The 279684-nt window shown below is 35.2% G+C and overlaps 4 protein-coding genes, 2 long non-coding RNA genes, 1 other non-coding gene and 1 pseudogene across 23 annotated transcripts; 4 read left to right on the top strand and 4 right to left on the bottom strand.

Moving 5' to 3' along the window:
- Positions 1-1000: 1000 nt before the first annotated feature.
- Positions 1001-17685, bottom strand: CCNB2 (cyclin B2). Its single transcript, XM_032481075.1, has 9 exons — positions 17498-17685; positions 15432-15560; positions 15213-15326; positions 8739-8909; positions 8478-8636; positions 6711-6947; positions 6269-6409; positions 2406-2516; positions 1001-1280 (listed from the first exon to the last, which is right to left on the bottom strand). The coding sequence occupies exons 1-9, from the start codon at positions 17519-17521 to the stop codon at positions 1170-1172; spliced, it is 1197 nt and encodes a 398-aa protein (XP_032336966.1). The 5' UTR covers positions 17522-17685; the 3' UTR covers positions 1001-1169.
- Positions 17686-24414: 6729 nt separating this feature from the next.
- Positions 24415-101845, bottom strand: RNF111 (ring finger protein 111). Of its 8 annotated transcripts, none has more exons than XM_032481081.1 (14): positions 101046-101845; positions 67252-68147; positions 54837-54963; positions 51765-51928; positions 49111-49305; positions 44234-44553; positions 41061-41316; positions 36779-37127; positions 34796-34948; positions 33672-33798; positions 29937-30029; positions 29081-29176; positions 27752-27879; positions 24415-26125 (listed from the first exon to the last, which is right to left on the bottom strand). In XM_032481081.1, exons 2-14 carry the CDS (start codon positions 68126-68128, stop codon positions 26008-26010), a joined length of 3003 nt encoding a protein of 1000 aa, XP_032336972.1. In that variant the 5' UTR covers positions 68129-68147; positions 101046-101845; the 3' UTR covers positions 24415-26007. The 8 variants fall into 8 exon arrangements, with proteins under 8 accessions (XP_032336972.1, XP_032336974.1, XP_032336973.1 ...); XM_032481083.1 differs by having other exon boundaries at positions 27752-27855; positions 34796-34921; positions 101046-101839; XM_032481082.1 differs by having other exon boundaries at positions 34796-34921; positions 101046-101839.
- LOC102504663 lies at positions 96543-115552 on the top strand (annotated as a pseudogene).
- Positions 115553-128218: 12666 nt separating this feature from the next.
- SLTM (SAFB like transcription modulator) lies at positions 128219-169335 on the top strand. 6 transcript variants are annotated; one of them, XM_032481076.1, is made up of 21 exons: positions 128219-128524; positions 129498-129585; positions 139317-139381; positions 142027-142224; positions 143225-143272; positions 150959-150986; positions 152314-152782; positions 153400-153449; positions 155344-155462; positions 157320-157469; positions 157696-157799; positions 157898-158064; positions 158539-158624; positions 158828-158991; positions 161328-161508; positions 162241-162365; positions 163197-163367; positions 163791-164105; positions 164214-164358; positions 166217-166377; positions 168280-169335. In XM_032481076.1, exons 1-21 carry the CDS (start codon positions 128363-128365, stop codon positions 168386-168388), a joined length of 3105 nt encoding a protein of 1034 aa, XP_032336967.1. In that variant the 5' UTR covers positions 128219-128362; the 3' UTR covers positions 168389-169335. The 6 variants fall into 6 exon arrangements, with proteins under 6 accessions (XP_032336967.1, XP_032336968.1, XP_032336969.1 ...); XM_032481077.1 differs by having other exon boundaries at positions 128220-128524; positions 152368-152782; XM_006182327.3 differs by lacking the exon at positions 128219-128524 and adding an exon at positions 128780-128892.
- Positions 169336-199061: 29726 nt separating this feature from the next.
- MINDY2 (MINDY lysine 48 deubiquitinase 2) lies at positions 199062-263342 on the bottom strand. Of its 5 annotated transcripts, none has more exons than XM_032481085.1 (11): positions 262355-263342; positions 247733-247790; positions 235670-235734; positions 234301-234459; positions 232311-232345; positions 231009-231015; positions 226755-226857; positions 220852-220994; positions 206788-206961; positions 204412-204612; positions 199062-203023 (listed from the first exon to the last, which is right to left on the bottom strand). In XM_032481085.1, exons 1-11 carry the CDS (start codon positions 263198-263200, stop codon positions 202895-202897), a joined length of 1920 nt encoding a protein of 639 aa, XP_032336976.1. In that variant the 5' UTR covers positions 263201-263342; the 3' UTR covers positions 199062-202894. The 5 variants fall into 5 exon arrangements, 4 of the variants coding, with proteins under 4 accessions (XP_032336976.1, XP_032336975.1, XP_032336978.1 ...); XM_032481084.1 differs by having other exon boundaries at positions 231009-231072; XR_004320418.1 differs by lacking the exon at positions 199062-203023 and adding an exon at positions 211352-211409 and having other exon boundaries at positions 204476-204612; positions 231009-231072.
- On the top strand, positions 206307-206411 carry LOC116664637. Its single transcript, XR_004321154.1, has one exon. It is a non-coding gene; the product is annotated as a U6 spliceosomal RNA (small nuclear RNA).
- On the top strand, positions 240804-253419 carry LOC116664085. Its single transcript, XR_004320420.1, has 3 exons — positions 240804-240813; positions 244996-244997; positions 253299-253419. It is a non-coding gene; the product is annotated as an uncharacterized LOC116664085 (long non-coding RNA).
- Positions 255189-261880, bottom strand: LOC116664084. Its single transcript, XR_004320419.1, has 3 exons — positions 260775-261880; positions 257584-257586; positions 255189-255338 (listed from the first exon to the last, which is right to left on the bottom strand). It is a non-coding gene; the product is annotated as an uncharacterized LOC116664084 (long non-coding RNA).
- Positions 263343-279684: the final 16342 nt, after the last annotated feature.

Raw genomic sequence — 279684 nt, forward strand, 5'->3', positions numbered from 1 at the left:
ACCTGTGGGCCTCGCTGTCAGGTGGAAGGCAGCTTTATCACACTCTAGACTAGGGACACACCGCATTAAACGATTTTACTGCAAAGCTTCCCAGAGCCTTTATGAATCTTACATGAGTTTGCAATGTTTCCCAAATGCATGTAACTCCTTTCTTTCAGAAAACCAATTAACATCTTGTTGAACTAGTAGTTTGGAAAGTTGTTGCTATAAGAGACTCATTTATTTCATGGTTTTTGGGTTTTTCTTCCCCCAGGTCACCCTTCCTTTTGTATCCTTATGGACTCATGTATTTTTTAGTGCATGAGAATGCACTCCCCCTTAGAAAACAATGTTAAATGTAATCAAATGCCCCCCTCTACCACCCCCACACAAAATCTAACCCATAATGTAGTTAGAACAATGGGAAAACGCATTCCAAGTTTCACCTTTAATAGGATGTCACAGGCCCCCTTCCTTTTTCCAGCTGTGGCCTCTTAGGACTGCTCTTCCTGGTCTCAGCCGTGCCTTCAGTGAAGCACATTATGAGGGTTACCGGTGGCCATCGCCCTAGTGGGCCAGGTGTTCCTGTATAGGAATTAGAGAATAGTTAAGTAAGTTCTAGAAAAGGAATTATCATGGTTATCCTCCCATTTTTTTTTTTTTTTTTTTTTGCAAGGGGAGGTAATTAGATTTATTTATTTATTTAGTTTTTTGATGGAGGTACTGGGGATTGAACCCAGGACCTCATGCATGCTAAGCATGCACTCTACCACTTGAGCTGTAACCTCCCCCCCCCATTTTAAATTTTATACAATGAACCAATCTTTATATTCACCAAGTTTACGAATGAGGGAACATTCACTAAAGCCAAGTTCTAGTTTTTTTGTTTGAGAAAATTGTAGGAAGGTCAAAGCCATAAGGGCAGTAATTCACATGCTATTCATAATACCTCAAAAAGTTAGTCAAAGCAAGTTCCTCGTGATGTCTTCAGCACAGAACGCACAAATAAATACACACAGGATACCTTAAGAAAAATTAATAGCTTTATTTTTCCTCAATATACATTTAGAAAATCGGTCTGAGAAAAGGTTTCAGGAAATAGACCAGAGGACTATATACAAAGTCAGGAGTTCCAAATCCGTAAGACAAAGTGCACGGCCGAAGCACTGCTCCCCGAGGGCCAGGGCAGCCTAGGACCGTCCCATCAGAGGTGAGGCGAGCTCTTTGATGGCTTTTGCGTTCAGCTGAGGAATCGTGCTGATCTTCAGGAGCTTGCTGCTTGCATACTTATTCTTGACGGCCTGCAGAAGTCATCTGTGATTAAGCACACATCAGGAACCTCCCCGGCCCCAACTTATACCTTATTCCTAGTCTAATTTACAAGTATCAAAGGGCCACACCCACAGACCCACAAAGGCTAGGACGATGTCAAGTCACTGGAGCCAGCAAGTGCTCCAGGGCATGTGTCGGGCCTGACAATTTCCTTCCATGCGCAGTCATGCAAAAAGACCAGCTGGTAGCACAAGTGATGGGGGAACCAATGATTTCAAGGTCCAAAGAGCAGGCTGTCTCTCACAAGCCACCAGAGGGGTGGGAGGTGGAGCTGTGTTTATCACACCTAAGTGCCATCAGCACTGGCAGCAGTAACTGGCAATAAAAGCGAGTGGCAACTAGTGCTCAGCAGATCCCAGATGAAACCCTCAGGACTGAACACACATGATGCTTCCACAGTGTGTTAAATCATCCTCCAACGACAAGTCAGGAAGCAGATCAGGCCGTGAGGACACTTGGTACAGATGCCTCACTCTGTCACCAGACCTTCGGGGAGCTCTGATACTCAGCATCACACGAACACAGGACAGCACCCCATCTCCTGTGGCTCCTCCTCTCAGGTGGGCCACACAGAGACAGACCCCAGGCTCCCAGGACGCTGCTTCCTGAATGGGCTGCTTGCCCCTCCTCCTCCACCATGCTTGCTGTCCAGGTGCCTCTCAGTCATTGTCCTAACAGATGCTGGACAAAGGCCCTGAGTGATGTCACCTGAATACCCAAGCCTTCCACGGAGCCACCCAAGTTGGATGCTTGCTGTTCCAGACCACATGCCGGCCAGCCTTCCCTGCTTGCTGGGTGCCCTGCCCAGGGCACTGGGTCAAGGGGGGCTGGTACACTGAAGCTGCCTGGCTGACTACACTGGGCCCGGACACAGCGAGCCTGATCTACCTTGTTTTAAAGAAAGTCTGCTGTCAGGGTTTATCAGCGTGCTCCTTCCCCTGCTGTGCTAGGAAAATATAAAGAATTTGTGCTAAAACAGACTCTCACATATGCCAAAATATTTACATGGAAATGCAAACACACATACATATACATCCTCTCATACCCCAAACTCATACTCGAGTGCCTTCCACAGCTTACGGAAGAGTACTTACGATGAATTTTGTTAAGTTCTCGTTTACTTTCACGACATTCTTGGCCATGTGCTGCATGACTTCTAACACTTCATTCTCCGTGTATCCAGTGTAATACTGCTGCTTTAAGTTCTGGAAGAGAATGCAAAGAAAGGGGCAGGATAAAGCCGCTACTTCTTTACAAGAGCACAGGTTTACACATGCTGGTCTTACTTATGGAAAAGCTATAAAAAAATATTCTTACCTTCCGGAAATTCAGTCACAGCCCCAGCCACTACCATGGTACCAGCAAAGCAGCCAGTGAACACAGGATGACTCTGGCTCTGAGCAAGACTAAATTAAGACATTGTGCGGCTCTGAGCTAAGTCAAGTGGAGAAGGTCCCAAATTATGATGTTTTAAAGAAAGTTGCACAGGTAAGTAGGGTCCTTCAAGTCCCAAAGCTGTCATGCTTACCTCTGTCACCACACTGAAAGGGAAGGGAAAGTGGGACAGAGTAAAATCAAACCCAACAAAGGAATGCCCGCTTCACAGTAAGGGAGAGACCTAAGACTAGCACATCCATGGTCCTCTAATCAAAGCCCTGCCCGGCAGTGGCTGGCGGGGCACTCGAGAGCCCAGATACATATATTGTCAATCAGGGAAAGAAGTTCAGAATTAAGAAACGGCACCGTAGGCAGGAGTCTAAACTCCCAAACCCAGAAGATCTAACACTGCTCGAGACTCTCTTGTTGGGCCCCACGTGGTTAAGCCCTGGAGAACATAGAGCACCCAGAGAAGGCTCCATGCCCAGCCTGGTGACTCAGCCTCCCAGAGGACAAAATCCAAGCAAATGGACAACTACTGATTGATAATGAGACAAAATCTGCATGAAGATAAGTAACCTGACCTTATTTCAGTTTTGTGATAAAATTCTAAAAGCTTAATTACACCCCTTTCATATACACAATGTAATTGGGAAAGTAAATCACAATTTAATCTTAATCCTAAAATAGTTTAAAGGAAAAAAGAACTAAGCAGGAGTGAATTCTGATGTAATGCACAACAATCCGAATTTTGAAATCAATTCCCCAGAAAACAGGGAGACCTGCAGTTAATAGGTTTAAACCAAGGATGCATGTCTAAAGGTAATCTGGCTACAATGAGCCAGTGGTACCAAGACCAGGTACCATACACATACTAGTGGCCTTTTTGCCTTAAGTTTATTTCAAAAAATTTCAAATTTACAGAAAAACTGAAAGAATAATATAATAAACATCTGTATATTTTCTGTGCAGATTCATCAGTTATTAACATTTTGCCTCTTTCTCTTTCCTCCTCTTTCTCTCTCTCTGATGGTGTCCACAATTCACTTTCAAATGGTTCAGCAAAAGTTGTGTGTGACTTCTGAAGCCATCAAATGGCTGTATGATCTGGAAGGGCGCTGCAGACGCATGACACATCACTTGTAAATGTTTCAGAAGCATCCCCTCAGAAGTATTTTTCTTCCTAGCCACAATAACTTTGTCACATAAGAAACATTATCAGCAGTTCCACAGTCTCATCAAATATATAGTCGATATTCAAATTTCTCCAACTGCTGCAAAGATATCTTTTCTAGTTTTTTCTTCTTATATCTAGGGTCCATTCAAGGAAGGTACACAAAGTACATTCGGCAGTTGCTGTCTTTAGTCTTTTTAAATTTAAAACACCTTCCATTTTCTTGGCTTTAAATGACATTAACTGTTTTGAAGGATCCAGGCCAGTTACTCTGAGCACATCTCACACTCTGGATTTGTGTATTTCCTGATGGTTGGATCCGTGTCCAAAATTTTGGACGTGAACTCTATACAGGCGACAATGCACACTTCCTACTGCCCTAGAAGGCAGGGCAAGTCAGGAAGGCCCACCCCTGGTGATACCAAGCTCCATCACTGGGATAAATGGTAGTAACTGCCAGACCTCTCCACCACAAAGGTACAGTTTGCCTTCAGAATTACTATGTAACTGTGGGGTGATATTTTGAGACAATGTGAATCCTATGGCCCCAAATTATTTCACCTAATGCTATAAGCATCATTCGATGATCCTTGCTTGAATCAATTATTACCCTGGGGGTTTTAAAATCGTGAAATTCTATCTCTGCCATTGTTTCTACTCTGATTAGCTGGCATTCAACTGTTACTTATTTTTAAAGTCCCTCTCACCCTTCCTTTTGTATCCTTATGGACTCATGCATTTTTTAATGCATTGTAATCTGTTACTGTCACTGTTTCTTTGAATGCTCAAATTTAGTCAGTAAGAGCCCTTTCAAGCCAGTTCCTATGTCTCTTTGATGTGACCCACTGACCTTTGAAAATTTACTTGCTATCTGTTACAAACTGATCAATTCAGGTTTACCTTTTACTTCCCGACACAGCCCTGCAATCAGCTATGTCTGGAAGGAGCCCTAGTTCCTAGTGGGTCTCGGCATTTAGTACCCAAGATGTGGGCACTGGGCATGTTCTTTTCTACTGGGTTGTCATTGTCTCCTGGTCTTTTGTTATGAATTTACTGATATTTCTAAGACAAATCTATCTAATATTATAAGATCTTCCTTGTTTTCATTTGTTAACAATATTTTATATTCTTATACTGAAAATTTTAGTCCTTAATAACATGAATGTTTATTTGCTTTATCCTAAAACATATAAGCAGCTTCAGAATTTTAATGACAGGTTACTATTAACCTCCTGTTAACATCACATCCCACTGAGGAAGCGGTCAGAATGCTGTGTTTGAGAGTTATTTGAATTAATTCTTCCCTGTGTTCTGTTACCGATTTGAATATACAGTGACATTGTTTCTGCTTAATTCTAGTTTAGTGTTTGCATGAAACATTCATATTGTTCAAAAGTCCAGAAAGTTACATTATATTGTGTACAAGTTAATGCAAAACTACAACCAGAAGTCCTGTTTCCCATCCTCAACCTTTTACCCTATGTGCCCACAGGGATCCAGTTTCATTAGTGTCTGGCCTATTCTTCCCATATTTTTGTTAAGAGTAAGCAAATACATAAGCACATACACGTAGACACGCTCTCTTATTTGCCTTCTTTCTTACCTAAAATGTCAACTGTACACACTTGTTTGGAGGACGAGCTCCACCATGATGCCCAGGCACTCCTGCACAAATCCGCACAGGCCATGCCAGCAGAGGCTTAAACCACATCTATGAATCTGTCTTGGGAAAATGCTTTTCGATCCTCCTAGAAGATGAGGGGACAGCAGGCATGGGAGCAGCTGCCCCCTAGCCACCTCCCACTCACTTCCCTGTCTCTTCTGGGAGGGAGGCTGTCATGAGACCATTCCCTATCACCTCCTGGGCTCTGATGAGGTTTTTGGTCTGCTGCTCTCGGGGTGCATCTACAGACTAAGAAGGTGCTCAGTGGCAGTCTAGAATGGGCGCGCCACAGAGGGTGCGACTCTGACTCGCGTTGCAGCCATCAGCCCTTTTTGTCTCCGTGGTGTCCTTTTTGGTATGTGAAACAAGAACCCAGGGAGCTGGCATCTTTGGCTCCTTGTAAGAACCTAAAAGTGGCCCATTTCATCTTTACTGGGTAAATCAGTCAGGCTTTGGCCTTGCTTTATCTTGAGTGCTTAACAACTTGGTTGTTTGACTTCACAAAATAATCCAGAAATCTTAGCATATCAGTTCTTAGTGGCCTTCCTCATTCTTTACGACTCTATGTTTGTGTGCCACAGTGCAGTCACCTGGTCTCCACCTGAGTCATTCCAAGCAGTTCTTTTAAGCCTGTGGACTTAAAACAAACGCTACAAGGATGGTGTTGTAAAATTACTAAGGCCTTTTATATCAAGAGGGCCTAAAATATAGCTAACTAATTTCTTCTTAAATTCAATACTCACCCATTTTCCTTGGCCTAGAACCTTCTGGGACAGGCAGGAAGCAGCTGCTGCCACCTTAGAAGGGTGATAATGCACCATGTCATAGTCAATGAGAGTCAGTTCCATCAGATATTTGGCTAACGTGTGCTGTTCAACGTCGACCTACGAAAGAACACCCAGGGACGGTAAGAAGCACAGCTGTTAGTATCTCTTGCAAAATTCTGGGTGAAGGCCTTGGAACTCCAACCCGCTGAACTCACTCCTCCTTCCCGGGCACTGCTCTAGGCCGCAGTATGTTACAGACACAGAATGTGAGGTTTTGTCTCGTAAGAACTAGTGAGATAACCATTAGGACTTATTTAAAAGGTGCTCCCTTTAAATTCATAAGCTTTCCTTTCATTGGACCAACGTTTGCGGGATAAGAGAACAAAATAAAGTCTCCTACGGAACTGGTGGCACTCACCTCCCCGGCTTTTGATGCTCGCCTTAAGAAGTGTAGTGGCAAAGGTCGACCCAACTCGAATTTCAGTTCTTTCAAAATCAGAGTTTCCATTTCTCGAATTTGGGAACTGGTATAAGCATTGTCTGTGATGTAAACGAAGTCTTCGATATTTGGAGAAAACATCTCCTCATACTTGGAAGCCAAGAGCAGAGCTGTAATCCCAACCAGCTGAAGCTTCTTACGAGAGACTGGCTGAACCTAATTGAAGAAGAATGTGTCAAAAGTCGTATCTAAGGAGAGAATGGGGGCTCTGGGTGGAAGAACAGTAGCGGAAACCAAGTCTTGGAGAAGTGCTCACACTCCTCTTAAAGACACAGGAGACCTGAGTGTTGACCTGAGACCCCCCACCACTCACAGCAGCTGTCATGAAGTGCTCGCCATGTGTCAGGCCCTGTGCCAAGATTCAAACAATCATCTCAACAAATCCTCAGAGAATCTAGGCAGTATGTATTTATTCCCCCACTTACAAACAGGTGGCCTGAGAGGAGAATCAGACACCAGCCCAAGATCACTCAAGTTGCTGAACAGGGAAGAATCAGCCTGACAACCAAACTCCTAGTCACTGCTCCACCCCCATCATCCTGGTTTCAGAGTCTGGGGAAGCCCCAACACGGCACTCAGCATGGTCTGAATCAGGATGAGGCAAGCAAAAAAGCAGGAATTCAGTGGACGCCTAGGGATGAGGAAGGGGTGTCTCAAGCGTTTCCTTAACCCTCACCACCAGAAGTGCACACATTATTCAGCCTGAAGAATCATTCAAAGATGCTTCAGAGTCAGGGAAAATCTCAGTCTAGGGTGTGTTTCTCTTCTTCTTTTTTTAAACCGGGAATTTGCTTTTATTGCTTCAACTCTCAATATTGAAAATCTACCAAAAATAAGACAGTGCTTTCCTACTCAGTGAGGACTGTATAATGGAAACCAGTGACTCTAAGCTTACTTAGCATCTTGCAGCATCTCGGGGTCATTATTATCAACACAATTATCCCTGTATTGCTTGGGCAGCATTTGAACTTGGCCTAAACCTATAATCAAAATGTTGACTTTAAATAAATAAATTACCTGCAGGGCTACCATGTGGTAGCTAACACACTGTGGTTACTGCCTGGCATTTCTTCTAACTGGTCAGTGTTTTTGCATTATCAGTTACAAACATTTTGATGATCACTTCTGCCTCTCAGCTTGATTTCTTACCTTCCTCTTTACTTTAGACCTCACACTCTCAGTACACTCCTCACATGTACTTCCACCCTTTTTTTAAAACCTCTGCTTTCTCCCTCTTCTATAGTGATTCAATGCCCCAGCTGGCTGGAAACTGCTTAGTTCTCTAGCCAAACTCCTTATTTTTCAGCTGAAGGGGCTTAACACCAAAGAGTACTGCACTATGGCAAGCGTGCAAGCCAGCCTGGAGAACCAGTCTCCAAACGCACCACAGGCTTCAGGTGGACTTTCAAACCATCTGCTGGTATGTCTCCTCTGATGAATGATTGTGGTAAGACGGCGTTCCCCTGAGCCCTTTTCCGCAGGCTGACCTAGCAGAAATGCCCAGCGCTGGTCAGCATCACCAGAGCATCACACACTTGGACTACTTCCTTTTCTAGCACCTGAAGTTCTGTGGCATCTCATAAACTGGCCTTTTGGTCTTAATCTCAGAGGTACCATGCCTCTGCACTGCATAAATACAACGTTCAGTAAGCCAGTGAGGGCAGGAAGTTCCTGAAGCAGACTTACCTGTAAAAATCGATCCATGATGGCAACGCACATATACAGAGTTTCCTGCAGCAGCCTAAACTTGGAGTGGACTTGCACCAGCCAGTCCACCAGGATGGCACGCATACGTCCGTTTATATCTCTCCCATCTAAGAAGTGTGGATTTATGGACTGCAGAACCTGTTGGTGGAATTAAAAGTTTAAGAGGCTGACCTCATCTCCTTCCCAGCTGTGTGGTCCATTCCACACTGCTGTACCACCAAAGCACAAAGGCCCACTCGCCTCAAGCTGCCTCAGGTACTGGTAGATATCCTTCACGTAGTCGCTGCAGAGCTGAGGGTTCTCCCAATCTTCATTATCGATATCCTCGATTTTGCAGAGCAAGGCGTCAGAGAAGGCCTGGCAGAGGTTCTCCTCCTTCATGGAGATATCCTCAGGGGCGGGAGAAGGGCGCTATATCCACAAATGAAAGCACGAGTGTCACTACTTAGACGCAGCCTTGATTGCAAACACATGCAGGGCCAACCGGTTTAAAAGCATCATATGCATTTTTATAAACTGATAAAGCCAAAACAAATTTCACAGTGAGAGGTGAATAATTCAAGACGCAGTGGATGAAGCTCTTGGAGACATACTTCTGTTTAAAAATGCTCTCATTTCAGGGGAGAGGGTACAGCTCATGTGGTAAAGCGCATACTTAGCATGCATAGGTCCTGGGTTCAATCCTCAGTACCTCCTCTAAAAAGTAAAATAAATAAACCTAATCACCTCCCTACACCAAAAAAAAAAAAAAAAAAAAAAATTAAAAAAAATTTTTTAAACAAAAAACAACACTCTAATTTCACTCAAAGTGAAAACCTGGGTCCTCACAATGGTGGACGGGCCCTGCACGACCCGGCCCTCCCATCTTCCCCTGCTGACCTGTCTCCTCCTCCTCTCCCCTCAGCTTGCTTCACCCCAGCCTCCTGCCTGGGGCTCCATCACTGCAAGCACTGTCCCTCTTCCCAAAAGGCTACTGTCCCTGTGCCCGCTTGGGTAATTCCCTCAACTGCGTCAAGTCTGGCTTCCGTGTTACCTTCTCAGTGAGGTCTAACCTCACTCCTATTTAAAATTCCCACCTGCCTCCTAGTCTAACCTTACTCTGCTTTTCCCCAGAGATTCTATAAACTTCTAATACACTGTAGAAGTATATTATTCTAATACAATATGTGTATTACTTACCCTCTACCTCTGCAAGAATGTAAAATCTATAAGCTTACATTAATTTAAACTGATTTCAGTCCACTAAGGCATCTCAAATTCCTGTGTCATCCCTGACACATAGTAGGTGCTCAATAAATATTTACTGAGTGAAAGAAACTTAGATGCCTAGGTACAGATTCCTAGAGCTGACAGTTCACTTTAGTAGCAGTCTCTTCTGCAAGTGGAACGTTGTCTTCTCGTCAACTAATTTATTCTCAATTGAAAAACTGTTTGGCAAAGAAAACACAGAAAAGCACATTCCTGCCTATGAATCAAATAAAAGGAGGAAGCAAAGACTAAGTACACACCCAGAATTTTATTTTCTTGTGCTGACTGGGTGGTTATTTATAAAAATCACATGAATTAAAAACGTATGAAGTTAATAAAACAAGTGTTTAGTAATGAAGTATAAATAAACTATCACTTTTAAAAAAAATAAGAGGTACTTCTCAAAGTAAAACCTAACAGGACTGCTAGGCTGTAAAGATATGTATTAAAGTCATGAAATATAGAAAGAAAGAGAAGGGAGTATAATAAACAATTTTGATTTACCTTAAAGCTCAATGATTATAGTTTCTAGTCTTAGAGAAGGATGAAACAGTAACAAAAAACAACAGAACATACACAGCAATTCAAAACATGCCCTTCCCTCTTAAATCAAAGGTCTTAAACCGAGAAAGTGCCAGGTGAGCAAGAAGCATGCACGTATCTCTCACTTAGTCAAGAACTTAAGAACTTGTAGAAGGGGGCCAGAAGGAATGAGAAGAGCCACTTGGGGTACCAGGGAGAAACCTAGTAAGGTTACCAGACAGGGTAAGACCTCAAAGGAAATGAGTAGGCGAAAGTATGCAAGTCAAAGTCCCAGGGGAAGCCAAGAAACAAAGCAAGTCTGGGAACAGCACGCTGACTTGGGACAGTGGGAGTAGCACAGGAGGTGTGAGAAAAGGGCTGGAAAGGCGAGCAAGAACCTGGCTAAGGAGTTTAGATTTTATCCGAAGTTAAGTGACCCGCTGGGGAACAGAGCAAGAATGACTAAAATCAGATGTGCTTTTTAGTAAAGCACAGGTAAGCTTCACTTTAAGGTTACCTATTTCGAGGATAAGCATCACCACTCTCCCCAGGAAGGGCAGTCAGTGCCAGGAAGCCTGGTTTAAGAAGGCAGAGGTTATCATTATGTGCTTCATGGACTGACTTAGCCCCCTGAAATGTTTACCTGTGTCTATTCAGCACTACACCTGAGTTTAGCCATATCCAAAAGCCAATAGGATAAGACAAGGATGATGGCTCTGGGCCTTGGTTTAGAATTTCTCAGCAGTATTCCTTTTGGACTCTAACATAATCTAATTATTCTAAGATCCCACTTGCTTGTGCAGACTGTAGCCTAAGCCCTGTGAGCTGGCTGTGCAGTCCTGTTCTGTGCCTGCTGCATGCAAAGGTAAAAAAGGCACCAGCTAGTGAACCATCACCAAAATGGTCCAAGAACGAAACCTTCAAATTAGATTAACGAATGAGTTCTGTGGGTTGTCAGAGGCAACTGAACAGTCTCATCAGAAACAACGGAGACGTGAGATTGTGCTGCTGTTTGGAAGAGGGTGGGTGGAGAATGAGTAAAGGCTGCTGAAGTTCCAGCTCAGACATTCACCAAGTCAGGTGTCTTACAAGAATGGACTAATATGAATATGCAAATATATGGGTATTTACACAAGTTTTGGTAAAACAGAGTTCCTTTATTTACGAAATTTGCAATAAACAATGTCAATTCAGTGCAATAAGGGAGGACTAAGAAAAATTGTCGATTCCAATCTGACACTTCACGATTTGCAGCAGTGTGTACACATGCATTCACAGGTGTGCTCAGTGGTAAAGGCAAAATTAGTTACCATGATTAGCTTTAGGGAATGCCACCAGGTGGGATTTCGGCAGGAGGAGCAGTAACAGTGAACCAACCTTTTATTCTATGCACTCTTCGTATTTCATATTGTTTTGCTTTTTTATGACTATGTTTCTTGTGTAATTAAAAATAAAAGGCACTTTAAAAAAAATGTGAACAGTTGTGCTTATTTCCTTCTATATATAGCTTTTGTATTAGGGAAAGTTAGGCCAGAAGAGATTCTTATACTTGAATAATGACTATTACTAAATGTCGTGTTTAAATCAAATCCCTAAATCTAAAACCTCATCAGAACTTCCAGCTGCCACTCCCCAGAATGTCTCCTAAGCGTGCATCTGCCTCTCCTACATGCTTTTACTCTGACATCCTGACTTAAATTGAGGGCTACCTGGGGATAGTCACTGGTTCATTCACCTTGCTTCCCTGTGCCCATCAGTAGAAGAAGCGCATAAAAAAAAAACACTTCTCCTTCCTTTCAAACTACTCAGTGTTTGCCAAAGCCTCATGAGTCAGCAAAAAAGTTTTCTCCAAAAACCGTAGGATAATCAGCTTCTGCAAACACCTGTGAATGGCCGGCATCCTTTCAGGGTCTCAGCCAGGGCCCTTTGCATTCCAGGTGCTTCCTCTGCTGCAGAGAAGGAAACCTGCCTTCCAGCTTTACAGAAAGGATGGTAACTATTCCGTTAGCAGTCTGCGAACGTGTTTGCTTCCTGGGGTTTTCCAGGGCTCAGTGCTGCTAGAAATTCAGCGCCCATCTGGCATTTCCATACCTCTGGGGATTGGTTGTAAAGAAATAGCAATTACTCTGCAGACAGAGCAGATACAAAGTAAAAGCCAGAGGGCTGACCAGAGACAAGCCTGCATAGGGGCTCATCTGCCAGAGGGCGGGCTTCCCCAGAATTGTGGACTTATTGGTGTCTTCTGCACTGTTTCTCAGAGAAAAGTGTATTTGATTGGAAATAGGTATGGTTCATTAATCCCTGATGTCTTCTAAAACAGGAAGCATGTTTCAACCACAAAAGTGATTTTTATATGAAATGAGCTGTAGGTCCATAATTTTTGAAATATACTGTCAGGAAGTGAGAGAAAAAGGAGTCAGTCAAGGCAATGGGGGAACTCAAAAGAGTGGAGTTGTCATGGTTATGGGAGGAAATTTCCCTTTTGTTTTATTCATAACATTTTTTGTTTCTGTTTGTTTGTTTTTCTAATTTGCCTTTTTTCCCCAATTTGAACAGTAATAAGAACCTATAATGAAAAGTTTGAACATTTTAAGGAAAAAAGTGAAAATCAATCTTAAGTCCCACATAATACTCAAAAATAACTACCGTCAATATTTTGCATATAAATGCACACTTTTAAAAGTAAATCTAACAAGTTTATATTGTATAGCACAGGGGACTATATTCAATATCTTGTAGTAACTTGTGAAAAATATGAAATCGAATATATGTATATTCCTACATGAAGTATTGTGCTGTACACCAGAAATTGACACAACATTGTAAACTGATTATACTTCAATAAAAATATATTTTTAAAAAAGTAAATCTAGAGTTGTACTGCATTATATTGTTATAATCTGACTCTTCCATTAATGTCACATCCATTTTGATATCTTTAAATATTCTACTGAAACATGATATTTATGGTTGCATAGTATTTCATTAAATGGATTTAACTGACCTCCTGATATAAAACAGAGAATAAGAGGTATTCATTATAACTGTTTAAAGGTCCTTGACTGTCCCGCTGATCATTATCTTACGCTAAATTTTAAAAACAGCCTTCCTGGGTATGGAGAATAACCATCTGAAATATACTGCCAAGCCACTCTCTTGACATGTGGGAGGAATCACGCTCATCACCCATATAAAATGCTGTATAATGGTCAAGAGATCAAGGTCTGAAAAGCTGCTTTGGGTTTGTTATTTGGGAGGTCACTAGAAACTTCCAAGGCAAGTCCTATCAAAGGAAAGTAGATCTTGAGGATCTGTTCTGAGCTTTAGTTCTGGAATCAAAGCTTTTTTCTCCTGTCTTATAAACAACATGTTTGCAACCATCACCTCTAAGTAGAAAGCATGCAAATCTGTTCCTCTCTTTCAGAAGTTGCTGGCCCATTTCCAACTGCATTCCCCAACAGCTGTCTCCATCACCTCAACAAATCTAAAGCCAAATGAGACACCTTCCATAAAGCGACCTCACTCTGCTGAATTTCCTATATTTTATTAATTTATTCCATAAATAGTTTCTTGAATACTCAAGTGCTTAAGGGTCTCACTCCTCTACACCAAGCAACATATCCAAAGAATTCCTTCTGAACACAGGATGATGTCCCTGAAAGGAGTTCTGGCACATCCTAACACCGTCAGCGGTATTTCTTAGCACCCATATAGATCCTGGTATATGGGTAAGCACTTAGGGGAGATCTGGGCTGGTTCAAGGCACCCATCGGCCTTGCTTGTAATACCTCCTACTTAATGTCCCTTCCCTGGCCACCCTACCCTGCTTTCATCACTTCTCTCCTCCTCAAAACTTTTCAAAGGTTCTTCACTGCCTAATGGGATAAAAATCCAAATTTCAAGGCCTTCAAATCCAACTGCAGCCTTCTTCTCAACTTTTTTTCCTGCTTCCTCAAACCTTCTGAGCCAATTTGGACTTGCTGGGTCTTTGCCCAAAAGGACGTAATTCATAGGCTATGTCCACCTTAGTGCCTTGATTCCTGCTGCTGCTTTGTTCCCTCAAAAGGTGCTCTTTCCTATCAGCTTCTCCCTATCCTTAAAAATCCCACTTACTCCAGGAAGTTTCCCCAGACCACTCCATCCCTCCAGGTTCTCTTCTTCCTTTATATGCAATTTGCATTCAGTCACCCATTGCCTAGGGCATCTAGCATCATTCCTAGGGTTATATGTTTAATTTTCAGGTACAGATACCCCTTGTAGATAAGTCTCCTCAAAACAAGATGTCTCTCTATCAGCCTTAACACAACTGGATGTGTATACTAAGTATGCAACACATTCCTCGAATACATCCAACTTTTTATTTTGAAAAATTTCAAGCATACAATAATACATATTTTGAACTAGAAAGAGTGAGGTAGTTTTTGTTGTATTCTCAGCACCTACAACAGTGCCTGTTTCACTGTAATTATATGAATGCATGTAATCCATAAATGAGAGCATGCATGAACTTGAACATGGTGGAAGGGGAACAGGCCCATGGATCCATCAGCGTTCTAACTCCAGTTGAGCTAATCGTCAGAGACTGCATGTATCAACACAGAATTCTGGCATGACTTTGTTCTTACATGAGTGAGGGTCTCAGAATTGTAAGCTTCCACTGCTTCATGTTCAAGTTCATTCTCACAGTGAACCATTTCAATAAAATCTACTCAATTTTCCTCTGAGGTCACTAAATTTATTTGGGTATTGAGGTAATTAACTTTCATAACACTGTACGAAGGTACCATCACTAAGAAGATATCTAAGTTCATTTTCCACACTGCTGTCTCGAAGTCAAGCTCTGGCTATGAATGTTCAAGAGCTGCGATGATGATGAAGGCGGCCCTGCAGTCTACCCAAATCAGGCTACCCCAGTAAGTAGTCTGTAAACCCAGAACTCCCTACCTTTGGAGCCAACACTTCCATCTGCACTGGCTTCACAGAGGCGGTAGGTTTCAGGTGCTTGTTGACATTGGTAGTTTTGGTGGGTGGAACAGGTATTTTGGTGTTTTGAGCTTTCTACAAGGAAAAAGCAACGTGAATAGGGCAGGACGGCCAGTATCACCCCTCAGCTCTCTATACAATCAGCCCGGGGTGGATGCGTACTGTCTTCACAGTTCTTACCTTAGCTAATTGTGTGGTCCTGGTTGTAACTCTATTTCCAATTTCTTCTAAAACTGCCCGCCTGACAGTCACATGACTCTTAGGTTTAGGATTAACTCCTGTGTCAATATTTTCTAAATCAGTGGAAACCTTAAAAAAAAAAAAAAAAAAAAAGGAAAAAAATTAATAAAGTTGAGACAATTTATAATACTTTGCTAATGTCAAATATCCAAATTCAGAATTGATTTGGGAAAGGTGAATATGCTGAGGTCTATCTGTGAAAGCGAAAAATAGAGGGGACAAGTCTAAAAATGCTATGTGATTTACAGCATTACAGTAAATTAAGCAAATCACTCACCCAACTTACTTAGCGGAAAAAAAACCTCACTAAGAGCTTCACCGATAAGTGATTATGTCTCATATAGTACACATGTCACTTACTAGAGATCCCTGCCTACTAAAGGCAACTATTTAAAAGCCTTCCTAGACAGAGATGAGTAACAAATGTAATTAAGACACAGTACTAAAAAGCTGTAATAGGTCTGGCTGTTTGAAAACGAGCTGCTTAAAACCTAAACTAGCTTTGATTCTTATACCATGCTAGAAATAATAAATGCTCCAGTAGACACGATCTTTAGAGACACAGCAGTTTACAATGAGGCTGCCATAGCATGCACTCTCTCTTCTTCTAAGGATATTTAGAAAGAAAATAGTTTTTATGAGTAAAATAGTTTTATCTCAAATTCAGAGAAAGTTGGAATTATATGAAATAAAAAAAATCGTTATTTGACCTTAATCTGCTTTAGACAGAATGTGCTTAGAAACAAAACCTGTTAGGAAAAGCAATTCACACACAAAAAAGTGTATTTTATTGTAGGTGATAAACATTTCATGGGGAAAAAAAAACACAACAAAACAGCATGTACTATTCCTGAGAACTGGGGGTCCTAATCCTAAAAAAACTTTCCAACAGAGAGTTTTAATGGACTTACCAGGTCAGAAAGAGAGGTAGGGAAAAACTAAAGCCTTTCCTGAATAAAAAGAACTTGACTATGAAAGAACTTTATGGGATAGACAAAAATTACTTAACAGTTTGACTCAGACTCACAAAAGGATAGCAACTAAATACTGAATGTATTCAACTCACTAGGATTCTCAAAAGTCACACTGTTCCATTTTTCCAGCAGTTACTGCCAGTTTTTAAAAAAGTGTTTTAAAGTTTAATGCTTATGGATTGAAGCCTGGTAATCTGACTAAATTAAACCCACCTGGAAGGGAAAATGGGCAGCTTTTAACTAGCCTACAGCCAGGAGAATGGAGTTCAGGTGTGCCATGGCCCTCTATTTTTCAGCAAAGAAAAAAGTAGACCCAGGCTCAATTCAAATCCATAAAAAAAATCCAAAATACCATTAACACTTTGTTGTTTGCAGAGATGAAATAAATGAATTTGGACCCTTCTCTCTCAGTCTGCCACAGTGCTCCAAATTAAATGCAAAATCTCTATCACACATTTTTTAAGGGAAAAACCCATACATTAGTGAACTTAGCCTGGAAGACTTCGTGTGCAGGAGTAAATAGGAAACTCATATAGAGCGAAATGTGAAAAAAAAATCTGAAAAACAGCCATAGCACTCTACAGCCTGTGAATTTCTTCCACTCCTTCCCCCCATCCCCACCAAGGATCCCTTAGCTGGCAAGGAGTTTGAGAACAGAGCAGCGGAACCCCAAGAAGCTGTATTTAGCTAACTCTCTTAACGACAATGGGCCCTCGGGGATCGCTCGCTGAGTCCTCGGCCCGGCGCTCGGGAGGCTCCCGCGACAAGTGCCGGCCCCGAGGCGCTTTCCAACCCTTCCCCAGCCCCGGGGCAGAGACGGCCAAGCCAGGAGCTGGACGGGAGAGCGGAAGCGAGGCGGGGAGGCCGGCCAGAGGACAGGCCGCAGGCCCTGGGCAGCCGGGAAGAAGGGAAAGCGGCACGGGCTGGGATGAAGAAGCTCCGAGCAGAGGAGAGAGAGAGAGAGAAGCCAGAGGCGGGCGAGGGGCTGCGCGGCCGGGGCCCAGGCCGTGGCTGGGTCGCCGGCCCACTCACCGTCGGGCGTCGGAGCAGCGCCATGAGGAACGGGACAGGCACGAGTGGCAGCCCGGCCCAAGGAGGGACGCGGACTGAAAACCGAGAGCACTAACTACCGCAGCGCGGTTACAACTTCTCTCCCGGACAGCACCGCTGGGGATATTCGCGAAGTCGCCTAGCTCCAGGATTCAAATACCGCGCAGCTCGCGGCCCCATTGGGCGGCCCTACGTACGACGCGCTCTCCCCATTGGCTGATCCGGAGGCATTCCCGCAGGCTGATTGGCTGAATTTTCCAGACCCGTTTGGTCGTCATAACAACCGGTTGTGGTTTTTTTTTCCTGCCTACTATCTTTTTAAAAAATCTCGGCCCCTAAGATAAACAAAAATGAAATGCTTCATTGGGAAAACAGACTTCGGACCCTCTGAATTTTGATAGGGCCTCAATTACGGATGTCTACGTTTGTACTGGGTGGGCAGAAGTTGGTACTAGGGAACATCCTGAAAATTGTCGTTTCTAACCTCTATTCCTCTTCCGGAAATTTCGAGTTGTAGTTTAGGTTGGGTTAGTCGGCCTGGGTCGTGAAACAGGCAGACGCCTCTGCGTGACTTAGGGCTGCACTGTGTTAGGTGGTTGAGACTCAGACGTGCTTTGATGGAACCTTGAGGAGCTACAGAATGCAAAGAATATCCCAACTGACATATCAAGTTGACTTTTCAGTAGCTGCCCCAGTTCTGGGTGAAGCTCTGCCTGTTGGGTGTGCAGGCCGACTGCGATGTGAGAACCAATCCCACTCTCACAGATGAGAGTGAGGCTGTGTCTCATCTCCCTTCAGTGTGTATTCCTTTTTCAATTCATTCTTATTCCTTCCATTCCCACACCTGTCCTTTAGGAAACTTATGCTCCCTTAGAAAATACCACCATTCCAAGACCTAACTCATTCGCATGAGCAAGTTCAAATAACTCCACACTTTTTAATGCTCACACCACATCCAGATGGATGATCACTTACAGGTATCATTTTCTGAGAAATATTGATGATAAACTAGAAATATCCAGAAAATAGTGACAAGAATAGCTAAGAGGCTTAAGATCCAGTTCATTTTTATTTTTATTTTTTTTTAATTTGGGGGGGGTAATTAGGTTTATTTTTTTGGAGGAAGTACTGGGGATTGACCCAGGAACTCCTGCATGCTAAGCATACCTCTAACACTTTGAGCTACACCCTCCCCACTTAAGATGCAGTTTAAACAAAAGAATTCTAAGGATATTTCACTTAGAGAAGGGCAAAATAAATCAAGATAGCTGTCCTATAGTAACTGAGGAGCTAGCATATAGCAAGAAGCCAGACTTATTTTTACATTGTTCTAAAATATAGAATAGGACCCTGTAGCTGAAATTATAGGAACAGACACCAAAGGAAAAGAATGAGTGATTTTAACTGTTTACAAAAGAAATGTGCTTCTTCCACAAATAGTGACCTCATCATCCCTGGAAGAATATAACCAGAGGCATGATAATTGAATTTTCCAGGTTTCTTCAGAAATACAGATAGATAGATAGGTCGGGAATTGGCTTATAAAATTATGGAAGCTGACGAGGCCTACAATCTCCAGTCTGCAAGCTGCAGACTCAGGAGAGCCAGTGGTGTGATTCCAGTCCAGAGGCTGGTAGGCTAGTCACCCAGGAAGAGCCCATGTCTCAGTCTGAGTGCAGAGACAAGAGAAAAACAATGTCCCAATTTGAAGACAGTGAAGAGGAGAAATTCTCCCTTACTCATGGGATGTGGGAGGAGGGGAGGTTAAGTCTTTTTGTTCTATTCAGGCCTTCAATTGATTGAATGGGGCCCACCCACATTAGGGAGGGCAATAGATTCAAATGTTAATCTCATCTAGAAAACACCCCCACAGATACACTCAGAATAATGTTTGACCAAACGTCTGGGTACCCAGTGGTGCAGTCAAATTGACATAAAACTATCACAGTAACCATCTATCAGGAATCCTGCAGAAAGAATTTCTAAATTACACGAAGATCTGGCAGTCAAAAGACCAGAAATACCTAGCTATCTCCATTCCATATGTTTCTTTCTCAAACATCAGTGTAGGGAAGTGAAAGTTCCTCCATCACTGATTCCCCTGATGATTACACTTGAAAAAATAGACATTTGCACATATGCCTTCTCCATATGCTAAGCTTTGGTTTGGAGGGGGTTGAGGGGTGGGGAGAACTAAATGTATTCAGGAAGTTTGCACTAGGAATTCTAACAAAGCAGCGGTCCTTGCTTTACTGTACTGTGATAAATGAAAGACAGCCACACTTTTTTTGCTGCCACTTCTATCAACAGGTGTAGTCTATTTCCCCTCCCCTTGAATCTGGGCTAGCCTTGCTTTGACTAACAGAATGTGTCAGAAATGACACTGTACCACTTCCAGGCCTAAGTCTTGGGAGACATGACAATTTCTTCTTGGAGCTCTGAGCCACCATGTAAGTAAGACTAGCTATCCCTCACTAGTGAGACTACATCAAGACAAAGAAATGTCCAGTGAGTCTTCAGCTGTCCCAGCCATCCCAGCTAAAGCATCAGACATCTAAGGGAAGCCATAATGGACACTCCATTCCAGGAAAACTCCCCGCTGAATGCGGCCCCACAAAGAACACCAGTCATATCACACTGAGATAGAACTGTTCCTGCCCAGCCCTGCCCATATTATACAACTATGAGTAAATAAATGTCATGCTTAAGTCACTAAAATTTGGGGTAGTTTGTTACATAACAGGTAACAGACAGATTTACTTAGGGGTATTCCCAATCCTTGCACCAAATAAGCTTTTTGTTTGCTGGAATTGTCTTGTATCTTATTAGTTTCCTATAGTGTCACAGTTTAGGAAAACATAACACAGCTGCTAGAATTTATAATTATTTGTAAACTCTGAATTCTCATAAACATTCTTTGAAGATTTTTTGCACAGAAAACTTGAGTGCCTGAGCCATTTCCAGATGTTTTGGCATTTGGTTGCCTCCTGAGGGCACAGTTTATTTCATGCTGAACCATAGATCAGATGTAACTGAGAGACCTGGGAAGCACTGAAGCCGGTCTGATAGAATTTCTGGCCACAGAAGTCCCGGTATCTGAAGACTGGGTCTTGACAAAGGGGATAAGAGGGTTACTAACTGTGGTGTTTTGTTTTTATCTTTTTGTTTATTTGGGGAGGCAGGGATCAGGCTTTTGTTTATGTTAATGGAGGTACTGGAAATTGACCCTAGGACTTCATGCATGCTAAGCATGTGCTCTACCAGTGAGCTATACCCTCCCCTCTCCCCACCAACTGTGGTGTTTTAAAAATATATGCACAAATTCTTGCTATAGCTTCAAATGTTGGAACTTAATCAACTCCTCTTGAGTATAGGTTATATTTAGTGACTTGCTTCTAATGAATATAATGTGGCAGAAATGAAAGAGTATATGTAACTTCCGAGACTAGATGAAAAATGTCACTGGAGAATCCTCCTTGCTCTCTCCGGGATCACTTGCTCTGGGGAAGCCAGCTACCCTGCTGTGAAGACATTTGAGCAGCCCTATGAAGAGGCCCACATAATAAGGAACTAAGGTCTCTTGGCCAACAGCCAGTAAGGAACCGAAGCTTCCTATCAATAGCCATGGGAGTGGGCATCTTGGACAAAGATCATCCAGATGCAGCAATGACTTCAAATGACTGCAGCACCTGCTATCATCTTGACTGTAACATCATGAGGCACCCTGCGCCAGGAGCACCAAGCTAAGCTGCTCCCAAATTCCTGACCCACAGAAACTTTAGATCTTGATGTTTAAGCCACTAAGTTTCAGGGTTACCAAGCAATAACTTTCACAGCAATAAATAATACAAGTATTTAGGGTTAGGGGAGCGTGTAGCTAACAATGAAGTTCTAGGAACCCAAGTCCACCACAACTTACTCTTTGAGCAAAAACTAACAGTATGGTAGTCTAGATACAGTTCAGTGAAATACATTCATTCCTTTTAAAAGTCAGACTGGTATGCAGTGGATGGGAGACTTACCATATCTCTTCCAATTCCCTTGTCAAACACTCCTCTTACCGAGGCTCTTCAGAATCTAAAAAACAGAATCACTAAGGTAACAGGTCAGAATGGAAATCTGAGTATCTTGAGCTGTGTTATTAGACACACAGGCCATGGCAGAACCCAAATTCTTCCTTTCTAGTACACAATGTATCAATAACAATCTGTAGAATTTTACACCATCCAAAGTTTTTCCCTAAACAAATATTGAATATTACCATCTAAAGCAAAACTGACTCAGAGAGTCCACAATGAAAATTAGCAGTTAGTGAAACTAACCATTCTTTGTAGTGATAAAGGATTGAAAGAGACATGAAATTTGGGCTAATTAAAAGTTTCTCCTGGAAACCATAAAGAAGTTGTGGTGTACACATGCAACAGAATACTACTCAGCTATAAAAAATAAAATAATGCCATTTGCAGCAACATGGATGGAATTGGAGATTGTCATACTAAGTGAAATAAGCCAGAAAGAGAAAGAAAAATATCATTATCACTTACATGTGAAATCTAAAAACAAAGAAAAAGAAAAAGGACACAAGTGAACTTATTTACAAAACAGAGACAGACCCACAGACAGAAAGCAAACTTATGGTTACTAGCGGGTAAGGGGGTTGGAAGGGATAAATCAGGAGTTTGGGATTAGCAGATACTACTATATATAAAATAGATAAACAACAAAGTCCTGTTGTATATATAGCACAGGGAACTATATTCAATACCTTGTAATGGCCTACCGTGAAAAACAATATGAGAAGGAATATATATATATGCTGTACACCAGAAGTTAACACAACATTGTAAATTGACTATATTTCAATTAAAAAAAAAATCTTGTCCTGGAAACCCGTAACTTCCAAATGCTCTCTCAGTCATAACTACCAGCCTATTCAAAGCCTAGAAGCAGCTAATACAACACTGACAGCTTAGTAGTGTGTTTAATTAACCCTTAATGGGCACCCAATCCCTGCATAACACAATTTGATGAGGAGTAACATTAGGAGTGAATGAGAAATTCTAGTTGTTAATTTCTCCATGAAATTTTCTTTAAGTGAAAGAGGTTTCAAATCTTGTGCCAATTCTGATCCAATGGCAGTTAAGTAGCTGCCTAAAACACAGCAGTGGATGGCATTTATGGGCAACTACGTGCCTGTCGTGATTGCAAGGCAAGGAAAGCAAGCAAGCACATGTGCTGGGAATCTTCCATTCCTCCAGCAGAAGGAAAATTTCAACCCGTCAGAGAAGAGCTGAAAAGGATTGTTCCTTCTTACCTAGTAATCTGTTGCTTATTCTCAGTAAGAGAAAGATTAGCAGCAAATACTGATCTATGGTTCAGCACCTCGCAAAGGCAAGGCTATTTGGGTGGTGGAGTGGGATGGAGTGAGCATCAGGGGAATGTATTTTCTTAAGGATGTACTATATGCAAAGCTCTTTACACTCAGTATCTCATTTAATTCCAATAACAAACCATTTCTGTTATAGATAAGATGCTGCTCAGAAAGCTTAAGTTGTTTTGAGCTTACACAGTTTAAAGCCCAAGTCTGACATTAAATCCTATATTCTTTTCACAACTTCAGAAGATCCTATGTGTGGCCTCTGAATTTGTTCAGAATACACAGGAGAGAAAAGAAATTGTCCCCAGCAAGCCCAACCACAAAATTAGTAACATTTATTTTTTTAAGAAATAAATAGTTGTTTTGGACATAATGTTTAAATTTAGGGAAATGACTGAAATCTTTAACTGAGAGAAAGTATTTCAACCTGGATATACCCAATACTGTGACATGTGAAGTCCTGAATAAGCAAGAAAATTTACTGTGTTTCCAGAGGTTTCTGGAAGATAAATTAGAAATCAGGATGCATTTCCTATAGAATTAAGTTATTTTCATTCATGAAAAACTAGAAATGTCCACAGAGTTTACACTTTAATTTGTGTTACAAATACCATTTTAAAAACAGAGCTGGTTTTCTGTATGTCAAATTGTTATGGTTCAAATGATGAAGTGTGCTAGAAGCTAAAATAAAGTCACCAAATAAGAAATATATTTTAAATATCAGTTTATCATTTGTGTATTAACAATGAAAATAAGAATTTGCTGACAAAAGAATTTTAAAGTATTTGGACAGCTATCACTGAAATTTTCATTTTGACATAAGATATAGCAGGATATGGAAGACACCAAAACAAAGCACAAAAAATTAAAATACTAAAAATTATTTTCTTCCTTACTTGGTTCATTACTAATCACATTTTTCTGTAATTAACTGTAGTAGTTTAATAAGTTCCTGCTTTAACAGTTCAGGTATATGCTATGAATACTTGCATTAAATACATTTTAAAGTAATGACGCTTTATCTGTATTAAAAAAATCAGTAGCAATTATTAAACAAGTCAACAGGTAGTTGTGTATCTAAATCTCATGTAATACTAAAAAATAGAGAAATCTATCTGTACTTGTGTTTTGGGGAACATCAAGAGGACTCCATTGTATAGTATTCTCCCTGTCTTATCTCTCAGCATGGACCCTGAGTTTTCCAGTGGTAAAGTCCTACATCCAACACAGGCTACTAGCTCTTTTTCCCAGTAAGATGGCAGACATAAGTCTCCTTTCTGTCTCCCCGCTACACCCTTCTACAACTGTAGCTTAATCAAGTATTCTTTTTAAAAATAGTATTTTATATCCAAATCTCTTAACCATACTCCATCCTCCATCTCTACACATTCTATGTTGAAGCACGTTGATTTTGACAAAATCAGTGTAACATTTACCAATACCAAAAAAGGGGCAAGCAGTCATAACTGAATGAATACAAACAACAAATTATGCAAGTATCAACTTGAGTGAAATCACTATGTTTGAATTCCAAGATATTTAATATAAACTGTTTTATAAAAACTAATTATGAAACACAAAGACAATAGAAATATAAGTTATTTATTAATCAATCCACTTACAAAGCAGGTGGCTTAATGCAAGCTTATTGACATCTTCACATATGATCCATGGGAACATGTCTTCCACATACAGACAGTGATGTTACTGACTGATGCATTTGCAATCTGGGGTGTATTAAGCATATTTAGACAAATAAAATTAGGCTATCCTGTATATGAAAGTATCTTGATAATATGCATCCTGAAGTGGATTAAAACTTTCTCCAAAGGAGAAATGTTAGTACATTAACTTAACTTTAATATTCTATATTATGCAGTAAATTTTAACTATAGAAATTAAAACTTTTATATCAGTGATCGACTCTTGGTAATGTATGAAGTGGGAGTCTAAAACCAGAGCAACAGTAGGTTGACAGTATAATTTGTGCCTCACAGTATCTGCAGATTTACTGTTTTCAAGTTTAAAGAGAAATAAAACAAGAGACATGTAATTCAGCTGACTTTATTTGTCTTTAAACTAATAAAAATCCCTTTAAAAGTGATCCTGGGACCTTTAGTAGTTCTATGAATGCATAGATACCTGCCAATGACTGCAATTCTAAATCCTGACTGAATGTGTTTATAAAATCAACATAAGCAGATATCTTTACTATACGTGCTTAGCAGAAGACTGAATAAAATTCTACATGTCTTCTTCAATTTCCCTAAAATTTCATTAAATCTGCAAGTATATACAATCCAGCTAATTGAAATTAATATTTAGTGTTCATCAGAGCTGTTTCACAGCAGCAAAAATTGAATCTGGGAAATAAAGTTCTAAACGATGTAGGAAAAAAGATAAATACAATCAGAACAGCAGTCTAAATGTATGATATCAATATTCAACTCTATCTGCATTGTGCTGAAAGGAAAAGGATACACCAAGAAAATTTCTATTGATCACTCTGGTGATGTGAATACCACCTGCATCTGATTGAATATGGTTTGTGTTCTGTTCCCAGTATTAAGGGTGGTATTTAACTCAGAACTCCATATTGTAAATATACAGCAGCCATTTTGTCCTAATTAAGGAATGTCTTAATACACAATATTATCATCTTCTAGAGGATCTTTACACATTAAACTAAAGCACATGATTGATTAAATTAAAGGTTAGTAATGGATAAAAAAATTCATAATTCTCAAGACCTGGTACTATGTAAAAAACAAAAAGACCACAAAATTCTACTTACTAAAGCAGCTAATCTTGCCTGCAAGTTTAGGGTCATAAGCCCATAATATGTGCAAAGAAATGCAATACAAGGAACCATGCAAAAATACAGTAAAATGATACAGGAAAAATGTCAAATCTAGAAAAAAAAGCTTTTATAAATACATCAAAATCAACTGTATACATAAACTGTAGGTCTAGCATTAGTTGTACCATATAGCAGAGACAGCACTCTAAGTTCAAGGCTTCCAAATCTGCGCAGGTAAGTCATGCCATCTTTGGTTGACTGCAGTACCAGGAGGATGGGAATGAGGGGTGGGGGCAAGAGTTCTGAAACATGGTGTCAACTTTCACTTGGCAGCTGGGCCTCAATGTCCACTCTGCATATGGGGCACTTCTTATTGGTAATCAACCACTGGTCAACACACACTTGGTGGAAAAGGTGCATACAGGGAAGGCGTCTATTATAGGCAAACAAAACAAAAAGCAAGTTAGTTTTATGACAACTGCACATGGCATGTATTTTTAAACAAATGATACATGTAATAATTCAGTCATATTTTGAAGTTACTAAACCTCTTTCTCTTACGTAAAAAAAAAATCCTCTCTAATGAGAGTTACACCTACATTAAATTAACACTGAGCGATATAGTTAACTGTCACAGCTATGGAATCAAATTATATAAAATCTCAAGAATTTTAAGAACAACTACACTGGCAATTATTCCAACTTTGTTTCTATACATGATCTGCCAATGCAATGGAGATGGCAATATGGTCCATGTAATATAATACTGCAAATATATTTTTAATATCAAATTATTACATTTGTGAAGTACTTTCAAAAATATTTAATTTTCTCTCAGAAACCTTAGAACTTAATGTTGTAAATATATAGCAGCCATGTCATACTGATTAAAAATTGTCTTAATAATAATATTACTTTCTGTTTAGAGGATCTTTATACATTAAACTTTAAGCCCGTGATTGACTAAAGGTCAATAAGATTGTTTGAGATTGTTTTCATGTGATATTATCCACTTAATATTATGCTACTCTTTTAAAAGTAGGTTAAAAGAGATGTTTACTTTGTACGCTACACTAAGTTATCAATTAGAAATTGAGAAATAAAGCTTCCTTGCAATAACAGGGTAATATTAAATCTATAACAGTAGGATAAAAGTTACTGACTTAAGTGTCCTTTTCTACTTCCATCCACTGTTAAGAGTTGCCATACATTTTCATACTTCCTAACATTTTGCAACAATAGTAGCTAAAAGGAGGTGTTCCAATTACTCCTGGCACAATACTGTCAAAATTATTGTTAAAAATATTATCCATATTTATAAATCGTCACGGGAAATACAGTTTTCAAATAAGCCTGTATGTGGTATGGTAGAGAGTTGTTTATAATTTTTTCCTCTCTCAGCCAAGTGAAGAAATATGATAAAGCTCTCCTTATAAACTAGGGCAACAAAATTACTATAAAGTTGTTATATATGTTATAGAGCCTGTTTCATATAAGATTATGTTACATTAGAAAAACCAGAATAGGAACAAAACAATTATTTAGGAGATTATAAAAAGAAAAGCCTAAAATTAATATTTGGTTAGCATAATAATATTTTCTAAGTCACAAAGTTGCAAGAAGAAAACAGTCTGACAAGTTGAGAGGAAATTTTAGGACAAGATTATAAAAGATGCTATAAAACAACAGCATGGAGCTAATCTGGATCCCCCCTCTTAAAGTTTTGGAGAATACATTAATCTAACTGTCTTGGCTTCCAAAGCTTCTCAAATTCTACTTTCTGCAAGATTTATGGAGGACAATTTTGACCACAAAATTTCCCTGGCCAAGTCGTGGTGTGGCCTAAAACAGGGAGTATATTTCCTATCCCCACCTTTGTTGGAAATACATAGACTTTAATCTTTTTATTCTTTCATTCACTCACAATAAGAAGGCAATTCAGAAACCGGTAATATACAATTATGCCAGGACTAATCTTTATTTGGTTTCTGGTCTACTTTCAAACAAAATCTCTTGTGTAGTTTTGACAGTGGATTTTAGATAATTAATGTCTAGTTACCTCACATCTTCACCTTCCTCTAAAATAGACAAACAGATAGTACATTTTTCCTCTGTGTCTTCCTCAGTCCCTTCTTCCCCATCTTGTTTGCAGTGCAGTTTCCTCTGTGAGAACCAATCAGTTGTTACCTTATTAGTAGAGATGACATTATTGAACAACTGAGTAAAGTCTGCGTTTATTTGAAAAACAAAACAAAACAAAACAAAACCACCCATTCACCCACAACTTATACCCCAGGTACAACTCTCATGAATTAGTGGATGAATTAAGTGACAATCATCAACTAAGTGTTCTTTTAAGACACTTACATAATCAGCATCAAAAGCAAAATTGAAAGCAACAGAAATTCATCAGTTTGAAATTTCTCATTTTTAATCCACCATTAGGATAATATACACTATTTTTGTCCCATCATGACCACAGCTAGAACACTTTATTTTAGTAATAAATGTTTCAAATAACATTAATTAATTAAAAAATTAATGTTAATTAGTTTAGACAGTTGAAAGAACTTAAATTTAATAACACCTCATTATTATTCTTAGAGAAAGAATGAAAAATACAAAGAATAATAATTTTAATACTTTATTTTTCTCTATAGAACTTTGTTGTTTGTTGAAAAACATTTATTTAACATGTCTACTCCATAATTTCTAGCTGGAATACTACATACGGAATTGAGGGTACAATACAAGAAATGTAGGTCAATTTAAATATCCATCAAAATAACTGGCTAGTTAAATTATGGTACTACTGTATGATGGCATTTTGTATAAGCTATTAAAAAGAATGTGGCTGATCTGTGTGTGCAGATATAGAATGAAACGAAAATGTATAAAACCGTGTGCATATTAACTCCTTTGTGATATTTTTCAAAGTGGAAGAAAAATATATACATATGCACATTATTATAAATGCATAAACATATGTGGAAGATTACATAAGAAATCTTTAACCATTATTTTTCTTCTGGGAAGGAAGACCAGGATTGCAGGGTAAGAGACTTCAGAATATGTATTTTCATACTTTCAATTTTTTAAAAACCATATGCATGTATTATTTCAGTAATAAAAAATGTAGTTGCTAGACTCCATAAACCCAAAGAAAGTCCATAATATCTTTATTTTCTTTTTTAAATTTTTCTTTTTTATTTTTTTGGTAGGCACTCAACAGGTAAGTTTACTGAACAAAAGATTCTTTAAATTCTACAGTGCTTTACAATTTTCAGAAGTGTCACACATGCTTTCATATATATTATGAGAAAGTCCATAGTAATAAATATTATGCACTTCAATAATAATGTAGGTATTTCAGAGAATAAATTCTTACCTTTTTGTATTTATGTGGATATGTACATCTTTCAATTGTCCCCTGGGATGCTCCACGATTAACATTTCCTAATCTTTCTTCCAAATGAATAAGTTCCTGAAGGTGAAGAATGACTAGTATTAAAAGCCAGAATGATTATTTCTTGAATAGCACTGTCAATACTGTAAAAGCCAAAATGTGCAATGTAAATAGAATGTTCAAAAGCCATATATGTTAAGGCAAATGGCTGTGTATAATTCTCTCTCAGCTTACTAAAGTGCATGGCAACGTTATCCTTACAGACTAGGGCAATGTAATACTACCACATGGTACTACACAAGTCAGTAAGCATGTATGCACGTAGAGGACGAAATCACTCTAGTAAAACAGGGAAACAAATCAAACAGTAGTTCTAAGATCCACTGACTCCAATTTCCAAGCTGACATGAAGAAACAAAACTTTACATAAAATTCAAAGAAGATATTTAGCTACAAAGTGAATTACTGAGATTTCTTTTTTTCCAGCAATGCTTCTCTAAAAATTAAGTTTGGACTGAAAGCATTAAGGTTTTTCTCCCACATTTAGTGGTATGGTTCTTTATCTGATATTTAGATTAATTTAATAAATTTCTGTTCTATATTAGATATTTCACTCTTCTTTAAATACTTGAATAATTTTTGACACTAAGATTAATACTGCTTACAAACCCTTCTACAATAATCCCTAGAGGCAAAATCAGAAATTCAGACATTTTTTACTGCCGCCTTCTGATCCCCAGCCACTGTAGCGATCCTACAGTTACAAATACTAATAATACATACATTCTTTCTTTGCATGAAAGACACTGTAGCAAATATCATTAATTTTACTACATACCTCAAAATTGCCCCTGAAAGGACCTCTGAATGATGTTCCATCCAATCCTGATGAAATGTAACGAATGTGAGGATAGCCTGCCATGTCAGGAACCTATTTTAATAGAAGAGATAGGCTATATCAGTTAAGAATAGGCCCAAGTTTTACTGTTAACATTGAATAATTCAGACACTCAATTCTCTCCTTTCAACTACTCACAAAATTCAACTTCAGTAAGTATACACAACTCCAAAGGAGCATTCTGTAAGAGAGATTCCTCTTCAAAAATAATTTCTTTTATAATACTACTGAATTATAATCAGAAGGGAAAAAAGAAATAGCTATTTCATAACAGGTTTATTCTAAGTTGATTTATTTTGCACAAAGAATCTTAAGTAGAAAATACTCAAACCTAAGACTGATGCTCTTAGTAGCCTAAATGTATAAAGAGCAAAATTTTCATAATTTCTGGTCAATTTCAGAGAAATTGAATGGTATTAAGATATAAAAATGAATAAAAATTTCCAACAAAACTTAACTTCAAGATAAAAATTTTATTTGCCTTCCCCTAACTCTATATTAGCCAAAGGTACCCTTGCTCCTTTTTCGGTTTGGTTCTGTTAGTGAAAGTTTTAACAGTTTAAAAGTTAAAATAAAGTTTAAATTTTCTAAATATTTGTTAGGTATAGCCAATCCTCATTATTCATGTTCATGGATCTCTTTTGTGAATTCACCTACTTGACAGAATTTATTTCTAACTCTAAAATTAATAGTTGTGCTCTCACTGTCATTCTTGGACCTGCACAGCACAGCAAAAAATTTGAGTTGCCCAACATGTATGTCCTCAGCTGAGGTAGAAACAAGACTCTGCTTACCTGTTTCAGCTCTTACACTGTAAACAAGTCTTTTTTGCAGTCTATGTAGTGCAATGTTTTTCACATTTTTGTGCTTTTTATAGGTAACTTTGTTGTTTAAGATGACCCCCAAACATAATACTTAAAGTGCTGGCTAGTGTTCCTCAGTGCAAGAAGGCTGTGATATGCCTTATGGAGAAAATATGTGTTGATAAAGCTTCTTTCAGGCCTGAGTTATGGTGTTGCTGGTCACGAGTTCAATGTTGATGAATCAACAGTATATGTCAAATATAGTGTCTTCAATCAGAAATACACATTAAAATAAGGTTATATATCAACTGACTGGTTGTGACCAAAGGATTGCAGTAACCTAGCACTGTATTTATCTGGGGAATAAAAGTTCAATATTTGCTTCCTCAGCGTTTGCAGAACTTTATAGAACATAACTATGGTGACTAACAAGAGTTGACCATAGTATTAGGAAAGGGAGATTCTGGGACAGAGCACCATTCTTTCATCTGTATAAATAAATCTCCCAAATTATTTTTTAATCAGCACTGAATCACAGCATACCCCTAGCAGTTTTATAGCTTTAAAAGACAGTTCATATGTGGAAAAGAATTTAAAGTGAGCAATAACTTTTCACCTTCAAATACCCTATTATTTAAATATCTGCAACTTTCCTTATAATCAAGATCAACAGTATCCAGCTTTAAGCAGATAACCTAACTTCCTACACATCTCCAAGAAAAAGGATAAATCAAAAGCCCCTGCCCCCCACATACTTACACCACATATATCCTGTAACCCTCCCTAACCCCTCCCTCTAGTTTTCATGGGTGACCTTCCTCTTTTTCCTATTCAAAGATAAGCTCTATCACCTGTGCCCATCTTCTCCTGCTTCCCCACCCTGGGTCATCCTTAATTAACTGCTACCCACCCCTCTCTTTTATATCTTCAAACAAGTCCTCTCTAATGCTGTTTTGTCTTAAACCTAAAATTTGTATATTTTGTAACAACTTTATCACCTTGTTTTAATATGCATTTCTAAAATTACTTTCAAGTTTCTCTAAACTCAAATCACCTCTTTAAGCTGGAACAAATTCGAACACTATTTCCCACTTTCCCTTCACTGCCAAGTTTATAAAGCAAATAGCTCATGTTCACTATCTCCACATTTTCACCTCCCTTACTGTAATCTAGGACACACCCCATCTCCATTCCTCACCATACTGAAATCACTCTGACAAAAACTACCAATATAACCACTCAATGCCACATGCACTCAACATTTTTTAAGCTTTATTTTTTTGTGGTGAAACACTACTGACCATATTATTTTGACATTATTCTAACCTGGTTTCTCCTCAACTTCTCTAGATGGTTCTTAGCATCCTTTGTTTTACGTTACAGTATTATCATTTAAATATAGAATTATTATTCTCCAAGGTTTTTTCAACCTCTTGTCAGTCTGAACATTTTTCCTGGAATTTAATCCTCTTCCATAGATTTATATATATAATGACAGATATGTGACACATATATATTATATATTGATAGATCACAACCTATCTTTAACTTGGATATCAGTTTATATATAGTTATATATGTATATTTATATATAGTTTTTATATTTTTTTTACTGAGGTATAGTTAATTTACAATATTGTCTCAATTTCTGGTGCACAGCACAATGCTCAGTCACATGAACACACATGCATTCGTTTTCATATTCTTTTTCACCATAATTCCTACAAGATATTGAATATAGCTCCCTGTGCTATACAGTATGAACTTGTTCGTTTATAGTTTGCAGGTCAAGCCCATACACTTAACTTCATACTGGACATTCCACCTTGATACACAGTTATCTCAGATTCAGTATGTCCAAAACCTAACTCATCTAACTCCTTCCCTAAACCCTCACCTAATAGTTTCCAGTTTAGTGAATGGCAACAGCATATACCTAATAACCTAAGCTAGACATCTGGGAGTCATCCTAAATATTATTCAAATGTATCCCATCATTTTTATGCCAACTGCCACAGCCTTTGTCCAGGCATTCACCAACTTTTATCTCTTCTACTATAATGTCCTAACTAGGATCCTTCCTCCTACCCTGAAATCTATTTTCCACACAGATGAGGTAGCGGTTTATCTACTACAACCTGATTAAATCACTTAACCACAAAAATGTGATAAAGAGATTCCCCTTTCCCGAGTCCTAGATTCTTGGCAGGGCAGATTTCTCACTGCTGAGTGATCCTTACCCCTAAGATGTAGAAATACCAACTTACTTGGAGTTCCTTGTGCTTATGCTATTTAAAAGCTCTTAACGTACTGTAACCACTTTAAATCATCATTTTCAATTCCAAAGCCTGTTTAGAAGTTGCATGTATAATAAAGTGTCTTGGAAACCTCTGCAGTGCCTCTACCCACACAAGACAAAACTATTCACCTCTCTCTACTGCATAATATGTATTATAAAGAGAAGACTCAATTTATGCTAAACTTGTTCTTTAGGACTCAAATTGGTATTAACAAAAATCTGAACCTGTTCAAACCAGATGTACAGAATTAGTATAGTCCTTCTGCTGATCAGAAAATAAAGTATGAATGCATCAGAACAGACCCATTATCACTTATAACAAAATAAAGCACACGTTCTAGAGAGAGCGGATCAAGACTGCCATCTTGGTATAAATGCAAATACAAATACATATTCTAATATATCTAATACCTTTATATAGGACAATTCCCATCTAATAATAATTCTCAACCTCTACTAAAACATCTATCAACAACTAATATGTTAAAAATATTTTCAGTAAAATATTTAATTTAGAAAAGGAAGAATAGTTTTCAAAGAATATGTCAGAATTTTGAAGTTTTCGTATTTTACCATTAAAGGAAGAGCTCCTAATTGTAAGTGATGAAGTCGAGGTGGTGCGTGGTAATGGGCCAAGTGAGGATGCAATGCTCCAGGCGTGTAAGTAGCTGCAGTCACTCCAGCTTCAATTCCCAGTTCCCTGACAAGGATGAGAACAGCTTAACTTTGAGACATCCTCACACTGTCTTTATTTTCAACAGAAATGGGGGGAGTATGTTTACATTTTTAAAAGTAACCTGAAGTTTCTTAACTTAGTTGAGAAAAAAAGATAATTTAGCCCAAAGGATATAACTAATAATTTCAAGTTCATTTTGGAAATTAAAACTCAAAAATTCTATTTTATGATCATGAGGAGCAAAGCTTGCATTCAGTTTCACATCTTACAAAGGAAGAAAATACAATGCATGGCCCCTAAGGTTCCTTCCAATCTAAAAGTCTCATTCTACTTGAGAAGCGTATAGAATAGAGTTTACATGAATGTTGCTCCCAGGGCTTTCATTTGTTGGGTAGTGTCTCTGGGTTGTTGGCATCAAGGATAATTACAAGAGTAGACACTTCTATACCTTATAAAGCAAGGGTAAACAAAATTTTAGAAAGAATAAAATTGGTTAAGTGCCAAATCTTCATTTATGTATTCTCATTTTCTGTTTTGCCTCAAAAGTTACTGTGGAACAAGATCTGAACGACTACCTACAAACAACGGATCCAGAAAGAAAATTAATGTAAATCTGCTTCCACTTCTCTAGGAAACAAGCCTAGGAAGACGCAGGCTGAATTTCACTGAGAACACCAGGGGTTAGTGGTTGAAAAGCAAATCTGAGTTCAAAGGTTGGGAGGGGCATCGATAAAGAAGTTGTGAAAACTAGGGTCCATTTAGAGTTAACTTCTGATGGTAGATACCTGAAAAACAACAACAAAGCCACTACTCCTATTTGACATGGTTCCCTGCCCCAGAACTCAAGCTCCTACTCTCCTCTCCAGGTCTCTATGACTTGCCAGAGACAGTGCTTCACAGCTAAGCTGGAATTCAGTTTCTCCACATCACCCTTCTGTATGGCATTCCACCACAGAGTATCTCTTCCAAGTTTTTAATCATAAACTACTGAGCATAGCTTTGAAATAAACACAATACTGACCAGGCAGATCTCTCTGGAGCCTGTCGAGGATGTGAAGACATAGTCTGAGGCACATGAATATGATGCCCATGACCATAGTTTGGGTGCATCCTATGTGGATGGGGTGGGGGGCGTTCATGTGCCCGCCTGGAAACACAGAACACAAAAAGACCACTGGAAATAATTGAATAATTGGTTATTTCTTAATGTAGAAAAAACAGTCTAGTATTAATATTACAAACATCTATAGATTAGTGATGAAATTAATTCTCTAACAATTAAAGAATATAATTTAATTATTAATAAATCAATAAACCATAATCCCACAAATTCTCACTGTTCATTTATAAAAATGCCTCCAATTTAAACATCATCCAAGGGAAAAGAGAGTTTTAACATCATTTTGTATATCTTCCATACAAGAGATATTTCAAATAGAATAACAGGAGCTAAATGAAAATATTTTAAAAATTAATACTACAGCAAATGCTTAAAGAAGTTATTTTATATAAACATACAAGGCAGGAAAATGGAAACTATTTTCTTCACTTTTATATTGTAATAACATTCATCCATTTTAATGGATAAACCTTGTATTAAAAAAAATTTTAACCTTGTGCATTTTTTCAAATACATGCAAATACATGTCAACATATCTGGAAAAAACTGGTATTAGCTCCATTCACACTCTTTATTTGGCATCCCAGCTTATTACATTTTCTCTTTGTAGTATAAAGTCAAATATACTACTGTAAATGGTCATGAAGTTCTAGACAAAGGGCACTTAAAAGAAAAACAGTTTCAGAGATTCACTTTTTATATAATTCTTAATTTCTAACAGTTTTGAACCCATTTATAGATTTTGCATGTCTAATCTTAATGATTTAGAACAAGTAATTTTCCAGACACTGGAAGATATGAATGTTAAATTGGCAACTTTCTGTATAAAGGGTCACTATACTAGAACGACAGCAATAACCAGACATTCTGAATATAATCTTAAGTTATGTAAGTAAAGGAAGAAGTTACACAAGTTCCAGGTCATTAATTAGATGGAGAGTTTTGTGAGCATCCTGTATGGGCCAAGTAGTTAGAATGGTTTGCTCTATAGGCCACGTGGTCTCTGTCACAACTACCTAACCCAGCTGTTGTAACATGACAGAAGCCACAGACAATGCATACATAAATAAGTGTAGCTGCTTTCCTATAAGACTTTATTTACAAAAACAGACAGGCAGAGTAAGACCAACAAAGTATGTTGCCCTGAATTAGAAAATCAGATCCTGGTTAGGGGAGAGTATAGCTCAGTGGTAGAGCACGTGCTTAGCCTGCATGAGGTTCTGGGTTCAATCCCCAGTACCTCCATTATAAAGTAAATAAGTAAATAAACCTAATTACCTCCTGCCTCCAAAATAAAAATAAAAATAAAATAAACAGGAAAAGCAAATTATTGAAAGAAAATCAGATCTTGAACTTTCAAAAGAAAACAAAAAGTTCAATTACAGTCTTTTCATAATGTTTGGGGAATATGATATTTTAATATTCAAATTTATAAATAAACTAAGGTAAGAAGACTGGTGTTTCAATGCCAGTTGTTGAAAATTCTACTAATACTCTTCTTCCCTCTGGTTGGTAACATAAAATAAATCAAATTAAATCTTTAATAGCTTTATATCTTATTATTCAGGATCTTTAATTTTAACATTAATCTTTAGTTTGGAATACTGAAGAAATAATCAAGAGATTGGTTTGTAAAAATAAATGACCACAAGTCATATCCTGAAAATGCTTTGATTTCATTAAATAACCCAATATAAATGTGTTTTGTCAATACCTACAACTCAGAATAAGACAGAGAAAGATTCTGGTTAGTAAAGAATTTCCTAGTGAGTTGAGGATTTAGTATAGTTATATCACTCTAAAGATTTTATAGTTTTAAAGACTAATAGAAATAGAAGGAGAAGAAATAACGTGTGATTATCTTTTTAAAAACAAAAAACATACGTTGGATGCTGCATCATCCTCCTCCTTTGAACTTCCATCCTCTGCATCACTTCATGAGGATGCAGTCTCTGTGCTGGAGGTGCGGTGGCTGGAATATGGTGTGAAATTGGCTGGTGTGTGGGAGGAAGATGCTGAGGGATTGGTGCAGCCGTACTGGCTAAGTGAGTTGGGGCTGGGGGTGCCACAGGGTGAGATGTTGCATGAGAAGATATTTGAGAATGGAAAGCATGTACAGGATGAGGAATAACATAATCCACTTGAGGTGGAGGCTGAGTCTGAGGAGGAGGGTTTCCATGAGAGTGGGGGCAGGCAGAGGCTTGATGATGAAGTGGTCTTGTCAAAGAAGCATCTGTTAAAAAAAAAAAAGGATAGGCACCATGGAGTTGGGCATATACTGGCATTATGCATTCCTACTATATTTTACAAACATATTAGCACGTATTTAATTTTTATGAATACTTTATCAATGCTTCAGTCTGCTTAGTTCTGCTTGGCAACCTGCTTTCTTCTTTGAATAATCTTAGATATCTTCTCATGTCAATATAACACAGCTTTACTTCATGCACAGCTTCACAGCATTCTATTACAGGAATGAATCAAAATTTATTGACAAAATCACCAATTGATAAAAATTGAAAGCAACCCAAAGCTGCAATAAACATCTGTGTGTATGATTCCTCTTGTGCTCACTCTCTTTCATATATGCATGCACATGCACACAACACACTACTCAACAGTTTCTCTAGCATAAATTCCTATAGGTAGTTGAGTCTGAGGCAGTAATTTACATTCAGATATTAGTTGACAAAATATCCTTCCCAAAATCTGACCATAATTAATTTCCATCAACAGTGCATAAGCGTTTCTGCCTAATTACTCCTACATTATCACTAAATTTTTAAAATGCTAATTGGACAAAAATCTTGTATTTATAAATCACTTACATTTCTTCCCTGAATTATCTATTCATATTCTTAGCCTATTATTTACCTTTTTCTTGCTGATTAATAAGTATTCTTTGTATACATGGAAGCTTTGTCAGAGGTAGTATAAATTTTTTTTCAAATTGCCTTCTGTTAATTTTATTTTGCCATATTCAAGTTTTTCACTTTTGTGTAGTCAAATGTACAAATTACATATTTATAAATATATAAATCTTGTTTTCCTTTATGATTTACTGGTTATAGAGCACTACAGAGAGGTAAGGAACTTGCAAGTCCTCCTAGACAAGTCTCCAAAGATACTCTTTCATTGCTGATCTCTGCTCCACGCTTTTTCCCGTGCTATATTAAGAAGAAAGAGGGATATTTGCCAGGAACCTGCCATGGAAAATAGCCTTAAAAAAAAAATGGCTTCGACCATTTCTTCATTTTGAATTCTTATGTTCCAAAGTGACTATTGAAAGGTCCCTCAGAGGAATACACATCTCTCTTACTCTAAAAGATGTGCATCTGTTTACTAGAAATACATTTGTCTCCTCTTTGGATTTTACCCTAATTTCATTTTATCTGGAAGATTTTCTTTGTAGCATTGTACAGAGTTATAGTGATTCTCTAGTTTCATTACAGAATGATTGCCTTCAATATCAACTTCTTTGATTCATGCAGCAGGGGTGAAAGTTAGGTCATTCAGCCATATTTTCAAAGGAAACTGCAAGCATGTATTTAAAGGAAACTTTCACTAAGCTCAATATAAGTTGTGAGACATACTTTAAAACTGATTTTCTAAAAGTTACATTTTCAAATCAATGTTATACTCCAAGAAGTTACAAAGCTCAGTACTTCTTGATTATCAGAAAGAGTCACTATGTTTTATTATTGTTAACTATATCCTTCCTTAAATTTAGAGCATTTTTTTTCCAGTTTCACTTTAAAGTTTTCTATTTCTATAATCATTACAGGAAATAATATTCACAAATATCACAAAACTTTGAAGTTTTGTTTTAGAATGAATTAATTTAACTCCTCATTCATTTTATTTCTTTTTCAGCTTTATTGAGGTATAATTAATAAATATAACTAAAAATTTTAAGTGTACCATATGATGATTTGACATTTGGATACTATGTAAAATGATTAGCACACTCAGGTTAATTAACATCACCTCACATAGTCACCACTTTTTTGTGTGTGTGGTGAAAATTTCAGCCATCATTATAATTCATTATCTAAACAAAGCAATTACTAAATACGCACTGTACAAAGGTGACATATTCTGCATTCCCATAACCATTTCCCTTCTCTATTTTATGTGTTCTTGCCGATTAAAAAAAAAAGTCCTTGACCTTGCTTCCTAAAAAGTTCAACATGTCATTTAAATCTAGCAATTTCACTCCCAGGAAGTTATCCTACAGACAGACTACAAACAATTTAAATGTCCATCAACAGAGGAGTAATTTAATATATAATGGAATATGATGATAGCATTAAAAACAATAAGCTAGATTTTTAGGGGCTAATATGGAAAAAAAATCTAAGATGTATTATTAAATTAAAAAACCCAAAAATCAAAAAATGAAAAAGCAAGAGGCAAATACAATGTTTCATATGATCCCATTTTTTTAAAGAGACATATATATATATATACACACTTTTGTGTGTACAAAGAAGATTTCTGAAAGGTTTTATAATAAGCTATAAACAGTTGCTACCTCTGAGGTATTAGGATTAGTGGGAAGAGAGAAGGGTTTTTAATTTCTCATTTTATAAAAACAGATTTTAAAAAAGGTTTCTGCTGTATAGTACAGTGAATTAGGTTCAATATCCTGCAATAACCTTTAATGAAAAAATATGGAAATGAATATACGTATGTATATGCATGACTGGGACATTGTGCTGCACACCAGAAATTGACACATTGTAATTGACTCTACTTCAATTAAAAATTTTTTTCTCATATCATTCTGCAGTTTCCATTTCTTAGGATGTACATAAGTTGTTTTTATGATAAAAGTAAAAAAGTTTAAATCTAAAATATTTATTTTATTAGGACTAAAAAAGGAATGGATACACTCACAAATTGCTTTAATTTATTATTTTTAAAGGGGAGGCGCAGAAAACCACCCGTTTTGAGTTTCCAATAAAAGATGATCAATTAAAGATGAATAGCAACAACTAATACAGAATAGCTTGTACATCTTACCAGTGTTCACAGAATTTGCCCAATGGTCAATGATTTGCAAAAACTAACTCTGCTTCAAAACCTGCTTTTTACCTTACACTTAAAATTCTAAGTTCCATTATTGAAAAGATAAATGATATATCACCAGGTTTCACTGTACAAATTCTGGATTGACTCTAGCTGTGTACGTAGGACTTAGATTTTAAAGATTATAGTAGAAGAAGAAATCTAAGATACATTAACTGAAAATTATCCCTTGCATGTAATCAGAACAAAGTAAATTTCCTTGCCAACTTTCTAGTTTACTTCTGGCATGAATTTTCAGTGTTTTTTTTAAACCAAAGTATTTAATAGGTTTCTATTTTATTATTAATCTATGATTTAACAGAGTAGTAAATAAATATTTGTTACACAGACTAAGGGTATTTCTCATTTCTTATGATAGCTCATAGATTTCAATTTTTTTAGAAAAGCTATGTCTGATTCCATTTTACTTCCTTTTTTTTTTTTTTTTTTTGCTCCCGACATTTTTTGTTTTGTTTTTAATGGAGGTACTGGGAATTGAACTCAGGACCTCGTGCATGCTAAGCATGAGCTCTACCACTGAGCTATACCCAGCTGCCCCCTTGTCTGATTCTATTTTAGAATGGAATGCTTGCATCAAATGAGTATAGAAACCTTTCTGCAAATGGCAAGCTTTCTATCAAGGAATTTTCTCTTTTGCCTCAGTTAAGCTTCAGCATTCTTAGTCAAAATTTACTTTCCTATGCATAGAAACAGCTACCAAACATTCAGATTTCCTTTTACTCCTAAAGGATAAATGTAAATTCCTTAAAATTTCCTTTTTAGAAATCTAAGGTGCTATTCAATGTACTTTGAGTTCATAGATATTAAAATCTAGATGTTAAAATGTAAAATAGACAAACTGATTTTTTTTTATTATTTTCATGACCTTTTAAAACAACATGTGCTCTTTTTACTTAGAAGACTGTTTTGGGTATGTGAGGTAAAGGGAGGATGAAATGGGAAAATACACCCCATTCTTAGGCCAAGGAAATAATAAAAATTTATAAATTAGGATTATTGAAAGATTATTTCATGGAGGAGAATACAATGCTTCATTTATATGCCTCTAAGTTCTTCACCTGTTATTTATACTTACAAGGAGGTGGCATATAATGTCGACATGATGACAGTGAGGCTTGTGGAGGGGGCTGGGGCTGGGGCTGCGCAACCATGCTTGATCCATAACCATCTATTGACAGCGGCTGACTCGGGGCAGCAGCAGCAGCCTGATGGCCAAAGATTGCAGCTCGGGAAGAAGAAACAGGGCAGCAGGGGTCAAATGCAGATGCTCCATGAAAACCACCACTTCCATGACTTCTGATGCCACTGTTGCTCAGGTCTACTGGCAATGCCTGCTGTATAAAGAGGAACTATACTTTATCTTTCTAACATCTGGTCAAAACATTGTTTCATGTTATATTTCAAAAATACTCCTAATACAATCTAGAAAAACAGAACCTATGAATTTAAAACTGGTAAAAATTTTGTGTGAAGACCTACTGAGCACCAAGAAAATACTATGTATATCTTGAATTGTAAAAATTATTATATTATTGTAATAAATTAGAAATTTAATTTTTTTAAATTAAGCATGAGATCATGCTGTAAGATGAACAAAAGTTAATATATTATTTTAAGATCTGTTTCTCTTCCATTATCTAGATCTTAGAGAGAAAAACTTGAAAACCATACTTCCATATTCTCCTTTACCCCAAAATTCTGACTGGTAATTTACAACTCCTTTGGAAAACATAATTATACCACTGAAAACATTAAGGTTCCAGGTAAAACCTGTCTGTCCCGTTTTTAAACTGTACATAGCAAGCATTCAACTGAAACTGTAATAGTGCAAATATTATCCAAGATAACAACGGGCCTAAGATTATTCAAACCATGAGCTAGCTTTGCCTCATAACCTTTCTCACTTGTCAAAAAAAAGGGGGGAGGATTAAACCATGATTTCTTTTATTAGGAATGTGATTATATGATTTTAGGGAAGACCCATTTACTAAGATGGAAAATAGACTAGAGTCTAGATTCTGTTTCTACTCAAAAGTAATTAAGCTTTTTCCCCAGAGGACTTCAAAAACTCCTAAGTAAAAGACTTTACCTTCTATTCCAGAGCAGATTATAGAAACAGGATTGCTTCATTATATTCTTAAGTATTTTAAATACAAGCCTTTGTTTAGTGTTCAGTGTAGCTATAATTTTAAAAATGTGATCAAATAAAATAAAGATGTTACTATGGAATCATATACAGGAACTAACTGTTCAATACTGGAGGCTGAGGGGCTGGAGGTGAAGAAAGCTAGGTAATGCATTTATAAGAAGGCCAGGTCACACAAGAGAGTCCAGTGAGGAACCATAATGGTCTTTGTACTTTCAATGGGCTCCCAGCTCAGAGGATAGAGAAACAAAAGCTAAGTCTGGCTGCTAAAAGGGAAGGGGAGTGGTGGTACAGGAGAAGCTGTGGGAAGGTGAAAAGGAAGAGCTACTTTCATTTTCTATATTATGTGTCTACAATCAAGTAAGTAAATATCTGGCCTCTTTCTTTTGAGTTGGCAAATACAATGTATGCCCTCATTCTGGATAAATAAGGTTTAAGAATAATACTTTAAGATTGTGAATTATTACTTATGCTTCAAATTCTTTTTGTTCTTTCCTATTTAGGCTAAAATTTGGCAAATGGACTGGAATATCAACATACTATGAAGGTGAACAAATTTCCTATCTTCTTCTCCAGTCAGTATTAAGAACACTCCCAGAGAGTGAGTAAAGTAGGGTGAAGGTCCTCCTAGAAGGAACCAAGGGTAAAGTTAAAAGAAGAGAATAAAAAGAAAAGGGGAAAAACTAACAAAGAGAACTCTCTTCCTCACAATTCCAACAGTTCATTCAATTCTTATTCTAGAAGGAAAAAGGAGGATAAGCAAGATGGCAAATGTTACTTTACGCAGATTTTAAGTCATGCATAACACTAATTAAACTAGTCTCTCAAAAGAGGAAGCTATATCCAAAGGTGCAGTAGGCTATAGAGAGTCAGATGACCACTGCAATTCCTCTGTTGCCAAGCCTAATCCTTCCCAATCTTTCTCTGCCTATCTCCAGTCTGACTCAATCATAAGCACCAACACTTATAAATCCTCAGATCAGTTTGCTTTTCCTCAACTTCCTGCTGTGTCTACAAAGGTCTCAACTGGAAACTGTGTGAGGTGATCTCAAGAGAATGTGGCCAATTTCAGAGTCCTAGAAATATCTATATAAATCTCAAACTGTTCACATCTCCGAAACCTCACTCTTTGTTCTTCATACCCATTATCACCACCAAATGCCTGATCCTGCTGATAATTCTTGTACCCAAATACCTCTACTTAGAGATAAGTGATTAGGTTACATTTCTACTTTACACAAAACAGTAAGAGATTCTACCTATAATTACTCAAAATTTTTTCAGATGAAGCAAGTAATTTAGGAAAGGTCAGAGGGTCCAGTAAAGCAGTTCCTCCAAATTTCTTTTTAATTGTGCTTGGTTTTTTTTCCAAATTTCTTTTTGATTTTTTTTCCAGCACACTTTTTTTTTAGCATATATGTCAGCTACAGTTTTACTTGCAAATTACCATGTTTTATTTTTTTAAAAAACGCACCACCTAGGTTTATCACAATTATACACAGAGACAACAGAGCAAAAGTTAATATAACACATAATACCTCACTTTCTGTACTCCATGTGATCACCAATACTAATTTAATATGACCTGACATTTCAAGCACTCACTAATAATAAACTAAAAACCTCATCTGTTCCTGAGAAACTATGTCATAGGTTTGCATCTGAGAAGGCTGTTAATTTCTAGATGAGTGGAGATTATAGGGAGGCTCCAGAATAAGAGGCAGAGGAGAAAAAACTAGGAGAATCTCCCAATTTCTCATGAATTAGTTTGGCACTGCAGTTTCAACTCTTTGCTTAAAATAAAATCCTAATGACATGTGTATTTAACTAAAAACAGCAAAAACCATTCCAGAATAAAAAATAATACCACTTCTGATTTTCCACATCCCTGGCCCCCTCAATTAGTTGAAATAAATACACCATCAGAAAATCCTAGATACTTAATTTTCTTAAAAAGTCAGAGATCACTAAATTAGGCCACTTTTGCATGGGCAATAAGAATGACTTACCTAGTATATAAAATTTACCATTAGGGTTTTATTTTTTTCCTCCTGAAAGAATCACAATTTTAAAAAATTAAGAACTCATCAATTTCCACATACCTGGTCATGGTAGCTGGTGCCAGAGCTAGTATTTGCTCCACAAGGTGCTTGTACTTGTGGAGGTCTTTCCACAGGGCAAGTAGGATCACTAAAGGAAGGAGAAACTGGGACAGCTGGGTGGGGAGTATGGTGATGGTGGTGATGATGCTGAAAATGGTGGCCATGCTGCTGAAAGCAACTTGTGTGTGGATGTCCTAACGCGTGGTGATTCTGTGACGACCCTCCACACGGTGAGTGCTGGGGACAGCAGGAAGGTAACCTTGGCATTGCAGGAGGGCCAGTTTCCGTTACAGCACTAGATGTAGTTCTCCTCGAGTCATCTTGAAATGAAAAAACGCACTGAATAATCAAATGATCAAATATCACTGTGTAAAAAATAAGTATATATTTCATATATATGTTTAAATGTGTATATGTGCATAAATAAGTAAATAAGAAATGTTTAGTAAATTCAAATGTCTGTAACTAATGATGTGAAATAGCCACATTCTTAATACACATATCATATAATTTCAGACAGTGATGTTCACTGGGATTTTCCTTAAAGCCTAAATTCTCCAAGAGGCTTATATTTATCACAACGTTTAAATGTGGCAATAGTTCGCCTTTTCCTAGGTCATAATAAATGACTAATTTTAAACTGCATTTTAAAAACTCTAAAAAACTATGCGAGTCCTTCCATTATATGTAACAAAGGCAAGGTTCTGCTCCTGAGCTTCATGAGCCTCTAATACTATAAAATCATCCCTACATAATGCCCACCTACTAATGCAGGTGGTAAAATCTTATCTTCTTAAGACATAACCACCCATCTCAGAGCATATCTGGCTAAGTAAGTCTCACAAACTTCCAATGTTCTTTTCCCTTCTTCTGGCTTCTAAACTCAGACCCAACAGAACATAAGAAATGGTAAGACTCTACTACGTGGAAAATTAAAGGTCTCTTTTAATAATATAGTGACTCATGTTGAGCAGTGGGGAAAAAAGCATGCAGTCAGATGGACCTGAGTTCTAATCTTGAGCCTTTCTAATCCTGAGCCTTTCTAGTAGTCCTGAGCAATGTGACCTTAGGAAAGTTATTTAACCTCTTTTTCACCTATTAAATGTAGCAATAATTGCCTTATACGGTTGTTGTTAGAAAAGATGATAATCTTCCAGGTATGAAACACGTGAGTCCTTACTATGCACTCTGCCACCTGCCCAGAGTTATTCTGGAGGTATGCTCTTCCACGACAGAAGAACAGCAAGTGTTCCCAGAAGGTCTATCCTAATGTTTCAAACTCCTCTAAAAAAACAGCACCCTTTCCTCAAACCACATATTATGTGGAAACTATATAAAATGGATAAAAATGGAGTCAAAATTTTTTACTTAAAAAATCAAAATTAGAAGAGTAGAACACTCAAAGCCCTGTCTTTCCCTTCCCCTACCCCAATGTGACCCCTGAGGCATCTCCTCAGAAGTCTGGAGTACCACTGTCCTAGCCTTACTTCTAGAGTAACCAATACCAGAGATACCCTGCTCCTGTTTGGCTCACAGTACTAGTAGCTAATTTCTGCTGGAATTACGAATCTTCTGGTTGTTTACAAATAATACAAAAATCCAATCAAAACTGGCTAAAACAATAAAGGGAATTTACAAGCTCACATAAATGAATGTGGTGGGGATGTTTAGGCTCTGGGTGATGGGTCTATTGCAGTTCACCTCCCTGGTAGTGCTCCTGGGTCTGCCCTCCCATCCTGGTCCTATCTTGCCTTTGCTGATTCTCTTCTGGGCAAGGTCTGTGATCTAAACCCGACTAAGGCAGTACCTCTACTCTAAATCTCTGTATATTGTTTTTGTTTTTCCAAGGTCCTAGTCTGGCCTATTTAGGCTAATTTCCTGAACCCTTTTGTAAAGGTTCTTAACTTGGGAGTCTCTGAACTTAGAAAAAAATTGTACAAATTTTTACTAATCTCTAATTGCCTCCTGGAATTAGTACTACCTTATTAGCATCAGTTGAGAGGTTAAATATTACAAGTAATTTGTAACAAAAAAAAAAAAAGTCAGTAAGTTGTTTACTTATAAATTATAGTAGATACATAGTTCTATAATTATGTCACTTTCATTCATTTTATTCCAAATTTCTTGAATAACCTGGACAGTTACAGTAAGCGTATGAGGAATGATCAATAGCCTATCTTAGCTATGCTGAATCAAACATTAAGTAGCTATTTCCTATAGGCTGTAATATCTGTAGAAATAACATTATTACAGGAACTTCCTACAACATTTTCAGGGTTGTATCTCTGTCCCCATATCAAAGTGTTATACAAGTAAATATCGTCATTTATTGTGTGTTACTTCAGAAAAGAAGACTGAAAACCTTTGGGACACTAAATCCATCCAGTGGATAGAATAAATGACCTTCATGGTTCCTTCCAACAATGATACTTTAGTTTTACAAATCCAGTTATTTGAGGATTACGTGTAACTCTAAGACTCAGGAGAAGAGTCCGTACCCAGAGCAAGAGCTACATGGACTGCTAGGACCACGACTGAAATGAAAGATCTGACATTTTTCTGTTTAGGAAGAACTTGCCCTCTTTGTCTTCAATTATTTCAAATACAAAGCACAATGACTATAATATTATAAATATCTTTAAGGCTGAACACATATTTAAGGGGTTAGATGATTAACAGTGTGGCCTCAAAAAGAAGACTGGCCTTATATTATAGCTCTACTTCTTAGGGTACAGTTTTGGCTTCTAATTAAATTAATACCTATTTTCCTACAGTCCAGAACCTCTGTGTTGCTCAAACAGGGTAGCAATCCAAAGTAAAGACAACTGAATCTCCACCTGTTCAAGAGTCAGTGACTAAAGAAGACTGCCATAGAGGTGAAATACAAAGATACCTGATTAAGTAAATAAAACACTGCCTTTTTATTAAAATTAAAAGTCCACAGAGTGTCCACTAAAAATTGATAATTTCTCTGGTGCCCCTGATGTAGTCTAAGTATCTGTATGTGCTTCTATCAGGTTTATACAGAGGAACAATTTGGCCTGGAACAAGGTTCTCCTACTCTAGAGAAATACAGCACGAGCAAGTCCATCCCAAAGGTGGTCATTAATATATAGAATAACATCATGACAAGGCCACTCAGGCAGTGAAGCTGCTACTTAATAGATTAAATGTGAATTCTAAGGGTTCTAAAAAAAGAAATAAACAAAAGCTTTGCGACTACCTGAAATAAAGCTGGGACTGTGTCACTTCATATCTAGATAAAAGGTACAAAGAGCATAGGGTACAAGGAGCTAGCAGGAGAAAAGTGTGAATGAGAAGAGTTCAAATCTTTGCCTCTAAGACTATTAACCTTGAAAGTACTTAAGTTCCCAGATTTCTTCAAATCTGAAATGGGAAGGGTAATATTAACAACAAGAAAGGTTTTAAAGATTAAATGATAAAACATAAAAGAACATATAAAACACTCAGTAAATTACTGGGGATAAAGTATGCACTCAATAAATGAAATAAAAGTTAACCTATTCACTTGTGCCTACATTTTTTCCCCCAAAGAATGTATTTAAAAGACACCCCTGGGAAATCTCCTTGGATACTGTCCTCAGTTTTCCAGGGAAGGGAGGTCTAATCCAGACACAAGCATTTTCCAGTCTGTTCTATGTAAGTTATAAGGATATTGTAAGAATTAAATGTGATCTTATTAAAAGCAAAAAAATGACAGAAAAATATATAGTGGTTTCATTATTAATGGTGATTATTATTATTATTATTATTATTATTATTATTATTATTATTATTATTATTATTATTATTATTATTATTATTGGTGATACAGTCAACCTACGAGCTACAGGGTCTAAGATGTCCCTGTTAGTAAACAGCCAGTTCCCATCTCTGTGCTAGTGTCCAGTAGAGAAAGAAGGCTAGTTTAAGGCCCAGTTAAACTGCTGACAGAAAAGAACCAGAGATATCACTGCCAAATGAAACATAAGAAATAATCTGAGGTAAGAGCTAAAACTTTAAAATTCTTAAAAGAAAACATAGGAGTAAATCTTTGTGATCTTAGGTGAGGCAACAGTTTCTTAGATATGATATCGAAAGAATAAACAATCAAAAAAACTGGGAAAATGGACACCACCAAACTTGTTAAAACTTCCATCCCTATTTTCAATTCTTTTGGATACGTACTTAGGAATGGAACTGTGGGTCATACGGTAACTCTATGTTTAACTTTTTAAGGCACCATCAAAATATTTTCCATAGCAACTGCACCACTTTACATTCCCATCAGATAGTCACAAAAGTTCCAGTTCCTCTGTATCTTTGTCAGCCCCGGTTATCTTCTGATTTCCTGTTCTTTCTGTTTTGCTTCATTTGATTACAGACATTCTGGTGGGTATAAAGTGGAATTTCATTGTGGTTTTGATTTGCATCTCCCTAATAAGTGTGCTATTCACGTGCTTCTTGGTCATTTGTACATCTTCTCTGCAAGAGTACCTATGTAAACTCTTTGCCCATTTTAAAACTATGTTGTTTGTCCTTATTGTTGTGTTGTGCGAGTTCTTTATATATTCTAGATACTAGACCCTTATCAAATACATGATTTTCAAATATTTTTGTCCCACTCTGTAGGCTCTTTTCATTTTCTTATAATTTGCTTTGATGTACAAAAGTTTTGAATTTTGATGAAGTCCAATCTACCTCTATTTTTCTTTTGTTGCTCGTATTTTTGGTGTCAGCCATTCAATTCTCCCCATCCCTTTCAGCTGAACTATGATACTTTGGTAACTTAGGCTCTTGCTAACATAGCTAAAAATCTTAAAAACAACATTTTTTCTAACAGAGAGCCCCTCCTAGCCCATCTTCTTTTTACATACCTCCTGTAGAAATACCAGTCATACTGTTGCTTGTAAGAGTAGCTGAAGTCTCTGACACTGTGGAGGGTTGGCTACCAGTGACAGCTGAAGCAGTATCAGAGGCCTGCTCAGAGGTAGATGGATTTGTATTATTAATGGAAGCGCTTGTGGTTTGTGATTCCATTCTTGCAGAAGTGGTTGGTACTACAGTAGGTTCTACAAAATACAAAATGTTATTTAGCATTTCAAAACAAATTAAGTAATGGGTTATATTTTAAACCAAGCTAACATTTTTATGATAATTATTAAAGCCAACTTTTAAAATACAAACCCTCCAATAAGTAATGATATATAGTAAACAAAAAAGAGCTTTCATAAAGTTAAACTGCAACATTAAAATGACATGTTACTAAAATGACATGTTACTGCATTTTTAAAAGCCCAATACATATATATGCATATTCTAATAATTCAGATGATTATCATAGTTTTGGGGGGTAATGATTATGTAAGTTTTCTGATCTACCACAAAGAAAGAGGAAAAGTAAAAGTCCCTCTGTTGTGTTCATACACATTGTTACAGGCTGTTATAACAGTATTACAAAATTGTACTTTCTTTGCTACACCATGGATTCTAGAGTCAGACTGCTTGGATAGCAATGCTGATTTCACCACTGACAGTATGATCAAGGATAAACTACTTAACTACTCTCTATTTCCTCATCTGTAGAAGTGGGAAAGTACAGAATTCCCTTCATAGAATTGTTTTCAGGATGAACAGAGATCACGTATATAAAGTATTCTATATGATGCTTTACAAATAGTAGTCATTTAATAAACATTAGCTATGATTTTCAGTATCTCCTTTAATTTTTCACATGCCTTCTTGTATATTTTCCAAACTTTTTAAAAATATTCATCAGTGCCTTTTAATAAAAATTAAAGTTTCTGAAGTAGAAACTAAAAGAAATTTCAGGCAGATGCTGACTTATGAGTTATATTTTAAACTGACTGTTAAATGATTATGTAAAATTTGAGAAATGGGAATAAACCTGTCCAAAGCACAGTCACAATAATTAGACCTGAAAAGAAGAGATTCTTTAAATGTGATACAGAATGAGAGGACAAACTATGATATACAATGCAGTGTGGCAGGCTGAGTCCTGAAACACAAATAGTACCTGTTAGCCTACAGGGGACACTGTACTTTGGATGCTTAAAGAAATATACTTGCCTCAACATCAAACAGGGGAGGGAGGAACCTCTGTTCATTTGCAAACAGTTTATCTCAGTTTCTCAATCTTAGTGGCATTGACATTTTTGGCTGAATAGTTCTTTGTTGGGGGTGGGAGTAGGCTGTCCTACGCACTGTAGGACGTTTAGCAACATCCCTGGCCTCTACTCATTAGATGTTAGTAGTACTCTCCCCAAACTGTGAGAACCAAAAATGTCTGCAGATATTGCCAAATGTCTCCAGGGGCACAAAATGGCCACGCTGGTCTGATATACTTAAGTTTGGGATTTATTTTTAATAAGATAGAAGCCTTCCACTGAGAGAAACCAATAAGGAGAAGGGGACATTTACTGATCACTGGAATATTTTTAAGCTAAAGGTGAAAGTATTCTAGTTGAACTAATTCTAGTAGGTTAAAAGGCTACTCTGTCACTTTTTCCTGCTTTACTGGATGGCAAATGTCACATGGGAAAACACACACAAAGTTTCCCATATAGTCATCTGATATTTAATTAACTGAATAATCTTCAATTAATATCTATTATGTTAACCACTGTCTTATAGATAATTTATAGTGCTTCAAAATAAAAATGAAAACACTGTTGAGTGAACAAGAAGAATAAATTCTCTCTTCATAAACGTCTTAATTTCAAAGTACTGGTACTCTGAAAGTTATGATTATCCAAACTGCAAACAGCTAATTTAAGAGCTGATTGCACAAGGTCCCTAACTCTACCTACTGAAGGTATCCTTTTTCCAATTTATAGCTAACTCCGAAAGCTAAAAATATTCATATATGGCTCACTGTCTCCTTAAGATTGACCATTTCCTTAAAAAATGTAACTGTTAGTATCTAAAGATAATTCTCAATATGAGGGAAAATTCACATATGTATTCATGTATTCCTACTTGCTACCACTTTCCCTAACCTCCATTTTACAACTCTAGCTTTGTTTCCTCACTTTCTTTACTGCAGTTGTAAGCCAAAACAAAACACTAAAGCTGAGCAGCACAAAAAGTAACTGTAATATTACAATGAAAGATAACGTAATTTTAAAAGCAAATTCAATGTCTCAAATAACCACTATTAACCATTTAAATTCAGCTATACTGCTTTTCTGTTGTCTGTATTTTAAAAGCACCACTTCTATTTTTCATAGTCAAAGTATGACAATAGTATTATAAATGAACGTAACAGGTAAGTCTGAGGATAAACTACCACTTATATAATTTTTTTTCTAAGAAAATCACTACCAAGCAATGAAGTAATAATCAGAAAGAACTTTAGACACAGTTTACAAACCAAGGTTATTATGTCAACTGAAAAATAAGACTAGGACACCTGACAACTTCTCTATTATCACTAAGTTCCTAGCATATTAAAATACTTCATTTTATCAACTTTCCTTCAAAATTCTACACCATTAGCACTCCAACTTACCATCTTCATCAACAGTAAGGTCCACAACTTCTGCTGCATTCTGCCTCAAGGGCTGTATGACAGTAGAAATCCTACTGCGGTTCCGTGGCTCCTGTGGCCGACTTGTATGAGAACTTGAACCTTGGCTCCAGTGAGATCTGGAGTGTCCAAGGGTTGAACGAGACCTTAAATAACAATCAGTATCAAATCAGTACATATGAAAAAATAAACACAATTTTAGTTACCTAAGAAATCATAAGCCTTTCCTACAAAATAACTTGTAAAATTCTTCCTGAAAGAATTCACCAAATAATCATAACAGAATTAAAACTTATGACTAGCAGAATGCCTAGCACTCAATAGACGTTTGCTGAATTAAATGTTCAGCAAATGGTTACCAACCAATTGACCTAAGACTATGCAAAATGATACGTTAGACCATTCATTGGTATAAAACACAGAATTCTGTTTCAAAAAAAGCTGCTTTGCCTTTCATTTTATTCTGAATACTAGCCTGGGTTATCATCTATTAAAGTTACTCACCATAGGTATAGCAACAAAAATATCAACACCCTAAACATTTAATAACACTCACATGGTCTTGTATGTTTAGTCCAGACTGGATTTGCAAAACATGGCTTTGGGAGTCCCAAACCAACCTAAGTTTCTGGGACTGTCCTAAAAGAGAACTGAAGCATCAGAGATTTTCCTGCGGTCAGGAGAGTAAGGATAGTTGCAGCTAGTTTACTAGTTTGGTAGCTATAAGAAATATCACTGTTTGAATCACTTTATGCTTTTAAGGCCTATAACCAGAAACCCTCAACACCTAATGCTTTCATCACCTTTTAATTATCTGTATGGCACTGTACTGTACTAAAGTACTTACAGGTATATATTTTATTAAAAAATTTTTAAAGAATTCACTGTAATGATCTGGACTAAGGGTACAGAAGGATAGTATGTAGAAAATGCAATTCTAAGGCTCCAGGAGAGAAAAACAAACCTGTTTTAGAAAGGTGAGGCTTATAAAGTTGGTTTTTTTTCTCCTGCCTAAACTGAATGCAAAACTGCTTATAAGTTTATTGTCAATATGTATGGAAAGAGTGAGATCCATTCACATGCATGTCATCGGCAATATGAGCTGGACCACCCAGAAAAGAACTCCAAAGTTGAAACTAGGCTGAAGATGGCCTCAGCAACTGCAGAGCCTGAGAGTTTAGAAAGGAGCTCAAATGCTAAAATGAGATTCTCAAGTAACAGGAGTGTAGCAGTTAATTCCTGAGACATAATTAAAAAGAAAGAAAGAAAGAAAAAGGACAGTGTATTCCAGCAAGAATTGTACAGATTAAGGCATGACAATAAACAAATGTCCCAAGATGAAATGGTCTTAGATGAGGAGGAAGATCCCCATTTAAAATTCTTGAGAAATCAAGAGTCTTTGATGAGCCTGAGCAGTCTGTTATTTCTGAGAAGCTGTTAACAGTTGCACAAAGTTCCAGGCCCACTTTGCAGTACCTTTGTGAAAGCTTCATGGGATGCCCTAAATCCAAACATTATGCTGAATGAAGCACCAGCAAAAAACCTGATGTATGAGGAGCACTTTCACAGAGAACTTAGTGACCCCTATGGTTAGTGGCAATTGTCAAATCCTGACACAAAGCAATCAGAAACACAGATATACTCTCTCCTAAAGAGGAGGGCCAAGAGTCAGCTGAAGTGGCAAACAGTATCTTAGGTAACAATAAGGAAAATGAATATAGGTAATGAGCACTGTGTGTCTTTTTCAAGATCACTGTCTCTCACTATAGCAAACTCAACTGTTTGAACATTAGGCATCTCCATGACAAGAAAGCTCTATAGTTCCACAAGGAAAAACAAGTTCTTAGTTTCAGCAATCCTTGTAGCTCATAAAAACTGAGTCAGTGTTGTACCAAGCACTAGGGACAGTCACAGGAAAACTGTGGCACATAATATGGAGTATCAATTTTCCTCAGAGTCTGGGAAAATCATTTAAAAATTAAAACATATAGGGATAGGGGTGTGGGTATGGCTCAGCAGTAGAGCACGTGCATAGCATGCACGAGGTCCTGGGTCCAATCTCCAGTACCTCCACTAAAAATAAATAAATAAAATAAAGCAATAAGGTAATAAAACTGTAAAAACAATAACAACAACAACAAACAAAATAAACCCAAAAACCAAAAACACAGGGATATATTATGGAGTGCTCTCTTCCATTTCTCCAATGGGAAAGTGGCAAGTACAGAAGTACACTCTAGGCATGTCTGTAACATGCTTCTGAGGTAAGAATGTCCTTTTAAAAAAATCAATAAAATACAATGAGCAAATTCATTCCAACACAAAAATTAAGATTGATTCATAGATTAATTTGTTGTATCAAACAAAACAGAGGAACACTTTACTGATTCCCTTACCCACATTTGTAATCATTTAAAGCACAAGATGAATACAGTGTTAGGGTCTCTTTTTTTCTAGTCAAAGTGATTCTCAAAAGGGCAATGTCATTTCCAGTTATTTATTAAAGCAAATGAGGATTTTTCATTTTCATTTTTTATGATAGGGCTTTTTTTAATGATAAAATTACTGAATGAAGAACAAAAATTTTTTAAAAATATCTTTTATACTATGTTGTCCTAACATAATAGCACAAACATCACTGGTATCAATAAGATACCAGTATCATCCCCAATATTTATGTATTATTCATAACTAAATTTCAAAGGAGTTTGTGAACTTTCTGAATCATAAACAATTTCATAAAACACTAAGTAAAGTTACTGTTTATCTAGGGCAATGACTCTTAACACTATGGTATACTTGGGGTGCTAAAAATTACTGATCCCTAGGATTCTGGTTCAGCTGGTCTGGCCTACAGTCCAGGCAACAGTATCTATTTTATAAACTCCCCAGATGAATCTAATGGAGCTTGGTGTGAAAACTACTTATCTAGTTGGTACACACATACTCAAACTAGATTCAAAAAAAAAAAAAAAAAAAGTAAAAGAATGCAAAAATATGTCTAAATATTTATATTTAACACATCAAATATACAATTAGGAATTAAAATCTTACCGATAGCTTTCTCCAACTGTTACTATTTCCACTTCACTGTCTGTTGAGGTAACATTAATTTCTTCATTGGCAGTGACCTGGGGAGTGGAAGAAGCTTCTATCACCACAACATCTTCATCAATACTTCCTGGAAACAAAAGAAAAACATTTAAAGGGCATCTGCCTATAAGTCAACTTATAGACAAATTTTTATTTTGACTCTGAAGACTGAAGCTCATCACAAAAAAAACTCTTCTCTGTCAAGATCAAAGTTTTTTTAAAAAAACAGAGCTAACCCACACATAGTGAAAATAGTACTTACTCTCTTAATCTGCACATTTTCATGTTTATTTCCTCTCATGACTTTTCTTTACAAACTTTCAGTGGTTTCCATATTAATTTGTATAATCTTATATAGTGATATTAATACTGTAAAATTTAAAAGTACTGATATAAGATCTTATGTAAGATATTCACATTCCAGACGATATTAACCCTTTACTATCTAAAATAAAGATGTTACATTCACTGTGTGTTTTCTTCCAGATTTTTATTTATGATATGGTATTCTTTTAAGAAACACACAGTAGCTTTTCAGTTTTGCGCTATAAAATATAAAATTTTGGCTTTTCCAAAGTATTCTAAATATGGAAATTGCTTCCTTATTTGGAAGATGGTACATATTATATCAGTTCAATTCATTTCCTTAATTATTTACTTTACCTAGAACTAATTTTTATTTATGGCATTAGATAAGATTATAAGTAGAATTTGGGGGTGAGGGGGTATATAGTTCAGTGGTTGAGCACTTGCTTGGGGTGTACAAGGTCCTGCATTCAATCCCCAGTATCTCTGTTAAGGGAAAAAATAATTAAAACTTTTTTAATTAAAAAAACTTTAAAAAATATAAAAATGAATAAATGTAATATGGCCCTCAGTGAAATAACTCAGTCATACACACAAAAAATCACTGTATGATTCTATTCATGTGAGGTACCTAAAGTGGGCAAATTCATAGAGAAAGTGGAATGGTGGTTACCAGGGCTGGGCAGAGAAGAGAAAAGGGAGTTGTTTAATGGATATGGAGTTTCAGATTGCAAGAAGAAAAAGCTCGGGAGATCTGTTTCACAACAATATGAATATACTTAAAACTACTGAACAGCACACTTTCAAAAGGTTAAGATGGTTAAAAAAAAAAAAAAGAAATGTTATGTTCCATTTCTTCTCTTGCCGTATTTTTCACAAATTGGGCGCTGAGTATCTTCTTTTTGTAAAAATTCCTCTCTCTTCATTACTATCACCTGGCAATGCAAAGGTCAGCCAACAGTTTACAAGTCATGTTTGTGATAAGAATTTTCCCATAGTAAGAATGTTGAGAGCTAAAAGTGTTACACATTTAAAATGTACATTTCACTGATTTTAGTATATTTATAGAGAGTAACTATCACCTCAATCCAGTTTTAGAGTATTTCCAACACTCTAAAAAGATTCCACATGTCCTATCTCAGTCAATCATTGCCCCTCCATCTCCATTCTTTCGCCTCTACAACTCACCTGCTTTCTGTCATTACGAATTGGTTTGGTTTGTATTTTTAAGAGCTCAATATAAATGGAGTCAGACATTACTTGTACTTTCGTATCTGGCTCCTTTCACTAACTGTACTTATTTTGAGACTTAATCATGTTGTGTGTTTCAACAGTTCATTCTTCTTACTGCTGAGTAGTAGCCTATCATATGATTATATCACAATCTGTTTATTCTTCTGTTGATGAATATCTGAATTTTTCTCATTTTTGGCTATTACAAATAAAGCTGCTATGAACATTCATCTATAAGTCTTCATAAATACATGTACTTTCTTTTTTCTTGGGTAAAGACTTAGGAATGTAATTTCTGAATACTATGGTAAATTTATGTTTAGCACTTCAAGGAACTGTCGGATAACTTTCCTAAGTGGTTGTTCAATTTTACATTCCCAGGAAAGTGAGGCTCTAGTTTCTCTACATCTTTGCCAATAACTGTCATTGTCTCTTTTTTATTATAGCTGTTCTAATGCATATATACTAGTATCTAATAACAGTTTTGATTTTCATTTCTATAATAACTAATGATGTTGAGTATTTTTCAAGTGCTTATTAGCCAGCCACTTTGATGAAATGTCTATTCAAATCGTTTGTCCTTGGATTTTGGTCTTATTGTTGAGCTGTAAGAGTTCTTTATTCTTTTCAATTTCTTAATGGCGTCTTATGAAGCATAAAAATCTTTAATTCTGATGAAGCCCAAATTAGCAATTTCTTTAGCGGATCATGTTTCTAGTGACCTATTTGAGAAATCCCTGCCCAACCAAAGGTGACTAAGAATGTCTGTATTTCTTCTAAAAAATCTTGTAATTTAGCTATCACATTAAGTCTGTGATCCATTTTGTTCATTTCTGTATCTAACATGATATAAAAGGTCTAAATTCACCTTTTTTGCATGTAGATCTACAATTGTCCCAGCACCATTTGTTGAAAAGACTAGAATAATTCTATTTTGATATTTAGCAGATTCAGGTTTTCCTAATTATTCTTATAAAACAATTAGGATTATAAAATCAAGGGGAAAGAAAAATTCTTGAGATTTGGATTTAGTTGGCATTAAGCAACAAAAATGAAGCCCTGATATCTCTATTTTATATATATATATATATTTTATCCATGACCATATCTTGCCATCTAACAATGTTCTCTTATAAACCTCTAGAAAAATCAAAGGGTTTGGTTTGATTATAAATGTAACTCTCTCCAAAGTTACATAATTTTCTTCATAGAAGCCAATAAACTCCTATTGAGATTATTCTTAGACACTTTATTCTCTTAGTTGCTCTTATAAATAAGCTCCCTTTTCCCTTATATTTTCTACTAGTATGCTGGTATTCCATTGATATTGTTTATTTTTATCCAACTCTTACAGAGCTCTTGGCTTACCACAATGACAACAAATGGCTCAACCCTCTCCTCACTGTGGAATTTACAGAGTCTACATTCCTTCACCCGAGGCACCATTCCTAGACAACCTGGAATTCAACTCTAATTCCTCTCTGCATCATCAAGTATCTGCACTACTTCAAAAGCTGGCCAGTATCTAGAGGAGATACAAGCCCATGACAAAAATCTATAACATACTCTCTGATATTCCGAAGAGGATAACAAAGCAGTCACTAGTAAATCACAGAGGCAATCAAAGATGATCTGATTGGAGAAATTATTATTTTTTAAATACGTCATAATATTTCTATTTTGGAATATTTGCAAACTGTCCTATCAATTAAGTAGGAAAAAGTCAAGATTAAAAATTATGAGGTGCAAATTTTTAAAGTAGTTTTTAGGTTCTAAAGATTATAGAGACGATAATGTTATGGTTGAATGTATTTTTAACAGCATAAATTTATTATAGGTAGAGATAAATAAAATAGCAGCACTCAAGTGGCTATTTAAAATAATATTCACAATTCAATTTCCAAATTACTTTTCTAATCTTGCTTCATAATCAGGTACATAATGCAGTTTAAGGTAAGAGAACACAGGGAATCAATACATTTAAAACTAAAAAGCACTGTACATAAAAATAAAACATCATGGATATTTTTAAAAAGATATCCCTTATTTAAACCCACCATTTTACCAGGACATTACCATTTTACATGGAGAAAAGCTACATCTATGTATCAACTTTAATAGTGATTTCCTCCCCAGTATTTGTACATAAAGTTTCTTCACAAGCCTGAAAAAAATCACCTAACATTAAATACCTTTTACACAGTTAAGTCAAATATAAATGTAATAATTTTAAGTTCCAACAATAAATGACACAAAGCTACCGTTGCTAATACATTAAAATTCAATTTATATAAATTTTTTAAACATAGAGATTGCATATCTAAAAGTTATATAAATAACTCACCTAGGCACTGTTATTCTGCTTAAACATCATTTTTCTAAAAAGAACCTTTATAAGCATAATTTGAACATAATATATAAAAGTCATGGACTAAATAATAATCACAATAGGCATGATTTTAGCATCTCTAGAATGATAATCATTTAAAACAAAATTTAAAGGAAATATTCCTAAAATTATGAGGTTAACTTTAATACAGCTTTAAAAATTCAAGAGAATAGGTCACTTCTTATTGGGCCAATTTCATTTTCACGTTTTTACATTTACAAATATTAAAGAATGAGAAAGTTGAGTGCAGCTAAGACATTAGAGTGATGGCATCTGCACGTGATTTAACTATTTCTTTTAAGATTACTTATGTTGTTTGTACTTTTTAATACATTATGAGAAAAATAAAATGTCACAGCCGGGGCAGTTTAACAATGGTAACAAAAACAATGGCTTCTCTGACAGAGTTCTTCATGAACTCAAAAAAAGTCATTGACTATCCTAGTCCCTCTGTGCCTTAAGTCTGGCATGATGTCAATAAGAATAGCATTCAACGTGTGAGCATAGACTTTGTCCCATGTATACTATTCTGCAAGTCTAACTGCATCAAGAAACTGAAACTTAGAAAGTTTAACTTGTCAAGCAAACTAATTTCAATTCCAAACTCAGACTCTTTACACAAAGTACATCACAATGCCCTAGCTACTCAACAAGCTGGAGCTAGTTGCTATCAAAAGCATCTTCTTGCTACCAGTTGCCTTTGCCACTGTGGTCACAAAGGTACTGAAGTTGTAACAGCTTTGACTCTTCTTTGGGACTCCTCTGTTGGGTATCTATTCAACAGAAACGAAAACATACATAGACACAAAGAGCTTGTACTCATATGTTCATTACAGCATTATTCACAATAGCCAAATACTAGAAACAATTAAACATCTGTCACCTAAAAAAATGGGAAAACAAAACGTGGCATATCCATACAATGGAGTACTATAAAGGAACTACATAATAAAATAGAAACTAATACCTGGGGTGATATGGATGAATCTCAAAAGCATTATGCTAAATGAAAGCAGTCAGACACAGAAGACTACACAGTATGTGATTTCATTTATATGAAATGTCCAGAAAAAGTAAGTCCATAGAGACAGCAACAGATTAGAGGTTGTGTGAGGAAGTGAGTGTAGGACAGGGATTAATTGTAAACAAGCAGGAGGGGATCTTTGGAGATTAACTGAAGTGTCCTAAAAATGTATTGTGGTTATGATTGTACATCTCTAAAATAACCAAAAATTACTGAGTTGTACACTTAAAAATGGAAGAATTTTATGGTAAATTATACCTTAATAAAGCCGTTTAGAAAACAAAACACTATACAACATTCCCTGCAAGATTCAAAACTAGATTTCAGTAAATGAAAAGACATTCCATATTCTGGAATAGTAATAGCCCAAATCTTAAAGATGTCTGTTCACCTTTATTTAGCTTACAAATGCAATCCCAATAAAAGTATCATGCATCTCTCCCCAACCATGACTCTCAGATAAAAAGTTGACTATAAGGTCACTTTGAAGAACAAGCAGGCAGGTATAACCAGGCAAATATGAAAGAGTCTAAAATTAAAACAGTGGAACAGTATGAAAGTTCCATAAATCAATCAAATAAATGCCTATGGAAATTTAACATATGACAAAGGTGGCAATTCAAGTCAACAGGAAAAAGAAACATTTTTAATGATTTGTTTCAGGATAATTGAATACCCACTTTAAAAAAAAAAAGGATCCATTCTTCACACTGTACATGAAGACAAGTATCAACCAGATTCGTGTTTTAAAAGTGAAAAAAAAAAAGTAAACACAAGGGCTAGGAGAAAATGAGTTAATTCTCTTATAAACTTGGAGTGGGGAAACACTTTCCTAATTATGACTTAAAAATCTAGAAACAGTAAAAGTCAATAAATGTTTCCACCCTCCCCCCAATTTTAGCATGGTAAAAAAGTACTGCAGAATCAAAAAACGAATGACAAGTTTGAGGAAAATGTGTTACAAAGATGTATATCTCTATTATATAAAAAGCTTCCAAAAATGGATGGAAGAATGAAGACCAACATTCTGATAGAAAAACAGGCAAATGATAAAAACATATTGATCACATGAAAAGAAATGCAAATAATCTTTAAACATATGAAAGACATGTAACAGTACTCACAAAAAATAAAAACCAAAATATACTGACATACTATTTCTGACCTATCAGATGGACCAAAAAATCAAATCGACAAGTTCTGTTGGAAAGGCTTTGGGAAAATAGGCACTTTCTTATGTTGCTGATGGACCCCAAATGGTTACAACGCCAATAGAGAAATTTGGTCTTTTTTAAAAGTTAACATAAGCTTTTATTTTTTTACTCAACAATCCCCCCCTAGAATTCTATCCCGAAGACTCAAAGGCAAAGACTATTAGATGACATATACAAAAAGTTATTCACTGCAGTGCTATCTGAAACAGGAGAAGTCTGTAAACTGTTCATCAATAGGAGACTGGCTGAAAAAATCATGGTATAACTATACAATGGAGTACTGTGGAGCTGTGAGAAAAAATAAAAAAGGAATGAAAAAGAATGAATAGAGGAATGAAAGCCTATATAACATCCTTTATATCTCATATACATACTTTTATTCCTCTATTATATCTCAATACGCTAACAATTCTATATATTATTAAGTGGAAAAAATAAGAGCTACTTTTTGAGTAAGGTCAGGGGAGAATAAGTATACATATAAATATGGGCTTATATTTTTGAAGAAAAAAATGGAAAAAATAAAGCAAAAACTAGTGAAAAATTATTACCTATTGGGAAGAGAAAAATAGAAAGAGCAGAAGTGGAAAACCAGACCAGGTAAATGTTTCACATAATTAAAAAGCAAAATTAAAAAATTTAACAAATATCTTAAAAAAAGAAAAAACCTTAAAACAACCACAAAACAAATGATCTTAAATGCATATTAAATTAGTAGCATAACCACACAGAAAACTAGGCAAGGGCAAAAAAAGGAACCACACACAAAAAATCTTACATTCAATAGAATTATTAGTGGTAATAGTTATAAATATTTTCATTTATGTTCATTTATGAATGTTCACTTACATGTTACATATTTAAGGTTTGTATAGAATAAAACAAAAACATGAATAATATTGTTAAGAATATTTTCAACGTAAGAGTGAAGAGATTCAAATATAAAATACAAGCTTACGTAAAAACTCTAATCCCAAACTTTCAATGGAAATAGTCACATGAATTAATGATTTATTTCTTTCTAGAATGTTAACATTCCTAACTTTGTCCAATAAGAAAGAAAAAGCAATGATAACCCAGTAGAGCAATAAACACCTTTGTTCCCAATGTACAGCTTCTAAATATCACTTCTCAATAAAAAGTAATAAAGACTACTAGGAATGGTTGGTTCCAGGTTTCCGGCAGGAGACGTAAAGGATGAATCTGGACTATCTTGTTATATCAAAAAGTAAGGAAGTTATCAAAAGCTATTGGAGTGGTATCAAAAAGATAAAAGGCCCAATCTGAAGATGTTCCCACTGGCCAAAATGAAACTATTTGAGCACGAAAAAGAATAAAAAGATTGCAATCCATCAACTATACTAAAATCCATGAGTTCAAAATGATACTTAAAAATGAAAAACCTCTTTGAATACTGCTATAATTCATTCTGAAAAGTAGTAAATGAAGTAAAGACTCAAGCATTCTTCTTACCCTCCCTGTAAGACCTGCATTTCAGAGTACTAATTAATTGATGTAAGAAGAATTCTTTCTTATAAAAGAACCTCAGTTAGTAAGTTTAACAGAATGATAGAATTAGAAACTCAGCATTTTGCAACCCCCTAATGACATAATGGATCTAGGCAAGATCATCAAAGCTGCTAAAAGTTACATGAAATGCTGATGGGGAACTTTATAGTGGAAGGATCAAGATGACACCATCTGAACCCTCTAGTCAATTTTAACATGTGGGGCAACAGAAAGTACACAGGGTACACTAAGAAAGTGTTGCTGAACTGAATGTGAATCTAATCAAGTTTTTGATCTACCAATTTGCAGGAAATATGTAGTATATAAAACAAATTAAGCCTGAGAGGTGATACACACATTGTTTATGGAATAAAAATGGAGAAACCCTGAAAAAAAGGATCTGGAACCCTTAGTATGCAAGTTCATTGGCATTTTCATTAATATTATTAATGGTTAAGAGCATAGGCCTGGGGGTTGAGCTGCCTGGGTTAAAATCTCAGTTCCATGCAAGTATCTTGTGCAAGACACTTAACCAATCTGGGCCTCAACTTCTGCATCTGTAAGATGGACATATTAACGGCACCAACTTTAAAAGGCTGTTGTATGTAACTGTTAGATATTATATTGTTACTTCTTACTGCCTCTTAAAAAAATTAAATGTATGATGTCTAGAAACTGTTCTGAAATTTTCCAGAAAAAAAAAGTGAGGGGTAACAGATGAAATAAGAATGGCAAAATGTTGAAAACTGAAGTTAGATTAGGAATATGTGGGAGTTCACTGTATGTCTATGTATTTTTATGTGTGAAAATTCCCATGTAAAAATAATAAAATAGTAACAACAAAAACTCTATCAACGTTATTTTTGGAAAATGAAGAAAAGAAATATTCACAGATTTAGATATAATTCCTAATGTTAGGACTTTACAATTTCAAGGGTTGATCACCATCTTAAGAAAGCTTGTAAAACACTTAAGTCAGTACTAGAATACTAGGAAAATATAAACATATAGCTGTTGGATACATTTTTTTTAAAGCTGTAAATAAAACGTACAGCTATTAGACATAAAACAAAACAAAACAAAAAACCCTGTGAAATAGGATTTTCCAGTCACATAGAAGGAAAATGATATCTGTAGCTTGGTATAAATTTTCCAGTAATAGCATTACTCATGGACTCAGCAAGTGCTATATCTCACGCAAAGAAGATGAGGATAATATGATGTTGAAAACTGTTTAATGACTTAAAATGTGGTTCCAGCAATTACCAAGTCACTGATATGCCTAACTGTGTGAAAAGAAACTTACCAGGAAATGTGAGTACTAACAGGCAGTATTTCTAAATTAACATTTATTCAATACTTTATATATGCAAATAAATTAGTAATTTAGTCTTAAGACACCTACTTTACAGCCCTAAACGTGTACATTCAACATAGTCAAAACTTTTTTTTCTCCTCAATAAGAAAACAGGACTTACATATTCTGGTTCTCTTATTTGGGGGCATATATAGTATTTATATTTCCTTCATGTCTGGAGGAAATATAACCTATAAATACTTAACTTACAAGTTAATAAATAAGGAGGTCCTTATATGCACAATTAATTGGGAAACCCAAGGTTATAGCACTATAAAAGGAAAATGTAAGCGAAGTTCAGATAAGGTACACTGAATAGATCACTCTCAAATGTAGCTTCTATTAAGGTTATTTTAAAACATCTGAAGTTCTTGGCAAATGTTATCAGGAACAAAACATGATGCATAAATTCTCAACCTAATTGGCAAATGGGAATAACTCAAAGTCCAACAACTCAATTCGTATATCATTTTGACTTTCTAGGCTTAAACAGAGAACTCTAATAAATTTAAAAGACAGTAATGTGAAGCAAGAGTCAAATAGTAGCAAGAGTCAAACTACTGATTACAACAGATAAACTAATGTTTATTATATGATTTAAAGTACTGACTTAAAATAACTCATTCTTAGCTGATCTGATTAAACTCATTAATTACCTACAACTGTTTTGCCTTAGAGTTTGAATGTACAATAAAATACTTCACATGTAGAATATTCTTTCCATCAGTTCACTACAGCAATAACAAATAAGTGCTGATGGATAGTGTATGAAAAGTTGTCCCAGCAGTACCAAACAATATCCATCCATACAAATCATATTATTAAAGTTTAGTAAATAGATCTAATTAAAATTTGAGATATTCCAACCCTCTCCTAATTCCTAACACACACTAAAACATACTAGACTTGGAGTCAGAAAGCCAGCACTAAAAATATATCTAGAAGAAAACCCTATCTCTTAAGCATCAAAGGAAGTCAATTTTTTGAGAGCACAGAGAGTTGACAATATAGCTAAGTTCCATCAGTATTTCAGTTTATTCTGAATATAAATAATTTAAAAATGATTTCCTAAATGCTTTGTCTGTGATGAGAGGGTGATGATGACTGAATCCACCTCATAAGAGAGGAGGATTAAATGCGAATATATACAAACACTCAGAACGTTACCAAGACTACTAAATACTCAATAAATGTTAGGTATTTTTATCATCACATCATCCACTATTGGGTGGTAAAGGGACTTGAGGCAAACTTCTTGGAGGGCATTCTGGTAACAATAGCTAGCAAACTTTTAACTGAATATATCTTTTCATACACTTTTAAAAATTATTCCTTAACAAATGTGCAAAAATACATGTACAAGGCTGTTCAATGCAGCAAATATTCATCAACAACAGCTGGCTGAATAAACTATGAAACATCCTACAAAAGGGATACTATGCAACTGTTGTTTTAAATGAGATAATTATACATACTGATATTTTTTTAAACCCACATTATCTATTTACCTTTACATATACTTTCACATTTTCTGAAGGAGATAAGAAAAAGAAACTGCTGATTACTTCTGGGTAGTTAGACTGGGACCTAAGAAGAGGAGGTAAACTTTCATTTTTTATTTTATGCTTTCTTGATAGTTTTAAAATTTCATGCCCAGTGAATATTATTATTAAATCATTATTAAAAATAAAACAAAAACTAGTTTAAAACAGAACATTGGTCTAGAAACCAGAAAACATGAGGAGTACCTGGCTTCAACTTCTGGATTTGTGTTTCCAGAGACAGTTACTGGTAATATCTGAAAATCATGCAGTTGAAACAATGTAATCCTTCTAAGAAAGAGTTAAAAAAAAAACCCAAAACCCACATGCTACAATAAGTATAAACAAGATTTAAAAATGAATTACAGAGTTTGCATTTATCTTGAATGCTTGATATATGAGCTCCTTTCTTCCCAGGAAAAGACACTGATACTGGCCTATGTTTATTCTCATGTGCCTCCTACAAATATCAGTTCCTTGGAACTTCTGCTTTACAATCATCAACCATCCTGCCTCACTAATTTCAAGCAGAAATTGGGCTCCGCTGCTCCCTCTCCCCAAACTACAGTCTTCACATTCTAATTACCTAAGAAAGATGTGAAATGTGACAGTTACGCAAGACAATTCTTATTCTCATCTCCCTCTTTCTCAAGAAACTGTAGAGTACTGTTGCTGTAACCTCTTCCCAGCTGTAGGTGATCTCAATGAACCCTTTTTACAACAAATACTTGGATAGGATTTTAAAAAATGAACTAAACTAAACACAGCTAAGATGAAAATTAAGAACAAAGTTACTAGTTTCAGGGTTCTGGCAGGAATAGACAAATAAACATGTAAGAGGGAGGAGAATCTTGGGAAAGGATGAAAGGGAGGGAGAAATGGCATAGAACAGGGAGGACATCAGGCAAAGAGTGGGAAAGCTCTGTGTGTCAGTATTGAAAACCATGATGTTAGAACGCTCCGCCCCTCATTTTCCTTACACTGTCACAAGAAATTAATCTCTTCCCTCAGTTCAGAGTTCACTCCTCAATGTTCACTTCAACTTACTTTAAATTACAACAAACTGTAAAAACAATAGATATAGAACATACTTATACTTCAGAGATTGTACATAAACTTATTCTAGTTAATGGAACATTTACTGCGGTGGGGGATGCACTCAAGCTAATCATCTATCAATTCAATTTTAACTGATTAATCATATGCTCGACTGGACACTGTCAGGACTAAAAGTTTGTGTTCTAGTATTAGAATGAAAGTTACCTCTCAAATACCTGAAATTATTTTTCAATTATAAGGAACATGACAAGGGAATCATAAACAATAATAAAGTACTTAAAGGAAAAATAAATGTCTTTTTTAGTGATTAAATTGTTCTTACTGTATATGAATGTGAAAGAAATCCATCACAGAGCTACCTGAAAAAGTACTCATAAAAGTTCAACATACAAAAAAAACAAAACACTAAAGGAAAAAAAAAAACTGTACCATAAATCAGCAATTCACAAAACATAATCTAATATACATAAAATGAAAATTTTCTTTTAAAAAATCATAAACCCTCTTGCTTTATTTTTATCAGAAAAAAATATAAATTTTCTATTTAAAAAATTTAAAAATGTGTATCTTAGAATTGGGGCCATGGTTTAATACTACAGTTGGTAATTACTTATCAGGCTTAAACATAAGTTAATAGAACCTCATATTCCTTCTAAATACAATGAAATCATAAAGTGTAGAAGATTAGCACAAACAATGCAATAGCTTCCATCCTTTACTAAACTTAAGAAACACAGTTTTTACCTGAGGGAACAGTTGGATTGTTTTGGTGGTTTTCACTGGCAGAAACAAACAAATCTTCTTCTCCTTCAGTTGATGAGCTGGAAGAAGATTCACTGCTGAGGTCATTGTCACTGGAACTACTAGAACTGGGGAGCAATGCATATTTTCTTCGGGCTAATACTTCTCGTTTTTTCCTCTGCATTAATATCCTCTCTTTTTGTTTCTGTGTCCTCTGTGAGGAATTGTTTTTTACAAATCTCTTTCTGCATGGAAGTCTCCTTAATGAACTGCTATGAAAACAGGGTCTTTTCATTAACAATCCCGAAACAGATTCTGTCTCAGTCCGAGGCCACTTTTGGGACCGTGCACCATGAGTTCTACTTTTAGCACTCAAAATTGCCTGGGAATGTCTTACAGAGACTTCTTTATCCTCATCTGAAGTCACAGTATCAGAATCTCCAAAATGCAGACTAGATGAAGGAGAAGAAAGACAATCACTAAAGGAGGAATCATTATCTTCATCACTTGGTGTTTCTAGGTGTTGCCTCAATCCTAATATTCCCTGGTTCTCTTTAGCACAATTTTGCATGTATGAAGGGCCAGCCTGCTGGCTTTTGCGTTTTTTCCTCACAACACTTTTTTCTTGTTCTTGTTGGTTACCATTCATGTCCTTCTCTTGTTTTTGAGAATCATCACACAAATGAGAGAATTCATTCCCCACTTTACTATTAATCATCTCAACTCCTGCAGGAAAACTTCTGGCTGCCCCAATGGGCTCTGGATGCAAGAGGATCCCTTTCAGACTCTCCTGTGTCTCTGGCGCATCAGAAGGAATCTCACTCTTCATATCCACTTCTAAGGTATAGAGCTTGTTATATCCAGGAGTCCATTGAGACATGGGAAACTGTAAGGAAGGCCTAGAAGACACAATTGGATATTAAGAAGATTGTTAATGTGGCTTTTCTTATACTATTTAAAGAGTTCTCAGAGTCCACTGAAAATATCTTTATATTAGGGCAGAAATGCCTTTTCTTCACCAGAATATAATGACTATAACAAGTCATTTAACATTCTTGGAAACATTTTTTCTCTGATATCTGTTACCCATATATCCAATTTTTAGAAATACAGTAAAGATCACAGAACACAGGCCTGCATAAAAACTTCTTTCTATTAACCGAAAGCTGATTCTACTGTGTATCTTCCTAACTTCAGCAACATATTTGGTCAAAATCCAATAATCTCTTCAAAACCCAGAATAGTAAAAGTAAACAAAACGGTTAGAATTCAGAAGACTTTGATTAGTCAACAATGTTTTTCTCCTGGTATCACATTTTAAAGTGATAATTACATTAAATAGTTTTCTGCACATCTAAATGGTTACTATGTTAGATGGATTACCATAAACAATGAACTAGTATAAATATAACTACTCTTTCATGGTTCTTTCCTTCAAACTACTCTTTTCTCTAATGAGAATCTGAACTCACCAATTGACAGTAGGCACTACTACTGCATTTCAGAAAGTTTTAGATTTATACAGGAAGACTAGAGCCAAGACTGTGAGTTGCTGAAGATCACTCAGTTAAAGCAACACAGCAGAAAACAAAAATCAAACTTCCTACAGCTAATCTAAATAGCTAAATCATTAATCTCTGAAATTACGAGCTGCTGAACAAGGGGACTTGAAATTAAAGCATCTACATCAATGCAATGTACATATGAAATGGTGATACTGTAAGGTAGTAAATATCATGACTTAAAATGGAACACATTCATTTAAAATGTAGTTAATGTGACAAATGAAGACCTCTACTAGTGCTGAAAATGATTTAAATGATGTTAACAATTTTAAATTTTCATTGAAGTGAAACACATATATATTCTGAGTTTATAGCTTGATGAATTCTCATAAAGTGAAAACATTCATGTTAATAGCTCCAAGATTGAGAAACATAAGATAACTAGCACTTCAGAAATCCCCTTCCAGTTACTCCATCCACCAAGAGTTATAATCACTATCCTAACTTCTAACACCATGGATTAGTTTGTACTTATGCACTTTGTAAACCACTGTCTAAAAAGAGAGGAAAAAAAAGATATTTAGCAAGTTTTTTCCTTTTCCACAAATGACAGTTACAGAAATATACAACCTCACAGGCCTCCCACTGTATTTTAGTATATGACTATTATCAGAACAGATAACAGTAATTTAAAAAATCTAACAGCTTATTTCTATATGAAACTATCAAAAGTACTATCTTCTATTAGTCTTATTTACAAAGGCAAGAGGTGTTATATCCAAGATCAGCCCTGTGTGGAGTTTAGCAGGAGCAGCAGCAAAGGAGGAATAATAAGATAGGTGAACATATGGGCAAAGAAGCGAGAAAATTACAAGAGGTAGCCAATCAGACAAGGATCATCATAACTAAATGCAAGAAAAAACAAGTCACAATGATAAGGCACAGGTGCATGTGATTTAAGATTCAAGCAGGTCCCACTAGGATGGCTATAATAAAAAATACAGATAGTAAAAAGGGTTGGCAAGGATGTAAAGAAATTGAAACGCTCATACATTGCTGATGGGAATGTAAAATGGTATACACACTTTGGAAAAGTAGTTTGGTAGTTCCTCAAAAGATTAAATACAGAGTTACTACATTCTATTCATAGCACCATTAGCTAGTTACAAGAGCCAAAAAGTGTAAACAACACAAATGTCTATCAAATGATGAATAAATAAATCGATAACAGACTAATACTCAGTAATCAAAATAAATGAAGTACTGATTCATGTTACATGATACGAACCTCAAAAATACTACACTAGGTTTTAAAAAGTCACAAAAGACCATGTATTTTAAGATTCTTTTTACTTAAAAAGTCCAGAATAGGCAACCACAGAAATAAAAAGTAGATTAGTACTGTCTAGGGATAGGGATAACAGGATGACTGAGGTGTGATGGCCAAAGAATATAGGATTTAGCTTTGGTGAACTGAAAATGTTTTAAAATTGACTGTGGTTGATGGTTTTTTAACCCTGCAAATATTCTAAAAACCAATGAACTGTATACTTAAAAAGGGAGAATGGCGTGGTATGTGAGTTATTTCTCAATAAAGACGTTGCCAAAAAGTCAAGAGGGGGGACCCTCCTACATTGCTGGTGGGAATGTAAACTGGTACAGGCACTATGGAGAATAGTATGAAGGTTCCTTTAAAAACTAAAAACAGAGTTACTACACGATCCAGCAATCCCATTCCTGGGCATATATCCAGAAAAGATGAAAACTCTTAATTTGCAAAGATACTTGCACCCCAACGTTCATAGAAGCACTATTACAGAAGGCAAGACATGGAAGTAACCTAAATGTCCATCAACAGATGAATGGATAAATAAGATGCTGTATATACACAGTGGAATATTATTCAGCCATTAAAAAGAATGTAATTATGCTATCTGCAGCAACAGGAACGGACCTAAAGAAAGGAAGTCAGCAAAAGATATGATATCACTTATACATGGAATCTAAAAAAAAGGATACAAACAAACTTATTTACAAAACAGAAATAGACACAGACACAGAAAACAAACTTATGGCTACCAAAGGGGAAAGGTGGAGAAGGGATAAATTAGGCGTTTGGATTAACAGATACACACTACTATATATAAAACAGATAAACAACAAGGACCTATTATATAGCACAGGGAACTATATTCAATATCTTTTACCCTATAATGGAAAAGACTCTGAAAAAGAATATATATATGTATAAGTGAATCAATTTGCTGCACACCTGAAACTAACACAACATTGTAAATCAATTATATTTCAATTTAAAAAAAAGTCAAGAGGGTAAGTATCAAGATTTCTGATAACTATGGACCCCTCTTTTGATTCTTATCAAAAGAAACACATCATTGAAAAAATCTGGTGGTGGGTGGGAAGGGACAGACTGGGATTTCAAAATGTAGAACAGATAAACAAGATTATACTGTATAGCACAGGGAAATATATACAAGATCCTATGGTAGCTCACAGTGAAAAAAAATGTGACAATGAATACATGTATGTTCATGTATAACTGAAAAACTGTGCTCTACACTGGAACTTGACACAACACTGTAAAATGATTATAAATCAATAAAAACTGTTAAAAAAAAAAAAAAAAAGAAAAAAGAAAAAATCTGGGGTTGTTCCAGAAGCCCATGTCTCGCAGGAGTTGTGCTGAGTTGGATCTCTGAGGAAACAGTCTTTATATGCTGAAGAAAAAAAAACTGTTTTAGACTTCTAATCCTTAATTACCAAGTCATCCTCTGGGGCTTGGTAATTGAGGTCCTGAGAGGCAACAAAAACTTGCCAAAAGAACAAATAAATTCTGAGAACTGGAATCCAGAAGTGAATTTACAAAGAAGTGATTCTTGGCATAATTCACTAAACTCAGTTTCTTTTCCATCAGTTTATACCTCAAAACCAAAATAATGAAGCCTTTATGGTTAACTCTGCTCTGGCTTTTAGTGAACTGTGTCTGCCCAACTGAAGCAGTGAGGGGGTAAGGGAGAGAGGTGGTGTATGGTATGGTTTATGTGTTTGTACACCAGTAACTGTTCTCTGAGTTATCATGTCATGCAGTCATTAAATGCAAAATTAACATCCTGTATTACCTGAGATGTTCCCACCAAGGAAGTATAAATACATGCTCTATTTTGAACTGAGAAAAAGAGGAGGAGGAAGGTCATGTAAAGAAATAAACACAAATACTACATTTTTTAACTAAAAAAGCAACAAAACACAAAGGATCAGTAAAGAATATTCTGAACGATTTGCTATTTGCTAAAATCACAATCTAGTCTTTTATTTCTGTAAAAACTATTGGCTAATCAAATTTACAAATGAGGCAGGTATGTACTAGATATATCTATCTCCTCGGCCACATTATGAATAGCTTGAAATTATACATTATTCAATACTGAAACTGTAACACTTGTCCCTCTTTGTACTGGTTTGATCCAATCATTTTACTTGCTATGTCATAATAGCAACATATCAATTACTCCTGGTATCAGTTCAGGATAAACAACCAGTAGTAAATCTTGCAAGAAAAAAGCACAATAGCTAAAAAGTCTAATTTTCAAAATTAAAAACTGGGGTTAGGATTTGGCAATTTACATGATAAATTAAGCTTATGTGAGGGTATTAGGTTAATAATGAGGCAGTAAAAACTCATTAAGACTACCAATACAACTTTCAGGAACTCTACCCCTAAATTGTGATATGGTTTAGAAACAGTCATTATTGGTATAAACTTTCACTATCAATGATAAGTATACATACTTTTTAAAAGATAAACACATTTTTTAATTTTATAAATGAAAATGATAATTAATTTTACAGAATTCTAAAGGAACAAGATGATAAAAGAAAACCACAAGATAACTTTGCATTCTTCTATAAAAGTTTTAGAGATTTTCAGAAAATCAACTAGAAATGTTCATGGTTTATCTTTTTTCATATAATTCAATGGAAGATTAATATTTGTACCATAGGGATATTACTTAGGGAATGTTTTAAAATTTTAATTCCCTTTCACTGCTATTTATTTTACTTTGTGCCAGCTTAAGAATATTAAATCAGATACATGCACCCCAATGTTCATAGCAGCACTATTTACAATAGCCAACACATGAGAACCTAAATGTCCATCAACAAATGACTAGATAAAGAAGCTGTGATGTATTTATATAATTGAATACTACTCAGCCATAAAAAATAATAAAATAATATCATTTGCAGCAACATGGATGGACCTGGAGACTATCATTCTAAGCGAAGCAAGCCAGAAAGAGAAAGAAAAATACCATATATCACTTATATGTGGAACCTTAAAAAAAAAAAAGACAAACTTATTTACAAAACAGAAGCAGACTCACAGACATAGAAAACAAACTTATGGTTACTGGAGGGGGAAAGAGGTGGGAAGGGATTAAACTGAGAGTTCAAGATTTGCAGATACTAATATATATAAAACAGATAAACAACAAGTTCATACTCTATAGCACAGGGAACTATGTTCAGTATCTTGTAGTAACTTATGGTGAAAAGAATATGAAAACAAATATATGTATGTTCATGTATGACTGAAGCATTCATGTACACCAGAAATTGACACAACATTGTAAACTGACTATACTTCAATAAAAATTTTTTTTAAATAATATTAAATCAAGAACCTGACAGAATACTCTCTCCTATCATCCAAATGCTTTATAATGACCACTACCTATAGCTAGATAATAAGGATAATATACTTTGTTACATAATATAAATAGTGAAAACTTCATTAGCAAGAAAGAACAGTATCAACAGAGTGAAAAAGCAACCCAGGGAACAGAGGAAAATATTTGCAAATCACATATCTGATAAGCAATTGGTACGAAGAATATATAAAGATCTCGTGGAACGCAAGAACAAAAAAACAAATAACCCAACTAAAAATTATCAAAGGAGTTGAATAGTCATCTCTTTAAAGAAGATACACACACGAAAAAATGCTCAAGATTTCACTGACAATTAGGGAAGTATAAGTCAAAAATTCGAGATACCAATTCACACCCATTAGGATGGTTATTATTAAAGAAACAAAGTAACAGGTGTTGTTAAGAACTTTGAAAAACTGGAACTCTTGAGCACTGGTGATGGGAACATAAAATGGTACAGCAGCTGTGGAAAAGGGTGTGGCAATTCCTCAAAAAGTTAACACAGAATTACCATAGGATCTAGCAATCTCACTTCTGGGTATATACCTAAAAGAAAACACAGACTTGAAGAACAGATATTTGCAGACACGTGTTCATGGCAGCATTATTCATAATAGTCAAAAGGTGGAAGCAACCTAAGAATGCACTGACAGATGAATGTATAAATGAAATGTGGCATACATACAATGGAGTATTTTTCAGCTTTAAAAGTTTAGGAACTTGTACACAGATGTTTACAGAGTTTTAATCATAACTGACAAAATTTGGAAGCAATCAAGATGTCCTTCAGCAGGTGAACTGATAAATAAACTGTTGTATATCCAGACAATGGAGTATTATTCAGTGCTAAAAAGGGAGCTATCAAGCCATGAAAAGACATGGGGGGAACTTAAATGCGTATTATTAAGTGAAAGAAGCCAATCTGAAAAGGCTACATTCTGTATAGTTCCAACTATTTAACATTCTGGAAAAGGGAAAACTATGGAGACAACAAACAGATCAGAGGTGGCAGGGCAGGGGCGGGAAGGACAATGAACAGGTAGAGTACAGAGAATTTTTAGGCAGTAGAAATACTCTGATATTATAATGATGGCTATATGCCATTACTCATTTGTCTAAATCCAAAGAATGTACAATACCAACAGTGAACCCTAAGGTAAACTATAAACCTTTGCATGATTATGGTGAGTCAAATTAACTTCATCCATGGTTAAAAAAAAAAAAAAAGGTAACATTTTGGTGACTGATGCTGATAATGGGGAAGGCTATGCATATGTAGGGGCAGACAATGTATGAGAAATCTCTGCATCCCCCTTTCAATTTTGTTGTAAACCTAAAATTGCTCTTAAAAAGTCTTTAAAAAATAAGAAAACTCTGACAAATGCTACAACATGAATGGACCCTGAAGGACATTAGGCTAAGCGAAATAAGTGAGTCACAAAAGGTCAAACAGTATGATTCCACTTTTATGAGGTACCTAGGGTAGTCAAATTCATGGAGACGGAAAGTAGAACGGTGGCTGCAAGGAGCTAGGGAGAGAAGGGAATGAGAGAGTTATATGACTTCAGAGTGTCAGCCGGGAAATATAAAAAAGTTCTGGATGTGGATGGTGGTGATGGTTGTACAGCAATGTGAATGTACTTTAATGCCAAACTGTATACTTAAAAATGGTTAAAATGTATCTTATAACGAGCTATAATGGAAAAGAATCTGAAAAAAATATACACGTATGTATATGTATAACTGAATCCCTTTGCTGGACACCTGAAACTAACATTGTAAACCGACGACAGTTTAAAATAACGATTAAAAAGGGGAAAAAAAAGCAAAATAGAAACAATCATGGTAAAATAAAATTGCAATGAAAACTCATAAAGTAATTCCATAAAACAAAATTACAAAGTAAAATACTTAACTAAATCCCTTAAGTATAACATCTAAAATATTCTTTTAATGTTACAGTAAATTATCTTTCTTACAATTTGAATTTTTTCTTTAAAAAAGAAAACCAGGAATAGGAGTACCTAAGCTCCTATTGGGTTAATTCATTTATCCAAAGATCAGAGTTCTAATAATATACTGTACCAATATCTAAATCAATAAATACTTAATGGACACTTTAACAACTGTGAATGTTTTAAGGAAGGTTAATCAAATTCATTCTTCACCTGACATAGCAAATTCTTACACCTTGAAATCTTTCAAGGCATGTAATTTAGAAAATACATAATACACAGGGGAAAGCATTTATAATCTAAGTACTCAGAATCAGGAACTCACGTGTGTATCTATAAACCAGTTTTAAAAAATTAAATAAAAACTTATTAACACTTTAAGCAAAGTTTTATTATCTTTACAATGTTGTAATGGTGTAATATGAGCATAGAAATTTCATTATCATCTATATAACCAAAAAGAGACTAGTAATTTTTAGTAAATAGCTTATAATGGTGTAAAATCTGACAAATTTAATCATTCTCAGCAGAAGTACTTGGCTGGGTAAAGATAAGTTTAGTGCTATTTGTGGCAAACAGGGATTATATTTTGAGGTGGCTTTGATAAGATTAATATAAACAAACACAAAGCTTTATATTAATTTAGATAAATTATTTGGCTTTAAGTCGTGAAATCTACTATGTGATTTTGAAAATTTACCATAGTGAAAATGAATATATATTGTCTTCATGTAAATACATTGTCTCCGCTAAAGAGTTGGTATCACTTGAGTCATTTATAAAGGTGAATAAAACTAGACTGCATTTAAAGGAAAAAAAAAGGCTAAAATGTAGAATCTTAAATAAATAAATAGGGAGTTCAGGATTAGTAGATACAAACTACTATATATAAACTAGATAAACAACAAGGTCCTACTGTATAACACAGGGAACTATATTCAATACCTTTTTAATGGCCTATAATGAGAAAGAATATGAAAAGGAATATATATATATGTATGTGTAAATGAATCACTATGCTGTACACCAGAAATTAAGACAACACTGTAAACCGACTACACTTCAAAAAAAATTGGTTGAAGTAGTAAATTTCATATTATGTATATTGTACCACACACACACACACAAAATCCCTACACATTTAATCCTTTTGTGGCATCTCTTACTCAGAGAACCTGGACTAACACACACTCCACTTAAAAGTCTTTTTTCCCCATCACTCTATATGACATTCTGATTTTCATCAAGTAGTTGACTGTCAGTTATTTTTATTATATATTGTACAAGTTCTTTCACTAAAATGCAAGTTCCAACAAGGCAGTAACTGTGTCTGTACTATTCACTGCCTGACCTCTTACACTAAAACAGGTGACTGGCACACAGTAAGCAATTAATATTTATTTGTATTGGATTAATCAGTAAAAGAATGAATGAATAAAAGTAAAAAATGACTGCTGTGTTTCTAGCTTGGATAACTGAGAATATGATGATACCAATCACTAAGATAGGAAAGAGGAGAATATGAAGAATGAGAATAGTAATCAAATTATGTAATAATGTCTAAGACTTTTTGAACATTTTCCATGGCCCATTTTTCAGTTACAGAAGCTCTAGAACCACAGAAGACATTTATTTCACATGTGGGAGTCCAACAAGCCCTTAAAATAGAGAAACTAATCACAAAAGAGAACAGTAGGGAAAGAAGAGATTTTCTTCTCTATAAAATTGATAACCTGATCTACATGCAGCTTCTAGATTCACAGTAAGTATAAAATAGGAAAGTGGTTGTATCTTTCAGAAAGTCTGTATAGAGCACTTTTAATGTCTCTAAGGATATCAAGGCCCAAGGTTAAAACATAATCTTCAAAAAGAGAACCCTCCTACACTGTTGGTGGGAATGTAAATTGGTGCAGCCACAATGGAAAACAGTATGGAGATCCCTTAAGAAACTAAAAATAGAGTTGCCATGTGACCCAACAATCTCACTCTCGGGCATATATCCAGAGGAAACTCTAATTTGAAACGATACATCCACTCCAATGTTTCATAGCAGCACTGTTTACAACAGTCAAGACATGCAAGCAATCTAAATGTCCACTGACAGATGAATGGATAAAAAAGCTATAGCATACATACAATGGAATATTGCTCAGCCATAAAAAGGAATGAAATAGCGCCATTTGCAGCAACATGAATGGACACAGAGATTATCACATTAAGTGAAGTAAATCAGACAAAGACAAATGTTATGATATCACTTGTATGTGGACTCTAAAAAAATAATACCATTGAATTTATTTACAAAACAGAAACAGACTCAGACATAGAAGACAAACTTTTGGTTACCAAAGGGGAAAGGGTGTGAGAGAGGGATAAATTAGGAGTTTAGAATTAGCAGATACAAACTACTATATATAAAACAGATAGGGGCAGGGTATAGCTCAGCGGCAGAGTATGTGTCTAACATGCACAGGGTCCTGGGTTCAAACCCCAGTACTTCCATTAATGGAAACCTAATTACCCCCCCAAAATAAAACTATTTAAAAAAAACAGATAAACAACAAGGTCCTATTGTATTGCACAAGGAACAATATTTAATAACCTGTAATAAACCGATAATGGATAAGAATATAAAAAATAATATATATGTATAACTGAGTCACTCTGCTGTATACCAGAAACTAACACAACATTGCAAATCAACTATATTACAATCAATCAATCAATCAATCTTCAAACCAGAGAACTAACTGGCTGGATTCAGACATGTTTTATTTGGCCTGCACAATTCAGGGGTAAAAAAGGAGATGGTTAATGGTGAAACATTATAGGCGTTCTCATTAGAATCAAGAAGGAAAAAAAAAAGGGTTTTCATTGATATTTAGCACTGCTCTGGAAAGATCAGTTAAGTCACTCAAACAAAAGAACGGACATAAACATTTAAAAAGGAGGGTTTTTTTGGTCATTTTTTTCAGATGACATCAACAGATGAGATCACCAGGAAAGCCACTGGAAACAGTAAGACAGGCCAGTCATATGTATGTTTAGCAAAATGCTACTTCAAAATCAGTGACTTCCCTTTAAACAAACAGTAGCTAGTTAGAAAACGTTACAGAACAAGAACAAAGAAAAAAAAAAAGAAAAAAAAAAAGAAAATGTTACAGAACAACAAAAATATACCACTCACCATAGAGATGAAAAGATTTAATACCTAGTATCAAATTTAATGAGACACACAGGACTTACATGAAACAACTATTGTTATGTCAATTATGCAAAAATTAATGGAAAAATTTTAAATTATAAAATAAGGGAAACTAGTATTCTAGTTCTCTTCACCTTCAAACACTCCCTGTTATCCATAGTCCTCCAGAGCACTATAGATCTGTTCATCGTTCTGTGTTAAGGAGCTCAGAATTTCTCCTTACTTTTCAAAGTAAAATCTTGAAACCCTCTGGGTAGAAAAAAGGAAGGACAGGGAGTCTCACTGAATGACTCTATGCTGATATAAAAAGGAGTGCCCTATTATTTACTAGAGTCACAGATCAGTCTTAGGGTTGCATTTCAAAGTCACTGAATTAAGTATGGGGGGGAGGGTACATAGCTCAGTGGTAAAGTGCCTGCTTAGCATGCTCAAGGTCCTGGATTCGATCCCCAGTACCTCCATTAAAAAAATAAATAAACAAACCTAATTACCGCTCCCCAAGAAAAATTTTTTAAAAAAAAGAATGATTTATATGGAGAGTGAAAGGACTGAGACCTAAATCTAGGGATGTTCACATTACTCCTTAACCTAAACAGATATCCACAGAGATAATGACTTGAGAGGAACTGGACATGGAATACTCATGTGAGAAGATTCAGAGACATCCTCCATTCCACGTTGTTCTCGATATTACTGCTCATGGTATTAAAAGGAATGAAGGTGGTACAATGAAGATATAGTACAATAGAGTTTATAACTGTCAGACTCTGAAAGTTGCCTTGTGAGAGGTCTGCCCAGGATCATATTTCCTCTAAAAGGGTAAGGGGGAACTGAGAAACACAGATCGCATCATGTTTACATTTAGAGTTCAGTTCATATGGGTTGATTATCTCAGCTAAGGCTTACTCTATGAAAGTAGAATCTTTGTGCCCCACCCCCCAGGACAAATCTGACCTCAAATGACTCAAGGTAGAAAACTAGTTAACCAAATCACGAAGAGGCAGATTTCAAGACTAAGAAGTCTCACAAAATTTTTGAGAAAGCAAGAGAAAATGAAGGCATTATAACAATAACCAAAAAAAAGCTATAGCAAATCTAGGAACTATGGGAAAACATAAAGGAAAATGAAACGCTCAAAGGATACTGAGTGATAACAGGGAAGGTGATTATCCACATTTAAGTGGGATCATTGACAAAAAGGAGTAAATAATGAAGCAAAGATAAGTGTTATTTATTTGAGTACTAAAAATATTTGGATTCAAGTCTTGACTCTGTTCCTGACTAGCTGTGTAACCTAGGGCGTATTACTTAAGCTAACACTGTTTCTCCTCTATAAAATTAGGACAATTATAGTATCTACCTCATAAAGTTGCCTTCAGGGTTAAATGAGAGTACCTAGCAGAGTACTTGGCATAATAACTATTATTATTAATTCCTTTCCTAGAGGAGCAGTTACACACATAAGGCATATAATGTTTAAGGCCTTGCCTTGTTACTAGAAATAAACAAAATCCTTAGAGACAAAGAGGGGTATAAAATTGACTATTCCTATGGAACCTTAAAAGAAATAAAGGACTAAGTTTCTTTGGCACAAAACCTATAAAAGCAAAAAATTCTAGACTTTTCTATGAAGGATTAGAAAGTTTGGGGAGCTAGATATTTCCGCTCCCTAATTTCTAATACTAGTACATTCTACTTTTGGAAAAAGATAAATATCTCAAATAATAGGTTTCTATTACTCAATGAACTTAATAATTTTCTTACTTGTCTTGTTTAAAGAACTCTAAAATCTCTAAGTATTAGTCATCAAAGAAAAACACATCTAACATCTACTTAGGTCTATCAGTACAAACTGGGCGGAGTTCAACACATTATACAGAGTCTACTGCTCTAGTCATGACTGTGCTATTATCATGGCCAGTGGCAAAATGAAGGATATATCTAGCCTGGGAAGCCTGAAGAGTATCTGGCAGTCAGTTTCAACTAGTTAGGAAGGCAGTACTACAAATTATAGGGCACAATGCACAAATGTCTAACATTTGTGGTCTGGACTCTGAAATTTATATTATAACATGAAATATGAGAAATAAAGATACTGCTAATGATCTATTAAATAAAATATGCTCTACAGAGAAAATCTGAAAGAATTAACCAAAAAAGGTCTATATGCAAAAAACTACAAGACAATCCTCATAACTGGAGAGACACCTCATTTCTAAATGAATAGACTCCAAATTGTCTGCTATAAATTAGAAGAAAGTCATACATTTTTTAAAATGTAAAACACAAATACATCACCATAGACATGTTAGGCCTTTAAAAACATTGTATTTTTTCAAATAGTCTGAATACATAAATACAAAAATGAAAATTCATATTGTTTGCATTCAGTATCTCATCATTTTGTTCACTGGAACTTTCAAATAATCAACATTTAATTAAAATAATAACTATACAGTTACGTATATAACTGAGGAAGACAGAACTGAAAGGGAAATTCTGAACTCAAAAATTTTTTCCCTTTTTTAAATCAAGCATCAATTTTTACAACAAAGATAAAATTAGGGCATATCCTGTTATCACTTATATATGCAATCTCAAATATAAATAAGTGCAACAAAACAGAAGCAGACTCACAGATAAAGAAAAAAACTAGTGGTTACCCATGGGGAGAGGGAAGAAGGGAGATGCAAGATGGGGGTAGGGTATTAAGAGGCACAAATTACTATGTATGAAACAAATACACTACAAGGATACATTGTACAGCACAAGGAAATATAGCCATTATTTTACCATAATTTTAAATGGAGTATCATCTATTAAAATATTGAATCACTATGCTGTACTCGCTGAAACCAATATTGTAAATAAACTATACTTCAGTTTAAAAATAATTAGGGTATATGCATAAAATAAACTGCTAAGTAGCCTTCAAAAATGATTTAGGTTCTATATAAAATGATAATTTTTTAAAGCAGGTTGCAAATAAGCCTAAACAATTCCTTTCTGTAAAAACAACTTATGTTTATATGCGCATGGGGAAAATTGTAGAGTAGAAATTTACAGCACTAGATTAGGAGCTTTTACCTTTCATGTTACAAATTTCCTCATGTTTTGAACTTTTTTTATAAATTGATCATTTGCCGCTTCTGAAATCAAAGTACAAGGATTTTTTAAAGGAGTGAGAAATTATCACTGCACATACTTTATTCTTCCACTGGACCAGGACACAACTTTGTAAATAACAGATTACTGCATAAATCAAATACATGCTAGTATGATTTTTCCAAGAATCTTGACTAAGCAATAAAATTCCTTAGTGACCAGAAATGACCACCAGTCCTGGACAGCTTAATGATAGAGTAGGGTAGAAATAGACAGATGGCATCTGATTATTGGCAAATTTGAATGGAACTGTCAAATTTGAGAGCCGATTATGCTTTTTATTTACTGATACTAGTCTACAGTCCCTGGGCATGTTGTTTCTGAACATAACTTACTGAAAAAATTTTAATGCCTGGAAAGTAATAATCTATCATCAAAACATTTTACAAAATCTTTCACCAATAAAAGTATAGCAACTATTATTTTTTAGTTAACTGAAATGTCAATAAGAAGTCAAAAAAATGTACAAAGAAAACAAACCTTCACAATCTTCTGTTCTTGATATTTTTTCAAGTAATCAGTCTGACAACTTTCAAAAAGCTTCAAATTTACAAACTACTTTTACAGATTACTATTATTTAAACTTCCACTTTCCAAAACTGAACTTCAAGTGGTCTCCAGGATTCCCTGGAGACTGGAACTTGGTGAATTGAGAGTTCTCTCTCGCTCTCTTTTTTTTTAAAGTGATAGAAACCAACGCAAAGACAGTATTTTTTTATGCCTAATATCTTATCAAAACTTAACATTCTTGTAAGAGCTAAATGTAAAATTAAACCACACTGCTAAATAAGGTCTTAAATCTTTAGAAGCACATTTAACATTTTGGACTGAATTTTGCCAATAATTTTAAGTGACTTGGTCTTTTACTTATGAATAAGCAGTTACCTATGTTGAATGCTGCTAAAGAAGTAAGGAGAAACACAATCAAAAGTATAAAAATAAAAATTACTGTGCCTTACACAAGACTTTGAAGAGAACAATCTCAGCGAAGGAGTGAGCACACATCCCTGAGAGAAGCAGGAATCACTATGTGAAAATATGGTGGAACCAAATGATGATGGGCTGAAAATGTCAAGCTGACAATTTTTGACTAATACAGTATATGTCCAGTTATTCAATTAATTACAGAATAATTACTTTGTATGCTGGATCTGTGGGTAAAGATAAAGGTAAGATACAGGGTCCTATCTTAAGAAGCTCATAATTTAGTATAGTTGAAAGAATATAAATAACCAAAATACAGAATGCTATGAACAATGATATGAATAAAAGCATTCCCTATGGAACACAAAGGAGGAAACATGTGGTGTCTCTCTGAAAGGCTTCACAGAGAAGATGACATCTAAGTCAAACCATGAAGGGTGCAGAAAGTGATGGCAGGCAGAGAAAATCCTTCATTTCAAACAATGCTGAGACATGGTAAGAAATGACAGTATCTAAATACTCCAATGTTTGGGGTGTAGGTGTTTTTATTTTTGTTTTTCAGTGGGAGAAAATAAGCTGGAGTCAAATCATTAAGAAGTGAGAGATTATGTTTCTACTCAGCACAGTTTAGGCAGACTTAAGGAGTGCTGACAGGAGTAGGCTGGAAGGAAAGTAGAGAGACCAGGGAGAAGGGGGCTTTGCAGCAGTGGGGGCAAAGGGCAGTTTTAGGGGGTGTGGGGTAAAGTGATGGAAGGAGAAGTGGTTTACCAAATCAAGGACTGCATCCTCAGAAGTGAAAAAACTTGAGCCAAAACACCAAAATATGACCTTGAAGGTTTCAACATTTTTTCAGAGTACTGCTCAACAAGCAAGCTAAAACCACAAACTGCAGAACACTACAGAACTACACCATTTGGGGATAAATGTTGTTTTTTTGCTGGTATCACACTTAGACATAAACCTCATACTCCCACCCAAGCAAACAGTCATGTTAAAATATTGCATCTTTCATAATTCAGTTACTTATAATTCCCTTGCATAAAATACTCTTCAGGTTTTATCATGCTGTTAAAATAACCCCTTTTTTTCTCTTTCTGTGAGGCAGTAATAAATACTTCATTTCTTTGGAAGTCAGATTTCCAGCAACTTCAACTTTTGGGAACAGAGCCTAAAGGAAAATGATTCTATGAAGTTTCAAAATAACTGTCAGAAAGGTCACATGCAATTTAATACTGAGACTATTTATTTTACATATAATTCTAATAAGCTTAGTTCTCTGGATTACAGGCATAACAGATAGGATACTGGTGGCAGCACCTAACAACAATTAAAAGACAGATAAAGGCACTGAGCCCAGTAACTAAAAAATCAGCAGTTTGTCTAGATTAAATAACATTATTTATGTGAACAGATTCTGAGGGCAACACTGTAATAAAGCACAGAATAAAAGCTGATGTTCATAGTCATGATTCTGAGCCGTCCAGAAGAGACTGTTCTCAGTAAAACAAACAAAATATAGCATGTTTTAGACATATTTACAATAATATCATTAATAATTTTTAATTGTTTACCAGGTTAACATGACAGTTGTGACTAACAACACTATCTCAATTTTTATTGAAAATGTACAAATAAGATGACAATGTCAATAGTACAAAAAACTGCATATAAATTCATGAAAATGGTAAAAGAATACAATTTTCAGATATGCAAAATGCCTGCAAAATTTGAACACTATATTCCTAATATGCAAAATTTCTTCAAACTGATAAGAAGGAAAACTTAAGTGATTTCTATCCTATGTTTTACTTATTTTTATTCTTTATTTTTGAGAAATTTATAAAGCAAAATAACCAAATGGGGGGAAAAAAAGGTGGGGGAGAGAGAGGGATTTCGGTTTGTTATTTAAAAACTTTGGTCCCTCGTGGGTGTCAATTCTAAGATCTAAGGCTAAATGTAAGTAGGAGGACAGAGACTGAACTACAGAATTTTTAAAGGTAAGAAACTGGGAAGTCCAGAAAACCCTGTGAATATCACCAGCTCTTCCTTTTTTTAAACACTCAGAAGTGCTTTTAGAAAGCTGCATTTGTAACTCCACAGCAGAAGACAAAGACAACACACACAGATACTACCAAGTGCTATGATACGAATGTGTGATGCTACATCCATCCAAGTATCCAGGTTCAGAGTTTCCACATTTTGCATAGGAACTGAAGAGTCAAAGGGAAAAGGCACTAGGACCTAGCATCCAGATTCTGATTTTTAATACTATTCTCCAACAAAAGGAACCAGGGCTCCTTGGAGTAATGGCTGATACTAGGACTATGGCAAGAAAAACAGAAGATGAACCTAGAGCATCTTATAGTAAAGAACACAAAAAACCAGAAGGATAGGGGTATATCAAAGGGACACTGGAGCCAACCTGAAAGAGCTCCCAATGGCCAAAGCTAGAACAACTGTTCCAACAAAATAACACAGTATTGAATTCTAACCCAAAGTATGAAATAAATATCCATTTAGTCCACTCTGATGCAAATGATTGAATTAATAAACATGTGAGAGGAAAAAAAGATGAATCTTCCTTACAGAAGAATTCCAAAAAAATAAAATAAAATAATTCCAAATGATTATCATAGATACATCCCTTCCACGAGGTGGAGCTTAACAATTTGTCCACCGTTAGCAACTTGCTTCCAAATAAAAGACTAATGGGAAAGGAGAATAACTTTATAGTGGCGAGACCTGGCTGACACTACCCTGGCCAGGTGATCAAGGTTAATAATCATCAATTATAAGTCAGTTGCTAACAAGGGCACTTCACTTCAGTGGTATTCTTCTGGAAACCCACAACCCCAGTCAAACCAATGAGAAAAACATTAGGCAAACCCAAGCTGAGGGCATTCTATAAAACACCTGATGAGCACCCTTCAAAACTATTAAAGTCATGAAAAACAAGCAAAGGCCAAAATCTGTGAGACCACAGGAGACTACAATCAAATAATACCTGGAGTTTAGTTAATAGTAATATACCAAAGTTGGTTTCCTAGTTGCAATAGATGTACAGTAAGATGTTAACAATAGGGGAAACGGGGGGAGGAGTTTATGGGAATTTTGTGTACTATCTTTGCAACTTTTCTGTAAATGAAAAACTACTGTAAAATAAAAGCTTTATTTTTTTTTTCAAGGGGGAAGAGAACACTAGGGCATTATCTGCAAATTTCCCAAATCCCTAGGAAAGGGATGAGACAAATTAGAGACAATGGAGTTTACCCTTCTCTCCAATCTCACCATTCCCTCACTGCTGACAATAATATCACCCCAAATCTTACACTGAACTACTAAGGGAGGAGGGAGTGGGAAATTAAAGTTGGCACTATCAAGGGAAAAGAAAGGGCCTAAAACCATCTGGAAGCTCCACTGGGACAGCAAGGCATGTATCTGTATACATTGGGAAATTACATATAATTCACGGAATTTCCACAGAGAAGTTATTAAATGGTATCAACCTTTCCAAATTACCACTGGGAATTTACAAATAAACATGATTTACTTGGGTTAAAATGTTCAGCAATCATGCATTAACAGCCAATATGTCTACAAAGCTTACATGCCCAAATGTGTATGTGAGTGTATATTTTATCAATTTTTTAGTGACCTTTCTAAAGAATAAAGGAAAGAAACTTACTAAACAAGAATGGCTAGGTAGTACTTCAAACCATAGGCTACAGGTTCTTAGGTCATTAAATATGTACTACAATTACCCAAGTGGGAATTAAAACACCAAAATTAAACAATTTGTTCTTACACAAACTAGGAAATCATTGTTACCAACTTTCATAACCTTGGTATGGTGTTAGATCATAACAAATCACCTTCAGCTGAATATATACCAAATCAAAGTATTCACGTATTATGGACGGAACTGTGTCCCCTCAACATTCAAATGTTGAAATCTTAACCCCCAGTACCTCAGAAGGTGACTACATATAGGGCCTTTAAAGAGGTAATTAAGGTTAAATAAGGTCACGAGGGGGCCCGAATCCAATGTGACTGGTGTCCTTTATAAGAAGAATCTGGATACAGAGTCAGAGAAAAAAAACATGTGAGGATACAGTAGGAAGGCAGTCATCTGCAAATCAAGGACAGAGAGACCTCAGGAGTTTCCATAACTGTGAGAAAACAGATTTTTGCTGTTTAAGCCACCCACTATGCGGTATTTTGTTATGGAAGCCCTAGCAAATGAATACATCATGCAATAAACATTTCCTGAGTATCTTAAATGTGTTAGACTGCCACAAATATCGTAAATACAAAGATGAATAAGACAGAGACCTGTCCGTAAGTTACAGTTGAGCAGGTAGGGAAACCTATCAGTAGGTACCTAAAATACAGTGTTATCAAAGAAGTTTGCACTGAAACAAATTTAACTAATACCTAATTCAATTCTGAAGGGCAGGGTGTATCAAGTAAGGTTTTCTAGGAAGAATAAAGGGAAAAACAGTGAAATGGGAGGAAATGAGACTTGATTATTCTATTTTCCATGGCAAAGGTTCTCAGAATGAACCACATATTTAATGATGAAGCAAATCTACAAAATTTACAAAATCATTTTTCTGAAAGACATCATATGCTCTTCTGATAGACAACACAAAATCTTCAAAGATGCCATTCCACTTCAAACAACTATTTGTCTAGAACCACTGTTAAAAAGAAAAGGGAAAAATAAGATGACTTCTAGGGATACTTTTCAGCATATGAAAGACTAGACAAAGGTCCACAGAATTACAAGATTTCCCCTAGAATTTGTTTCAATTCAAGTAACAGAGGGAGGAATCTGTAAGAACTAAAGCCCTATGTTCTCCCTTAATCCCCAGCAATAACACTAAGCTCCCTAGCACTCTCACCAGGCAAAACAGTCTCAACTTCATTACCCTTCAGAGTAGGGAGAGAACTACAAGCTATAATACACGTGAAAGTTAAAACAGAATAAAGATCAATTCCCAAACTTGTCTAGAAATGTATAAGTAATCAGCAATATAAACGAAGTGTATAACTAAAAATCAGCCTACAACATGCATTCCAAAATCTGTTTTTAACCATGATTTCACATGAAGGTATAAATGGAATGTTCACCATAGTCTCAAGTGACACAAAGCTGAAAAAGGATTACATATAAACTGAATGACAAAATCAGGACCAGAAAATAAAAGCTTAGAATGAGATTAGCAAAATCATTTAAAAACAAAAACTTTAATAAATATAAAGTACAACTAAATTTATCTCACATACAGATTAAAATCACAGGGGAGGAATCTTAAAAAATGTTTTTCATGGAATAATTTGCCTAGAGTCAATAACTGAATAATATTCAGAGACATTCACTTACAAATGCTCTAAGTTCTAATTTTGGTCTAGCTCTATAAAAAGAATACATGACATAATCATCTTTTTTCAGACTCAAATATCAAAGTTTTCTGGTCTGAATTTATCAAAGTTTAAAGAGTTTTTCATAAATCATCACCATCTGGTCACTTTTGTAAAAGCAGAATGGAATAAAGTGAATTCTACTAGCATCTTCCCTCATGGAGATACCCTCACAAGGATTATTCTCTAGCTATAACCCTAAATTTGAAGAAAGAAATCCCCCAAAACCAATAACATGTAAAAGTAAAATGTATAGCAATAATAACACAAAGCACATGAGGGGAGAAAATAAAAGCAAGACTGTTGTAAGTTTCTTATATTATACATGAAATACTCTATTATTCCTTGAAGGCAGATTGTGAAAAGTTAAAGATGCATAGTGTAAACCCTAGAGCAACCATAATAGAAAAAAAATATAACAGGTAAGTATAGCTAATAAGCCAGCAATGGAAATAAAACATAATGCAAAAACAAAACAAAACTAAAAAACTCAAGCCTAAAAGGAGCAAGAGAAGAGGGAGGTGGGAGTGGAAAGACCAGAGAATAGATGGGACAAATAGAAAACAAGAACATTTACATTTCATTATATGTAAATTTTACTTAAAAAACAAAGAAATAAAAACAAATATTCAACTCTAGTTAATGACATGGAAGCTGAATTTGTTTAGAGATAAAATGCACTGATGTCTGTAACTTAATTTAAAATACAAAAACAAAACACCACACATAACAATAAGCTTGATTAATGGGCGATTAGGTGAATACATAGATGGAATGATATGTGATAAAGCAAAAATAGCAAACTGTTAATTGCAGAACCTAGGTAATAGGGAAATGGACGTTCACTGTTCAATTCTGTCAATTTTTATATGTTTGAAATTTTTCACAGTAAAATGCTAGAGAGAAAACAGCTGATGAGCAAAAGAAGCCAGACACAAAAAAGTAACACAATTTGATTCATAACTATATGAGGATCTTAGAACAAAACTAATCCATAATGTCAAAAATCATACCACCCTATGATCCAGCAATCCCACTCCTAGGCATATATTAGGAAAATAACTCTAATTTGAAAAGATACATGCTCCCCAATGTTCACAGCAGCACTATTTACAACAGCCAAGACATAGAAGCAGCATAAACGTCCATCAACAGATGACTAGATAAAGAAGTTGTGGTATATAACAGAATACTATGCAGCCATAACAAAGAATAAAATAATGCCATTCGCAGCTACATGGATGCACCTGGAGACCTTCAGACTAAGTGAAGTAAGCCAGAAAGAGAAAGAAAAATACCATATCACTTTTTATGCAGACTCTTAAAAAAAAAAGGACATAAATGAACTTACAAAACAGAGGCAGACTTACAGGCATAGAAAACAAACTTATGGTTACCAGGGAGGAAGAGGGTGGGAACGGATAAATTGGTAGTTTGGGATTTGTAATACTAACTACTATATATAAAATAGATGAACAATAATGTTCTACTGTATAGCACAAGGAACTATATTCAATACCTTGTAATTACCTATAATGAAAAATATGAAAAGGAATACATAAATGTATAAATGAGTCACTATGTTGTACACCAGAAATTAAAATAAAACATTGTAAATTGACTATACTTCAATTAAAAAGTATTTTAAATAAATAATACAAAAGTGAAAAAAATTTAAAAATCAGATAGGTGGTTGTCTGGGACAGGAGATGGCAATAACTTATGGCAAAGGAGCAAGAAAGAACTTTCCAGGGTGACAGAATGTTTTATGTCTTGATTCAGGTATTGGTTACATGGATATATGCATTTGCCAAAACTGTCACTGAATTGTACAGCAAAACGTGTGCCTTATATTGTATATAAATTATACCTCAATTAATTTTAAAAATATGTTCACTATAGAAAATCTGGAATACACCAAAAAAAAGCACAGAAAAATTAAGTCCCTCCTAATCACATCACCCAAATAAAATATCACCATCTTTCCCTCTCTGTTGACAAAGCCCACGCCCAGTGGAGATATAAACACAGTTTATTGTTTTCCTTAAAGGCATTATGGAAATACTGGTTAAGACCCTGAATTTACAATTCCTTTCTCAGGTGACACAAAACCTACTGATGTTAAATTCTTTCTACCCTATCATTGCTGTGAGTCTTCAGCAAGTTACTAACCATTCTGTGCCTAAATTTCCTTCTTTGAAAAATGGAACTATCTACTTCAAAAGGTTGTAAATTTTAAACCAAATAATGTATGCACATCCTGACTTTTATTATTGTTTTAAATAGGAAGTCAGCTAGGTTTTTAAAATCATCCTGGCAAAAAAATCCGTAAGCTCTTCTACAGGAATTCCTTCTCACTCTCGCTTTTTTGGGGGGCAGTCCTTCAATTTTGCAGGTACACCCTCCTTAAGCTAGTGTTATTCAAGAGAACCTCAAATTCCTCTTGCAGATCAAACCAAAATCCTGAGTTGTTAAAGCCCCAAAGCAAAGGTTGGTGTAACAAAATAAAAATAAGACAGAAAACTACATTAGAAAAGATAGCAGGTGCCCTGAGAATGTAAGATCTAATGTATTGAGCAGAAGTGTCCAAGGGAACAATTTTTCCTTGAATGAAGTCCAACAAGTTTATTTACATAAAAGTTGTTTTTCCTCTACCTATGTGATTTAGATCAAAATATAAAATTGGAAAATATTCATTAAAGAGTATGTTCTAAAGAATGAGAAAAGAGTCATAAGAGAAAAGCCAGGAAGAGTTACCGATATTTTAATGACTGAAGGTAAGTCATACTGAATATTGGGTCAGGGGAATACCTCTGGATAGAGAATACACTCATAATATGAATTCAACTACATGAAGTCAAGAAAAAAATAATTTAGACCATGTAGATTATGTTTGCCAGTCAATGTTCAATGATTATATGCCCAGAATGAAGACAAAAAGGTAACATTTTACTATTTTCTAGTTGGTCTCACTTTCCACGTGCCTCTTGTGATATGAGCATCTTGCTGTTCTGTCAGATTCTAATGTTTAGAGAAATTTATTTTTCCCACAATATGGACCATAAACACAGCCTACTACTTCATCTGGTGTTTAACAATGAAACATGATTTGTTCCAATACTGAAGGAAAAACAGGATGTGTTGGACTTTGAGAGACTGTATGTCTGTATTTTGTATTTTATGGGCAACTTTAGGGATTTCCAAGGTTATTCAGGACTAAATGACAGTTTTGTCTTCCTTGAATCTGTGTATTCAGACAGCAAGTGAAAATTCTTGTGGCAAGAAATAAAAATAGCAAGCTATTAAACAATTCTAGGATACTGGTTTGGGGAAATTATTTGGTAAGCCTAATGTCAGCCACTTTATTCAACAAACCTTTTTCAGTTTTTCTGGTACCAGTCACTGTGCAAGGTGATAACTTTAAAATGTTAAAATGCTAACCTGTTTCAAAGAATTTCATATTCTAGATAAATATACTAACCCTAATCCTAATGTGGATTCCCATACATGTTAAGTGCAGCCTACAAACATTTACTATATACTTTTTGGGCAATCTTCAGAATTTTGGTTACAGTATACATAAACTATGAGTTCTTCCTGTTGGGGAAGAAAGTGGCAACTGAAAAAGAGGCAACTGAGGATTAACAAGGATGATGGGAGAGAAAAGAAAAAATATTTTAAATTGAAGCTTAAGATAAAGGAAGATGACTGAAAAGTAAGTCTAGGCCTTAGAATTGCTACCCAGAACTGCTATTTATGTGAAGAAATATTCACTCACACTGAATAAAATAAGTAAATCCACGTCTAGGAAGAGAGTTTCAAACAGATCAACTCAGTTCTAGCAGGATAAATACAAGTTAGGTTTTCCAAACTTTTGCCATCCCAAACATCAGGGATCAGATCACGAACTGGAAATGATACCCCAGTAACAGAAATAAATTTTACAGTAGTTTATAAATATTTTAGAAGATACAATATCACTGATAATACATTAGCTACCACTTACTTGTGTACTGTTGTCGTTCAATAAATATTTATTGAGAGCTCATTATAGGCTGGGCACCATTCTAGGCACTGGGATCAACAGTGAAGAGACTATATAAAGTCTTTGCTCTTGTGGAAATTGCACACAAATGAGGACAAACAAGACAAAAGTAGACAAACAAGATAATTTTAGAAAGAAATATGTGTTATTAAGGAAATAAAACAAACAGTAAAGACTGACCATCAACAGCCTCCTTGCTAAGAAGCTAAAGACCTGAATGATGAGAAGGAACCAGCCACCAGTCAGCCAAGCCACACAGTTCTGGAGGAAAAGTATTCTTAGCAGAGGAAACAGTAAGAAAAGATCATGTGGCAGGAAAAGGCCTAACATGTGCAAAGAACAGAAAGAAGAGGAGTGGGAGGAAAGGAAGATGGTACACAATGGGATCAGAGCTGGACAAGGGCTAGATTAGGTAAGGTCTTTAAGGTACTGTGTGCCACACTTTTTTTTTCATTTTATTCTAAAAACTACTACATCCAGGGAACTGGACTACAGAAGTTACGTGACTTACCTAAGGTCTGCAACAAAACACCTGGATTTTCATTTCTACATAAGTTGTTGGCTTTGGTCTCTTTCTTCTAAACTAAATGTATAGTTTTGAGAGCTCTCATGACTTCAGTTCCCATGATTTACTTATGATTTTATGTTACTCAACCACAATTTCTTCTCTTTAGCATAGAGATTTTCAGAACTTAGCTTCCATAGTGGGAGAATGTTAAAGTTCTAGTAAAATTAGATAATTGCTACAAGATAAGAAAAGGACCAAATACTATGGAGAGACAAAAGGGAACACTACTGATTCTGCAGGAGAAACCACAGACCTTTAAGAGCTAGTCTTTAAAAGCAAGATTTCCTCAAGTGGAGAATAAGGATAAAGGCATATCAGAGGAATGACAGGCAGAAAGATAGCTCTGAAAATAAAATGGCAGTTTTATCCATTCCTATATGTAGGTCTTTAAAGAAATGTGATTTTATAGAAAATACAATCAAATCCATGATAATAAATCACATTCTGCAGATGTTCTGTAATAAAAATCTTCTATCACATGATTTTTTTAATAAGACTACTTTGTAATAAAGAACATACCTGTTAAAGTAGGAAAAGGCTTTGTAAAGTGAACCTATTTATCACATATACGAAAACTGTATTTGTTCACATATTTAAATATGATTTTACTAGTAAGAGTTGGGGAAAAAGCCCAGTTTCACATCAATAATATAACTTGCACCTGCTAATTCTGTCATATTTATGAAAAGTAAAAATTCACATTTTACTTAAACACAGTAAATTATACACATATCTATATCTCAAATTTCCTTACTAAATTGACAGTAAAAACATTAAAAAAAAAAAAAAAAAGGAGGGTGGGAAGGGACAGACGGGATTTCAAAATTGTAGAACAGATAAACAAGATTATACTGTATAGCACAGGGAAATATACACAAAATCTTATGGTAGCTCACAGAGAAAAAAATGTGACAATGAATATATATATGTTCACGTATAACTGAAAAATTGTGCTGAACACTGGAATTTGACACAACATTGTAAAATGATTACAAATCAATAAAAAATGTTTAAAAAGTACACACACAAACATGAAGTTGAAAAAGAAGTATTTTAAATAAACTTTTCAGGTAAGTGTGGATATTACCCTTCTTTAATATTAAGCCAAGACTTAACAAGTGTAATTCTGTAGAGGTTAGTTGCCATCTGAAATCACACCATTTCATTTAAAATCTATTGATCTCACATTTAAGGAGATCTTTTACTCACAGAATGACTTGGTATATCATATACTGACCATTTGAAAAAAGTTGGTCCACAGAGTTATACACATCTTCCAAACACTGACACATTTCACTGTAACACACACACACACACACACACACACACACACACACACACACACACACACGTTAATATCACCATCAATTTTACCAGCAAGGTCCTGAGAAGTTGCCTAGCTCATAGTGACAGACATGTTTTCCAAAATTCTAGTATTTGCCTAGAAGTCTTAATTTTATCTTGGCAATAAATTCTGTCAGTTATTCTCCCTGAAGTGACAGACTCACTTCATTTATTTTTGAGAAAATATGTCCAAATATCCAAGTTTAAGTAACTATAGTTTGTCATTCTTTCAAGTAAAAATAGTGTTCCATGATAAAAGCAACTAGCTTGCTAGTTCAGCTCGCAACTCAATCACGGAAATATTTTTCAAGTCAAGCATCATACTTTGGTATGCAGCAGAAGTGCCTTATAACATTTTTCTCACTTTGTACATTGAAATATTAAAAAGACAGTACGCCAGGGTCAAGATTAATAAAATTAACAAGCTTTATTGCTTCATGAAGGACATTCTTAAATGAAATGAGTTTTTTTTTTTTCAACTACAAAGGTATAGTGATGAAGAATATGACAATTAGTACAATTTTTGCCACCCCTGTGATACGCACTACAGGGCCAACAGTTTTACTCATCACTGTGTCTGCACTATCAGTGCAAATGTAAACATAGTTAAGTAGCAAAGAAGAACTTAGTATCATTATGAAATAGTTTCAATCTAACAGATGATCTGTAACATTTGAATACCATCCCCCGCCCCCAAGAGTCCACAGACCACACTTAGAGAATCACTGCCAGGGAAATACATATAAAATAAGAAGAGAGAATGTATCTCCAGGGAAAAGAACTGGGTGGTAGGAAGACAGGGATGGCAAGGAGACTTATTTTTCCCTGTACCACTTTGTACTCTGAATTTAGTATCCTTTGTATGTATTTTATCTTAAAAAATTAAATAATTGTTTAAAAAATTTAAAAAGTAAACTGGCATCTAAAGTGGCTAAGACAACATATAAGCATATTATTTAGAAATATGAGGGTAAATATAAAAAAAATTTTAAGAGGGCAAAATGTTTCCTCTTAGGAAGCAGAACTAGGGGACTGGTAGGGGAGTAGCATAGAGGACTGCTGTTTTTTTTATTATAAGCCTTTTGGAGCTAACTTTTAAGCCATGTACAGATGTTAATTGGTTCAAATAAAAATCATTCAAAAATTTTGCCTGGAAAAACACTTAGAAATTAAGTTTAAAAGATAAATAATGTAAATACCTATGCACAGGTGAGAGAATTGGCTGTGAAATATACCAAGGTGTAACAGTAACTGCCTAGAATAATGTGCCTGTGAGTTTCCACTCTTACATGAAGTATTACTTTATACTATAATAAAAATATTTTCATCTAAAAAGCTAGTTAAAAAGCAACAATTTCCTCAGACCAGAATGTCTGATGACTTAGTTAAAAACAGACAAGTATATAAACCTTAAAGTCACTTTTTTTAACAGTTAAGTGGTTAAACTCTCTCCAAACACATACACCTCCACACACAAAGTAACATAAAGTAAAATAACCTTTTTTCCCCCTGCTTTTTCATTTGATCACGATTAAGATAAAATCAGAATTTATTTATCTAAAAAAGAAAAGAAAAGAATTGCTTTATAGTAAATATAAGCTGCTAAATCTTACATAATTACTTCACAAAATCATCACAGAAATATAAACCCACTACCAAAATCTAATTTAAATTTAGTTTCTCAGATGTTCTGATCCAGAAAAAGAGATTATTTCTAAATATAAATAGATAACTCAAAAGCAAATTGGATTCCCCACTAAGAGGAATCCTTGAAGAATGGCTGATTCCAGGACTGAGATAGAAAAGATATGTTAAACTTGGAACATCTTGCTGTGCAAAAAGAGAGGAAATACTGGGGGTGGGGTGGGGGGGTGGGGGAAGGATTATGAGAATATGTCAAAAAGACACAGAAGTCAGGGTAGAAAGGCTCCCAATGGACAAATCTGAGCATCAAAATAAATAAAGGCAGTTATGGAGTATAACCCATTGAACAGTATAAGAAATATATAAGTCTATATTGATAACAGATAGATAAAAGGATGCTTCTTCCTTAAAACAGAGTGTCTGTTGATAAGGTAAAAGAGAGTTAGAGAATAACCCTTCTGCAACCATCAACGTAAATAAGTATCAGTACAGTCAAGAACCACCAATGGATGCTCAATCCAGAAGGGAAATTATGATAAAGATACAGAAGCTCTAATTAGAAGCAGGATCACTGCACTATCTCAAAGTTATCCCCACAGATTGTTTATTAGGTACAAGGGGAAAACAGTAACTATACAGTCCTGCAAAGAAACTAGACAACACCATGACCAGGTAACTAAAAACATCACCAATAAGGGGCTGACCAATGATACATACTCCAATATCACACCCTGAGAAGGATACAACATCCTTGGCTGAGGATGCATAACCTGAATCGAATTATGAGGAAACATCAGGTAAGTCCAAACTGAGGAATATTCTATAATATATGTACTCTATATTCTTCAAAAATGTCCATACAATGAAAGAGAAAGGCTAAGGCACTATTCCAGATGAAAGGAGACTAAAGAGACATGACAACTAAATGCAGTTTGCAATCCTGAACTGGATCCTATGGGGAAAATGCTACAAAGGAGCAAACACTATTACTAGGACAAACTGACAAAACTGAAATAGGGATTACAGATAACAAGACAGTATCATCAATGTTAGAGTTCCTTAAACTGGTAGCTGTACTGTGATAATGTAAGAGAATACAATACACAGTGAATATTTAAAGAAAAATGGGCATAATATGCAATTTACCTTCAAGTGATTCAGAAAAGAGAAAATGAGAAAGCAAATGTGACAAAATTTTAAAAACTGGTGAATCTGAGTAAAAGTTATCGAAGAGTTCTCAGTACCATTTTTCATACTTTTCTGTAAGTTTGAAATTATTTCAAAATAAAAAATTTAAAGTCAAATTGGGATGTCAAAACATGGTGATAATAAGTGATTTATTCTGATGCCCTATAGCACATATGAATAAGGGAAATGAGTACAACAGTGACGCAGACTGGCACACAGCCCCGGAGAGAATTTCCTAAACTTTCAATTCTCTAGAAAAAGAAAAATACTTTTTAAGTAACCATATAAACACTAAAATGCTAATCTTGTATACCCTTAGGAAAACACAGAAATCTCTGTTTCATGTCAACATAGTCCATATTGAGGGACTCTCCATTCCTCCAGCAAACCATAAACTCCTCATAGGCAAGTCTTAAAGTCCTGCTCTTTGTTGTAACTCAAGCACTAACCAGGTGCCTGAAATACACTACTCAAATTTGTTGAACAAATGATGAATGTTTAGAAAGAGGAACAAAATTCTGTATTTTATCAAAATTGAGAGGAAGAGAAAGGAAGAAGACACCTAAAATATGATATGTTATTATAAATACTTATTTAAAAATGAACATTTTCAAGCCTCACAAAAACAGAGAACAATATTAGTATGCACATACCCATCACTCCCACCCAACAACTACCAGGATTATTCCACACTTGCTTCATCTAACTCATCTCTCCCCTCCTTTTTTTTGGTCTGAAGTATTTTAAAACAAATACCAGACATCTTTTTCCCCTTCCTCATTCTTCAGTCTCCATCTCTTTAAAAAATGGGCATTTTCTGACATAAACTTAATGTCATTAGCATCCCTAACAAAACTAACAATAATTCCTTGATATCATCTAATAACCATCCACATTCAAACTTCCCCCAAAGTGTTTCAAAAATCACTTTCTACAATTGGCTTGAGTCAGGATTTAAACACCATCAACACATTACATTTGGTTATTATATATACTATATATAATCTTTCTTTTTACATTGTCTCTCAGTAATTATGAAAAAGCCTAACAGACAAGCCAAACAATTAATTTACATTTGTAGATTCTCCAGAATCTAGCCCAATCTAATGCATTTGCTGGTCCCTTTGTCTGCAGCTCTCTTCCTCCAGATCATCACTATGGCTGATTCTTTCTAATCACTGACAGCAAATCAATTATTGCCTCTAAAAAGAAGTCCTTTCCAACTACTCCTTCCATAGTTGAGCCCCACTTTCATTCATTCTCCATCACACACTCTAATTTTTTTCATGGAACTTAACCATTACCTAAAACTATTCTGCTTATAATCTGGTTTCCCTAGTAAAATGTCCACTCCATGAAGGCAGACTGCCTTCTCCACTGAAGGCCAAGAACAATGCCAAGAACATGAGACACCAATAAATATTTACTGAATGACTAAACAGTAATGCAGTATCTCTATTTAAAATGTAAGCTCAGTTTACTATTTGTTTTTAAACATTATAGCTCACTGCTCACATAATAATATAAATTGAGTACCTGTAGAAACCTGGGCTAGCTGTTACCAATACACTATGGGATGCAGGAAAGAAAGAACAGAGATGTAAGGCATTCAAATGCATTTCTGGACTTTGACTGAACAATGATTACAGGTTTCTGAAAGAAAAATTATTCAGGATGATTTAAAGAGCATTGTCAGAAGTAAAATAAAGTTTCATTTTTTAGTATCATATGAGAGCTATTAAATTATGAGTAATATCTACGATGGGAAATAAGCATTATCCAGAACAACAAATATGGCTCAAACGTAGTTTTTTTTTTTTTTAATATGTATATCACGAGGGAATTTATACTCTGGGTATACCATTTCTTTCTGGGGATTGGATCATGATGAATACAATTAATACCCAAAACACCTAACTAAAGATACAAACCATTAAATTTAGAGCCTAGAGAAAGCTAAAGTTTTCTATTCCACACTTAAACAGTTGAGAGAGATCTGAAGCCCAGGATGCATTTGCTGTTCCCTTTGACTCATCAATAAAGTCAAAGATCTAATGAACAGCAAGCAAAGCTAGATCCAAAATCCAGATCTCCTATCTCTAGCCCTATGCCTTTTCGTAAGATGTCAGGCATAGAATGCTAATGTCAAGTTACAACATACTTCACTATCATTTTTAGTACCGTGACTTTTTTTCCTATTGAAGTCCTAGCCACCAGAGGAAAAGTCAAAACAAGGGCACATATAATTATGTTCTAAGCAAAGCATGGTACCGAAACTCCTGCTTTGACAAAATAATTCAAGAAATTTCTAAAAAATCTAATTGGCTTGATTCGAGTTTTTTATTCCACATTTTAAATTTTATAGTGAAAATAACTATTTAGGAATATCTGATGACTATTCTGTGGTTTAGAGGAGTAAACTGCTGTCTTCTAATCTTGAAGATCAGTATAGCTACTTTTCAATTATCTATAGAAACAGAGCCCCGAAGTGAAATTCGTCAGTGTGTAATCTACACTATGATGCTTTTTTCACCAAAACAAAATTATTTTTATTCTTTCTTCAAAAAACAACTCTAGTGAAAGAACATGCAAGTGACTAAAAGACACCAAATAAAAAGGAAAAAGTGACAGAAGAATCCAAACACATAAAATATAGCATTCTCAATGATCAAGGAGAGACCCTACCCTTCCTAGTTTTCCCAACAATATTGTTCAGACCAATTCATAAACACTTCACCAGTTCTTAGAAAACTACTCTGAATTGTAAGAGGCAAACAAATGGACAGGAAAGAGATGTCATTTGTCCAAGGTTAAATGACAGGAGGTAGACAAAAGTAAAATATTTCAAGGCTTTTTTAAAAAATCCAATTTAAGATTCTTTTCAAAGTGAAAGGGTTTCTCTCTCATCCTGCTTTGTCTCAGAAACACAACCAAACACGACTACATAGTATGAAAAATAACATGGTTTACAGTGACATGAAAATTTTTACTAAAAACCATAGTAACGAACTGTCAAAATGCTGATTTTCGCCCTAATAAAGCCAAGTAAAACCAGTAGTATAGAACTTCTACGAAATACCGAAATCACACTCTAACATTTGAAAAAACGACACATAAACAAAAATGGGAAAGGAAATGGAACCTTAGCTTATCTCTTCCCCCGTCTGTTCTTTTTGGTTGAAGAGGTCCCTAAAACAGTTAAATTAAACATAAAACATACAATGAAATAAAGTTTGGATTAAGTCACGTTCAAAAGCTATAAGAACTATAAAATGAAGTCTCTGTCAGCTGATATCTTACCACTCCAGAGAGTTCTAAATTCATACTGCATATAAATCAAGAAACAGGAAAGCATGCAACACAATGGAGTCATCCCATATTACAAACACGAAAAATTAAATGAATACCCTATACTTCCTGGTATTTTTTTAACGTTGAAACTAAGACTTGCGTTAAGAAGTTATCTGTAAAGATCTACTATAAACCTATTTAAGAACTGTGGTGACAAACCTCTATTTCTGCTCTATAGGACAAACATTTCTACTACAGCACTGCCTCCGTCCCTGTTAAGTTATCAAAGGACAATCATAAAAAATATCAAGCTTCCTTTTTAATGACCAGCAAGCCAACTCTATACACAATCTGACGCGTCTGTATTTCTTCTGTTCCGCGGTCTACGTTTCCTTGATCACATAAGCAGCCGACTCCCTAACCGTCAGGGCTGACTTAGCGCCCTCCGACACCGCGGGTGCAGGTTACCTTCATCGCTCCATTGTCAAATCGCACTCCTACGCCTCAGTCCTCAGCCCCCGTCCTAAGACCCTAGGGAGAGTCGAAAAGGGGAGAGAAATCCCCTCACCCACAGTCCCCTACTGAGGGGTGTGGGTGTGTCTGTAGACGAATGCTTTGCTGAGACACAAATCAGTCTTCTGCGGACACGCAGACCCTAAGTGACCGTGGAGCCAGCAACAGCCGGCCGGTCGCCGACCCCAGCCTTCGGCGGCCGCAGCCCTTCCTCTTTCTCCCCTCAGGCCGGCCCCTCCCCCGTTGCGCGCACGCGCGGCCTCCGATCGATCCCCTCCCCCCTGGCCCCTCACCTTAATCATTAGCCACCCTCTTTCCAGGCTCCGGGAATCACTGGCCCAGGAAGGAAGACAGCAGAGGTAAGAGGGGAAGAGGATGCGTCGAGAGCCAGTGATTTGCGCCTCAGACGTTGGCCTGATAGGCCCCCACAGTCAAGAGCAGCGTCTGTCACCGCCACCAAAACTGTACCAGCGGCAGCGCCTGCTTCGGCCCAGCTGACTGGCCTTGGGTTCAGAATGCCTGACTTGGTCCCACAGCAACTCCTTCCCCGAAGCTGCGGGCGTTTCTATGTTGCGCAGACCGAACACCTCGCCACCGTCGCCGCCACTGAGGATGGTCTCCGGCCGCCGCCGCCGCCGCCGCTGCCGCCGCCGCCTAACCAATCCCTCCTCTACCGAGCGAGCGCGACACTCCGGGGCTTTACGACAGTTCGCAAAGTGAGAACGCAGGAGACTTCACGCCTCCCTTAACATCTGTTTGTTTCTGCGCTTGCTCAGATTCTTGTTTCTCACTGTCCCGCCCCCTCTTCCCAGGCCCTCCCCCTTTGTACTCGCTTTATCAGTCTGTTGGCGAAGCCGAGCGATGTCATAACGCCCATTATTTTATTTTCCTTGGTGAAATGCGTTCAGTATTTAAACAAAATATTAACTACATCTTGGCTAATTTTTTCATAACTATAAATTACAACTAACCACAGAGTTATTGACTATACTTAGGGTACAATTAAACAAAACCATCATGGTTTAGTGTCTTTCATAGCAAGTGATACTCGAATCATACTTGCTAATGACAGAGACATCATGGTACGTCAACGTTACGGTGAATTTGCTTCCAGAATCAGATCAAAAGTGGTAATAAATATCCTGAGAACTAACTGCAGTCACATGCGCCTTCTTACTTAATTATTTTATTAAAAAAATCAGTAGATAGCAAATGCCTCATTACGTGCGTTAGGTGGATGTAGGGGGAAAGGATGTAGACTTTGAAATCTGTCAGACTTTCTTTCAAATCCCAGTGATGCCAGTTTACAGCTGGCTAATTGATTAGACCTTTGTAAATCTGTTTCGAAAAAAGAAAAAAAAAAGAAATGTCAATTATTAAATTATTACTCAATTAAAAAGAAATAAAATTAAAGCATATCTAAAACAAAAACAAACAACCTCAGTTTCCTCCTCTATAAATTGAGATGACATCATTTACCTCTAAGGGTTCTTGTGACATTAAATAAGACAGCTCATATAATGCTTCGAACTTTACTTACCAATTAAGTGTTCAATAAACATCGATTCCCTCCCTTTGTCATCAGCTTATCTTTCTGAATACCCTTTCTTTGTTCATGTTCTCCATATTGTTCAGTGAAGAAAATATTTTAAAATAATAATATGAAGAAAGGGTAGCAGATTGTGTGAGGAAACTGGAAAAGCATTGGACTGGAGTTTTTCCTCAATCCTCCTGTTTTCTCATTCTAAATATAAAATTCTTCCTGGACTATCTTATCTACTGCCAAGGTTTTAATTGTTATCGATTCATGACTTCTCAAAGTCCTGTATTTCCAGACCTAACCAGAAAGAGCTTCTTCCTAAAGCTCTTGACCTGTGCTCTTCAATAAGGTAGACACTAGCTACATTAACTGTTGAGCATCTAAATGTGGCCAGTACAAATAGAGAAGTGCTGTAAGTGAAATCTATACATCCAATTTCAAAGATACAATACAAAAAATTGAAAAAAATCTCAATTTTTAATACTGATTACATGTTGAAATAATATTTTGCCTATATTGGGTTAAATCAGTGGTTCTCAAGCAGAGGTGATTTTGTGCCCTTTCCTCCCCCTGGGATATTTAACAATATCTGGAGACACTTTTGTTTGTCATAACTTTAGGGGGAGGGGACTACTGTCATCTACTAACAAGAGGCCAGGGATGCTGTTAAACATCTTATAACTCACAGGATAACCCTACACAACAAGTAATTCTCTGGCCCAAAATGTTAATAGTACAGTTGAGAAAACCAAGGTTAAGTAAAATACACTCTTAAAAATTAATCTAACCTATTTATTTTACTTTTAAGATGTGACCACTAGAAAATTTTAAGTTACATTTGTAGCTCACATTACACTTTTACTGGACAGCACTGACTGGGATCTAGCTTTTACTGGATAGCACTGACTGGGATCTAGACCCATATGGCTGTTTACTTGATATGTTATTTACACTTTAATGTCCCACCGGCATCTCTGACACATCATGTCCAAAATAATAAATAAATGTATGTAGACAGTATTTAAACCCCATCCATCTCAGTCTTTCCTGTCTCAGTCAATAGAACCAAGTTACCTAACTAGAAACATAATGGTCATCTTTGATGACTCTCTCTTCCTCACTCCCTACCTCTTATCAATCAAGAAGTCCTTCCAATTCTGCCTCTGAAATATCTTAGATATTAAAATTCAACCCATTCCTCTCTGTATACTCTGCACCAGTCCAGGTGTTTAGTATATTCATTTGTTTAACAAACATCTAGTACTTACTATGTGTTAGACATTGTGCTGGGCACTGTGAGTACCAGATACATAACCACTTCCTTACTTGAAGTATTCTCCAAGACCCAGAAAGCAAACCCATTATTTACACTATAATGTGGAAGGGGTAGGATGGTATGCTGGGTACTCTGAGAACACAAAGATGAAAAACTGTAGTCAAACCAAGAGAAAGTTTAAATTAAATTTTGCAACATGAATGAACACAGTTAAATACAGCAAACAGAGAAGGCATTGCAGGCAGAAATCAGATTGGCACATGCTAAGGTACAGAATCCTCTAGCTGAAATAGCATGAAGCAAATTCTCTGCTAGGATCTATTAAATGTGTCATGCAAGGAAACTATCAAGAGATGAGAGAAGAAAAGTAGATAGAAATGGATTAAGTACGGTTGTTTTTGCTAGGATAAGGAGCTGGAACTATAGTTTTACTTAAAATTATGGAAAGCCATTCAGTGAAATCAGTTAAAGGAATAACAATCAGATTTGACTATTCAAGACACATTATGTAAGCAGAGTAGAGAATAGATTGAAGAAAGTCAAGAGTAGAGGGGAAAATACTATGTGGAATTGCAGGTAAAAAGTGATGAGGGTGGTGGAAATGAAAATGAGAAGGAAGAGACAGATAGAAAAGATAAGAAGACTGAATAATCTAAGTGGGTATAGGAGGTGAAGGAGAAGGAGAGGCTTCCAGATTTATGGTAAATGGTTGGGAGCTAGGTCATTCAAGAAAGAGACACAGGCTTGAAAAACCCAGCTTTGGGGATTTGGGACTTTTAACTGGGGTAGGATGAAGGAGGAGGAAATACTTCTTTATTGGGCAAACTGGGTTTGAGATAGCATTTACCTAAAGTGGAGATTCCAGTAAGCTGTTGGCTATATGTGTCTGGAGCTCCAGTGAGGTCTGGGTTGAAGATCGAGATTTGGATTCATTAACTTATATGGGATAGCCGAAGCCGTAATTTTGATGAAGTTACCCAGAGTATAAGTGAGAGGAGACAGATACCTGCGGAAGTCTGATATTTTAAAAGTTGAGGAATGAAAAGGAGTCCCAGAAGGATATGGACAGACCAGAACAAAGTTAAACAGATTACAGGTCAAGTGAGAAGAAAGTTACAACACTGAAGTGGGTGATCAAGCATATGAAATGTCTTTGAGTTTGGCAGTAAGGAGAACTGTAAATAGGAGCAGTTTCAGCAACTGTCCTACATTTTAGTATGGAGGTTCTCAACTGGAGTTGATTTTGATCCCCAAGGGTTATTTGGCAAAGTCGGGAGATATTTTTGGTTGTCACAACTAGGCAGCTGTTACTGACATCTAGGGGGTTGAAGCCAGCGATACTGTTAAATACCCTACAACGCATAGGACAGTCCCCCACAACAAAGAGTTATCTGACCCAAAATGCCAATAAGATTCCAAATGAGAAGTCCTTGTTTAGAAAGGACTGAACAGTGTAGTTATGGTCGGCTTCATGAACTCTTTGAAAGAAAATGAAGCAAAGTTTGGTGATTTAATGCACTGAGATAGAGGATATGGGGAACTTGTTTAAAATATTGACTATTTCCTCAGATGAAAGTTTTCACAAGAATTAAAAGGACCGAAGAGATGCACTGGTCAGAACACTTAGTGATTCACATTTTATTTTCTTACAGACGTACCATGGTATCACTGGAATTTGAAATTAAAAGAAAAATTTTATAGATTGCACAAAATTGGATTTCAGTGGGCTGATATAGTTCAGGAATACAGGTCCTCACTAAAATTCTATATATGTAATTTGATTTCAGACTGTAAGATTGCAGAAACTGTTTTAGTTTGAAGATTATAATCTTTATTATACATTCAGAGAGACAGAAAAACAGAAAGTGAGGTTATCATTAGGCAGAGCACTTATTTCCTACCATTAAATTGTTTTGAAGTTAATGGAATCATTTTGAAAAGCTGAGGCACTCTTTGGTGGTAGGATAACTTCAAAAGACAGCATAATTTTCATGAATACCTATCATTTTTTTAAGTTTTTCTGATTGTCTTTGGAATGCAACCTTCAAGATATATTTGAATTATCAAGCACTAATACCACCTGTGTGGCTCAATCTTTGAAAATGGAAGTAACAAATTATGGACTAACAAGGAGACATAGAATGCCTGGAATTTTGTAGATAAGCATTTGAGACTTCAAGTATCCTGAAATATTTCTGGCTATCTGGCCAAATTCTGGGCATGCTTAAGGCCACGTGGTTCTGTGAAAGCATATTTTAAAAATACAACTGGAGAAAAATGAAAGAGAAAGCCACCATCCACCTATGGTTATGTAAGCCTAGCGTTACACTGAGGTTTCCGAGTTGATTGACAGTTGTTCTCAGAACAGTTTGTTCTGTTAATTACCAGTATTTTTATACACTTGGTCAAAACTGGTCACAGGCTTACTAATGAACTTTTACAGTAGTTGTTTTAACTCTTTTTAGAATGCTTTCACAATGTTTTTAAAAAACATAATTTCTAAAGGGCTCACTTCTGTTAGCAATAAAAAAATTTCACAAAATTCTAATCAGTAAAAATACTAATGAGCTCCAGAGTCCCTTAGAGCTCTAACATATTATGGTTTGCTTCAGACCTAATAAGATTTATGTGAGCCCTGTGAATATTACAATTTCAAGCATGATTTCCATACTGGTAAATTATTTGCAAATTCAGAACAGGAAGTAAAGATATTTCTATGCACTTGCTTGTTATTTATAGATCATGTAAAGTTTTCCAAAACCATTAAATGTTTCCCTAAACTGTATTAGTATTTGTTTAATTGCCTAACATGTATCTTAACTAAGATTTTGGATTACAGGATTGGAAACAGAGCTTGTGCTTTGTGGAGTTTATAGATTATACTACACATTTAAAATACTGATATATTTGGGGACTATTCAGAAGGAAGGATATACAAGAGAATGAAATGAAACTGTGTAAAAAAAAGATTTTTAAAATATTTAATAACTTGAATCTGAATGCTTTTAATACTCTGCAATTCTGATAAGATTGTAATTATTTTTAACTTTTGATAGAGTATAAATCACTAACACACTATCAGAAATTTGGAAAGGTTAGAGATTTTAATTTAATATCTTTACTTTGAAATTTACTCAAAATTTTTAAGTTGTGAAAGTATAAATAGGTCAAAGTTAATGATGACCAAACTCTGAAAACTTATTTACTCGGATTATAAAGATAAATCAAATCTTTCTACTCTGAAACCTTCGAACGCTAATATAGGATTGAGTTAAACTAGGAAAGAGTGCCACCTACTGAATCAAAACGACTAAAACATCTCAACATTAAGTTCATTTTTCAGAACATCTAAAGTTCTCACATTTGTCTCTCAAAGATATACATTTAAGAGGATCTACATACAGAAAATACTCTGAAAAATATTCAACTAAATATTCCCTGCTAGCAGAATAATAGACTAGCCATCTGTATTTCTCATGCCCGCCATCATCTGACAGACAATAAAGGAATTTAAATGGTACAAACCCAAAACAACAAGCAAATGGGAGCAGGTCATCAGTAAGCAAGTAATTCCACCAAATAGAAGTCAGAAAACTGTTGTAGCAGAGTGGTGAAAAAAAGCTACACCATTAACTATTACCAGAGAGGCTGTACCAATTACAGAGCTGATACACCAGAAGCTAGGGACTCCTGCCAAAGACAAGGGAGGCCAAGTAAAAAAGGCAGAAATGAAATAGAAACAGACTAATTGTAAGTCTGTATGTGGCATCGTTAAACCTCTCCACGCCTCTCTTCACCATGTAGAATATACAGCATCTAGGTTTTAAAGTCCTAGGCTAAAAACAAAAGTGAAAAACAAGCAGATTGAACTAGTTGAGTAGATAAAAAGCAGCTGGTGTGACAGCTTATGCTAAATACTTCAATTTGGTTACTAACTGGTTCCACCTGCTCACACCTGCAGTGGGTTGGCAGTGGGCGTCATCCTTTTACACAGACTTCACATTTAGTTTTTATATTACATAGTCAAAAAATATTTATTGAAAACCAAGATATGCCAGGTATTTGAGGAAAACCTGTAAAGCGAAAGAGACCAAGCTAAACATAAAAAAAAAAAAAAAAAAAAAAACTGCAGAGAGTAGAGATAATTTAACACAAGAAGGGGAAAAATATTTTAGCCTCTCTAATATCCTCAGAAATTTTAAAAAATGATACTACTTCTTTATAACAGGAAAAGAATGCTATGAAAAAATAAGAAAGAGTGCTTGGAAATTAAAATGATGATTTCTGAAATTAAAACTCATTCATTTGAATGATAAAAGCAAGAAAATTTTTCAGGGTGTAAGACAAAGAGGAAAGGAATGTGAGAGAAAAGGTAAGAATTAAAGAGGACCAATCCTAGAGGTAAAATATCCAACAGAATTTCCAGAAAGGGAGAACAAAGAATATGGAGAAAAGAAAGTACAGAGTTCTAAAATGCTAAAACTGTTTATTCTTTCATCTCACTGGACACTCAGGTTGTTTCTACCTTTTGGCTACTGTGAATAATGCTCTTATGAGCGTTCATCAACGAGTATCTGTTTAAGTCCCTGTTTTCAGTGCTTTTGGGAGCATACCTAAGAGTGGAATTGATAAGGTCATACCACCATTATGTGATTCGCTTTTTGAGGAACTCTTTTTCTCAAACATTTTGCACAGTGGCCACACAACTTTACATTCCTACCAGCAATACATGAGGGTTCTAATATCTCCACATCCTCTCCAACACTTGTTATTTTCTGTCTTTTTAAAGATTATTACTACAGTCATCCTAGTGGGTGTAAAGTGGCCTCTCCTTGGGGGTCACACTGTTTTCTCTTAGTGGTTACTTTAGAAACGCCTTAACAAAGCCATCCTTACTTAATAAAACCTAATACTGATACCTTTATCACCCTCCTGGGGAAGAACTCATAAGTGGTATAACAACACTTACCACGTAGACCCCTGCAACATGCACACATATCATCCATGGTTATTTCTGCCATGTAGTATTGTAATTCTACATTATTTAAATGCCACATGATTGTTTTCTGACACCCCTACTTTCACAGTCAATGTGATTTAGATGTATCCTCGTAATTACCGTTTTCTTTGGTCTCTATCACTTTCTGCATCTGATCTTTCGTGCGAGATTATTTTCTTCCTGCATAATGAACAACTTATAGAACATCCTTTAATGCTTATCTGTTGTTGCTAGTATCTTTTATTTTTCTCAGAAAATGTATCAGTTTTGCCATCTTTATTGAAGTATATGTAGAGGGGTAGTTATTTTCTCATAGCACCTTAAAAATGGCATTTCACTGTCTTCTGAAGCTCTTGTCATTGAAATGTCAGTGTTGAGTTTAACTGCAGCTTCTTCAAAGTTAATCTGTCTTTTTTTTCCTGGCTATTCTGAGATTTGTCTCTGTCTTGATTTACTGAAGTTTCCTTTTTATGTGTTTCATTGAGGATTTATTTTTATTTATTCTGCTTGGGCTTTGTGGGGCTTCTTGTATCAGTAAATTATTGGCAATCATCTCTTCAAAATATTGCCTCAGATCCACTCTTTCTCTTTTTCTTCTGGAACTTTACTTGAACAGGTTAGGTCCCCACACTGTTTCTAACATGTCTCTTGCCTTTTGTACTGTATTACCTATTTTTAATTAATCCTTGCTTCATTCTGCAGAGTTTCTTCTGAAATTAATTTGTCACCTAATTCACTCTTCATTTGTGACTAAACTACTAATCAAAAATTTGAAAATTTGGTATTAAATTTCACTTCTGGATTTCTTTTTTTCCCTCCTAGTTCTATTATGTCATTTTTTATTGTATAAAGTTCCCTGCTAAAAACTTCAAGTTTGATTTTGTCCCTTGAACACAATAATCACAGTTTTTTTTTTTTTAAAATAGAGTCTGTGCCTGATAATTCCAATCTTTAGAGTCCCTCTGAATCTTTTTCTGCTATTTGTTTTTCCTGCTGGTTCTAATTTATGGCACCTTTTGTCTCTTGATGTGCCTCTTTGTTTTCAGGACCTGTGCTTAAATTTTATTACAGAAATCATCTGATATCAGTTATTAGCATTAACTTCCCCACAGTTTTTGTTGGTATCTGCCAGATGCTCAAGGTGGTCAGCAGGGCAGGACCAAGGTGTGGTTTGCTGCACCACTACATGATGTGAAGGGAGACCATAATCCATAGCCTTTCTCCCAAGAGTACACTGTCACGGCCCTAGCCCAGAGTTGGGTCGGGGTCACTATCCTTTTCTTTTTTATTAACATTTTTTTATTGAGTTATAGTCCTTTTACAGTGTTGTGTCAAATTCCGGTGTAGAGCACAATCTTTCAGTTATACATGAATGGGTCACCATCCTTGATGAGCTCCATCTACCAGTCTGCATTCCTTCAGCCCAGCAAGGCTTCCATAAGCGCAGCTTAGTCTTTCATTTGCCTTCTTAGGATTGGCATACGTACCTAGGTCATATATATATACATAATATATGTATTCCCATAATATGCATACTATTTCATTCAATTGGCACCTGAAACTAATGTAATGTTACATATTTATTATACCTCAATTTAAAAAATATGCTCCAAATATGAAAATGAATATACGTATGTACATGCATGACTGGGACATTGTGCTATGCATCAGAGATTGACACATTGTAACTGACTGTACTTCAATTAAAAAAAAAGTGCTCCTAAATATGTCTTTGGGAAGGTAGGTACAAATTATCTAGTTTATCATAATTTAAAGCAAAATAACTTGCCTTCAAGTTTCAGTCTTAGAGTTTCCTTTAGTGCTCACTGTATTTCACTCTCTCCCTAAGTAATTTTATATGCTACTTCATGTATATGCTGATATCTCAAAATTTTCTGTCTTTGCCCAGATCTTTCTTCTGAGCATCAGCTATATACGTTCAACTGCCTATTCTACATCTCCACTTGAGTGTCGCACAGGAAGCCCCAAACCCAGGATTTATAGAATTGGATTTGCATCTGCACGTCAATAATTCCAGTCATATATGTATACATATGTATTCCAGTAATATGCATACTATTTCATTCAATTCCTACATCTTCCATGTAGATTTTAGCACCAAAGTTTTAGTTTATATTTCTCTGATCCCTGGCAAGATTGAATACTTTTCATTTGCTGTCATACCAGATTTATGGAAAGAGAATCTGAGAATATAAGTAATTTTACAAAAGTTGAAATCAGTATTTAAAAAGCCAGGTCTGGATTTCTGCTTCATGCCATGAGGACATAATAGAGCACCATTGTTCTGCCTCAAACCATTAGAAAATCAGACCAGATATTTGAGACAGTTTTCCAGATACTGGACAACAAGCAGGACAAGTCAGTGATCCTGAGAGAAGGAAAACTAAGAAGGTGAACCCATCAAGTGCCTGATATTGAGAGGTAGAACCCAGACAGATCCCAGTGGTTTTACTAAGTTGAGGGGACAGAGATCCAGGGAGGCCCAGGCAGCTAAAATTTACAGAGCATACAACCAGAGAAGAGGAAGCTGCACACACAGAGAGGGGAAACTCAAGAAATGCAGAGGGGCTCCTTGAGTCTTTGACCGAGTACTGATCTACACATGCATACGAGAAAACTACTAAGGATAGGAAAGGAACCATCACAGAGAGTGCACAAGACATCTCTAGAACTCACATAGGGCTGTTAATACTTGTGTTTTCCATTAGCCAAAGTGGAAAGAAATAGAATAGAAATCAACAGAAATGCAGAAATTACACAGATGATATAATTGGTAGACAAGGAAATTAAAATAACTATTTAAAAAATACACCATTTGATTAAGAAGGTAGAGGAAACACGAGCATAATAAAAAATAAAAGGTAAGAAAGACCCACATCAAATTTCCACAGGTGAAAAATACAGTATCTGAGATATAAAATACATTAGATTGGACTACCAGTAAACTTGAAGAAAAAACAATAGAACCTATTTAAAATGAAGCATAGGGGAAAAAAGAATGGGAAAAAATGAACAGAGCATCAACGAGCTGTGAGAAAATATCAAGTAGCCTAATATATGTATATCTGGAGTCCCTGAGGAGATCTGGAGTAGACGAAGTTGAAGAAATGCCAGGATATATTCAAAGTATGGTGAAGAATATGACTTACTGATCGAACAAGTTTAATGGACTCTCAAGCAAAACAACACTAGAGCATATAATAATCAAACTGCTTAAAAACAAAAACAATGTTGAAAAAATGTGACAATGAATATATGTCTGTTCATGTATAACTGAAAAATTGTGCTCTACACTGGAATTTGACACAACATTGTAAAATGACTATAACTCAATAAAAAATGTTAAAAAAAAAAAACCCCAATGATTAAATCTTGAAAGCAAGCAGAGAAAAAGATACAACATACAGAAGAAAAAGTACAAGAAAGACAGCCACATCTCATTAGAAAAAATGCAAGAAGAATGTGAGTAGGGTGGTATCTTAAAGGCATTAAAGGGGAAGGAAATGCTAACCAAGAATTCTATACTTAGCAAAAATATCTCTCAAAAACTTAGGAAAATAAAGACTTTTGCAGACTTATAAAATCTGAGATAATTTACCATCTTTAAGCTGGAACTATAAGAAATGTTCAAGTAATTCTTCAGGTAAAAGAAAAATGATACAGATAGAAATTTGGATACACAAAATAGATAAAGAACACCATATACAGTAAACATAAAGATTAATACAAAAGGCTTTTTTTTTTATTATTTTAAAGATAATTTACTGTCTAAAGCAATAGTTATAACAATATATTTTAGAGTTTGTTATATAGTGAAGGTAATTGCATGACAAAGGATGGGAGAGAAAAAAGTAGAAGTATGCCGTTCTATAGTACTTATTCTGTATACACAGTGTTTCAATATTATTTGAAGGAGACTAAGTTAAATATTTGGACTGTAAATGCTATATAAACCACTAAAAACAAAAATAAAAAGAATACCTACTAGGCCAATAAAGAAGGTATACTTGAAGCATAAAAAATTCTCAATTAATGCAAAGAAGTCAGGAAAAAAGAGAAAAAAAGAACAAAGGACAGATGGGACAAATAGAAGAGATACATAGAGAACAAGATGGTGGATTTAAACTCAAGCATATAATAATCACAATAAATTTAAATGTATATGGTATAAATAATCCATTTAAAAGGCAGAGGTTGTCAGAATGGATTAAAAAAAGCAAGAAAATTATATGCTGCCTACCAGAACTCTAAAAGACACAGATACGATAAAGGTAAAAGGATGGAAGGAGATATATTATGCTAACTCTAATCAGTTAAAATGGCTATATTAGGTAAAGTAGATTTCAGATAAACAAATGTTATCATAGATAAAGTTATTTCATAATGATAAAAGTTTCACATTGATTAACAGACTATAAAAATTCTAAATATGTATGCATCTAATAAAACAAAGTACATTAATAAAAAAACTGATAAAACTTATATGAGAAATGCACAAATTAACAATTAGTGCTAGATATTTTAACACTTTGCTGTTGATAACTGATAAACAAATAAGACTTAAAAAATCAGTAAAGATATGGAAAACCTGAAGAACGGTATCAAAAATCTGAACTACATCCAAGAACAGCATAATACACATTCTTCTCGAGTGTACATGGTACATTTACCAAGTTTTACCAGTTATATTCTGTGACATAAAACAAGTCCTAAATACGGAAGGATTGAATTCATACAAAGTACTTCTCAACTTAAAGGAAGTGAACTAGAATTCAATAGCAGAAAGATATTTGGAAAATCTTCCCAAAGAATTAAAATTAAACACAACACATAAATAACCAATGGATCAAGGAAGTTCACAAAAGAAACTTTTGAATGTTATGAAGTGAATGAAAATAGAACCACAATTACTCAAAATTTATGGGATGCCATCAAAGCTCTGTTTTCAAGGAAATTCATAGCTTCAAATATTTATATTAGGATAGAAAACAGCTTTAATATCAATGACCTAAGCTTCTATCTTAAGAAATTAGAAGAGTGAATTAAATCTAAATCAAGCAGGAAGAACATCATCATCATCATCGTCATCATCATCATCAAGGCATGTGGGCACCAGCTGGAGGGCCGTGGGGCTCCCACAGGGCCATGGGGCTACACAGCAATTGGGCTGGAGGCCTCCATGACTCCTTCATCTCTTGTGGCAATGAGAACTTGTTTAAAGAAATTTTCCTCAAAAATATTTCATTTGTGTCTCTTTAGACTTCTCTTGAATATGGCAGTTTCTCAAATTTTCCTTGTTTTTCATGATTTTTGATAATTCTAGAATTGTTAGAATTCTAGAATTAGAAAAATGTTTAGTATGAAGGTCTTTCCTTAGGATTTCTCTTGACTTCCAATCATCCAGGTTGGAACTCCTAAAGAAGAATACTTCAAAGAAACCCAAGAGGGAGGACCCTGTGCACTCAAGGCCCTGGATGACCTTCTCTATAAAGCACTGACAGATTTGCTGGACACGTCTGAAGTGAGCCAAGGGATCTATGACCTGAATGTGGAGTTTTCAAGGTCTCTCTGACTGCAGACCTTTCAGCCTGCTGTGTGTACTGGAAGACAACTCTTTTTGCTGAACAGAGTGACCACACAGAAACCATCTTACAGAAAAGTGCTTTACTTGTGGGGCACCATTTGATGTCTCAGCAGACCCAGAGGAATGTGCTGCCTATAGTGTCTGTTTGAGACAAAATGCAGCTCTAGCTGAGATGGATCAGTTACTGGCAGTTGCCCTTTGTGGACCTCGGATGAAAAAGAAGACTTTATACAAAGTGACTTAAAGGAACCTATGACAGTTCATCATGATCTGATGTCATGGAATTGGCTGTGCACTCAAGTCTGTGTGGAATCAATCACAAGACACTCAGCAAGCAAATAACTGAATATAAAAGCAAGACAGAAATGCTTGGAAGTTTAAGCCTAGTCTGACCAAAATAAGAGCAGAAATAATTGGTTGAGTTAACAAAGCAAATGAAAAAGGAAAAGAAGAAAGCAAAGCCCCTCACGGATGATTACGTTCCCCGCACGCCTCCCCACCCACCGCCCTCTGTAAGAAGTATCTGTTGGGTAGAATGAGTGTAAATGATCCAGATTATGCTGATGCATTTTTGGAGGAGCACACACTGGAATACGAATGCAAACTACTAGAAGAAGAGAAACTGGAGGCACAGGGAGGAGGTGATAAAAAAGAATCAAGTTAATTGGTTACACAGTATGAAGAAGTGTATCTGTGAGGCATCAGCTCTGCTGATAAGCTTCTTTCGGAAAGTTAGACTAATACAGACCAGCAGTTCCATAAAAGTCTGTACAATGTTTAGGTCTATGTACTGTGTTATTATATTTACACAAATGAACTCTACTTTGGAAGGCAAAAATTTTTTAACATTTCAAGTAGAAAAAATAAGAGCAGAAGTCAATGAAATAGAAAACAAACAAAAAAAAAATAGAAAAAAATCAGTGAAACCTAGAACCGGTTCTATGAGAATATCAGTAACACAGATAAACCAGTAACCAAACCATTCATGGATTAATAAAAGAGAGAAGAAACAAATTGTCAACATCAAGAGTGAGAGAGAGGACATCACTTTAAATCCATACATTGAACTCATTGTTTGAAAACTTCTCTAAAGAACATTTGAGGTCCAGATGGCTCCATTGGTGAATTCTACAAAATATTTAAGGAAGAAATAATCCCAGTTCTACATAAACTCTTATAGAAAACAGAAGAGTGAATATATCTCAACTCATTCTTTGGGACCAGCATCACCCTAAACCAAAACCAAAGATATTAAAAGAAAATTTCGATGAATAAATTTGAGAACACGAACACAGATGCAAAAATCCTTAACAAAATTTTAGTAAATCAAGTCTGATGATACATAAAAATGGACAATGTATCATGACCAAGTGTGTTTAATCACAGGAATTCATGGTTGATGTAATAATTAAAAATCAGTCAATGTAATTCATCATATTCTCACCCTAAAAAAGAAAAACTATATGATTATCTCAAATGACTCAGAAAAAATCATTTGGCAAAATTAATGGCCACTCATGATAACTCACAGCAAATGAAAAATTGAAAAAAAAATTTCCTCAATCGAAAAAAAGCCATCTATAAAAAGCCTACAGCTAATATCATACTTAATAGTGAAAGACTAATGATTTTTCCCCTAAAATAAGGAACAAAGAAAGTCAATGTCACCCGCTGACTCTTCCTCTGGCTTTGCAATTAGAGCTCGTGTTTCCCTCTTCTGTATCGATAAGATTATGTTGATACCCTCTGTTAGAGCGCTTATCACATCTTATTAATTAATCCAACTACCCTCTGTCTCTTACTTTACTGTGACCTTGTAAAGGCTACATCTTTTGTTTTACTCATTTTTGTATGAATGTTAATGAATAATTCAATGAAGATTTGTAAAGGGTCTTAAGAATTATCCAGTTCCGTCATCCTATTTTCCCCTAGAGGAAAGTAAACCCTAGAGAGATCAAGTAGCTTTCCTATATCCTATAGCAATTTAATTAGTAGTAATAGTCAACTTTTTTTTTCATTTTAGAGGATATTGTCTCCTTGAATTCGTCATTAAGTGAAATGTAGGCATTATTCCCATTATAAATGAGAAAATAATAGCTGAGAAAGTCTAAATTACTTGCCCATGATCAATATTAAGTGTTTAAGGAATGAGTACACAAAGGCAAGATGTTTCACATTAAAAATATTTTTGTTGCTGCATGAAGAATATTTTCCACTGTTTCATTTTTGGTTTGTGCAGTAAAAACCTGTCTTAACAATAAGATGATGAGCTCAGAGATGCAATCTAAAAATTTGAAACTACGACTTTTAAAATGTGAAATATTCACTAACTCCTTGCTACAAGTGCCACTTTAAATGAACCATCTTTCATTGTATTTACTTCTGTGTTTAAACATTCCCAGCCCTATTCTCTAACAGTATTTATGAGAGCTTTATACGAACACATGTAATATCGGGTTAGAAACTGAAACACAGTAAGACTTTAGAAAAATAATGACAAATTAAATGAAGATAGGAAAATTTCACCAGAGATAATTATGACAAAGAAATAATACACCATGGAGTCCTGGACAAATTCTTGACATGAGCCACGAATCTAATTTTAGTTTCCTTTCAGCTAAAGCCAATAGGGAAATGCAGTCAGTAACAAGGTTCATGAGTATCAATAAGGTAATATTGTCTCAGAAGCAGAAATTTTCCTTTCATTGAAAGAACTATTGTCATTAAAAAGACACTGTGTGACAGTAGACATCATTCTTAACAACATGCATGGTGAGTCTCATGGAGAGAAGGAAGCTGAGGAGACCTATACCATGGTGAGATCCTTCCACAACTCTTTAAGAAGGAGGTGAGCCCAGTTAACAGGAAATACATAAGAGGGAGGCTGACAAAGGTCAAAGTGTGGATCTGGTAATAAACTGTTTCATAATTTCTTCCTAGAAAAACCTTCCAGGATGTTTAGGGCTAGGAGGTTTCGCTTTTTCACCAAGGCAAGCTCAGAGCTTTGCTAGAGTGTTCATCTACTGGTAAGATTTCCTACATACCATCCTCTCCTGTCCTGCTGGTATAGCTTATCCAAAATCCAAGAGCTAGGTAAGACAAATACCATGGATTTTAGAACATCCTACTACTAGTCATAAAGAGACCACTTGTTGCATGACATGAATAAGCCCTACTATTCACCAGTACCATCTACATGGGGAAACTTGTGATGTGTGAGAATGATTTCAACAGCTATGTCTCGAGTAGCCTAGGACAAGGTTTTTTTAGAGCATCAGCCATAAAGGAGATGGGAGATACATTAAGCTGTGTGAAGAATTAATGAGTGTCTACTATACTATTTTTCCACTTTCCTCTATGCTTGAAATTTTTCAAAATAAAAAGCTACAGAAAGAAAACACAATGATGTTGAAGATCCTTGGAGATCAATGAAGAAGCAAATGTTACTTCTACAAGAAATTATAAAACAGAAAGTAAACAAAAGTAAATAGATGCAAAATGTACCAATTAGAAATTCCAGAAATAGAAAAGTAGTCATAGAAATTTTAAAGAAACCCCCAAATAATCCACTTACGAATGGGCAATATTTTACAAAAGAAGTATATGAATGGCTGGAATAAATATATGGAAAGATACTCAACTTCATTAGTCATTAGGGAAATGCAAATTAAAACTACAATCAGGAGGGAGTAGCTCAGTGGTAGAGTGCATGCACAAGGTCCTGGGTTCAATCCCCAGAACCTCCATTAAAAAAATTAAAAATTAATTAATTAATAAACCTAATTACTTCCTCCCCCAAACAAAAACTTAAAAAAACAAAACTACAATAAGATACCACTTCACATCCACTATTATGGCTATAGTAAAAAAAAAAACAAACCAGACAATAACAGGTGTTAGAAAAGATGTGGAGAAATGAAACCCTCATATATGCTGATGGGTATGTAAACAGTGCAGCTGCTTTGGAAAACTGTGGCAGTTTCTTAAAAATTAAACATAAATTTACAATAAAACCCAGCAATTCCTCTCCTAGACATCTGTCCAAAAAAAATGAAAACATATGTCCAGACAATGACTTATATATATGTTTTCATAGTTGCATTATTCATAATAGCCAAAAAGTAGAAACAACCTAGTCTATCAAATAGCTCAGGGATAAACAATTATATATATGTGTGTGTGTATACATACATATATACAAACATTGCCATTATATATAAACATTGTCAACAATATAAAGGAACAAAGAACTGATAAAGACTACAAAATGGATGAACCCCCCAAAAGCCAGATGTATAACATATATTATATGATTCCATTTATATGAAATGTACAGAAAAGGCAAATCTATATAAAGATAATGTTGCCTAGGGCTGGAGCTGGGAGCAAGGATTGACCACAAATGGGCACCAGAGATCATTTTGGTTTGGTAGAAATGTTCTAAAACTGGAGTGTGAGAATGGTTGCACAACTTTGTAAATTTACTAAAAATCAATAAATTGTACATTTTAAATGGCATGCAAATTTGTTATAGATTGAAAGTTTGTGTCTCCCCCAAATTTATATGCTGAAACATAATCCTCAATGGGATAGTATTTGGAGATGGGGCCTTTGAGAGGTAATTGAGCGAGCTTTGCCCTCATGAATAGGATTAATGCCCTATAAAAAGTGGCACTAATCCAGAGAGCTCCCTTTGTCTCGACTGCTCTCACCAGACACCGAATCTGCTGGCACCTTGATCTTGAATTTCCAAGCCTCCAGAACCATGAGAAATAAATTTCTGTTGTTTATAAGCTACTCAGGTCTATGGTGCTCTTGTTGAAGCTGACTGGATGGACTAAGACAAAATTATACCTCTATGAAGCAACCAGTATTAAGTTACTTGTATATTCTATCAGATGATGCCTTGTGTATTTATACATAATCAAACGTAATATTTTCCCTTGCAAATGATAGCACACCATTCACATTATCCTCTGGTGCCTGGCTTTGTTTGTTTGTGTTTTAATTGATCTGTAGATCTTTCCACAGTAGTATATGTACTGATCTATCACTCTTATTAATATGTGCAGAATATTCTACTGTATAACCATATCATTGATGAATGTTCATGGATTAATTTTCAGGTTAGGGTATTTTGCTATTATAAGCAATGCTGCAATAGATATCTTGGTACACATGTTATTTCCCGTAAGTATGTCATTACCTATAAGAATACATTATTACCTATGAGTAGAATTTCTGGGCCAAAGGATTTGTGCATTATAATTTTGTTATATATTTTCAATTGATCTCCACAGAGGTCAACTTATTCTCTAATCAGCATTGCATGAGCACATCTTGACAAGACATTTTTGACCACACAACAAGTTAACAAACTTTTAGCTCCATGCCAACCTAATATGTTAAGGGAAAACAAAGGCATTTCGTTATATTCTTGTCTCTTAGAAGAAGAAAAATTTCCTTTTCACCTGGAACAGTTATGCCAGTGTTTTCGATAACTTAGGTGAAAGGGACAAATTCCTTGAAAAACACAAATTACCAAAGCTTATTCAAGTAGAAATAAACTACCTGAAGAGCCATATGTCTACTGAAGAAGTTGATTTTGTACTTAAAAACTTCCCACAAAGAAAATTCTAGATTTAGAGGGCTTCCATGAGGAACTTTGCCCAATGTTTAAGGAAGAAATGATACTAGTTTTGTTCACACTGTAGAAAAATAGAAGAGAAAGGAACACCTCCCAGATCATTTTAGGGGACCAGCATTACCCTGACACCAAAAGCAGATAAAGATATTAAAGGAAAGGAAATTTCATACCCCACAAATACAGATTCAAAAACCCCTAACAAAATATTAACTACTATAATTCAGCCATATTAAAAAGAATAATTTACAACCTATGGGTTGAAAAAATTTTAAGAAAAATTTTAGTTTTCCAATTAGAGTTTATTATAAGAACACAAGTTTAGCTCAACATTAAAAAATTAATCAATATAATTTAGCACATTAGAGACTTTTGGGAAAACCACATGATCATCTCAATGGATACAGAAAAATTATTTAATAAAGTTCAACATCCAATCATGATAATAATGTTCAGTAAACTAGGAAAAAAAGAAAGCTCCTCAACTTGATAAAGGGCATCTATGAAAAACCTATAGCTAACATCATACTTATGTTGAAAGACTAAATGCTTTCCTCTTAAGATCTGGAACAAAGCAACTATATGTGCTCTCACCACTTCTATCCATCATTACTCTGAGTTCTGAGTTAGTGAGATAAGACAAGAAAAAGAAATAAAAGGCAGATGGATTAAAAATGGAGATATACTCTCCATCTAGAAAAAAATCTACAAAACGTGGCTACAACTTATAAGTAAGTTTAGAAAGGTATAAGGACAGAAGTCAAACTATAATTAATTGTAGCCTGTATACTAGTAACAAAAACTGAAAAATTATATTAAGAAAACCAAACAATTTACAATAGCATCAAAACCCACAAAATATTTTTGGCTAACTCTTAACAAGATAGAAACAAAATTTGTATGTTGAAAGCTACAAACCATTGCTAAGAAACAATAAAGAAGATCAAACTAAATGGAAAGAAATACCACCATATACATGGTTGGGAAGACTCAATATTGTTAAGATGTCAATTCTCTCCAAATTGATCCAAAGAGTCAACCCAATTCTAACTAAAATCCTACAGTTCTTTTTTTTTTTTGGAGAAATTGGAAAATGGATTCTTAAATTTATATAGAAATATAAAGGACCTTGAATAGTAAAATAATTTTCAAAAAGGCAACAAATGTGGGGACTCACACTATTTCATTTCAAAACTTACTATGAGATTACAATAATCAAGATAATGTGGCAATCCCGTAGGGATAGACACACAGCTCAGTGGAACACAGAAAATTCAGAAAGAGTTCAAAACATATGTGTTCAATTGATTTCAACAATGTTGCCAACTATTCTTTCAACGGGGAAAGAATAGTTTTTTCAACTAATGGTGATGTGACAGTTATACTACCATATGTAATAAAGTGAATTTTGACTGTTCTCTTACACCATATACAAAAATTAACTCAAAATGGATCAAAATGAGTTAAAACTATAGTACTTCTAGAGGAAAACATCAGAGAAAATCTTTGTGTCCTTGTGTTAGGCAAATTTTTTTTTGATAAAATGTAAAAGGTCTTAATCATGGAAAAAATGATAGACTGGATTTCCTAAGTTTAAAAGTCCTGTTTTTTGAAAGTACTCCTAATAAAATGATGGTACAAGCTAGAGAACAGTAGAAAATATTTGAAAGTCACATTTCTAAAAGAGGAGTTATATGCATACTATTAAAAAATTAAAACCTCAATAATAAGACAACAATCTAATTTTTAAAATGAGCAATAAGATTTGAATAGACATCTCATCACATATAAGATGGCAAGTAAACACATGAAAATATACCCAAAATTATTAGCCATAAGAGAAATGCAAATTAAAATGAGAATAAAATACACTGCATATCTACTAGAATGGTTAAAATAAAAACGACTGAGCATATTAAGTGCTTATAAGAATTTAGAGCAACTGAAATCCTCAGATATTGCTGGTGGGAATGGAAAATGACATATCTGGGAAACAGTTTGGCAGTTTCTCCTTAAGTCAAATATACATACTACCTACTTCTAGGTATGTATCCAAGAAAAATGAAAACATATATCTATACAAATACTTGCGTGGGAATATTTACAGCTGCTTTATTCATAATATTCAAAACAACTCAAATACCTATCAACTGGTTAATGGATAAACAAATAATGGTACAACCATATAATGGAATACTGCTCAGCCATTAAACAGAAGGAAGCAGTAACACATGCAAGAACATAGATGGACCTCAACAGCATTAAGCCATGTAAAATAAGCCAAAACCAAAAGGCTTCATACTATATGATTCCATTTATATGACAAATTGGAAAAGGCAAAACTATGGTGACAGAAGTCAGGTCACTGGTTGCCAGGAACTGGGAATTCACCAATGCTCTCTTCCAGGACTTGTATGATTTCATCGCTCATGTTTAAATATCTAATCCATTTGAATTCAACCTGGTATTAGAAATGGGTTCACTTTAGTCATTTAAAATGCCAACTTTTGATGAGACTTCACTATATACCTATTAAAACAGCTGAATTAAAAAAAATTCAATGTGGAAAGGCTGGATGTCTTGTAGATTACTAGTGGGACTATAAAATGGTACAGCCACCCTGGAAAACTGTGGCAGTTTATTAAAAAGTGAACATCCATAGCACATAACTTTTTCTTCTCTACTTTTAAAAGCTCTTTTTATTTATGTACTTTTATTTATTTATTTATTTGGCATAAAAGCTCTTTTAAAATTAGGGATATTAACCTTTTGTTTTTGACATAGCATTCACACTCTTGGGCATTTGTCCCAGGAAAATGGAGTCTACACACAAATCTATAACAAATATAAATAGTTCTTTGTAATAGTGAAAGGCTGAAAGTAACAAAAATTTCCTTCAATAAGTGAGTGACTGAACAAACTGTAGTACATCTATGCTATTGGAATACTAAGTAAAATAAATCAAAATAAAATAAAATAATAAAAAGGAACAAACTATTGATACATGCAATATCTTGGATCTCAAGGGACTTATGCTGATTGGGAAAAAAAAGATGATTTCAATGATTCCATTTTTGTAACATTCTTTCAGTAAATTATAGAAATAAAGAATAGGTAAGCTGCCAGGGACTAGGGTTGGTGGGGGTGGGGGAGAGGAATGGGTGTGCTATAAAAGGAGTACCACAGGGGATATATTTGTGATGATGGATTAGTTCTACATCATGAGTTTAGTCATGGTTACATGAACCTGTGTATGATAAAATGGCATAGAATTATACACATACAATGTACCAATATCAATTTCCTGATTCTGATATGGTGGTAATAGTTATGTAAGAGGCAATCATTTGGAGAAACTGAATGAAGGGTACATGGGAATTCTGTATTGCTTTTGTAACTCTTTTAATGGTACCTTTTGATAAACAAAATTCTTAATTTTAATGTAGTCAAATAAGTCAATCTTTTCCTTTGTAGTTCATGCTTTTTGTGTCATTATAAATAAATAATTTCCTAATTCAAGATCATAATAATATCCTTCTAGTATTATCTTTGAGGAGAGACAAATTTGAAGGCTAACCATCAGATCAGGCCTGCCTGTTTGAGATGGAGCATCAATCTTCTGCACAAAAACTGGGATTTACACCAGTGGCTCCCCTGGTTCTCAGGTGTTCAGACTTGGACTGGAATTACACCACTGGCTTCCCTGGGTGTAAAGTCAGGAAATTGTCTTTTTTTAAAAAAAAAATAAGTAGTCTAGTTTTATTTATTTTTTTAGTGGGGGGAGGTAATTAGGTTTATCTATTTATTTAATGGAAATACTGAGGGTTGAACCTAGGACCTCATGCATGCTAGGTATGTACTCTACCACTGAGCTATTCCCTCCCCCTGAGGAAATCTTCTTGATCTATAGATTTAAGAAGTTCAACAAAGTCCAAGTGGGATATATTAAAAAAAAAAAAAATGAAGACACATCTCCACAATACAGATAGCAGATCTTGGGACTTCTCAGCCTCCAAATTGTATGAGCCAAGACTACAGTCTGGTTTTGTTTCTCTGGAGAACCCTGACATACATCTAAATCTAAAAGTAATTATATTAAGTGTTAATGCATTAAATATTTCAGGTAAAAGAAATGATCATCAGTCTAGATTAAAAACATAACTAATATATACAAAATAGATAAACAACAAGTTCATACTGTACAGCACAGGGAACTATATTCAAAATCTTGTAGTAACCTATGGTGAAAAGGAATATGAAAACAAGTATGTGTAAGTTCACGAATGACTGAAGCATGATGCTGTACACCAGAAATTGACACGACTTTGTAAACTGATTACACTTCAGTTAAAAATATATATATACAACAACAACAACAATACGCTAGTTAGAAAAGCACATTTAAGGAGCACACAAAAAAGGGTTAAGGCAAAAGTATGGAAAAAGACGTACTTTGTAAGCACTAGCCAACGAAAAGCTGGTATAGTATTTAAGGGTGGAAAAAACCCAACTAAAGATAAAAGGCCCATTTAGTAATGATGTAACGATTACACTTTTTTATGCACCTAATAACAAAGCCTTAAAATACATGAAGTAACATTTGACAGTTCTACAAAAAAATCAACAAATCGACATTCTTGGTGGGAAATTTTTAACACACTTCTCACAGTAAGTAATATAACAAGCACATAGGAAATCAGTAAGGACAAGATTTGAATAATATATTTGGTCAAGCATTTTTGTTATCTTCAGAAGGGACTTTTAACTATTATACCTCCTCTGTCAATACCAGAAGCTATACACTTTCCATTAGGAGAAGGGTACAATAATGCAACTGTTGCCAATAGTAAATAGGGGGGTCAAGCAAAGATATTTCAAGACACAAAAGGTTTGAAGGCCTAATTTGAAAGTAGGGGTAAGGAACCATGATGCTGGGCAGGAATATGGTAAGCAAAGACTGAGGTATCTAAAAAAAATAGAGAGAACAGTATCAATTGGGGCTTAACATTAGGAGGAAGGAATAAAACTTTTTTGGGGTATGCAAATAAACTTTAATGGAAAACAAGGTGTTACAGTAAAAAAAAAAAGAAAAAAAAAAGCAATAGATTTAGAATCATCCTGGATCTTCTTTCCTTTATTAACATTTTGCTCTTGGACTACTTACTGACATTGTTGAAACTCAGGTTTTTCTTTCATAAAATAAGGATCATTTAATCTACCCCTATAAGAGTTAAATTTTCCTATTATAGGTTCCCAGAGCACTGTGTCTTTATCTTTCATTCCCTAGCTACAGTTGCAATTTTATATGTATTTTTAAGATTGACTAATGTCTTAGTTTGCTGTCAAGAGTGTAAACCCCATAAGGGCAGGCGAGTCTGTTTTCCTTCAGGCAATCAGTACTTACTGAACATTTACACTCTGTTAGGAGCCCACACAATGGTGAACAATATAGATAAGGTACTCATTTTCTTCCTAGACCTTGACATGCCTGGCAGGTAGTAAATATTCAATAGATATGTGTTTAATGATGAACTTTTATAAAAATAAATAACATAATGGGTGTAGAAGTACTCAATAACTGGCAAGAGGCTTTATACATAAAATATAAGTTGTCATTATTTTTTTAGCATCATTCTTGATAGAGAAACAAATGCATCACGTTTCTTCACCTAAATATATTTCACTACAGGATGAAAAGAGGAAAAATGTATTGTAGTAAACAAAGATTCACTTAAAGGTGAATTATTTAGATAATTCAAAAAAAAAAAGCAAAACAAAACAAGAATCATAGATTAAATGACAAAATAAAATATCATATATGTTAAAGGTAAAGAAATATATTATCTTTGTTTTATTTTTTCCTCTATTACAAAAAACATTAGATTTACGTATGGATTTCCACCCAATTTATTTTTAATAACTTCAAACCTATAAAAAATTAAACATTATACAGCGAACTACCTTATGGCCTTCATCCACATATTCTAATTGTTACTGTTCTCTAATTTTGCCACATTTGTTTCCCTAATTATTAACATTTTGCTACACTTACTTTATTGTAACATATTGCCACACTTGCGTGTTCTCTCTCTCTCTTTCCCATTTGAAAGTAAATTGCAGATAGAATGAAACTTCACCTCTAAGACCCTCAGTGAGTATCTCCTAAGAAGTTGGACATTCTACATAACCACAACATAACACTCCAGATTTTTAACCTTGGTACAATAACAGAATTTAATACACAGCCAAATCTCCCAAATGTTTCAAATTTCTCAATTATCCATTTAGCAGCTTTTTTGCTCTTTGCTCCAGGATCCAAACAACAGTCACACGTGAAATTTAGTTATCATATTTCTTTAGTCATCTTTATTCTAGAACCGCTCAACTACTTTTAGTTTTATGATATAATCAGAACCTCCATACCCATGCATTCAACCATCCATGGATTCAACCAATGGCGGATCAAAAATACCTAAATAAATAAATAAATAAATTCCAGAAATTTCCAAAAAGCAAAACTGGAGTTTGCCGCATACCAGTGACTCTTTACCTAGCATTTACATCGTATTTACAAATATTGACACAGCATTTACATTGTATTAGGTATTTTAAATAATCTAGAGATGATTTTAAAAATACAGGAGGATGTGTCCAGGTTATATGTAAATACTACACCATTTTATATAAGATTTGAGCATCCACAGGTTTGGATATCTGAGGAGGTCCCAGAACCAATCTCCTATCTGATACCAAGGTACATCTATACTGCTTTATTGAAGAATCCATAGCAGTTATTCTGTGAAATGTCCTACAATTACATTTGTCTGATTGTTTTCTTACGGTGAGATTTAGGTTAAACATTCTTGGCAATATGGCAGGTGATGTGTCCTCAAGTGCATTGGATCAGAAGGAAAAGATCTCCATTTTAAGATAGCTTCATTATTAGATTTTCTTAAAGACAAAAAACTCAGTCATTTTACATGTAACATTAGGTTTTGGTGTCATAGTGTCCATAGAAGAGGGGAGAAGGGTGGCTGAGGGGAAAAGACACTGGTATGAGATTGGAGGTTTAATGCCAGTTTAGCCAATAATCAGTTGTGGATCCCTCAGTAAAATTCTTAAAATCTTCATGTATTAGAGAGAGAGAGAGACAGGACTGAGTCATAAGATTTGTAAAGATCCTTCGAATTCTAACATTCTATGACTGTGAAACAATTTGTAACAGAGACAGAGGTGGATTTGGAATCAGGAGACCGGATTTGAGCACCAGTTCGGCTACATACCAGCTATGTGAACATGGACAAGCCATTTAATCTCTCTAAGCTTTAAAGAGATTTACCTCACAGGGTCTGGAAAGATTAGGGGGTTATTGCATGTCAAAGTGCATTACAAACCATAAAGAACGGCCCAAATGTTAGGTATAATTTTACAATATGCAGTCTTTTTTTTTTTTTTTCCTCTAATAGTTAATGAGAAAAGGCAACCTAAAGTACACAGACCTCATCAATTTGACTTTTAAAACCAAGAAATGTCAGTAGGAGTTAACTGTGTGTCACACTCTGTTTATGGAATTTATAGAATACTTTTTATTCCATAAATGCTTAAGCTTTGATGATTAATAATGGCAAAAGTTACTCACTTGTACAGGCCAGCTCCACAGAAGATGGTCATTGTTCTTGGAATCCCAAACTCTGGAGGCACAAAACCATGAACGCAATGTCTGAGAACGGTAACAAGCACTTAAAAAACTTCCTCACTCAGTAATCAATTTCGTGTTTAGCCGCCAGGTCCTCCGAGGAGGATGGTAAACAGGCCAGTGCAGGGAAGCTGTCCCGCTTTTCCAGTGACCTGGGCAGCCCTAGAATAAACTAAGCCTTCCTGGGCAAAGGCATGTTTTCCCCTGAGACAGCTGGTGAGACTTGTCACACATGCCAGCCCTTTATATTCCTATAACCCTTTATACTCTTTACATTAACCACCCTAGGGTTTCTTTCCAGCTTTTGAATGGAACTTGGGGAACCTAGTTCATTCGTGCACGGTGGCCACAGTTTTTCGATTATTCAGCAGAACCTTCCTGGAAGAGGGCCAGGGCGCGCGCACGCCCCTTGGGCTGTGTTGAGTAACGCGCGAACTATCCCTGCCGAGGGTGCCTAGCACACTGCTGTTGCTCAAGACTCGAGACGTTGCCAGAAAATGGCTAACGAAGCGGAGGGGGAACGGCGGCAGGGCGGACGTTGGCGCGGTTGGACTCGCCTGACCTCCCAGCCCACGCAAGCGGACGCACCGCCCAGGTGGCCGCCGCCGGCTCCGCGGCGCGCGGGGCGCCGTCCCCCCCGCCCCGCATCAGTGCGCACGCGCGTCCGTCATCCGGGTGCTGGTTGCGGCTGCAGGTTGCGCCTGGGGTGGCGAGCAGGGGGCGTGGCCAGCGGCTCATTGTGCGCAGCGCTGCGCGGCGCCGGCAGCCGGCGAGGCCTGGGTCGAAGTTGGAGCTGCTGCCGCCGCCCTGCAGCCCACTCGCTGCCTCGGCAGCGCGCTGCTCTTCTAAAATGGCTGCCGCTACCGGTGCTGTGGCAGCGCCGGCTGCCTCGGGTCAGGCGGAAGGGAAAAAGATCACCGATCTGCGGGTCATCGATCTCAAGTCCGAGCTGAAGCGGCGGAACTTGGACATCACCGGAGTCAAGACTGTGCTCGTCTCCCGACTCAAGCAGGTGAGGCCCGGCGAGGTCCGGGAAGGCGAGCTTAGGCCGCGCCTCGGAACCCCCACTTCCGCCGCAGCCCCCGGCCGCCCGCAGCCGCCGGGTCCCGCGGGGCAGCGCGGTGGGGAGGCCCCGGGCGGCGCCCGCGCGCGCGGGGAGGGCGAGGACCCTCCTGCGGCGCCCCCGCCCCCGCCCCCGCGCGCTGGGACCGGCCTGCCAGGGGCCCGCGAGCCGCCCGGGACAGGCCGCCGCAGCCGAGCGCGCCCCTGCCTCCCCCGGGACGTCCCCGCCAGGCTGCGAGGGCTGCGGCCGGCCGGCGCGGCCTCCCGAGGGCGATCGTGGAGACCCGGGAGGCGCTCGGTCCCCAGCCTTTAGCGATGGTGAGCGCGTGCATTTCTTGGCCTCGAAGGGACTGGTTACTTTGGTGACTTGTGCGAAGTTACCGTTTAATTGTGCCCAACCGTTTCCTCCCCGTATTGGGGGGGAATTCGTAGTGGGAGTTGATGGGTGGGTAACAGAAGGGGTTTGTTTTCGGCTGGGTTTTCAGTTTTTGCATTAGCGCTATAATCTGCTTTTTCATCCCTGATTATCTTTCCTGGTTTGAGCGTTGGAAGTGTAGTAGAGGAGAGAGAAGTTTGCATTATGGAAATTAGGAAAGCCCCTTTTAGCTCTTTACTTTCGCAGCTAGCAACTTTTCTGCAATCGAGAATATTTAGACTTTTATTCAGTGTGATAATATGTGATTGTTAATTTTCTCGACTGGGTAAAATGTAAAACTTCATATGATTTTGATACTTAATGATATTTCCTCCTGAAAGTTTCTCTCTCTCGTGTAGTTTAATTGCTTCCTTTTTGAGGTTGGTGTATGAAATGACTGGCAATTCTAATGTCTTGAGGCTTGAGGTTTGCTAATATTTTTCATTTCATTTTTATAAAATAAGTTTAGATAGATTGTGTAGCATATTAACTTCTCTTTCTAATGTAGGCTATTGAAGAGGAAGGAGGCGATCCAGATAATATTGAATTAACTGTTTCAACTGATACTCCAAACAAGAAACCAACCAAAGGCAAAGGTTGTTACGAGTTATAAACATATTTTAAAATATATTTTGGTTATATAACTTGCCTCTGCTCTTGTGCCACTTGCCCTGTTTATATAGTGCTACTCTTTGCTGTTTCCCTCTGGCACTCTGCCTTGTTGGGTCAAGGAAGAAAAGTTACTGTTGCCAGGCTCTGGGTGACTAGTAGCCCTTAAGATTTGGCTGAAGTTGACCTGAAAGTGAGAGCAGTTCTTTATTGCTTCTGAAAAAAATTACAAAGTCAAGTTTCATTGTTTCTTCCTTCATAGTGTGAAGACTTGAAGAATAAAATACAGTTTAATACATGTCTACCTTGCCCCACAATTGGCAGAGTATTGATGGAATTCCTACCAGATCTTTCACCTTGGCTCCTTGCTGTTTTCTCTAGTACATTAAAATTCTGTAACCTTTGTATTTAGTATTTTGTTTGACTTGGTGAACTTAATTTGCATTTATGCCATTATACATTCTGATTTTCAGTGAAATTCAGAAAGACCTCACCAATCATACTACTAAGGTAGGGGAAAAAAATCCGTGATTAATTAGCTTTAAAAAAAGTTTTAAGTTATAGGAATATCTTAAAGGTTTCGATTTTACAACTTTTAAACTAGGCCAGAATGTATTTCTAGGATATGGTGATTTAATGAATAGGTAAACGAAGTTTTAAATGAACATTTGAACAATATGAAAAGGATTTAAGAATATTTAAAAGGTTCTAGGTAGTGAAATCCTTACTTGAATAATTACAGATTTCTCCCTCCCTCCCATAAAGACAGTGACAGAGGGTGGACATGATGTGAGTATCTGGATCCTGGTATCTACCTATAAGTTCCATGCAGTGTGTTCATGGACAGCTGTAGCATTAAAAATAATCTAACTTCCTTTACTGCTTTAAGTGATCCAAATGCTACTTTGTCTGCTGTAGACCAGATTGATTGCAACTAGAGTGAAATGATTGAATGCATTAACCTTGAGAAGATGGGAATAGTCAAGTTTGATCTTAAGCAGTCTGTGCGGGTACCAGGTCCAGGCAGATCTTGATGCCGTCTCTCCGTATGAGTTTTCATAGGTTTGCAAGAGTTCCCCTGTTTGTGCCAAAGGAAACTGAAAAGGACTAAGATGCATTTCCTGGATGGGATAGAAATGGCAGAGGTGGAAATGGAGTTCAGAGGAGCAATAAAGTTATCTTGAAGATCTGTAGCTTTTAGTATAATTCTGACTCAGTGTCTCACTTTGAAAGATACATTTCCCTGTGTTTAGAGAAGCTTGTGTTGAGAAGCCTCTGCTGACAAACCTAGAGGCAGTTTCAAAATGAGGAACCATAAAAAATTCAGAAATAAGTACATCGGAATTAACCATGTTTCTTAATAGTGATTTTGATTCGTGTCATTTATTTAGCACATTGTGATAGTCTGACTGATGTTATGCATTAATCGTAGTCCCAAATTATTCGAGCTGATTATTGATTTTAGTATGTAAATTTCATTTGATTTATTCATTCTCACTTACTTTTAATTTCTTTCTGTATCCCTTTCTTCTTCAGTCATTAGGAATTTCATCTTACCCTTAGGAGTAAATTTGAAAATACAACATTTTAAGGAGTTTTTCAGTATACATGTGTGTATATATATATATGTGTGTGTGTGTATATATCAATATGTTAATTTTTCCCTTGTATGTGGATTATAAGGATATTTGAAATTTAATTTTTCTGTAACTCTGATGTTAAGGTGTCTTACAGTCTTTAGTTAAGAGTTGTAACATTCATCATTTGTCTACAGCAGACTACAACTGAGTCCTTCATTAGACTCATTCTGGGACATCCGTGTTAGATAGCTCTTGTCTCTTTGAATTCCATTTATTCCTATTTGTTCTGAAAATCCTAAGAATTACAAAGAGCATAATGTAAATCCCAAACTGAGAACCTAGTCTGAATTAATTTATAATGAAGGTGTTTATAAGTAAGATTATTTTAAATTAAGTTTAAGAATAAGTTTTAGACATCAAATTTGAATAGGGAAACTTTAACAATAACAAATATCAGTAATTAACAGATTTTTAAAACTGAAGTTTCAAGAAACTATTATTTTAATATGCTCTTTTTGACAAATTTATTTTGCTTAGCACTATATACCTTGAAAATAATTTCATCTTGGTCATACCACTTTTCCTTCAGTGGGTCTACTTCCTTTTTATAAAATTGGAAAATTTACTCTGAGTCTCTTAGTTCTGAAATTTAATAATTGTATATAGCCAGGAGCCAGAAGAAAAATTTCTTTTGTTTAGCTGAAGTAGATGTATAGGAACAGGAAATCTCATAGGTCCTTAATCAGTATGGGTATCTTTAGCTGAGGTTCTAGAAAAGGAAAGGGGTTTGTTAGAGGCAGTCATGTAGACATCAGCAAGACACAACATGTTAGGGGAAAAAAAAATTTCTTACGATAATATAGCTTAATGTTGCAAATAAACGTAAAATGATAAAGCAAGAGAAGCTTCATGGGTCTTGAAAAACTACTTAGGTGAAATATTAAGCTCATTCTCTTATAAGTGCAGGGTCACTATGAAAAATTTTATTGTGTTAAAATGGTTGTATTTCAACAGATTAGAGGAAAAGGAATCTGCATTGTTAAGTATATTGGAGAATACTTTTTAAATGCCATTATTACAAGCACAAACATATAACAAATGTTGATAAATGTTATTAGTGAGTTCTAAAACTTATGATTAATATATTTGTAAAATCTATTTGCATAGAGTTAATACGGTGAAATCGTTTGTAACTTAGATTGGTTCTCTCATCTGAGTCTTTTTACGCTCTCTTTGCTGTGAACTTTTTAATAAGTAACCTAGAAGAAAGCTTCCCTGGTGAGATTCACTGTCATTATTTGGGTGTGTGTTAAGAAAGCAGTTAAACAGGTAGAGCCAACTTCTCATTACCTAGTTTTAGAGATTATAGATTTAAGCTTTCTTTTGGTTCACCTGTCAATAGCATATCATTCTTTTGCATTTTTCACCTTTAGAGTCACCTCTAAACTTCAGCAGAAGTTATTTTAAGTAATCAGTACAGTATTCAGAAGTATGTGTAATGCAGTTGAAACTCCCTTGCAATACATGCAGGTTTAAAAAAGACTCAAACTGCTATGTAAAATCTGATTTGTTTGCACTATAGAAACAAATATATTTTTAGGTTACAGGTTTATTCAAACACCTAATGCCTGATTTTGTGTGGAAAATACCTTGGTCAGTGTAATTAATTTCATGTTTACTTTGTAAAGCTTTCTAAAATTTATATTTCAAATAAGAAAATAGTAGTCAACCACATAAAATGAATTTAATATAATACAGTGTCAGTATCACTGTATACTGTAACTCTTGCTTTTTTTTTTTTTAACTGCTGTATGTTTGGATGTTAAGGAAACTTTAATCTACTGTGACATTGAGAAGGGCTTTGGGGACAAAATCAGCATATTTTTTGGAGTACCCACTGGGCTAGAGACTTTGTGAGGGTAAGGACATAGTCTTTTATTTACATTAGTCTCTGTAATATCTCGCGTATTGCTGGGCACATAATACGTGGTCAGAAAATATTTGTTAAATGAATGTCGGGGGCCATACGATGACTTTTGTAACAGCTGCTTTTGAAAATCTCTCTTTTGGTGCTTGTTTTAATTGCTTGTTTCTTTGTAGGAAGCATGTATATCAGAGATTAACAGTCTTCCAAACAGTTTTTCTGTTTAAGGTGCCTTTCTCAACAGCACTAGTGGCTTCTCTTTAAACACTGATAAGTGAAATGTACTTACTGTTAGAACACATGAATCATTGCAACTGCCTTTTATCCCTCACTGAGTTGTTGCTGTGTTGGAAAGCCTCCTAACTTTTGCTGGAATATTGTCCAGCTTCAGAAGTTGTGTATGTCATTTTTATTTCACAAAATCAGGCCCTTAAACCCAGCCATTAAAACCTGCATTTGCCTCATGCAGTTGTGTATGGTGGATTACGTGTATTATCAAAGAACTTTTGTGCTTTTTTTCAGCTATTTTATTGTATCAAATATGGTGTGTGTCACGGATCCTGGTGGGAGGATAGGTAAAATTTTCTAGTACTTTAAGACAGTTTTTTTCTCTCCATGTCAGTCATCTTGTTTTGAGTTAAGGGCAGAAGACTTCAAATGTCATCTTCTCTTTCATGAACTCCTGGAAAATAAGGTACAAATTGTCCAGAATTTAGAGGAAAAAGAAATCATTATTATCAATTGGTGGCATCAGAAAGGACTTTAATGAAGAGTTTGAACAGTGCTTTAAGGGTTTAAGGATAGAATTTACTGATTTATTTAATCAGCTATAAGATAGTTCTCATGTGTTACAATAAAGGGCCCACGGTGTTGTGCAATTCCAGGAGCTAACCATTCACACCATTAGCTCCACACCCCATATGGGCCTTACATGGCACTCCTGGTACCCTGGAGGAGTAGTTTGCATTTTGGCTTTACTGAATTGTTTTCCAGATTATAAAAGTGAAAATTTTCATTTTAAAAATTAGATAATCCATGACAGATAGAAAAGTGAACATTGCCCATAATTCCATCACCCTGAATTTATTACAGGTAACATTTTGTTGATCTAAGGTGTGTATGCACATGTGCATGTACTCATAGAGGTTTATGTTCAAGGATTTTTTTTCCCCCTTTACAAGAACTCAAATAGTGTGGTTTTGTTAAAGGTAGATAGAGCTTAAATTTTCTCTAGTCTGGAGAACCTGAAAATAGTGACCTTCCTCTTATATTCTTCTCACTCCAACTTCTTCAGTTTTGCTCAGTCTGCTCTACAGTAGAGTCATTTTAAGTTTTTAAAAATATAGACACTAGGCTCCGTCCCCCAGAGATTCGATTTCAGTTGCTCTGTTGGGGGCCCAGGAATCAGTATTTTCTAAAAGCTCCCCAGATAATTCTTATGCAGCTGGAATTAAGAACCACTGGCTGCTCTAGAGTAGAGCTTGAGACTTAACATCGTTTTCATTTATCTCTTTCTGCCTGTCAGTTTGTAACTTGTTTTATATACTTTACAGTTTTCAGAAAACTTCCACATTGCTTTATTTGATCTCACAACAGTGCTGAGAGTTAAGCTGTACTATTTTCTTTTTATTGATAGGAAAGAAAAGTAACCCATTAAGAGCTCAGTTACTTTTGCTGCCTTTCAAAACCTTAGGCAAATGCTCATAAGTGTGTGCTTGCATGTGTGTGTGTTTATTCAGTTTCGTTATCTTTAGATGACAAAGTTAAGAGATTTTAAAAATATACTTTTGGTGTTTTCCAGATTTATTATAATGAGTATGAATTATCTTTATGGATTTTTTAAAAATTATGAAATGACCTATTGGATGACTGCTATGTTTAAGACAATGCAAAGCTTTTTAGGGAAATAATTGTATTAGTAAAATATCATTTTAATAGAAGAGAAGCTAAAACACATATGCAAACAGTTAACAAGGCGCACAGTCCGTGGTTATTTTAAGATTTCATGCAACTGGGGAGAGGTTGATGCTGGAAACATTAATGTTGTTCAGTTTGACTTAAACCCTGTCTTCTCCAACAGAAGTTTTATGACTAAACATTTTCTACTTTTCGTAGCTTCTGTAAATGTTTAGGGGAAGTTACTCAGCCACAAAGTTTTTTGGCAAAATGACTTTAAAATCTACTTATTAAGTGGATTTTTTGTTTTTGGAGGTATTTCTGAACTTGAAAAGAAAAATTACAAACATTTATAAGGACCAATTTGCCTTTGGAGGAGAAAACAAAATTGTGACCCAGAATTCTTTATTCATAATTTTGAAATACAAAAGTTTTGAAAACAAAGTTTTTTCTTAAGTTTGGTGGCAGAAGTAATTATCCAAGTGATAACAGTCTTGACTTACCCTAGTTGATGTTAGTATACATATATTTCATTGCACAAATATTTCTCGTATTGATTCAGAGGAACTGTTCCAGAAGCTACTGGGAGGTTTAAATTAACCAATGGTATACACACCACTGTACTCTTTTAAAATCTGACAATTCTGAAACATGTCTGGTTCCAACCATTTTGTTAAGGATTTGTGGACCTATACAAACTCACGTTGTGTAAATGAGGGGGTATTTTTAGCGTCGTCTTTCTTTGGTGTATACATTTTTATTTTGCCATTTTACTTTAGACCCTAAAATCATGCAGAGAAACTTGCATTGTCTTTTATATAATTTCAGAATAGCCATATGTTATTCCTATGATAGTTTGAGCTGTGATAAGTAATTTTGCTTTCATTTTTTACTTTGTTACTCAGACTATCTTGTCTGGTCAATGTACTTTCTAGTTTTGTTCCTCAAAGCTTTAAAGTTATGCTTCTGTTTACATTAAACTTTTAGTTAGCTCCTTCATCCTGGTCATGCTCCTTTCCTTTGGACCAGTTCACATTTCTGTGGTACATGCCGGATTCCTTGAAGGACAAAAGAGGCACTGATGAATTTATAGGAGGAGCTTTGATAGCACAGACTTAAATGGGAGATAGGGGTTTAAATGGTTACTGACTTGTACAAAAATGTGCTAAAGCTGGTGCTTGTGGGTTAAGAGGGATTTGGTTTTTCTTTTATGTTATTGTCTGTGACATCGTGAAAGTTCAGAATCTGTAGGTGAGCTTTGCAGCATCATTAGAGCTGGAGTTTACAGTCCTTCCTGACAGGATGGGATTGCACATGATGCTAGTCTGACTGGCATGCTAGCTCTTACCTTTGTCCCAGTAAGAGCGGAGTGGAAGTCCAGACCTTGTTTATTGCTAGCGTCCAACCCAGAACTTAAACCATTATCACTCAGGAAATATATACTGCTGGAGTGTCTGCTCACTTTGTAGCATTATGCTAGGTTCTGCACTGGATGATGAACATCACAGCTTTTTAAAATGTCAGTTATATTTTATATGTAGGAGGGATGAACTTTTTTTCATAAAGGAAGAAATTACAATATAGTTTTTAATTCAGCATGTGTAAAACAAGCCCACAGTTACAGGTTATGAAGGCAGTCAAAAGCTAATGTATAAAATGTCAGTTTTCTTAAGTACTGTGAACCTATTAGGTTATTATTACAGTTTTCATTACTGGATGTTTGCAAATCTTGTCCTCATGTTTTTTATGTTTACAAACTGATGACACATTAAGTGTCCAGTGCTTTCATGTGGTACAGCTGTTAAAAACAGTAAGGGGTAGCAAGGTTGGACCTTTTTGTGTACCTCTCCCTCTTGCCTGTTCATCATGGGGCAAGTTACATAATCTCTCCGAGTCTCACATTTAAAAATTTTATAGACGTGGCTTTTGGAGCCTTGGTTTATGCTAAAGGAGATAAAAATTTTAACAACTAGCACATTGTGGCTACTTGAAGAGCTAATGGTTTTGTGTGTTTTGAGGAGTTGGAAATAGGCTTGGGTTTAAATTGAAGCCCTGCCTTTTACTAGCTTTGTCATCTAACTTTTCAGCATCAGTTTCCTATTTCTGAAATGGGGATAAAAGTTTGAGAAGTGGCTGTGAGGATAAAATAAATACGTTAGTCTACGTGGAGCATTTGTCCTGGTGCCTGGACCACCGAAGCTGCTTAAGCAGTGGTCGTGATTGCTGTTGTTTTCGTTGCTTTGTTGTAGTGTAATTTGGTTTTCCTTTAAGTAAACTAAGGCAAGTGAAACCACTGAGTGTGCATAGTATATGTAGCTTGTCATTATGCTGAGGGCTGCCATTTCAAAGATAATATCTTTACATTGAGTTAATTAACCATTCCTTACTAGAATAATGTCTTTTAAGTAGGTCATAGTAAGATGTAGTGGAAAGAATTTCGGACTGGAAATGAGAAACCTTGGCTTCCAGTTCTGACAACACCATGTACTAGCTTTGGGAAAGCTGTTTACCCTCTCAGGTTCATCTTCTCTTTTGTAGAATTGTGATTACCAGCCCTTTATATCATACGGTGCTTGGAAAAATCACTTGAACTTTTTAAAGTGTTTTGCAAATTGTAAAGCATTTTATATTTGTAAAGAATAAATAGTATTTGCGAATGATCTGAAGGGATTCATCCCAAAGCTCTACACTATAGGTTATTTGGTGGTGTGTGTGTTGGGGGTGCGGTGGGGTGGGGGTGAGAAGCAGGAATCCTGGTGTTTTTAAAAGCTTATTTTCCCCCAAAGGTAGCATCTTTAAGGTTATTATATTATGGAACTTCCTCTCTGTAAATGTGTTAGAAGAATTTAGTGAGCTTTTCCTCACTTGATACTGTTTTCTTTTTCAAGTAAGGAGCATCTCTGTTTACTTTTTAAAAATAGATTAACAAACACTCTCTGATGAACAGGCTTTCTTAGTTGTTGCACTTGTAGTAATTTCCAATTTTTATTTTCTCTAACATACAAACACCACACTAAAGCCCCACATTTTGTTTCTCTCTTGATTCACATAAGCCCTCAGGGACAGGGACAAGCCCTCTGTTACCTCAGTGGGTAAAAGAAAACTCTCCACTCTTAGTCTTCTTTTCACATACCTGGAAGTACCAGCTATCTTGTTTCCCTTTTCACCACTCATTCATGGAAAGAATTTCAAGTTGGGAGTAGATGGAAGATAGGAGCTGGTGAAGAGACAAGGGAAAGAGGAGGTTTCCTAACTTTTTTTTTTTAACAGTAAACTCACAGCTGAACCCTCTACCCTGGAAGTCATGGGTACATAGCAGTTCCTGTTTTGGGGAAAGGAAAATTTAATTAGTTGGCTTCCGGAAAGAACAGTTATTAACATTTCAAAATAAATGAATTAAAACAAATTTAATACTAAAGTTCTAGAAGCCTTTTTTTTTTTTTTTTAAACAGCATTTCTGTTACATGATGGGTTATTACGTAGGTTTTTGTGGACTTCCCTGAAAACAAAAACTTCAGCATTGGCTCTGTGGAAAACCTTTTTTTTTTTTTTTAATGTAGAAAACATTTTTAAAATTTCAGCCACTAATTTGCAAAGTTTTGAAGATGAGGTTGAGTCAGGAAGGCCTGTAGTTTATCTGGAAGCTATTAACAGTTTTCAGTCTGCAGTAATTCCTACTTGCCTTAAATCAGTTAAATCAGTCATTATGTTAAGTGCCCAACACTATTTATATTTAGGCCTTTGGAGAAACACAAAATAAGCATAAAAGCAGTCACTGTACTTAAGGTATTTCTTTAAATAGTGAAGCAAGATGTACTTGAGTACAAGTATAATCAACTGATGGATTGTGAGATGTCAGATATGAGAACTTTATTTCAGAAAAGGCTTGTTGAAGAGGAGAACTTAGGGAAGACTTTGCAGGGAATATGAGTCTTGAATTTAGCTATCAGACGTCTGGTTACATATACATTTAGTAGTATTCTGTTGAAAGGTGCTGCTACTTCCAGGAGAATTGAGGGTAGAGAATTTGAGTGGAAAAAGAAAAACGCGTCATATATGTCAAGTCAGTTAAGATGATGGGTGCATATGTAGGATTAATTATTTGCACAGCTTATTTTAGTGAAACAGCATGTCACTGTTAATAAAGCTTTTTTTTTGTTTGAGACAGCTATGACCAGGTGGTTTATAAGCAGTTGGCATTAGCGTTGTCAGAGAATTTGGGAGTAGAGAGTAATACCTCGGGGTGAACTTCATTGAATGTTTTTTGCTCTTAAAGTAATAAAGTATTGGTTGTTAGCCCATTTTCCTTCTTTCGCAGGTAAAAAACAGGAAGCAGATGAGTTGAGTGGAGATGCTTCCGTGGAAGATGATGCTTTTGTCAAGGTAAAGTGTTAATTACTCAGGTTAAGATGCTTATTTTGAGCCTAGTGTTTTGCATGATGAATTCATGCATTATACTTGAACAACAGACAGTAAAGTATGTAGGTAAAATAGTGATAGAGACTTACATAATTTTGTCAAAGGTATTAATTCTCATAATTGAGAAATAAAATAACTATCTCTAGTTAAATGAGACAGAAAGCAGAAAATGTTTATCTAGGCCTTTAAGTAGAAATCTGAGACGTAGGGGCCAGAGGAACAGCCACAGGGCAATCGATATATTAGTTCCTGGACAAGGTACCGCAGTGAAGGATATTGATAATTTATTTTCCATCTGCCCATTGCATTTCGGTTTTTGTATATAACACAGAACTTAGATTAATGTAGTCCTTAAAGTGGAGAGAGGAAATTGCTGATGTGTTGCTGCTTGGTAAGGATCAAATTAAGACATTTGTTTTGCCTTTTAAAGATAAATAAGCCAGGTCTTTATTGGCTAAAAAAGAATGTATTTCAAAACTAACCAGCCAGATAAACAAAGTATGTAATTTTAATTGGAGTTGTGGCAGTTATATACTAAGTTATTTTTAATCATAGTTTGATTTGTTTTCATTTTAATGAAATGTGATCTGCTCCTTACCCATCATTAGGTCATAAGTATTGTGGCATTTGCGGGAATTATTGAATGAGCATAGTTCCTCTTAAATTATGGGCAGTTATACCTCCTGTATTTCATTTTCTGTGTACAGTTAGTCTATACTGCCATAAAATCTTCGGATGTCTGCACGCTCCACCGTGAAGTCAGCTCATGTCCATGCACCCACCTGTCTCTCCTTCCATCTAGCTCTCTCCCCTCCCCTTGTTACACACACACAGACTGCACAGCACCACACTTTGTATCTTACACTTTGAGGGCAGGCACAGAGCAAAGAGAGACGTTTGATTGAGGAGTTAGCCCTGAAATCAGATCATTCTAGGAGGTATTTGCTTAGGGACCCATTAAAATTGATGATTGCGTGACTGTAATCAGCTTTTGTTTGAGCCTTGAAAAACTTTATATTCTGTTATCCTTGTGGTATGTCTTCCATTATGTTTGTTCCTTTTCCTCTTATTTTCTCTAGTTGTCTTCAGTAGTGAGTGTATGATTAAGTAAAAATTATCCGTAAGCTGGAAAAGCTTTGTGACTTAGTTAAAAACCCTTTTAGTTTTCAAATTTCTAACTTTCTTTCAACTCTTCCGTTCATAAAAATGTTAGTCATTTGAAATATTAAGAGAAGATATAATAGTGCTGTCTCTCATATATGCTGCAAAGGATGCCTTTGTGTTATTATTAAATAAACTGGTTTATGTCTAGAAGAACAAAAGAGCTTTAAAAAATTCTGTTTATATATGTCTTCACTTTCTTCTTTATATTTCTTTTTCCTTTTGGAAGTATCAGCATTTGTTATGTATTAGAAAATAAGTGAATATGCTTTCCCTGTCTCACAGAGTTGGTAATTTTGGAATTTATACAAGTAGTAGTGGGTAAATATCACCCATTGCTTAGATATATGAATAATATAGAAATTGCTTCCAGTCATAAATGAGGAGAATGGTCAAAGCTGGCCCTTCAGAGTAGAATGAAGTTCCCTCAGTGACTTCCTGTGGTTTTTTTGTTTGTTTGTTTTGCACCTGTTCTTCTACAATCATATAACCAACCACCTACTCCATTTTGAATTCCCAACATGCCCCCACGGTATGTAGTGAAGTTGGTTAAACCAGCTTTCCCAGAGATGCCCTGCTCCCAAGCACTCCACATTCCAAAACACTCACATTCCTTCTCTTTGCCCACCTCGCTCAGAAATTTCTGTTCCCTCATTGTAGTTCAGCTATGAATGATTAATAGTTACACTCCTGCCCTTTTCCCCTTTTAACTCAGGAACCTTTTCGTAAATCTACTGATTTACCATAAGACTAGGAAAGGAGGAAGGAGTGTTCATTGCTTTCAACATTTTCTGCAGTTAATCAAAGAAAGAAGTAAGCAGATTGCTGCTTTTCTTTGTTTCTACTGAAGTACCCTGTGTCTAAACTTTGAAGGGCAAGCAGATATTCCTTCACAGAGACAATCCCAACCTATGCTCCTTGCCTTTGGCATTGTGGCATAGTGGTAGATTTCAAAACAAAAACATTTAAATTAATTATTTGCATATTTTCTAAGAACAGACATTGGTGTATTAGTTGGGATTCCTTATTATTAATTAGAAATAAACTTTATGTTATCATATATAAGACTTCCATATTCTTTGAAGTTAAATCACTGTGGCACATGGACAACACAAGTTATTTCTTTGAAGCCATATCTTCTAGGACAGCTTATAGGATGTGACTTGGTAAATATTAAGTAACTGGAACTTGAAAGCATTCCAATTAGTGTGTACCTGTTTCAGTGTGGGAGATTTGGGAACTCGGATGCATAATTTAATGGCCTTGGTATTAGACCCTCTTTATTTTTAAAGATACAATATGTAAGGTAAAAGGAACTTTGACTTTGGGAGTAATGTCAAAATATGATAAAAGAGAAAACATTTAGAGATGTAAATAACCGAAAAGTTTTGGTAGATAGCCTGCACTACTTTGCCTCTAGTTGTACCAAATTTTCTTACCATTAAAAGGACTGTGAATTGGAGAATCAAGAGGCACATGAACAAGATGGAAATGATGAACTAAAGGACTCTGAAGAATTTGGTGAAAATGAAGAAGAAAATGTGCATTCCAAGGAGTTACTTTCTGCAGAAGAGAACAAGAGAGCTCATGAATTAATAGAGGCAGAAGCAATAGAAGATATAGAAAAAGAGGACATCGAATGTCAGGTCTTTAGCCAGTTTTTTTTTAATGTGACACAGATAAATTAAGTACTAAATAGTAAAGAAGTATTTTTTCTAATTCAATGTGGAATTCACAGACTTTTGAAAAAATATATTTTAAAGCTGTTTATAAGTCACCCAGAATCCTACCACCTAAGATGACCTTTAAAAATTTTGCTTATTATTTTCCATATATGTATTTTTACATAATAGTTATTATGCCATGTTACTATTTATTCTGTGTAATATTTTCACATAACATAATGACTTCATAATTCATGTGTTACAGCATAATTTATTAGACTGCTCTCTACGTGTCTAATAGCTACTCCTTTAATTTGGGACATTTAAGTTTTAAGTTTTTCACTACTCTGCTATGAATGAGTGTACCAATTTCATCCTGACTTTGCCAGCATTACCAGGTGGTAGTTAATTATTTTTTTCCTTTTGCTACTTTAGTGAATGTAAAAGATTAATTTGCATTTATTTGGTTATTATCAAGGGTGGGGAAATCACTTATGAAAGTTTAATTCAGTGGGGAGGGTGTAGCTCAGTGGTAGATTGTGTGCCTAGCATGCACGAGGTCCTGGGTTCAATCCCTAGTACCTCTGTTAAAAAAAAAAGTTTAACTTGAAACTGTATACTTTAAAAAATCTTTTCTTTGAATGAAATAGTCCATTTGCCCTGCTTTGAAGTATGTTAGTACATGTTAAGAAAATCAGTGGATTTGGGAGTTAGTCTTGATGCTTAGAACACTTCATTTTCCCTAGCCTCATAAGTGAAGGGCTCATGAAGGACATTTTTCTAAGTCTCTTATCAATATGACTAAGTTTTTATGTTGCCATAAAAAATACAGTCTGAATTACTAAGCACTGACTTAGTGCCCATGGTATCCCTAGACTTTGTACAGAACATGAGGCTAGTGATAATCAGGTATAGCATAAAAGCATTCTCATATTACCCAGATATTTTGTAAAGCAAAGCTATTGTATACCCTTTTACTTAGGAAATTGAAGCTCAAGAAGGTGAAGATGATACCTTTCTAACAGCCCAAGTAAGTTTACATTTAGTACTATGAATTTGATATTGTGGGTGGAAGGGCTTGGAAAAGGAATCTTATTTTGACTTCATAATTCTTTAATTCATAAAATTGAGTTATTTATGTTGTGTATATATCAAATACTTAAAATTGGGAGCTGGAATTTCTGTTGCCATAGAGGTAAATGGAAGTTATTACAACAAGGTTCCTACTGTTTTCAAAATAAAAATAAAAATAGTCTATCCTTTCTATAAAGTGTAACTCTGGTTACCAGTCTATTGGGAAGCCTACACACTCCTTGATTTTTTTCTGTCACTTTGGTATAAAATAAATCATTTAAAAGTACTAATATCCTTTTCAAAGCTTTAAAATGTTAATTTAACATTCCTAGGATGGGCATAGTATAAAAATGATAAAAGTCTCTGTTGAAGTAATTTACTTGGGGTTATGTATGTGTATGTTGAAAATGACTGCTCTTGTGTATTATCAAATTTTGCTTTTGGTATATGTGGTATGCATAGTGTACGTTTTGAAAGCTTGATGTACAGATGCTGTACACAGACATTTGTAGCTCAATCATGTACCTTCTTTAAATAGTATACTTTCAAATAGAGATAGGAGTTCCCTCTGTTTACTAGATTTAGAAAAAATAGTGATCTGGTCTGTTACTTCCTCACTATAATATTTACTGGAAGAGTGTATGATGGGGTTTATATTCATAGACTGCTTAGTTGATTGCCTTTGGTCATGCCTTCTTTTCCTGTAGTTCTCTTGCCTTTGAAATGCTAGTGAGGCTATATATTGGCTCTTTGTGTTTATTGCAGTGGGGAAATTACATTTCTGGGAGAAATGTTTTTGATAATTCGGAATATTCAGGAAGGAAATGTTAGGACTGTGAAAGTCTAGAGACTTGTCCCCCATACTATCCCCAGGTTTGTTCATTTCTCAGTGATAAATAATAGATGAGAAAGATTAACTCTCAAATTGGAGTAGTACTTTTTCTAGATTTTAATGCAAAAAGGTAGAGTTGAGCTCTCCATATTTTTTGGCAATTGGCTTTTTAATTTTTATCAAGGGCCTTTCCTATAGTTGTGCAGGCTGTATGTGAGGGCATCATTTATAAGGGTCCTCATTCACATAATAGATATATATTTATTATAAAAATTTTAACCAATGGAAATAAAGTATCTTAAAAGATGGGTGCCTTTCCCTGATTTTCAGAAGTTTTTATGAGCTAGAGTTGACCTTGCTCCTGTTCCATCCTGATAGTGAAAGAATACTTATTTCTCATTAAGGGGCAAGTTTTGTCTTACTGTATCAAAAGATAGGGAGGTTATGTCTTCAGAGAAATTTCCTTTAAGTAAAATGACATTTTTCCTTTTCCTAAATTATGTGTAGTGGAATGTCTAGAAATACAAGTGTATCTGAGTTCATCATGATCTGATGCTTCTAAATTCTAAACATGTTTAATGAATATATTCTTATGGTGTGCATTAAGGAATACTGCATGGAGTGTAACCATCACACAGCTTCAGTTGTTATCACTTCAAGGGCAGTATTGTTTCATCTACACCGCCATTCACTTTCCCTTTTCTGCCTTATTTTGAAACAAATCCCAGACATTATATTTTGCTTTAAAAATTTCAGTATGTATCTCTAAAAGAGAACTTTTTGTTTTAACTGTCACTCCTAATACGTGATTTTTAACATATTCAAATATCCAACTGTTCATAGTTTTTTGTTTTTTAAACAGGTTTTATTTGAATCCAGATATAAGTAAGATCTACATATTGTGATTGATTGAAATATCTATTAGATCTCTTTTAATCTTTAGGTTTTTTCCCTCCATCTTTTCCCCCTTATTTTATTTGTTGAAGAAATTGAGTTGTTTAACCTATAGAGCAAGAGTTGGCAAAGTTTTTCTTAAAGGGCTAGGTAGAAAATGTATTAGCCATTGTAGGCCATGTGGTCTGTCACACTGTTCAACTCTGCCATTGTAGTGTGGAAGCAGCCACAGACACTAGGCAAATAAATGGATGTGGCTGTTTCAATAAAAATATTCACAAAAAGAGCATCTGGCATAGTTTTTGCCAACTCCTGCTGTAGAGATTCCAAAGTCTAGATTTTGCTGATTACATTCCTATGGAGTCATCAACATGTTCCTCTGTTACTGTATTTCCTGTAATTTGGTAAGTTGGTTATCGGATAGAGGATTGCTCTCTGATTCCTGTGCCCCCACCCCTATTCTCCCAAAATGTACAACTCGTGCATAGGAAGTGTGCTATTCTTCCATTCAATACACGTAATGTCTGATTGTATCCTCTTGGTAATGGTACCAATCTTTGGTGATCCATACCGCATTAATTAATTAGGGAAATCAAAGTGGTGATATTCCAATTCTGTCATTTTTTTTTTCGTTTATTAGCTGGAATGTTCCTAGAAAGAGAAACTTCTCCTCATCTACTATTTGTTTACTCTGTGGTGCCATGTACAAAGGAAAGCCAGCATCTGTGTTTGATTTTTTTTTCTTCTTTTTAACCAATTTTCAAAATAATGAGCTGGTTCATAAGCATTTTCATAGTGACTAATGAGTTTTTAATTTTTCCTTTTTCTCCCTTAGTTTCCTTTTGAACTTGTGGATTTAAATACATTTAATATATTTTAGTCCATTGTAATTATTATCCTTATTAATGCTCAGATTGTCCCATCTGTAGTGAGTAAGAACCTCTTCAGGTTGGCTTTTGAGTCCTTTCAGTATGATCCCGGTAATCTTTGCTTCCTTGCTTTCTGGTTAAGATGTTACATTTCCTGCTCCAGGCCTGTAAATAGCCATTTTTTCTTTTTAGTGGTAAATGATATTTTCGAGTCAGCAATGTTGGTGGTGGTGGTGGTACTCATTGCCACTGGATTGTTCATGTTTTCTAGGCCTTTTTAGTGTACAGTGCTAGAGAATGTGTGCTGTTGGTTTGTTTTTGTTGGTTTTTATTTTTAAGATAAAATAGGTTTTGAGTTCATAGGGATACTTACTTCTAAGTTAATTACTTCCTTTATCTCACAGTATACATATGGTAGTCCTAGAATGATAATACTAACACCACCCCTAGTGTGATTTCTGAAAATAATTGAAGATATTCCACCCCCCCCCCAACCCACCCCCAGTTATATCTTTCCTAAGGATGTAGCCCTCTGGAATGAACAGATCACTGTGTTTTAAACTAGTCATTCTATATGATCACCAACTAATATATATTTAGGTTGACTTGTTTCATTTTATCTTCAATAATTAGATACTGCTTTTTTGAAAAATTTAATCTGTCATTTCTTGGGAGCCTATAATTATTAAAATAAAAAGTTAGAAATTTAAATTTAATTTTATAATTATTTAAAATATTTACATGGTTTCAAAGTCAAATCTGCAAGACAAGATAAACTCAGAAAAGTCCCCTTCACCTATCCCCTGGTTGGTGAATTTTCTGAAATTCAAGATTTACCCTTTTATTACTTGTTTTTAAAAATATAAGCGAATAGGTAATAAATTTGTGTAGGGATATATTTATTCAAAGCCAGTCTTCAGGCTTTGACTTGAAGTTTAAATCTTTAGATTTTAGGTGTTAGCCTCTAGGCAGTTTGTCATACCAGATAGAATTTGGTTCACATTCTACTTCTGTTAGTTACTTACAATATTGTGACTGTGGGCACATTCTCTTAGCCAATTTCTGTGTCTGTAAAATGAACATTGTAATTCCTACCTGCTAAATTGACAGAAAGATTAATCATACGTGCTGGCACATAGTATATACGAAATTAGTGCTTACTTGTAGTATTGTTTTACTAGTAGTTTGAAGATATCAATTACTTGAGAATTTTTTGAAATTTTTCTGAAGAATGTTTATATTTGCTAATGCTTTAATTCTTAAAAATTTAGTCTTCATCTTGTCAATCTTCTATGACTATATCATGTATATTCTTTTTTCTGTTTGCCTTTGCCCCTAATATTTCATTAACTTGAAGGGCCTTCCCTTCTTTGTTGTATGAAGTCTATATACCTCTGAAAGTCAAATTTAAATCTGTCTCATCCATAAAGCTTTCTCTAATATCTCTTTGTTATATAGTGCTTTGCTTTTTATGTCCATTATCTCATTTAATCCTACATATCCTATATAGGTCATATGTTATCTCTATTTTGTAGTTATATTCACCTAGGTAGATGACAATACCACAGAGTGAAATTTAGTGGTAAAGATGCCTAGTCTGGTATTCTTTTCACTAAACTCCACACTAGTAAATGTTGTTTTCTGAATTCCATTGTACTTAACACAGCGCTACGGTTAAGCCCTCTGCGGTTAAACCCTCTGCCTACATAAAAATGAGCAGTTAGTTCACTCCCTCCACCAAAGACAGCAGTGTCTTACACTACATTTATTCGGTAAATTCATTCAACAAATATTTATTGAATGCTTGTTATGTGCCAGGTATTTTGTATTTCCCACGGTCTTTTGCCTACTGTGAGATAGATAGCACGCAGTTAATGGCTTAGGGTTATTCTGAGGTTTAGTTTAAATTAGTCAGATTGAGTGCAGTGTTTACATAAAAGTCAAGGTAACAGAGGCCTTCAGAAGAGGTCTTCTTACTTAGCACATATATGTACATGTATCACAAAGTTGAACTAGGGGAACATAACAGGATGGGTATATAGTAAACGCTTTGTTAACTGAAATATGTCTTAGGTTTATATTTATTTCTCACTAGTCATTGCTACTATGGCTGCTATGATGAAATAAAAATAGAGACGCTTCCTGTATGAATTTTGGCATTTGACTAGGTCTGTAGATCCCATTACAAAGATAACACGAGCATAGTAGAGCTTTTGCTTCATTTTCATACATGAAATATTATATTTTTTCAAGATAAACTTAAAAAGTTAATTTTAAAGGATGCGTACATTGTTGTTACTTATTTATCATTCTGAAAAAAAAAATCTGTTTTCAGTGGGGGAAAATCATTTACAAATAAGGTACATGTCATGTCTGTGCGTATATATCATATACAGGGAAAATTTCCCAATGTCTTTCTCATATTTCATGGTTTTTTTTATTAACTACTGGGGTTAAACCAGGGAGGAATGGTTCAACCTTAGTAGTGCTATGGTTAGTGCACACACTGAACAATAACACAAATACGCACTGGTATGTGGCTCATCTTTTCTACTAACTCTAGTTGTTTTTGTGCCTCAACCCCATTGTAATCAGTCTTTTTTCTAGAAACTGGGTCAGACTCTTTTCTTATGGGCATTTAAGTAATAAAGCTAGTGTTACCACTATTTTGAGAAACTAAAGTTATGAAATCCTTCAGAAGACCTGTTGAATCATTAGGCTAAATATCTAAAAACTCTTGAGCAAAGTATGGCAAACCTTACCAGTTATTTTAGCAGCTAGAAAATATTTCTAATTGGCAGGAAGTGCAGCAGAAAGGATTTTGTTTTTTTACATCATAATGTTTTCAAATTTTTTATTTTATTTTTTTTTAAGGGAGGTACTGAGGATTGAACCCAGGACCTCATGCATGCTAAATGTGTACTGTGTGGCTGAGCTATACCCACCTCACCCCTATAAATTTTACTTTTTGCGATAGCAAATACTTTGGTCATTTTTTTCTCTCAAACCTATCAGTATTGCATTTCTAAATCAGAATAACTTGGAAATGGTTTGCCTTTGCGTCTCAGGTAGACAAAGGAGAGGCAAGTTGCAGTCTTTAGGTTCCTTTATTCTGCTTTTCTAAAAACAAATATATTATATTTTACTTTGGGGGGAATGTCATTAGGTCTTTATTTATTAGTTTTTTTTTTTATGGAGGTACTGGTGATTGAACCCAAGATCTTGTGCATGCTAAACATGCACTCTACCACTTGAGCTATATCCTCCCCTCTTTATTCTGCTTTTAGGTAAAAGTTAAGATATTCCAGTTTATTTATCCCTCTATAAGATAAATTACTAAACTGAAAGAGGGTTTGGAAGAAAAAGATACTAGTAGTTCCAGCATAACTCATACTTTTATTGATGCCACTGCCTGCCACTCCACCCATTTTTCTTTCCTTTCTAAATGTTGCACATATGAATGTACAACAATTGGGAGATAGAGCACAATGTAATGGATTTATGTAATAATAGGATTCATATTGCTGTCAACCAGTAATCTATTTTAGACTATTTTATTCCCTAAACTTGTGGCTTAATTGTTTCAGTGTTTTCAGTTTCCTTCATGTTACTTTAGTGTGTAAAACAATTGGTCATTCCTTAATTGAGGCACTTATATGTTAACTTAAAATTGAAAAATCATTTAAAATGATTTCTTAGAAATATGTTTGTTATCCAAATATAATTTTGAGTATATGGTAAAATATTTGATGTTTTTAAGGCATGCATGCTTTTATATGAATCTAAAATTGTATTATAAATATGCCATTTAAAGTTTTGTTTACAGTTAAATTTTGCTTTAAGTCTAATTTCACTGTTAGGCTGTCACTCTAAGGCAGCAGTTCTTAAATGTGTCATCCCTGTACCAACAGCATCAGCATCACCTGGAAACTGTTAGAGATGCAAATTCCCAGGCCCTACTCCAGACCTGAATCAGAAACTCTGGGGTTGGTGCTCAGCAATCTGTTTTCACAAGCCCTCCAAGGGATTCTGATACAGACTCTAAGTTCGAGAACCACTGTTCTATAATACTTTGTATGTAGTAGTAGATTGACACCAACTTGACTAAAAATGATCTACTTCTACTCAGCTTTTATTTTTAAAGTTATAAATTAAAACATTCCTTAATTTTTTTAATACTGAGATTATAATCCATATTACTTTGCTTATTATGATCTTTAATTTTGGGAAATGTTGATTTGATCTTGCTATAAGTAAGTAATTTTTGCAGTATTTGCTGGGTGTAGGGTAAATAAAAATGTTTTGCTTTGCAGTATTTCTGTTTTCAAGCCAGCATGTGCTCAGTTTTAGATTAGGTGATGTCACATATTTTAAAATTAGAATGTCACATATTTAAAAATTAAAATCAGTCATTTAAAACAAATTTGTCAGTTACATGCTTTGATTACCTATAGCAGAAGTATCATTTTTAAAGTGGCTGACCAGTGTATATGTGACAGCTTATGAATTCATTTTTAACAGATGAAAAAAGATAAAAAGGAATGAAGAATTTGAAATACTCTTGTAGTCATCCTTCTTACTTCTGAGATGCCTAAAAAGGGAGTGTGTTTTGTTTGTTTTGTTTATTAATATGCATTCAGGCCCTTGAAAGTGTATGTCTTATGTTTTGAATAGTGTGCCCTAAGAATGCCTTTGAACTGTGTCATAGAAAGTAATCAGGTCAGGCTTTTTATTGGTATTTCTTTGATATGAGTAAGATTTGGGTTGTATAAACTAGTTTTGAATACTGAAACTAAGTAATTCAGTTAGTTATTGATCTAATCATCGACAGTCTTGCCTGTTTTCTTGTCTAAAATCATGTATACAAGACGTGCCAAATTTCTGTAAATGTGTTTTGGTTCTGATTAGAATATCCTATATTTGTTAGTGATAGGTGACTCTAATATTATTATATTATAGGACAGTTTAACCTGATAGATTTTGTACTATTACTGAAATCCAGTTTTAAGTGAATTCATTTTACATTTGATTATTTTTTGAATTTCAGGATGGTGAGGAAGAAGAAAATGAGAAAGGTATGTTTGATGCTAAGTAGAGTTTAAAAATTGGTGACATTTAGAAAAACTAAATTAGTGAGAGTAAAGCATTTCTTATTTGAAATCTTATTTTTTGAAATGAGTTTATTTTCAAATTTATCAATTTAGTGAATTAAGTTAGCATCTTAATTTTATTTTTCAATTGGTTTTAATTTTCTTTTTAACACTTTAAGACATGTTCTAACTTAATGTACATATCAGTTACTGTAGTGGACAATGCCATTTTTTATTTAACCCAATTTAAATTTTATTTTTAAAAATAATTTCTAGCATACGGTAAGTTGATTACATCCTTAAATCTGGCACTGCAGTAACTCATACGTGCTTATTCGAGTCCTAATATGTAACAAGTAATTTTGCAGCTAGTCCTAAAAATGTTAGGTGACTGGGAGACTATTTGCTACTTAAAAAAATTTTCGTTCGGTCTTCTGACAGTTATATGGTAGTTTAGGAGAGCTGTCTCGTTCAATATAATTACAGGGACATCAGTAGCAATACATGTGGTCAGTATGAGGTTATGGAAGAGTTCTTGGAAAGAAGTCAAAGGATTTTCCTACTTTGGACTAGAAAGGACATGGAACAGGGTTCTAAGCAAGGCAGAATTCAAAACTTGGAAGCAATGATGAAGTAAAGCTACCAACTGAAAATCTCAGATGCCCGAAGCCTTTCTATTTCGGGAGAATGCAAGACATCTTTGAAAATGGTAACTGCAGGACTGACTGGACAGGATGAAGACTGGATATAGCCAATTTCCTAAACCTTATGGAGCAGGCCATCTTTGGAGCCTCCTGTAGCGGTTTTCCATGATTCTGGACTACCCAAGAATTGAATAAGAAGAGCGAAAAAGATGAGGCCCTGAATACTTTGAAGACTGATTGATATCCTCAGACTGTGACCTTTCAAGACATCACCGTGGGAGTTCCGAAGGTCACAAGGGTTAAATCCCAAGATCATTCGAACATTGAATAACAAATCTGCACACTTGTCACTATCTCATGGAGGAAAAAAATCTTCCATATGCCATTAACTTATAATCAGAAATGAAGAACTGGTATCCTCAGGATGGAACCATTTCCTCACTTCCGTTGTTTGGTATTTGTATGTAGAGATCATTTTTTCCATGAAGAATAAGTGATCCTGGGTAAAGGATTGTTTATGTTAGTTAATACCCTTGTGTTTTTCTTCCTAACCTTCCCATCAGTGCTAATAACTGGCTTTATATTTTCTAGGTCCTATTCTAGCTTATGAATATGAAATTGTTTAAACTTCTTGTTTTGCCATATTTATTCCTGTTAAATCCTCTTAGATATAGCAGGTTCTGGTGATGGTACACAAGAAGTATCTAAACCTCTTCCTTCAGAAGGGAACCTAGCTGAGGCTGATCACACAGCTCATGAAGAGATGGAAGCTAATGCGACTGTGAAAGAAGCTGAGGATGACAACATCTCGGTCACAATCCAGGCTGAAGATGCCATCACTCTGGATTTTGATGGTGATGACCTCCTAGAAACAGGTAAAAATGTGAAAATTACAGATTCTGAAGCAAGTAAGCCAAAAGATGGGCAGGACGCCATTGCACAGAGTCCGGAGAAGGAAAGCAAGGATTATGAGATGAATGCGAACCATAAAGATGGTAAGAAGGAAGACTGCGTGAAGGGGGATCCTGTCGAGAAGGAAGCCAGAGAAGGTTCTAAGAAAGCAGAATCTGGAGACAAAGAAAAGGATACTTTGAAGAAAGGGCCCTCGTCTACTGGGGCCTCTGGTCAAGCAAAGAGGTTTGTTTTTCTATGTCAGTTCTTTACGATACTGAATTCCAGCATTCAATAAGATCGCTCTACATTAAGGGGGTGGCTTCAAGACCATGTACAGTAATTAGTACTTATGATCCTGCCTATAATATTTTTGACCGTCATAAGTTACTTTTAAAAAAAATTTCAAGAATCTTCATAATATGCAGTGTGTCCTACTGATTGCATTGTCGAATTGTCAGCATATATTTGTTTTTTTTTTTGTTTTTTTTTTGTTTTTTTTTTCAAATTGACAATTTTTTTGTGTTTTATTTTTAAAAATCCTTGTGATGATGGTTAATGAACAACTATCAGTCCTAAGAACACAAAATGAAGTCAAGTCCCAGTCCTGAAATCTGGAGAAGATGGCCATAAAACCACTGAATAGAATTGTCAGAAAATCTAGATCTTCAGGCATCTTGGGGAAAATCAGTGCAAGAATCCTAAGGGAATCATTTGTTCAAATAACCTAATCTAGGCCTTTGGAATTGTTAATCTGTTTGAATAGCACTAGTTTGAAATGCAGTCAATATCAAGCTGTTCGATTTTTGGGTTTTTTTGGTTTTTTTTGTTTTCAATTTTCTTCTGGTGATTTGCTTCTTTAGCTCTTCAAAGGAATCTAAAGACAGCAAGACATCATCCAAAGATGACAAAGGTAATGGATTTTTTTTTCCTATTTATTTCAGTGGTAAATTGCATATTTTTATTAAAAAGTAATAATTGCCTGGTATTTCCTTTGACATTTAGTCCTTGAAAATTGACATACTAAAAATTTTGGATGGCCTTTGTGTAAGCAGTGGAGTTAGATTACGGCAAACTCTCAGTGTACTTGAAGCATTACTCTCTTAATTACTTAATTTGTAGACTGGTATGAGTTTGCTAAAAATCTGATGTGTGTTTTTTTACATTGTCTTCTGAGCAACTGTATTGAATATTCATATAATAGGTATTTCATTTTCTTACATTATAATTTCAGAAGTATTTTATTTTTGATTGCAGTCTCTTATAACCCCTACATACTACCACTGTCTTTTCCCTGTTCGGTCTAGTAGGAAATGTGCTATAATATTTCTGTATATTTCTGGAGCTGAATATTTGAAAGAAATTCAGTTTCTACCATTTGGTTCTACTTTTTTTCATTCTTTAAATCAGGGCACACTTCTATTAACATAGCCAATTATTAGCATTTTAATTCTTCAGAATTTACTTCCTAATTGACTTATTTTAGGTTGATGAGAGTCTTAAGTAGGAAAGTAGTTTTATTTTAAATTTCTGTAAGCTTAAAGGTGTAATATTTGATTTCTTTTTGTTACTGGGAAGTCTCTGGTTATCTTATGGCCATACGCTTTAGTTTTGTCTTGTATACGCTGTATATTTGAAAAATATGTCTTATATTCTTTTTAAAAAAACACTTTAAGGGAAAATAATACCATTTAGGTACTGTAGATTCCTAAAATGCCTCTTGAGTGCCTAAAAAAAAAGGAATATTATGTGTCCTCTGTGGTTTAGTATATTTTGTTGATATATTTTCATGATTAGAAATTTTAGTGATTGATTTAGTAATTGACAATTAATTGCATTACCTACGTCTCTTGCAATTTTGGTTAATGGATAAGATATAATAAATTGTTATCCTTTAAATTTAGAAACTTAGTGTAGTCTTAACTAAATGTTAAGTTTTTCCTATCATTAAAAATGTTTTTCCTGTAATTGGAGAAGTATGTGGGCCCAAATGTTACTGGTAGAATAAAAAAGATACACAGACTTGTAGTTAACATTTCATGAGATAAAACAGATCCTTGGTAAGTATGTTTCTTAAGAATAGAATGCAGCAGTCATTAATATTTAAAATATTTGAGTCAGGCATGTGTTGTCTCCTCGTAAGCACACTGACAGTAGTTTTTCAGCTAAAACTTGTGGCATGTAATTTTTTAAAGCAGAGAACATTTTACTCTTTCTGCATATAATAACTTGAAGTTTTAAACATTTTTACTTTTATTTGTTTATGTACTATTTCTCTTAAAGTGGGTAGGGATTGTTTTCCAAATAAAGTCAAACAAATGAAAATTCCTGTTTTATAACAGCACATTTGAAGAAAAGCACTGAAGGGTGATTGTATTGTATTGTATGAAGGGTGTGTAGGCCTGTACTTTAAGAAATGGCATCTATCTGTATGGAACTAGACTTTGTGGAAATAGTACAGAAACAATTCATATAACCATTTACCTTCTAAAAGATTTTGAGGTCTCTAATCTTATTTTTGTCATTGATTTGTTTTAGAAGATTGATTTTTGTTAAATCCAGAGTTATCTAGCAACATATAATTTCCATTTTCTCTTACCCTTTCTCTAATAGAGAATGAAGATGTACTGGTTGATTAGTGTTTGTTATTAAGTATTTAAATTCTTGAAAACAGTTTATCTTTTGCTTTGATTTTTCCCTCTTGCACTTTGTACTATCAGAATTAAACAAGAGGGTTTTGTAATTTTGGAAGAATATGGCCCTAGTAATTTTGTATACTTAAACTTCTGATGTTAAATCTGTTCTAGGAAGTACAAGTAGTACTAGTGGTAGCAGTGGAAGCTCAACTAAAAATATCTGGGTTAGTGGACTTTCTTCTAATACCAAAGCTGCTGATTTGAAGAACCTCTTTGGCAAATACGGAAAGGTACTTCTTTTTACCTTTTTAACTGTCTTTGTAGTATCTCCATTTTAAACAAGGGTTGTATTCAAAACAGTATAAATAAAATCTAATTTTTTAACTCTCTCAGGACTGTTACAGGCATAATTATTGAGTTCTGTGGTAATGGTGAGTTTCATCATATAATCTCACTCTGAGCCCTGGGGATCTTTGTATTAAGAGTTCATATTTTGAGCCCATTTAAATCAAGGACTGAGTTTCATTTGTTAAATTCATCATAGTTTTTCTAGGAACTAGAATTGCTGAGACTGATCTGGTCATCCGGAAAACATAGGTAGACTAATATTAGGCAATAGAATTTGACTACAAAATGGATGTAGTCCCTGTCATCGTACAGATTCCAGTAGAGCGGTGGAGAAAAATGTAAAACTGTTAAGATAGACTTAATCAGAAGTTTTGATGTGAAGGATGAGTGCAGGGTGCCAAGAGAGCAAAAAGAGAGGCTTTTACTCTGGTTGGTTCATCAGAAGTTTCTCTGGCATATAAGGGGACACCTAATGGAAGAGAAGAATAGTCAATAATGAATTGAATATTCTGTTAATAGCTGTTGAATTAAATTGCAATTGATCTGCATCCCATAGGGCACTCACTGCTTTCTACCTTACATTTTAGTTTTCGATACACATCATATGTAACCTACTGTGGGGTAAGCTCTTTGATAGCAGGGATCTTACCTATTATACTTTATGTGCACATGGTAGGCTTTCAAGTATTAGCAAATAGCCATTAATGAATGTTACAAAAATCTTGTTTATTTTAGGAGCTGTTTTTTTTCCTTCTAATTAGAGAGTTGCCTCAGCATTAAGGAAGTTCTTGTAGGAGCCACAGACAGAACACTGAGAATTGTAGTCTCATGATCAGCTGTGATATATTTTTGGTTCTGTTAGAGCTATAAAAATAGTATTTCGATGGCATTTATTAGGACTAAAACTGTATACGAATACTAATGCACATACAACAAGGATCTTGGGCTTAAAATTAAATTGCTGTTGGGGTGAGTCAGCCCTTCCCGGGGTTAACATAGTTTGATAGTTTTCAGCCAGCCACGCCATACAACCTCCTAAACTCCTGTGTACCTCTTCGTGACATGACGTCTGTGTAGTATTTGTTCAGCACTAGGTTGTTCTCTCTACCTTTTCTTTTCACTCACCCATCCCTGTGTTGTCTCTTGCAGCTGTTCATGTTATAGAATTGAAAGTGTCATTTTTTTATTGATACATATTTTAAAAGTACATAGATGGAAAGTGTGTTTTTAGAGTACATTTTCAAGGCTGCCTTTTTACATGCAAATTCTTTATTTTTTAAAGTTTCTTACAGTGACTCATAGAAAAGTGTTAACACTTATCTAGACACTTTTTGGGCACTTACAGTTTTTTTTTTTTTTCTATCTTTAAGAGATTCAGGGTGGGTCTTTGATAGGGAGACTTTGGCTCAAATCTAATTGAGTATATTGTTTCTTTGCTTTCATTAATTGTACCATTACTTCATTGATGGGAATGCTTGTATTTTGATGACTGTATTTGAAAAAAAAAAATGAAGAAACTAAAACTAGGTTAAATTGCGCTTTGACCCTTTAAATTGTTCCCCTGAATTTTACTAAGTAGGCAAGGTAGATGGTGATTGCAAGAATATGAAACAATTATATAGATCATCAATGTATCCTTTATCCTGAATTTGTATATCCTGAACACATGCTTTAATTTGAATAGTCTCCATTGTAAAGTTCCATAGATATGTTGTAAATATCTAGATATTTTGTAGATATGTTGTAAAGTTGTAGTTGTAAAGTTATAAAACTTTCTGAAGTATAGTCTCATTTTACAGGTTCTGAGTGCAAAGGTAGTTACAAATGCTCGAAGTCCTGGAGCAAAGTGCTATGGCATTGTAACTATGTCTTCAAGCACAGAGGTGTCCAGATGTATTGCACATCTTCATCGCACTGAGCTGCATGGACAGCTAATATCTGTTGAAAAAGTAAGCTTGCCTAACTGTTAATAAAAGGGAGGTTACTTTGAGGGCTAGTAATTCTCAGTTTAAAGATGTTACACTGGTAGGAAGTAGAATTAGGAATGATTTTTATTTTTATTCATTTTTGTTTTTTTACTTCTGTTTTCCAAATTTCCTATCATCAACATACTTTTTATAAACACTAAAATGTAACTTGGAAACTTACATATTTTTTTCTATTTAAACCTTTCAGGTTAAAGGTGATCCTTCTAAGAAAGAACTGAAGAAAGAAAATGATGAGAAAAGTAGTTCAAGAAGTTCTGGAGACAAAAAAAATATGAGTGATAGAAGTAGCAAGTAAGGATTTATTTTTTTAATAAGTACCTGGGCTTTTTTGGTACATTGATGAAGTGGTTCTGATTCTGTTGTTTTCTTGTGTGGGGTGGTACGGTCAGGACACAAGCCTCAGTCAAAAAAGAAGAGAAAAGGTCATCTGAGAAAGCTGATAAAAAAGAAAGCAAGGATACTAAGAAAATGGAAGGTAAAGATGAGAAGAATGATAATGGATCAAGTGGCCAAACTTCAGAATCGATTAAAAAAAGTGAAGAAAAGAAACGAATAAGTATGCTATATATCTTTCTTCTTAATCCCTTTCTTATGTGTCCTACAGCTTAATTTTTACTGTGGAAGGGGGAACTTGGTATCTCAGTCCAGATAAACATTTCCACTTCATTATTAGATGTCGCTGTGGTAGAAAAGGAGCTCTAATAGGACTGATGGTCTTCTCCTTTTCCACTCTTAGGAAACAGATATCTTCTTCCAGCTCAACCTATTTACTATTAAATCTGGGCTGACTGAAAATGGTCGTTGATTAATAGCTGTTTAATTGATCTTTTGGTATCACTGAAAGTATTTATGGCTATAGACTGAGCTCTAAAAACTTTACATTTAAGTTCTTGTAGAATACATTTTTTATTTCATGTATTGGTTTGTGAATATCTGGTTGTCTAAGAAGTCAACATTTCATATTATATTAATTTTATCTTTTAATGAAACATTTTTAGACATTTGCTTATCTAATTTTTTTTTCTCCTAGGTTCAAAGAGTCCAGGACATATGGTAATACTAGACCAAACTAAAGGGGATCATTGTAGACCATCAAGAAGGGGAAGATATGAGAAAGTAAGTCTCCGAGAGGGCTATTTTCCACCTGTTTCCAAAAGAAGATAACTCAGTATCTCTGTGACCATTTTTACATACTTCCACACTAGAAAATCTAAGAAAAGAGGAATGTCATTACTCATTTAAACTTCTTAAATGACCAGCTCAATTTGAAAAACAAAATTATTTTAACATCTAGTCCTATTATAATTTTTTTCTTATAGATTCATGGAAGAAGCAAGGAAAAGGAGAGAGCTAGCTTAGATAAAAAAAGGGACAAAGACTATAGGAGGAAAGACATCTTGCCTTTTGAAAAGATGAAGGAACAAAGATTGAGAGAACATTTAGTTCGTTTTGAAAGATTGCGACGAGCAATGGAACTTCGAAGGTAGGAAAAGATTCTGTTTTATACCTGTCTGTAACTATAGGTACATCTGTAACACTAGTTATAAATCAGATTTGTAGGAAACTGTATTGTTGTAGAAAGATGTTTCTCACTTTTAAGAACTGCAGTAAAACGTAATGATTTCTTAAGTTTGGATAGCATTTTACAAGTTATAATACATCTTTCTATTATCTGTATCTTGACAGCTCTGTAAAGTTAGTTATGTCCTGTTATGTATTTGAAAAAAATGGAGGCCCAGAGAGGCTAAATGACTCTTCCAACGCCACATGGCTAATGAGTGGCAGAGTCGGGACTCAGACCCAAGTCTTCTGACTCCAAGTCCAATGCTCTTTCCTCTACTCCAAAGCTGCCGCCATAAAAAACATAACATTAAAGGAAAAATTGATTCTGTGATAAGGTAGTGTAAGCTACAGTGATCAAATAGTATGCTGACATAGGAAAAATCCATTGTACTTTGAATTAGAGCCCAAGTGAAGGAAGCTTACTGTGTTCAAGCTCTGTCCCAGCGCAGGCATTCTCTTTAAAACAAATTGAGAACAAAACAAAACATTCCTATTTTTAGTGGCAATATCTCATGAGTGCCTGTTTGCTTTCATTATTGATTTTTGGTTGACACTTAAAATATTCTTGAAATATTCTTTATAGTATGAATTTCCAAATATTAACCTATATTGTCAAATGGTCACTCATCATGGAATTTCATCTATTCATTCACAAGATTGTTTGGAACTACCAGAGATACTTCTAGCAACTTAAATAATACTATGATTGTCACACGTTATACTAAAAGGAAATCATCCTTGCATTACTCAGAATCTGTTTTCCATTTTTTTGCTGAAGTCTCAATATGCTTAGCTTCCTGTTTAGATGACAACATGTTGGGAGGAGAGAGAGTTATTAGAGCATCAATTCTCAAACCTACCAGACCAGCATCCCTTTTATATAAAAGAAAGTTGCTGTACCTTCTTTACTATTCTGAAATGAAATTAATATATAATATGCCTACCTATAAAATAATTTCCAAAATATCAATATAATACCTTAACTCTAATATAGGGGAGAAATAAAAGTAATTTATAATGAAGCATATATTCCAGATACGAATGTTCAGGCATGGCTCTCTAGAAGACATAATGAAGTAGTCAGCTGTTTGCACTCCTCTCTAGACTCAGTGAGAATGTGACAGCTACAAACACAGATTGTTATCAGTGTGTCGTATTGGTTAGTCAAATACCAAGAGTGGTGTTGACATTATGATTTCTGAAATGGTAACCAACTCTTGGAGAAGTTCTCAAAGTATAATTTTCCCTCTATATCAAGTTGCATTCCTGGAAATTTTAGTGTATGTAAAACTATGTCACAGCAAACCAATTTAGCATTTATTAAAAATGGGTTAAGTTCTAGAGTCAGATTTTTTTTTCCTAAAGGTGATTTTGTTTTGTTTTAACGACATGAATGTCCATTATGGCGTTTAAAAGGTATTAGGAGTGTTGGACAGGTTTTTTGTTATGCAGGACAGTCCTGACTGTTCCGTGCATCATAAGAAATTTAGAATCTTTGGTCCCTCACTAATGCTGGTAACAGCCCCTTAGTCATTGTGATAATTAAGAATGCCCTTCAGATTTGCATGGGGGCAGTACTAGGGGAAGACATGCTGATAGACAAAATATTCTGGGTGCCTTAGAGTGAGGAAATGATAAAAACACTGTTAAAAGTCTAATGCAGGGTTTAATTTAGTTCAGCAAACTTTTGAACTATCTTCTGACTCAGAGAAGCATGTTACCTGGAGCCATCTGTTACAGACTAGTGAAACTCCAAAAGAGGTCTTGAGGGCAGCCGTTTATTATATATAGATTTTGCCATAATTCATGTTGATGGTTATGATCCCAAGTCATCAAAAGTAAATTCTACCTTGTTTAAGGAGATAGAATATATCCTAGATTCTGGAAATTTTTCTGTCAAAAACAATGGAAATTGTAGTTTTGTAAATTCACATATGTAGAATCTTTCCTTTTTAAAATGTTGATTGATTAATGGGCTATTATTATAGTGGGAATTTTATTTAAACAGCAGTCATCTTAGAGGCAACTGCTCTATAAAATTAAGCTGTTCAGTTGATAGTCTTTAATAAATAAGTGACAGTATTGAAATTTGTTTGAAGTTTTATTTTGAGTTCTCTTTCCAATTACATTAAAACTACTTAGAATGAGTTGAAGTTTAAAATTGCCAACCTCAAGGAAAAATACAAATTCAAAAGCTATTCTCTTTCACACAGTGCTAGCATAATTTAAGTATTTCTAAATACTGATTTTTGTTAGACGAAGAGAGATTGCAGAAAGAGAGCGTCGAGAGCGAGAACGCATTAGAATAATTCGTGAACGGGAAGAACGGGAACGCTTACAGAGAGAGAGAGAGCGCCTAGAAATTGAAAGGCAAAAACTAGAGAGAGAGAGGATGGAACGCGAACGCTTGGAAAGGGAACGCATTCGTATTGAACAGGTGCAGTCAGAAAATCTTTTCATCTTAAATAACTGACCTTTTTCAAACCCTGTGATTTTTGCCCTAAAATTTGCTTTACTTGTTGTAAAGCTTCTATAGGATGAGTTCAGCTAATGAGCATATATTAAGTATCCCTGAAAGATAATAGTGAATTAGGTGCTAGTTAAAAATACATTTAGTAGTGACCTTGTTCTAGCCAATTGGTAATAACTTGAGCTCTGCAATATCATGGCAGCCTAATAGTCTGAGCATAGGACTATGAGTCCAGAGTAGTTGTAATCCAGGCTCTGTCACTATCCCATTCTTAGAAAATAATAACTACTTCCTTACAATTCTCATGGGAATGATTTCCCAAGGCTGGAAGGAATTAATGCCTCTCTTTGCAGAATTGCATCCAGGATTTTAAGGCACTTAGTCTTCATACATATTAAGAACTCTATTTCTAATTCCCTTTAGGTGCTTTTGTTACAAATGATTAAATCTGACCTTCCCAAGTACTTGCCAGCTTTCACCACCCAATCTGTGTTAATTTTAATGTTGCAGAACAGTAGTCATAGCCTAGATTGCCAATTACCGGAGTCAAATTTGTTATTGATTTGTCCGAGGTATGTGTTTTGCCTGGTGCTTGCCTATGATGCTTTCTTAATGACAGGATTACAACAAGGTTGCATATATACTTACCTTATGTTTTCATTTTGCATTGGTTGGTTCTTCCTTCTGTGTTGTGTGAAGGAACGTCGTAAGGAAGCTGAACGTATTGCTCGAGAACGAGAGGAGCTGAGAAGGCAGCAGCAGCAGCTTCGTTATGAACAAGAAAAGAGGAATTCTTTGAAACGCCCACGTGATGTAGATCATAGGTAGTCGCTTGCTTTCTTCAACAGTTCCTTGCTGTATTACTTCATTCAAGCTAAGACTAACAGGAGAATTAGAAAGTACAGGTGCCCCTCACTGGAGTAAAAAGTCGTGATCAACAGGGATGGGAACGATTGCAGTCTTGGGTTGGACTCCATGCATTGTCAAGGGAGAAGAGTCTGCTCTTCCTTCCCTACTTACCTTCCTAATGCCAAATGTTTTTCCATTATGGCTGGAAATACATGGGAGGTTTCAGTCATGCTTCCCAAACCCAGGCCCATTTTGAAAATTCTTATAGGATAGTGTACAGAAATGGAAGTCATAAACTTGGGAAGACTAAAAATAGATTCTGTGGTGTGTTTCCGTTCATGGTTCTTAATAGATTTCAAAATATAATATAGTCATTTAATTTTCTGAATATAAATGCTATGGGATTTAGTTGATTGTGCTGAGGAATAAGTGGAATGAATGAAATATGGTTGGGTCTTAACCTCTCTAACCTTTCCAAAATTAAGTGCAACAGAAAAGGTTGTGTACTGCTGGTTAGAATTTTATTATAAAATGGTATCAAGTATTTTATCTTATTTGTCTTTTCCATTTAATAATTTTAAAACAAATAATTTTTTAGCTGTCTTGTGAAATTCCTGTAACACTTATATGACTTAACATAATTTAATAATTTTTTGCTAGCTGTTCTCATAACAGAATGCTTTGTCTTGAGTTTATTAGTGCTCTGTATTCACAGTTCCTAGCATGTGGTATGTATGACTCCAAGTAAATGTTATTTGATTGCTGTAAAACTAATTTATATAAATGAGCAAATATTTCTCTTCAAGGCGAGATGATCCTTACTGGAGCGAGAATAAAAAGTTGTCTCTAGATACAGATGCACGATTTGGCCATGGCTCTGACTACTCTCGCCAACAGAATAGATTTAATGATTTTGATCACCGAGAGCGGGGCAGGTTTCCTGAGAGTTCATCGATACCGTCTTCATCTTTTGAAAGGTAAATAGATGTGTTGAAAATTGTTGTATTTGGTATATGAGCCTTGCCAGCGATAAGTTTGGTTCTCTATTAAAATCTTAATTGAGAAGTACAGGTTATAACTGTGTGTTGAGAACAAATCATGTTTGGTTTTTGGTTTTGTTAATGGGAATGTGACAGTATTCAGAATTAGTTTAATAGGCCACCATAACAAGGTCGAATAGTTCGGCTTTATCTTCTTTATCTTAAAAACTAATTGGGAGTACTGTTAGCTTTGGATGTGCCTCAGTTGTGAAGAACAGTAAAGAGCACTTCAGGCTGGTATGACTCGAGTGTTTGATGTAATTCCCCTTGGATACCAAAAAACCAGCATCCGTGCCAGACATTTAGCTCAGTTTAAATGTAAGTACGTCTCAGGACCTGTGTTCTTTGTTTTGGTAATAGGCGAGAACGTTTTGTTGGTCAAAGTGAAGGGAAAAAAACACGTCCTACTACACGAAGAGAAGATCCAGGTTTTGAAAGGTACCCCAAAAATTTCAGTGATTCCAGAAGAAATGAGCCTCCACCGCCAAGAAACGAACTTAGAGAAACAGACAGGCGAGAAGTGAGAGGGGAACGAGACGAGAGGAGAACAGTGATCATTCACGACAGGCCTGATATCACTCACCCTAGACATCCTCGAGACGGAGGGCCCAATCCATCTAGACCAACCTCCTGGAAAAGCGAAGGAGGCATGTCCACTGATAAGCGGGAAACAAGGTATTTATGAAGTTTCTAATGCCTGGCTGATGGTGGTATATGATGCATTTGGGTTTTTAAAAAAGTTGTAGTAGAGTGTTGATTGTGTTTCTGTGTTTCGTTTAACAGAGTTGAAAGGCCAGAACGATCTGGGAGAGAAGTATCAGGGCACAGTGTGAGAGGGGCTCCGCCTGGGAATCGCAGTAATGCTTCAGGCTATGGAAACAGAGAGGGAGACAGGGGAGTAATCGCAGACCGGGGAAGTGGAGCACAGGTAAATGCATATTAAGGTTTAATGTCAACTCTTCAGAAATAAATTTAGAGGACTTCTGAGACATGTCATATCCATCGCATCATTTTGGTGTGGCCTACCTAATTTAGTTAGATTAGAATGCTTGGGAGACTAGCTTCTTATAAAAGATCTTAATGCTTCTTGTATTTTACAGTCAGTAGTTGAACATATAGCCCAGAGAAGTAGGATACGAGCCCTGAAATCGCCCCCCCCCCCCAGTTTTATTGAGATATAATAGACGTACAGCAGGCACTGTTCAGGTAAGTTTAAGGTGTACAACATAATGATCTGACTGGAATACATCATGAATGGATGACAGCCCTGAAATTCTAATTCTGTTTTTACTAACTCTCTGCTGAAATTTGGGAATTGTCTTTGGTAGATGAGCCTTCCCAATGATGAGTTTGATTTTATTTCTTTCTTAAGAAATTGAGGATTTCAAATCAGATGGAAAATACTTGGTCCCTACTTGTGTTTCCCTTTCACTTTTTCCTTTAAAAAAAAATTACTCTCCCTTTTCTCTTTCATTAAGTAGCTTAAAGTGTAGACTGAAATAAAACTTTTGTCTCTTTTTTGTTCTTTCATCTCTAAAGGTAGGCAAGCGGAATATTTTATATTTTTTAATTGCTTTTTACTCCCGTGACAGTTCATTGACTTGAATATTTTGTAAGTTAATGAACCTGGGCAGAGGACATCTCTTAGCAATTCAAATGAACAAAAACCTTTTAACTGTTTTTAAAGCATTCTGTTGGTGAAATACTGGCATATGCAGAGATAGCAGCAGAGATAGAATACTCTTTAAATTAACACACAGAAAAGAATTCTGAAGTGTGTGTGTGTATCCATCCTTCAACCTGCATTATACTCTAATATTCTCTTTTGCATTTGAATACGTATTAGGTTTTGAGCAACATTTTTTACCAGAAAATGTTTGAATTTCCTGGCATGCTGCTTAATACCACTATATGCTTTCCATTTCATGCAGAGCACTGTGGAACAGATTTGGGCCTGCTGGCATTTATAAGTGTTAATGTTTCTAATAAGTAGAAATGTTCAGTATATCAGCTCACTGAGCTATTTACTCTGAATAGAACTTCTAAGACTTGGTACATAATCCAGGTATATCACCTCATTTAAAGTAAAATTCAAGGCAGTCTCATAGACTAGCCCCCTGCATTCAGATACCCTTTTATAAAATGTGTCCTGAGGAGGAGAGCCTGTCCATCCCCTGGCAATTTGGTTTTCGTGATGTTGGTCTGTAAGGTGTTCTGATGGTAGTGTATCTCTGTAGTTCCCTTTCAGCTTTATTTTCTGCAGTCTAAATATCATAACTTTTGACTCTTTTTTCCCTCAAATCTTCTTGCTTTTGTTTCTTTATGTTCACTACTCTTTTTTTTTCTTTCACAGTCATGGATGTAAGACCTTGTAAGAGCGTAGCACTAGCTAGTACTGTGTACAGTAGGATGAGAGCTCCTGTTCCTCTGCGCTGTTTGCATGTTGATGATATATACTCCACCCTGATTTGTCTTCAGGGCTTGACCTCCCTGTACGTCTTCTTCATATAGGTCCAGGCGTTATACATAGACTCAAGGGTCAGGAAGTACATGGGTGCTAGAAGGTATAGCAGTAACAGTGCCGAAGCATTTCCCTCGTACCCTGCCCTGAAGCCTGAGTAATTTCTCACTTCAAAATAGATGGAAACTGTCTTCATATTATTCATTCTGTCATCTTCTCAGGCATCTTATTAATTTGCTTCTGACCTTAAAAGTACACCAGCGTTAAGTAAATTGGCCTGAGGCTGAGGCTGTCCTGACTTTTCTCTTAATGTGTTATTCTTTAGCACTATCCTGAAGAACGACATGTGGTTGAACGCCATGGACGGGACACAAGTGGACCAAGGAAAGAATGGCATGGTCCACCTTCTCAAGGGCCTGGCTATCATGATGCGAGGCGAATGGGTGATGGCCGGACAGGAGCAGGCATGATAACCCAGCACACAAGGTAAGTAGTTAATCATTTAAGACTTTTCTGCCAGCATGTGACCAAACCTTTATCTTTTCCTTAAAGGTCATTGTAGTTTATGAGAGATTGAATTGCAACTAGTAACAAACCTTGGTCTGCCCAGATATTTCCACATATTGACTAAAAATCTCTAGGAGATTATATGCAGGGCAGCTGATGTTAATTTGTTAGTTAATATTCCTCATTGTAAATTAGTTGATTGGCATTCTGGCATCCTGATCTGGATATATATAGGCATGTATGTCAGAATCCAGTTGGTAATAGATAGTAATTTCATGTTGGAACCATATTCTTGCTCAGTGTCTATCATTCCTAAAATTCCTAGAAAGGAAGAAGAAACTGAAAGGATGTTCTGTTTTCTCCCATTTCAAATAACTCTAGCAGCATTTTTGGATATTTATGCCAAAGCCTGTTCACAGGCTAAGAGACGAGCTTTATTTTCTCTTCACACCAACATCCATTGTGGCTGTTCAGCTGGCAAGTCTTTGGCCTCTCTCTCCCCCATGATCTTTCTTTCCCTTTCCTCTGTCTTAGAAGAGACAGTGGCTTGGCTCCATGACCCGAGTAACCATTCCATTGGTTGCTTGTACCGTCACACTCAAGTGTTTATTATACTTGTGCCTGCACAGCCTCATCACTCTTTCTGTCCTTGGTTTTTGAAGGTCACCAATGCCTTTTTTCTTGATAAATTCAGATTCCTTTAATTTTTTAGTTCTCAGACTCCTTTGTGGTTAAGCACTGTTGCTTTTGCTTTTTTGAAACATTCCTCTGTTTTCTAATGTACCGTAATATTCTTTGTATCTTTTTGATTTACTTTGTTGGCTCCTTTAAATGGTTGGATTTTAGACACTATTTATTTTTAGCTCTATTTTGTGATCTCCATGCAGTATGTTGCGAGCTCCATGTAAATGCCTAGACGTCTCCATAAAGTCAAGGTCACAGGCAAACTCATTCCTCTCCTATTTCAAACCTTTATGTTTCAGTTGTCTCCAGTTTCTTCTAATGTGCCAGTGCCACCGTGCCTCTCATTCACCCAGACTGGGAAAACATGGGCCTCATCTTTATCTCTCTTCATTCCTAGCATAAATTTCTAAATATAGTTCAGTTTAAAAAAATATATTTGTAATAGCTTTACCCTCTCTCTCATTTCAGCTTTTATCTGATCTTCCCCAGTTAGTCTTTTGCATCCTTTATTATTCACAGTATTTCTAAATTTAACTGTTGAGACTGTCTTCTTACACCATTTACTTGCTCCAAAACTATAGACAGCTTTTCTAGGTTACAGGATCTAATCCAGATTCCTCAGTCTGGCATCCAAACTTTTTCATAATCTGGTTTTATTCTACTAAAACCATTTCCCCATGAGATTTTTCTCTCTCAAATTTGTTACAGGGGCTTGGGGTGGATCTTTTTACCTGTATCATTCAATTGTATCTACTACACTGCATTATACGTATAAAAGAAGTTAACAGAAACATTTCTTGAGTGATGTCCTCTAGCTCAGAGGTTCAAGTTCCTAACGTGATGCTTATGCTGTAGATCTGGGGACCACAGTTTGAGAACCACTGCTCCAGTCCGTTCATGCACTGACCGTTAAGTCGCTTACAGAGGGAGAGACTGCCCAAGTTGAAATCCTCACTCTACCATTTATTATCAGATCACCATTGTGATCTTGGGCAAATTACTTAACTTCCAAATCTGTTTTTTCATCAGTAAAATCAGGTTAGTGATGGTACATACCTCACAGGACTGTTGAAAGGAGTAAATTAATGTGGGTAAAGTACAAAGAACAGTGTCTGGTAAATGATAATTTTGTAGGTGTTAGCTGTAATTATTTGTTCTTCTGTTCTCTGACTTTTTTTTCTTTTAAACCTTTTTCAGTAATGCATCCCCAATTAATAGAATTGTACAAATCAGTGGCAATTCCATGCCAAGAGGAAGTGGCTCTGGATTTAAGCCATTTAAGGGTGGACCTCCACGAAGATTTTGAACATTAGCTCTCTGCCATGGTTTCAAGATAATTTATTGAAGTCTGTAAACTTTACTTGACTGACTACTTATGAAGAGGACCTCTGACTTGCTTGAGAGTTCTGTCAGACTTTTCTTTTTTTTCTCATTTTTTAAAATTTAACATGATTGCTTTTCTCAATTTTGGAGAAGATGTTTAAATAGTTCTGTTGTAACTTTTAATAGTTTGTGTATCATTCAACTTTTTTTCTTGCAGCACCAAGACACATTTGAAAAGATAGGAATCAAAACCATTTTGTTTAACGCTGTGTGAATATAAAGAGTAGTTTGCAGGTGTGTGGTAGTAGTTTAATTTGCAGCATTAGCTCTGTGGTGTCAGGCTCTAGAGTTACTTCTTGTCACCAAGCATTTTCGGCCTCCATTTTGAAGGCTTAAACAGTCTGCTGTTTAATTTTTAGAGAATAAGATTGTTCCTTGCATTTCTGAGTATTATGTAACCTATTTTTGCAGAAGGTACTGTTACATTAAGTGCATCTGTGTATCCTGGTTTTAAAAAATGTACTCTTTTTTGAAATAAACCTTCATATTCTGTATAGTTGCTAAAGCGTTGAGAACCTTTTTAATTGTAAAATCAGAACCAATTCTCAGTTTAGTGTAGCAGCACACTTGTTCAGGTTTGCATGGTATGAAACCAAATAGATAAATGAAACCTTGGCCATGAGGTCTGTATCACTGAGGTTTTTAGACTGAGTTGTGCAGGTAAGTGCACTTTTAGGTAATCTGCACTGTTTGATGGATAAATTCCATCTCTGGGAATTGTGTGGGTATTAATGTTTCCATGTTCCCAACTATGTTGAGAAGTGGAAAAAAACCCAGGTTCCAGATTGGTGAATCAGTTGGGTTTTGTAAATATTTGTATGTGGGAAGGCATTGTTGTCTCTTTGTGAAAATAAAAATCCACACTTGGAAGTGTATGTGTCTTTGTTTCCAGCTTTTTAGGTGTAAGTTCTCCAGCCCTTTCTGGAGTTAAACCCAAAGTAATTGACTAGGTTTAGAGCTTTAAAGGAAATTAGCCTTAACTTTAACTCTTCACCTCAGTAGCTGGGCAGCACACTCTGTTCAAGTGTTGGAGACTTAACCGCTAATCTTGTGACTTTTTTTTTTTTTAAAGGCATCTTTTCCAGGAAAGCCCTTCAAGGTAAATTCTAAATACCACCACTTAAAGCCTCCCCTATTCCTTCACATAAATCAGTGATGAGTAACCCAGATGGTCTAGATTCTTGGAAAACTTAGCAGTCTGTATGCTCATACGAAGTAAATGATGGGTACAAGGGATTGCTCTGAGGTCATCTTTTGATTTGAAGAGTCTTTATCAAAGTTCTTGTAAATGTCCCTGGGTGGATACAACTGTGCCTGTAAGATGGCTCAGACTTCTGAGTGCTGTGGGCAGTTAGGGTACCCTGGTCTTTGACTCTTTGGGGAGCTGGCACTTTTTGTGTTGATCTCGATTTCATACCCTTTTCTGCCATTTCTAGTCCTAACTGTGGGAGCAGGTCGTGTGTGTGTGTTTGGGAGTCTGCTTCTTCACTTCCTCATTCCCCACCTCTCCCTCGCCCTGCACTTTATGGAATGGCACAGTAGAAACCTCAGTTTGTGTTGGAGTGAACTAACTTCTGCTCTTCCTCTTTCTGACTTTGGGTCATTATGTCACTTCTCGCCTGTTTTCCTTATTTGTAGAGTGGAGCTCTGCTTATTTACCACAAGGGATTACACAGTTGCTAATATTTGCTATGACTTAATGTGCTAAGCATTTTGAGTGCATTTGCTTGCCTAATACTCAGAGAATCCTACTAGCTATAAGTAACAATTAACTGTCCTACCCATTTTTCAGATGGGGATCTGAGAAGTAACCTCTTAAAAAGTTAGATGTTGGATTTGTTCTAATCTTTTCTACACCTACATTGAAGGGTACAACAGTCCAAAGACTAGTATGTAGTTATTTTTTCTTCAGGTTGCCATAGTCTAGCATTTTCAAGTTGAAAAAACCTGACAAAACCACCTTCTGAAATTTTGGCCTTGAGGTTGGGAGTAGCCCTCAAGGTTCAGGGGCACCACTTAGTAGAGGTCTGGCTGGCTAAGGATCAGAAGTGAAAACCAGTTTAAGAGATTTTGTAAAGGAAGCTGGATTCCTCAAAACCAAGAGAAAGGAGAAAATTTGCTGTTCTCCATATACTTGGTGAGCAATCAAAACATGTTTCACCAAAATGGAGGTTTCAGTAATTTAGGAGTAATAGCTTATAGTGGTTCAAGAAAGAGCCAGTCCTAGTAAGAGACTATACACGCCAAAAATAATTGTAAAAGAAAAATAAAAGCTTCAGAAATGCATAGAAAAATTTAGAAACCTTTCTGCCTATATTTGTATTCCTTGGCTATATTGTCACTTAACTCAGTTCCTCCACACTTAAGCCAGTTCCAACAATTAAATACTTACTGAATCCTTACTGTAAAAATGTCAAGTTACTTTTGCATTCTTTGTTTAAAAACTTCATCCAGTTCAGCTCCTTATCTACAGATGAATCTTTTGCAGTACCTCCAATAGTGCTTAATTAGCATTCCTCTCAAGCATGGCAAATTTAACATGTTCCATTACCGCCTATAAACTAATCCTCACAAACATTTAGTCACTATCTTTGAAGTCAGTAAAGCTGCCATACATAAAGTTCTCTTTCCTACATCACTTAAACTGCATCAGCCAACAAATACTGCTTATTTTTACCTAAAAGAAACTGTTTCCTGAAATCCTTAAGTGCTTCCTGCAAAATAAGCTTCTTTCTCTCTCTATAACATTTAGCTCTTCCAACCAGGCTTAACAGGTTCCATACAGTTGATTTTCACCTATGTATTATGTACCAGTTACCTTTATCTTATGTCTACAGCACCACACCTCTTTTCTCTCAAATACCACTTCATATCCCTTGGAATAAATCCAAACTCTTTGGAGGTACACTGTTTCTCTCACCTCATTTCTTTAACTACTTTCCTTGCTCACTTGTCACTTGCCTCTTCCTGTTTCCTAAATACAGCATCCCATGTCCAGCCTTTTGCACTTGATTCCTTGATCTGGGATGCCCTTCCTCTAGATATCCACATATCATACTTCAAGTCTGCATGAAAATGTCATTTTCTCAGTGATGCCTTCCTTGATATTTAAAACTGCCACACTCTTACCCCACCCTTGGTATTCCCCTTCCACCTTACGCATCTGATATTTATCATCTGTCTCTTCCAACTTGGATGTAAGCTCCGGGAGGGCAACAATATTTGTTTTGTTTAATTTTTCTTTCACTACCGTATCTGAGCACCTGGCACTTAGTAGCTACTCAATAAATAGTTGTTGAATGAATAACTGTGGAGAAGTCACAATTTTTGTAGAAGAGGCTTAGGGGGCAGCAGTTTGGTTAGAGTAGGGGGTAGGGTAGGAATGTGGGCTTTGTCTTGAGAGTATCTGGTGAAAATTGAGGTAAGGGCTTGAGGAGGGCCAAAAGCCTCTCCTGAGCTACCCCTTGGTGTAGCTACCAGTCAGAAATGGGACTGTATACACAGGCTGCCTAGACCATCGGACTTAACCCAAGGGGCTTATGCTCCCTGAGAGGAGATGCCTGCCTTCAGCATGAGTATTAGCCATGAAGTTGTCTTTGCTCGAGTTCCGTGCTCACTGAATCATACATTTGCTTCCCACTTGGATTTGCCAGCAAGGTTGGGAAACAAGAGTATGAACTCTGCTCATTAGGTAGATTTTTATTGGTTTGTTAGAGACTGCCTAAGCACATCAAAACCTCAAGCAATAACCGGTCATTTGGATAGAGATGGTGGTTCTTTAAAGTTTCTAGTGCTATCCACCAACATATAGTAACTAATTAATTTACTCATCATATGCTGCCAAGCATTTGGGAGAGAGAGTGGAGGGGAGACAGGTCAGATACCATGACAAGTAAGATATATGGTGCATTCCTTAAGTATATGGTAGTACATAAGGCTAAAAACTAAAAAATTATGATTCTATAAAATAAGGAAGAGTCTTAAAATATCCTAATTTGCATAAAGTTATGTCACCTATAAGCTTTTTAAATGACTTTATTCCCCAGATGCTCTGCCATCCTTGGTCCCTCCTGTTCCTAGCTCACTGGCCTCAGGGAAGAGCCTGACTGGTTCTTTGCCCTGTGTATATCTCACTACCACTGGACCACTCTCATAATGCAAATTTAGGTGAGACTGTACTACAGGAAGGCCCTTTTTTCCTGGGACAACCTGCAGGGTTGTCCAGTCTAAAGCCTTTGGAATTAGGAGTTCAAGTGCCATTTACTAGATGGGTACAATTATGGGCAATTTATCTAAGTCCAGGATGCTATGATCAACTTGGCTTACCTTGCTGGGCTGTTGTAATGATTTAAATAGGGAAAATATTTATGGAATCCTGAACTAATTTTCATTATTTCTCTTGTTCTAGCAAACTCATATTATGCTCTCTGATTATAAAACAAAAGAGAAGCACTTGATTTGTAAATGTTGGTTTAACAGAGAGCTGAACTGGTACAGCTGCTGCTGACAAAACCTTAGGTCTAATTGGGTGACATAAGGCAGTGATTCTTAAGCCTGTGCCCTATTCCAAGATATTCAGGGTGGGACCTAGGCATATTTTTCTGCAAAAGTTCTAGAGGATTTGTATGTGCAGCCAGGGTTGAAAAATCCCACTATGGAGATACAGCTCAGAGTAGGTAAGAACAAATGCTCTTTGAAGATCAGCTACGGTTTTATGAGTAGTAGGGTTTTCCTCCTGACTGCTCCAACACATCATTTTACTTTTACAAACACCATCTCTTGTCAGTGGGTGGGATGTTCTGATTAAAGTAACTTTATAGTTAACTGGTGAATAGCAACTTGATATGATTGAATTGCTCTGGGTAGGGCAAGAGGGAACTTCTGCATCAGCTTTAGAAACTTGTGTCCAAGGCTTTCAGAACTGTCTTGGTTGAGCTATAAAATACTAATACTATGTATTATTTAGATCAGGACACTTTTCATTCTATTAACTGGAGAGTCACCTTTAAAAAAGGTTATAGACAGATACCAAGATTAATAGACTAGATCCAGAGTTAGAAGTGTTGGAGTCTGGTTCTTATCCTACCAGCTGGAGCATATAATTTAACCTTTATGGACCCCAATTACTTTATCCACAGATTTATGGCCTTTATCATTACTGTGTAACTTCTGGTATGATAAAAATTCAAAATGTAGGCAACTCTGGTCATTCTAAGTAATCATAGGAAACTAAAGGGAAAAAATCTTGTCACATAATGAGGTAACTAATATTTCAAGCTTACTATGTGTTAGGTGTGTTAAATTATGAGTTCAGTTGTCATCACAGAAGTTAGTATTTACTGAGCACTTTTCTTGTACTAGGCATTGTATTAGGTAATTTACATGCATTGACTCATTCTCACAACAGGCTTATGATTTAGGTATAGGTACTATTACTATTCCCATTTTAATGTGTGGGAACTAAGGAACATTTTGTCCCAGATTATAAAGGTAGCAGGTGATATGACCAGTGACTTCTGTAATATATTTGACACCACAAAGCAAATAATTTCTAAACACCTCCTCTATATGACAAAATTATTTTCTGTTATAAGCATTTCCTTGATTTGTTCCCTAGTTTTAAAGTACTGATTAAAAATGAATTTTCATTGTAAAAGATATTATAATTCAGTAATATATTTTTTGCATGTACTAAAATTTACACTTAACAGCAAAAAATTACATTTTATAATTCCCACTCTGTTTAACTATTTTAAAATTGTAAACATAAAAACTCCAATTGAGCATAGAGAGTGACAGAAATGAGGTAACTCAAGGTCTAGTTTTCAGTATATAGGTCTTACACGTGTTTTGTTAAATCTATAGTATGTTTGATTGTAAATGGAATTTTGTAAATTTCAATTTTTAATCATTTGTTGCAAGTATATAGAAATACAATTTTTAAATTTTTGAAGTAAAATTTACAAATAATATGCACACATTTTAAGTGTACAGTTTAATGAGTCTTGACAAGTGTGCACACCCAAGTAACCACTACCAGGATCAAGATGCAGAATATTTTCATCACTAAAGGTTTTCCTTGTGCCCTTTCCTGGTCATCACAATTCACATCTTTGGCCCTAGGCAACCATTTATCTGCTTTCTATCACTAGAGATTTTATTTCCTAGAGTTTCAGATAAACAATCATACAATAATGTCTTTTTTTAATCTGACTCCTCTTGTTCAGTATAATGTTTCTGCAGTTCAGCCATGTTGCTTTGTATATCAGTAGTTCGTTCTTTTTGTTGCTGTATAGTATCGCACAGTATGGGTGTACTACGATTTTTTATGCATTCACCTATTGATGAAAATTTGAGTTGTTGACAGTTTTTGGCTATTATGAATAAAACTGGTATGAATATTTGTGTACAAGTCTCTGCACATGTTTTCATTTCTCTTGAGTAAATAGGAGTGCTGGAACTATATGTACACATAGTAGTAGTATCTATTTTTTTATTATACATAACGCATAACTTGTTTTGTGCTTCACAGATACTGCCTTTTTTTTTTTTTTTTTTTTTTTTCAAATTGAAGGTCTGTGGCAACCTTGCATTGAGCAAGGCTTTTGGTGCCACTTTTCCAACAGCATCTGCACACTTCGTGTCACATTTTGGTAATTCTCGCAGTATTTCAAGCTTTTTCATTATTTGTTTTGGTGATCTGTGATCAGTGGTCTTTGATGTTACTACTGTAATTGTTTTTTGTTTTGTTTAGAGTTTAGATGGTATTTTATTTGTTTAAATTTTTTATTGATGTATAATTGGTTTACAATGTTGTGTTAATTTCTGGCGTACAGCATAATATTTCAATTATACATATATATATATTCCTTTTTATATTCCTTTTCATTATAGATTATTACAGGATACTGAATATAGTTCCCTGTGCTATATATAAGTTTGTTGTTTATCGATTTTATATATAGTGTTTAGTATCTGCAAATTGTGAACTGCCAATTTATCCCTCTACCCACCTCTTACCCTCTTGGTAACCATAGGTTTGTTTTTTATGTCTGTGAGTCTGTTTCTGTTTTGTAAATAAATTTTTTGTTTCATTTTTAAAGATTGCACATATAAGTTAACACCATATGATATTTTTCTTTCTTGCTTACTTCACTTAGTATGACAGTCTCCAGGTCCATCCATAATGCTGCAAATGGCATTTTTTTAATGACTGCATAGTAGTCCATTGTACATACATACCACAACCTCTTTTGTATTTTTTAATTAAGGTATGTACATTGTTTTTTAGACATAATGCTATTATTGCACACTTAATAGACTATAGTATAGTGTAAACATAACTTTTACATGCACTGGGAAACTAAATTCATGTGATTCACATTATTGTGATAATTGCTTTATTGTGATTGTCTGGAACTGAACCTGTAGTATCTCCAAGGTATGCCTATATTATTTTATATGCATATATAATATATACTAATTATATATATATACACATTAAGTTAGCATTACAGAAACATGTCAGAGAATTTTCTGAAATGGTTCTACTTACATTTGCTCCACAGACTCACCAAACGTTTGTATTGTCAATCTTCTTAATTTTAGCCATTTTAGTGGATGTATAGAACTATCACATTGTGGCTTTAGTTTATATTTCCCTGCTAGCTAATGATGTTGAGCATGTTTTTATGTGCTTATTGACCACTGATAAATCTTCATTTGTGAATTATCTGTTTAAATCTTTACCCCATTTTAAATTATGCTTTGTCTTATTGAGTTATAAGAGCTTTTTGTGTATGATGGAGACGAGTCCTTTATCAGATATGTACTAGGAGTATATTCTCCCAGTCTGTGGCCTGTCTTTTCATTTTCTTAATGGTATCTTTTGGAGAATAGTTTTTAATTTTGATGAAGTTTAATATACCAATTTTTGTTCAAGGTCATGGATATTTTTTGTTCTTTCTTAAAAACCACATATGCTTTCTGCTATATTTTCTTCTAGAACTTTTATAAAGTTTTAGCTTTTATATTTATATAAAATCTGTTTCAAGTTGGTTTATGTTTGGTATGTTAGGGTTAAGGTACATTTTTTTTTTCTATATGGATATCCAGTTTTTCCAGTATAATTCACTGAAAAGACTGTCTTTTCCTAATAATAATCTTAGCACTCTTGTTAAAAAATTAATTTACCCCTTATATGTAAATCTACTTCTGGATTTTATTCTGTTTAATTGAACTATATGTCTATACTTTCACTAATACCATAGTCTTGATTTCTGTAGCTTTATAGTAAGTCTTGGAATCAGATACTGTAACTCCTGCAAATGTTGTTGTTTATATTTTTCAAAATTGTTTTGGCTAATTTCACTCCTTTGCATTTCCTTATGTTTTTAAATCAGCTTGCCAATGTCTACCAAAAAATGCTGCTGGAATTTTGAATGAAATTGTGTTGAATATAGAGAAAAATTTGGGGAGAACTGACATGTGAACACAATATTGAATTTTCCATCCTATAATTAGTATATTTTTCATTTAGGAGGCCTTCTTTAGTATCTCTCAACAGTGTGTTACAATTTTTATTGTATAGGTCTTACACATTTTTTGATAAATTTATCACTAAGTATTTAATATTTTTAATGCTATTGTAAATGGTATTTTAAATGTTTACTTTTTGATTGTTCATTGCCAGTACATAAGAAACATAATTGATTTTTGGATATTGACCCTCATATCTTGTGACCTTACTAAATTTACTTATTAATTCTACTAGCTTTGTTGTAGATGCCTCAGAGTTTTCTGATGTACATTATCACGTCTTCTGGAAACAACGGCAGCGTTATATCTTCCTTACCAGTCTAAATGCCTTATTCCCCCTTTCCTTATTGCACTGGCTGGGGTCTCCAGTAGAGTGCTGAATAGGAGTTGTGAGGGCAGGCATTCTTGCACAGTTCTCAATTTTAGGGGGAAAGCATTCAATCTTTGACCATTAAGTGTGATGTCAGCTGTGAGTTTTTCATTTATATCTTTTATAAGGCTGGGGAAGTTCCCTGCTATGCCTAATATGCTAAGAGTTTTTATTACAAGTGGATATCAAATGCTTTTTTCTGGATCTATTGAGATAATCATATAGGTTTTCCCCTTCATTCTGCTAATTACTGATATTAAAATGTTACATCAACCTTGCATACCAAGGGAAATTCATACTTGGTTATGGAGTATGTATGTGTGTGTGGCTGGATTTCATTTACTAAAATTTTGTTAAGAATTGTTTTTTTCAAAACTGCTTTATTGACAGATAATTGATAGACCACACAATAAACCCACTTAAAAGTGTACAACTTAGTGATTTTAGTACATTCATAGATAATGTGCAACCATTACCACAGTCAATTTTAGAACATTTTTACCACCTCAAAAAGAAGCCCTGTACTCTGAGTGTCACCACCTCACTCATTCATTTCCTTCCTCTAGTCCTAAGCATCCATTCATTTACCTTCTGTCTATAGTTTTGGCAATTCTCATTTTATGTAAAGGAAATCATACAATATGTTATCTTTTGTGACTGGCATTTTTCACTTAGCATAATGTTTTTAAGCTTCAACCATGTTGTGGCATGTATCAATATTTAATTCCTTTTTATGGCTGAATAATGTTACATGTATGGCTATATCACACATGGTTTATCTATTCACAGTTGATGGACATTTGGTTTGTTTCTACCTTTTGGCTATTTGAACAATGATGTTATGAACATTCCTGAACCTGTTTTTATGTGGGCATATGTTTTCATTTCTCTTGGGTATATACCTCGTAGTGGAACTGCTCGGCCATATGGTAACTCTATGTTTTATTGCTTGAGGAACTGTCAAACTGTTTTCCAAATTGGCTGCACCATTTTATATTCCTATCAATAGTATATGCAGGTTCTGATTTCTCCATTTTCTTACAGTATTTACTATCTGTCTTTTTTATTCTAGCCAATCTAGTGGGTGTGAAATGGTATCTCATTGTGGTTTTGGTTTGCATTTCCCTGATGACTGTTAATGCTGCGCATCTTTTTCTCTGCCTGTAGACCATTAGTTTATATTCCTTAGAGAAATGTCTATTCAGACCTTTTGCCATTTTTTAAAATTGTTATTTGCCTTTTGTTACTGAGTTGTGAGAATTCTTTATGTATTTTAGGTAGGAGTCCTTTATCAGATATATTACCTCCCATTCTATGGGTTGTTTCACTTTATTATTGTATGAAACACAAAAGTTTTTAATTGTGATCAAGTACAATCTGTTCCTTTTTCTTGGTGCTTGTGCTTTTGGTGTCATTTCTAAGGATTCATTGCCAAACCAGAAGTCATGAAGATTTACTACTGTATTTTCTCCTAAGAGTTTTATAGTTTTAGCTCTTAGATTTAGATTTTTCTGTATGATTTTTTTATATGGTATGAAGTAAGGGTCAAATTTCCATCTTTTGCATGTGTATGATCAGTTGTCCCAGCACCATTTGTTGAAAAGATAACCCGTTCCCCACTGAACACAGATCTGAAATTTTGAGGTCTCTAACATTAACTTGAAGTTGTAAGGTGTGTTAAGTCTAAGTTATATTTTTCATGACAATAATACCTTGGTGTATTTCTTGGGTCATGATGGTAGGTTCTGCAGTTGTATTACTGAAAGGAATGAACTGATAGTTCAGTAAGGCATATGTACATGTTAGTGGTATTTGTAACCAAGGGGCAGGGGTAGTTGTGGCAGCCATGGTTGGAGATGCAAGGTGAAAAGTGACAAGTCAGAGAGGGGGGAGAATGTTGTGGGGAGTGGGAGGTCCCCTGGGGTGGACTCATGAAGTAGTTGCCTCCTGAGGAAAGTAATAATTTTCATCATTTTTAGAATGATACAGATAGTAGTAAGGTCTAGAGGATTTCCTATCAGGTATGGGAGTATAAGGGTGTATATTTTGACAGAAAGCAAAGAGTATTCTAGGATCATGGGTGACATAAACTGTGAGCTCAGGAAACAACAGAATCCTTAATAGCAAAAGAGGAAAAGCAATGAATGACCTGTGTCTAATTTGTCAGTTAGGAGAGGCCACCCATGGGCATCACTTGGGCAGTTGTCTCAGTGTTTGGGGTGCAGTCATCTCCAGTGGTGAGATCTTAGGAGAGATGGTGTCTGAGGCGATGTTATCTACAGTGGTGAACTTCTGGGCCACAGCATTGGCATCTGGGATATGAGACTGGTGTATCCTTCCTAAGTGGATGCTCACTCAGATTGATATGGATCATTATTTTGTGACTGTATGGTATTGTAACAAGACTGAGCTGCCTATGGAATCTGAAGGCAATGTTGGGCCTGGGAGCTTGAATTGCAAATACCTTTTAAGTCAAGACGTTTTGTGGGTGTACAACTAGCAAAAGTGATGCTGGCATCCATGATACTGCCATAATTGGGCCAAAGTGCCAGAACCCAACTGGCACAGTTAAACCCCAACTAGGAGTGGCCAAGTGTAAAAACTCCCAACAGTTCAAGATTTTCTCCAGATGAGTGATGAGACAGGTTCTGCAGCAAATAGCTTTAAATTTTAAATCTTATGGACTGATCTAGGTACATGCTGTTAATAGAGTATCAGGTTGTTTGCCATTCAGAATATCCATGGCTAAGGTTGTTTGAGTTCCAGCATTAAGCTGTGGGTGGGTCCTCCAACTTGGCCAGTTATTATAGGCCTTTTGTTCTCTGTGTTGGTCTGACTGTTGGCAGGCAAGCTGGCAGGGCCTTTGGGCTGCAGAGCTTGCATTAGTCACACTCGGTGATATGCAGGCCTCAACATTTGCTGTGTTTGGTTGAAACAATGACTTACTTGGAGGATTTAGGCCTCTAGACTGCAAACCAACAAAAGCACACAGACCAGAAGTAACAAGCGCAATAGCCAATGGAATGGTGCACAGCTGCACTCGGCAGCCTGCTGTTGCCGGATGTGGATTCTCTTTTGGCACGTATTATTACCAACAAGGGGCTTGTTTGGTTTCATCATAATGGGATGTTGTGTTGATTTTATTATTATCTCTGAATGTGATTTTCATTTTCTAAGTGGGATTTTCTATTTCCCTTCTTGGTAATACACACTATCTGTGGAAATGTCTCTGGACAACTAATTTTTATTGCCCTGAAGGGACTGGAGCAAGAACTCAGAATTACCCACCCCTTTATAATCTGAATATTGAGGAAGAGTTCAGGTAGTGGAAGTTCAGGCCCAAAAGGGTTCCCTATCAGATGTGCAGGTTCCTAGCTTGACAATCTATAGTTAATGGGTCCAAGACAACTGTGCATCCTGGATCTAGCCTCCTGCCCTTATGGGGTTGGGGCAGGACTGAAAATCCACAAAGGTACAGGGAGACACTATTAAAAGGCCTCATATATAATGAGGCACATATACACAGAGGCAAGACATACCCTCTAAAGATAGGAAAAAGGATGGAAAGTGGTTTTAAGTTGGTGTAAGGTGTGAATTATCCAAGGAGATTTAAATTAAGAGAGATTAAGGCCTGGGGCAAGATAAAGACCCATTTAGGGGTTTATTTGTAGGCTAGAGTAAAAATAAGTTATTTGAATAGATCATTATGTCTCTCATTAAATTGGCTGTTTGGGAAGATAAAAGTTCAGCTGAATGCCTCTTCCAAGAGCCCAGAAGTGTATATTTTGAGAAGTGAAATGTGTGCCTTGGTGACTATTGGTAATGCCTGGAACTTTGAAGGGGATAATGAGTGTCTGGTGAGGCCTTGTATTATGGCCTTAGTATATGTAGATGCATGTATGACTTTGATTTGTTTCTTGGATATCTGTGAGGCAAGAGGTTCTGAGTTCGTCACTTTGAGGAGAAGAGATAACTCTTAGGCAACAGCTCAAAAGTTTATAAAAATGTGCAGATGGGGCAATTTGCCGACCAGGGCACTTAGTGTTAAGATGACTGCCTGAAGTTTGGCCAATTTCACTAACCCCTTTGTCCCATCTTTTATCAGGGACATCTCGGTTAAGGGATGAAAGCAGCAACACTGCACTGAGATCCCTCATTTATGATGGTGGCAATCCCCTCTGTACACTCTGTGAGCTCCCATTGCTGTTCACTCAGTTAATCCCAAGTGGCTCCCCAAGTGGCCAAGGGGTCTGGAGAGGGAGTGACATCTAGTAAGGGACTGACAAGCAAACTCCATTTTCCCTTCAGGTGGAATATGCCTGTGGGCCCTGCATCAAGGAGTACTCAGGAGTAGTGCCAAGCTTGTGAGGTGCTGCTTCCATGGGTCAATGCATAACAGGCAGCTGGATATTAAGGGTCACAGGCTCAGGGTCTGTGAGATCCTCTGTTTCCAGGATATCCCTGTAAGTGACCAGCAATTTCTGCTCTAATAGTATATAGCATGAAGCTGAGAAGGGTAGTTTTTGCATTACAAGCCTATGGGCAATTTTTGGCCATAATAGGTGATTCAGAGACTCCAGGAGGCCTGAGGGGAGTTGTCAAGCCTCTACAGCAAAGGAATCTTCAAAAGCAATGGAGGAAGTGCCTTTTGATTTCTAGTTTAGACAGATTCTAGAGCCTTTTGTTGAAGGGAGCTGCTTTATAAGCAGGGACATCAGTGAGATTAAGTAAAACTTGTAAATGAGGAATATGTTGTCTTCAGAACCCAAAAGGACTAAAAGATGTTGGACTTTTATGTCCTTAGGCAATGTGTCAAATGAATCTCCAGAAAGGAGGATGTCATCAATGCAATGTAGTATCAATGCTCCTAGAGAAAGATGAATGCAGTTGAGATACTGTCTGCAAAGACTGTGTGTGATGGCAAGGGTGTTGAGGGACCTAGTAAAGGTGTATTATGTCCCATAAAAGGTGAAGGTGGGCTGTGGTTGAGAAGCTGTGTAAATAGGCACCAAATAGAACATACTAGCCAAATCTATAATAGCTAAATATAGACCAGTCTCTGATGGGCTGGCATTAGTGATGTCAGTGATACTGGGTATTGTGTATGAAGGCCCTAATGGATAGGACCACAAGAACTAGGACTGCAGCAAACCACTGTGAGGCATCATCATCTTTCTAGGTTTAAGAACATGCAAAAGTGGGCTGTCAAATGGAGAATCAGTGGGAATAATTACCTGCTCATTAATTATGTCTTTTATAATAAGTTTCTATCCCTGGAGGCCGTGTTTTAACCCTCATTGGGCTGTATTAACTACTTTAACCAGGGGTGTGTGGGGTCTCATTTTGTCCAGCCAATCTGTAAGTGCCAAAGACTCAAAGTGAACATCTGTGCTCACTTTGGAACATTTTAGGGCACTGCATATTCTAGCTACGGGAAATTTAGGCAAGGCTAAATTTTAAGTGAGGCATACCTGTTTTCCTTCTATTTTACATTTAGTTACTCTCCTAAGATTATTGGGGTACCATGTTCAAATTTAGTGTGATCCCAGATATAACAAATTTGAACCCCACTGTTAAGTCCATGAAGCTTTACCAGTTCGTGCATTTCAGTACATGTGAAAGTTAATTGAGAACCTGTATGTTATAGAGGCACAACGGCTAATGAGCGCTGTTTTTATCTTTTTGTTATAAAATTTTTTTAAGTAAATTTTGGATTTCCAGTTGGCTCAAATTATGGACATTTGTTTCAGTCTAATAATGTGTGTGTGTTTGGGTGTGTATTCATTTATTTTATTATAGCTTCTCCTGTATGCAGACTCCTTTCTTTTCCTTACTCCTTTCCTTTATTCCTGTTTCCTTTCATTTCCTTCCTTCCTTCCTCTTTCTCCGTCACTCCTCTCCCTCTCCCCTCTCTTTCCTTATCTCTTTCCCTCTCCCTCCCTCCCCACCCTCCTCTTCTTTCTTCTCTTCTTCCCTCCCTCCCTTCCATTTTTTGTCACTGAATATACTGGAGGAGGTCCTTTAGCCTGCTCATATTGATATACTTTTTTTCTCTTGAGAGTCTCCAATTAGAATTGCTAGGGTTAGGGACCTCCCTCATGGCAAGTGATTGTATGGTTTAAGGGCCCTGGGCTTAAGTCTGGTTTGAACTAATCCCTTTGCTGTGCCTCAGGGGTACCATGGTATTTTCTCTGGAACTCTGAGAATTATTAGGCTTTTCGTTGCAATGCAACAGAAGAGTGCTGGTCCCACAGCCCAAAGGCTGAAAGATGGAAACAACTCTGCTACACACCTGTCTTTTCCTGCATAGAGGAAGCCATAGTCTTCACTGTGCATCTCTTCCTGATGACTCGTAGTGCCAACCTTCTAGGCAGTTATGACAAAAGGAAGAGGAGGGGCATGACCTGCTCCTGGGTGGCTGTCTTTCTTTTCCCAGGGATCTGGGTTGGGACTTAGAGCTAAAAGAACCTCTCTGCCCTTGGTACAACACAGTGAGCCCCTTGTCTAAAGTATCAGTACCATGACGTGTGTTATGTGGTAGCACTTGCTAAAGCCCCAGCTCACTGTCTAGGAGTCTTGAATTATTGGGTAACCCTAGCAGGTATTCTGGTTGGGGTGGAGGGGTGCAGAGATGAGATATTCTTCCCCTATCCCCTCCTGGCCCTCCCTGGTTGCTGTAAGTTTTTCTCTTTATCACTGGTTTTCAGCAGTTTGATTATGATGTGTGCTGGTGTGTGTGTTTCCTACTTGTGGTTTGTTGAGCTGCTTGGCTCTAACTTTTTTTAAAATCAAATTGGAAAACTTTGACCATTTTTCTTCCTTTCCTTGTTCTACACAACCTACTCTTATTGTGAGACTTCATTTACATGTATTTTTTAACTTGATGTTACTTCATAGGTCTCTGAACTTGTTTATTTTTATTCATTTAATCTTTGCGTTTTTTCCATTTACCAGTCTTTTCTTCTGCAATGTCTAATCCACTGTTAATCTTATTCTGTGAAAATTTTATTTCACGTATGTTTTTATCTCTTAAAGTTTTATTTGGGTTTTTAAAAATATTTATTGATTTCTCTATTATGTTCACATTTGCCATTATATACACAAGTATAGTATCTAAGGTCCTTGTGTACTAATTTAACATCTCTTACAATCTCTTTTATTTGAGATTTTTTTTTTCCTGGTTAGGGATTCCATTTTCTTGATTTTTGGCAAATCTAATCACTTATGATTGGATGCTGGACATTATGAATGCTGTATTGTTGAATATCTGGATTTTTGTTGTCTTCCTTCAGGAGGCTAAGGCATTTAAGTTATTTGTTGATCATTTTGATAAATATGAGCCTTGTTTACAGGCTTTGTTCATTCAAGGGATAGTTCAGTCATAACACTGTGGGGTAGCCTCTTTGTGGTCGACAATATACGCCCTAGTTGATCACCCAGAACGTTTGGTCTTTGCTGGCTGAAGCTTGAACTCCTTGCCCTGAATAACTCTGGGAACTGTTTAGTTTAAACCTGCTATTTTTTTTGCTTACCCTCATGAGTTTCATCTTATGCATGTTTGGCCTAATAATAAACATAGATTGAAGGGGCTTTATATGGAGCTCTTTTTCTGCAGAGCTTCCTTTTCTCCAGAATTTTGTCCTGCAGCTTCCAACTGCTAAGTTTCTCTGAACGCCAATCTTTGTCTTTTCATACTCAGCACGCTGGGCTCTGATTGAGTTCTCCTTCCTTGCACCACTATTAGGAAAATGCATCCAGGCAAAAAGATGGAGAAAATCATAGAGCTCACTTCATTTGTTTCTCTTCTCTCAGGAATGATAACAGTCCTGCACTGCCTGCTGTCCATTGTTTGAAACAGTTCTTTTATGTATTTTGTCCAGTTTTCTAATCATTCATGATGGGACAAGTGTAACCTTTCTTACTCCATCCTTTACTGGTGAATAGTGACACAATAAATTGCAGGTAAACACTGGATACATTTATATATAGGTATAAATTTATGTGTATACATGTGTGTCCATGTTTGTGTGTGTGTATATATATATATATATATATATACACACACACACATATACACGTATATATTCCATCAAACCATCACAATAATCAACATATCCATCATTCCTAAAATTTATTTATGCTCCTTTCTAATCCATCTTTCTCACTGATTTCCACTCTATTCTCGGGCAACCACTTATCTATTTTATGTCCTACAGATAAGTTTGCATTTTCTAGAATTTTATTTAAGTGGAATCGTAAGTATAGACTCACTTTTATCTGGCTTCCTGTACTCACCATACTTAGAAATTCATTCACATTGTTGTATATATCAGCAGTCCCTTCCTTTATGGTGATGCCAGTACTTCATTGTATGGATGAGCCACATGTGTTTGTGCATTCACCTGGAATGGACATTCAGGTTACTGTCAATTTGAGGCTCTTTCAAATGAAGTTACTCTGAATATTTGTGTACAAATCTTTGTGTGCACATATGCTTTCACTTCTCTTAGTTAAATGTCTAAGAGTGAGATAGGTAGGTTGCATGGTAGGTGTATCTTTAACTTTTTAAGAAACTGCCAAAGTTTTTTCCAAAGTGATCATATTGTTTTATATCCACACTAGCAGTCTAAGAGAGTTCTAATTGTTTTACATCTTTATTAATATTTGGTATTATCAATCTGTTTAATTTTACCCATTCTAGTGGGTATATAGTAGTATCTCATTATGATTTTAACTCTCTATGACTAGAGATGTTGAGTATCTTTTCATGTACTTATTTGCCATATGTATATTTTCTCTGGTGATGTATCTATTCAAACTTTTGCTAACTTAAAATGTTTTTGCCTTCTCATTGCGTCTTAAGAGTTCTTCATATATTAAGTTCTTCATATATAAGTTCTTTGTCAGTATATGTTTTAAAAATATTTTCTCTCAGTATTTAGCTTGCTTTCTCATTTCCTTAAAAGTCCTTAGCAGAGCAAAAGTTTTAAATTTTGATGAAGTATAATTTATTGACAATGTGTATGTAGATTAAGAGATTAAATATTAAGATGTCATTTCTTCCAAAATTTATCTATAGATTCAATCCAATCCAATCCAAAATTCTATAAGGCTTTTCTTGTAGAAACTGGCAGAAATACAATTATATTTTTAAATTATATAAAATTTTAATTATATGGGACCTATAATAATCAGAACAACCTTGAAACAGCAGAGAAAATTTCAATTACTCCTACTACCTGATTTCAAGACTTTTTGTACAGCAACAGTAATCAAGATGTTATAGTACTGACATAAAGACAGAATAACAGATAAATGGAACCAAGAAAATAAAACCTCAGACATTTATGCTTAATGATTTTGACAAAGGTTCCAATACAATAAGATGGGGAAAGGATAATCTTCACAATTAAGGCTGAAATAATGGAATAATCATATGCAAAAAATGAATCTTGATCATTACCTCACACCACATAGAAAAATTAACTTGGACATCAGCATCACGGCAGTGTGAATTGTGTCCTTTTTCTTTCCCCTTTGATTTACAACTAACTGGACTTACATGACAAAATGAAACACAACAAAACAAAATGAACCCTCTGCATAGCATACTAGGACATCTGAGAGATCCATCCATGTGTGCATCTGAATGTGGGTGGATTGCAACAGAGAGGCGACAGTGGACTGAGGGAAGTGGTGGTGGAGCCAGCAGTGGCAGAAGTGGTGATGGTAGAGAAGATGGAAGCTGGTGTGGCAAGGAATAGAGGAGGAGGATAAAGATGGTGAGTGGGGGTCTGCCTGGCTACACACGTTGCAGCTGGAGGGACCAGTTTCTCTCTCTAAAGAGAGACCACAATGAATGAAAGGAAAGGGAAGTAGGAAGACCAAGAGAGCTACAGGGAAGTGTCTCTGGCTGTCTCCCTGGGAGGAAAGAAGACCACCCCCAAATGTCTGGGTACACCCAAAGCCCCAAGTGTTAAGTACATGCCCCCCACCCCCAAGCTCTAGCACCACCCTTTGCTTTTTATTTATTTATGTACTTAGGTATGTATGTGCTTATTTAAATTGAAGTATAGTTGATTTAGAATATCATGTTAGTTTCAGGTGTGCAGCATAGTGATTTGGCTTTTTTTTTCTTTTTGCAGGTTATATTCCATTGTAAGTTATTAGGAGACATTGGGTATAATTCCCTATGCTACATGGTGAATAGCTGTTGCTTATCTATTTTATACATAGTAGTTTGTATCTGTTAATCCCGTAGTCCTAATTTGTCCCTCCTCACCTCCCTCTCCCCTTTGGTAACTTTAAATTTGTTTTCTATGTTTGTGAATATGTTTCTGTTTTGTACATAGAGTCATTTTTTAGGTTCCACATATAAGTGGAACATATTTGTCTTTCTCTAACTTATTTCACTAAGCTTAATATTCTTTAGGTCCATCTATGTTGCTCCATATGGCAATATTTCATTCTTTTTTTTTATAGCTGAGTAATATTCCATTGTGTGTATATGTGTGTGTGTGCGTGTGTGTGTATGTATATATCTATATATCTGTATCACATCTTCTTAAGCCAATTGTCTGTTGATGGGCACTTGGGTTGCTTTCATGTTTTGGCTATTGTAAATAGTGCTATTATGGATATTGGAGTTCATGTACCTTTTTGAATTCGAGCTTTTGTTTTTTCTGGATGTATATACCCAAAAATGGGATTGCTGGATCATACGGTAGTTCTATTTTTAGTTTTTTAATGAACCTCCATACTATTTTCCATAGTGGCTATACCAGTTTACATTCCTACCAATAGTGTATGAGGATTCCCTCTTCTTGACATCCTCTCCAGCATTTATTATTTGTAGACTTTGATGACATCCATTCTGGCCATTGTGAGATGATACCTCACTGTAGGTCTGGTTTGCATTTCTCTAATAGTTAGTGATGTTGGGCATCTTTTCATGTGTCCATTTATGTCAGTGGGGTGTAAAGTCTCCTACTATTATTATATTGTTGTCAATTTCTCCTTTTATTAGTATTTATTTATTAGTATTGTTAGCATTTGCTTTATATATTTATGTGCTCCTGTACCGGGTGCACCCAATATTAATGAGTATAATATCTTCTTCTTGTATGGATACCTTTATCATTATATAATGCTTCTTTGTCTTTCATTATGACCTTTGTTTTAAAAGCCTATTTTGTCTGGTATGAGTATTGGTAACCCTGCTTTCTTGTCATTTCCATTTGTATGAAGTATTTTTTCCTTCCTCTCACTTTCACTCTATGTGTCTTTCACCCTGAAATGAGTCTCTTGTAGGCAGCTTATTGCACGTTTTTTTTTTTTTAATCCAATCAAGCCACTCTGTCTTTTGGTCAGAGCATTTAGTCCATTGACACTTAACACAATCATTAGGTATGTACTTACTGCCATTTTATTCTTTGTTTTCCAGTCGTTTTCATAATTATTTGTTCATTTCTTCCTTTTACTTTTCCTTTAATGGTTTGATGGTTTTTTGTTTGTTTTTTGTAGTATGCTTGAGTTCCTTTCTGATTTTTGTGACTCTATTGTATATTTTTGATTTGTGATTATGTATGTTGACCATAACTATATATATACTGCTTTAAACTGAGTCATTCAGGTTCAAACACATTCTAAAAGTTCTACATTTTTTATTTACTTTCCCCACTTTTTGTGATTTTGATATACTACATTACATCTTCATGGTTATCCTTTTACTGCTTATTGTAGTTATAATCGCTTTTATAATTTTTATACCTTTTAAAATCTATATACTGGCTCATTTAAGTGATCTTCAGTCCTTACTATATATTTGCTTTCCTATTGAGATTTCCCTTTTCCTGTAGACTCTTACTTCTTTTCTATGTAGAAGGACCCTTCAGTATTTCTTTTAGGGTAAAGGTTAGTATTGCTGAATTGTTTTAATTTTTGCTTATCTGAGAAATTATTTCTCCTTTTACTCTAAATGATAATATTGTTGGGTAGAGTATCCTAGCTGCTGTTTTTCCTCTTTCAGGATTTTACATCATGCCACTCCCTTCTGGTCTGCAAAGTTTCTGCAGAGAAATCAGCCGATAGCCTTATGAGGGCTCCCTTGTAAATGACTCATTGTTTTTCTCTTGCTGCCTTTAGAATTCTCTCTTTAACTTTACTGTTTTAATTATGATATGTCTTGGTGTGGGTCTGTTTGGGTTGATCTTGTTTGAGATCCTCTGTGCTTCCTGGACATGGATATGTTTCCTTCTTTAGGTCTGGGAAATTTTCAGCCATAATTTCTTCAGTACATTTTCAATACTCTTTTTCTTCTCCTTCTGAAACCCCTATTATGTGTAGGTTGGCACATTTTATATTCTTCCATAGATTTCATAATTTAAAAAAATGTTTTCTGTCTGCTGTCCTGATAGGGTGATTTCCATGATTTAATCTTCCAGACTACCTGCCTTCTGTGTCATTTAGTTGGCTATTCATTGCTTTTCAATTGCTTTTTATCTCAGAAATTGAATTATCTATTTTTGATCGGCTCATCTTTATAGTTTCTAGTTCCTTGTTACAGTGATCTGCGTTTATGTCAATAGGTCTTTCTTAATTCAGTCAGCATTTTTATTACCACCTTTTTGAACTCAGGGACTGGTAGACTGGTGAGCTCTGTTTTATTATTCTTTCAGGGGATTTCTCTTGCTCTTTTAATTGGCAGTAGTTCCTCTGTCTTTTCATTTTACTTAACTTTCTCTGTGTCTATGAATTTAGGAGAAACAGCTATCGATGTGGTCTTGATGGGGTGCTTTTATGTGGGAGTGTCCCTGTATAGACTCTGTGTGTCCAAATCTTTGGTGTGAGGGTTGGTTTTGATAAGGATACCAGCCATATCTTTCCTCACTGTGCTGGCTGCTATCACATTAATACAGGGTGTGGCTGGTGTTAGAGGATCTAAAGCCTGTGCAGGGCATGAGGAGGAACTTCTTTGCTTGTGGCTGTTGCTGCCCAATCAGTTGCTGGTGTAGATACCCTGCAGACAGGGATCAGTCAGACTCCATTCAGTTGACTGTTGCCTTGCCCCAAAGGTATAGAATTGAGGTGGCTATGTTGCTGCCAGAGAGCTGGGCTGCCTCTATGACAGTCTTCTCCCAAGACTTGTCTGCCCCATGTCCAGTGCCAGGCTGTGGCATGCAGTGGCTGGGGCCACAGTGCTCACTGGGCTGAAAGACAGACTAAGGTTTGCTGGTCACAGCGCCTCCTATGGTGCCACCCAAGTAAGTGCTATCAGTAGCTGCTGTCGCTCCACTTGGACCATACTCCAGGCCCCTGAGCTACATACCCAGATCACCTTCTCCCAGGGCCCGTCTGTCCCAGATTAAGCACCAAACCGTGGTGTGGACTGACTGGGGCTGGAGTGTTTGCCCTGCTTGGATTGAGGAGTGCACTAAGGCGGCAGCTGCCAGTGCAGAGCTTCCTTCGCCTTGATCATTGACAAGCCAACACCCACGCATTCTTAGTCGAGTCCAGGGTTCTCCAGCCCTTCTATCTGTCCCAGCAATTCTTCCAGCAGCAAAGGGGGCTTGTCTCCTCTAAGACCCCAGGGCTGGGATGCCTGGTCTGTGGCTCGATTCTCTCGCTCCCCAGTGCGAGGGTCTGCCCATGTAGAACTTCTCTTCCTTTCAGATCCCTCCCAGGGACAAAGGCCCCAACTTTATGTTTTTTTTTTTCTGTCCTATTTGGTTACATGGAAATCTTTCTTGTAGCTTTGGCTGTATAGGAGTTGTTCTGCCAGTTTCCAGTTAGTTTTGTGAGAATTGTTTCACATGTAGATGTAATTTTGATGTATTTGTGGGGGGAGGTGAACTCTACATCCTACTCCATCTTGATATGATTCCCCTATTTATTTTTTATCCCCTCCCCTCCTTAACGGAAGGACTGGAGATTGAATCTAGGTCTTTATGCACTCCAAGCACATGCTCTACCACTGAGCTATACCCACCCCCCTATTTAGTTTTCATATGCATGTTCACAACCTTAGTGGTAAGTCAGTTCCAGTAAGAGAAATAAAAATGTGCTGTAGTACCACCTTCTGGAAAAACAAAAGGAAGGCTCCTAACTACCAATCTGTTGAACTATTAGAATCAAAGTAAACAAAACCTTGTCTAAATAAGCAAAGTGTTCATAACTCCAAATACAGCAGCAGAGGCATTTCTCATCAAACAGCATGAAAAACCATGGTAGTATGGTATCACAAAAAGAAAATGAAAAATTTCCAGCAACCCAATCCAAATATGATGAGATACTGTGATCTAACCGATAAAGAATTTACAATTACTGTTATAAAGAAATTTAACAAGGCACAAGAAAACTCAGAAAGGCAATATAATGGTCTGAGGAATAAATTAATGAACAGAAAGTATATTTTACCAAAGAGATTGAAATTCTAAAAAAGAATCAAACTGAAATTCCGGAGGTGAATGACTCAATAAATGAAATGAAGGATGCATTAGACTGCATTAGACAAAAAGATAATTTGTGACATCAAAAATATTAAAGGAGCAGAGTAAAAGGATGAAAGTTTTATAGGCAAATGAAGATAAATTGCTATCAGCAGAAAAAGGATGACTTTATCTATGAGATGTTTTATGTAAACTTCATTGCAGCTACAAAGCAGAAATCCAGAGACATAAAACATAAAAAAGGGGAGACTGAGCAAATTGCCATGGTAAACCACCAAGTTACAAAGGTAGATGGAAACAGAAGGAAAAAATAATGGAGAGGCAAAATAACCAGAAGGCAAAAGAGAAAATGGCAGTAGTTAAATCCTTAACATATCAATAATCATCCAATATGTAACTGGATTGAAGTCACCAATTAAAAGCCACAGATGGATTAAAAAAACAGGATCCAACTATATGCTGCCCACAGGAGACTTGTTTCAGCTCTAAAGACACACATAGGGTCAAAGTGAAAAGGCGGAAGATGATATTTCAAGCAAATGGAAGTGAAAAGAAGGCAGGTGTAGCCATATTTGTAATCAGACAAAATAGACTTCAAGTCAAATAGGGTAATGAAAGAAAAACAAAGTAATCAAATAATGATAAAGGGATCAATACATCAAGGAGATATAACAATTGTAAATATATACTCCTAAAGACCCTAACACCAAAATACATTAAGCAATTACTAACAGATCTTAAGGGAGAAATAGGCAATACAATAATTTTAGCAGAATTCAATACCCTCCTATCAGCAAGAGATAGATATCCAGAAAAAAAAAATAAATAAGGAAACAGTGGAATTGAACCATCTTAAGACAAATGGACTTAACAGAACATTCCATCCAACAGCAGCAGAATACATTCTTCTTCAGTGCACTCCATATTCTCCAGGACAGATCATATGATTGGCCATAAAACAAATCTTAGCAAACTGAAGAAGACACCAACTTCTTTGACTACAATGATATGAAAGTAGAAATCAACAGTAAGAGAAAAGTGAGAAAATGTACAAATAAGTGAAAACTAAACACACTTCTAAACAACCTCTGGATCAAAGAAATCAAAAAGGAAATTGAAAATTATCTCAAGCAAATGAAAATGAAAACACAACATAACAAATATCATGGGATACAGCAAAAGCAGTTCTGAGAGGAAAGTTTATAGCTACAGATACATTTATAAGAAATAAGATATATCTCAAACCACCTAACTTTATATCTCAATGAACTAGAAAGTCTTCTCTTAAAGAAATTAAGCTCAAAGTCAGTAGAAGGAAGGAAATTATAAGGGTCAGAGAAGAAATAAATGAAATAGAGACCATAAAACCAGTAGAAAATATCAACAAAACTAAGAGCTGGTTCTTTGAAAAGTTAAACAAAATTAATGAACCTTTAGCTAGACTAAGAAGAAAAGACAGATGACTCAAAATTAGAAATGAAAGAGAAGATATTACAACTGCTGATAATACAGAAATACATAGAATTGTTTGATACTACTATGAATAATTATGTAGCAACAAATTATATAATCTAGGAGAAATGGATACATTTCTAAAAACACACAACCTACCAAGACAGAATCAGGAAGAAACAGAAAGTCTGAACAGATCAAAAATGAGTAAAGAGATCGAATTAGTCATCAGAAACTCCCAACACAGAAAACACAGGACTAGACAGTTTCACTGGAGGATTCTACCAAACATTTAAAGAGTTAACACTAATCCTCAGACTCTTTCAAAATATCAAGGAGGAGGGTACATTTCTAAATTCATTCTATGAGGCCAGTATTACCTGGATACCAAACCAGATAAAGAAACCACAAGAGGAGGGAGGGGAGTAGGAAGGGACAGACTGGGAGTTTGAAATTTGTAGATATTGACAGGTATATATAGAATAGATAAACAAGATTATACTGTATTGCACAGGGAAATACATACAAGATCTGTGGTAGCTCACGGTGAAAAAGAATGTGACAATGAATATATGTCTGTTCATGTATAGCTGAAAAATTGTGCTCTACGCTGGAAATTGACACACCATTGTAAACTGAGTTATAACTCAATAAAATAAAATTAAAAAAACCACAAGAAACGAAAACTATAGATCAACGGATAAAAAAGATATGGTACAGATACACAATGGAATATAATTCAGCCATGATAAAGGAAGATATCCACCCATTTTTAATAACATGGATGGACCTTGAACAGATTATGCTGTCAGACAAAGACAAGAACTGTATGATATCACTTATATGTGGAATCTAAAAAAGTTAAAACTGTAAAAACACAGTAAAATGGTGGTTACTAGGGGACGGTGACGGATAAGGGGACAAAAGTGATGATATTTAAGGGTACAAACTTGTAACAAGCTGTAAGTAAGCCATAGAGATCTAATCCACACTGTAATGAATACAGACAATAATATTGCACTATAATTATATATTATAAATTTTACTACATTAGCAATCATAACATATAAATGTATCAAAGTAACACGCTGTATACCTTAAACTTAACACAATGTTGCATGTTAAATTTATTCAATTAAAAAAAAGAAAAAGTAACTTGAAATGGATCTTAGACCTACCTGTAAGAACTAGAATAATGGCACATCTAGAAGAGGAGCAAATCTTAGTGATCCCAGGTTTTAAATTATGATTGGATACCAGAAATGTAGATGAAAAACATTAGAAATGTAAGAAGTAGCTTAAAAAGGAAACAAATCATTGGAACATATTAGGTATGGAAATTTGCGAATGCTTCCATAATTCTGAAGTAAAGAGAATGGACTTTGGAGTTACACAGGTTGGGTTTTAAATTTCAAGTTGTCACTATTCCTGACCTTCTGCTAGTTGCTTAATCTTTCAAATTTCTGTTTCCTTTACTGTGATAGTATCCATCTCCTAAAATTGTTGTGAGGATTAAGTAAGAATAAGAATATAATATTGACAGTACAATGTCTGACACTTAGTGATAGTCCAATAAATAGGAAGTATTGTTGATATAATAATTATTAGTAACCTTGTTTTAAGGACTAGGGTATTCAGAAACTACTACATTTATAATATCACCACTTCTTCATAGTAACTTATCTAGTAAAGTTGGCAGCCCAAAGAAAAGTCCTCAAAAGGATAAAGAGTCCTTTAAAAGCTGTCACATTTTTGCCTGAGTTGACTGAAAGATAACAGAATATGCCACCCTAAAATATGCCTCTTTGACCTAAGTGTTATTTTGAGAAATAGCAGACACAGGAGAAACTCTGAAAACAAAGAAATTACCTTTTTGTAATGGACATTTACACTTATAAAGGAAATCTTCCTTTCCCAGAAAGAGGATCTAATCAATGGAAAAGGCACCAAATTTAAAGACTTTTATCTGCATAGCAAATCAAAGAGTTTACTTTTATAACACTTAAGGGGGCTTCCTAATCTCCTGAATCAACATTCTTTCTTAAAGTTCTTGGCTAATAAGAAAAAATTATCCCTACTATGTTACTTACAATCTATTATATTGTTTATTATGTATATGACATTTTGAGTACATTATCTTTAATCTTTACAATTTTGAGAAATGGTTCCATTTTTAGAGATGAGAAAAAGGCTGAGCAGAATTAACTTGCTCTAAGACTAGTGAGTACATAGGATGCTTACAGGTTTGATTTTGAAGATTTCTGCAGGGTTTGAAACAGATGTGACTTAAAAAATCAAGAGTCAAAATTTGAATATGGACCTGATCACAGACTTTTCTGTCCCATTCCAGATATATTTGTGAACAGTCTTTGGAGTCAGGTTGCTTGGCTTCAGATCTCAGCTCCAACAAATTAATAGGTGCCTACTTCATAGGATAATATAAAGGAAAGAGACTCTGCAAAAAGGTTATGAAATGGGGAAAGAACAATGCTGCTTACTTTAGTTTTGTTGAGGCTGTTGTTCCCCAGGTGTTCATCTGCTGGTTGTAGGAGGATGTAGGATACCCAGGAAAAACTTGGTTGGGGTGATAGAGGGGAAAGTATTAAGGATTTTGGTTCCTTCTATCTATATAACTTCTATGCTAAAGGGGAAAACTGATTCAATAAACCAACTTACTTATCTTATTTATTTAAAGGACAGACAAGCAATAACTTACCATATAATAAAGGTATTTAAAAAAAATTCTAAGTATTCTAGTTCATTTAAAGTGCCAATGATCACATAATTGCAAAGAAAATCAAGATGAATAAGACGTAATCTCTGTTCTAAAAAGGGTCATAATCTAGCTTAAGTGCTATAATGAAGGGAAGTCAGCAAAACACTATATGGAATGATTAATTCTGCCTATAGAAGGCTAGAAAACTTAAACAGAGAAATGTCAGACATTGGCTGACAAAAACTTTGTTAGATAAAAAGACTTTGGACAAAAAGTTGATATTAGGATTTGCTTGGTGTAAAGAGATACCTAGCTCTTTCTAACTTAGTCCTCCAAGAGAACAGAAGTATCAGATATAACAAATCTACCATTGGGATCAGACAGTTAACTATTAAATGACTGGGGGTTAATTATTTCTTTGTTCACGGTCTCTTGAGGGAAAAACTCTGTCTTTATCAAGAGTCGGTCCAAGTATGATAAGAGTTAATCCTAGGTAAACGTGAATCAATGTCAACCCCACTTCCCCACTCATCTTAAATTTGTAAGAAGTAGTTTAATGAGATGAATATACATAGCAGAAAGACTTTTGGTCTAAATATCAAAGTTTATTGAAATAAAATATAATCTATAATAAAAAATACTAAGGGTGTTATCACTGGTTACAGTTCTAAGTATATTAACAAAAAAAAATCCAACATTTTAATCCAAGAATGATGCTATCCTTTTGGTACAATAACAAACATGAAATTAAATGTTGACTAATACTGAATAATTCTTTCAGAATTATTTTATACTTTCCCATCTATGTTCAATTTGCCTTTCTAGGAGTATCCTCCAAAAGTGAAACTTTTGAAACTTAAGATGTAGTTTTTGGAATCAAATAGTTTTAGCATAATTAGCATATACAACTTTCTTCCATAGATATTCAGTTGAACCCTAAGCTGAGTAGATGCTTTAAGGTGTTTTAAAAATTTATTTCAATGCTCTTTTCTATAAATTTCTAGGGTTGCTATTATTCTTAAACTAGAATTGAAGCTGGTCATAAAGCAAAAGAGATGAATTATTTCAGAAGTAGAAAGAGCATTAAGATAGTAAAAGAAAGGAGGAGAAAAAAAAATAGGCACTCATAATCTGTAGACTTAAACTCTTTAAGAACTCTAGTTCTATTGGCCAATCTTGGCCTGGCACAAAGAGATCTATGATACGTCACAGCAGCTTCTTGACCCAAATAGCAAGACAGTAAAGTGTTTTTTTCTTGTCGTATTTCAAAGCCACTTTCCCTGCAGTCATTATACCATTTCACTTGCTACTCCCCAAATATGTGCCACAATCCAATTATTCTACACAATTCAAAGAAAAAGACTCACATGCACTAACTTTAGGAAATGACTTTCAGGGTACCTCTGAAGTTTTCACAAGTGAAGATTATCCCTTGTGCTGATTGTTGGGTAGCAATCATACATCAATCTTCAATCATATTGTCCTACTTGTGATGTGTGGATCTGTGAAAATAATAGTTGTCATTTTATTCAGGAAGATAGCCTTTTAACAAAAACCACTGGAAGCTTTTAAATTCCTCATCTTTAAAAATCTGTAAAGCTCTAAGATACCCTATATACTCTGGAAAAAATGGTTATTTCAAACAAGTAAGATGTAAAAAGGAACAACAAAAACTGACAAAACTGAGAGATGTATAGGACAGATTAAATTCCAGTCTTAGTCTTAAAACACATTTCATTAGTCAGAACTGCTCATTTCCACAGGTCACTGATTTGGTCATTTAAATGGGCATTTCGGTTTCCTGAATTCCTATTTAAAGCTGTAAGTAGTAGAGCCAAAGAAGCTAGGACACCTTCAGAAGAATTTTGCTTTGTCCACCCTCTAATCTAGGAGGCACCCCTATCTCTCAAGGTGTAGGATATTACAGTGGGGATAGATATGAAATTTTTAAGTTAATGATGATAAATTATTAAGGATTTGAAGGAATTCTTAGAATTAATATTAGATGAAGTAAAGATTTACTGTAGAATAATAATACAACTTTTTCTCTTTAAATCTACTGTGTTTTAAAGCTTAAGTTTTATGTTTCTGCTATGGTATTTCAACACCTTATCTGGGATAATACCATGCCCTAAAAAGATCTATTATAGCAGACAAGTCTAAATCTCCTCCTTTCTCAGGACAATAGGACAAAGCTAAACTTGAGGCAATAGCTGAAGAATTTTACCCTGTTTTTTGAGTTAAATTTTTTGAGATCAGAAAAGTGAAGTTAGAAACTAGAATCCTTTATGTAAAATTATATATGCAAATCACAATTTATTAAACTCTAATTTCTAATGGTAGAAACAATGAGATTAAGTAAAGGACATGAATGATTAAAATTTAGATAGATCTTCAAAGTAAGTTAAACTTATCAGGGTCCTGCAATTTGTCCCTCAGATGCCATTATCCCTATTTTGCAATATATATTTTTTAAGAAGCCTTCAATTATAATTTTCGTTTGTTTTAAAGTGTTACTCAAGAAGAGTAACCACAATTTTTCATGTTTCTCAGTAGCATTAGAAGTGTTAGATATCAGTTAAAAAAAAAAAGACAATTACCAGAGAACCTAAGAACTCTGATGAGTTTCTTTCCTATTTTCAGTCATGTTCTAAAAGAAATTTAACTATATTCTCAAATAACATCTTACACTAAAAAAGAAAAATAATTTAAATAGCCCTAAAAAGGACAGTACTTAAAGAGATCTAAGTGAATTCCATCCATGCAAAAAGTTTATGTTTTGGTAACCTGATACCACTGTATTTTGTTCCATGAAGGAAGAGGCAAATAATCTAAATATCTGGATATATGAAAGATACTGGAAAAAACAGATTTTAATGCTTTTTATACTCCCAAAATAGTCCTGATTTTGATCCTACCCATAGAACACAAAGGGAACTATAACATACATTTTGGGAAGAGATGATGCCATACTCAAAGATAAGATAATTCTACAAACTTTGACAGCATTAAAAAAACTGGCTATAGCAGTATTATCATTGGGGAAAAAATCTACACATTCAAGAACAAAAGATGTATAATATTTATAATTATTTAAATAACACTCTGTGCTTATACTATGCCCTTTATTCCAAAGTGCATAGCACTAAAAATGAGCATCCTTTAGATATTTAGAGTAAACTGAGGCACAGAAAGTTTGCAAGATAAAAGCCAAGGTTTTAGACAAAATGATTCAGAGTTTCACATTTCCCATTTCTTAAAATACAAATTACACACTATCTTTAATGTTTCCATCTTATTTTACCAAACATTAATAAATTTATAATTATAGTTTAAGTTGTATGCCCAAGCATTCTGTGACAGGCAAAATCCATAAGCTTTCCATCATGTTTTAAAATAACTGAATTGAACAGAAAAGTTAAGTGAAACACAATCAATTTGCTTTTTGCTTTAAAAAAAAAATTTTTTTTTTAATGATATTGTTTTAGGACACTTCTGGAAATTCTTGCCTTGATCTTTCTCCAGCAGGATTTTATAAATATCTGCTTTATATGCCAGCATGAATATGATAATTCTTTCCTTAACTATTTATTTGACTTCTAGTCCTCTTCCCTCTCAAGATCTTCTGTCTCTTAGTGAACTGAGTTGGTGATTCATTGAAACCAAAACATTAAGGTTTCGTGCAAGTACAAAGTGGTTAATGATGGTTTCAGTCAACTAATTTCCGATACTAACTTGCTTAATTAAGCTAAGATCAAAAAGTATGAGGCAGAATTCAAAACATAACACGGGTAAGTAGTCAAATACGAGAAATGTGAGACAAAAAAACCAAAATATATTCCAAAGCCTAATCCTAAATTTAAATCTATGACTCATTCAACTACTAACGACACCTTGAAACATTAAATAAGTTACTTTACTTATGTACACTGAACCAGCATCTTATAGGAAGTAGTCAATGCCAATTATAGCTGCCTCTAACAGCCTGGTGTGTGTATTCTTAGAATGGTGATTCTTAAATTTGAGGGAATGTTTCTAGATTACTTTGAGTATCTAATAGAAGTCATGGATTCTTGCTTCAGAAACATACCCACAAACACACCGGCCCCCCACAACACACACACCATGAGTACTTTTAAGTGTTGATAACCTATTATAAATCACAGTGTTGTCAATTCAATGGGGTTAGACAAGAAAATTTTCATATTGTTAATAAACACTGGTTACTAACCTTAAGGAATAGGCTTTGAAAGTACAAGAAAGTGCGGTGACCATATCCATTCGTTCATCCGCCTCTTTTGCTAGCTCTAATGGTTCATGCAGATGTGCCCCTAATCTAGCCTATAAATCTTAAAAACAAAAATGTTTAAGTTCTAATTTCTGCTAGCAGGGTACATGTAACAATTTTCAAGCATTACAAAATACTGTGAGGAAAGACTTAACCACTATCAAATTCCAATGTACCCAAACCAGTAGTCAAATACCTGAATATGTAATTTGTTGCCTTGAGCAAAATACAAGAAAATAAAGACATAATAGCTCTAAATTTTTTACAGCCTTCAAGGATGGGAAACCAGTATCTCTGAGAATTTTTTTTAATAGAATTAAACACTTATTTTCCCCCACAGTATTCAAAGCAAACATTTTATCATTATTATTCTTGGTATAGCAAACTGAATTCCAGGAATGTAAGAAAGTCTAACTTGGAAATATTACATAGAAAAAGGCTGAATTAACAAACACATTACATTTCTTAGTTATTTTTTATAAGTATACATTGACATCTACTTATCTGATAGCAGCACTGCTGGTTTTGAGTGAGTTTTTTTTTTCTTCCAATGGGAATGCAGAATGGCAGTATTATCTTTGGAACAAATTAAGAAGACAGTAACAAATAACAGAAGAATAACTTCTATGCTTATATTTTTCAAGGGCAATAAATAGATAAGTATATAATTATGGAAAAATATGCCTCAAATTTTTTTTTTAATTTCTCAGGGTTTATTGTTTTATTTCTTCGTAATAAAATATAATGCACTGTTACTACTATCTGTTCTGGGAAAAACAAACTCTGAGGTTTGTGTTTCCTCCTTCAACCAACAGAGTGATATTACTAATAAACCTGGACTAAGGTCTACTTGTTTGAGCCAATAGAGAATACTGTAGTATATCTTATTATTTTGCCAGTATATGCATATTTTGGGTTTTTATCAAGAGACTCACCAAATATTTTGTATGAAAGTTTTATACCCAAAACAGGTTCTCTGATGATTAATCATGCTAGCATAGGAAATTTGAAGGAATAACAAATGGTATAACATAAATAGACATGCAATACAGAAGGACATAAAAGATACATTTTGACCCTGGATATTTCCCTTAGAATCATTTCTTCCATAAATAAGACTTTACTTTTTACATATAGATTTATCCTATAACTGGTCTTGGATCACGGAGAATGTTAAGGACATAACTTAAGAAATCTAGACCACATTTTTCGTAGTCTTTTGTCACCCCAGACCACAAAAAACATTCTCCAAGTGGATGCTCAGGTTAGATTAAGATGCTCTTAAATTTACTGAGGCTTTGAATGTAAATCATGTAACTACCTGCAGCAGGAATAGTCTTTTCAAAAATGACTAAAACAAACTTTTAAATATAAAGCATATAAAAAGGACTATTAAGGATAGTTTTCCAAACTAGAGAAATACAGGAAAATATGTGTTACCTCATAATAAAGTTCAATAAATATTCTTTCTGAATCCTATAAACACTACAAGATGTTATAGGTTTATTTGGTTCTCATAAGTTAAAAAAATCTGATTGCTTTTACATAAATTCCTCCAAATTCGTATCTATCCTCAAATAGATTTTACTAATGCTTCTCCACTAGACTCAGAGATTATCTCCAACATCTTTTCAGAAATGTGCTTTTTTCTTGGTTTTAATAAGTATACTTAATTTTCTAGCAAATAAACATGATTTAAATTTTAAGGTTAAAGGTAATTCTAGAAAAAGGTAGACACTGAACTATCTCCTTTTCTACATCCCTATATTTACAAGGCCTAGCATCCACTGTGGTTTCCTCCTAATACTCACTTGTCACACTGTCAATAAATAGTAACTGTGGTCCAAGTAACCTATATTAAAGGTTTCAAAATTCCTCAAAATTTTACAACACTATAAAGTTATTAAGGTCTGATTTTGATAAGATATTAGTGTTATGTAATTTTTTTTGCTATTGAAAAGAAATACAAATATTGATTTTTTTCTATCTAAATTAAATCCAAGCTCCATTATCAGTTCTCAAGATATATCTAAAATGTACATTCCTAAAGAAAGGTAAAGCTGTTCAAGGGCTGAACTAGTCCAATATACAATTAAGGATTATTTATTCTTGTTATTTTTTGTCTTTTTTTTCTTTTTAAATCTCTATATTAAACCCCTGGTTTCTCATGGATTAGATCATAATTTAACATTGTAAAAATTAATTTCAGAAACTATTGTGCTAATATTTAGATTTGAGGAAGGAATCAGACAAAATCAATTACCTCTATTCATTGTTAGAACAGAATATGAAATAGCTTACTAACTGATATGAATTATGAATGTCACTATGACACAAAATTTGCTGTGATTTGCTTATTTGGCTACAAGTGCAGTATTTTTCATGAATGACAACACACAGCATATCCAACTTGTAACATGAAACTCCAGCTCATAAAGAGTGTACTGTGTGACTTGAAAAAGTCTGATTGTAACTAAGTAACAACCTTTCCCCTGAAAAACATGAACAAAATCCATTGGGAAATCAGGCACAGACGGTATTTATCGGTTTTTCTTCCTTTCCTCCTGTGGTTTTGTTTCTGAAGACATATAGATGACTCCGAAAGAATCCAACACTTCTTACAAAATGACACAGCTATTTTTTTCCTTTTCTTTTTCTTTATCTTTTTCTCGAGGCTCCTTTCGTTTACGTTCACTATTCCCAGATTGTCTTCCACTTGATGGGGAGGCTTGTGCAGGCTGGCTTTGCTTTAAGAAAAAGAAACAGTAAGAAATTACCTCACCTTTTTGAAGGTGCTTAAGCATAGTTATCTAAGAAGAAAAACCCCAAGAGTGAAAGAAATCATTAATGGAAAAAGGCTGTTGGTGTATAGACTTGTTATATTACACAGTATCTGAGTAATTGGCTCTATCATTCAGGACAGATATAATTAATGTATCCATTATTCTGAGTAAATGGAATTTCATAATAAATAACTAGTATTATATTGCTGGAAGACTCAAATTCAAGAAATATTTATGTTAAAGTTTAGAAAATGTTAAAGAAAAGGACACCTTTTGAAACTGTAACAGTTCTCTAAGATATCATTAAATACTATTATAATAAACAGATTTTAAAAGAAGGAAAAAAAATCCTGAGAACAGAGAGTATGAAATAAGTGTATTCTGTGAAATGAGAGAAATTTTTTAGTGAAAAGCTAAGCATAACACGATAGGTTTTCATTTTTAAGTTTGGTGTAGTCAATATTTGAGCTAGAAGTAGAAATGTTGTACCTATTTTAATGGAGATCTCTATATTTAAAGTTTCATCACACCTTAAAGGGCATCATTCTTTCTCGTGTACTCAAACCAAAGGAACAGTTCTAGCATGGTACAGTTAAATGTAAAAGAAAGAGTATTTTTTTTTTCACTTAATGAAATGAGATTTAACAAACAGAAACCTTCTTAGTCACATCTGCAGCGCTTAAAATATTTAACTGGAAAAAGTGAAAAGTGGAAAGGCGCTAACCTTAGTTGAATACTTGGTACATGTCAGACATTGGATTAAGTGCTAACGTTATTTGTTCTTAACCACAAACTTAAGAGTTCAGTATCATTTTCTATTTTACAGATAGGAATAATGAGGCTAAGAGAGGTAGAGGACTTTGTCCTACGTGTTGCAACTAGTATGGGAAACAGAAGCAGGAAATGCAAATCCATATCTATCAGGCTCTGAAGTCTACATTCTTCCCAGTAGTACCTCATACTGCTTCCTAACTGATAGAAAAGATTTTGTTCCAACTAGTTTATATTCTTTGACGCTACTAAGAACTTAATAAATTTGATTGAAAAATCTTGCCATTACAACCTAAGAAAAAATAAATTTAACTAAAAAAGAAATATATTAAGGGAATCACAAACTTAGGACAATGCCATAAACCCTTTGGGTGCTAAACTGCTAACGAAACTGAAGAGTTAATACCTAATTAAAAAAATTTACCTTAGCACAAATTTCTTTATTGCTAAAGTGATCATTGTATTTAAGAATCAGAACACTAATTCTGCTCAATTCTGCTGTGAACCTGAAACTACTCTAAAAAAATAAAGTCTATTATATTTAAAAAAACAAAAGAGAGAATCAGAACACTGGTTTTTACCTGGGCCTGCGTAGAAGCAGAAGCAGAAGCAGCAGCTGCTGCTGCTTGTTCCTGTTCCTGGTAATACTGAGAAGCCCGTCTATCCTCCTCTTCTTGGAGTTTCTTTGCTAGTTCCAAATCACTGATTCCTTCAGGTATTTGTTCCCAGTTGAGCTCATGGCTCTGCTGTTCTTGTTGTAGAGATAATGCCATAAGGTAGTCCTAAGAAATTAAATTATAGCCATCTTTAGCTATGCGATTTTACCCAAGAACAGGTGTATGTAAATATAGAGGTTATATCTATAAACCTATGAGAATGGCTTTTAAAAAACATACGAGAGTTTAAATATAAAAATACAAGCTATCTATTTCTGTTTGGGAGTTATAAACATTTCAGCGATTCTGCCTTTGTTAAAATTCACTTGAAATTTGGCGGGGGGTTATAGGACAATGGTAGAGTGCATGCCTAGCATGCAAGATCCTGCGTTCTATCCCCAGTATCTCCATTAAAAAATAATAATAAATAAATAAACCTAATTACCTCCCCCCAACAACAACAACAAATTCATTTGAAATTCTTTCTAGAAGCAGTATGTAAGGCATTCAAGAAAGCTTAAACACAAGTCTGCAGAAAATTTAGACAAAATAAAAAAGCATAAAAAAGAAAGTTAAGATTACCATAATATCATTATACAGAGAGAACTACACTTAACGATTAATATGTAATCCACTTCGTTTTTTCTACATTAACAAACGCAAACACATCTCACAAGCCCTGAAACTACTAGGATCTGTTTTCTTTCCCATTTAATGTCATAAAAGTCTTCTGTTAAAAAAAAAATCATAAGAACTTCCCAAGATTATTTATTAAATACTCTTCCCAATATGACTTTTAAAGCCAGCATAGCTGTCTATCACACAATCATATTCAGTTACTTAACTACCGCCACACTCCTCCCCCTCACACAACCAGATTATTTCCTATTAAAAAACTGATGCATCTTTAGTTAAAAATTATATTATCTAACTTAACATCCACTTTTATTAAGAATCAGTGCTGAATGAAACTTGACTACTCCATGCACCTCCCTCAATCTACCCTTAAAATAAGAGAATTTTATTTTACTTTATTTTTAATTTTTTTTGAGAATTTTAAATAATCACAGAGGATAAGCAAAAGGTTGTTGAGTATGTTGACTATGATGACTGTCAAAGGAAAACCAAGAGTCCTAGAAATATTAGCATTTATTTTCATCAAGTATTTTGCACACTCATCACTTGCTATTCAAATGGCTGTTATAGAACTTAACATATATTAGTTGGTCAAATATCTGGCTCCCCAGCTTAACTGCAATCTTTGAGGACAGGACTGAATGATTTATTTGTGTCCCTAGGACCTAGTTACAGTGCCAGGAAATACGACTGCTCAGTGAATATAGGCTAAATGAATGCAGTTTCTATGCACTTGAATTGTTATCAGTGAAACACGTGCCAACTGCTTAACAGAACCATATTTCTGCCTCAGTTGAAGAAAATGTTCACATCCCTGTTATACTTTTAGTAATAAGCACACTTGTGACTCCAAGCCTGCTCACCTACAGCAGGCAAAAATCTCATCTGTCTCAGTTCTAAATGAGAATTCCACTCAGTAGGGCAGCTCCTGCTGTGTCTGTCCTCCTTACCTTGGACTATAAGGCTTAGAATACCCACCTACTCTTTACCCAATGCACTCTATTTTCAAACTCCCTCTTTTCTACTTTTTCTGACCAGCCAGAGTAGATCTCAAATATGTACTCGTCTCTTCATCTTTACCACCAAGGTAAGCTATCATCACCTCTGGCTTGGACCACTAGTCTGCTTACACCTGTGTCCTTCCTGTGCATTCTCCATATGGCAGGTTTTTTAAAGGTTAAGTAGTGATTGCTTCGGCAGCACATATACTAAAATGGGAACAATACAAAGAGTAGCATGGCCCCCTATGCAAGGATGACATGCAAATTCACGAAGCACTCCATATTTTTTACAGAAGTACAAATATAATGTACACATGAATACGTAATGTTGTAAGCTAATGTTACCTCAATTAAAAACAAAAAAAGTAGATCATGTCCGTTCCATGTTAAATACTTGGCGTATCTTCCCTACTACAATTAGAATAAAATTCAAACTTTACCATGACTTTCATAGTTCAATATAATCCAATATAATCTAGCCTTCTGAACCTAAGTGTATAATTAATGTACATGCAGAATGATCACTTACCTATTTAGGAAGTGTCAGGAAAATTTCACACGTAAACTAATGAACAAATCTTGACTTCAAAAGTTTGGATACTAAATTCACATTTGAAAGGAAAGAGCATTTCAAACAATAAGAGCAGACAGAACAACAGTCTACCTGATCTATCTGATCTTGTTGTCCTCTGTATACAGTTTCAGGATCTGAAGGAGGCCGCAGATGAAATTCTGAGTCACAGAAATTTCCATCACCATCGACATTGTGCAGGCTTTCCCAAACAACTTTTTCTTCCGTGAGAAACCCCTGGTCTGTTACCAACAAATACAGTAGACCCTTAGTAAGAAATAAGAGAAAGAACTGTTAAATTGATCAAAACTAGTTAACATAGGAGAAACTGTGTAATCTGTTTAAAACATAATTATTCCTATTAGTTAGATCTGCACAACATAAGAAACAGTAGACCAAGTACATATTTTATTTGCTCATTGAATTATATTCACATGGCTCTGAATATAGATTATAATTGGTACACTGCACTGCAATGAGAAATAAGAGTTCTTGGCATGCTCAACTAACTCATAAGTTATAAAATAGCCTTTGGGGGTTTATAACCTCATTTCAAATACAGAAAAATACAAATTCCTAAAAATACATCAGATAACAAGTAAGACACAGTCACAATAAAATGATAACACATTGAGTGGTTTTTAAAAAATTAAGCCTATATGACTAATCTAATCCATACCAATTTTCCCTCTCTCTTCACCTTTAGCTGTTCTCAATTTGTACACCAACAGTCCTTTGCACTTATTTCTACTATCGCACTGAATCACATTGTATGATGATTGTGTTTTCCTGCCTCGTTCCCCAGACTAGTTTTAAATCTCTCTATCTCTGGATCTAGTGTAGGGTGTATCATAAAGTTGGTGCTTAATGTTTATTAAATCAATCAATGAACTCATAATGTATTTATAGTCACTACCAAAGAATTTAGCATTTTTCTCTAATTGTTCATAAGCATTAGTTCCAAGTCCAAACATACGTAAAGTGTCCCTAGTATACCATATAAAATTTGTAAGCCATTTTTCCTTTAGATCTGCCAAGGATAAAACTTTTCATTTACTTGCTCAGAGTTCCCATTGGTTAATATACTGTTTATTACACAAGAATCATACTTTTCATGTTCTCATCTGTACATAATATAAATAATTAATAATAAGAAATTCCTTTAAAGAGTTTGGTGGTGAGGGTAGAGAAATTAATGAATTAATTCTGAAGCTTAAAAAAACTAAGTGATTATTGTTCTTGAACATTTACTATGTGTCCAGCACAGCTATGCCTCAAGTACAGCGTCTTTCCTATTGTCCAGTAGCAGTTACATTCAAGAGTGTGTAGAATACTCCCTGACTTCAGACTATACTACAAAGCTACAGTAATCAAAACAGTATGGTAGTGGCACTAAAACACACACATACACAAGTCAATGGAACAGGACAGAAAGTCCAGAAATAAACCCACACACTTATGGTCAATTAATCTATGACAAAGGAGGCAAGAATATACAAATGGAGAAAAGACAGTCTCTTTAATAAGTGGTGCTGAGAAAACTGGACGGCTACATGTAAAAGAATGAAATCAGAACATTTTCTAACACCGTATATAAAAATAAACTCAAAATGGATTAAAGCCCTAAATGTAAGACCAAATACTATAAAACTAGTAGAGGAAAACATAGGCAGAACATTCTTTAACATAAATCTCAGCAATATATTTTTTTGGATCCATCTCCGAGAGTAATGGGAATAAAAGCAAATATAAACAAATGGGACCTAATTAAACTTAAAAGCTTTTGCACCACAAAGGAAACCATTAACAAAATGAAAAGACAACCCACAGAATGGGAGAAAATATCTGCAAATGACATGACTGACAAGGAACTAATTTCCAAAATATACAAACAGCTCATACAGCTTAATATCAAACAAACAACTCAATCAAACAATGGGCAGAAGACCTAAACAGACATTTCTCCAAAGAAGGCATCCAGATGGCCAAAAGAAACATGTAAAGATGCTCAATATTGCTAATTATTAGAGAAATGCAAATCAAAACTACAATGAGGTGATACCTCACACCAGTCAGAATGGCCATCATCAAGCGCCCACAAATGATAAATGCTGGAGAGGGTGTGGAGAAAAGGGAACCCTCTTACACTGTTGATGGGAATGCAGTTTGGTGCAGCCATTATGGAAAACAGTATGGAGATTCCTCAAAAAATGAAAAATAGATTTACCATATGATACTGCAAAACCCACTCCAGGACATACATCCATAGGGAACTCTAATTCAAAAAAATGTTCACAGTAGCACTATGTACAGTAGCCAAGACATGGAAACAACCTAAATGCCCATCAACAGATGACTGGATAAAGAAGATGTGGTGTATATATATATACAATGGAATACTACTCATCCATAAAAAAGAATAAAGTAATGCTATTTGCAGCAACATGGGTAGACCTGGAGATTGTCATTCTAAGGGAAGTAAGCTAGAAAGAGAAAGAAAAAATACCTTATCTGTGGAATCTAAAAAAAAAAAAAAAAAAAAAAAGACACAAATGAACTTATGTACAAAACAGAAACAGACTCACAGACACAGGAAACAAACTTACGGTTACCAGCGGGTAAAGGAGATGGGAAGGCATAAATTGGGAATTCTAGATTTGCAGACACTAACTGGTATATATAAAATAGATAAAAAGTAATTTTATACTGTATAGCACAGGGAACTACATTCAATATCTTGTAGTAACCTATAATGAAAAAGAATGTGAAAAGGAAAATATGTATGTAAAAAAGAAAAAAACCTCATTAACAAAAAGTACTTAGGAATAAACCTGACCAAGGAGGTGAAGGACTTATATGCTGAGAACTTTATAGAAACTATGAATGATACAAAGAAATGGACAGATATCTCATGTGCTTGGATTGAAGAACTGATATTGTTAAAATGGCCATACTACCCAAAGCAATTTACAGATTTTATGTGATCCCTATCAAACTAATATCCCATGACATTTTTCAAAGAACTAGAACAAATAATCCCAAAATGTATATGGAATCATAAAAGATCCACAATTGCCAGAGCAATCCTAAGGAAAAAGAACAAAGCTGGAGACATAACCCTCCCAAACTTCAGATAATACTACAAAGCTACAGTAATTAGAAGAGTGTAGTATTGGCACAAAAACAGACATATGAGCCAATGGAACAGAACAGAGAGCCTCGAAATAAACCCACACACCTATGGTCAATTAATCTTTGACAAGGGAGGCATGAATATACAATGGAGAAAAGACAGTTTCTTCAGCAAGTGGTGTTGGGAAAGCTGAACTGTTGCATGTAAATCAATGAAGTTAGAACATTCCCTCACACCACATACAAAAATAAACTCAAAATGATTTGAAGACTTAAATATAAAACATGATGCCACAGAACTTCTAGAAGAGAACATAGTCAAAACATCCTCTGACATAAATCTTAGCAATATTCTCCCAGGGCAGTCTACCCAGGCAATAGAAGTAAGAGCAAAAAGTAATAAATGGGACCTAATAAAACTTATATGCTTTTTCACAGCAAAGGAAACCATAAACAAAACAAAAAGACAACCTATGGACTGGGAGAACATATTTGCAAATGATGCAACTGACAAGAGCTTAATTTCCAAAATATACAAATGGCTCATACAACTCAACAACAACAAAAAACAAACCACTTAATTTTAAAATGGGCAGAAGACTTAAATACAAATTTCTCCAAAGAAAATATACAGATGGCCAAAAAGTACATGAATAGATGCCTGAAATCACTAATTATTAGAGAAATGCAAATCAAAACTATAATGAGGTATCACCTTACACCAGTCAGGATGGCCATCAACAAAAAAGTCTACAAATAATAAATGCTGGAGATGGTGTGGAGAAAAAGGAACCCTCTTACACTGTTGGTGGGAATGTAAATTAGTGCATCCACCATGGAAAACAGTATGCAGGTTCTTTCAAAAACTAAAAATAGACTTACCATATGATTCAGCAATCCCACTCCTGGGCATATATCCAGAAAAGAGTAAAACTCTTAACTTGAAAAGATACATTCACTCCAATGTTCATAGAGCACTATTCACAATAGCCAAGACACAGAAGCAATCTAAATGTCCACTGACAAATAAGTGGATAAAGAATGGAATACTACTCAGCCATAAAAAGAATGAAATAATGGCATTTCCGGTAACATGGATGGACCTACAGATCATCATACTAAGTGAAGTAAGACAGACTAAGAAAGACAAATATCATATCACTTATACGTGAAATCTAAAATGCAATACAAATGAGCTGATTTACAAACAGACTCACAGACAGAGGAAAAAACTTATGGTTACCAAAGGGGAAAGGGAGTAGGGGAGGGATAAATTAGGGATTTTGGGATTAGTAGATACAAACTAGTATATATAAAATAAACAACAAGGTCCTACTGTACAGCACAAGGAAGTATATTCAATATCCTGTAATAGACCATAATGGAAAAGATTATGAAAAAGAAAAAAGAACACACACACACATATGCACACATATGCATACATATAACTGAATCACTTTGCAGTATACCAGAAACTAACTCAACATTGCAAATCAACTATACTTCAATAAAGAAACTAAATTACCTTTCCTAGGTAATCCTTTTTGTCCTGCCAACATGGATTCTTCCTTGTTGGTCTTGGCCTGAGACAATAATGGCATTTGATATGACATGAGTGCCAAAAAAGCATAAAGATCCTTTCTGCAAATCATAATAAAAATAAGCCCCACTAATAAATAATGCAGCTTAGATACTTTTGACTGATTGCCAGCTTACTAGAGACTGGCAGGTTTTTTATTATTATTATTATTATTATTATTATTATTATTATTATTATTATTATTATTATTATTATTATTATTATTAATTCCCTAGTTATAGACACCATTTATCTGTAGCAGAGAAATATTCTATCCAGATATTAAATTTATCTTTTGTTGCAAGCTCATCTGGAATTCCATGGCATGAACTGTGTTTATATTCTAGGTGTTCCAAGGAGTTCACAGAGGTAGGAAGATGGGCAATATAGTGATTAAATATCAAAGCAGCCCTAAAATCTCAGGGTTCTTTAAAAGTCAAATGTTAGAAGGCCTTATGAAGATCTAATGCAGTATTTAAAGTAGGCATATATTGTCTGAAGAAACAGCTTTCTAGTTTTTCATTACTCATATTCTTATTATATCACAGATGCCCTGGGGTTCAAGTTTATAAAGTACAGACACTCTAACAATCCAGGTATCAGTGGTAGAGAGTAACAGGTTTAATGCTGAACAGGTTTAACAGAACAAGGGCCCAATCTTCCATTTTCTTATTTCCTTATCAAGAACACCTTCCCTAAATTTTATTAAGCATCCCTTTAGAGCTTCTAGTTCTACACCTAACAACCACAAAAGTGTTACAGATTTTGTTGTAAGTCAGTTAATGAATCATTGATCGATGAAGAGGGAAAGTGTCTCTGACTCTTAGAAAGAACGTACTCATTGGGTAATCCGCCAGAAGTAAAGCAAGTCTAATTTAAAAACTCTCAGGACTGGAAATATAGTTCAATGGGAATATAGGAAATAGCACTGAGAGGATTATAATGAAGCATATATAAATAGCCCAAAGGCCCATAAAGATTCCTGGAAAACACAGGAATCCTACTGAAAAGGAGTTACTTCACCAAATGTTAATACATCGTCCTTGATTAGATCCTGGTTTGAACAAACTATCCATAAAACCATTTGGAGAACAAATGAGGAATTTGAATATGCACTGGATATGAGATGATATCAAAAATTATAAACAATTTTGTTAAATAAAATAATGGAACTCTGCTTGAAAGGGAAATGTTCTCGTTTAGAAATTCATATTGAAGTATAAGCAAAAATAGAAAAAGATGAAAAATAATATAACATTATTGTTAAAAGTAGGTAATAAGTATAATAGGCACACATTAAATTATTCTCACTACTTTTCTGTAAGTTTGTAATTTTTCATAATAAAAAGTTAAAAACAGCATTACTGTTTCACTTTGGTAGTCCCTATTGCAGGCAATAGTACTTTCCCCTAGATACTGGCTACCAGGATAGTTGTTCCCAACTATTCCTTCTATAAAAATAGAACTACCTAGTGAAGAATAGTGTTTTATTTGCTTTAGGCAAATATTTATAAATTTGGACAATATCATCATCATGTTCATAATACCATCACGTTCCTAAATTCCTTAGCTCTTCTAGTCTTTGTTGCACCCCCCTAACAAAGTCCCAAATCTAGAATAGCAAACTAGCTACCTTTACCAGGCCTACAATCTGAAGAATACTCCCCCAGAAAAATCACACAAGTAGCATATTCATGTAATAATTACCATCCTCAACACTGCCTAGTGATTCTTCTTAATTTCTCTATTTTAACACTTTCTCCCACATGCTGTAAAAGAGCATTTTAATTTTTTTCGTGATGTCAATATTCTTTTTTTTTAATCAAATATAGTCAATTTACAATGTTGTGTTAATTTCTGGTGTACAGCATAGTGATTCATATATATAACACACACATATATATACTTTTTCATTATAGGCCATTACAAGGTATTGAATATAGTTCCCCATGCTATACAATGTAAATCTGTTGTTTATCTATTTTATATAAAGTAGTTAGTATCCACAAATCCTGAACTCTCAATTTATCCCCCCCAACCCTTTTCCCCTCTGGTAACTATAATTTTGTTTCCTATGTCTGTAAGTCTGTGTTCATTTTGCAAATGAGTTTATTTGTGTTCTCTTTTTGTTTTTATTTTTTTGATTTCACATATAAGTGATATCATATGGTATTTTTCCTTTTCTTTCTGGCTTACTTCACTTAGTATAATGATCTCCAGGTCCATCCATGTTGCTGCAAATTGCATTATTTTATTCTTTTTTATGGTTGAGTAGTATTCCATTGTATATATGTCCCATATCTTCTTTATCCAGTCATCCATCGATGGACATTTAGGTTGCTCCATATCTTAGTTATTGGAAATAGTGTTGCTGTGAACAGTGGCGTGCAATTGTCTTTTCAAATTAGGGTTTCCTCTGGATATATGCCCAGGAGTGGGATTGCTGGCTCAAAGGGTAAGTCTATATTCAGTTTTTTAAGGAATCCCCATAGTGTTTTGCAGCATAGAAATGGCTGCACCAAATTACATTCCCACCAACAGTAGACGAGGGTTCTCTTTTCTCCACGTCCTCTCCAGCATTTATCGTTTGTGGATTTTTTTAACGATGGTCTTTCTGACCAGTGGGAGTGATACCTCATTGTAGGTTTGATTTGTGTTTCTCTGATAATTAGCAATTTTGAGCATCTCTTTTTTAACAAAGGTAAATCCCTTTCATTTGTGAAAATGTCTATCCTTTCCAACTCCTTAGGAGCCTTCTAACATCAATTATCTCCTCTCCTGAATTTTCAAGATTTCTCTCTCTATTGCGTCAATATTTAAACACAATCAAGTCTCATATTAAAAAACAAAAACAGCCCTCTCTGGATTCCACACTCTACTACAGCTATGAGCCATTATGTCTGTGCCCCATCACAGACAAACTGTTCCAAATGTGTTTCTAGTTTCTAACATCCCATTCATTTCTTAACCAATTCAAACCATCTCCATTTTTCTTGAAACACTCTCTCCCTGTTGATTTACTTGATACCATATTCTTTTACATTCTCCTTTTGTTCTTTTATTTTTCAGTCCCCTTTGCCAGTTCACACTCCTCTAATTGATCCTTAAATTTTGGCACTCTTTAAATCTCTGTCCTAGGACTTATTTTTTCTTCTTCGTCCACATTGTACTTGTAAATCTCCTCCTCTCCGCCAAATTATTATTTGCACACAAAACTTCTTCCAGTCTTAAACCATTTACCCAACATTTCCACTTGAGGGGACAGCTGAGAAGCAGCTCTAACAGTTCCAAGGCTGATTTCATAACTTTCTTCTCTTCTAGTGTTCTGTGTTTCAATAAAGAGCACTATCATTCATCCAATTGTTCATGCTCAGAACCCAGAAATCATTAGTTCTTTTTTTTTTAATTGAAGTATAGTACATTAAAACATTGTGTTAGTTTCAGGTATATAGTAAAGTGATTCAGTTATGCATACAAATTTTTTTCAGGTTATTTTCCATTATAGGTTATTATAAGATATTGAATATAGTTCCCTGTGCTATACAGTAAATTTTATTATTTATCTATGTAATATATAATGGGGTGTATCTGTTAACCCCATACTCTTAATTTATCTCTCCCCTTACTTTACTATTTGGTAACCATAAGTTTGCTTTCTATGTCTGTGAGTCTGTTTTTGTTTTGTAAATAAATTCATTTGTATTATTTTTCAGATTCCACATATGAGTGATTTGTCTTTCTCTGCCTGACTTAGTTCACTCAGTATGTTAAACTCTAGGTCCATCCATGTTGCTGCAACTGGCAATACTTCACTCATTTTTATGGCTGAGTAATATTCCATGTATCTTTATCTATTCATCTGTTGATGGATACTTAGGTTGTTTTCGTGTCTTGGCTACTGCGAATAGTGCTGATATGAAGATTGGGGTGAATGTATTTTTTCAAATTGGAGTTTTCTTTGAATATATGCCCAGAAGTGGGCTTGCAGGATCCTATGGTAAGTCTATTTTTAGTTTTTTAAGCAACCTGCATGCTGTCCTCCATAGTAGCTGCACCAATTTCCATTCCCACCAATAGTGCAGGAAGCTTCCTTTTTCTCCACATCCTCTCCAGCATTTATTATTTGTAGACTTTTTAATGATGGCCATTCTGGCTGGTGTGAGGTGATACCTCATTATAGTTTTGATTTGCATTTCTCTAATAATCAGTGATTTTGAGCATCTATTCATGGACCTTTTGGCCATCTTTATGTCTTCTTTGGAGAAATGTCTATTTAGGTCTTCAGCCCATTTTTAAATTAAGTGTTTTTTGTTGTTGTTGAGTTGTATGAACCATTTGTGTATTTTGGAAATTAAGCCCTTGTCAGTTGCATCATTTGCAAATATGTTCTCCCAGTCCATAGGTTGTCTTTTTGTTTATGGTTTCCTTTGCTGTGAAAAAGCATTTAAGTTTGATTAGGTCCCATTTATTTTTATGCTTTTATTTCTTTTGCCATGGGAGATTGACCTAAGACAGCATTGCTACAATTTATGTCAGAAAATGTTTTGCCTACATTCTCCTCTAGAAGTTCTATGGTCTTACATATAAGTCTTTAAACGATTTTGATTTACACGAGGCTTCCCAACACCACTTGCTGAAGAAACTGTCTTTTCTCTATTGTATATTCTTGCCTCTCTTGTGAAAGATTAATTAATCTCTATTCTGTTCCACTGATCCATATGTCTGTTTTTGTGCCAATACTACATTCTTTTCATTGCTGTTGCTTTGTAGTATTATCTAAAGTCTGGGAGGGTTATATCTCCAGCTGTATTCTTTTTCTTCAGGATTGTTTTGGCAATTGTAGGTCTTTTACGGTTCCATATAAATTTTAGGATTATTTGTTCTAGTTCTGTGAAAAGTGTCCTGGTTAGTTTGATAGGGATTGCATAAAATCTGTAGATTGCTTTGGGTAGTAGGGCCATTTTAACAATATTAATTCTTCAATCCAAGAGCATGGTATATCTTTCCATTTCTTTGAGTAATCTTCAATTTTCTTTATCAATGTTTTATAGTTCTCAGCATGTACGTCTTTAACCTCCTTGGTTAGGTTTATTTCTAGGTATTTTTTTGACACAATTTTTAAAAAGACTGTATTTTATTTTTTCTGATATTTCACTGTTAGTGTAAAGAAATGCAACAGATTTCTGTATATTAATCTGATATATGCTAGTTTACTGAATTCACTTATTAGTTCTCATGGTTTTTGTGTGGAGTCTTTAGGGTTTTCTATATAGAATATCATGCCCTCTAGATATAATGACAATTATACCTCTTCTCTTCCAACTTGGGTATCTTTTATTGCTTTTTCTTGTCTAAATGCTATGGCTAGGACTTCCAATACTATGTTGAATAGAAGCAGTGAGAGTGGGCATTCTTATCTTGTTCCACACTTTAGCAATGAAGGCTTTCAGCTTTTCATATTGAGTATTATATTGGCTGTGAGTGTGTCATAATTGCTTTTATTATGTTGAGATATGTTCCCTCTATACCCACTTTGGTGACAGTTTTTATCATGAGTGCATGTTGAATTCTGTCAAATGCTTTTTCTGCATCTATTGAGATGATTGTGTGGTTTTGTCTTTTCTTTTGTTGATGTAATGTATCACATTGATTTGCATATGTCGAACCAGACTTGTGACCTTGGAATTTGATCATGGTGTATGATTCTTTTTATGAGTTGTTGGATTCTGTTTGCTAATATTTTGTTGAGAATTTTTGGCATCTATATTCATCAAATAGATTAGCCTGTAATTTTCTTTTCTTTTTTTTTTTTTTTTTTTCCTTTTTGGAGTGTCTTTGTCTGGTTTTGGTATCAGGGTGATAGCAGCTTCACAGAATGACTTTGGGAGTATTCCCCCTCTTCACTCTTTTTGGAATAATTTGAGAAGGATAAGTATAATTTCTTGTTTGTATATAAGGTGGATTCCCTAGTGAAATCATCCAGTCCTGGAATTTTGTTTGCAGAGAATTTTTAAATATTTTAGATCCTATTTCATTCCTAGTGATCAATCTGTTCAAATTAATCTGTTTCTTCTTGACTCAGTTTTGGCAGGCTGTTATGTTTTTAGAAACCTGTTCATTTATTCCAGTTTGTCCAAGTTGTTGGCAAATAACTTGTTCATAGTATTTTCTCATGATTTTTTTTTTTTCTGCAGTATTGGTTGCTATTTCTCCTCTTTCATTTCTTATTTTGTGTGTTTGGGCACTCTCTCCTTTCTTCTTGGTGAGCCTGATTAGAGGTTTGTCAATTTTGTTTATCCTTTCAAAAAGTCAGCTCTTGGTTTTTACTAATTTTTTTTCTATTTAAAAAAATCTCTATTTTATTTGTTTCCTCTCTGATCTTTATTATTTACTTCTTTCTGCTGACTCTCAGTTTTGTTCTTCTTTTTCTAATTCTTTTAGGTGGTTGCTTAGGTTAGGTTGTTTGAGATTTTTTGTTTGTTTCTTGAAGAAGGCCTGTATCGCTATGAACTTCACTCTTAGAACTGCTTTTGCTTCATCCTATAGATTTTGTAAAGTTGTGTTTTCATTGTTGTTTGACTTGAGGTATTTTCTGATTTCCTCTTTCATTTCATCATTGACCCATTGGTTTTTTTAGTAGCATGTTAATTAGCCTCCATCTAATGTGTTTTTTGTTTTGTTTTGTTTTGTTTTTTTGTCATTTTTCTTCCTGTGGTTGATCTTGTTTCATACTGTTGTGGTCAGAAAATATGCTTGATACTTCCATCCTCCTTCTTATTTTTCACACCTTAATCACCAAGTCTGGTTGATTACATCTCCTAAATGTCTACAGAATCTCTCTACTCTCCATTTCTTTATCATAGAGTTCAAGTCACCACAGTCTCTTACTTAGCCTCCTGCAGTAGTCTCCTAACTAAATCCAAATCCACCCTTGTCTCAAAGTTCAAAGCACCTTACTGTTATACAAAGAGCAGGGAGACATACATCAGTAGTGATACACTGTTAAGTCATAGGATAAGGTTTACTAAGAAAAACTTAGAAGCAGAGAAGTAGAAAAAATGCACACATTCTCTGAGCTATCATTATCTCACAGAAATGCATACTTAGTCCAGAAATAGACCCAATGTAGAAAGTACTCCAGGATAGACTCACCCTTCCCAAACACAAAGGAAGACTAGGAATACACAGCTGACTAGTAAAGAAATTCCTGTTCAGGGATGTGGTCTTGATAAAAAAGGGAACATCTACAGCTCAATTTTGGGAGGTTGTAAAACCACCACCAATGACACCTAGAGACCTTGTTTTCCCAGTTGAACTATTTCACCACTGGTGAGAAAACAGAGAAAGAGAGAGAGAAGGAGAGAGAGAGAAAGAACAAAAAGAACCACTAGGCCATCAGAAGACCAAGATCTACTTCTCCTCTTAACTCAGGACTCTACAAGATCTAGCACTTGCCCATCTCTTGAGCCTCACATCATGCCTCTTATTTTCTATGCTTCAGTCACATAAGCCTTCTTTTAATTCCTTAAAAAGTTAGGTTCTTTCCTTCCTCAGAGCCTTTGCACACATGTTCCACCATCTGCTTAGTTAACCTTTTTTCTTTCTCCTTCCTCTTCTCCTTTTTTTTTTTTTTTTTTTGTGCTAACTGATAAGCTCCAAGAAGATTTATTTTTTAGGTCTCAATTTATATGTTACCTTCTCAAGGAAATCTTTCCTGATATCCCCAGATATGTTACGTCTTAATAAAAGCACTCAAAGCATGTTGCATGTACCCTTTACAGAGTGTTATCTCAGTAGAAATAATAAGTACTTCTGCAATTATGTAATACCTGTCCTATGCCAAACTAGGAGGTCCTTAAATGGCAGGAACCATAGATGCCTTGCTCAGGCTGCAGTCCTAGTACTTAGCTGAGCACCCTGACATAATCATGCTCAAGAGATATTTGTTAAATGAATGAATGAAGTGTGGACTTGAGGAGATCAGGTAAAGCAAGATGACTTACTATGTAATGATAATTCTGATTTTGAGGTTCTTTGGCCTTAGATTTCTGAGGAGTATGGATAACTCTGGGCCCATACCTAGTACATGTCTAGCTTAATTATGGGAACAATACAAATAAAACCTTGCTATAACCAACAGGGAAGCAGGAGGACTAGGGCTTCAGAGTATTTTTATATAAGCAAACAAATCATTATTTTACACCACTTTGCACACTTCACTGATTAAAGTGTTGAAGGAAATATGACTTCAGTAAGTTTACTTTCATTTAGAAAAATAAAACATATTTACCTAGAAAGAAAATTGTTAACTAGATACTCACCAGCAAGGGCAAAGTAAGGATGATGTGGCCCATAACAACTAAGGGATCCTCAGCCTTAGCTGCATATTAAAATCATCCGGGGAGCATTTTAAAAATATTGATGCTCAGGTCCCACCACCAGAGATTCCAATTTAATTCAGTTGGTTGTGGGCTCTGGGCACTGGTATTTTTTTTTTAAGAGCTCCCCAGGTACTTGTAGCATACAATCTGGGTTGAGAACCCCTGGTTTAAGGAGAGAAAGAGTAGATTTACTGAAGAGTTAGCAATTTGAAATGCTTCTTAAAAGATAGGTGAAATTTGGATAGGCAAAAAGGAGTGAGAATTCTCACACAGGGATTAAGGAATAAGAAATGGCAGTAAAGGAGCAGAAATGGAAAAATATAAAGTGTGTATAGGGATTAAGGGTTATTAATAAGGAAATAGACCATTATAGCTGAAGCAAAGTGTTGGCACAGCGGGACAGTAGCAAATACTAGTAAAAAAATACATTTTTACTAGTAATAATAGTAAAAAATACATTTTTATTCTTTAGGCACTGGGTGCTCCTAAATATTTTTGCTATGTTATTGATATGATCAGAGCAGTATTCTACCACAGAAGACCAGGGATAAGTTGATAAACTCCTGAATTAGGTGGTAGCTATAAAAACAGAAGGATTGAAGAGATAACAAAATGATGAATTAGTAAGATTTTTTGGCAGAGCCATAAACAGCATGATAAAAAGAATTTAAAGTCACAACTTTAATAATGGAAAACACTATCAGAAAGACAAATTTTGATTCTTTCCTCTAAACTCCTTCAGCTCTCAAATATAAACATTCTTCATTAGCAGTCACCCTGATTCTTTCTCTAGGGTTTATCTTTTTTTTTCTTAGAAGGAAAATAATAACTATGTTTAAATGAAGTAATCTGTGAAAAAGGAGTTGAGACAAACAAAAAGAAAAAGTGATTTGAAGTAACAAATTGTTAACCCATTCTATTCTCAAGAATTATTTGATAATTACCTTTATAATTTGATGGTTAAAGAATATTATGGTAATATTTTCTATTTTTAAGCAGATCATAAGACATCTCTAAGTCAAATTCATTTAGTTTAGAATAACAATAGCTATTTCTATATCATACCTTGTATTTGGTCATGGTGCTAAAATGATTATTCCGAAAGAACACACAAAGTTCTCCTTCCTGAACTGTTGAAGTTAGTTCACATAATCCATGGTATGTCAGTTGAGTGGCTGTGTTATTTAGAAACTGCTCAGCTACAAAGCCTATGGAACCAATGCATAATATTAGATAAAAGAATAATTTCAAAATTAAAAAGTTTTTCTATTTACATTGTGTTTCAAGTATGAAGAAAGGCCAATCAAAATAAGACTCTTCCTACTATATAAAATGATGGCCCTAAATTTGAGATTCTTCTTTCTAATTCAGCTATGGAAGATATGTCTGTAGATATTTATATCCTAAAGAAACAATTATATGAAATTCTTTTTAATCAATAAATGTATTTATTTATACCACACCTATTTCCAAAGAAGATTTCATGTGACTTGCAATAAAAGACACAGACACAATAAAACTAAAACCCATTAAAACAAAAAGGCATGAGTGAGAAACTTAAAAAGTGGATAGGAACAAATGTACGTGAACAGCCACTTCCCCAATAGATAGGTGTTTAGAAACTGAAAGTAGCCTGAAGAAATTTAGTTGCTTAAGATTTTTACAAAGACTCCAGATAATTCTCAATTCACAAATTGCTCAATTCTTGCCTTAAAATTAAAAGTAGGTGTAAGACTCAACACAGAACAGTGGGATAACTGATGACATTTTTACCCTAACCTCCTCTAACATTTGCCACTCATTATGTTGATGTATCAAGTTCAGAAACAGAAATTATCTTTTGTTTAAAAAACATAATGAAATAAAGTTTTCTGGTGTTTAATTTAAAACATATAAGTACAGTTGACCGTCATTATTCATGCGAGTTCGTATCTGCAAATCTGCCTACTAGCTAAAACTTATAACTCCAAAATCAATACTTGTTCCACTTTCAGGATTATTCCTGGGTATGTGCAAAGCAGCAAAAAAATCGTCACCCAACACGCACATTCTCCACTGAAGTCAAACAAGGAAACACTCTGCCTTCTTGTTTCAGCTCTCATACTGTGAATATATGTCGTTTTCATGGTCTATTTTAATGCCAAATTTTTAAGATTTTTGTGCTTTGGTGGGTATTTTCACTGTGTAAAATAGCCCCCGAGCATAATGCTGAAGCTAGTGTTCCTAAGTGCACAAAGGTTGTGATGTGCCTTATGAACAAAATACATACTTTTGCAGCTTCAGTCAGGCATGAGTTACAGGACTGATGGCTGTAAGTTTAATGTTAATGAATCAATAATATAAATTAAGTAAGGTGTCCTCTGAACAGAAACATACATTAAGCAAGGTTATATATTGATCAGTTGATGAAAATCTTGTGACCAGAGGCTCACAGGAACCTAATCTTGTGTGGGTCACAGCAACTGTATAGAACATAACTACCAGTAATAATGATAACCAATTATATAAATATTTTAAAAGCTTGCACTTCTCTTCTCTCCTTCTTCCTCTTCCTTCCTTCTTTTGTTTCCTTCCTTTAATAAAGAATAGGGGGTAAAAGAATGCTGTAAAAAGTTCTACAGGTGAGCAAGGAGATGCAGATATAGGGAGTAAAGAAGAACCTATGTTAGAGAAACTAATACCTCAGCAAGAAACTGAAAATAAACTTGGCAGGACCAGAGGCAGCTGCATAATATAGGTTTATTCCACTTCCTCACCATCCCTCACTTTTGGTGTCAAGTCACAGCACTTGACACTTCAAGGAGCAAAGTGGCTGCAAAAAGTTAGTGATATAGCACACTATTCCAAGGAATTATTCAAAGGGAGCAGGGGAGGTGCAAATAATTATACAGAAGGTCACAGCCAAAGGAAATTTATAGCACATTTTCAGCTTCTTGCTTTTATACATCTAGAATTAAGACCCCCTCACCTTGATTACTATCATTACTTTGATAAGTACTAAGTTATTGAGAACATATTAGCTACATACTAAAGCACTTAAATATTATATAGCATTTAAAAAGTATTATGACTATGCTGAGAAGTACCACTGCTGCCTGTAAGATTCCATTTAACTAAATACTTCCTTCAGAAAGATGTTTCTAAATTCCCCTCCCAGGCCTCACTCACACAACATCTTCTCTCCAAAGAAAGACACAAAAATTCAGTGCAGATATAGTACAACATTACTTTTGTGTATGAAAGTCAACAACTCAATACTAGAAAGGTCTTTCTCAGCTAATTCATTCATTAGAGTAGGTGTCAGAGAGAATAAGTGACGTGCTTAAGAACATAAGACTAGTTATGGCAAAGTTAAGACTGAAACCCAGGAGAAATAATAGTATTAAGTTAAAAAATTTAGTGCTGATTATTATAAATGCAAACTGAACTTTATTTCCCCCCAACCTGTAAACCATAGCCCTAATTTACACTTACAAAGAAAAATGTTTAATTCTTTTACTAACTCTTAAGCAATGCCACCCTGTGATTTTAGTGTAATATTAAAAAACCTAATCTAGTTTCAACTTTTCACAACCAATTAAACAAATTATGGAGTTTCAAAGCACAATATCAGAGATTACTCATTAATTACAAATGGCAAAGGGCATCTTTCCAACAAAAAAAAAAATCTAGTAAATATCATTTTAAACATATTTGAACATCATCAAAAATGGGATTATCAGATGTCATGGGCCACCTCAGATTTGCTGCACTAGAAAAGATACAATGTCACATATATAGTATTCCCACCAAAAATATATACCCAAATCTACTATCATGCTATCTCTGTTATCATGAGGTAACAATCAGATGAATCCAAACTGAGGACTATTCTGACAAACAACTGGCCTGGACTATTAAGAAAAGTAAACACCACAAAAGACTAAAAAGAAAAAAAGAAAAGAAAAAAGGTTAGGGATTTGTTCTAGATTATAGAAGACTAAATTGATACGACAATTAAGTGATCCTTGATTGGAGCCTACACTGAAAAACTTAAAAACTATGAAGAGCATTACCAGGAAACCGGGGAATTTTGAATGTGAACAGTATGTTATATAATAGTATTGTGTCATTGCTAAATTTCCTGAAATAAATGCATTGTGATTATATAGGAAAATTCTTTGTTCTTAGGAGACAAATATTGAAGAGTTAATGGATAAAGTGCTATAATATGTGCAACGAACTGTTATATGATTTAGGAAAAAACTGTGTGTGTGAAATTAAAAAGCAAAAATTCAGAATGTTAATAACTGGTGAATTTAGATGAAGTGGATTTATGTGCATTCATTGTGCTATTCCAACTTTATAGGTTTGAGATTTTTCAAAATAAAAGAGAAAGAAAAACAAAAGAAAATCAATATTATTTAATCAAAAATAATACGAACTCAAGCTGTAATCTTCAGTGTTTATGGCACATAATAAAGGCTCAATAAATATCTGAGTAAGTGAATATCTGGAATAATTTCCTTAAGCATCAATTTTTTTTTTTTTAACCTAGAAACAACTGTTAAAGAAGAAACTACTGAAAGAGCATCTGGAATTAAATGACCAGCTTTGGTGAAGTCTGGCAACTGCTACTGTGCTATTTTTCTCCTTGTTGTTTTTTGCTGCCATGCCGTTACAACTTGATTCAAAAAAGTCCTAACATCCAGAAGAGGCAGCAAATAGTAAGTATTCTGTGTACATGTAAAATTTCTGTACTTTTGCTTACAAGGTACTGCCATCCAAAGAAAATGAGTATTATCTGAAAGAAGTTGAAAGAGTATCTAATTCTATTTGACCGTTAGCTAAATAATATTTCTTTTTCGTCAAAAAAGAATGGCAGTAAAAGTTATTTCTTGTATTCTACACCTTATGGAGATGAAATATTTGAATTAAAAAAAGTAGTTATTATCTAAGAACTAAGTTTGATAATTTTTAATAAAGAAGGATTAGAAATAAACCACTTTTGGATATTTTGCTGATTCAGAAGGAAAGTTACAGTTGTAGGGTAAATAGAAAAAAAAAAAGTAGACTACTTCTTTGAACAATATACCTAAGATAATATGATGAAGATAATGGAAAAAAGCTAATTGCTACATTATATAACTAAAAATGTCCATTGTGGCCTTTTATTTCCTATATGATTTCTTAGTGCTTTATAAAAGTAGTTATTGGGATTGAATAATTATTTCAAATAGACTACATATTTGTAGTTTCTTATAAACAAAAAACTAGTTTAGCTTTTTAATTGTACTGAATTCCACATATAATTTTCCTTGATATGGAAATCTAATAAGCAGAATTTCCATTACAAAATTTATATATCAGGTAATTAATCAATTTTGGTACATACTACCTGAAAATTTTATACCACTAAAGAGGAAGATTCCTTCCTTGCTTTTACCAAGATGTTCTTCTCAAGATACCAATACTATACAAATTAGCTATAGTTTTTTTGTTATTGCAGGGAATCAATGTCAGAGAAATAATAATAATTGTTGTAACACCAGGTTGAGAAAAAGGAGAAGTAATGAAAGAACTGCTGTTTTGTTATTGTTCATTTCATTGGGGTACTTAGTCCTGGCTTGGGAAGAACTATGGCTTGGGAAAAATGCTATTAATAGTGTTTCCTACAGTTTCACGCCTTATAAATATATTCACCCAGATATCGTTTATTGGCTATCATTCCATCTGTTAACACTTTCTGGGTCCCGTTGTTTCCTCTATTACTACCGAATAGCATATTGGAAATTACTAAGAAAGCAGGAATCCACAGATGGAAATTTTTTATACCTTGCTTTCTAGGAATATTTACAGTAAAGAGAGCTTGAGTAAGAAATGTAAAGTTCTAGTGAGTGGAGTTTTGTTAGTTGAGGGAAGACTTCTTGTTGCTTTAGGTTGTAGAGAAAGAGGTGTCACAAATCAATGATCAATATCCCTGTATATTTGTGTTTATTGCAAGTAAAAGACTTGGATGAGCCTTAACTAAAATACTGTATTTTCTTGCTACTTGCCTCTTGCACAAAAACTTCTGGATAATTGAGTGATATAATTAATTCAGCTCTGATTAATTAATCAGAGTATGAGATTCATGTTCACATCTTTTTATACATTTTTATGTACTCTTGTAGTCACTTGGCTTTATTTTTTTTTAAATGTGGTGACTATAATCAACTTTTAAAAGAACGTGTGTCAGAGACAGAATGAAGCTAATTGCCTGCTTCTCATGATTTCTCTTTCTTTTGTTAACCCTTCAAACCAAGAAGAATAGCAGCCTCAGTATTTGTGCATATTAACAAAAAAGTGAACTTGGTGTTGGGGAAGTTATACCCAAATGCTATGACTCCTGATAGCGTTCTGGTTTCCAATCTGCTCTTCCCTTCACTGACTGGAACACAGCTTTTAATTAAAAAAAAAAAAAAAGAAAGAAAGAAACTGCTTCTATGTTGATGAATTTAGCGATGCTTAATTAGGTAAGGATTAGGGAAATTAATGATCAGAGGAGTACTCTGACCCAGAACAGAGCTTTGATGTACTATACTGTACTGAAATCTAAGGCAGAGCTCTACTAAAATGAACACTTGAGTACTATAATACACATCACAGTCAACTTAAGTGTTCAGGATGAGTTATAAAGTTCACTCAGTACTCCCAAATCCTTTTTAAAAAAGAGTAATTATCAGTAACTCTTGGGTAACTGATCATAGCAAAGATAACAAGTGATTCCAAAGACTTTTATTAGAACTCAGGCCTGATTTTACAAATCAAGTGAAAGGGTTCTAAGAAAAACCTTTCACTGGCAGCTTTATGAATAATTACTTCTTTTAATTCCCACAAGTAGCATCACTTTCATTTTTTAGAAGTCTTATTTAAGACATTTAAAAGATATTAAATTATAAGACGTTATTTTGCCAAGAATAAGTCAGGTAATAGCAGCACTCACCCACCTTCACTAACCAGCTCACTATTGTCTGACTGCTTACAAGAGATGATCTTCTCCACTAGTTGGTTGTAGCTGCAGTTACCAACAGCTTTTACAATGTCATCAATCTAGAAAACAAATGACTGTCTCACTAATCATGATAAAATTAAAAACAATAGCAAAGAAATCTATATCACTCTTTAGGGTTTTATTCTAATACAATACTAAATATGAAAATATTACATATGAAAAAAGAAAATCAGCACTAAAATCAACACCCAATAGTTTCTAATTTTGTTTATAGCTCACTAGAACATATTATGAAAAATATTGCTTAGCTGCATTTCAATTATGCAAAAAATAATAAAATGGGATTATCATATGCAACTCTATTTCTTAGATTGTAAAGAGGCATTTAAGTGATTAAAATAAAGTCAACTACTTCAGAAATAAAATTCAGAAAATCTTTTTTTTATTAAAAATAAATATTTTGCATTTAAAGCAAGGCAAATATAAAGATGTTAATTTATGGAATTAACAGGGTTTTCCCATTTTATTTATTATGCAGTTTCTAGCAAAGTATAGTGAAGATATGAGTAGACATAACTAACATTATTTTCCTGAAGAAAAGCTAATATATATTAACAGGGAAAGATTCCTACTTAATCTTTGTGGAGGTACAGTAGAAAAGTAAATTCAAGGTTTTAAGCTGCAGAAATTGATACATTATAACAGAGTATACTTTAATTAAAAAAATTTTTTTGTAAGTTTTAAGCTATAGGAAAATAAAATTGAGTATCTCTATTCTCCCTCCATTATACTTTGCTTTGAGTATTGAATAAAAATAGATTTCTACTGTCTAAAGAATTTATTTTGATTCTCCTCTCATCCCTAAAATATATTTATTTTTAAGTTACTTACATGTACTTAATTAATATATTAATTAATACAAATTTATACAATAATATAAAAAAATAAGAGGAACAATGTTTTCTTTCCACATCCAAATGATCTTCTTAAACACCTAATCTTTGAACACCACAAGAATTGAGAGATCTGCACAACTAATACTAAGGACAGTGGTTCTCAAACTGGGAGCTTTTTAAAAAGCTGAAAGAATTGCAAGCTCAAGTTGTTTCTCAATTGTCTAAGTTTTCATCCCACTACCACACAGCAAAGTTTGAGAACAACTGCTTTAGGCTATAATTTATTTTCTTTGTTCCTGCAAAAGTCTAGCATAGTAAAAGCCCCTTAACCATGCAAGTGGGACTGATGGTTGCCTAAAGATCAGTTAACTGAGTAAGTAAAAGCAGGGAATTGTGGAAAATGTTATTACATATTTTAAACATTTCATGTTAACTTAAAACTCACAAATGTATTCACTTGTCAATCTTTTTTTTCCCCCCACTTGTTAATCTTTTGATGCAGAGTCAAATAAGGCCTTTTCTTTGAAAGTGGATATTTTGGCCATGATTCTATGTAAATGACACAGAACAGCATGCCTTCCAGTTTTTATTTATTTAAAATGAAAACTTAGACCCTTAAGAAGAAATCTCAGGGCACAATCCCTTTAGATTTTCATTATTTTTTGGAACACCTTCACTGTTTACAGCAATATTCTTTAGTGACTCAACTTCATTCTTTCCACAGAACTGAATTTTCAATCCTAAGGAATCCATAAAAATACAACTAGAATAATAAATACAAGATCAGTATACAAAAATCAATTGTTCTATAGACTAGCAATGAATAAAAAGTTCAAATTTTCATGGGCAGGATCTCTACATTAATATTTCATTCAATTAATTCATTTGGATGCCTTTTATGTACTACTATGTACAAGATGTGTTAGAGAAACTGCAGACTCAGCAGTGAATAAAATACATGGTATATGATTTCATAAAGTTTATATTCTAAAGACAAACAATAAAGCAAGTAAGCAAATATAAAATATGCTAGGTAGTTGTATGTAGTGGTATGCAACTGTTCTTTGTTTTCATTGTACTATATCATTCCACAGTATAATATATTTATTAATTCATCTTTTGATGGCTATTTATTTTCAGTTTGGGGCTATGACAAATAATACTTCTATGAACATTCTTGTACATTTATTCTGTTTCACAAATCTAGAGTTTCTCTAGGGAATATGCCTTATCAAATTCTTAGTCTTATCCTCAACTTTACCAGATAACTCCAAACTGCTTTCTAAAGTAGGTAGCCAATTTATATTATCACCAGTAGGGAATGAGAATTCACTATATTGCACATCTTCTCCAACATTTAGTATTGTTAGACTTTTAAATGCCAGCCATTCTGCCGGGTGTATAGTGGTATCTCATTTTGGTTTTAATTTGCATTTCTTTGATGACTAGTTCATATGTTCACTAGTCATCTGGGTATCCATTTTTGTGAAGCGCCTGTTCAAATCATTTGCTCCTTTTTTTTTTTTTTTTTTTTTTACTGGGTAGTCTATTTTTAAAAAAACTTATTTGTAGGAGCTCTTTATATCTTCTAGATATTAATTCTTAATTCATTATATAAATTGCAATCAGTTTCTACCCTGTGGCTTGCCTTTATTCTCTTTTGAGTTTTCTTCCGACAAATACCAGTCTCAATTTTAATGTATTCAGGTTTGCCAATGTTCTTCATAGTGCATTTGTGTCTTGTTTCAGTAATCCTTTCCTATCGTTGTCAGAAACATATTCACAAACTTTTACAGTGTTATCTTTTACAATTAAATATCAATGCACATGAAACAGAATTTTATGGTGTGAATCAGGAGCAACAATTTCATTTCTTTTCTAATTGTCCAGCAAATCCAAAATTTGAATTGGCTAGTTAATAATCTCAGCACCGTTTATTATAAGGACTGACCTTTGCCCATTGCTTTATAGTTGCCTAATTCTGTCTATACATGCATGGTCTTTTTGACCTCTCTATTCTCTGTTATTGGTCTAATTCTTAATTATAATACTTAAAATATTTCATGTCTAGATAAGTTCTCCCTACTTGTTCTGCTTCAAGAATATCTTGGCTTCTCTTCCTAGTCCTTTGTATTTCCATATAAATTGTAGAACGAACCAGTCACATTTCACAACTACTACCCCCAAATCTGCTAGGATTTTGTTTGGGGTTGTAGTGAAACTATAGTTCATTTTATAGAGAACTGACATCTTTATAAATTCAGTCTTGAAATCTAAAATCTACAGACCTATATTTACATAGGTCTCTAATTTCTCTCAAAGGAAAACTGGCCCCATAGAGGTCTTGCATATCTTTTTGTTAGATTTATTCTTAGTAACTTATGCTATTAAAGAACATATTTTTAAAATTTCATTTTCAAATCCTTTTTGAAGAATTTTAGCTTTGTTAATCTTTATTATATACTTAATTTCTACTTTAATACTTTCTGCTCTTAAGATAGATATATATAGCTCATTAATTTTCAGTCTTTTATTATTCCTTAATATACAGATTCAAGGCTTTAAAAATCCCTTTAAAAATTGTTTTAGCTAAATCTTACAAGTTTTGATACAGACTTAGTAGTTGTACAGTTTAAAATATACTTTAAGTTTCATTATGATTTTTTGACCCGAACAGTCTCTACTGTTTTTTTCTACTGATTTCTAGCTTAATTACACTGTGATCAGAGACTATTCTATACTCCACACATTTTAAATCGTTAGAAATTTGTTGAAACTTACTTTATGGCCCAGAATTGGGTCAATTTTTGTAAATTTCATGAGCTTATAAAAAGAATGTATTAGTTAGGTTCACAGAAAACAAGGAAAGACTGAGAAAACATCACAGACAAGGAGACACCAGGAAGACATTAAATGTAATGTGATATCCTAGATTGCATTCTAGAACAACAAAAACAAAAATCAGTGGAAAAGCTGGTGAAATGTGAATGAAGGCTGTAATATAGTTAGTAGTAATGTACCAATATTAAATTTCTAAGTTTTGACACATGTACCATGATCATATAAGATTAGGGGAAACTGGGTGAAGAATATATGGGAATCCTCTATAGTATCTTAGCAACTTTCCTGTAAATCTGAAATGATTCAAAAATAAAAAGTTCATTAACTTTTTTCAAGAATGTATGTTCATTAGGTTTTCATTTCCACTTCTATCATTTGTAGAGAAAGGTATATTAAAATCTTCTAGTAGGACAATCTATTTTTCTTATAATTTTGTTAAATGTTGCTTTATATACTTCGATATTATGTTATTAAATGCATATAAGTTTTGTTTTCCATCATCAAAAACTGACCTTTACTCTTTGTGACAGTTCCCATGGATCCAAGGAGTAACAGTCAATCAGTTTATTCACTTTCCTGGTGTCTCCAGGCACATACAAATTTAAAATGATTATATCTTTTTGGCAAATTAAACGTTCTATCATTAATAATGCTTTTTGACTTAAAGTCTATTCTTTCTCATATTACTACGGATACACTAGCATTCTTTTGATTAACAATGGTATGGCATCTCTTTTTTCTTTTTATTTGCAATCTTTCTGTTTAATTTCATACTGTTTTATATATGTCTCTTGTAAATAGCATATATATATATATATTTTTAAATCCAGCCTCAGAATCACTGTCTTTTAACTAGATTTGGTCTTATTGACATTCTCTATGTTTGAATTTATTAAACCTACCATTCTCTCCTTCCCATCAGTTCAACATTCCATAACCTCTCCTTTCTTCCTCCTTTTTGGTTAATTTTCCCCTTTCTACTAATTGAGAAGTTATCTAGTGTGTTTTCTATTCTTTCCATGGTTATTCCAAAAGAGTATTATTCAATATCATGGTGGTAATAATGGAAATATTCCAAATCTTTGCTGCCCAGTAAGATATTCACTAGCTACACGTGGCTTCTGAGCAACTGAAATGTGTCTACTACATTTGTCTACCATACCAGACAGAGAAGTTACAGAAACTATAACATCTACCCCTACCATATTCAAATTCAGCAGTTAATATTCTCTTCTTGAACAATTAATTCTAGGCCCTAAGAATATCTTAACCTTCTCCCAACTTATGTTATTATTATCTGCATATGCTAATATTTTTTTTAAACCCCAAAAGATAATGTTATTATTTAATACAGTCAACAATCTTTCATATTTATCATGTTACTTTCTCTCCACTCACACTTCCATCTGGATCACTCTCCTTCTTTTCAAAATCCTTGTTTAGAATTTCCATTAATGATGGTCTACTGGCAGGAAACTATCTTACATTAATTAATTTAAAAATGACTTTATTTCTCTACATTACTGAAAGATAATTTTCCTGGGAACAGGAAATAGGTAGCATTTGTCTTTTTTCAGTACATCAACTGTATCATTTCCACTGTTGCCTGGTTTCCAATGTTGCTCTCAAAGAGTTAGTTATCAATAATGGAGAACTACCTTCTCAGTTGTTGAATCATGGTGCCTGCCCACCATCCAGAGAACTGCTGATATTCACTTGCAAGATAATTATTTGCAGAACACATAATCAGAATACAAACAACTAGCCAGTTCTGAGAGATATTTCATAGAGACCTATGGATTTCAAACTTTTACCTTGTTCTTTTTTCTTTCTCAGCATCAGAATCCTCCTGTCACAAAACAAGTAAGTAAAATAGATAAAAAGCACAGCTCTCACAGCCTTCCAAGAATTTGAAAATCACTGTGTAGACCAGAAAAGTCTGAAGAACAATCTCTGTCTTACATGAGAGTACATTATTTTTCTTTAAGCATATGAATTCAACTGTTTGCCAGACAATCTGCAGCTACACGTATAGTCAGAGGGACAATCCGAGTCCAATTTTAAGAACTCAGGTTTAAGTTCCTAAGTTCCTTAACCTCCTATGACCTTAGGTCGTAAGTTCATTCTCCTCAAGAATCTAGGCTACCTGGCATTGCCATGAGCCAGGATCCAACATGGCTCATCTTGAATGCATAAAATGTTAGACATGTTTAGACTTTTCAGTGATTGTTTCAGAGTCAGAGTGCCAAAAAAATACAGATGCCCTGCTTACAGAAAGCCATCTTTTTATTGCTCAGAATACCAGTTGCTTTTATCAAGAGACAGGGATGAAGAAACATTACCAAGTCCTTACTATTATGATCCTTCCTACAGTTAATGCTTCACTCCATCAGTTAATGTTGAGAAACTACTATGAGCCAAGCACTGCTCTAAACAATGAGAAATAAGAGCCCAACCGTCATAAAACATATACTCTAGTGGGAGATCATAGTCAATCAAGTAAATAAATAAATAATAATTCTAGATAATGACTGGGGGAAAAGAAGGTGACTAAATTAAACAAGGGAAAGCTTCTCTAATAAAGTGACTTTTGACCTAAGACCTGAACTTTGAGGAACCAGGAGTGGGAAGATCTGGGAGCACAATGTGTTTGGTTAGTAAAACAGCATTCCACAGTGGGCAATTAGGTAGTACAAAAACCCGAGATAGAAATGACTTTCACATGTCTGAAAAACAGAAAGGCAGTTAGTGTTGCTGGAGAGTAGTAAAAAGGGGAGAATTATGCGAGGTGGAGCTGGACAGAAGGCAGAGTCTAGATCATGCAGTATATCATAAAAACTCTGATAAAATTTTGCACTTTATTTTAATTACACTGGAGGCTTTTAAAGAAAGGAGTATGGCACAGGGATAAAGGGGAGGGTTTATTTTACAAAGATTGTTCTGAGTGTCAAGACAATTCAGTGGAGGGAAGAATAATTTTTTCAAAGAATGGGACTAGGACAACTGAATAACCACATGCAAAAGAATAAAGCTGGATCCCTTCCTCAAACCATATACACAAACCAACTCAAAATGGATCATACTCCTAAATGTAAGCACTAAAAGTATAAAACCCTTAGAAGAAGATAGAAGAGTAGATCTTTGTGACTTTGGGTTAGGCAAAGCCTATTTTGGGAGAAACCAAAAGCATAAGTAACAACCAAGAAAACCAGATAAATTGGACTTCATCAAAATTTAAAAACTTTGTGCTTCAAAGGACACCATCAAGAAAGTGAAAAGATAATCAACAGAATGGGAGAAAATACTAGCATATCATGTATCTGGTAAGACATATACCTATAATATACAAAGAACTCTTAGAACCCAATAACAAAAAGACAAATAGCCCAATTAAAAATGGGCAAGAAATCTGCAGACATTTCTCCAAAGAAGATATACAAATGACAAAAAGTACACAAAGAGATGCTTAACAGCACTAGTCATTAGAGAAATGCAAATAAATCCACAATGAGATATGATTTTAAACCTACTACGATGGCTATAATAAAAAAGATAGACAATAACAAGTGTTGGTGAGGATGTGAACTCAACTTCATAGTTAGCCTCCAATTCCATGAAATTACAGTCAGAAGTCTTGAGCAGATTTAGCAGTCTGGAGGACTGCACTCTTAACCTCACATTTTGGCTAATTCCAGATAAAAGCACAAAAATATAAGTATCAGAAAACATAAATCTGGATTAATTTGCCAAATTAGTGAAATTTTACGATATTTTTATCATTTAATTTAAAAATGTTCTACTTACCTGAGGGTCCACTAACCACCCATGGTACAAAGGAATATCAAGAAGATCAAATACTATGCATTCTGGTGTATATTCAAACACTCGAACACCAGTGAATTTTACATTTACATCCAAGCCTGTCTGTAGTTTGTGCAATACTGCCATAGCATCACTCATATTCTGAAAACAGAAAGGGGAAGGGTAAAAACGAGGAAATCAAACAATAACAAAAAGGTACTTAAATGCAGGCACATTTACTTCAAATTTTCCAATTATCCAATTTATTCACCCCTTCAATTTGTATTATTAAGTACCTACTATGTGCCAGGCACTAATCTGAGCTCTAAAGATATAATAGTGGATAAAACAAAGTTCCTAATCTCATGGAGCTAACATTCTACTGTGAAAAACAAATACATAAATTATAATATCATGTCAAGTAGTAGTAAGAAAAGTTGAGCAGGATAGGATGTACAGATTGAGAGGGGTGAGGAACCTAATTTTAGACCCTTTACTTTTAACTCAGGTTTGCTGTATAGTGTGTTTCTCCTATAAACAGCAAGTAATTAGGTCTTGTTTTTTTCCCAAACTGGAAATGTCTTTCAGTAATATAGTAATGGCTTTTAGATTGTGTTAGGACTAGATATATGAACATTCAAATTCAAGAAATTTTGCAATACTGAAATGAGTTTTCTTTTTGCCATCTGGATACTGGTGAAGGTATGTAGAAAAAGTTACTTTGAAAATAAATACAAAGTTTCCACTGATGTCTGTTTCTGCCTTGGCTGATACTTTCTTCCACTGTAAGAATCTGATTTCTTCTTGCCTTCCATTGTCAAACAAAGGAAGAATACTTAAGAAAATGGAAGCTCTACTTGCTTTCTTCCAGCTCCAATAATTTTGAACCCAGTGTTCCCTCCTATATTATAGGATAGTATTTCTAAAGAACATGTAAAGAAATGCGGACACACTGAAACTATGGAACAGTAGATTTTGTCCTAATGCCACACACCAGACATCATTTGCTGAACTGTTTTCTAAACACAACTTAATTGTAAAATACAAATAAATGAGGAAAGATGAATCAATGACAAATTCACTTGAAGGTCGATTTTTTCAAGGAAATTACCAGGTTATAATTCTACATAGAAGTGCAGAATGATATCTATATTTCATTCTATATATATAGGTTCATATAAAACAGAGATCAGCAAAATATGGCTTGTGAGTCAAATATGGCTATGAGTTAAGAATGGTTTTTACACTTTTAAAAGGGTGTTCAAAATAAAGAAATCAAAAAATATACCTGAAAAGCCACTGATAGGGACCAATGAATACATCCATAAGTTAAAATGACATATTTTAATATAACAAAAATTATGTCAATTACCTGCTCATAGTTTAAACGTTGAATTTCTGAAATTTCTTTTGGCTTTGTATCAAGCATGTAATCTCCTGGAAAGAGAAATTGTTAAGCTGCCTTTTAAAAATGTTTTGTTTCTAATTACAAAGATAACAGATTTTAATGATAAATTATAGCAATATGTGACATAAAAAACTGACTCCCCAGTTCTATTCAGAGAAAGTCAATGTTAATTGTTAGTTACTGTCTCACATATTTTTTTCAGTGTACATCCTACAACGCTTTGGAATTTTTTCTGTCCCTTTACAATACATTTGAGCATCTTGCCATGTCATTGCAATAAAGCTCTAAAAGGTTTAACCAAGTTTCATCAACAATATAACTATTACCTCAATACCTTTCCAAGAATGGGTGTTACCACTCCTCTAAATATCTGCCATTCTTAGAAGTAAACAAAATTTTCCTTGCTTTTAAAAAACTGACATCTTATCATGAACCCTCCTACACTGTTGGTGGGAATGGGTTTGGTGCAGCCACTGTGGAAAACAGTATGGAGATTCCTCAAAAGACTAGGAATAGACTTACCATATGACACAGGAATCCCGCTCCTGGGTATATATCCAGAAGGAACCCTACTTCGAAATGACACCTGCACCCCAATGTTCACAGCAGCACTATTTACAATAGCCAAGACATGGAAACAGTTTAAATGTCCATCAACAGATGACTGGATAAAGAAAATGTGGTATATTTATACAGTGGAATACTATTCAGCCATAAAAATGACAACGCCATTTGCAGCAACATGGATGTCCCTGGAGAATGTCATTCGAAGTGAAGTAAGCCAGAAAGAGAAAGAAAAATACCATATGAAATTGCTCATATATGGAATCTAAAAAAAGAAAAACATAAATACAAAACAGAAACAGTCTCATACACATAGAATACAAACTTGTGGTTGCCAAGGAGGAGTAGGGTGGGAAGGGACAGACTGGGAGTTTAAAATTTGTAGATACTGACAGGCATATGCAGAATAGATAAACAAGATTATACTGTATAGCACAGGGAAATGTATACAAGATCTTGTGGTAGCTCACAGCAAAAAAAAAAAAAAAAAGTGACAATGAATATAGGTATGTTTATGTATAACCGAAAAATTGTGCTCTACACTGTAATTTGACACAATATTGTAAAATGACTATAACTCAATAAAAAATGTTAAAAAAAAAAAAAGCTGTTATCTGAGAGATTACCAGTGGAGAGAGGGAAGGGAGAGGGGCAACACAGGGGTATGGAATTAAAAGATACAAACTACTATGTATAAATTAGAGAAGCAACAAGGATATATTGTATAGCCCTTGGAATTAAAGCCATTATCTTGTAATAATTTTTGAGAAGTATAATCTATAAAAATGCTGACATTATGCTTGCTGTATATCTAAAACTAACATAATATTGTAAAGCAATTATACTTCAAAAAATTAATATATTTTTATATACGTACCTTTATTGGTATCACCTATTTATTTATTTGAAGTATAGTCAGTTTACACTGTCAATTTCTGGTGTACAGCATAATGTTTCAGTCATACATATATATACATATATTCATTTTCATATTCTTTTTCATTATAGATCACTACAAGATATTGAATATAGTTCCCTGTGCTATACAGAAGAAATTTGTTTATCTATTTTATATGCAGTTGTCAATATTTGCAAAGCTCAAACTCCCAAATTTATCCCTTCCCACAACCTATCCCCCGGTAACCATAAGTTTGTTATCTATGTAAGTCTGTTTCTGTTTTGTAAATAAGTTCATTTGTGTCTCTTTTCTTCTTTTAGATTCCACATATGAGTGATATCATATGATATTTTTCTTCCTCTTTCTGGAGTACTTCACTTAGAATGACGATCTCCAGGTCCACCAATGTTGTTGCAAACGGCATTATTTTATTATTTTTTATGGCTGAGTAGTATTCCATTGTATAAATATACCATAGCTTCTTTATTTAGTCATCTGTTGATGGACATTTAGGTTGTTTTCATGTCTTGGCTATTGTATATAGTGCTGCTATTAACACTGGGGTGCACATATCCTTTTGAATTAGAGTTTCCTACGGATATATGCCCAGGAGTGGGAATGCTGGATCATACGGTAAGTCTATTTTTAATTTTTTGAGGCATCTCCATACTGTTTTCCATAATGGCGGCACCAAACTACATTTCCACCAACAGTGTAGGAGGGTTACCTTTTTTCCACAGTCTCTCTAGCATTTATCGATTGTGGATCACCTTTTTAATATATATATGACTTTTAGTATATGTGACACTATTTAAATATATGCAGTACCTTTTTAATCTATGTTTTACCTTTTTAATTATGTATTAACTATATATACATTTTCTTTGAATTACTCACCTATACAAGTATTATTCTTTTCTTGAATTACAAAAGTTCTTTTCCAATTAGAGGAATTAGAACATTCCCTGTTATATGTGTGCTAAATATTTATTTTCCTCATTTTTTGGCCTATTTTTCACCATACAGAAATATTTAATTTTAATATAGTCAATTCTCCTACTATAGTTTCTGGGTTGGGTGTTATGTTTAGAAAACTATTCACCTCTTCAGAATATACAAACATTCACAAATGCATTCTTCATGTAATTTTATGTTTGCTTTTTTTCATGTTTAAATCTTTAACTTATCTGGAATTTATTTTGATATAAACAGTAATATGTGGAACCAGCTTCTCATCCAGCCTCCCAAATCACTAACATGCTGATGAAATTGTTAATATAATCTTTATTTTCTAATTCAATATAAACTTCTAAAGACTGCATTAAGCATTCTGATAATCTTTCCAACTCTGACAATAAAAGAATACCTATAAACATCAATATATTATTATTTATGCTTTAATTAGAACTTTAAGACAGAAAAATTTAGTAATAATTTTATTCCACCATAGGCACAGGAACTCTAAAAGCATTAAATTAACTGATTCATAGAAATATATAGACCTAAAAGCATTAAATTGATTCATAGAAATATATATAATATTCATACACACACACACACACACACTCTTAATAAATATGTTTGTGTCCTTACCATACATGGCACACTGTATATTTATATGTTGAGGTTTTAATACATTTAACCAAAAACTATGCTTTGAGTAACTTTCATACATTATTTATTCAAATAATTGCGAGCATATTTGCTATACTTGTATCCAGTATTTCATTTCTGCATTTATCCTGATAACAGACTGTAGTATATGCTTTCTTAACACTTTAGAAGGGTCAGGATGCAGAATACTATACAATTCAATATTAAAATGACCCTAGACATGCTATCATCGATTAAAAGCTTAAATGCTAAGAAAATGCTAAGAATAGAATAATTTGGGGAAAAGACCCAGTTAAGAACTCCTCTTTTTCTGATGTCACAAAAGCTCTTTGGACAAGAGAATAGCCTGGTTAAGAGAGGCAGCCTCTTCAATGGACCTCAATCATCTCTATCTCCTGATGTTCATACCTTTTTATAGCCCCCTTCCCTTGAGTGTGGACTGAACTCACTTGTAGTGAATAAAATGACATAATTAATGAGATATCATTTCCAAAATTAGAATACAAAATATTGTGGCTTTTGTCATGGTGCTCCCTCATTTGTTCACTCTGAGGAATGCCAGCTGCCGTATTCTGAGCTGTCTTGGAGAGACCTGCATGGAAAGGAACTGAAGGAGGCTTCTGGCCACAGTGAGGAATTGAGGACCTCAATCCAACATTCTGTGAGGAGCTGAATCCTGCCAATAACCATGTAAACTTGAAAGCAGATCCTCCTGAGTTGGGCTGGAGATGAGACTGCAATCCTAGCTGACACAGTGAATGCAGCCTCACGAGAGAGAGAGAGCTTAAGCCAGAATCACTCAGCTGCACCCAGCTTCCTGACCTACATGAGATAATAAAGGTTCATTATTTTAAGCAACCAAATTTTGGGGTGATACGTATGCAGCAATGGTTATCTGTATTTTTAGGGAAGTTTGTAATAGAGAATTAGATTTTTTTATAAGACTGAGTTTGAGTTTCTAAGGGAGCATCTTTCAGTTTTAGGTATCTAAATAAATCATCTCTTAAGAATGCTGTTTTATCTAGCTTATCTAACCTTTATATCAAAATTGGTCAACAACACTATTTCAATCAAAAAGTATTGAGAATCTATTCTGTGTTTAGTAACAGGTTAAAGCAAATACCCTGTTTGGAAATGCCTGTTTCCCTTAAAGAAACTAATAATCCAGTTGGGCAAAGAGCATACAGGAAACAGAATAAGATAATGATAAAGTATAATATACTGTACAGTGTTATAAATGCCTTAAGTACCAAATGATTTTGAAAAGAGATATTGATAAAGCCTGTAGCACTTAGAAATATCCTTTGGAGAGGATAGTATCTAAATCAGATTCAGAAAAATGGACAGAACTTGCCAAGGTAGTAAGAGAAAAAGGATTCCTTGAGGGAGAATGAGTGATGGAAAAAACACACATAGGAAACACCATGCCATATGGACAGATTATAAGAGGGTTTATATATAAGATTATGTTGCAGGGTGGTGGGAAATATGGCTGGTTGGGTAAACTTGATCAGATTATAGAAAATCATAAATAATATGTTAATAGGTTTGGCTGTTTGTGAAAAAATCATATAGGATCTTTACGCTTTTAAGTAGACAAGTGAAGGATGAAATTGGTGCTTAGGAAGATATCGACGGTATGTAGGCTAATTTGGAGAGGAGAGGAAACAAAAGAATTGGCAATAAATCATGCTGTGAAGTACCAGTATACAGAGAGAGGAAAGAATTTCAAAGAATGAGTCCGTAAGATTTTGCTCCTAATGGGATATTCTAGACAAAGAGAAATCAAGAAACAAAAACCTGCAGCTAGCTACATTAAGCCAAAAACGGAAGAGAGGGCTTGGCAGAAGGTAACCTACCCTAGGTGATCATTTGGAAAAAAGGAAAGACAGTCAACTCTGAACAAAATTAAAATGCTTCAACACTGACCTCTTTTTATTGTATTTGTTTTCAAAAGATAAAAATAAGTCATCTTTTGAAAAGTCAGACAGTACCACCATCTCAATAATTATTTTCCTTACTGTAATACATAGTGCTAGTCTCACCATCATACAAACTAGCTTGGATGGTTAAAATCATGCTGCACATTCTAGTTTATGCTGTGCTTCTTTACTTCATCTTCCTACCCATTTTCTGCTTTCCACCTGCACTTCTTCCTCACCTTATTTATGAGACCTCCTAGTGCTTCTTAGGTATCCTAGCTTGCCATGTTCCTTTCTCTACGCCAGAGTCCTCCAACAAGCCATGTCCAAGTTTGGCCCTGCTATAATGCTCTAGTAACAGAAATTTCCAAATTAAAGTTCACTCCTCCTCTAATCTTTGCCAGTCGAAATTCCCATTTCCTGTGGTTCCTCAGCTAGGTACTAGGGAAGCAATTAATTTTACAGTCTTTTACAATCTTTCTTCTAGTGTTTGCTTATTAATGCAAAAATATCTCTGGTTCCTCCAGAGAACTGGAGTAATCTCAAGAGGAGAGAATCCAAATAGCTTAGAAAATTAAACAATTTGTTCTGGCAGGATTGGCCTTGAATAAAGTTCACTTTTGGTGAGGGAGTGTTTTCAGAATCTCTTTCCTCACATCACTCTTGCTCACTTCTCCCCCACCTCCCACTGGGATCATATAACTTTTATGTGTCCCTAGTAGTTAGTCCCTAAACCCTCATTCAGGACTTTCAAACCTCTTTAGGTACCCCAGATCGAGATATTCTTCATCAATTTTTCTTTTTTCCTATAAATAAAAAAATTCTCTATTGTGTGTCCTATTTTCTCAGGACTTCTCCAGCTAACAGATAAATGTAACATACCAAGTTACTTTTTTTCCAAGAAAAATATCATGTTAACATTTTCATAGTAGAGTACACTTATATAGTCACACTGACTGTATTGTTGACACCTTCAAATAAGTTATCCACAGTACATGATAAGTAAATATTTGCTGGATAATAAAAAGGGGGGGGGGAGAAAAAGACAAGTAGTAGGAATTTAAAATATATTAAAAATACTTTTGAGGGGTGGAATGGGAAAAGGGATATACTTTTGAGAATACTAGCCTTTCAGCATTTAAAAAATCATATTAGGTGCCCAGATGGAGACAGCACACTATTTCACCCTTCTGAGCTTATGTCATCTGTAAAATGATGAGGTATTACAATTGATGATGCTTTTATTTCCACTCCAATCTTACCCTTTTCTACTATTAGTACCTCCATTCCTATGCCCTCTGCCTATACTCATGGGTCTTTCCCACTGTGTGTTCTTTGGTTAGGGAAACTAACAGCAAATGAGCTCATTTTCTCACCGGGTAGTGTAGACAAAGACAAGTAGAGTGACGGCATTGACTAGCAGGGAGGAGGATAGGTAAGTGGCATCAGCCTACGACAGCACAGAGAGCAGAGCCAGAGTGAAATCAGAAGCTGTGGAGTGGTGGCACAATTTAGGTTAGCACTGTCCAGTAGAAATATAATGCAAACCACAAATGCAAGTCCATATGTAACTTTAAATTTTTAGTAGCCACATTAAAAAAAGTAAAAAGAAAGAAGTGAGATTAATTTTAACAACATATTTTATTTAGCCTAGTATATTATAAACACTATAATTTCAAAACAGAATCATTATAAACAATTACTGATATTTTATATTCTTTTTGTGTGTGTGCTAAATCTTTGAAATCCAGTGTATATTTTACACTTCAAGTCACTCTGGCAATATTTCAAGTTCTCGATATCCACATGTGGCTAGTGACTACTATACTGGACAGTGCAGGTTTAGATTATTATGGTCACGATATGAGAACAAAAAAAGTAGGGCAGTAAAATGATGATAAATCAATAAAAAATGTTAAAAAAAAAAGTAGGGCAGACAGTGGTTGGATATAGAAGAAATGAATAGGAAACTGGGCTCAAAAATATACATTTTCTATTTATAGTAGGCATTCAAAAATCTGTCAATATTTGACTACATCTGAACTACTATTTCCTACTTGGTCTCAATCAGACCATCCTAAAAACTGTATTTAACATGTTATTTACTCTACTTAACGAAACTAAGATAAATTAAGTGGCCTACTATGGTGAACCCAAACTCCCCTGCCTAGTTCCCAAGTTTAGCTGCAACCTGCTAATCTAATCTCCATTCGTAGAACAGTGTAACATACAGAGTTACCAACCACAGTCAAATTGTACTCCTTCACCATTTTTCCAAATATGTCTTACATATTTTCACCTCAAGCTTGAGCTTAAAATAGTTTCCACCTACCAAAACATTCTTCCTGCTTCTTTATAAGGGTTTAGATTCTAACCATATTACAAAACTGAGAACAAGTCTCATGTTCCCCATTAAGCCTTCACCCACTTCTCATACCCATCTACAGACAAACTTCTCAAAGCTATTTGCACTTGAGTCTTCATTTACTCACCTCTTAGATGCTCTTCAACTCACCGCTCCATTTCCAGCCCATCAGTGTACTGACACTGTTTCTGTGAAGGTCACAATAACCTCCATGATGTCAAATCATGTGGAAAGTACTCTCCAGTATTCAGTACCCTTTCTTGTCCCTTCTCACACGCTCCTTCTCCTGGCTTCACTATGTCACCCTCTTCTGGCTTTTCTCCTGTCTTAGTGGTTACTCCTCCCCTCACTTCTCTATCCTCTGACCCATGCTTTTCAGCAGGGGGTGGAGCAAAAAATGCTTCTTGGAAGGTGGGGGGAAATTATCTCAGATATTATAATGGTTTGTGGCCTTCAAAGGGTCACAGTACATGAAGAGACAAACAGTGTATCTGTGGTGTTAAAATTTCCTGGAGTGCATGATTAGGACACAAATGTCTACAAAGGCTCCTTGGGGAACAATGAAAAAAAAGGTGAGAAACACTGCTTTACCCAAATCTTGGCATGCTGGGAAGCTTCAGGGGACAATCCTGGACCCACTTCTGTTCTCTCTCTATACTTTCTCTCTTCATGATCTCACCAATTTCCAAAGATTTAAATACTATTTTTATATGAATGACTCCTAAATTCTTATCTTGAATTTCAGTGTCCCCTGGAACTCATGGTCTCTCAACAACAAAATTTTCCAAGTATTTTGTTTTCTTAATTTGTCCTTTACCTTCTTGCCTAAATTAAATTTGTCCTTTGATGATACTCCCACCCTCTCTAGTGAAAGCTCTTTTCTCTCATACATTCTTTACCAGTGAGCCTGGAGGTAGATCAGGTATCTATTGCTCCTCATTGTCATTCCTTCTCCCTCTTCTCCCTGAAATGCCGAGTTGCAATACCCGTGCCATCATCTAATACTACCCATTATCCACCCGCCTGACTATAGTCCTCCACCAACTTCTGACTGGTCTTGAGACGTTCTCACTGAATCTCCTCATTTCCAGCTCACTCTCTTTCTGACACAAACCCTGCCATAAATTTCAGTAATTTCAATATTCATAGAGATAACTCATCTGATACCCTGGCCTTTGTTTCTTGACCTCTTCTCCAACAAAAATCTTCTATTTCACCTTATCTCAGATCTTATGGTCACATGGGTTTGTTATTACCAGGTTCCAAAAATTCTTCAGCTCTATCAGAGCCTACCATCCATTAACCCAATCACATCTTCCTTCCACATATTTATAGCCTTATTGTCTCTTAATGCAACTTAAATTCTATGGCTCATGTTTATAATCACTCTCTACACATATCTTCAATTTTGTAGACTCTTCAACGTGCTCACTTGGCAAAAACCCAGCTCTGGTTAAATCCCGCTATTCAGACCTATACTCATGCAGCTGAACACAACTGGAGGAATCATACCACCCATGCTGGCTGGTCTCACTAACCTCATGGGTAATAATACTAATTATCCAGCATCTCCCTATTCACTCTCCCACTCAACTAGGCAACTATTTTGTATCTCCCTTCTCATCCTCAACAGCTCCTCCTTCATCCTCACTCTCAGCTGATGGTCTGGTTTCCCATTTCACTGAGAGAAAAAAAAACAGTCAAAAGACCTTCCAAAAAGCTACCACAACCACCATCTACCCACTTACCTGCATCTATTTTTAATACATCTTATCTTCCCTCCTGTTGCTAAGGATGAACTAGCTGTACTACCTAAGACTAATTCTTCTATTCGTCTCAAGTACTCTTGTCAGGATTGTGAAATTAACATGATCTAATTTTAAAACACTTTTGTCTCCCCAACTAAAAGAAATTCTATACCTATTAGCAGTCAGTCTCTACTTCCCTCCTACCTCCCCCAGTTCTAAGCAACCACTGACCTACTCTCTGTCTGTATACATTTGCCCGTTCTGGACACTTCGTATAAATGGAATCACATAATATGTGGTCTTCTGTGACTTGGCTTCTTTGACTTATCATGTCTTTAAAGCTTTTCCATACCTTAGCATGTATCAGTACATCCCTTTTTAAGGCTGAATAATGACTCAGTGTATGGCTACACCACGTTTGTTTACCCATTCATAAATTCATGGATAGCTGGGCTGTTTCTATGTTTTGGCTATTATGAATAATGTTGCTATGAATATTTCAGTACAGGTTTTTGTATGGACATGTATTTTTACTTCTCTTGGGTGAAACTGTAGGTTCCTATGGTAATTCTATATTTACCTTTTTAAGGAAGTGATAAACCATTTCCCACAGTGGCTGCACTATGTTACATTCCTGCTGGCTATGTCTGAGGGCTTCTGATTTTCTCTTGTGCCCATTCCAGTCAGGTTTTCATCCCATGTACTTGTCAAGGTTACTGATTACTTCCCTACGGCTCGATCAATGGTCATTTTTTCAGTCTTCATCCTGCAAGACCTATTAGCAGCGTCTGATTCAGCTAATCTCTCACTTTTCTTTGAAACTCTTCATTTAGATTCTGGGCAATCAGTCTCCTGTTTGTCTTCGACAGAGCTGAACACCCCTATTCTTCCTCTTCTTCAGCTTCTAATCACTGGCATGTCCCAGATTCAGTCCACTCATCTCCTCCCTCCTCTATCTACATTTATTCTATTCGTGATCTCACTCAGTCTAACTACCATTTATATATGTTGTCTATTCCCAAATGTGTATTAACAGGCTAGATGTGCACTGTCCAATACAGTAGCCAGTAGGAATATGTTACCATATAAATTAAGATTAATTAAAATTAAATTTAATATTCAGCTCCTTAGTCACATTAGCTACACTTTAAGAGCTCACGAGCCACATGTGGCTAGGGGCTATGAAACTGGACAGCACAGATAAAGAACGTACCCATCAACACAGAAAGTTTTATTGCACAGCACTGATCTACACTTCCCTGAACTCTACACCCCACTGCCTCCCTGGTATCTTCACTTGGATGTCAGTAAACATCTCAAAACCAAGCTCCTCAGGTTCCTCCCTAAACATGTTCCTTCCATTTTTTTCCTGTTTCAATTGATATTAACTCCAACTTTCTGGTTGTTCAAACCAAAAACTACAGGGTAACTAACCCTTGACTTCACTCACACTGCACATTCAACTGATCAGCAAATTCCGTCAGCCCTGTATCCAGAATCTGAGCACAGTTTATAATCTCCACTTCTACCACCCTGTTTGAAGAACCACCATCTTTTGCCAGTGTAACAGCTTCCTGACTGATCTCCCTGCTTCTGTCTTTACCCCCTACCAACTTCTATTTTCAACATAACAGCCAGAGAATTCTAGTGAAACTCAAAGTCAGATCATGTCAATCCTCTGTCCAAAATCCTTGAATGGCTTCCCAGATCACTCACAGCAAAAGTCAAAGTTGCTACAATAGCCTAGCGCCCTATATGATATTACACTATTACCTCACTAATCTCATCTCCTAATACCTTCCCTTGGCATAGTCCTTGGCAGTCATACTGGCTGTTCCTCAAAAGCACCAAGCATATTTCAGCCTTCTCCATGAAATGTAATTCAGAAATCACAAAGTTTAAGAATCACCAAGCTAAGCTAAAAAAAGTATAAACAGACATTCTACTTCCAGATAGCTAGGTATTCAAAGTAATCAACAATTAACTATGAAGTTCCTTGGCTGGTAAATGGGATTATATGACATTAGTTACATAAAGAAAAAGGTCTTCCAAAAGATGCTATCTTGATTACTTCACTAAGCCTACATCTCACGAAAAATCAGTTAGCTAGTTGTCTGGAATGGCATAGACAAACTAAACAACTAACAAGATTTTTAAAAATAAAAATTAAATTACTAAAAAAGCTGTAAATATGGATTAAGATTTCCTATTTGGTAACAGTATGAACATAAAAATTTTTATTTGCTAAATTGTAAAAGACTTCAGGGTAATATATAACTACCTGCTCTGTAAACAAGTTCTACTCAATGCAGCTGGTCTGCAAACTGTGCATTACTGGTCTGTTTTGAAATGAGAAGCTTTTGTAAGAATGCAATTCAATACATTGCTTCCTTCATTAAGAAAATTTCACTCTGAAAAAATTTCAGATGGACTAGTGTGCTTACTAATTTAAATAACTCTACATTCTAATACAAGCTTCTATCTCACTGCAGACTGGTAACTAACATTTTATAGACTGGCATAGATTAAGTAATTATATTTGGGGTAGCACTGTTCTAAAGCACTTCCTGGGTTTTATTTCAAGTCTACTGAGTATTTTTAAACTCTTTCTGCATGAAGTGTTAGGGTTTCTGTGCCATTTCCCATTCTGCAATTTATTGGAATTAATATGTACCTTGTTGTTTTCCAGATGTCACCAGTCTCCTTATTTACATTACAAAATTTTAATGCTGGTCAGAAAGAAGGCTTTAACATCCAAGAACAGTAACATATTGATACAAATTTTTAATTAAGATATTAAAAATAGCTCATATAATAGCACTTCAGAAGGTGAAATTTGGTAATATATTTGAAAGTTTTGAAAACTTTGTTTTATTTTAAAAGAGATATAAAAATCATTCACTTTTCAACACTAACCTAAATATTCCATCAGTTGTTCAGCAGTTATGATTTCCATCATCGGTGGAAGTTTCACCTGAAAAACAAAGTATTTTTTCTATAAAATCAAATGTTTTGGTGATTAAAGTGTTTCTTTAGTCAGAAACACAAGTTTGTATATGTATTATATGTATCTACTATGTGTATACAACATTCACATTTTTAAGATCTTTATAACCAATCTTTAATACAACAAAGTCAATCCTATCACCATAAAACTTAGAGGGTGATACAAGATCCCACAGAGACGTTGGGAAATCTGTTCCAGAGCCAAGTGCTATGCCTTTCACCACCCATCCTGGTTGTCATTAGGCACCTGCAACAGTGTCCTGCATGATAGAAAATGTAGTTAAAGGGCAGGAAGAGACACCAAACATGTTTTGGCAGGTCACTCATGGGAGCAGTTCTACTGAACACAGCCTTGAACATAGCTCAGTATCTCATCACTTCAGTCTATAGTGGCCATTTTTATTGTTGAATAGCTAAAATGAATACAGTATAAATGATTAGTCATAAACTGAAGGATTCACACTATATGAGCCCATCTGTAAAATTTAAAAACAGGCAAAATTAAACTATACTGTTTAGAGCTGTACACATATAAAGAAAAGGAAAGGGCTACTATAAAAATCACAACTGTCGTTAGCCCTAGGAATAAGGGAAGGAGTTATAGTTGGATTAGGGCATACAAGAGGCCTCTGAAATGTTGGCAATGCTCTGTATCTTGACTTGCCTGGTAGTTCCACCGTTTGCTATACGATAACTTGTTAAACTGGACATCTCTGTTTTATGTACTTTTCTGTATGTGCTATATGTCACAATAAAAAGGTTAAAAGTAAATACATACATTATAGTCATATTTAAGTTTCAGAAGTTAATTCAGCTACAACACATTAGTTTAAATTTAATTTTTCAAATTAATTATCAGATGAGTTACATAAATATTATAGCCAATAACTGTAAATATTTTAGCTGACTCATCGAAACACATACTCCTTGGTATATTCATAGAATAGAAGAAAAATAGATACTGTAGGATGGAAACTCAGAGTAATTAACATATCAATGACAAGAGAATAGCAGTATAATTAAAAATTCTTCAGGAATTATTTTCTGTTTAACCAAGGACATTTTAAAATAAGCAATTTCTCCAGCAAGTCCCCCAAGTGTTGAAGAAGGTGCTCTGAGCATTTATGCTATGTTACATATGGTAACAGTATGTCACAATTTTTTGTTTTAATCAATGAATAAAGTAAGTCCTAAAAAAGATCCCTGTAAAACAAAACAGTATGAGACCCTCTGAGAGCATACATGACAGTTAGTGCTTATGAGTTAGTTATCTAGCAGATTTATCATTCAGTGAAAACCAAGAGATGCCATGGAGGTTTTAATCTTGATTCTCGGTTGTTTTTATTTTGTGGAATTTTTTTTTTAAATAGTGATACTTTTTTTTTGAGCAGTTTTAGGTTTACAGAAAAATTGAGCAGAAAGTACAGAGAGTTCCCATATATAGTATATTTTAAAACTGAAACTCACTGGCAGATTATAGGCTCCTGCTTATTTTTCAAAATAAACTTTTATTGAATGTCACTCTCATTTGTTTATGTACTGTCTTTGGCTGCTTTTGCACTACAATAGCACAGCTGAATCTTTGCAACAGAGAGCATATGGCCCACAAAACCTAAAATATTTACTATCTGATTCTTTACAGGAAAAATTTGTTGATCTCTGCTTTAGATGACTTTAACTGCTATTTTATAATATTTTATCAAAGTGTTTGAGTACCACTTTGAAGGTCAGAAATTTAAACCAGTAATTTATATACACTGTAAATATTTACGTTCTGAACAACTCTCAGACCAATTGGAAAGTCCCATTTACACATAACAATGTTTCTTAAATAAAATAAGAACTATATATTCTTTTACTCCAAGAAGATTCACTGCAGAAATATGTTCACCAGAAAATTCCATAAATAAACAGCTTATTCTCTTCTGGTCAATGCAGTAGTCCTACTATAAAGTTGTCAAAATAAGAAACCAAGGCACTAGCAAGCATATGTATTTGGGAAATACATTCTCAATCCTAGAATTCTACAAAGAGATGATTTCAGGGCTTACTCTTGAAATTTCCGAATAATAACAACTGCCTACCATGTCTTGCTTCAAACATCTGAAATAGGAAATGATGACCTTTATACAGATTTCAAAAGTGGAACAACAAATACACAAATATTTTAGCTGACTTTTTCACAAGCAAACTCGGTGATATATTCTTTTCTTGAATCTAAGCCAATAAAATATTTTGGATGTTCATTAAAACTAGGGACAAAAGACTATAATAGTGAAGAAATGCCTGTTTCCCACTAACATTGAATCTTTGCAACAGAGACCATATGGCCCTAGACCAAAAATAAAAACAACAAACCCTTCTGTTTGAAGTATAAATAATATCCTAAGCAGGAACGTAAAGCATTCCAAAAGTGATATGCCAAGATTTTGATACCTGTGATTTTGATATTCTGAGCAGGGAGAGAAATGCAGAAGACCCAGTAGTACTAAGAAATAAAAAGCAGTTTATATAACTGATGGTAAGTATGAAAATGACCAGCCAAAGAACATTGTTAATGTTTAATCAGAATGCCAATTAATAAGTACTCAAGAAATACAAAGTCTGAATTCTAACACCTCCTTAAAGCTGGGAAGATATAGTTAAGGAGATAAAAATTGATATTTACAGAGCAGAAATAAATAAAATAGAGACTAAAAAAATCAATGAAACTATGAGCTGGTTCTTTGAGAAGATAAACAAAACTGATAAACCTCTAGCCAGACTTATCAGAGAGAGAGAGAGAGAGAGAGTCCAAATCAATAAAATCAGAAATAAAACGAAGTTACAACCAACACCACAGAAATACAAAGGATCATAAGAGACTACTACCAACAACTATATACCAATAAAATGGACAACCTAGAAGAAATGAAAAAATTTCTAGAAATGTGCAATCTCCCAAGACGAACCAGGAGGGGAAAAAACATATGAACAGACCAATTACCACTAATGAAATTAAATCAGGGGAAAAAAAAAATCCCAACAAACAAAAGTCCAGGACCAAAAGCTTTCACAAGTGAATTCATTTGGAGAGGTTAACACCTACCCTTTTCAAACCATTCTAAAACCTGCACAGGATGGAACACTTCTGAACTCATTCTAAGAAGCCAGCATCACCCTGACACAAAACCCAATGAAGATACCAGAAAAAAAGAAACAGGTCAATATCACTGATGAAAATAGATGCAAAAATCCTCAACAAAATATTAGCAAGCCAAATTCAACAATACATTAAAAGGATCATATACCATGATCAAGTGGGATTTATCCAGGGATGCAAGGATGGTTAAATATCTGCAAATCAATCAATGTGATACACCATGTTAACAAACTGATGAATAAAAACTACATGATCATCTCAATAGATGCAGAAAAAGTTTTTCACAAAATTCAACATCCATTTTATGATTAAAAACTCTCAACAAAGTGGGTACAGAGGGAACATACCTGAACATAATAAAGACCATTTATGACAAGCCCACAGCTAGCATCATACTCAATGGTGAAAAGCTAAAAGCATTTCCTCTCAGATCAGGAACAAGACAAGGATGTCCAATCTCACTACTTTTATTTTATTTAACATAGTATTTTAAGTCCTAGCCACAGCAACCAGACTAGGAAAAGAATAAAAGGAATCCAAATTGGAAAGCAAGAAGTAAAACTGTCACTGTTCACAGATGACATACTATACATAGAAAATCCTAAAGATACCATCAGAAAACTACCAGAATTCATCAATGAATTCAGAAAAGTTGCAGGATACAAAATTAATATATAGAAATCTGTTGCATTTCACATCAAAAAAGAATACCTAGGAATAAATCTAACTAAGGAGGTAAAAGACCTGTACACAGAAAACTGTAAGACACTTACAAAAGAAACTGAAGATAACATAAGCAGTTGGAAAGATATACCACACTCATGGACTGGAAGAATTAGTATTGTTATATTCACACACCAAGGCAATCTATAGATTCAATGCAATCTCTATCAAAATACCAATGGCATTTTTCACAGAAGTAGAACAAAAAAATTATAAAATTTGCATGGAAACAGAAAAGATCTTTATAGCCAAAACAATTTTGAGAAAGAAGAAAATGCTGGAGGTATCATACTCCCTGATTTCAAATTAAACTACAAAGCTACAGTATGGTACTGGCCCCAAAACAGACACACAGATCAAAGGAACGGAATAGAAAGCCCAGAAGTGAATCCACATTTACATGGGCAATTAATCTACAACAAAGGAGGCAAGAATATACAATGGGGAAAGGAAAGCCTCTTTAATAAATGGTGCTGGGAAAACAGGATAGCTACATGCAAAAAAATTAAACTGAACTATTTTTCTCATGCCATGCACAAAAATAAATTTTAAATGAATTAAAGACTTAAATGTAAGACCTGAAACCATAAAAATTCTAGAAGAAAACACAGGCAGTATCTCTTTGACATTAGTCTAATTAATATTTTTCTGAATTATGTTTCCTCAGGCAAGGGAAACAGAAGCAAAAATAAACAATTGAGATTACATCAAACTGAAAAGCTTTTTTGCACAGCAAAGGAAAACTATCAACAAAACAAAAAGGACACCTACTAAATGGGAGAAGGTATCTGCAAATGCTATATCCAATAAAGGATTAATATCCAAAACAAACGAAGAACTCACACAATTTAACATAAAAACAAAACAAACACAAACAACCCAATTAAAAAATGGGTAAAGGATATGAATAGATATTTTTCCCAAGAAGACATACAGATGGCCAATATCACATGAGAAGATGTTCAATATCACTAATCATCAGGGAAATGCAAATCAAAACCACAATGAAATATAACCTCATACCTGTCAGAATGGCTGTTGTCAAAAAGACAACAAATAACAAGCGTTGGCAAGTATGTGGAGAAAAGGGAACCCCTGAGCAATGGTGGGAATGTATATTGGTGCAGTTACTATGAAAAACATTATGGAGGTTCCTCAAAAATTTTAAAAGAGAACTATCATAGGATCCAATAATTCTATTCCTGGGTATTTATCTGAAGAAAACAGAAACACTAATTAAAAAAAGATACATGCACCCCTATGTTCATTGCAGCATTATTTACAATAGCCAAGATATGGGAGCAACCTAAGTGGCCATCAACAGATGAATGGATAAAGAAGATGTGGCACATATGTGCAATGAAATATTACTCAGCTACAAAAAAGAATGAAATCTTGCCATTTGAGACAACATGGATGGACCTAAAAGGTATTAATTAGGTTAGGTGAAACAAGTCAGAGAGAAAAAGACAAATACTATATGATTTTACTTTTATATGGAATCTAAAAAACAAATGAATGAACATAACAAGATAGTAACAGAGTCATAGATACAGAGAACAAATAGGAGGTTGTCAAATGGGAGGGGGGTAAAGACAGGAGAGATATAAGTGAGGGAGATTAAGAGGTACAAATTTGCAGTTGCAAAACAAATGCGTCACGGGTATGAAATGTACAGTGTGGTGAATATAGTCAATAATTAGGTAATATCTTTGCATGGTGACAGATGGAAACTAGACTTATCTTGGTGATCATTTTGAAATATATAGAAATATTGAATCACTATGTTGTGTAACAGGAACTCACATAGTGTTGTAGGTCAATTATACTTCAAAACCAAATTCATAGAAAAAAGATCAGATTTATAGTTACCAGAGATGGAGAGTGGGAAGAGGGGTAATTGGATGAAGGCATTCAAAAGGTACAAATGTCCAGTTGTAAGTACTAAGGATGTAATGTACACCACGGTAAGTATAATTAACACTGCTGTATATTATATCATAAAAGTTATTAAGAGAGTAAATCCTAAGAGTTGTCACAAGGAAAAAATTATTTTTTCTATTTCTTTAATTTTGTATCTATATGAGATAATACATGTTCACTAAACTTACTGTGGTGATCACTTCATGATATATTGAAGTCAAATCATTATGCTGTACAACTTAACCTTATATAGTGCTATATGTTAATTATAACTCAATAAAGCTGGAAGAAAAAAATGAGTATTTACCAGTCTGTGCTCTTAAGAAAGTCAGAACAAAAATTAAATATATTTAACTTCTGCTAAATGCCATTCAATTTGCAAATTACCTTAATCCACAACAATGGTACAAAGTAGTTATCTTCATTCAAAGAATAAAAGGCATTAAAATGTTAATTTGTCCAAAGTAGTAGAGCTATGATGTGACTTGGAGGTTGACTCCAAAACCAATTACCCCTTCTATTATACCACCATTTACAGACTTTTAAAAACAGCAACACTTTCTTTCAATGAAATCTTACATAAAACATAATCTGAAATATATTTTAAATGAAAAACTGACAGAACTTTTGACCAATGAAAAGTGAAGGATGATGGAGAAAGAATAATTGAAGCTGACTCTAAGGCTCAGAAGACTTTAAAACTTAAGATCCATACAATTAATAAAAAATAAGAAATGGGGTAAGGGAAGATAGTGATGGAAGAAAATGATGTCTGCTTCGTAACTGTGAAGTTTAGTTTGACACTCACTCAGGAGACAAACATTTTAAATTTGTCCAGGAATTATCTGATTTCTGTGCTATAGTCTACTTTTGCATTACATATGGTAAAATGGACCACTAAATAATACAATTTTTTCTTCTCAGTTGAAGTTTCACTAACGTTGAATATGCAGTATATTATATAGCATTCTTTTTTTTTAGTTGAAACTGTAAAGAAATTATTTTTTAGAAAATATTGGAAGTATTAGGGGGAGGCTATAGCTCAGTGGTAGAGAGCATGCTTAGCATGCACAAGGTCCTGGGTTCAATCCCCAGTATCTCATCTAAAAATAAGTCTAATTAAATCCCCCTAATAAAATAAAAATAAATAAATAAATGAATAAAAATAAAACTGTTTATAAGAAAAAAACTGAGAAAATACTGGAAGTATTAATGGGAATCAGAAGAAATGTAGCATTTTTCAAAATAAGGACTGAAAAAACTTAAGGTTCCTTTTGTGAAGGAAAAACCGGGCTGGTCTAACAAGATAACTCACAGGTCTAGGAATGTGAAGGAGAGGCTGGGCTGGGCTAACAAGTCTAAGTATTGGAATACTGATCTGAGTTCTGCTGGACTAACTTGTAAATCTAGGTTAATTAGTGTTGGTTTGCTGTTTATGTGTTTTTGCTAGACAGCTGGATTTTCAAAGATACATATCTGGCTTTGGAATGTTGGTTTGCTGCCTCCCCGCCTCCACTTTTGTGATGATGATGCTGCTAAAGCTGTTCCATGCCTATTGGCGGAATACCCCAAGCTTGTACTTTACCCTATAAAACCTCATGTGCACATCTTGAAGGTGCTCAGAGCTTCGGAGCAGAAGCCCCTCTGAGCCCGCCGGCGTAATACATCTGAGTACTCCAACCCTTCGAGTGGTGCTTGTTTCCTGACTGGCCTGTTGTTTCCGTAACACTTTCAACATGACTTTAACTCTGGCTCCAGCAAATAAACATATATTACAAACTATCATACACCATGCTTTATATTCTAATTTCTTATACATAGTATTCATTTATTATTAAGAATAATTACTGTACTTGAAAATACTAAAATTCAGACTTCTTAGTAAATCTAACTGACTTTCTACTTCCCATCAGTATTTCAAATCAGGAAAATTTAATAAGAGACAATCTTCAACTTAAGCCAATTTAAAACACTTTACCATCAATTTTTATCATAATTTAGATGCCATTCTCAGAGTAATACCAAGGCCTAATTAAACTATTTAAAAACATCAGAAGCTGCAGATATATTCACATGTATTAGATTTTCAAGAATGTTCTATTTTATATGCAATTCAAAGGGTTTTTAAACAATGAAGGAATGTTGTTCCAGTGAAATTTTCCCAATAAAAGATTAATAAATAAAAGAAGATATCTTTAGTTCAAATTTCACTGGACTTATATTTAAGTAGCTCAGCAAGCTAAAAAAATCTACCCCCCAAAAAAACCTAATTGCTTGAAAAATAGATGAGACTAAGAGAAGAGACCAGTTGGAAGGCTACTAAAGTAGTCCAGGTGAGATGAAAGTGACCTGAACTAGGACAGTGGCAGGAGAGACAAGTTACTAATTACTGAAAATATCAAAGAATATATTTAATAAACTTTGATGGCAAAGGCAAGCTCATTCACCACAGAACTCAAGAAAGGCTCTGAAACTGTCAAGATACTTCAGAAGACATAGGATGAGGCACAGGGGGCTAAAAACAGAAGGAACCTGTATAAAACCCAGATCCCCAGGATTTGTTCTAAGAAATCACGAAGTCTGATTCTGCTTCTATGATTTAATCACTATCTCTTCTTTCACCCTACTTTGTCCCAGACCTATTGTCCACTAGGCTTACTGGTATCTTAAATTTTAACTTCCCAACCAAATATCTCAAGGAAGAGTTCAGGTTCTGAAGCAGATGGTAACCTTACTTATAGGGTAAGTTATTTAAACTCTATGCACCTCAATTTTCTATATATGTAAAATAAGAACACTGTGTATGTAAGGATTTCATGATGGGGTTGAAAAAATTAAAAGATAAAATGCATATAACGCATGTAAAAGACTTAGCATAGTATCTGGACATAAAAATAATTGAGTACTTATTATTCGAAGCCCTACGGTTGCCAGTACCACCTATGCTCAAATGTCCTTCACCTGGGACTCAACACAGACAAGGTTGGAAGAGGAATGGGAAGGTTTTCCTGCAGGGCTACTCAGAGCAAGCGGAGGAGAAAATGAACACATCACATATAGGACAACCACCACAGGGAGTATTCATATCATCCTCAGCTTATGTCCGCTGTATCTCACAAATCTAGAGGTATTACACCAATCCTAATTCTTAGGAAAGACAGGAAACGGAAGCCTCAGAAGTGTTACTTGCATCTTTTGTGTAGACAAAACTAGACCATTGTATGAACTTTTTAATCTCTTCTTATAGGATCTGTATTAAAAAAAAAAAACAGGGTGGGCAGAGGCTAAAATGGAATATTTGGCTCACCATCTGTTTTTCCATTTTTGTAAGTAATAAACAGACATGGAAATTCTCAAAAGAGCTGTGTGCCTACTTTAGGAAAAGGGGCATATAAGAAAATCTGTGTGATTCCAATGTTCCTATTAGTCAGGAAGTTTAAAAAAAAAAGTAAAATAAAACTTAGAAGTAAGAAGACCACAATATTGTAAACTGACTGTATTTCAATTTAAAAAATACTAAAAAAAAAAAAAAGTAAGAAGAGTTATCTGTGAAAATGGTATGGGAAAAGAAAAGTCATCAAGGAGGGAGGGGGAGCTAGAGCAAAACTTCATTGCTGGCAAGAATGATAATGAGACAAACGATATGTCCATTTCAACTTCACTGAATTTTCTGCTAATGATCTTTTGCTCATTTTTCTATTGGGTTGCTCATCTTTTTCTAATTTATAAGGGCTCTTTGTAAATTAAGAAATTAGCCCTTAGACACATATAATAAGCTAGGAGATAATTCCTGCAGTTTGTAGTGTGTGTTTTGATTTAGTTCCTGGTGAAGTTTTTTTGGGGGGAGGGGGTGTCTTTTTGTCTTTTTTCCCCCTTAATCTTAAGCTTCTTTGTTTTTTTCTGAATCAAATGTATCAATCCTTATTTTACATTTTCTAGGTTTAATGTCTGGAGCAACCAGCCTAATGTAAACAATCTTGCTTCAGAATCCTGGTGTTCCTCCCTTGATGTGGAGTAGGAGATTATCTCAGCTCCTGCTAAGCAAAGAAGAGGGAAAAAAGAATTTCCTACCCAAAAGACTACGGAGGAAAGGAGAAGTGCTTCCAGCATCTTAAATCAGAGCAGTGCATTCAATCTTCCATGAAAATGCTACGTAATGACTAGACACATAATACTGCATGTCCTCTATCACAATGTACAGTATATATTTTATATATATATATTTTTTGAGTATGTGGGCCTTACAACCTATATTCTTTCTATAAGAAAACGAAAGCATGACAAAGCAGGGACTCCCGCTGTTATTAAAGTAATACCTTCATAAATATAAAAATATTAAGGCTGATAACAACATTGTAAACTGACTATACTTCAATTAAAAAAAGTAAAAAAAAAATTAAGGCAGAAGTTTTTAAAAATGCTTCATAATGCAAAATTTAAATCATGCAAAAGTAGAAAAATAACAGCATAATCAACTTACAAGTACCCATCATTCAGTTTCAACATTTATAACATAGGCCAGTATCGTTAGAAAGTAAATTTTATATTTTATATTTCTTCTGACTTGTTTGTTTTTATAAACAAGTGATTTTTATAAACCAATGATTAATTGGGTCACAGCTCTCAAATAAACCTATAAATGTCATTGTTTTTAACAGAATAAAAGATTAAAGAAAAACTATAAAATACACCAAAAATAGTCTAAAGAAGCAAAATGAAATGTATTCCAAGACATAAATGTGTGTATATTTACCTGGCGACAGTTAAACAAAATTAGAAATGTGAGCTTGAATTAAATTTAATGAATAGATTTACTTCTTTCTTGATTTGTTGGATTATCACAGCTCAACTATTTTATAGATTATTAACGATCACCGACTACCCATTAGTCCTAAACCAACACTTTTAATTAAAACTCCAACATTTCCAACTCAGTACTTACCCTCTTTGATAAATTTTAACTGTCATCTCTTACTCAGAACCATGGCACTTACTTCCTTTGAATCTCTCAAATCCTCTTAATATATTTAGTTTATTAATTTTTTTTTATCATTACTTCATCCTCCTCCAAAAGAGATGATCAACTGTTTCACTTTCAACTCTAATTCCAATGACTCCATGAATCAACTCTTGAAAAGTCCAATCCATGATAATCCTAACCAGTGACTCTTCCTGTTCCTATCTCCAGGGATAAGAGAAATACTGGGGAAAACCCAAAAATTGATATACTAGAAGCTTTTAAAGAATACCCTGATTTATCCACTGCCACTTACTACTTTCTACTTATGCCTCAAATTACTAGGCATAATTTCCAGTGAGTTTAGAACTTCTATAAAATACAACTTAATTTTCTCACAAAATTCACCCCTCGATGCTTTACAACCTCTCTCCTTAATTACTGACAAGTTCAATAGTTTTCACTGATGAGATCAATTACTATTCTGCCCAAACCGATAATGAAGCCTTACTTTCCATCTGCCCCTCCACCTTAACGTGACCTTGTCTTTGTATCTTCCTTGACTCATTCCTTCCATTACTTCAGAAAAAAAGATTGTTGTTCTTTTCCTCTGAAGAGAATTTTACCACCTATTCTGTTATTCCTGTTATCCTGACTTTTCAGCAACCTTGTCCTGATACCTGTCCTTTTTGGCAGTCTTTCCCTCTTTACAAGCTCCTTGATGCTATTGCATTTGACAATGATAACTGACTGTTTTTTTAATTAGAGTCTCTCTCCCAGACTACTATCATGACATTGTTCTATTTCTAGTTCTATTTACATCTCAAATTGTGCCTGTATTGGTCTCTTTTACACTCTCTTGCCCTTAACATCACCCTGTCCCCACCAACTTTAATCTTTACTCCTCTATTTTCTTTATGTCTACTGGAGAATGGGATGGAAAAGGCAGTGGGGAAAATAGAGGGAGGATAGGCAGGATGTTTATGCTGGCAATTTGTAGTTCCTCATAACATTTCTCAAAATTTTTGGTCTCAAGAACCTCTTCAGTTCTAAAAATTATTGAGGATCCCAAAGAGCTCTTGTTTAAGTGGGTTACATCTATTAACACTTAACACACTGGAAATAAAAATTGAAAAAAAATTTAAACACAAGAATGCATGAGCACACATTCCACTGTCAGAGCAATGATGTCAACACACATCATGCAGCCTGTATTGACACTTGGGAGAGAATGAGAGTGGAAAAGGGAAAAAACATCCCAGTACTATTATGAAAATAGCTCTGACCTCTAGAACCCCTGGCTCACTTTGAGAACACTGCTCTTTCCAACCCTGCTCCTATTAATCCACCTCCTTATCAATCATTGATGATTACTGATGAGTAATTTTTGTATGCATCAATAGCCTGGAGGCAGAAAGAAGGCTAAGAACCAAAGCTGTATAAAGTAATCTCAAAATTCATTAGCATGCCTGCTCATTCACAGTCTAACCCAACACATCAAATTTATTTCCTGCTATTGCCATTTCCTTCATCTCCACCGTAGTCCAACCAAGGCTGGCGTTTCCAAATAGAACAAATCTTTTTCTGCTTCAGTATCTTTGAATATACCATTCCCTCTGCCTGGAAGGAACTTCTCGTATTCATCTTTCAGATCCAGTTCATAGGCTACCTCTCCTATGAAGCTTTCCCTTGGCACATTCCATCCCCAAGTACACTTTTCTCTGTAATTCCACAGCATATTTAGAACTTCTGCGCACTGTGATTACTGTTATATGTCTATCTCCCCATTAACACTGAGCTACATAAGGGCATACTTGCATCTTACTCATCTTTTTATTTCTAGTACCTCACATATAGTTGGAACCCAAACATATGATTATTCACTTGAAGCCATGTCTTTCAAAGAGTCAATTCAATGCCCATCTCATCTATCCCCAAATATTTGAGACCACAGTACTTGCTCTTTCTTCCAAACTTCTGCAGTACTATATGGATAAGTAGGAAGTGAGAAGAGCCTAAAGGAAACCGTTATTCCTTCCTACAAAAAGACTGGGACTTTGGCTCATAGAATGAAGTCTAACTCCCTAGTCTGACATTCAAGGGCCTTCATCAAGTGGCTCTTCTTTACCTTTTCAATCTTATTTTCTTTTATTCTGCAATACAGACTTATCACTCCTATCATCCAACACAAACACAAACACACACACACACACACACACACACTCACTCCATTCTATTTTCATCCTTTTTGTTTATACCCTTTCTTCTCCCAGGAATTACATTTTCCTGTTATTTTAAGTTCTATTTTTTCTTAAAAGCTTCCTTCAAGATCTACAACTTCCATGAAACTCTCTGGGACTAAGCCAGACCAAATGAAAATTTCCCCTTTTGGGATATCTAAAGCATTTCAATCTGTTTCCTATAACCTAGTATTTATAGACTATTGTCTTGCATTGTTCTTTAATAATTCCAACAAGTCAAATGCTGCAACTCCCAATAACTCGACAGCTCTTCAGGAGCAGGCATGGTCTGCACTTAAAACATCTGAGTGCCACTATGTACCCGATCTGGTAATATTTCTAATCTTATTCCTTTTGCATCAGCCTATGCTAGTAAGGAATGAAGGGGCTTAAACACTATTCCCTTTATTTGATTTTCTTCCTAACTGGTCACAATAATCCATCTTATTTTTTTCTAGGGAACATTTTATCTACAGATACAATTCTCAATTTGAAAGTAAAATATGTGCTCTAAGATGCATCTTCTCAGCCAGTTAAAACTTCAAGTTTAAATAAGACACTAAATTTACGGGTAATTCACTCCTGAGTCCTCAATATACTTACTTTGGAAGGGCCCTTCCCTTTTTTGCTCTTTAAGTGGGATATATCTTATCTTATTCTGGTTGTTATGGAATAGCTCCCTTAACACATTCTGATGTGTGGTTACTGGTAATGTCAAACTAACTACAGCCAACGAAATGAGGCAAGTAAAAATCATGCATAAAATAAAAACAATCTTTGAAAACCAAGAAGTTATGGTAATTAGGTCTCAGACGATCACTTTTCCTTAAATGGAATTTGTCTAAGGGGCAACATCTTCCCTATTACCATTTCCATAAGGATCCATACCGAAATGGAGCAAGCATGAGTTGGAAAACAGACTAAACATAATCATCAAAACTTGCTCCGTGGTATCATGGATTGATGGTAACTTCTGAAGATCATTTTCCCCAATTGTTCACTCTTTGACATAGGTGATAAAGTCAGTATGAAAGAATAACATAGAAAAGTATAGTTTAAAAATAATCAAAGGATAAATACATAAGTGTAAAAAGCTAAAGCTCTAATCTGTTCTTAGAAACAATCATCAGTACACATATGTAAACTAAAAAAGTGCAGTATATTGTATATATGTATTTACATGCAATATAATGTATGTGCAGTCAAACTGTAGTAATTCTACCTAATAAAACTGAAAAAGGAAAAAAAAAAAAAACAAAAAACAAAAACCCAAAGGGTTTAGGATGCTCTAAGTCCTTCCAAGTATATCAGCCACAACTGAATGTTGAACTCTAATTAGATCTGAGGTTACCGGCAATTCTTTCTGATGTACATACGGGAATATTCTTTCAACAGGAGTCTCAGAATGAGTTTCATGTAAGAAGAAAAAGGGACTGGCTGATGAATAAGGAAAGAAAAGAAGAAGCCATCAGCTGACACGCAGCAGCTCCCTCACCCGTCTCCCCCCTCCCCAAAACCAGTGGTTAACAGAAAGCTGCAGAATGTACCTTCCAGGCCAGAAGCAAAACATTGAGGATGGCCAGCAAAGGGCAGGGGCCGTTCTCATTTTGGGTGATGATGGGTGTGTTCTCTTCCTTCCACTGGATCCACTTAATGTGATAGACAGACTGTCCCGGGAAACGTTCCTTGGAGGCCGCCAGCACCTGAGCCGCCTCCCCCTCCTCCTCCTCCTCCTCCACGCACAGAGGCACAGCCCCGGGCGGCACCGCCGCGCCCTCCTCTTCCTCGGGGACCCTGTTCTCCGCGCCTTCCTCACTATTGAACTCGGAGCTACTGGGAAAAGAATGCAGGTTAGAGAACGACTCCAGGGAGTCCAGGCTCGGCGATTCCCCAGGAGGGCTCGGGTCGCTGCAACTGCTGCTGAGGCCGCCGCCGCTGCTGGGCTCCTCGGAGCCCGCGGCTGCCGACTCTGCCCGGCAGGTGCCGGCGGGATCCGGGCGGGCGATCGCGTCTCCGGCCGGACCCAACCCATGGCCGGCTTCGGCCTCGGCTGCCTCCGGGGAGGCGGTCACCTTGTGCTGCCCTCTCAGAGGCGCCTTCTGGGCAGCAAGACTCTCCAAATCGTTCTCCTTCAAGTCCAAGCCCGGGAAGGAGCTGCAGGGTGCGAGAACCTGAGGAGAGCCGGAGGGGGAAACCGAGTCCGAGAGGCTCCTCCCGGCGGCCGCCGCCCCCTGCCCATTCCCGCCGCTGCTCTCCGCCGCCCATACTCCAGGACCATCCCCAGCAGCGAGCCCGGTCCCCTGTCGCCCTTCCTGCGGAGAACCTGTCCCTGGCGCTGGCCCAGCGGCCACCTCGTGTTGTAGCGGCTGCAAGCTCTCGGGGCTGCTCTCCATAACCAGCCGCCAGCCCCTCGCTCTAAATAGACCGCCGCGGGTTCTCTTCAGACAGCGCCTCGGACGCCATGACAGCGGCACTGGCAGCTACAGGGCCCTTGCGCGGCCTCGGCCAGGCACGTCACGGGGGAGGGCCCCGGGAGCGCGCGCGCGCGCCGCCGCGCTGTCCGCCAGTCCTGGGCGTGCCTGCGCGTGCCTGCACGCCGCGGGAGAGGGAGAACCTCTCAGAGGCCGCCCAAGCGGCCCCGCCCCTCCCGCGCGCCCGCGCGCTCCGGCTCGCGTTCGGAAGGCGAGGCGTGGAGGGCGTGGCCAGGAGGGAGTGGCCAGGAGAAAAACATCCTCTCATTATGTGGCCGGAAGTTGAACTCTGGGGCAGCTAGACCGCGCGCGGCTTCTTTAAAGGCGAGGCGGGTGGCGGACAGCTCGGGTGTGACCCTTCAGAGCTGGGTCGTTTGTGGTTCAGTCTTGGGCTCGGGGATGGAGAGTTGGCAGTGGTTGTAGTGTTTGGAAAGGAGGTCGTCCCTGAAGGGCTCAGGAGATTTGTTTTCCCAGCTTGTATTGTGGAAAATTGAAGGAATGTCTTACGAGATGCAGATTTTAAAGGCTGGAATCCACTCGAGATGTTTGGATTACTACACTGCACAAATTCCACTCTCCCTCGGTTTTGGCTGAGAAACACTGTGCTCCCCACCAGCTACTGGTGAAAACGTTTGCCCTACATGAGGCGTCAGTGCGGTTGTGGATATTGGCCTGCGCAGCAAAAAAAAAGTGGGTAATTTGGGCCAATCATAATAAATCAGTTTGTGCTTGCATTAGCCAAGACCTTGCGGTTCTGTTAACTTGGCCTCACTTTGCACGGAGTGAGAAGTGCCTGTTCCTGGAAAAGTGACTTTTCTATTGAGAATCTACTCTTCTGAAGGCCATTCAGTTTTCAGAGAAGGCAGAGTAGGCGGGACGTAAAAGGAGATTAGGGTAGTATTCTGACCTGTTCCAGACAAGGGTTTTTGTTTGTTTGTCTTTCAGTATTTTCTAGGGTCGGGGGATACAAAATTTGACAAGACAGGTCTTCCTTGGTATTCATACATATAAATTCCTGATACCTAGTAGAATGTATTTTTTGGTGGAGTTTTTTTTAGGGTTTTTTTGTTTTGTTTGTTTTTTGTACCTCTTGGTTAGAGGAGGTAGACAAAATTACTAAGTAGTGTTTCATTCCCTCATTTAACACATTTCAGTACCCAGTACATTGCTGGATACTGTTTGGCACTGGAGATGATGTGGTGAATGAGAGAAATGGTTCATATCTTCATGAGGTTTACTGTCTAGTGGTTTTTTTCTTATTGCTACATTTTAAATATTTGCTTGGTAAGTACCGTTTCCTGACAATGCAGAAGATGGAGGTCATCTTTAATATTTGCTTGGGAAGTACCGTTTCCTGACAATGCAGAAAATGGAGCTCATGTAAATATTTGCCTGGGAAGTACCTTTTCCTGACAATACAGAAGATAAAGCTCCTTTCATCTTTTTACAATGGAACAATATTATATTTATCCAACTCTTGGAAAAGAGGGAAGTTAGAAAAGATAATAGAAAGCTTCTTCAGAAATACTGAATTTAGGAGTTCTGTGTGGTTTTGGTCTCCATGTCAATCTGTAAGCAATAAATAGTATTGTTCAAATTAGAATTTTTCCTGAAAAAGAATGGCAAATGTTAACAGATTAAAATATATGTTGCTGGATTAATATGTTGCTGGGTTAATAATTTGACAGTATTTAAGACTGTTAAGTACAAATGAGAATATTATAGATTTCAGGGAATTCAGAATTTAGCATTTTTCCTTGATTATAAAAAGGAAATTTGTAAAGGTGTATTACATGAATAAATTGAATGAATGAATCATTTACAGTCCAGAAGCCATAGTAGAACCAAAAATCATGAAAGATGCATCTCAAATAATGGCCTTTTACCATCTTCCAAAAATTCTTTACTTAGATAAACCTTTGTGCTCTGGTAGTTTTTATTGGTATATGTTTTAAATGCTCACATGCATAATTTAATAACTTATTTATAACAGAGAGAAATAAACTAATTTTTCTTTTCACGTCAGCAATTGTATAGGTCAAATATATATATTTATTTAAGTTTGTGAAAATGTACATAGTATTTTTCTAAGGGTGGTGGGGAGTGGCATCTAGGGAGAAGTGTCAGTAGTCAATAAACTGAAAAATGTCTCATTCTCTCTTTGCTTATTTGCATCTTTAGTTAAATGTGAGGTAAAGCGTACCATGTTAAAACAAGATGGTTACTATCCAAAATTTTTTCATTATTTTTCAAAGTTACGGCTGTAATAGTCGTAAAAATCAGTAAACAAAGCAGTTCCTTGCTCTATCCATCCACACTGAAGCAGTCTCAGCTCCGAGGTATCTTTAGCTCTTTATCCAGTATTACTGAGTAACATGATTACATTCCGATTTCTTCATTTGGGAATTGCAGATATTGTTTATTAATTTATCACATGAATAAACATGAATTTTATTGATGAATTACATGATGAGGATTTAGTTCTTTTCTCACATACCATTCTTCCTCCTCTTGCTCCAATCTCCCAATTATGTCAAAATTTTTTATTGAAGTACTCAAAATGTAAGCATTAGAGAATAATAAATATATATATTATTCACCACTAAAACAGGTATTTTAATGTGGTTGTGATTACTTTTTTTGTAAAAATTTTGTTTTTCCTGGAATTAACAATTGCATCATCAATTTGTTCATTTGCTTAACTCTTCACCTACCACTAATTCAACCAGACTAACCAGGACAACCAACCATATAAAGTTACTTCTCAGACCCATTTTAATCTTGGGTGCATCTCTTCTGGAACACTCACTTCTCTTGCTCTGATCTGGACTTGCGTTTTATAGGCCAGCTGGACAGCTTCACCCTGGAATTTCTCTTCACTTAGGAATTCCTTCTTCCTCTCTTCTATGTGGATTCCTTTCTTTCTTGGATCTTCTGTCTTCCTCTTTCCTTGATTTGGTGAAACATGCTTAGCTTCCTGAGAAAGTGCATAGGAAGCACATTTTTATAGATCATGCTTGTCTGAAAATAGTTAGACCTTTTTTTTCCCTGTACATTTTATAGTTTGGCTGGATGTAAAACATTGGAGATGCTTTTTCTCCATTTTAAAGTCATTGATCAATGGTCTTCTAGCTTCCAGGTGATTCTAGAGTAGTCTTATACTATTAGACTCCAGAACCTTTGTATATAACTTATTTCTTCTCCCTGAAGTTTATTTGATCTTCTCTTTCTTCTTGGTGTTCTGACATTTCAGTATTTGATAGACCCTTGAGTGGGTCTCACTTTATTCATTGTGCTGGGTACGTGGTGACCACATTCAATGTAGAAACCTGTGTCCTTCAGTTCTGAAAAATTACTTATTTCATTTCCTTTGTAATTCTTATCTTTTCTCTAATTTTATATATCTTTTTGGCCTACTTTCTAAGAGATTTCCTCAAATTTATTTTTCAGTTCTTTTTAATGCATTGTTTATTGACACTATTATCTATTTATTGTCCAAGAGCTCTTCCTAGTTCCTTTATATTGTTTGATGGCATCCTGACCTTTCATCTCTTAGAATATTGATCATAATTTTTAATATATCCTTTATATTTTTCAAAGGATATCTCAACCATATGCTGTAAAATAGTATACTTAGTAGGGAGTTATTGATAGTGCCAGAGAGCGAGATATGGGGGATACAAGTGTAAAACACTGGTTTTTACTCTTCAGGAGAGCAAAATCTGTTGTGGGAAATAAGACATTTACTTGAATTGATCATTGAGAATATAAGTTAATTAATAATTAATACTAATGGAGTGGTATAAGTAATAACTTAAAGAAATTCAGATAAGAAAAAAAACCCTCTTAATGTGAGATAATTAAGGAGGAATTAAGCTATACTCTCCAATTCAAATCACAGGCTGATTATTACCTCAGGCTTAAGAAATCCAAAAAATACATTTCTAACTCTTAAAATGATTATTCTTTTAAAATTCTCTTTTTCATAGTTGACTCATTGCTTTTCTAGCTACCAGGACAGAAAAGTTGATGCTATCTTTGCGTTTTACCCTAATTTATTTACTGACTATTATCTCATCTATCAAGTCTTGCCAGTATTATACACACCTTTCCTATTTCATCATCGGTAGCCGCTCCCTATGTGAATCCTTATCACCTTACTAGGAGAGTATAGAGCATTCTAATTATTCCCCAGCCTATAGTTTTGTCTTCCTCACCTTATCCTTATAGCATAAATCTATAAGAGCTACAATTCAAACATTTTGATTTTGTTTTATTGATGGTTCTACTAAAAACAATGTGATAGTTTTTTTTTTTCTTATCCAACTGAATCAAAATTGGCCTTGAGCAGAAGATTACACAGGTATGGGACATATATGCCATTACTCCTCTTCTCTTAGCTTTCTGCTCAAGATAGGGTAATAAAATTCTAAGTTAAAATTAAGAGTTTGCATATAACTCAAATTGCCCTGGCTCTAGCCCTCCACTGACTATGCAGAAACTCCAGCCTCCTGTAAAGTACATCCCCTGTTTAATTATTTCTGAGAGCCCCCATGAGGAGTCCCACACCTGTTCAGAAACAGATCCAATCCTATGATATTCTACCAGGTGCTGCTCCTACTCCATGCTGTTTCACCAGATGCTAGTCTGTCCTGGTGGTGGTAAAGATACATGATGGTGAATAGAGGGAAATGACCTTCTCTTTCCTTTTATTGTAGCTCTAATATGCCACAATATTTTTTTTCTTTTGTTTCTGGCTTTTTTTTTCTTACTAATTCTTATTTTTTATTGAAGCATAATCAATTTACAATGTTAGTTTCATGTGTACAGCAAAGTGATTCAGTTATACATATACATACATACATATGTATTTTTTCAGTTTCTTTTCCATTACGGCTCATTACAAGAAAGTGAATATAGTTCCCTGTGCTATACAGTAGGACCTTGTTGTTTATCTATTTTATATATAGAACCGAGTATCTGTTCATCCCAAACTCTTAATCTATCCCTCCCCCACCTTTCTCCTCTGTTTACCATAGTTTGTTTTCTATTTCCGTGAATCCGTTTCTGGTTTGTAAATAAAATTTGCATTTATTTTTTTAACTCCACATGTAAGTGACACTGTATGATATTTTTCTTTTTCTTTCCTTCTTTTTTTTTTTGCAGGGGGGAGGTAATTAGGTTTACTTATTTATTTGATTTCTCAGTGGCGGTACTGGGGATTGAACCCAGGACCTCACACATTCTAGGCATGTGCTCTACCACTCGAGCTACACCCTCCCCCCTGATATTTTTCTTTCTCTGCCTGACTTACTTCACTTAATATGATAATCTCTAGGTCCATCCAAGGAAGCAAATGGCATTACTTCCTTCCTTTTTATGGCTGAGTATTATTCAATTGTATGTATGCATGTATATGTTTGTGTGTGTGTGTATGTATATATCACATCTTCTTTATCCATTTATCTGCCAATGGACATTTAAGTTGTTTCCATGTCTTGGCTATTGTAAACAGTGCTAATGTGAACACTGGGGTGCATGTGTCTAGTCCTGGCTCCTTCTGAGAAACATATTTGTAATATGCCACAATATTAATGAAGCAGTTTCCTCAGTTTCACTTATGTAGTCCTTTTTAAAAGTGGGACCTAAATATGGGTCCAGGTAGATTTCACCAGGAATGAATCCAAGGAATATATTCCATCACCTTCAACTCAGAATCCCTGTTCCCTTCCTATCACACCAATGGTTAAGTTTTTTTTTTTAATAGAATCTAGTATAGTTCATGCCTTAGGATTTCTCTCCTCAAACATATTTCTGCCCTGCCAACCCACCTACTTGCCCTGCCAGGTATCTCTCAACTCTAGTTCTCAAAATGTGATTTTGGGATTAGCAGCATTGACATCACCTAAGAACTTATTAAAATGAAAAATTTCTAATCCCACTCAGATCTACAGAATCAGGAACTCTGGGTGTAGAGCCCAGCAACACAGAGGTCTGTGTTTTAACAAGAACTTGAGGTGATTCTGATACAGAATAAAGTTTGATAATTACTATTCTAGCACTAGAAGAAGCCTCCCCTCTTCACTCGACTGCAAATAAATAAATCTTGGCAGGAGAAAAAGGTTTCTAAATTTACATCTATTGCCAATGTTATTTTTCTTTATTACTCTCCCAGAACTTTCACACTGCTCCAAAGGTAGTCTTTTGGCCATTTTTTTTATGTCTTCTCCCTTGATATGTATGTATATAAAATCCTGATCCCAAAATGCTTTTTTGTTCTTGTCTTTCCCACATTTTCCCATTTTAGTATCAGTCTCTGTCTCCCAGGCTTAAAACATTCAAGTAGCTTTGTTTTAGTTTCCTCACAGTCAACAAATCCCATTTTTTTTAATATAAAATGTTCAATGTAAATATATAATTTTGCTTTCTTAATACAAAACCAAAACATACTCATTTTAGAAATATTAGAAAAGATATATAAGCAAAGAGAAGAAAATAAAAAACACCATGTTTTTTGTCACACTGTGTGAAGTATTAGAAACAACAGTTAGTGATGCTTCACTGCACATCTGTCCTTCCCAAGTTTTTCTAGGCACCTGAACACATACGTATTTATGTAAATAAGAATCAGACCATTCCAAACACATTTGTTTTGTTATCAGTATATTTGACATTGCATTAATATCCATCTGCAACATTCCCGGTGAATTAATATTCCATTATATAACTCAACCAATCCCTGTTTCTTGGACATTTCAATCATTTCAATCATTTAACTATTATGAACTTCACTGCAATCAATGTCCTTGTGACTGAGTCTTTATATATGTTCTTATAGTTATATTCTTCAGATAAATTTCCAGAAGGGCAAGTCAATCAGGATTTGACTCTTGCCTTCAATATTTTATCCAGGCCTTGCTTTCCATTCTGTCTGCTGTTTTTCCAGGTCAGTGAGTGTGTTGGAGTAAACTAACTGATTTCTCCACAATTTATTTTCCTTCGAGTCCATTGTGTATCTTGCTAGATTAAACAGTGTTTTCATTATTTCCACCTACTGCTGAAAAACCTTTAAAGGCACTTCCATAACCACTAAATACCATGAGTTGGCCTGGCTGTCAAAGCTTTTCTTAATCTTTCTTCATTCTGTTTAACCACCCTTATCAACTACTAAAATGTAATAACTTTCTCTCTATAAGATTTGGTTTTCTCACTCCACTAATTATATCTATCCAAATCATTGACTCATTTTGTTTTCCTAATTTAAAATGTTCTCTCTCTTCTTAGTTGTCAAAGTCTATTTAGACCATGTCCAACTTCCCACCTCCACACTCTTCTGTTTTTACTACACTATTTAAAATATAATTACTGAATATCCTCAAGTCTAAGCTTCACTTCTTAATATTTGAAATTTTCTAGATTCAGAATTAAACATGTTTTGAAGATGTAATGCTCTTTTCTTCAAAATCTATTATCGAATTAGTGGTATATCTTACAATTAAGCGTATCTTAGAATCAAGGAAATGTATTCTTTATTATTTTTATATGTTGAAGTATATATATAAATATACATAAAATGAAGTGTATATATATATATATATATATATATACACACACACACATACATATGCACACATATATAATGTTGACATTGCCTTTCCAAGAGAACCTGGTATCTTATATTCAATCTATCCCTTATTATGTTTATTTGGAATAGTGATTGCCAAACTTCAGTGTAATTTACTCTCAGGTGGGAAGCCTGTTAAAATGCATATTTCTGGGCTCTATACCTAGGAAGTCTGTTTCAACAGAATTGGAGAAAAACCCAGAAATTTGCAAGTTTTTTTTTTAAGTATAGTTGATATATAAGGAATCTGCAGTTTTGACAGGTATCTTAAGTGACTCTGATTCTGGTGTTCTACTGCCCAGTCACTGAGAAAGACTTACCTAGAACAATATCAGATAATAATCATTTGCATTATTGAGAAGTAAAGTTTAGTTGGTATGTTAGTAGGCTTATAGAAAGAATTATGACTCATGACTCGTTGGCTTATAATTACAATAACAAACCTCTGTAATTATGTATTCAGTATCTACAGTGTAGTGCTTTGGGGCACAGAAGAGAGTATTAAATGTGGCCACATGGAAGCTGCCTAATGTAGCAGAAATTGTGACTAATAGAGACCATAAGACCTGGGACCAGAACCTGGTCTTGACATTGACTAAATTTATAAGCTTGGGTAGGTCAGTTTACCTCTCTTAACTTCAATTTTCACCTTTAGTAAAAGAAAAAAAAAAAAGCAGGGGAAAAATATTAGTATGAATGATTTTGCTATATAGTCTTGTAAGTGATATGGGAACAAGTAGTAAAGGTCTTCAAATATATTATTATTGTCACTGTCCTCAAATAGGTTACAATCTGGTTAGGAAGACAAAACATAAGGTCTATAAGTGAAATAAACAGATGATACATGAGGCAGTGTATAAGGGCTACTAGGAAGTGCATCCCAGAAAGATGAGAATTAAATAACCAAACCTGGTGGGGGAAGAGTACTGCTTAAGTGGTGGAGTGCACGCTTAGCATGCACAAGGTCCTGGGTTCAATCCCCAGTACCACCTCCAAAAATAAATAAGCCTAATTACCTCCCCTCCCCCCAAAATAACCAAATCAGTATAAAATGAATCAGATTAGCTATTTGTCATCATTCCCTTAGAAGACAGGATTATTTCCAGGTCCTGAAGAAGCAAAAGTAAGTACTAGAAATCAAATCCAAGTCTGAATGGGTGTAAAAATTTGGTCTAATCAATTCTATTATTCCTAAAGAAAGCAAATAATAACAAGGGAGATGATAGTCTGCATGGGGTCTAGAGAAGACCCCAAAACATAAGAGTTTGTCGCAGTATGCTTTGATGCCCTTCTAAGGTGGAGGGCACCTGAACAGGTGGATGACCTGGTACCTGTCTGCTACTTTGTAGATTCTAGTGTGGCATAGTAAGTCCGATGGTTGGGTAAACTAGCCAGTAAAATCATTCCATTAATTTCTTCTGCACTGATGCCTTGCTTACTAAGCTACTTTCAATTATGACTTAGCCTCTGAAGTATTGAACATAAAAAAGAGAATGCACTGACTTGCTAAAGTGAATATCTAATTTGTAAAATCATATTTTTGATCAAGACATAAGTCCTTTGAGAGCTTAGCTCCTACAAATTAGTCTTTGTTGGCTGATCAACTCAGGTTGCAGTGAGAAAAATAAAGCTTCTTGGCCTTCAAAATCAAGAAGTAGATTCTGGACTGTGGCAATACTATAATAATAATGAAGGGTTTATCCAGTAATTAAAAAAACTAGACTATAAGATTCAGAGTCAGACAAATTTGGTTTAGAAGCCTGGTCTGCCTCTGCTTCCTCATTTATAAAATAGAGCATTGTCTACTTCATAGCATTATTGCAAAGAGTAAATGGGATCATCTATGGGAATTGCTTATCTTGGTGCCTGGCACTATGTCAGGAATCTTGTCTTGGTAGTCTGGGAATCCCCAAATGAGGAGCAGGACAAATATTTGTTGAATGAATGACCAATAATTTCATTGTCTCCCTGTAAAGTTTTTTGTGAAACCCTCTGTTTTGCCTGAAAGCCTCTCTTTTTCTGCCCACTGTAATATTAGAATAATACTAGAATCTCCATAAAGTAACACATGAATAATTGCAGATGAAGGATATAAATAATATGTGTTTTGGCCTAAAATTTGGTTGAGATTAGGGGCCCCAAGGGTCTAGGAAAACACTTAAGGACTATTTGGAACTTGGTCCACTTCTTAAAACAAGGGTTGCAGAGTCAAATACAGGGATAATGCAAGCTGGGGTGACACTAGACCAGCCCTGTTCAAGGAGGGCAGCCTCTATTCAGTTTCAGCCAACTGATGTTTGGCAAGAACTTGTCTTCTTAACATTTCAGTTTTCACAGAAAATCTGGCACCTAGGTTTTAACACTGAAACCTCCTAACTGTTGAATATCTTCATGTAACTAAGAAAAAAAAATTTTTTTTAAACAAAAAATCGAACCAAACATATCTGAGTCTAGTTTGGTTTATGAGCTACCAGGCTGTGACCAGCACTTTAAAGCCTGTGTATGAAATACTTGTTAAAAGATTAACTGAAGCATATTTTAAAACTTATGAGTTTATTTGAGCAAAAATTGATTTGAATCTGGATGCATCTAATCTAGTAGATAGGAAAGGAGCTGTGAGGAACTCTACAAAATGCAAGACTTTTATAGGCAGAAGGGAGTAGAAGCAAGGAGGTTATACTAGGCAAAAAAAAAAAATTGTGTTGGTTATTGCAAAGTTACTTTCCTTTAGGGGAAAGCAGGGGCTTAGTGGGCATGTTATCTAACAAGTGCTGCTCAGACGCTTCCTGATTGACTGGTGCAAGTTTCCATTTCTGGGAGAACTGAATCTGCAGTTAAGTTAAATCTTGGTTTGGTGACTTGGGGATTAGCATAAGCAACTCCATTTTGGGCCTATTGTCTTATTTATACTGTATGAGCAGAAAGGAAACAGAGGGAACAAAAAGCATGGAAGAGGGAAAGTTTAAGATGCTTTAGGGTTCCCAAGTATAGACCATTTTGGGTAGAGTAGAAGTTTCATTGAAAGGAGAGGTGAGAAAAGACTGGACAAATGAGTTTTGTGGAGCACCTTGAATGATCAAATAAAATATCAGGGTTTTAGGCAATTTTTAAATAAATTAGTGAAATGGATCCTATTCTGGCATTAAGAGCCAATAAACATTTGTTGGATATATATTTGCTTAACTCTCTGAGGCCCTGTTTTTAAAACTCTTATAGCATGTGATTCATTACCATCTTTAAGAATTAGGAAAGATTTAAAACAAACAAATACAGTTTGATACAGTTACATTAGAAGTATGGACATGGTAGATATTAAATTTTGTCTAGAGGTGAATTTAGTGAAGGTTTTAGAAAGGAGCCTGAACCATATGTTTAACCGTATCTATTCCTTTATATATGAAAGGAAAGTGACTTTTATTACATGTCTTCTAAATGCCTTAGGTTATAAATACCATTTTTCACTGTTCTCTTTTCCCCAAAAGTGGATTTTCTAAGTGCTTTTCTTCTCTGATTCCTATTTTATATAGAAAGCAAAATCCTAACAAAAAAATTGTCTTAAAATGAATTTTTGAAATTCCTTATGGAGGAAATAAAACGTGCAAAGATATAAAAGAGGGGAGTGATATGTGTGTTTTGGAAGACAACTGCAGTTGAACAGCAGCATATTGTAGTGATTAAAGCACATGATTTGGAAGCAGATTTAACTCTGAGTGCTGGCTCTGCCAAGTACCAGCCTTGAGACTTTTGGTAACTTATTTAAGTTCTTCAAGGTTCCAATTCCTTACTGACAGCCAGCTACTACTGTCTCTCTGATTTTTGTCCTTGGTACCTTTAGAGGATAAAGTAGATAAAGAGCCATGGAAGACAGCAATGGAGGCAGGGAAGGCCATGACCAGATCACGAAGGCCTTGCATTTCATCCTGGAGATAAAAGGATATATTTTTCAAAAAGCTCACTCTGGCAGCAATGGGGGCAAAAGGTCAGGGAGTGGGTAACGTGAGGCAGTAGAGGTAGGTCGGGGGATTTCATACAATAGAGAGCAGAGATGACGATGATCTGCTGCAATGGGAGACAAGTTTAGGGAGTTACATGAATGGTATTACCACTTACCAAAATAGGGGATTTAAAAGGGGAAAAAAACCCAAAAGTTTGGGTAGGTTGATGTAGGGGTTTGTTCAATTCGGGTCATGTTGGTGTGGCCATGTAACTTCAGGAAGGAGTTGCCTAGCATGTGTTAGCTATGTAACAAAAAAAAGCCTGAAATTTTATAATGTGTGCTGTGGGCCTTGCAATGTTCTCAGTGCTTAGTACCTCTATTCATTTATTTAGTTTTCAACCTTCTGAGATTGGGATTACCACTCTCCTCATTGTAAAAATTAGGAAACTGTGGCACAGGTGCCTTAACTTACTCAAGGTTCCACAGCTGACATGTAGGGCTGGAGCTTGGGGCACAGGTGGAGGAAAAGTGCTGACTACGCGTGCTAGGCAGTGGGCTAGATTCAGAACAAGATAGACCCAGGCTTTGTTTTCATGGAGTTTATAGCCAAGTTAATCATAGATATTTCAGAGGTAGTAAAAAAATGATCATGAAAGTGAAGAACGAAAAGATAAAAAAAATAAAAGCCAAGGTTAAAGTCCTCAGGCACACTAATATCAAAAGGATAAAGAGAAGGAAAGCCCCAGGGAAGAGATGCAGAAGTCACAGTTTAAAAAGTAAGGAGGAAAGTCAGGAGACTGCAAGGTCTTGGAGGAGAGAATTTTGAGGAGAGAGTGTTAATTGACCAAGAGGTCTGGTTAGATAAGGAGTGTGCAGTGTCATTGATAAGTGTCAGATCTTTGATGGTCCCAGCAAGAGTAGGTTCTCCGGAATGATGGGGATAGAAGCAAACTGCAGTGGATTGAGGTGAGGTTTGAAAGCAGAACCAGAAGTGAGAGAGACGGGAGTGAGATGGGTTAGAAGTACACTAAGCAAAAGAAAATAATTGTGTGAATTGGAGTGACAGTAGTGGGTAAGGAAGGATTAGAGGCACAAAAAAGACATTTTTAGGGAAAAATCAATATTTGGTGACTGGTTATGAGTAAAGGGAAGAAGAGTGTGAGATGAGTCCACCCTCCATCTCAGGGTGGTGCCATTATGATAGAGATAATAAGTTAAACATATTGAGTTTGGCCTGACAGTGAGACATGCAGCAGGCAGTTCTTTAGGAGTTGGTAAAATTTAAATATAATTGTTGAAACATTTACCAGGATTAGCTTTAAGTTGTGCTACAAGCATTTTCCTGCAGTATTACTTGTGTAATGTACTGTATATGACCATATGCTTCCTGGCTGAATTTCTCATTACTAAAATTTAAGGATAACTTTTTTTTTTACATTGGTAGTATCAAAGCTGTACATTATTGCTAAGGAAATAATGCTATTAATTACTGCTTTTGAAGGGATGTGTGTTTAAGAAAGAACCATGCTATTTATGTGTTCTTAGTTAACAAACACTTATATGGCAATTGTTACCTGCTAGACACTGTTATAATCATTTTACAAACGTTAAATAATTTAAATTTAATTATCAGAACAATCTCATGAGGGACATATTTTATCATTTCCATTAAAAAAAGAAATATTGAGGTGAGAAAGGTGAAATAATTTTGCCAAAGCCTGCAAGCTTATAAACGGTAGAGCTTGGAGTCGAGGGCAGGTTGTTCATGATGATATAAGACACAGACATTATACTTCCACGTTTCATCAGTTTCTCATACATTTACAAAATACCGAAATGTAATAAGTTAAAACTTCAAAGAAAATAGTGGTCCAAACATGTAACATTGGAATACCATTCATTATGATGCTGGTATGTAATGTATTTATGTTTTTAAATAAAAAGAAATACAATCTTAAACATAATTTTCAGTGATCACTTTGGTGATGCAAAATGTGATTTTCGATATTTTCCAGTTGAAATGAAAGAGAAGGTGCCATTTGCCTCGAGCCACTGAAATTAATTATAAATCATACTGTGCAACACTAAACATGCCACAAAATGGTCTAATAGCTAGAAAATCAAAACATTTGTTGACAGCACTACCAAAACAGTAAGAAGCATAGATTATACACATGCAAAAACTATATTTGCATGTAACAGTTTCCTAAGATTGGATTTTTTAAGTAGGGAAAAAAAGTTCATGAAATTCTGCCATCCTTCCATACATCTCATTATAAATGGACACTATTAATGCTGATTTTAGAACTTCTGACTGTATATTTGAGCTTACTAATGTTGGAGCAAAACTATAATTCATTTTTCAAAATGAGAATTAAAGAAGTATACTGTTGACTTATGTTAATGGTAATAACTTGTAAAAAAATACACAGTAAAAAGAAGTAGGAATTCCAAATTATTAGTAGTATTAATACCATGAATATATTCTCTAATTCAGCCTACTGAAACAGGATGCCAAGTAGATAAAGACTATCTAATTAAATGCCATCAAAAAGTTCTAGTTCATGAAATAGAAAGTTCTTTTTTTCTTATTTGTCACATGAATATGTTTTGGAACTAGACAGTGGTAACAGTTGCACAGCATTGTGAATTTACTAAATGCTGCTGAATTGTTTACTTTTATTTAGTTAGATTTAATTATTTTCCAGCTTTATTGAAATATAGTTGACATATAACATTGTGTAAGTTTAAGTTGTGTACATGTTGATTTGATACACTTATTATTGCAAAATGATTACCAGTATTATTAACTATAGTCAGCATGCTGTACATTAGGTCCCCAGAACCTCCTCATCTTGTAACTGGAAGTTTGAACCCTTTGACCAACATCTCCCCATTTCCCCCGCCTCCCAGCCCTGGTAACCACCATTTTACTCTCTGTTTCTGTAAGTTTGGCTTTTTTAGATTCCACATATAAATGAGGTCACACAGTATTTGTCTCTCTTTGTCTGGCTTATTTTACTTAGCATAATCCCTCAAGGTTCATCCCTGATGGCAAGAATTCCTTCTTTCTCATGGCTGAATATTATGTATACATACCACATCTTCTTTATCCATTCATCCATGGATGGACACTTAGGTATTTTTCCATATCATGGCTACTGTGAATAATGTTGCAATGAACGTGGGGGTGCCGATTTCTCTTCAAGATCCTGATTTCATTTCCTTTGGTTATATACCCAAAAATAGGGTTGCTAGATCATATGGTACTTTTTAAATTTTTTGAGGAAACTCCCTGCTGTTTTCTGTAATGTCTTCACCAATTTATATTCCCACCAACAGTGCACCAGGGCTCCCTTTTCTCTACATCCTTGCTGACACTTGTCTCTTGTCTTTTTGAAGATAGCCATTCTAAGAGTGAGGTGATATCTCATTGTGGTTTTGATTTGCATTTTCCTAATGATGAGTGTTGTTGAGGATATTTTCATGTATCTCTTGATCATCTGGATGTTTTCTTTGGAAAAATGTTAAATTATTCTGCCCATTTTCTCTTTTTTAAATATATTTTTTATTGAAGTATAGTCAGTTTACAATGTTGTGTCAATATCTGGTGTACAGCACAATACTTCAGTCATATAGGAACATACACATATTCATTTTCATATTTTTTAACCATAAAGAGCTCCTTATATATTTTAGAAATTAACTTTCTGTTAGAGATAGAATTTGCAGATATTTTCTCTCATTCTGAAGGTTGCCTTTTCATTTTGTTGACTCTTTCTTCTACAGTGCCAAAGCTTTTTAGTTTGATGTAGGCCCACTTATTTTTTTTTCCAAAATTAAAAAAATTTATTTGTTCTTGCATAATTCTATAACATGTAATTCCTATATTCACATAAATGTGTTAAATCTTGACCGCCTATACAATTTACCTTACATATTACCTAGACAGTTGAATGATTTAAAAAATAATATTGGAAGAAATATTATAAAGTGAGACTGAAAGAAAAGATACACATATTGGAAAAATAAAATTATCCTTAGTAGCATATGACATGACTGTCTACTAAATTAAACCCCAAGAATTTAGATTTGTGTATGTTGAACCATTCTGGCATTTTAAGGATAAATCTTGTTTAGTCATGATGTTTGATATTTTGATGTGCTGTTGACTTCAGTTTGATAGTATTTTGTTGACCAGTTTGCATCAATGTTTATCAGTCATATTGGTCTTTAGTTTTCGTTTCTTGTTTGGTTTTGGTATCAGGGTAATGCTGGCCTTGTAAACTGAGTTTGGAAGTGTTCCTTTCTTTTTTACTTTTTGGAAAAGTTTGAGAAGGATTGGCATTAGTTCTTCATTAAATATTTGGCAGAATTCACCAGTGAAGCCACCTTGCCCAGGGCTTTCATTTGTTGGATGGTTTTTGATTCAATTTAGCTGTTTGTTACTGGTCTATTCAGATTTTCTATTTCTTTATGATTCAGTCATAATAGTGTGTATGTTTCTAGGAGCTTGGGGCTCCATTTGTTATGTTCTTGCACATCTGATTTTTTATATTTGTCTTTTGTCTTTCTTTTCATAGTTGGTCTTGCTAAGAGTCCATTATTTTTAACTTTTCAAAAAACAAATTCTTAGCTTCCATGATTTTTTCTCTTCTTTATTTTATTCTGTTTCATTTATTTATCTATCTAATCTTTATTATTTTCTTCTGGTATCTTTGAGCTTAGTTCTTTTTCTAGTACTTGGAGGTATAAAAGATAGGATATTTGTGCTCTTTTTCAATATAGATGTTTATCACTATAAACTTCCTTCTTAGTACTAACTTTGTTAAATCATAAGTTTTG

This window comes from Camelus ferus, chromosome 6 (assembly GCF_009834535.1).
Source record: "Camelus ferus isolate YT-003-E chromosome 6, BCGSAC_Cfer_1.0, whole genome shotgun sequence".
In the NCBI taxonomy this organism is placed as follows: domain Eukaryota; kingdom Metazoa; phylum Chordata; class Mammalia; order Artiodactyla; family Camelidae; genus Camelus; species Camelus ferus.

Excerpts from the sequence above, each read along its gene's own strand:
- SLTM (XM_032481076.1), top strand. The coding sequence starts at position 128,363 with ATGGCTGCCGCTACCGGTGCTGTGGCAGCGCCGGCTGCCTCGGGTCAG. Across the intron at positions 128,525-129,497 it reads TCGTCTCCCGACTCAAGCAG|GCTATTGAAGAGGAAGGAGG; the intron begins GTGAGGCCCGGC and ends TTTCTAATGTAG. Across the intron at positions 150,987-152,313 it reads GGAAGAAGAAAATGAGAAAG|ATATAGCAGGTTCTGGTGAT; the intron begins GTATGTTTGATG and ends AAATCCTCTTAG.
- CCNB2 (XM_032481075.1), bottom strand. The coding sequence starts at position 17,521 with ATGGCGCTGCTCCGACGCCCGACG. Across the intron at positions 6,410-6,710 it reads GAGCATCAAAAGCCGGGGAG|GTCGACGTTGAACAGCACAC; the intron begins GTGAGTGCCACC and ends GTTCTTTCGTAG. Across the intron at positions 2,517-6,268 it reads TTCTAGGCCAAGGAAAATGG|AACTTAAAGCAGCAGTATTA; the intron begins GTGAGTATTGAA and ends ATTCTCTTCCAG.
- RNF111 (XM_006182329.3), bottom strand. The coding sequence starts at position 68,128 with ATGTCTCAATGGACTCCTGGATATAACAAGCTCTATACCTTAGAAGTG. Across the intron at positions 54,964-67,251 it reads CAATCCAACTGTTCCCTCAG|GAAGTATTGATGAAGATGTT; the intron begins GTAAAAACTGTG and ends TTTTGTTTCCAG. Across the intron at positions 51,929-54,836 it reads ACAGTTGGAGAAAGCTATCG|GTCTCGTTCAACCCTTGGAC; the intron begins GTAAGATTTTAA and ends TTGTTATTTAAG.
- MINDY2 (XM_032481084.1), bottom strand. The coding sequence starts at position 263,200 with ATGGAGAGCAGCCCCGAGAGCTTGCAGCCGCTACAACACGAGGTGGCC. Across the intron at positions 232,346-234,300 it reads GGTGGTTAGTGGACCCTCAG|GAGGATTCTGATGCTGAGAA; the intron begins GTAAGTAGAACA and ends GTTTTGTGACAG. Across the intron at positions 204,613-206,787 it reads AACAAGATCAGATAGATCAG|GACTACCTTATGGCATTATC; the intron begins GTAGACTGTTGT and ends TTAATTTCTTAG.